The sequence below is a fragment of the Lontra canadensis genome, unplaced genomic scaffold, assembly GCF_010015895.1.
Source record: "Lontra canadensis isolate GAN:19392208 unplaced genomic scaffold, GSC_riverotter_1.0 scaffold28, whole genome shotgun sequence".
Lineage (NCBI taxonomy): Eukaryota > Metazoa > Chordata > Mammalia > Carnivora > Mustelidae > Lontra > Lontra canadensis.
In genome coordinates, this window is record NW_022631022.1 from 19519948 (window position 1) to 19800274 (window position 280327).

Below are 280327 nucleotides of genomic sequence, written 5' to 3' on the forward strand. Positions count from 1 at the left end.
GTCATGGTTAGCAGTGGTGTTAAGGGTACAGCAGTCTGAGGAAGAGAAAAAATATCTGTTCCGGCCTTGGCCAGGCTACTCCTGTAGGCAGTGGCATAAGACATGTAAATATTCCTGAGTGATAACCTTCCCGGCAGCCCACTGGGTTGGCCAGCACCAGTGCTGTGGTCTGCTAGCCACATTCCCCAAGCAGAGAGGGACCAAACCTGACAGCTGATAGCTCACTTTTATTTGGAAGGGCTGACTGTACCAAGAACCAACTGGTAGAAATGTACACATCATCTGAATCTGGACTTTCTTTTATCCTCCCTTTGCCTGAAACAATAGTATAATTAACCTATCATTGGTTTAAGGTATGTTATTTCCTTATTGACTTATTAAGAGACATTATCCTGTATGCTACTGGCTTGTAAAATATTACTGTAAGTTATAATTCCTGCAGTGAAACTGTGTTAAATTATTGGCAAAGATAATGTCAGGCGCTGAGCATAATTTGCTATGAATAAAACAAGTAAGCCCTGGTACTTGGATCTGTTTCTATCTCAGGTAGGCCATCATCCCAACAGTCTATTTAGTAAACAAGTACATTTTTATGCCATGCACTGGGCTATCCACTGCGGTTACAACAATGAAGAAGACATGGTCTCTTCCACACATGAGGATATGGAATGATCCTTGAGTTGTATTTTGAAGTGGAAACAGCAAGACTCAAATAGTACACATAATGATGACACTTGTACAAAGAAAGAAAAAGAACATATAAACTTATTAAACTTATTTATACATAGAAAAGGTTTGGTAGGGTACACAAGAAAGGTCACTGAGTGTCTTTCAAGAGGGGAAGGAAGGGAAAGACTTTCCCCTATATGGTCTTTTGTACATTTTAAGTTGTTGGGTTTTTTTTTAACTTTTTATTGAAATGTAATATACATACAGAAAGGAGAAAATGTAAGTATACACCATGATGACTTTTCACTCATGTAACCAGCACACAGATCAAGAAATAGAACATCCCTGACTTGCCAAATTCTCCCTTATGTACTCTCCTAGTCCCTGCTCTCCTCGAGAGTAACCACTATTTTGGCTTCTAATAGCCTAGTGTATCTGTGTTTAAATTTTTCATGTGGCTATATAACCTTTCCCCCAAAATTTTAATAATAAGTTAAATATAGTTTTTCTCCTGGAGCAGGCAGATGGCTCTAGGACTAAGCTAGAGTGGGGCACCTGGGTGGCTCAGTTGGTTAACTGTCTGCCTTTAGCTCAGGTCATGAACCCGGTGTCCCAGGATGGAGCACCACTTCTCCCTTTCACATACTCCTCCCCTGTTTGTGTGCTCTCGCGCTCTCTCTCTCTCTCTCACTAACTCTCTTTTTCAAATAAATAAATAAGATCTTAAAAAAAAAAAATAGGATGAAGCTGAAGTAGGAAATGGCAGGACCTGAGCAGTACATACCGCTGACCCAGGAGAGTTTTGCCTGGTGATCCTCAGGACACCAGGGGTCAGTGATTTATTCAAAGTCACAGCTAATTGAGCGGTATTGAGCTAGAACTCAGATCCAGGCATTCAAACTCCTAGTACAGAGATTTGGTGAAGAGAGTTAATAAAGGGAAAGGTTTAACAGAGTGAGCTAGGAAAGAGAACTCAGCAGTGTTTTCAGAGGCACAGCTGTGCATGTGGGCGTGTGGGTGTGTCAGGGAACAGTTCTCTAGAACTGCTTGCCTATTACAGTCCTAACAGGACAATGTTTGGAAGTTTCCGAGCAGATACATGGGTAACAAAACTAAGTGTAAGGGAGCTGGCTGGATTTGCTCCCGTGCAGTCATCTCAGGAGAATCAGAGTACAAAGTCTTGCCTTTAACCACAGGCTCGAGCCAACAAAACCAAGTATGGTACTGTCATCCTGCTCAGTCAAATCTTAGAGATGCCAAATGGTTTCTAACAGCAAAAGATTGGAAACAATATAATGGCCCATCAGTAGAAAACTCAGTAAATAAACTACAGTACACCTGTACACTGAAATATTAAGTTCATATTTATTTATTATGTCCCTACTATGTGCCAGGCACTGTGCTACATGACTTTCATTCATCTAACCTCACCATCAGAGTATGAGATAGCTGAAATTATCCTTATTTAAAAAAAAAAAATCGGGACGCCTGGGTGGTTCAGTGGGTTAAGCCTCTGCCTTTGACTCAGGTCAGGATCCCAGAGTCCTGGGATTGAGCCCCACAACAGGCTGGCTCAATAAAATCTCTCTCTTTTTAAAAAGATTTTATTCATTTATTTGACAGAGAGAGAGAGAGAGACATCACAAGTAGGCAGAGAGACAGGCAGAGAGAGAGGGGAATCAGACTCCCTGGGGAGCAGAGAGCCTGATATGGGGCTCAATCCGGGAACCCCAAGATCATGACCTGAGCTGAAGACAGAGGCTTAACCCACTGAGCCACCCAGGCACCCCTGCTCAATAAAATCTTAAAAAATAAAAATGAAAAAATAAAATCCAAAGTTCCTCCCAAACATTGCTCTAAAATGTCTACTACCTTTAGGGGCACCTGGGTGGCTCAGTGGGTTAAAGCCGCTGCCTTCGGCTCAGGTCGTGATCCCAGGGTCCTGGGATCGAGCCCCGCATCGGGCTCTCTGCTCAGCAGGGAGCCTGATGCTGCTGAGGGGCTTGATCCCAAAACCCTGGAATCATGACCTGAGCTGAATGAGCTACCCAGGCACCCCTCCCCCAAAGATTCTTACTGCCTTTTTTCTAAAAGGCAAACGGATACAGGCTAAATGAGGTCACACAGCTAACTAATGTCTAGGGGGAACGTTTTCTTCTTGTTTACTCATAGGCTAAATCTATCACCACTAGAATGACTGAAGGTGTGCTCTGCAAGGAAGGTGAAAAAATCCTATCCCATGTAGATTGCATTCCCCCATTACCCAGAATACTCCAGGGACCAGTCCTTCCCTACTGCTGTTCTTAGCCGTTTTGTTTTTTTCTTTTTAAACAAGAACATGAGCTGTCTCTTTCCACATACAATTTTCTCATCTGACACCTTATGCACCACTCCTAAATCATGGGTTAATCAGCCACTATTCTGTTTGTTTTTTTTAAAGATTTTATTTATTTATTTGACACACAGAGAGAGAGAGACAGCAGCAAGAGAGGGAATACAAGCAGGGAGAATGGGAGAGGGAGAAACAGGCTTCCCGCTGAGCAGGGAGCCGGATGTGAGTCTCAATCCCAGGACCCCGGGATCATGACCTGATCCTAAGGCAGATGCTTAACAACTGAACCACCCATGCGCCCCAATCAGTCACTAGTCTATGTTACTTTTGTATCTGACACCTGTGTCTAGGGTTTACCTCACACTCTGATGACAATTATTTGCTTCCTTGCCCATTTCTCCCACCTAGACCACAAGCTCCCTGGGGCCAGGGACCATGTCTTGGTCCCTTCTCTTTCTTCAGGACCTAGTGTGATACACTGCACACAGTAGGTGGTGCTCAATGTTTGCTGAAAGAATGGATCCATCCTTTTCTAGCCAACAAGGTCCAATTTTTTTTTAAAAGATTTTATTTATTTATTTGTCAGAGACAGAGGGAGAGAGAGCGAGCGAGCACAGGCAGACAGAGGCAGAGGGAGAAGCAGGCTCCCTGCCGAGCAAGGAGCCCGATGTGGGACTCGATCCCAGGATGCTGGGATCATGACCTGAGCCGAAGGCAGCCACTTAACCAACTGAGCCACCCAGGCGTCCTCAAGGTCCAATTTTTATCAAAGAATACTAAACTGGCTTGATTACTTTGGATACTCTGTTGCTTATGAAAAAACGTTCAATGTCAGAGGTACCATCTGATTACGCTGCTTTCACTCTGACTTACCTGTGTTAACCCGAGTCCAGAGCAGAATGGATAAATTAAGTCCACAAATAGAACCTTGTCTGAACCAGTTTCAACTTCCTCCCTTACAAAAGCGTTTGTTATGTTGCCAGAGAGAAGCAGAACTGACAGACTGGAGTTCCATCTTTTATTTCCCCAGTTTGACTGCGGAGAAAACCTGCAGGGCAAAAGCAGAGGGAGAGGCTTGAAGGGCCCTGCCAGCCTGCTGGAAGGAAGCTCGCTACAAATGCTAGTGGTCTGTGCCAAGTCTTAGCCAGAAGAACTCTCTGGCTTTCAAATTTTGTCTCTTCTGGTTTCATACCGTCTCTGAGTATGAGGAGAATGCCTCTGGGCTGGGCCCCCATGGTGAGGCCTATCCCCCAGTTTTGCAGGCTGCCTCTGGCCACTGTTCTGCCTCCTCAACACAGACATAAAAATTCACTTTTCTCAAAACAATCACTATCACTAGGAATGAATGTGAGAAACAAATGCACACATCCTAGATTAGGGGCTCTGTGTCTGCCCTCAGATATTTGCTGCCTGAGGCCACTCTAAATTCATCATCACTACTGCCAGCCTCCCAGCTCCGCCAGGCCCCCCTCCTCCTCATCTCTGCCGTGCAGTGGGTCGACCTGCTGCGGAGGGGCACAGGGTCAAAGCAACAACTAAGACCAAACCTCTCAGGACTTGGTGGGGAAACAAAAATTTTAGATTAGTTTGGTTCTAAAGCTTTTGATCTTGCTTTTGCACAGCAAAGGAAACAGTCAACAAAACCAAAAGACACTGACAGAATGGGAGAAGATATACGCAAATGACATCAGATAAAAGGGTAACATTCAAAATCTATAAAGAACTTAGCAAACTCAACACCCAAAGAACAAATAATCCAATCAAGAAATGGGCAGAGGACATGAACAGACATTTCTGCAAAGAAGACATCCAGATGGCCAACAGACTCATGAAAAAGTGCTCCATATCACTTGGCATCAGAGAAATACAAATCAAAACCACAATGGATACCACCTCACGCCAGTCAGAACAGCTAAAATTAACAAGTCAGGAAATGACAGATGCTGGCGAGGATGTGGAGAAAGGGAAACCCTCCTACACTGTTGGTGGGAATGCAAGCTGGTCTAGCCACTCTGGAAAACAGTTTGGAGGCTCCTCAAAAAGTTGAAAATAGAGCTTCCCTACGACCCAGCAATCGCACCTCTGGGTATTTACCCTAAAGATACAAATGTAGTGATCTGAAGGGGCACGTGCACCCAAATGTTTACAGCAGCAACGTCCACAATAATCCAACTATGGAAAGAACCTAGATGTCCATCAACAGATGAATGGATAAAGAAGATGTGGTGTATATATACAATGAAACAGCCATCAAAACCCCCGAAATCTTGCCATTTGTAAAGATGTGGGTGGAACTAGAGGGTATTATGTTGAGTGAAATAAGTCAATCAGAGAAAGACAATTATCATATGATCTGATATGAGGAATTTGAGAGGCAGGGTGGAGGTTGTGGGGGGTAGGGAAGGAAAAAATGAAACAAGGTGGGATCGGGAAGGAGACAAACCATAAGAGACTCTTAATCTCACAAAACAAACTGAGGGTTGCTGGGGGAAATGGTAGGGAGAGGGTGGTTGGGTTATGGATATTGGGGAGGGTATGTGCTATGGTGAGTGCTGAGAAATGTGTAAGCCTGAGGATTCACAGACCTGTACCCCTGGGGCAAATAATACATTATATATTAATAAAAATAATTAAAAAAAGAAAAAAATTAACTTGGTTCTGGGGTGCCTGGGTGGCATAGTCTGTTAAGCGTCAGACTCTTGGTTTCAGCTCAGGTTGTGATCTCGAGGTCGTGATATTTAGCCCTGCAACGGGCTCCGTGCTCAGTGCAGGGTCAGCTTAAGACACTTTCTCCCTCTCCCTCTGCCCTTCCCCCCTGGATGCATATGCACTCTCTAAAATAAATAAATAAAATCTTTAAAAAAATAAATTTGGGTGTAATCACAGAATCCTAAGACAGGGCAGAACTCAGAAATCAGTGCATCTTACCAAAACAAGCAGTCATACTCTTGCCAAGATCTCAGGGCTTTTGTCTACTTTTCCTGCCCTACATATCACAATGCATAAGACAAATGACCACATCTGCTTAAAAATATGTATTGTGAGGTTTTTGCTCACTTCCTTACTAGAGAGGAAATCTGTAGCTATGAAGATCATTTCTTTCCCTCCTCCAGTGTATGAGAAGTTTTTAAGTTGTCCTTTTAAGCACATTCAGAGAACTAAATATAGTTCTTGTTCTTAGAACTTGCAGCATATCCAACCATCCGTTAGCCGCCCACCACACACTTCCACTCAGCCTCCTCTCCGGGGCCACTCCAGTGACCTCTCCAGGGTCACTCCTCTGTGCAGTAGAGAAAAGGGACTGTCCCTCAAACTGCCTTCTCATTCCAGCTCACCATTTCATTCACCCAGCTGACATTTTAATCCAGGCCAGGCACTAGAGCGCTAAAGATGAGTAAGACCAGGTTTCTGACCTGAAAGATTTTGCAATCTAGGGGTGCCTGGGTGGCTCAGTTGGTTAAGTGTCTGCCTTTGGCTCAGGTCATGTTCCTGGGTCTTGGGATAGAGCTCCAAGTTGAGCTTTCGGCTCAGAGGGGAGCGTGTTTCTCCCTTTCCCTCTGCCTGCTACTCAGCCTTCTTGTGCACGTACACTCTGTCTCCGTCAAATAAATAAATAAAAATCTTTGGGGGAAAAAAAGGAGCTTGCAATCTAATAGAGGGAGTGTGAAGTAAGGAATTTAATGTTGCCAAAGAGAAGTTGCCCTTTGCCGTCTTCGACTCCTAGGAAATAACCTCCAAGTCTTTGAAATGTCCTGAGAAAGTTTCTGTGTTGGCCTGGGGGTCTTTGGCCATACCAGATAGTCTAGCAGTGTGATTAGGGGAAAGGAGGACTTTTGATCATGTGTAATCAGTTATACCTCTGGAGAGGCTAGAGACTGAGGTCCACCAACTAGGTCCAAATGAAAAATCTCCAATAAAAACTTGGGACACCAAGGCTCAGGTGAAATTCTCTGGTTGACTATACTCCCTGAGGACTATCATACACAGGTCCCAGAGACATAAATGCTATCCATAATTCCACTGGGAGAAGATACCTGGAAGATCCACGTTTGGAACTTTCAGAACTTGGCCCTGTGCATTTCTGCCCTAGGCTAACTAATCTGTTTCCTATCACCGTGACAGACTCTATCCCTAAGTATAACAGCTTTCAGTGAGTTCTGTGAGTTCTTCTGGAGAATTATCAAACCGAAGTATGGTCTCGGGGACTATCCCTAAACTTGGGAGAGAGATATATGCAGCGGGATGAGGAGGGCACAAACATGAGAATGGCTAATTCTACCTGCAGAGGTAAAGGTTCAACCAGGTATCCGCTGAATGGAGTTTTCCAAAGACGTGTGGATATATTTACCAGATGAATGAAGTCCGAGTGAGGAGGGACATGGTGGTGGGGGTGGAAGGATGTAACATGAAACACATGTGTTTGTATAAGGAACTGTAGAGCAGATCCCTGGAGAGGAGGCAGCAAAGGAAGGAAGGTAATTTATGAGGCTGGACAGATATGCTAAGCCCAGGTCATGAAGAAACTTGCATGGCAGGCTGAGAAGCCTGTAGGCAATGGGAAATCCTTGAAGCAATGCATTTTTAGAAAGGATCACTCTGCCAGTTGTGGCAGGAGTGGATAGGGTGGATGGGGAGGATTGGTGGCAGGAAACTAGGTAAGAAACTCTGGCAGTACTCCAGGATGAGAAAGACTTGAATTAAGGCCTTAGGTCATAGAGGAAATGGAGAAGAGAGAGGTGGAGTTTAAAGGATATGGTGACTCACTAGCTGTGAAAGGTAAGAAAGAAATGGACAGGAATCATAAGAATACCTAGGTTCCTAGCTGGGGTGACTAAATGCTACTAACAACGACAAGGATCTCAGGAAGAGAGCACGACTGAGAGGGACTGTGGGGGAGAAATAATGAGTTCAGTTTGGGACATGCCAAATTTGAGAGGTGACTGAGAGATTGGCTGGTAAGGAGTTAGATATATAGATAGGGCTAGAGTTCATGGAAGGCATCAGCAAATACACAGTTGAAGTCAGAAAAGAGAAAGGCTGGGAAATGTCCCTTATATTTGGAAAAGAGGAGACCAGCAGTCCCTTGATGAGAGCACTCAAAAGTGGTAGGAACAGAAGTCAGATTTCTGACACGAGTGTGAAATGAACTAGTGAAAAAGCAGTGATTATAGACAAACTATTATCAAACACAGGGGAATTAGGATGACACCAACTCTTTGATGCAGGCATTAGGACCCAGCTTAGCTTTCTGAGTCAACAGTAAAACAACTAAGACTGCTTACTTTGCAGCAACTGGTTGAAAAGCCTAGTCTTTTCCAGGTGCTGCTGTTCCAATGGCACTTGAGATGACATAGGTGATCTCAACTAGTAGTCCTTAGCTAACTCATGCCAAGCTGGTCCTCTAGCCAAGGCAAGTGGGGTAGGCCACAAGCGATGGTATCAGCTAGGATCCTTCAGTTGCAAGCCCAGAAATCAGTTCTGGCTAATTTAAGAAGATAGAATTTACTGGGTGCTCATTTGTTTAACAGCAAGAACAAGCAACACTCTCTACCCTTCCAAGGGCAAAATAAAATGAATTCCAGCAGATTCACTTTCTTTGTTCCTCTGCTCAGGATACAGATTCTTGGTGAGGAGTGTGTGACTGGTCCATCTTGAGTCATGAGCCTGATGTTTCGCTGAAGGAGGGCAGTTCCCCCAGATGACAGCTCCACCAGACCACACACACTGCATGGGGAAGAGATCATTCCACAAAAAGAAACTGGTCACTATTCGGAAGGGTGGCCAGAAAGCTAATACCGAATCACGACAACTTACTGATGTAGCCATCTTTGAAAGAGGTGGCAGGAGGTGGTTTTACAATTCACAAGAAATACGACCAGAAGACACGCCATTCAGTGATTGATCATATTGGCTCCTCCGTTAAAAATAGAAGGGGCACTCCTCTGAAATATATCCTTCAAGCTATCGTTGAGCAATATCAAGATGTGCTTGGTAGTAAGTTTGCCTGGTATGTTCTGCGGCTCCTGCATCTCTCTCCCAAGAGTGTCCTTTTGTGGAAGTAGTCTGTCCAGACTGGCTTATTTCTGAGCAGAGCCCGGCCAAGTCTCTACTGATACTAGCTAGCATGCCCAACTCCTGAAATGATGCAGTTGGCTTGCTGAGAGCACAGACCAGTGCATTCTCCTTGGGGAGATCACGCAGCATCTAGGCAGCCGACAGCATGCTTCTTGGCAACAGGAACACAACGCTCCCATTGCAGAATTGACCCAAATTCAGAAAAGAGCGTACTGGTGTAGGCAAGCCTCACTCTGCAGCCAGCAGGATCATTATGGGGGTGGGAAGTGTTGTCTTCCTTCTCTGATTTTTATAGAATCAGCTCAAGCAGCTTTGTAAGAGCCCAGCCTTGAGGCTAGTTCCACTGGTGTGCTGCATTTGTGTCATCGGGCTCCACTTAACCACAACTTCTGCCCAGATCTGTTCCCAGAATTAACACAAAGGAACCAACTGCCAGTCAAACAAAGATCTGACCTGCATGCCCCCAATATTTTGTCCACAGGACACCAGCTAGTATTGCTGGAGTGAAATAGCGAACTCTTTTTGTCCAATAAAAGAAATCCTAGAAAGGTGGAAAGCAGTGTGAGCTGCAGATTGAGGTCACGGGAAATGGGACACATTTCCTGAAGACAGAACAGAAACGAATTGGTTGGTTTTAGACTTAGACGCTATCTTCCACTGCCACTGCTGCCAAAGAACCCTAGTTTACAAATCTGAATGGATCTGGCCTGCTCAAAGTTCTTCCATGGCATAAAATCCAAAACCTGATACCTAGGCCTACCTATCTCTCTCCAGCCTCCTCCTGGGCAGCTCCCCAGCCTTCATTTAAGCCTGAGCCATGCTGAACCAGTTCCAGATCCCAGAGCGAGTCTGGCCTGCTCCAGAGGGAGCAGCTGCATGCCCTCCAGCCTCTGTGAGAAGCTCCTGCTCTCCTGTTCTCCGTGTCCCTGGAGCACTTTCAATCCTGCCCTGAGCCTCAGTCTAACTCCAATCTTCTCTCTGGTTGGAGCTACTGCCCTCTGCTATCCTGCCCCAGGCTCTCTGCATCTTTCAGCCCTAAAGCAATCTTCTCACCTCCCTGCTGGTGGGTTTTTTTCCTCCACTGGACTGTTAATCCTCAAGGGCAGAGTCTGAGTCCTATCTATCTCCACAACCCCCTTTATCTACATCGCTGCTGGCCCAGCACAAGGCTTATCTTCTGGAAGGCAGCAATGTTTGTCGAAGTTGTGAATGAACTCCATTTGCATTTTATCTCTGGCATTGTCTAAACCAAAGAAAATCACACTTCTCAGAAGAGGGAACATATTCAAATACCAAGAACTGCAGTTCCTGGTAAGACCTTTTAGAAAATGACGTTAGTAACAGCAGCAACTGGAAACTCAGCAGAATGCTTAAGTGCTAAAAACAGTGAAATGGGCCAAGACTTGAACAGTCATGGTTTAGGTACCTGGGGGCGGGGTGGGGCGGGGCGGGGGAGGGGAGGGAGGGTCAAGGTTGGGGAGAGTCATGACCAGCTAAAGTTTAAGAACCACAAACAACTTCTTTCGTAAGAATTACCTATATTTACACTGTGAATATCTGGGATATATTTTTACAGGAATTACTGCTCAAATCCAAAGACCACCCAATCTGGGAACCTCATTCAGTGGTTTGAGCCAGCATTTCTGATAGGAGATAAGCTATATCCAGCTGGAGTGGCTTTGGAAAGTCCACTCTAAAATGAAATAACCTGATGTTGTCACTATCTTCCTCCCCAGCCTTCTTTTTGGGACGAAGCACCATCTTGTGATTCCACAAGGAGCCACGCTGTTTAGTTCTCCATGAGGCTCTCTGCGGGGTCCAGGCTACTACGGGAAGGACTCTTCGGCTTGGGGGTGGACAGGTGTTCCAACTCATAGCGCCCATTCTCGGATGCCTTGTGTGCAACATTCTCCTTCATGCCTTCCTGGCTTCTCTTATGCTCAATAATCTGCTGGAGCTGGAGCCCGGCGTATTCCGGCTTGGTGGTCAGCGGGCCGGCTGGCATGGCTATGCCAAGAACATCTGACACCATGTAGGGGAGCAGCCAGCCCACCAGAGGAGTGCTTCCGGGGCTATAGTGGGTCTGCTTGTGGTAGAAGAGGAGTCCATCTACCTACAAAAAGGGGAAGCGAGTGACCAAAATGACTTCTGGGCCTCCGTGTTTCCAGGAGAGCCTAGGCACACAGGGGCAGCTCTAGAGGGCCAACTCCCTTTTCTGGACCACTGCCAGAGGGAGAAGAATCCTTGTTTCTCACATGTGCACAATTTCTCTAGATGAAGAAATGGCCTAGAAAATTAAATTTTAGAATATTAAAAACATACATAGCACCTTCTTGTTTACAGGCTGCTTGCTACTTTATCCTCCTGCCCACCATCGAGGGTGTTTAAGAGGCTAGGGCTAGTTCTGGGGTCCTCCCTAAAAACACAGTATGGGGGGGCTCGGGTGGCAGAGTCGGTTGAGTGCCTGACTCTTGGTTTCAGCTCAGGTGGTGATCTCAGAGTTGTGAGATCAAGCCCCGCATGGGGCTCCACGCTCAGTACGGTGTCAGCTTGAGATTCTCTCTTCCTTTCCCTCCCTTCCCACCTGGGCTCTCAATCGCTCTAAAATAAATAAATCTTAAAAAGAAAACAAAACAGGGGCACCTGGGTGACTCGGTTAAGCATCTGCCTTCGGCTCAGGTCACAGTCCCAGGGTCCTGTGGATGGAGCTTTATATTGGGCTCCCTACTTGGTGGGTAGTCTGCTTCTCCCTCTCCCTCTGCCCCTTCCCTGGCTTGTGATCTCTTTCTCTCTCTTGCTCACTTTCTTTCTCAAGTAAACAAATAAAAATCCTAAAAAAAAAAAAAAATTTAAAAATAAGTAAAAATAAATAAAAATAAAAACACAGTATGAAGCTGAAATTCAACTTGAGCCTGGGTCTTCTGTCCCCAGATCCCATGCATTTTTCACCACTCAGACGCCTCTGTAATGGGGAATGTATTCCACACAGGGAACAAAGCAGGGGAACTGGACAGGCCCCTCCAAGACGCTGGACTGCTGAGCACAGGGGAAACAGGCTGTCAGGAAGCTCTGTTCCCCATGCCGTTGTTGGTTGCCACACCTCCCCCTAAATTGTCTGCGAGCTATGTTCTGGGAAACTCAGTTTTTCTCAACAGGAAGACCTCCTACAGTCCCACATTTTCTTTTCCACGATTCAGTGACTCATCTCTAAAAAGCATTTATTGTCACTGGGGCATATGGATTATAAATAAAGATGGTGTTCTTACCACCTTCTTAATTGACTCCCAGAATTGAAGGCAACTTGGCCTTTGCCATTTCCGCATTTGGGAAGCTGTGATCCTTTTTTTTCTTTTTTTAAGATTTTATTTATTTGTTTGACAGAGAGAGAGATCAGAAGTAGGCAGAGAGGCAGGCAGAGGGAGAGGAGGAAGCACGTTCCCTGCTGAGCAGAGAGCCCGATATGGGGCTCGATCCCAGGATCCTGAGACCATGACCTGAGCCTAAGGCATAGGATTAACCCACTGAAAAAGCAAAATAATATTGGGTTCAAGCAATTTCTTGTGGGTGACTAGGCAGAATTTTAAAGGGTGTGAGGGGCAAAGGAAAGTTTTTGTGCTGAGCCTGGAGACGGTAACTGCAGGTTCTAAGGATGACAAAAGACTGCTCAGGACTGAGGAGATTCTAGGGATGTGAGACCAGTGCTAAACTGGGGAAGTTCTGGACAAACTGGACAGGCTGGTCACCCTGCTCTCAGCCACTGCTCAGCAAGCACCACCACCCCCAGGGACCATCTGTCTTGGGAGGGAGGATAAGAGTTCATGCCCCCTTGGTCTGTCAGTCACAGAAGCCCCCAACTTTACCCACAGCTATGGCAGTCAAACAAGCGACCTGGCTCTCAGGCTCATAGCAGAAAACAGGTACCCAAGAAGGACCTAGGAATGGAAGCCTTGCCCCTCCCTGTGCCCCCACCTTTCCATCTGTACAATGAGGGGTGTAGATGAGCTGTCCTCCCAGGGCCCTTCCAGCCCTGGCATTCTGACTTATCTAGTCGGGCAGAGCTGAGGCTCTGAAGGGCAGTGGCACATCTTCCCCAAGAATCAGCTTCCAGCCCCTCTCTGATGCTCTGACACAGCAAAGTCAGAGGATATCCGAAGAGTCTATGTGACCAAGCTTCCCTGCGTCCTGCAGTCACATCAGAGCAGTAAGGACAACGGTGGTTACCTCAAAAGGGAAATCCATAGACAGCACCTTACACAGGCTCTCTGGAGTACAAGGGAAATTCTTTAGTCCGACAAATTTAAACTAAAATAAATTAGAGCAAAGAATTAGTACATGTTACAAATAATATTGGTTCCAGCAAGTGAAACTGTATTAAAGAAGAAAAGTTCAGTCTCATCCTTCCCTATACACCCCCACCCTCTGAATTACTGGGTTGTTAATTCTCAACCTTGCTTTAGCCACAAGAATCACCAAGGGAACTCTTAAAAATCACTCAAGTCCAGGGCCCACCCCAAGATTCTGACTGAATTGGCCTGGGATGAGTCCCAGGCATTTTTTCTTTCTTTCTTTTTTTTCTTTAAAGCTATCCAGTTGATTCTGACACAAAACCAGGACTGAGAACCACTGTCCTGTGCTAGATTTAAGGACCGTATGTTATTCTCGAAGCCATATGACAGTCCTAAGAAGGGCTACTGCAGCTCCTTTCATATCAGCATGGATTTTTAGCCTGAACAAACAGTGTAACAAAGTGATTAGGACTAAAACTCTAAAGTCAGATTGGTTGGGTTTCACTCCCAACTTTGCATCATTTCATCTGTATATGTCTCTGCTTTCCCATCTATAAAATAGGATAATAAAAATATCTCCCTCATAGGATCGTTGCACAGGCTCAGTGGGATAATACATGCAGAGTTCTTAGAACATTTCAGACACAGCTGCTCCCATGTTCCCCTTCCTCAATACATGTTCTTCCAGGACCTTCCTGGTAACATCACTGATGCTGACCTGTCCTGTAATTGGTTATCCAAATGCCTTTAAAAGTGTTGTAAACAATCCAAGCAAATGCCAATCTACAGGGCCTTGCTAATAAAATGCCCTGAACGTAGCTCTCGCATATTTAATTGCTGAGTGGGTAGCAAAGATACAGGGGCTGGCATCCTGGGCTGTGGGACCTTGGGGAAGGCAGACCCCTCTCTGAGCTTACATCCTCATCTGTCAAATGAGGCAGCTGACTAGATGAGGTCACTCTCAGCTCAGATACAAGAACAGAAGTTTTCAAAGTGTGGTCCGTGGACTAGCAGCACCAGCAACACTCCCCAGTGTTAGAAATGCAAATCCTCAGGCTCACCCTGACCTACTGAATCAGAAACTCCGGAGGGGAGGCCTGGGCATCTATGTTTACCAGGCCTCCAGATAGTGCTGACACATGCTACAGTTTGAGAACCAGGATATTAGAGCTCTAAAGAGCATTATTAATAAAAGCAGTTACTAGCATTTTATATCAACCCCTATTTATTGAGTGACTACCACAAGCATCATGTTAGGAGAACATGCACACTTCATATCCCTTGGTTCTTAGAACAACCCTATAAAGCGGGTGTTATTAACCCTATTACACAGATGGAGAAACTAAGGCCAAATGAGATTATCAACTTTAGCTAGTAATTGTTAAAGCCAAAACTGGTTCAGATGTGGAAGGCTGGTAAGCCCACATCCTTCCCATTGTGCCATGCTACCTCACAACAAGATAATTTCATTCATAATGATTATATTTAGATAAGAGAACAATCCAAACCAATCCCCCTAAAGAATCCTATAGTCCTAACACCAGGCCTTACAGGATTGAGCTTGGTTTTCTCTCCCAGTCCTTCTTCTGGTAGCTTTGAATGCATCCAGTAGAATCGGAAATCAGTCTGCCACAGAGAAGGGAAACAGAAAGATGAAATGCTGCTCATTTCAAACTATAACACGAACAAAACTCCCCATTCTAAACAGCCACCTAATTTTTAGAGACCTAAGCCCCTCTATCATTACCCTCTTTGTTCCTTCAAATACTGCCATAAGGTCAGGAATATGTTTATAAAATCTTTGAAGGGGCGCCTGGGTGGCTCAGTGGGTTGGGCCTCTGCCTTCAGCTCAGGCCATGATCTCAGTGTCCTGGGATCGAGTCCCGCATCGGGCTCTCTGCTCGGCGGGGAGCCTGCTTCCCCTTCTCTCTGCCTGCCTCTGCATACTTGTGATTTCTCTCTGTGTCAAATAAGTAAATAAAATTAAAAAAAAAAAAAATCTTTGAAGATTTTTTTCTTAAAACCCAGTAAGGTTTTTTTTTTTAAGGATTTTTATTTTATTTATTTCACAGACAGAGATCACAAGTAGGCGGAGAGGTAGGCAGAGAGAGAGGAGGAAGCAGGCTCCCTGATGAGCAGAGAGCACGAAGCGGGGCTTGATCCCAGGACCCTGGGAGCATGACCTGAGCCGCAGGCATAGGCTTTAACCCACTGAGCCACCCAGGCGCCCTGCCAGTAAGGTTTTTTAAAAGTAGTCGAGCCAACATATATCACTGAAGGCCTACTGGGTGTCAGGCTCCATGCTAAGGGCTTTATGCACATCATTATTAACCCTCAACCACATTCTGAGAGTTGGATTATGATTATCTCCATTCTACAGTTGAGGACTCTGAGGCCCACAGAGATTATATCATTTCCCCACAGAAAATATAAGGCGACCCTGTACTCTAACTCCAAAGCACATTATGTTAATATCTGTTTTATTTTAATTCTGAGGATTAGAAACTACTATGTAGTTGTAACTTCTTATAAACTACTTTATTTTCTGAATTCCTGATATGTATCCTTCTGTAACTATTAAGTGCCTTTTGTTTCTTGTACATTATTTCGCTTTTAAAAATTAAAAAAAGTCTGGGGTGCCTGGGTGGCTCAGTCATTAAACGTCTGCCTTCAGCTCTGATCATGATCCCAGCGTCCTGGGATCGAGCCTTGCATCAGGTTCCGTGTTCAGTGGGAAGACTGCTTCTCCCTCTCCCACTCCCCCTGCTTGTGTTCCTTCTCTTGTTGTGTCTCTCTCTGTTAAATAAATAAAAACTTTAAAAAAAATTTAAGAAGTCTATTCTATATATTATAGAAATACAGGCAATTTTATTTATTTTTAAGGATTTTATTTGAGAGAGAGAGTGTGTACATGTGGTGTGCACAGAAGCAGGGGGGCAGGGCAGAGGGAGAAGCAGGTTCCTTGCTGAGCAGGAAGCCCGACATGAAGCTCGATCCCAGGACCCCAGGATCATGACCTGAGCTTAAGGCAGACGCTTAACCAGCTGAGCCACCGAGGCGCCCCGAAATAAAGGTAACTCTAGTAACCAAATTTATAGGTTGTGAATACATGTTACTAAATATCCTTCAGCAGAATTAAAGGAAAATATGTTTGACACTGAATTTATGAGGTCTGAGTTTTAGGTGTGTCTCTGCACTAGAGCAAGGTACTTACCATCTGTGGCTCTCAGCTTCCCATGCCTATATGTGAGGAACGACAGCAGCACTCACCTTAGATTGTCGTTATAAGGGCTTCAGTGAGATAGTGCTCAAACGTGCTTGGCAATGCAAGTCTTAGCTATTATTGTTAGGACAAGGCATGTTTTCGAATTCTGTGGCACCACCAACTAGCCTCGTACTTTGGGAAACCATGCTCTGGCTCATGGCTACAGAAAGCAGCAGCCTATGGTGACAACCTGCGATTCACACTTGAGCCTGCATGAAGATGGTCCTGAAGCTTGTTAAAATGTGAGCTGACCCCAGAGTCTCAGATTCATAAGGTCTGCCAATTTGCATTTCTAACCACAGTGAGAAGGACTGTGATAAACTAATTGACAGGGAGGACAAAAAAATCACCACTAGAAAACTGAGACAGGGTGCCTGGGTGGCTCAGTGGGTTAAGCCGCTGCCTTCTGCTCAGGTCATGATCTCAGGGTCCTGGGATCGAGTCCCGCATCGGGCTCTCTGCTCGACAGGGAGCCTGCTTCCCTTCCTCTCTCTCTGCCTGCCTCTCTGCCTACTTGTGATCTCTGTCTGTCAAATAAATAAATAAAATCTTAAAAAAAAAAAAAAAGAAAACTGAGACAATGATGCGGGAGTGTTGGGAACAGAAATGGAGTCTAAGGGGTTGACCCAGCCTCACTCCAGGGACGGCGACTGTCACTCATAGGAATCGCCAATCTCAGAAAAACCTTTGGGGAAGGTGAAACTCGAGGGGACAATATTGGGAGGGTTCTCCTCACTTGGAAAATCTCCTTCCAGAACTGGACCCTCAGAGATTCGAGCCATTGTGTCATACGAAGGAGGCCCTGCTGTTTTCAGTGTCAGGATGTGGTTGGTGAGACAGCGGAGCTGGCTGGAGACTCTCCGATGGTGACTTAATTCCACCTTCTCTTCCTTGTGCAGCCTGCACAAGGTGGCATCCCTGTTGCCCAGAGTCTTCCCTGCCAGCAATCCTCCTCTACTCTGGAGAGAGGGGAGGGGGCGGCTGCAACTTCTACAAAGTCCCAGCCTACCCCTCTGCTCCTTTTCACTCTTTCCTCCCCTCAAGATTGCTGTACTTCCCTTAGTTCCTCCTACTTCTTTTTTTTTTTTTTAAACGAAGCTAATTTAAACACAAAGATACAAGGAACATTAGATAATGTTCTTGATATACCACATCCTGTGCACACACAGAAGCTGGTCACGTACCAAACCCACACGCGGAGCCACTTTCCTGGGAGGAGAGGAGAAAACGGGAAGACGCGAGGAAAGGACCCGTCCTTACCTGGCAATCATAAAAAGGGTGTCCCCGCCAGCACATCACATCTAGAACGTAGTAGGTCTGGTTCACCTCACTGTAAATGCAGTCCAGAATGGTGTAGTCTGGGGACACAGAGCAGAAAGTCAGTACTGGGTGCCCATTCCAATCAGACTTCATTAGGGAGAAAGTTCTTTTTTTTTTTTTTTTTAATTTTTATTTATTTATTTGACAGAGACACAGCGAGAGAGGGAACCCAAGCAGGGGGAGTGGGAGAGGGGGAAGCAGGCATCCTGAGGAGCAGGGAGCCCGATGCGGGTCCCGATCCCGGAACTCCAGGATCATGACCTAAGCCAAAGGCAGATGCTCAATGACTGAGCCACCCATGCACCCCAGGGAGAAAGTTCTTCATGGCCCTTTCTTGCTCCTGGTGCCGCTGAAGGGTGATGTGAGCAGGACAGCATGAAAGAGATCAAGGCGACCCTTAAGCCAGGTGGGAATTCTAAACTTTTAGATAAACTGGGACATTTACTCATCTTAGGAAAGCTCCAATCCAAAAGCAAGCAATCTTCCATTTTAATTTACATGCACTTTTGAGTTCCTATCATAGGTGGTGTGTTCTGTGAGGAATATTAACTCTAAGTAGTCCCTTCCTTTAAGGAACTTACAATCTAGGTAGAGATAAGATGATCACACAGAAAAGAACCAAGAGTGGAACTGTACCATACAAACTAAGAGCAACAGGAATTCCAGAAGAGGGAGACTAGAGAAGCAGGAAATTCTTCACGGAAGAGCTAACATGGAAGAGATGTAGTTTTCCGGGATCAGAGGATTAAAACAACAGGGCAGAAGGGAGGTGGGAGGGCATTTCAGGCCAGAATACTGACCTGACATGAGGAAAGGCCTCCAGGTGAAATGAACTGGCCAAATGTGGGGAACAAGCAGGCAAGCGAGCTGACCAGAGCTAGGAGTGGGTGTAAGGAGTAGGGGAAAGACACGAGGATGGGTGAGCCAAAAGGCACGTGTGAGGCCCTCTAGAAGCTAACAGGAAAGGCTAGGCTTGGTAACAAGCACATGAAGAACCACCCAGGGAGCCTGAGCCAGCGGGGAAGAGAACAGCGTTTCAGGTCCAGCTCTGCCACTTCGATGAATGGCCGCCCGCAAGTGATTTAACCTCCGTGAACTTAGTCTCCTCAGCGGAGCCTAGGTTGGAGAGGCTAAGGTTAGAACAATGATAAAGGAGGAAAGGGAATTTGGCAGGAAGCCCCAGAAACAGCTCACTGTACTTTACACTCGGCATTCCAAGGGACCTCCCCCACGCAAAACTGCATGTGTCACCTTGTAATGGGTGTCCATGGGGAAGGTGTGTCAACTTTAATTCAGGGGTTTGTTGCCCAGCAGTCCTCACAGGACTGCATCTGTTCTATAACCGAGGAGGCCTGACCTTGAAGACGGCCTGAATTCAGTGGATACGACTTCCTTGAACTTGAAAGAGATGGCCCAAATCTAGAGCTACAGTTTCAAAGGTATACTTTTTCAAAGTGAGTCTTTAAAGCAAGTAACCAAGGACCTTCCACTGTCTTTTACTAATTACAAAACTTAATAAATAGGGCACCTGGCTGGCTCAGTTGGTAGAACTTGTGACTCTTGAACTTGGGGTCAGGAGTTTGAACCCCTGTTGAGTGTACAGATTACTTTAAAATATATATTTCTAAACATACAAACAAACTGAATAAATAGATAATTTTATGTAGGTACCTTTTGCTGTTGTTGAGTTTCGCCTGTTGCCCCCTGGCAGAAGGGAAGAAAACCTGTTGACACAGTAACCACTCTTGGTATAGGCGCTGGTAGAACCCTGTGTGGAAAGTTACCATTCCCATTAGGCATCAAGGTCTCCTCACCCTCTGCTTCCACAGTCTGCAGGGGTGTCATTGGCCCAAAGACGGCTCTCAACTTAGCTCTCCTGCATGCCAGACCCAGTGGCTGCAAGAGATAGGGAGATAGGGAACTCGAAGCACAGGTGACCTTCTCGGGCCCCCTCCCTCCTCGGCAGCTTTGTACCCTCACTTTGCTGTTGCTCATTAAACCTTGCTTTGCTGCCCACTACTCTGTCTGGTCTACCTCTTCATTCTTCAAAGTGGTGTGACCAAGAACCACAGGCACCGATGGAGAAAAAAGTCCTAAAACATTTATGGGGGCTCGTCTGGGATTTGCACCATTGTTAAGGACAACTGACAGATAAAGGTCATCAAACTCCGAAAGGTGGTTCAGATGGAGGCTCACATGGAGGTCAAACCAGACATTTACAGAGGACCTCTTGATGATCGGGACAAGAGGAATCCTGACAGCCGCCCCATCCAACACCCTGACCAGCAGGAAGTAGCTTCGAATGGTCGCCACCCTTCTCCCCTAACAGCAGTTAGGGTTACCTCTTCAGAGGGGAGAATGATGAAGGATAGTTGGAAGGCAGACAGGTAGGGTCAAGGGGCCCCTGCCCTAAGAGGAAACCACTCTTTTTTTTTTTTTTTTAAGATTTTATTTATTTATTTGACAGACAGAGATCACAAGTAGGCAGAGAAACAGGCAGAGAAAGAGAAGGAAGCAGGCTCCGTGCTGAGCAGAGAGCCTGATGCGGGGCTCGATGCGGGGCTTGATGCGGGGCTTGATGCGGGGCTTGATCCCAGGACTCTGGGATCATGACCTGAGCGGAAGGCAGAGGCTTTAACCCACTGAGCCACCCAGGCACCCCAAGGAAACCACTCTTGAAAGGATCTTACACCACCCTGGAAGGAGCTCTCCACCCTTTCCCAAGTTTGGATGACAGGTGCAGGGAGGGTTAATCAGATGAAAATAGCCCGCTAACAAGCCTATAAAAACCCTTGGACTTAGAAACCCCGGTGGCAACCCTCTCAGGCTGCCTCCCTCCTTGGGAGCTTTGTGCTCTCACTTTGCTATCGCTCAATAAACCTTGCTTTGATGCTCACCAAAAAAAAAAAAAAAAAAAAAAAAGGAACACAAAGTGCAAAGAATCCCTCCAGCCACAGACCAGGCATGCTGGGATAGGGAGGAGGCAGCGACTCACCCTGGAGGCCACAATCAGGGCTCTTTTTCCAACAGGGCACACGACCACAATCCATTCCTGCCCCAAATCCGAAGGGACGTCAATTAACCACTCAGACAGCATCAACTAGGAACACAAAAAAAGGCATTAAAAATCATCAGGGGGGGCACCTGGGTGGCTCAGTGGGTTAAGCTTCTGCCTTCAGCTCAGGTCATGATCTCAGGGTCCTGGGATTGAGCCCTGCATCAGGCTCTATGCTCAGTGGGAAGCCTGCTTCCCCCTCTCTCTGCCTGCCTCTCTGCCTACATGTGATCTCTGTTTGTCAAATAAATAAATAAAATTTAAAAAAAAATTATCAGTGATGGGGTACCTGGCTGGCTCAGTCAGTAGAGCCTGTGACTCTTGATCTCGGGGTTGTGAATTTGAGCGACATGCTGGGTAGAGAGATTACTTAGAAAAATTAAACACTAGGGGCGCTTGGGTGGCTCAGTGGGTTAATGCCTCTGCCTTTGGCTCTGGCCATGATCCTGGGGTCCTGGGATCAAGCCCTGCATTGGGCTCTCTGCTCAGCAGGGAGCCTGCTTCCCTTCCTCTCTCTCTGCCTGCATCTCTGCCTACTTGTGACCTCTGTCTGTCAAATAAATAAATAAAATCTTTAAAAAAATTAAAAAAAATTTAAACACTAAAAGAAGAAAATCAATAGGGGTGTGCTGCTGCAATGTTTGCAATGACAAAGAATTCACATCCTATATGTATAGTGAAAATACACACAAGGCTAACTGTAGACCTCTGCCCCACTTGCTCTTAGTCGACTTGTCTCAGCTGATGGGATAGAGGCCGCTCACTGTGAGCTTCAACTTCTCCCCTTATCTTCATTTCCTGCATCTATACCCATTCTTTCTATGTTGCCTCCTGTGTCTGGGTGATGGGACCTTCTTCCTCCCCTTACTTTGTCTGTCCACCTGCCGTTCTCATAACTATTCCGTTCCAGAGGCTACACCTCAGAGATGAATGAGGTCCCTGACCTTGAGATGCTCTTAATCTAGATCATCATTTCCGAAACTGGTGACCCCAAATACTGTACAAAGAATGTTGGGAAATCTGCCTTAAGGAAGGGGGAGATGAAGAATGAAATCTTGCTATTTGCAATGACATGGATGGAGCTAGAGTGTATAATGCTAAGTGAAGTAAGTCAGAGAAAGACAAATACCATATGATCTCACTCATATGTAGAATTAAAAAAAAAAAATAGAACATATGGGAAGGGGGAAAAGAAGAAAAGGAGAGAGGGAAACAAGCCAGAAGTGACTTTTTTTTTTTTTTTTTAAGATTTTATTTATTTGACAGAGAGAGAGACAGCCAGAGAGGGAACACAAGCAGGGGGAGTGGAAGAGGGAGAAGCAGGTCCCCCGCAGAGCAGGGAGCCAGATGCAGGGTTTAATTCCAGGACCCTGGGATCATGACCTGAGCTGAAGGCAGACACTTAGGAACTGAGCCGCCCAGGTGCCCCATCCATAATTGACTCTTAATGACAGAGAACAAACCGAGGGATGATGGAGGGAGGTGGGTGGGGGATGGGCTAGATGGGCTAGATGGGTGATGGGTATTAGGGAGGGCACCTGTGATGAGCACTGGGCGCTACATGGAAGTGACGAATCACTGAATTCTACTCCAGAAACCAAAATTGCACTGTGTGGTAACTAACAAAATTTAAATTAAAAAAAAGGGGGGATGGTGAGGGTGTTGAAATGAATTTTGCAAAGATTAACTCATGGCTCACAATTCCTCCCATCTCCACAGAGACCAGCCATCACCGAATCGCCCCCACGGAATCTTTCATCTCTCCTTCCCCTTGGCCCACAAATTGCTCACGTCCCAAAAACAAAACAAAAATGAAAACCTTTTGTCACTCTGTGTTTCTGTTAAACTATCCCACTTTGTCCTTCTTAAAACAACTTCATATTTCTAGATGCTGTCCTCCCCCGCACCCTGACATCCTCAGTCCAGACCTGCTACCCCGAAGCCCTGCCAGAGGCCATCAGTGACCTGCTTGCTGCCAAGTGTCTCTCTTCCCTTCCCTCCCCCTTACCCACCCCCCTCCACTCCTCGTGTGACGCTGCCGGTCACCACCTCCTCATTCTCCTTGACACATGTTCCCTTGGCCATGTGAGCCAGTGCTATTCTTTATTTTCCCTCCAAACACTCCTCCACACACTCCCCCAAAACACGCAGAGAATCTTCAGGAGGCTGTTTTAGGTTCCCCTTTTCTTTTCTCTTAGATGTTATCTGCTTGGGGCTGGTTGTATCTACTTCTGCATCCTCACCTGCTACTTCTGAGAGGACACCCCCAATTCTCCTTCTGTTTTTCTCTCTCTCTCTTTCTTTCTTTTCTTAAGTAAGCTCTACACCCAACATGGGGCACAAACTCACAACCCCGAGGTCAAGAGTTGCACGCTCCACCAACTGAGCCAGCCAGGTACCCCAATTCTCCCGCTTTTTCATCTCCTAACTGCTTTCCTTTCCTCCAGACCTGTATTTCCAGCCGTCCACATGGTATCTCTTTCTCTGCTTGCTCTCTCTATACCTTAACTCAGAGTCCCCAAAACAGGATTCATGGCCTTCAGTCGCCCAAGTACTTTCCATCCCTGAAACTCCCCACCTTCTCCTTCTGTACTCTGTAGCCCTGTTAATGGTAATACCATTCTGTGTTACCAAATCTCATTTTTTTAAAAGATTTTATTTACTTATTTGTCAGAGAGAGAGAGAGAGAGAGCAAGAGCACGCACAAGCAGGGGGAACCACAGGCAGAGGGAGAAGAAGGCTCCCGGCTGAGCAAGGAGCCAGATGTGGGACTCGATCCCAGGACCATGGGATCATGACCTGAGCCGAAGACAGACGCTTAACTGACTGAGCCACCCAGGCATTCCTCTGTTAACGAATCTTCAACTAAACATAGTCAATGTGTCCTTAAAGAATGGTAGTGATACAACACCAAAAGCACAGGTGACAAAACAAGGGATAGATAAATAAGAATACATCAAAATTGAAAACTTTAGTGTCGCTGCTGATACCATCAAGAAAGTAAAAAGACAACCCACAGAATGGGAGAAAATATTGCAAATTATCTACCTGATAAGAAACTTGTATCTAGAATATATAAAGAACTCTTAACACTTAATAATAAAAGACAACCCAATTAAAAGATGGGCATAGGTAGTTGGGGTGCCTGGGTGGCTCATTGGGTTAAAGCCTCTGCCTTTGGCTCGGGTCATGATCTCAGGGTCCTGGGATCGAGCCCCACATCGGGCTGTCTGCTCAGCAAGGGGCCTGCTTCCCTTCCTCTCTCTCTGCCTGCGTCTCTGCCTACTTGTGATCTCTCTCTGTCAAATAAATAAATAAATAAAATCTTAAAAAAAAAAAAAAAAGAAAAAGATGGGCATAGAGGGGCGCCTTGAGTGGCTCACTTGGTCATGCGTATGACTCTTGATTTTGGCTCAGGTTATGATCTCAGGGTCATGAGACTGAGCCCAGTAAGGAGTCTGTTTAAGATTCTCTCTCTCTCTCTCCCCCTCTGCCCCTCCTCTCTCTTTCTTTCTCTTTCCCTGTCCCCCTCACTTAAAAAAACAAAAAAGGGCATAGACATTTCTCCAAAGAAGATATATGAATGGTTAATAAGCACATGAAAAGATGCTCAATATCATTAGTCCATAAGGAAATGGAAATCAAAACCATGAGACACACAGGGCGCCTGGGTGGCTCAGCTGCTAGGCATCTGCCTTTGGCTCAGGTCATGATCCCAGGGTCCTGGGTTCGAGCCCTGCTTCCGTCTCCCTGCTTCTCCCTCTCCCACTCTCTCGCTGTGTCTTTCTGTGTCAAATAAATAAATAAAATCTTGAAAAAACAAACAAACCATGAGACACCACTTCATACCCTCCAGGATGGCTATACTCAAAGGAATGGACAACAAGAAACATTGGCAGAGAGGTGGAGATGCTGGAGCCCTGATCCACTGTTGGCGGGGATGTAAAACACTCTAGTTGCTCTGCAAAATAGTCTGGCAGCTCCTCAAAATGTTAAACATAGAATGACCATACGCCCTAGGAATTCCATTCCCAGGTATATACCCAAGAGAAATGAAAACATATCCATGCAAAAACTTGTTCGTGACTATCCACGGCAGCATTATTATTCACAACAGCCAGAAAGTGGGAGCAACTCAAATGCCACCACCTGATGGGTAGACCAGCCAAATGCGGGGGATCCGGACAACAGAACATTATCTGGGAATAAAAAGAAATGAAGTTCTCACGCACATTCTAACACAGATGAACTTGAAAAACCTTATGCTAAACGAAAGAAACCAGACACAAAGAGCACATCTCATATGATTCTATTCATAGGAAATGTCCAGAAGAGGTGAATCCAGAGAGACAGAAAGTAGATGACTGAGTGCTAAGGGCTGGGGGAAAGGACGAATGGGAGTTGACTGCTGATGGGTATGAGGGTCCTTTTGGGGTGATGAAATTGTTCTGGAATTAGAGAGTGGCAATGGTTGCACAGGTCTGTGATGACACCAAAATACACTGAATTGTACGCTGTAAATGTGTGAATTGTATGGTATGTTCATTTATCTCGACACGGCTGTCAAAAAAAATGGTAGCTAACATTTGTGGGGCATTTATTATGGGCTCTGGGCTAGGCATTTAGGGTATACTATTTGTTTCAATCCTTCTAACAATCTTGTGAAATAGTACTGTAACCATCCCCACTCTACAGATAAGAAACCAAGACTTAGAGCCATTAAGTGACTTGCTCAAGGTCAACAAAGAGCCTAACTTGAGGTCAGGGGGACGTGACTTTAAAGCTTAAATACTTAACCACTTCTCACACTGCCTCTTCTATCCGATCCACTGTTAAATTCTATCCATTCGTCCTGGCGACACTTCTCACACTCATGACCTCATTTCCTTCGCACCTTCACTGCCCTCAGCACCGGCAGCAGATGGTTTAGCAAAGCTAAGCAACCTACTCCAGCCTCTCTCTTCTAGGCTCTCCTCGACATGGACATGCGTGTCATACAAAGTCCCAACTCTGTCCCTGGCTCAAAAATTCTCAGTGGTTCCCCAGAATTTAAAACACAGTCTACACTCCCGCAGATGTTTCTGCTGTATTCCTTCCCACAGCGCTGTGCTGATCCATCCTCACTGGCCTGCACTGCTCTCCGCACACCATATACTCCTCCCACCTCGGGGCTCTTGCTCAGCCTCTTCTTGCTGCCTGGAAGGCCCTGGCATGCTCTGCACCTCTGCCTGTCAATGTCTTACCTCCTCTTGGGGCGCCTGGGGGGCTCAGTGGGTTAAGTGGCTGTCTTTGGCTCAGGTTATGATCCCGGGGTTCTGGGATGAGCCCTGCCCCTGTGTCGGGCTTCCCTGCTCAGTGGGGAGTCTGTTTCTCCCTCTGCCTCTCCCCCTGCTCATTTATACACTCTCTCCCTCTCTCAAATAAATAAATAAAATCTTTAAAAAAGAAAAAAGCTGGGGCGCCTGGGTGACTCAGTGGGTTAAGCCTCTGCCTTCGTTTGGCTCAGGTCATGGTCTTGGGGTTCTGGGATCGAGCCCCGCATTGGGCTCTCTGCTCAGCAGGGAGCCTGCCTCCCACCTCTCCCTCTGCCTGCCTCTCTGCCTCTTTGTCATCTCTCTCTCTGTCAAATAAATCAATAAAATCTTAAAAAAAAAAAAAAAGGAAAAAGCTGCCTCCTCTTTCAATAACCTTTTCCTGATTTCATAACCTTGCTTCCTTCCTTGCTGTTAGCTAATCTCACTTTCTTACAGCAAAAACCATAATCTCCACTTATTCTAGTACAGGACCCTTGTCCATCTTCCCACACATAGTCTAGCTTAATACAGAGCAGGGCCTTCAACAATGCTGCGGAACAGAAAGGAACTGTACTTTATCACAGAAGATGTTACTGTGCTGCATCGGGGACACAGAAAGAAGATGGGAGCGGGTGTACCCAGAAACCATATTCTTTTTTTTTTTTTTTAAGATTTTATTTATTTATTTGGCAGGAGGTGGTGGAAGAGAACAAGCAGGGGGAGCGGCAGGCATAAGGAGAGGGAGCAGCAGGCTCCCTCCTGGGCAGAGAGCCAGATGCAGGGCTCGATCCCAGGAACCTGGGACCATAAGGTGAGCGGAAGGCAGACACTTAACTGACTGAACCACCCAGGCACCCCCAGAAACCATATCCTAAGGTGGGACAGGATTCTGAACCGACAAGATATAGATATAGAGAGAAGAATATAATTGCAAGGTAGAGCCCGACTCCACATGGACCCATCCCCTGCCTTCTGGAATACCTGGGTGCCATGGGGTACTGAACGGTCTCCATGCCTGCTTCCCCTGTGGCTCCACAAACCACACTGGTTTCTTTCTGCAACCAACAGGCCACTTAGTCAAGTTTGTTATTGTCATCTATTGTTTCATGGCCTCAACCTCATGTAGGCCAATTGGCAGGCCTGGTGTGGCTGGCCAGGCGCCCCATATTCAAGAGCAGCTGTCCTCCCCACCTTCCACCATCTGAATGTGAAGATCCAAGACTGACATGTTAGTCTACTGCTAAGGAAAGACCCATAACCTAGGAGGTGGGGTGGGCACAGTGCTAGCCTGGGCAGGCCCGATCTAGAGCTGCCCTACAATGACCACTAAGAAATGTTAAGTGCATGGACTCTGTTAGTGTAGCAATAGCCCAGTGGCTTTCTGCAGTGGCACTGGGTAAATGTTCTCAAACCCAGCACCCCAGCCTCCCTTGGTGACAAGCGTCTTCCCCGACCCCATTACCACATGGCACCAGAAGCCATTTCTTCTCTTAGTCCTTATACCTGATGCACATAACCAGCCTCTTTGCAGTCCCCCATTCCTTCTTCCTGTCTCCTCCTCTCTTTATGGCAACATTTGCTTCGGTGGGGCTGGACCTGGGCCTCACCTTCCCGGGACTACTCACTTGATTAGCGTAGCGTTTTGGTAACTTCTTGCCAGTGTCAATGTCCATCTCTTCATCATCTTTCTTATCTTCCTCTTCCTCACTCTCCATCCCTGTCCAGTCATCTTCAGCCAGTCTTCTGGCATGATTCACGTAATCTAGCCGCTTGCTGGAGAAAAGAAGGCACAAGGACAGGCCTTTTATGTCTCCTTGGAAGACCCCCTACAATGTGACAATTTTAGTTTAACTCAAGGGTTTCAAGTTCAGGAGCAGCCTGGGGATTCTAGTGGAAGAGATGGTAGAATTTCCTTTGTAATGCTAAACTAACCCCCTCTGAGTGCACTCAGCCTTCCTCAGAGTATCCTAAAAACAGAGTAACATGTTGAAAGGAATTTTCAAGGTTCACTAGCTGGAAAGGCTGACCCTGCTCCTGCACACACCATTCCAGATTCTCATCTCTACTCCCCCCTTAGAGCTGACACTTTCCTGCCTGGCAGGCATCTTATCCAAAGGTTCCCGGTAATTAAAGAGAGGAGTCACTGAGATGTGAGGAGTTTCCAATGTATACAGCTTTCTTTCTTTCTTTCTTACTTATTTATTTTTAAAAATATTTTATTTATTTATTTGACAGAAAGAGAGAGTGAAGGAGTACATAAACAGGGGGAGCAGCAGATGGAGAGAAGTAGGCTCTCTGTTGATCAGGGAGTCCAACATGGGGCTTGATCCCAGGTCCCTGGGATCATGACCTGAGCTGAAGGCAGATGCTTAACCAACTGAGCCACCCAGGTGCCCCTCTTTCTTTATTTTTCAAAGATGTATTTATTTATTTGAGAGAGAAAGAGAGAGAGAGAGAGAATGTGTGTGCATGTGGGGGGAGGCAGAGGGAGAGAGACTCGCAAGCAGACTCCCCACTGAGCATGGAGCCCAACCCTGAGATCATGACTCATGACCTGAGCCAAAATCAAGAATGGGACACTTACCTGACTAAGCCACCCAGGTGCCCCTAATTTATATGGCTTTCTAAGAAGCTGCAGGCCTTCTTTCAGCTCCCTTTTTTTTTTTTTTTTAAGATTTTATTTATTTGGGGCACCTGGGTGGCTCAGTGGATTAAAGCCTCTGCCTTCAGCTCAGGTCATGATCCCAGAGTCCTGGGATCAAGCCCCGCATCGGGCTCTCTGCTCAGCAGGGAGCCTGCTTCCTCCTCCTCTCTCTCTGCCTGCTTCTCTGACTACTTGTGATCTCTGTCAAATAAATAAATAAAATCTAAAAAAAAAAAAAAATAGAGTCTGCCTTTGGCTGAGGTCATGATCCCAGGGTCCTGGGATTGAGCCCCACATTGGTCTCTCTGCTCAGCAGGGAGCCTGGTTCTCCCTCTCCCTCTCTCAAATAAAAAATTTTTTTTTAAAATATTTGAGAGAGGGGCGCCTGGGTGGCTCAGTGGGTTAAGCTGCTGCCTTCGGCTCAGGTCATGATCTCAGGGTCCTGGGATCGAGTCCCGCATCGGGCTCTCTGCTCAGCAGGGAGCCTGCTTCCCTCTCTCTCTCTCTCTCTCTCTGTCTGCCTCTCTGTCTACTTGTGATCTCTCTCTGTCAAATCAATAAATAAAATCATTAAAAAAAAATATTTGAGAGAGAGAGAGAAGGAACGAGACGGGGAGGGGCTGAGGGAGCCGCAGGCTCCCAGTGGAGCAGGGAACCTGATGTGGGGCTTGATCCAAGGCCCCTGGGAACATGACCTGATCCAAAGGCAGACACTTAACCAACTAAGCCACCCAGGTGTGCCCTTCCTCCGGTTCTTATCTGACTTTCATAACAGGCCTCTTAGTTTATGATTTAATATTTTTTTATTAAAGATTTTATTTATTTAGGGGTGCCTAAAGAGACAGAGAGTGCACAACAGGGGGAGGGGCAGAAGGAGAGGGACAAGCAGACTTTCTGCCGAGCAGGATGGTACTGATACAGAATCTCTGAAAAAAAAAACGCTGTTAAATAAAATGTGCAGAACAGTGTATTGTACACTGCTTCTGTTTTAAAAAAATGGCATATACACATACAACCACACACTTGCTCATATCTGCACAGAATATCTTTGGAAAGATACAAAAGAAACTAATAATATGGGAGAGGAACTGAATGGCCAGAGGACAGAATTGGGAGGTAGACTTTTATTTTCTTAATGTTTTTTTGTTGAGTACAGTTGACACATAAGGTTACATTAGTTTCCAGTGTACATACAATGAAGCAACTTCTGTTATCTCTGGTGCTCACCACAAGTGTAGCTACCATCTATCACCATACAACACTATTAAATATCATTGACTGTATTCCCTACACTGTGCCTTTTATTTCCAAGACTCATTCATCCTGTAACTGGAGTCCTGCCTCTCCCACCCCCTTCGCCCATTGTGCCCATCCTTACCCCCTCCCCTCTGGCAGCCACAGATTTGTTCTCTGTGTTTACAGTCTGATTCTACTTTTTGTTTGTTTATTTAATTGTTTTATTTTTCAGAGTCCACATATGAGTGAAATTTTGAATTTTGAATCGGAATACATACAATCAATGTGTTACCTATTCCAAAATAATTAATTATAATATTTAAACAACAGAGGTGGGGGTGGGGAGTGGGGGAGGTGATCTGAGAATGTAATCTACAAACAACCCAGAGGCCACAGGGAACCATTTCTGCTAAATACAGCCAAAGACGCAGCACTGGGCAGAATGCAGATCATAGAGAAACTGTGCAGCTGTTAATAGTTCCTTCAAATCCTCAATTCCTTATGACCCAGAGGCTCATGTTGTACACAGGAAAAATGGACAGGGCCTGCCTTCAGAGCAGCCCAGCCTCAAACTCTCCTATCCTGCTCTCTTCGCCTGCTTGCTCATCTTGGCACTGAGGATTCAGTGTATGGAAGACATTTCCTCAGATTCCCTGTGGAATTATTTGTACTGAACTCTCAAGGGCTCCACAGAAACATTTGGGCTGAAGGCAGACAGGAAGACCACACCAATGCCAGGATTCAGAGTGCAGAAGCCACACGGGGAATGTGGGGAGTGGAAGTCTGGGTGTGGCTTTCACAAGTCCCTAAATCGCAAAGCTCGGTACTGCTGCCAGGAAAAAAAGAAAAATTTAACCAAATAAGTGAGCTTTTGCTTTCAAATTTCAGTATCTGCTGATGTTTCCATCTTTTCCTAAGCTTTCAGTGTACAGGATGTCTACCTCTGCCAGGATTTTTGCCTCCCAACTTCATGGGCAAAGGGGCTACTTTGAAGAAACCAGACCTAGAGCTTCCTGGTTGGCTCCCAGCTCCTAACCTGAGAAAGAGGCCAAAAGTTAAAGCATTCCTTACGATTTCTGCAGTTCCAACAACCGACGGCGCCGTTCATTCTGCTCCAAGGAACTGTGCTTGGACTTGTACTGGGACAGGCGGGGGTGTGGGGCAGCTGTGCTGTTCAGATCTTGAGACACAGAAAAGCTACTAGCCAGGGCTTGACTCAGCTCTTCCATCTTCCCTACAAAGAAAAACAGAAGAAAATGGTTCATTGATTTCATATCACCTCCTGTGTACAGGCAGTTATGATGTAACATGATGGCTGTATTCCTAAACAAAACTCACTTAATCCAAAATCATAACTGTTTCTATGGAGAAAAAGGAAGTTAAAGGGTAAATGAGTTATATATGAGCAACAGCAGTATTTCCTGCAGATACTTCAATAACAATCATCTTGATAGCTCTCAGTGAACAGGTATATATCTACAGGGCACCTGGGTGGCTCAGTTTGCTCCAGGATCGAGTCCCTGAGTAAGGCTCCCGCCCTGTGGGGAGCCTGCTTCTCCCTCTAACATGCCCCCTTCTCATGCTGTCTCTCTCTCACTCACTGTCTCAAATAAATAAATAAAAATCTTTAAAAAAAGATATATATTTATATATCGAGCACTAAGCAAGCTCACCCTGTGATTGAATCTAGCTTTTGCTTTGTCATTCATTACCAGCAGCCCTGTCACTAATTCCGTCTTACCATCATTACTATCTAGTGATATGATCAAGTGTCTAATTTTTTTCCTGAATAGTTCTAAATAGCCATTACTCAAAAACTAATATAAGTTATTTTTAATGCATATATTTTATTTTTTTAAAAGATTTTATTTATTTGACAGAGAGAGAGAGAGAACACAGTAGAGGGAGCAGCAGGCAGAGGGAGAGGGTGAAGCGGGCTTCCTGCTCAGCAGGGAGCCCCATATGGGGCTCGATCCCAGGACCCTGGGACCATGATCTGAGCTGAAGGCAGACTCTCAATCAACTGAGCCACCCAGATGCCTGCATTTTATTTTTTAAAGTGCTATGCCTAATGTGGGGCTTGAATTCACAACCCTAAGATCAAGGATCACATGCTCCACCAACTGGCCGGCCAAGTGACCCCTCTAATATAACTTTCTGATGCAAATTTTATCCAATTATTGTTTGACTCTCTAATAAAAGCCAACTTACAGTAAGAAAATTTAGCCGGTCCTGGGGCCCCTAGAGCAAGATAAGGGGAGCCCAAAACCCAAACCTGGCAGTTGTTTTCTCATTTTATAGTTTGTTTTGTTTGTTTGGGGAGGGCAAAAGGAGGTTTCAGGGCTACCCATGTAGGGCTCACTTGGAAGAGAGAGGTTGCCTACCAGTTAACACCAAGGAGTGTGAAAGGCTGACCTGTGGTACATTTGGGAGATGGAGTAGATTGGAGACAGAGTACCCAGGTGTGCCCTAAAGAATGAGAATGGAGAGAAAAAGACAAATTCACACTTCACTCACCCTCTGTGAATGAAGGTACAGGAGCTTGACTATGGGTTAAAGGTATGCCTCTGAGTGTAAGAAACAGGAATATTCAGGAGAAATCTGGCAAAGCCAGGTGGGCCTAACCCTTCAGGTTAGGTCTGGTATAAACCAGAGGGCACCTCCAGTGTTTAAACTGCACCCCAGGCCAGGTCCCACTGCTCTGAGCACCAAAACCAACAGGTTCATTCCAGAGCCTCCATAGTTAAAAACAATTCTATGGGCCTCTACTTGGCAATGAATTACTTTCCATTGCACATTTGAAGATCAGATTTTCCCCCTAATTTGCAGCATCTTTTTTTTTTTTAATTTGAAAGAAACTTTAAAAAGATTTGTGGTTCAAACCCATGACATAAAGTTTACCATCTTAACCATTTTTAAGTTACAGTTCAGTAGTTGTTGTGCAACCAATTTCCAGAACTCTTCTCATCTTGCAAAACTGAACCTCTATACCCATTAAACATGAAAGGAACTTTTTTGTTTTTAAATTTAAGATTGACATATTACCGGTATGGATTTGAGGCGAATCTTAAGATATGTGTAATGCAACCAGGGTGGCCATTTGTGGTTGAGGCTGGGTGACTAGAACTTGGATCCATATGGTATGCTACTTTCCGTGTTTTATTGACTTTTATATAGGTCTAAACACTTCCATAATACAATCTTTTAAAAAATTAATTATGTCTTCGGCTTACCAAAGTGATGCCCACATCTAAAATACACTTATTAGGTCGTATCTCGCTTTATCTCAGTGTGGCCTCCCGTTCTGCCAAGAATCACAAAATCATTAAACATGCCTTGGATACTGGGGCGGTCCTCTGTACCTTTATGGCTGTTCTTGGCTGGCTCCTATTCTTTCAACCCATTCCCCGAATGGTCCTACCTCCAGGGGTTCTGACCTCATCCTGGGCGGTCTCGTCCAGACCCACGCAAGTCCCCTGCCGCCTCCTCCTGCCCTCCCACCCCTCAGTCCTGGATTGAGGCCTCCTCTGAGGCTTTCGCCAGGCTTCAGCCCCCAGGCCTCTACCTGATCCACTCGGTTGTCCTCCACGCCACAGCCCCGCATTACCTTTCTCTAGGGACGAGGTCCCGTAGGCTACGCATGATTCGCCCCTCCCCCACAAAAACTACCTGAGCGGTCCTGGCCCGATAGTCTGGAACAGAAAAGGAGCAGCGCGCCCAAGACGAGCCCGGGCCTGGCTCTACCTCTCCGGGGACACCTCGGAAGGCCGGGGGTGCTAGCCGGGAACCGAGAAGCAATTCGGCAGCCTGAGGAGCCCAGGCTCGAACCCAGTACTCACCCCTCGGAGATGACAGTTCCAGGAGCCGCGGCCGCGCTGCCGGGGGCCGACCAATCAGCTGTCCAGAGAGAGCCGGGCCCGCCCCCTGGGCCGCAACCGCGCAATCGGGCCCACCAGCCACGCGCCCGGAGTTTCCGGTTCCGCCCACCGCTGTGTATGCTGGTAGTGCAGCCGCAGTCCGCTAGCTCGCGGGCAGTGATTTCCGCCTTCAGTGGCTGGCGTGTACTCGGTCGGCCGCAGCGGGGGTCCACAGGCTCTAGTGGTGCACTGGCCGGAACCGTTCCTTCGAGGTGGCTTGGCCGGGCCGAGGCTTCACTCCTGAGCTCAAGCTCCTCGGGGCTCCTTTTGTCAGTTGGAGGAACCCCGATTCAAAGCCCTCCGGCCCCGGGTCCTGAAGCTTGCCCCAGATGCACCCAGGCTTTAGGCGTACACCAGCAGTTCGCGCTCTCTCCTGTGCTTGTGCTTTTTTGTACGGGCACTGCCAGTTGCCTGAATGACACCCCCTCTCCGTCGACTCCTCACACCCCCAAGTCTCAGTGAGACATTGCCGCCGCATTCGCTCTGGCTGCACGGGCCACATACCTCCATTCCAGCCCATCTGCTCCGTTTGGGAGTCTCTTTCTTACTCGGCTTTGGGCTTGGTACCTGGCTTGGGGACCTGGCTTGGGGACCTGGCTTGATTCCTGCTTAGCGGAGACAGCGTGCAGCACAAAACAAGGCAGTCAGTAGATCTTGGTAAAGAAATGACTGAATGACTGCAAGGGGTGGAGAGGAAACTGCCGAGATATAGTTTGGAGAGCTAATCAAATTAGAGTGCAGCTTCTTGGAGGGAGGGGACTGGTGAGAAGCAAACTAAAAATATGACAGCCATTTATTGAATGCTGGACACTGCTTCACCTGCATTATATCCTTTAATCTTCAAACACTCAAGGAAGTAAACTGAAGCTCAGAGAGGTTAAGTACTTGTCCAAAGCCACACAGCTTTCAAGCCAAACATTTAAATTTGCTGAATGTTTGACTTATGGAGAAATTGGGTATTAGTATACTACAGAAAATACACAAAGCTGGCACATTTTGAGTCAAAGGAATGCCAAGATGTATACTTGCTGCATATTTTAAATACCTAACACCATCCATCTGGACTGAAAAGAATAGGAGATCCGACTGGCACAGAGGGTAAAGGGTGCTTAGGGCCCTGGAAAGTCCAATTTTTTGGACCTTAGAAATTATGTAGCTGAGTTCTATCTTTCAGTAGTTGGGTTGCGCAAAGCTGTGCAATAGGTTATTTATTTGGTGCATTCTCAAATAATAGCTCATGTTTGTCTGGCTTATAAGATGGACAAAGAAAAGCCCAGGGCCAGACTTCACTAGGGAGCTTTAACATCAGGATATTAAGTATTCTGTGTCCCAGATCCACCATTCTCTACTCATGACCATGGAGTTCATACCAAGTTGTCGGAACTGCACAGAAAAGAACAGAGGCCCTACACATTAAAGCAAAATAGACTGCGATTGACAAAGAGGTCCCCCAAATTCATGCACTGAGGTCCAGGGAAAAGGCTCATTCATACTCAGCTGAATAACTTCTCATATCACTGAACAAACTAAATGGCACTTGGCCCAGGGACTCATTTGGAGTTAGTCTGTGTTCCAGAAGGGCCTGCTCTGCCTGGAACAGTGAGCGGTCCCCCAACTATCACCAAAGGCACCCCCCCCTTCACAACACTGGCCACAGACACATACACCTGTGTTTAATGTCTTTAAGTCAATTTGCTATTTTAAAAGACCTAAATAAGTTTATTTAAGAGAGGAACACCATAGCATTACCTTAAATCACTTCCCACTTTAACAAAGTATCTATAAAATATATACACAGTGAAAATAATATAATGTTATAATCTAGGTAAATACCGGTATGTGCAGGAAACTGTGAAACTGAGGACTTTGTAAGAATCCGAGATCAGCAAGTGTTGGAGAAGTGATAAGGAGTAACACTAACAATTTTCCTCTGTACAATGAGGAAAATTCAAAGATAATGGAAGAGGGAAGTTCCCCTTTCTCCATGGTGATGTTATTTCAGGTAGAATCTGTGCACCCCCTAAAATCATCCAGTAAGTTCCCACAAGTGGGAGAATCCCTCCCTAAAAAAGAGGACCTCAAGAGCAGGAAGGTGGCCAGCCATTTCCAAAGGAAGCCTCAGGAGGACTCCTGAGTGTCACTGTGTCATCAGTCAATTAACAGATATGTGTTTAATATCTACTGTAGGTTAGGTACTGAGCCAAGCACAGGAAATATCAAAATGACCAAGACTGTCCCAGTCTCTACCCTCCAGGACCTTACAGCCCAAGAGAAAACCAAGAGCTACAGGTTATAGCTGGGGGGGCAGACCAATGTTAAGGAGCTCAGGTGGCTGGGTTGAGAGGGAGTGGCGTGGGGCTGCTGGGCCAGTATTCAGGGAACTCTTCTCAGGAGATGACATTTGAGTGAAGACCCAAATGATGAAAAGGAGCCATTGGTGAAGACAGGGAGACTGAATGCATTTCCAGAGAGGTTTGTGTGAGGGGGTAGACAGGAGGCACAGGAGGAAGGGGAGGCAGCGAGGTCACAGAGGCAGGTGGGATGCCTGTAAGTCCTGTAGCCGGGAGTTTGGATTTTACCTGCATTCCAGATGGAGGTTTTTAAAGTTATGAGATAACTTTGAGCTTGAAAGAGCTCACCCTGGCTACTCAGTGGAGAACCAAAATCCTCGTGGTGATCAGGAGGCCAATGAGCAGGGCTTGCACTTAAGTTGTGGCAGGAAGGGCTGCCTTTGAGATATATGCAGAAAAAAACCAAAAAACAAAAAACAAACAACAAGAACAACTGAGAAGTCTTACTGTTCTCAAAGAGGGGAGGAGGTAGCAAGAATTATACAGTGTTCAAGTCTAGCCCCCTAGCCAAGACCTTCCCCTTGGGGTTACTGGAACTGAAAGAGAATTGAAAAGGGAACAGCTTTTCCCCCCGTGTAATTTGATATGCTTTAAGCCTAGGCCCTGTACCATCTAAGCCATCTTGAGGACCAGTGCTTCTCATCGCCCGCTTGGAGACCCTGTAAGAGAGGGATTCTCCAGCCAGTTGTGGCAGGAGGGAGACTCTGACTTGAGAGGGTGGCAAAATCATGTACTAATAGGTGTCACATGAGCCAGGATGCAGAAGCTGCAGGCACAGGAGACCCTAAAGCTCAGAGGGGACAAAGCTCTTCTCCCCCATGCTCACAAATGTCCCTAGGGCCCAGCTCTGGGTGAAAGGAAGCATGTCAGCATGGTTCAGGTCTTTTGCTCTGGAGCTAGATGGCCTGAGTCCAAATCCAGACTCACCTACCAGCTGGCTCTATGGCCTATGTGTTATTTCATTTCACCTACCTATGCCTCAGTTTCCTCCCCCCGTAAAATGTGGCTAATAATAGCACCTACCTCGCAAGGTGGTTAGAGTTAAGTGACATAATTCAGGTAAGGTGATTAGGATAGTACCTGGCATGGAGTAAATCCTCAAAAATCTTGTTTTATTAATATGTAACTTCTTGTTATAAGATAACCTTTCTCTTACTGATTTACTTAATCATAAGTATGTCAACTAGTTAGGCGAGCCCAAAATAGTCTCTTCCCTGTAGACAGAAGTGCTCACCCAGGTCATGTACAGTCAGAAAGTGATGGGCCATGATTTTAATCCAGGCCCTAGTGAGTGCAAAGTTCCTTATCTTTAGCCCATGAGATGTTGCCTGCTCTGTATTTTAAGGGGGTTCTCATTTTGCTCCTGATTTTCAGCTGGTGAGCTGAATGGGTGACTTGGTTCATCCCCATGTTGCCCTCCCACCCCCCAGGCTGGGAATAGTCCCAGCCCTGGATAGTGGGGGGAAAGATATCTCCTAGAAACTTCCCTGGGGACAAACAGGGGGGGCCCATTCTCAGATTTGTCCTGAAGCTAGCACAGCTTTCACCTTGAGTCAGACTGGGGATTATTGGGCCAGGCAAAGCACCTCTAATTTCTTCTCTGCCTCTTTTTAAATGTTAACTGCATTCTTTCATGTTCTCGCCTCCAAATCAAAAACCTTCCAAGCAGAAACTAGGGGCCACCTGGTTCAGCCTCCTCCTACTAGTGAGAGGAAAGGGAGGGAGGTCCAGTGCAGGAGGGTATGTATGCCCCAAATCATACATACATCAGCAGAGCCAGGCCCCTGCTTCTCTTGCTTTCTGCCCAGGCTTGCCTGCAGCCCCTACAGCCTCTGCCCTGCTCAGTTGTTGGGAGATGATCTCACATTGTCGCAGTGCTGGCTTTACGCCATGCATTGGACTAGGCACAAGGCTCGTGCTTCTTAAAATGTGACCAGCACACCTCAGGCCCACTCAGACTTGAGTCAGAAACTTGGAGGGGATGGGCTACCTTGCCATAATAATAATAATAATAATTATTATTTCTTAAAGATTTATTTGAGTGTGTGCATGCGCACGCATGTACACACATGCGTGAGGCTGGGGAGGGGTAGAGGGAGAGAGAGACGGAGAGAATCTCAGACTCCCCACTGGGTGCAGAGCTCCACTCAGGGCTCCATTTCACAATCCTGAGATCATGACCTGAGGCGAGACCAAGAGTCTGACACTCAACTGACAGCACCACCCAGGCACCCCTACCTATAATTTTTAATGGCTGTGTTTCATCATAAGGCTATCCAATAATTTAACCAGTCCACTTGGGACACATTTTTTATTTTTTCCTATTATTCTGTATTAGAAATACTGTGATGAAGATCCCTGTAGTTAATTTTCTGCAAAGACCCATGATTATGCTAAATTCTTGAAAGTGACATTTCTAGATCAGAGGGTATAATGTATTTTTTTAAACATTTAATTTATTTGAGAGAGAGAGGGAGATCATAGAAGGAGAGTGAGAGGGAGAAGTAGACTCCTGCTGAACAGAGTCTGACACAGGGCTTAATCCCAGGACCCTGAGATTATGACCCTTATCAGCTGAAGGAAGACGCTTAACCCACTGAGCCACCCAGGTGCCCCGTTTTTGTTTTTTTTTGTTTTGGTTCTTTTTTTTTTTTTGAGAGTTTATTTACTTGAGAGAAAGCATGAGCACGAGGGGCAGGGGGACAAGAAGACTCTGCTGAGCAGAGAGCCGGATGCAGGCCTCCATCCCAGGATGCTGGGATCATGACCTGAGTCGAAGGCAGACGTTTAATGACTGAGCCATCCAGGCGCCCTGTTTTTAAGGTTCTTGATACACATTGTAAAATTGCTCTGAGAGGTAGCATCAATTTTCCCTCCTGCCACATTTCTTTTTTTTTAAATTTAATTTTGTTTATTTATTTTTATTTATTTGACAGAGAGAGAGATCACAAGTAGGCAGAGGGAGGGGGAAAGCAGACCCCCTGCTGAGCAGAGAGCCAGATTCGGGGAGGGGTGGAGTGGGGTGGGGCGGTGGGGGGTGGGAGGTAGGGGGTGGTGATGCGGGGGATGTAGGGCTCCATCCCAGGACCCCAAGACCATGACCTGGGCCGAAGGCAGAGGCTTAACCCACTGAGCCACCCAGGTTCCCCATCTCCCGCCACATTTCTTCATCCATTAGGCTTTTTTTTTTTTTTTTTAAAGATTTTATTTATTTACTTGACACACAGAGAGAGATCACAAGTAGGCAGAGGCAGGCAGAGAGGAGCAAGCAGGCTCCCTGTCCTACAGAGAGGACCCAATGCGGGTCTTGATCCTAGGATCCTGAGATCTTGACCTGAGCCGAAGGCAGAGGCTTTAACCCACTGAGCCACCCAGGCGCCCCATCCATTAGGCTGTTTGGTTGTAACATGTCTAGCTCCCTGACTTTCTTTTGTGGCCTGGGGAAGGAGGGGAAGCAGGAGCTAAGCTTTAAGGTTTTAACACATTCCCGGAGCTCCTCTAAGCACTTTGTAGGAATTAAACCATTTAATCTTCTCCATAATTTTTAATGTCAGTACACCCCCATTTTTTTCACTTTTTAAAAATTGTGGGGACACCTGTCCAGTTCAGTCAGTAGGGCATGTGACTCTTGATCTCAGGGTTGTGAGTTTAAGCCCCATGCTGGGTATAGAGATTACTTAAGTCACTAAATAAAACTTAAAAAAATTTGTGGTGGGGCGCCTGGGTGGCTCAGTCGTTAAGCATCTGCCTTTGGCTCCGGCCATGATCCCAGGGTCTTAGAATCAAGCCCCGCATCGGGCTCCCTGCTCCATGGAAAGCCTGCTTCTCCCTCTCCCACTCTCCCTGCTGTGTTCCCTTTCTCGCTGTGTCTCAGTCTGTCAAATGAACAAAATCTTTAAAAAGAAATTGTGGTAAAAAAAATTAAAAAACGGTGGTGCCATTTCAGCCATTTTTAAGTACATAACTCAGTGGTGTTAATTACATTCACAGCATTGTACAACCATCACCACAATCTATTTTTGAAATTTTTTCATCACCCCGAATGGAAATTCTTTACCTGTTGAGCAGTAGTTCCCCATTCTTTTCCCTTACCCTGTATTACCACATATTTGTAATATAGCAAATGGAGGCACAGAGGAGGCTAAGAAAAATCATCAATGTTACACAGCTAGTTAAGCCTAGAAGCCCCAATTCAGACCAGGTAATCTGGTTCAAGAACTCGCCTTCTGAATCTTGCATAGGTTTTGTTTTTGTTTTTTAAGTTTTTATGTTTTTTTTAAAGTTTTTTTTTTTTAACTTATTTGAGAGAGACACAGAGAGAGCGCACGAATTGCGGGGAGAAGGAGAGAGAGAGAGAGAGAGAGAGAGGGGCAGACTCCCTACTGAGTAGGGAGCCGGATGTGGGACTCGATCCCAGGACCCTGGGATCATGAACTGAGCTGAAGGTAGATGCTTGACTGAGCTACCCCAGTTTTTAAGTTTTCAGATAACTTTTGCTAAGTTATATCTTCCTCCCAAAGAAGGACTTTTCTGAAGACTCTTGTATTTTACTCCCAAGACCCTAAACCCAGTTTCCTTTAAGAGAACTTGGAAGTTGTATCGGTTTGGGCTATAGAAGCAGGCTCCAACTACTCCAAAGGGTCAATCTACCTGCCTTGGCCTGTGGGATCTGGGTAGGAGCCAGAGGTGGCTTTTAGAGCATCAGCTTCCCCATGAGATCCCCAATCCTGGGAGCCCTGAGGACATTCCTCAAATGGGCAGAGACTGTGCCCAGCCACCTGAGCTAAGTAGGATTCTCTTTCCTTCTACTTCTAAAGCAATGGCCCTGAAAAGAACATGGCCTTTAGAGTCACATAAGCCTGGACCTGAACCCCAACCTTGGACAAAGTTCTTGTTTCAATTATTTCCCACACTTTAAAGACAGGGATAAGACCACCTATACCTTGCCGGGTTGTTGGGAAGATCAAAGGACAGCCTAACACAGGTCTCAGTGAGAGTTAAGTCTTTGAAGCCCAAAGCCTGCTCCTTGCTCAAACCTTTATATAGCATCTTGTCAGGGACCAATCACATTGGTTGGTGTTGCTTCTCTGCTGGCTTGGAAACTCAAATTCGGGGATTCTCTCTATACCCCTACATTATCTCAGGGACTGGCTGTGCCAACACTGACAGTATCTTAAAGCGAGCATGATGCCAGCTCCGCCGCTTATTGGCTATGCAAACTTGGGCAGTTTGACCCATCTCTGCCTCAGTTCCCTTATCTGAAAAGCAGAGGATAATTGGATCCCCCACTTCTTAGTTTAGCACTGCTGGGAGGATTAAACAGATTAATTCACGTAATGCACTTACAACTGTGCCTGACACATGATAGAGGCATTTGCTATTACCTTCCACAGCATCCCCTTCCCTTGTGTCTCTACCGAATGCTGCCTTTCACCTTGGGTAATGGAGAAGGCACATGTAAAAGCCAAATCCATTGGTCTTGGCACCCTTCCTTTTCTCCTTAAGTTTTGGGTAAAAAGAGGTAGTCTTCCTATTCTCCAATTTCCTACCACGAACATGTTTCCAGGAACCTCCCTGGGCTGCTTCTAACCGCTAGATGGCCAAGCTAAAGGGTGATTATTTCCTTAGGCAAGCAAACAGCAAACACTTCACCCTCTAATACGGTACTTCCTGGGGCTGGAATATCAACAGGAAGTCCTGTGGGGAAGAGCTCTGCCAAAACACTCATTCTGAGGAAGGGATTGGTAAACTGACAAATTTGCCCAGCCCTGTACAACATCCTGCAACCTCCACATGCCCCCTGTGGCAGGCCTCACCCACAGGCAGGTCGCTGCCCACCCTATTCTTTTCTGCTGGGTTCTTGAGCCTAGGAGCCCAGATGTGAACCTAAAACAGAAAACCAGACAGACAAAAATTTGCACATACAAAGCAGCTGGACCATTTATTGGCATTTGGAAGTCTTCCTTTAGGCAAGGAAGGGCACCCACAATACTACAGTAACACCCATTTTATGAAAACTTGAGACCAAATTCTCCATTGTCTGCACATAGCTTAATCACAAAACCAGAGCAAGTATTCTAATTAAATAGACTGAACCAAACTGTCCTGCTACAAGATAATACAGGGAAAGCTGAGGGGAAGGGGTGGAGACCAAAGTTCCTTCACACTACAATGTTTCACGCACACAATCCAAAAACTCCACAGTGCAGCACCAAACTCCTTCCCAGTGACTCTTAAATCAGTCATTTAATTATCAACAGTCCAAGGACTAACAAAAGTTCAGGGAAAACGGCCGTACCCTTTGGCTCTGTGCGTGGCCTGCAGCTGAGGGGCTAAGTTCTTAAGAACCAAAGTCTGGCTGACATACTCTCGGGGAGAGCGCCCTCACAGAATCTCAAACTTCAGTTCTCAGCTGTCCCATCTATGAGATACAGCCCTGGCCGGGACGACCCGCTAGGCCTCCAGATCGAAGTCATCGCGCTCCTCATTGTACTCCAGCACGTGCCGCCTGATCTTGGACGAGTCAACCCAGGTGACAAAGTCCTCCATGCTGCGCGTGACAAGGAAGGCGGGGTCGGTGACCACGTCGGGGCCCACGCGCACGTGGCCCTGCTCCACGAAGGCCACGGCAGCCTGGAGGTGCTGCGCCATACGCAGCTTCAGGAGCACGGTGGGCAGTCGGCGGCGGCAGAAGGACGAGGCCGTGACGAAGTCGCAGAGCTCGAGTGAGCCGCGAGTGGGCACCAGGCCGAGAGCATACAACTTGTCCAGCAGGGCGGCGGAGGCGCGCACGCGAAACGGGTCGCGCTCGGGTAGGTCGCGCAGGCGCCGCGCCAGCTCGCGCACAGCCCGGCTCAGCTGGTTGTAGCGCGTGTAGTCCTCCCGCCGCTGCAGCCGATAACGCCGCAACACGCGCAGCTCGTGCAGGTTGTGGTCAGTGACCTCCCAATTCAGGAAGTCCACCTGCTTCAGCAGCTTCTGCTCGTGGAACTTTAGCTTCCGCACCATGATGGCGGCTCCCGGTGCAGCAAAACGCCAGGCTGAAAAGGCGCACGGGTCGCCCGGCGACTTCCGCCTCCGAGAGCGAAGACCGGGCCTGGAGCCCCTGGCCACTGAGAGAAAGGCTCAAGGCCACGCCCTCAATTTCCATTGGTCAGAGTGAGCCACGCCTCACATCTCTGTATCGAGTTTCTTTTCGCGTTGGCAGAAGGAACCGGGAAGAAGTCGCGAAGAGAGGACGGAGGTGGGGCGGCGGGCGGGGAGGCGTAGCGGGGAGGTGTTTTTCTTTTCGTTTTTTTTGTAAAAAAATTTCGCGAGGTCTTAAGTTACCAAAAATGTATCCTCTAGTGCGGTAGTCGTTTCCTCTCGTTCAGACTTACACCTTTTAGGGACTTTCAGGTGAGTCTGCCCAGAGAAGCTGAGGACAGTGCTGGGGGAAGACGGGTGACCGCCGTGCTTTTTGGATGGAGTTTACCGTGCTAGCCCTCGTCGGGTCCCTCCCACCTGGTGGGGATCTTTCCGGAGCCGGCCGTTCGGGGGTTGACCGGTAGTCCACGGGGCTCGCTACCGCCGGGCCCTTCACCAGGCCGGCTAGCGTTTCCTCCCTGTCTGGCGGGGCTGGACGCCGGCGAACCTATAAAATACTGATTCCCCGGCTGCTTCCTTACATGCATAGACTCGAGATCTATACAGGAGCCTCCTGGAAATCTATATTGTTAGCAGGATTGCCACGTGGTTCCTAAAACAGAGCAAGTCTGAGAAATTTGGACATTAAGTACGAAACCTAACTCCTTAGTTGAACTCATACAAATTAGCCCGACTGGGTGGGTGAACTTCTGGTCACCCAGTACTGAGTTTAAGAAATTTAACGCTGTTACGGCTAGTTACGTCTGTAAGTTATATGGACTCACCACTTTATTTGCCCAGGCCTTTGACGCCACCTAGCTTCTTCGGTGATCATTTTGTCTTATTTTTGTATGGTTTTCATCGTCCTCTTAAGTATATAATACTTGATATGGAAAAAAATATATGTAATATATGGACGTTACAAAATATAATGAATACTTACGAACCAGACAGCCAGTTTAAGAAAATGTCGCTAGGACCATTTCATCTACCTGTTCAGTCATTCCTCTAGCCAGAGCTAATGGTATCTATTCTGAGTTTTGTGTTTATTTTTTCTTTTTGCTTAAAAAGTAAAAAACAGTTTTATCATTACACATGCATCTCTAAATACATTGAGAACCTTCTTATTCAAAGTGGAGTCAGTGGACCAGCAAAGAGCTTGTTGGAAATACAGTATGTTAGGCCCATTCCTGACCTACAGAATCAGAATCTGCATTTAACAAGGTCCCCAGGTAATTTGTATACACACTGATTTTGCAGATGTGGTTAAATGAAAGATTTTGAGATGGTGAGAATATTCTCAATTATCTGGGTGGGTCCCATGTTATCCAAAGGGTCTTTATAAATGAAAGAGGTGGGCAGAAGAGTCAGGAGATAGGATGATGAAAGCAGAAGTCTGAGTGATGTGATAGTGGGCTTTGAAGATGAAAGGGATCCAAAAGCAGGGGACTGTGAGCGGCCTCTAGAAGCTGGAAAGGCAAGGAAGCGATTTTTTCCTTAGAGCTCCAGAAGAAAAATAGCCCTGATGACACTTTAATTTTAGCCCAGTGAGATCCATTTTGGATTTCTGTGAAAGAATAAAACTGGGTTGCTTTAAGCCACCAAGTTTGTGGTAATTTGAGTAGTTGCAATAGAAAACTAATACAGTTTGCTTTTTTTTTTCTAATTGATTTGAAGATGTTCTTTATGTATTATGAATATTAAGCCTTAACCAGTTATATATGGAACAAATATCTTCTCCCACTTTGTACTGCATCCTCACCCTTCATGTTCCTCCAGCCTCACCTCCATCCTCAGCCCTTGCTCAGCATGTCTGCAGTAGGACTCTTGGTTAAATTCCTGCTCCCCAGACAATAAACATAGTAAAAACTAAACTATATGTGTTAAGTGCCAAGCATTATGAAACAAAACTGGGGTTTTGGGGGTGAGGAAGGGCTGTAATTTTAAATAGGGCATGTCAGGGGAGGTCTTATTGAGAAGGTGATATTTTATAGGGATTTAGCCATATGGATATCTGGGGGGAGGAGTATTTCAGAAAGAGGACACAGTCTGCAAATGCTTTAAGACAGGAATGCACCTGGCATGTCAGAAGAGGAGTAACTGCCATTCTCATTGGAGCAGTGGGCTATGAGGGGAAGAAAGAGGGTTCAGATGACAGAGGCTCATAGGCCTTTGAGTAAGTAAGGACTTTGGTTTTTACGTTTGTGAGATGCTGAATGGTTTAAGCAGAGGATTGACATCTAACTCATGTTTTAAATGGCTCACTCTGACTGCCATGTTGAGAACAGACTGTCAGGAGGCAAGGATGGAAACTGATCATTAGGAAGCTGTTGCAGTGACCTGGGTGAGAAAGACATTGGCTGGAACCAGGAGAGCAGTAGTGAAAATATGATGTGACAGGAGTCCCAGGATGATGAGAAGAGTCCAGGACGGCTCCAGTTTTTGGCCTGAGCAAGTGGAAGAAACTACTCATCACTTGAGGTGGAAAGGCTGCCAAGTAGAACAGGTCTGGTGTGCAGTACCCAGTATTTCTTGGGATGTGTTGGGTTGGAGGTGTCTATTAGACATCCTGGGGAGATGTCAAGGAGAAAGACATTTGAGTCTGGAATTCTAGAGAAAGGCCTAGGCTGGAGATTAAAAAAATTGAAATGTTATTGGCAGAAAGATGATGTATCAAGCTATCATCCTGGGAGGTCATCAAAGGAGAGAATAGGTTAGAAAAGTTAAGAGGAGCACTTTCTGTAGTCACTCTAGGATTAAGAATTATTGGAGAGAGGAGGATGAACCAGTGAGGTAGAAGGGAAACCAGGAGAGTATGGTCTCCCTGATGCAAGTGAAAAGTATACAGAGGGGGAAAGAGTGATCAGCCCAGTGAAATGCTGAGAGGTTGAGCAAGAGGGGAGCTGAGAATAACCATTAGGTCATTGATGAGTTTGCCCTTGACAAGAATAGTTTCAGTGGAGTGTGACTGTGAAAGACTGGCTAGAGGGGTTTAAGAAGAGAAAGGAAAGAAATTGCAGGCAGCTAGTATAGATGGCTATTTTGAGAAATTTTGCTCATGCATGCAGAGAAATGGGGCAGTAGCTGGTGGGGGAAGTAGAGTGGAGAATCTATTTTTTAAAGATGTGGGTTGACTCTTTTCCTCAATACCCACAGCTTGTTGGATGCCATTCCAGTCCATTCTACTTGCATTAAGTCCCAGATTTACTTCTCCCTAGCCCGGTACCTTTGCACTATCTCAGGTTCTTGTCCTCTCGTGTGCATTGTTACAGTGTAGTCCCATGTACCCTCGCTGCCACCAGTGGGGTCAGCCTGGAAACCACTGGCTGCAGTTCTCTTTGCTGACTCCTTTGCTAAAGGAGGAGAGTTGGGTGCTTGGATGGGGAATGGATGCTGTTTGCTGAGCATGAGTCAGGGCCCTAGCAGGAAAGAGAACACACTCCAAATAGAACGATGTGAGGAGAGGCAGCTGGCTGCCTTTGGCTCTGGTCATGATCCCAGGGTTGGGCTCCCTGCTCAGCGGGGGGCCTGCTTCTCCCTCTCCCTCTGCCGCTCCCCCAGCTTGAGCTCTTTGCCTCTGTCAAATGAATACATTAAAAAATCTTTTTAAAAAAGAATAATGTGAGGAGAATTAAATAAAAGGACTTTGTCTCAAGGGAATGGGCAGGGTGTAGGGAAACCACAAAGGTTAGTGCAGTTCCCAGGGACTAGCACCCGGGCTGGGGTGGGTGGGGGGAGTGGTGTTATCCCTAGACTTCAAGAGGGTCATTGAAAGGGAGGGAATAGAAGATGCCAGTACAGGATGGAAATCTCTATGAGACTCAAGAGAATTTTTCCCAAGAACCTGGACATAAGGGTGGCTCCTGAGAGTTAGAAAAACCCCACCCAGAACAGATGTGGGAGCAAGTCTGAGATTCTTGGTCTGTGAATGTGTGACTGAGGTGTTTGGGAACCAACTCAAAGGCTATCAGGGTGGTGGCTGGACTAGGACCCTGGTTGGGTAAGCAGAAATCCTACTGATTGTATTAATGGAGCTAATAAAGGTAAAACGTTTACGGCATTGTGTGGCACTGATGAAGAAGTTGCTGTTGTCAGGCTCAGCTTGGAGAGAGGCTATGGGAACTGAAGAGAGATCACAAAGAAGGGGTATCCCAAAAGTAGCTGGGGGAAACATACTCCAGCTCTGGTTGTAGCAAGAGTAGGATGACCCGATTCCTTAGAATCAAGGCTGCCCCTATTGTGGGGGTCAAGATCTCAAGATTTCTTGGCTAAAAGACTTGTCACACCATCTTTTCCTATCATGGGGTTTTCTGGTTCTGAGCTAACCTTCTGGTAACTGGGTTTCCTAAGGAGCAGCTCAGACTGCCATGCTCTGTTGATGCAAAAATTCAGGCCTGCCTGACCAGTTGTATTTCTCTTTGCAGTTTAATACCTGGGCTGGTCACTACATTTAACACCGTGAGCAATTGGTAATATATGTAATTGTCAAATCACTATATTGTACACCTGAAACTAATGTATTTTAGTTTCATGTATTGTATGTCAACTACAGTGACAAAAAAAACAAAACAAAACAAAAAAAAAAACCTGGCCTTCAGGGGTTTGTACATAGCCTTTATTCAGGTCATATGCCAGCCCTGCATATAGGGAATCCGATCTACTCACTGTACCAATGAACTTGGGTTTTGGGGCCAGAGACCTGCACCTATAACCCTCAAAACAGCCAAAGGTGGGAAGTCTGGGTGGCTCAGTGGGTTAAAGCCTCTGCCTTCAACTCAGGTCATGATCTCAGGATCCTGGGATTGAGCCCTGCATCGGGCTCTCTGCTCAGCAGAGAGCCTGCTTCCCCTCACCCCTGCCTGCCTCTCTGCCTACTTGTGATCTCTGTCTGTCAAATAAAGAAAATCTTTAAAAAAAACAAAAAACCAAACCAAAACAACAACAAAAAAAACCAGCCAAAGGTGCCCAGCTTTAGCAGCTCTACCTTGTACCAATTAATCTTCAACAAGTAGGAAAAGTCAGAATGAGGAGGAAGGATGTTCTAGCTGTTAGGGGGTAGGCAAGGCTCCAGGGCATAGCCAGGAAGAGGAGTAGGGGCTAAAGCCTTGGTCTCACCTTAAGCACCTCCTCCTCCAGGAAGCCTTCCTTGATCCTTGCTCCAGCCACGGGACAAGTGCCCTCCCATGCACATTTCATGCCCCTGGTGACACTGGGTAGGGAGTTACCGGTCTTCTTCTGACATATCTGAGCTTCAGGAAGGTAAGGACAACGTCTTATTTATCTTTGTAGCCTAGGGGGCCTGATACAGAATGATTACTAAATTGATGCTTCCTTGATTGCATGACTGAATGAGTGAGACAGACACAGGATAGATGAATTAAAGACAAGACGCCGGACTGTAAACCCAAGAAGGCACAATACCTACTGCCTGTTGTGATGTAATCCCCAGCCCCCAACAGAGTGCCCCACAGTCAGCGACCAAAGTGTCCCGGCTGGGCTGACCAAGTGTCAGATCCCCCCCTGCCTCTTCGCCCAAGCTTTTGTAGATCACCCCTCTCTCCTTGCTGCTGACTGCAGATGAACATCTAGTCCCCGTGGCCGCACAAAGCATCACGGAACCGGTCGTGCCTAAGCTTGTTCCCGGTTGCTACATACGTAGGGTTAGGTCTTTCCCTCTGAAGGAAGTCTCCCAGGGCAGGGGGCGCTTCTGCCCCTGTCTGGCTAAAGTACCAGGACCTGCTGCGGTAAGTATCCCAGGGCTCTAAGGATTCTTCCCAGAGGGCGCTGCTGGCACTGGGGCCGCCCTGGGGCCCCCTCCGGAGAACAATCCCCAGGCTGCGCCACGGCCCAGTTTCATCCTGTCTCTCCAGGGAAGGGGTGAAAGTGCAGGGGAATGGGAGAGGGGCGTTGGCGGCTCTCCTGGCACCCTTCTTCGATCCCCTCCCCCGGGTCTTGGCTCTGGCATCCTCCTCGAAAGCCCTCACTTTGCAAACTTTCGGAGTTTTCCGTCACTTGCGTCATGGGAAAGGCAGGAGGGTGACAGAACCCAGGAGGCGAGGCGAGGCGGCGGCGGCGGCGGCGGCAGTGCTCAAGCTCCTCGGGTGAGAGGTGTCTCCCCGCGGGGCGGACTGGCAGGGGGGTCCTGGAGAATCCCGGCCCCCTCCTTCAGCCCCAGACTCGAGCGAGCGAGGGAGGGCAAGCGCCAGCAGGAAAGCCGCGAGGAGTAGGAGGGGGGGGCCCCCGGCTGCAGCGCTCCAGGCCGCGGGAGGGCGGAGCCGGGCCGTGCCTGCCCAGCCAGGACGCACGGGAAGTGCGGTGGAGTTTGCCCAATTCCCCAGCCAGCTTTTCCTCCCTCCCTCCCTCCCTTTCCCCACCCCTCACCTCCCCCTCGACTATTCCCTCCTTTCTCCGGACGCCGCCTCCCGGAATCCCTTTTTTCTGTTGTTTTGGAGCTAGGTTCTAGCTGGCGGCGGCGCAGAGGGCTGCGAGTGCTGAACGAGGAGGCGGGCCGGGGGCATAGCCCGGCGCCCGCCGGCCGGACACCGCGGGGCCGAGCGGAGGACCGAGCGCCAGCCGGCCGGGCGCGCCATCTGCTCGCCGGAGCGCACTCTCCAAACTCCTGTTGAGTGTGTGCGTGCACGCCAGGGCTGGGGGTCTTCAGGGCCTGCGCGCCGGGACCGGGGACCGCGGGGCTTACCTTTGGACGGGATCCTTGGACTCAGATCAGGGTCAGCTTCAGGCTCAGAAACTGCGGAGGAGCTAGGCAAACAAAAGAGGCCACTCAGATAGTGGCCAGAAGTCGCCAGAGCGCCTCGTCGCGCCCCCTCCTTCCCTAGGGTGGGGGCTGGCCGCTCCGGTGGCGGGGAGAAGGCTCCTGAGCCGGCTGAGGGCTGGGGGCCCGGGGGGCCAGAGGCCGGGCCAGAGCCGGCTGGCCGCCAGGGTCGACGGAGTTGGCGGCCTGTTGTGTAAGCCTCAGTCCTTGTTTTCCCCCCCGGCCTGGCTCGTTGTGAAGCCGGACACATCCACCCTTGGACTGGATTCAAGAGGCTGCTGCTTTTCTCCATGCCCTTCTTGGATTTTCTGGATTTTTGAAAACCCAGTGGCCCAGGAGGAGGAGGAAGGAGGAAGGAGCAGATCTGCAGAGGAATGTGAGAGCAGCCTGGAGGAGCTGAGAGCCAGAGCTGCCTCGGTTTCTGAAACGGTGGTTTTTGAGTGATTCTCTTCTGTTTTAGAACATTGTTCCAGTGGAAAGTGTCAAACAAATTCTTGCCCTCTTAAAGCTGATTTCTCCAGTTCACTTGACTTTTCTTCTGGGAGGGGAAGAAAGGAGAGACTACATGGACATGATCTCTCCCTGCTCACAGGAGTGTGCCGGAGACCTAATAATAATAGGCAGTTAATGGGCCTCGGACATTGCTTTGAGTAGTGGGAGGCTGGACAGCATCTGTGGGTAGTAAACCCCAGTTTAGGGGCCAAGAGACTGAGTTGCTGTGACAGGCCTTGAGCTGCTAGTGCATTCCCAGTTCTGGGCAGGACGCTGTCCTCTTCTCTCTCTACCACTGGCCCAGCCATGGCACTGAAAGGGCGAGCCCTCTATGACTTCCGCAGCGAGAACAAGGAGGAGATCAGCATCCATCAGGATGAGGACCTGGTCATCTTCAGTGAGACCTCGCTGGATGGCTGGCTGCAGGGCCAGAACAGCCGCGGGGAGACAGGGCTCTTCCCTGCCTCTTACGTGGAGATCATCCGGTCTGGTGCCAGCCCCAACCATGCCGACTACTCCAGCAGCCCAGGCTCTCTGGGCACCCAGGTGAGCTTGTGTGACAGCTCCGGTGTGGCCAGCCCTTCCAGGAGTGGTGGGGTCAGTGGCTTCCTCTCACACCAGGGCAGCTTTGAGGAGGATGATGACGATGACTGGGATGACTGGGACGATGGAAGCACCGTGGTAGAGGAGCCTCGGGTTGGTGGGCTGGGCACCAACGGGCACCCCCCTCTCAACCTCTCCTATCCTGGTGCCTACCCCAGCCAGCACATGGCCTTTCGGCCCAAGCCAGCCCTGGAGCGGCAGGACAGCCTGGCGTCTGCCAAGCGTGGCAGCGTGGTGGGACGCAACCTCAACCGTTTCTCGTGCTTCGTGCGCTCTGGAGTGGAGGCCTTTATCTTGGGTGATGTGCCCATGATGGCCAAGATCGCCGAGACGTACTCCATTGAAATGGGCCCTCGTGGGCCCCAGTGGAAGGCCAACCCCCACCCGTTTGCCTGTTCCGTGGAGGACCCCACCAAACAGACCAAGTTCAAGGGCATCAAAAGCTACATCTCCTACAAGCTCACACCGACCCATGCCGGCTCGCCAGTCTACCGGCGCTACAAACACTTTGACTGGCTCTATAACCGCCTGTTGCACAAGTTCACTGTCATCTCGGTGCCCCACCTGCCGGAGAAGCAGGCCACAGGACGCTTCGAGGAGGACTTTATTGAGAAGCGGAAGCGTCGACTCATTCTCTGGATGGACCACATGACCAGCCACCCCGTGCTGTCCCAGTATGAGGGCTTCCAGCATTTCCTCAGCTGCCTGGATGACAAGCAGTGGAAGATGGGCAAGCGCCGGGCGGAGAAGGATGAGATGGTGGGTGCCAGCTTCCTGCTCACCTTCCAGATCCCCACAGAGCACCAGGACCTGCAGGACGTGGAGGACCGTGTGGACACCTTCAAGGCCTTCAGCAAGAAGATGGACGACAGCGTCCTGCAGCTCAGCACCGTGGCTTCGGAACTGGTGCGCAAGCATGTGGGGGGGCTTCCGCAAGGAGTTCCAGAAGCTGGGCAGTGCTTTCCAGGCCATCAGCCATGCCTTCCAGATGGACCCCCCATTTAGCTCTGAGGCCCTCAACAGCGCCATTTCTCACACGGGCCGCACCTATGAAGCTGTCGGTGAGATGTTTGCCGAGCAGCCCAAAAACGACCTCTTCCAGATGCTTGACACGCTCTCCCTCTACCAGGGCCTGCTCTCAAACTTCCCTGATATCATTCACCTGCAGAAAGGTAAGAGCCAGAGTGGGCAGGAGACCCTTGCTGAGTCTGTGCTCTGCGGAGCACTGGAAATCTGAGGATAGCCTAGGGGAATAGGAGCAGCCCGTCTAGTCTTTCTGTCTCATTCATTCATTCCTCATTGTGTTGAGCACCTGCCATGGGGTAGGTGCTGGTCTATGTGTGGGATGTTACTGTAGACAGCTCTGGTCCCTGACTTTGTGGAGCTCGCTGTTTACCTTTCATTGTCCATTCGTTTGCTCGTGCATTCCATTTTTTCTGTTTCTGTCTCATTTGATCATCTAGCCATTCTGTGCTGAGCCCGTCTAGGTATCAGGCTGAGTCTGGGAACATGGAGATGACTGGGGCCCAGGCCTTGCCCTTGAGGAGCCCAGAGGCTCGTGGGGGACAGGGACACAGATAACAAGAGCACAGAGTGTGGCCTGTCTTCCCACTCCTCTCAAGCTCTACTCCCTGCCCTCGTGTTTTGGAGCCTGTTCGTCCCACTGCATACCCTATCTGTGAGCTCCCTGTCCATGTGCGGGAGGCCCACTGTCCCCATTTTGCAGATGAAGAAGCTGATGTCCTCAGAAGGCTGTCTGCACAGGGAGTCCGTGGTTCAGCTGAGACTGTCCCTTCCTCCTGCGCCTCCCTAAGGACACAACCATGTTGGCCAGTTCCCAAGCCCAGCTGTGTTTTCAGTTCTCATGGCCCCCCTCCGTGGGGGAGGGACAGGATGAGCCCCTGTCTGTTACTGTTGGGCCGTCAAGGAACTGCCAGGGAAGTGACTCATCCCAGGTCACCTAGGGGCACCCGGGCTGGTCCAGGGGAGGAACAGGGGTTCGGGGCACTACCCACATGGCCCATTCAACTCCCCCTTCCTGAACCTGGCTTCTCTTGCCTGCGCAGTGAGTGAGGGGCTGAACTGGCAGTTGGCTGAGTCCTGGGACAACAGGCCGGGCAGATGTCGAGAGAGGTGTGGTTCTCCCTGGGGCTGCTTGGTAACTCCGGAAGAACGTCTGCAGGGCGTGGGGCTGGCTCCCGGGCCCCTAGGCCCTGAGGTCAGGCCTGGCTTGGTGCGGAGTTTTCCTCTGGGTGGGGCCCGGAGGCAGACCTCTGGACTGAGCCGGGGGGGACAGCAAACACCACCCTCTGCCTCCGTATCCAGGAGAGCCCGAAGTACGCCAGCCCTGTTCTACTTTACCAGGAGATCGCCTTCGAGAACTTCTCCATCTCCCAGGTTCCTTTCTCCCCTCACTTTCTCATCCTCCTTCCTTTCCCTGCCCTTTTTTCTCACCTTCACCTTCCAGTCCTCCTCCTTCCACCTTCCTTCAGCTTCAGGAAACATGAGCCCTGAGTTCTAGTTTTGGCTGTGTTCCCAGTTTGCTGGGTATTCCTGGGAAGTGCCTTCCCCTCTCTGGGCCTTAGTTTCCTGATCTAGAAAACAAGGGAGGGTCAACCCAGTGAACTCTCAGGAGGGGAGCCTCCTGGGGAGGATCTGGTGGAGAACAGGGTCATGCCTTAGAGCTGACTCTGAGCTCTGGGGCAGGCATACGGCGGAGGCGGATGGCTGACCGGGGCCTGTGGGGCAGGTGTCTCCCCGGCCGGAAGTAGAAGCACGTTCACTGCTGCACTCAGGCCTGGGAAAGCTGGTTCAACCAGCTCCTTGGATCGCGTGTGTCTGTGTGGGCAGTGGCGGGGGAAAGCAGGGGCACAGTGAGTAAACAGCCACCCTGGGCCAGAGCTGGGGAAGGAGGGTGGCCTCTTCCCCAGCCAGGGCTCCCAGGGTTGCACTGAAGCAGGAAGCAGTGATGCCAGGCCGGCCTTTCAGAGGAGCAGGGACGCAGAGCTAAGAGAGGCCATTTCCGAGTGTCTCCTTGAGGTCTTTCTGAGAGTGAGGGTCCAGCAGTCATCTGGGCTCATGCATTCAACCTTAGGTAGAGGCGAACCCACCTTCCCTCACCCTTAGGACCCCTCCCCGGTGGGCCAACTCATTTGGGCTTACTTTTCCTCCTTCTGGGCTGTGGCTGGGCCAGTTAGGGAGGAGGGCTTGGGATCTGGCTGAGACAGAATTGGGCAGGTTTGGAGGACCACGGCCTGATGGGGGGAGAAGGAATTCCATGCTGGCCTTGTGGGTGGGACCCTTTCTTAGAGAGAGGAGCAGGAAAGTTGGGCCTCAGATCTCCAGAATACTGTCTAGTCCATCAGGACATCTGAAAGATGGCAAGCATATGGCAGAGGCCATGGAAGGAAGGAGACAGGAGGCTTAGGTGGGGTCAGGAGGCCAGGATCTGGACACATATTGCCTCTGAGATGACCGTGAGGGTGTTTTTCCTCCCTCAGTGTCCCCCTTGGTAAAACGGATCATGGAGTCTACTTGGCACTGAGATGAAGGCCACCACTCTGTCTGCCCAGTGGCCCAGCAGTCCAGGGGTCTCCTAAGAGAAGAGGAACCATATAATTAACCATTGAAACCCGGGCAGTCTTGGGGTAAAAGGGGCCCCAGTCATAGTTACACTGGGACAAGGGGAAATAGTGCCTATCCAGGGCCTCTCCCTGTGAGCCAGCAGGGCAGGGAAGTTACTATGGTCCCCTGTATTTTCCCGATGAGGTGCAGTGAGGTGGGGATGATACGCAGAGCAGAAATTGGGGCCCAGGGGTATCTGAGTGCACCACCCAGGCTGGTTCCCCTGTGCCAGACAGATGGGGTGAAGGAGCACCCCAAGGGATGGGTGCACAGGTAGATGAGGCAGAGGGGAAGGACGAGGGAGGATGGGTGCTTAGCACCCTGCTAACTCAGTTAGCATGCTTGGTGGGCTGGAAGCAGGCCCAGGAACTCACAGCGTGTGGCAGCAGCCATGGGACTCCTAGGCTGGCTGTGGCAGCATGTCCACAGCAGGACCAAGTGCTTGTCTGGGGGGATGGGCAGGCCTGACCTCTGTGTTCCAGGCTATCATCTAACCCTCCCTCTCCCTCCCCTCCTACACTTCCATAAACAAAGAGAAGCCTCTTGCTACCAGCCACCAGCAGCTGGTGCTTGCTATGACTGAAAAAGCAGTCTGCACACGGTTGCACGGAGCATCTTAAGCTCTTGCTCTTTTGGGTGCTGGCCTAAGTACTTTGTACAGATGAGTTCTGTTAAATCCTAACTACACTCTAGGGTGGGGACAGTTATGATCCCATTTTTTAGATCTAGAAACTCAAAATCACTGTACTGCCAAGAGCAGTAGTCAGTGGCATCCGACCTAATCCAGCCTGTTCCACTGGACAGCTGGGAGACCTCTGGCCCAGTGGCTTTCTGGAAGTGACACAGGTGGGACGGGGTCTCAGACCTCCTGTCCCTGACGTGGGTTGGGGGTGATTACCTTGGAGAGGTGGGGACAGGATAGATTTAGGTGAGAGCTTCGGGAGTGTGTCTGGGACCCCACCTCCTTTCCTAGTTCCTGGGATCCAGCCTACAGGACACCTGCCAGGGCAGGAGGCTTCCCTGGGTCCTGAGCTCTGGGGTTGAGTCCTACATGGAATATAGCAGAGCTGCCCGATGGGCCTGAGCCCCAACTCCCAGCCTGTCTCTAGGGTATGTTAGGGTTGGTCGGTCTCAGCCCCAGATCTGAGTCACAGGGTGGAGAGGTGACAGAGAGCAGGGTGGGACCTCCGCCTGTCCCCTCCCCTCCACAGCTTTTGTCCCCTGTTGCTGGCCCCCTGCCTGGGTGTGGATGCCTAGCAATTGCAATAGATTCATTTCTATTACTTGGGCCTCTGTCTCCCCATCAACAAAAGGAAACTTTCTCTCCTCCAAGGTCAGAAAAGCCCTCTGGAATCTGGGTCCACCCTCGCTGCACCCAGATTTTTTTAAGGCAGCTGGAATCTAAGGTAGTTAGTGTGTCCTTTTCAAGTAGGTTCCTTGTCTGTTATCTGGGGGCCTCACGCAGATGGGGTGACCTGGGTGACCTGGCATGGGGTCTCTGCAGTAGATGTCCACCCCCCCAGCCGTGGGGGGCACCTCTGCACCCCCACATATGGGGCACGAAGGAGGCTGGGAGGCCCTAGGGAAGTCCTCCCCGGTAGGGCCTTAGTTTCCTCTGTGCTGCTGGCCTCTAGGACCTCTTTAGCTCCGAAGTCTCTTATTGAGTCCTTGTGCTGGGCCTTGGGATGGTCCCTCTTGTGCTGCCCAGACTGGGGCAGTTGGGATGGAACAGGAGGCGGGAGGTAGCTCAGGGAGGGTGGCAGAAGGAGCAAGTGGGTTGGGAGCTGGTGACGGCGGAGTTCTTTCGAGTGCAGTGTGAGCGACCCTGGAGATCCTCCAAACTCGTGTCTGCCCACCCCAGATGTCCCTGTTAGCCATGCACTTGGCAGCTCCTATGGATGCCTCTGTAGTTGTTTCCAGTATGTGGAGCCCTGGGCCTGCCACAGAGTAAATGACCGAAAGAAGGATCTCGAATGCATTAGACAACTTGAGCAAGAGTCAGAGGGCCCCAGCGGGCTGTTGGCGTGATTGGATGCTTCTCAAGTGCTCGGGGCTGTGTTGTCTTGTGTTACGGGCCTTCCTGTACCTGTACCCTGCTTTGCACAGTGCAGTCCCTACAGCCCTGCAAGGAGTGCACGCCAGGCCCCGGAAGACGTCCTCCTTCCCCCGGCAACTGGCCCCGCAGCCTTCAGTGCACAGTCAGTCAAGTGCCTGTTAATGCGGATCTGAAATTCATTCGCCAACTGCTTGCTGATTTATTCATATTCTTCTAAATTGGGTCCCCTGCCCAGGTTTGTCCCCCGTCTGCCATCTGTCACCTGGTTAGTGCAAGGCCTCCTCTGGTCCCTCTAGGCTGGTGTGAGGAGGGGCAGGGCCTGTGTGTGGGGAGACACACACAAAATAAAACTCCAGGTGGCTTTGAGGTGCTGTTTTTTGAATCAGTCAAGTGATGGGGGTCGGGAGCGCCCTGGAGAGGGGTCGGGAGGTGTGGGAGGCATCTGACCTGGGGGCACTGTGGGAGGCTCTGGCAGGGAGATGCTGCCCAAGTCTGATCAGGGGCCTTAAATTATGCAGAAAGATCTTATGGGCAGAAAGGTGGTGGTAGGAAAGAGCAGGGTGAGTTTGATGAACACGGGGTCAGCGTGGAATGGGTGCAGGGGCTAACTCCTGGAGCGCCTCCCGGCTGGGCAGACAGCCAGCAACCCTCATCTGCGGGTAGAGGGGCATCCCTCTTGGCTGTTCGTCAGGTGCTGTGGAGAACCTCTTAGACACTGGGCCTGAGGTGGGAGCCCCTTAGTTGCTGCTCATGGAGGGACCAGTCGAATCCACTCATCAGACTTGTACCCAGCTCTCCTGGGGGCCAGGCCGGGTCCTGGGTGCTGGAGACACTGAGCTCACAGAGCAGAGGGAGGCAGGCAGAGCAAGCACAGGGTGGTAAGAGCCTGGGCTGATGGAAGCCCCAGGAACACGGGGAGGTACCTCATGCCGTGGGGGGCTGCTGGGAAGGCTTTCTGGAGGAGGTGACGTCCGAGCCGATTAGGAGCCAGTGTGAGAGACGATGCTGGTGTTGGGTAAGGACGGCCCTGTCCTGGAACTTGATACAGCCAGCAGGGCTGTGACGGGCTGGGTGCCACAGGCCGCTGGCAGTGCCCCAGGTCTGGAGGGAAGATGTCCCGATGGTGAGGGTTTGGAGGAGGTCCTGGGGGAAACACCCAGGTGGCTGTCCCTGAGGGGGCTCCTGGAGGGTATAGGGAGCAAAGTGGGCAGACCAGAGCCCTAACTTCCCTTGTCCTCCTCCACTGTGCCTGTGCCAGGCGCCTTCGCCAAGGTGAAGGAGAGCCAACGCATGAGTGACGAGGGCCGCATGGCGCAGGACGAGGCCGATGGCATTCGCAGGCGCTGCCGCGTGGTGGGCTTCGCCTTGCAGGCCGAAATGAACCACTTCCACCAGCGCCGCGAGCTCGACTTCAAGCACATGATGCAGAACTACCTGCGCCAGCAGATCCTCTTCTACCAGCGGGTGGGCCAGCAGCTGGAGAAGACGCTGCGCATGTACGACAGCCTCTGACCATGTGTCCCCAGCCCCCGCCCTGCGCCTCGGCCTGGTCGCCGCCGTGTGCTCTGCTCACTAGACCCACCTGCTCCAGGAGTGGCTGGGAGGGCTGTGGGGGCTTTGGACGAGTCCTGGGTCCCCCTGTGGAAGTCCCCCAGCTCTTAGAGGTAAGGGGCACAGCAGGGGTGAATCGGCGTCAGGAACCTTCCAGGCCGAGGCCTGGGCTGTGGGTCAGCGCTTGAGGCTGGACCCCGGCCTTAGCCTCCCCTAGAACCTGCAGTGCTCACTCACCTGGCCACCACCCCCACGCTCGTTCAACAGGCACGGGGTGGCCCTGCTGCGGTCCCCATGTCAGATACCAGCTGGGTACCAGGGCTGCGACATGCCTGCCCTCAGGGAGTCCCCAGGCAAGCTGGGGTCAGACACAGAAACAGACAAGGGCAACGCAGAGTGACTGATGGTAAATAAGGACTTCCTGAAAGCTTAAAGAAAGAACCACTCATTCTGCTGGTCAGGGAAGGCTCCGTAGAGTAAGTGACATTTGAGTAGTGTTTTGGAGAATGACAAGGACCTGGCAGACAGTAGATGGAGCCAAGGGTGGAGGGGACATTCAGAAGAGAAGAATAGCATGGGCAAAGGTGTGAAGACATGAAGACACCCCTCTTCTCTCCCTTACTTTTCCCCAGTAAGTTTGGTGCCCCTTGGTGGGGATTTTGGCCTTTGTGACAGAGGGAAGGGCTCTTCCTCCCATGTCGCTGTCCCTGCCTCACTTTGTTCCCTTAGGAGGAGCTGCAGGCCAACTCCCTCCTGACTCCCCTCCACCTCCTGAGCCTCCATTAGCCCTTGGTTAGGGGACCATGAAGCATCTTTTCCCTGAGCTCAAGGTGCTGAGACAAGCCATTGACCCCAGGACCTTGGTGGCACCTTCGTGGAGAGGACACCCAAAAGTTACCAGATATTTGAGTTCACCAGCAACAGCTCTCCACATTCTGAGCAGGCGCAGGCCCCAGTGAATCCCAGAATCCTTCCTATTGCACAGAGGGAAGGCCAAGGGGAAAAATACAGGGGCCGGCTTGCCCACTGCCCCAGAAGTCCTGGGCCCACGCGCCTATGGCCAGCCTCACTGTGATTTCAGCCCCGGCTCCCTCCCCAGCCAGGTTGTGCTGTCTCCCACCCATGTTTACATCCTCAAGGGGGCTATTCCCTTCTCCCAGGCCAGGGTGTGGGCCATCAGGATTGGGGGAACTGACAGGTGCCACTGCTGGCCTCCCCAGGAGGTCATGGCCACTTCTGGCTCCTGTTGCTTGAATCTTTTTTTCTTTCTTGTTTTCTTGATAAACCTTTTGCAATTAAGACAACAAAAGCATGGCTTGTTTGTTTGTTTGTTTGGATCCCAAAGGGATTGAGGGTGGGGGAAGGATGAAACCCCAAGTGTCCCTGGGAGCTATTAGACTGTGAGGTCGTAGTGGGCACAAAACCTGTAAAGCTTGTGGGGAGGGCTGTGCCGATAGCAGGTGCTAGCTGGGGAGCTAGAGGTGGCCGTGGACCCCAGCTGGACACCATCCTTCTCAGACCTCATGCTCCTCATCTCTCAAATGGGTGGAGTCCTGCCTGAGGGTTTTTCTGCGCTGCTCAGTGATCAGTGATGTCAGGAGTGCGAGAGGATGCCAGGCTCCAGGACAGTCTAATGGACAGGGGGTGCCCCAGGGAGGCCCTGGTCCAAGAGAGGTGGGAGGTGGGGGGGGGGACCCGGGGGGGGGGGGGGGGGGCACTTGGGAACTTCCCCAAGCATTCCAGGGCACCCAGTCCCGTGGTGGCTTCCATGTTGGGAGCTGAGGAGAACTGCCCTTCCCTTGCCCTGGCCAGTCCCTCAGCGATGTCCCAGTTAGGATGAGCAAGAATCAGTTTCTACGTGGGAAGGAGGGGTGCTAGAAAACCCCGTGTCTCTTTCAGGGCAAGGGGATAGGGCTGGCAGGGCTGGGCCCCAGGGGAGGCTATGACCAGGCCAGGGGCCCAGGGAGCTCACAGCAGTGAGAGGGGTGAGGAATGGCGGGTGCAGTAGGAAAGGGGCAGCAAAGCCTCCCTGTTCAGGGCAGAGCACCCTCAGAGAAACTTTTGGAATGGGCCCTTGGCCCTGGGTCAAAATTAGGTCAGATTTGGGACTTTCTGTGGAATTTTCCCTCCCTCCATTTTCCAACCCACCCAAGGGCCTTCCCGCTTTGACCTCCAGGCAGCCTTCTGTAGACAGAACTCTGGGCACAGTGGGGGAGGCTTCTTACTGAGGTCAGTCTGGGTCGGGGTGGTGGAAATGCCTTTCTTAACCCACAGTGCCTGGAAAGTCCCCTGTTCATGCTTCCTGCCCTGGGAAGAGTTTTACCCTCTTGTGTCCCTTCCTTGGGGTCGGGGGCACCTTGCACGCCTCCCGTTGTCAGGGTGAGGAAGGCAGTCTGACGCTTGACTCAGGAGGGGTGTGCCCCTGGGAGAAGAGTCCAGAAGTGAAGTCCTGGGACAAGCCAGGTCTACTGTGGGCATCCCGAGCTAGCTAGGCTGGGGCAGGCTTCTGTATAATGGGGAGGAAGGATGTCACAGACATTCCCTCAGGTTTCTTTCTGTCTCTCTGTGGGTTGGGGTATTGGGGGGGTAGTTTGAGATTAGTCTGGGCTGACCGGAGCCCCTTTCAGGGTGGACCTGGGGGACCAGTTGGGGGAGGTGTGAGAGCATCCTGGTGGTGGCAGGGCCCGCTGGGAGCCTCAGTCACTAGCCAGGCAGATGATCCAGACTGAGCTGGGCCCAGCTGCCTCCAGTTCCCTCCCTCACTTTGCTCCAAGGGGGTGGGAAACAAGGCCCCTCTTTCTGCCCTGGGCAGCTATCAGGACCTGGGGGTGGGGTGATCCGAATCTCTGATCCCCAGTCTTGGTCCAGGCCATGAAAGGAGTTGGCTTTGTGGCCACATGTGGGGGGGGGGGATGGAGGCAGTGCTCAGATCCTGCATCTGTTGCCTCCCTGACACGCTGGGGTGGGGGAGGCGTGAACTACCATGCCATGGCTCTGCCACAGCTGTGCCACCATTGGAGGGGAGGCAGGTAGACGGGGGCTCCAGGGCCAGCTCAGAACCTCTCCTCCACCTGTGGCACGGCCATGCTGTCATCCCCACGTCCACATAGTCCCAGCTGGAGCCACCCAGCCCCAAGCAGGCACAGCCACATGCGGCCACACACCCTGCCCACAAGGACATAGGCCATACCTGTGTGCACATCTGCACACAAATGCACAGTCCCATGCTCGAACAGGGGCATTCCCAGCCACGGCACTGCCCACCGTCACACGTTCACGGCCACAGCTGCACATGTGTCGTCTCTTCAGAGCACCGGTCCCATCGTGTCCTCACTCATAGCTGTCCCACTGTCCTACCCACACAGAGCCACACACACTCAAACACGGCTACAAGTCACATGTGCTCATAGCAAAGGTGTCACCTGTGTTGCTGCTTCTAGACTGCCCCCCTGTGCTCCCTCCTGGGGGAGCCAGTGGTATCACCCGTCTTCTGACATTGGCCTGTCCAGGTGGGGAACTCGAGGTCTAGTGGAGCGTGGTGGCTGGCGGTGTCACCCAGTGGGGCTGGAGGAGGTTCAAGGGCTTGAACCCAGCTCTGGGTAGCTCTGCGGCCAGTCCCCAAGGCCAGCCCCTCCTGCCTCAGCAAGGCCCTGGCTGAACCCACCCAGTGAAGCTCCAGGCAACTCCTATCTGTCCAGCCAGAGCTGAGGCTGCAGCATCCACATGAACCAGAGCCGGGACGCGGTGGGCAGGGCCCAGGCCTGTGCGGAAGGAACATTCCTGCACCGTCTCCGTCTCCTCCCCAAGCATGCGAGGACTGGGCCCGCCCTGCCTGCCTGCCCGCTGACTCAGGCCTCCTGGAGCCAAGCCGGCGGGTCCCCAACCCCCGCCCCCCCCACAACCTGCTTCCCTTCCAGTTCAGCTCCAGTATGGCTCCGTGGGCTGGGATAGGAGACGAGGATCCCGGGCCAAAACCACGGAGAGAAATGAAAACTCACCTCCCCCAGACAGAGCTCTGCTTGCGAAACCCAGTCCCAGGTTTCAGGATAGTTTAACGCAAACCTTTTTTTCCTTTGGTTTGGTTTGGTTAGTCAAATCCCGGTGCAGTCCAGGCTGTTGAAAAAGCAAGTCTCACAGAGCTGTGGCCTCCCCGGTCCTCATATAGCAGCCCTGGTAGGCATCGTTGTTCCATTGCACAGATGAAGGGACTGAGGCTTGGCTACAGTGAAGATGGGCCCGGCCTTGGATCACACAGTGAGACGAAGGAGGAGCTAGACTCAAACCCAGCTTCCTGACGTCTTTCCTCAAAGTCTTGATTGACTCACTTAGGTCTGAAGGAAAAGGGGCTGGCAGAGCTCTGCTCCGGAGGTAAAAGAACAGGAGGCTGGCAGAACCAGCTGCTGAAATGGGAAGGAGCTGGAGGGATGAAGAGGCTGACCACAGCCCGGCACAGTGGCCATGGCCTTGACCCAGGATTTGTCCTTACACAACAACCTGTGTGAGGAACAGTGCCTTGTTTCTCTGCAACTGGCCTGAATTTCTTTGTCACATTCTCCTTCCCTCACATGGTAGAAAAGGGATCTCAAATCGATTTGGGAGCCCCTCCTTTCTAACAGGATGCATATACGTTTTGGGGATGGCCCATTTGAAGATGGTGGGCAGGCCTGTGGCACTTTGAATTTTAGAGGCTGAATCCCACACCCTGTCACACACATGAAAATTTGCCTGCTTTCCACATTAAAGGTCACTCATATACACCTGTTTCAGTTGGGTTCAGTTTATTACTTGGCAGTGCCTTGTCTCACAGATATTTACTTAAACTTTGTTAATTTTGATTTTGTCTTTTTCTTTTCTTTTTGTGTCCTGCTACTTTCCCCCTCCCTGAATACGTTGTGAGTTCTTGCAGACTCTTGGACCATGGCGCTGGGCCTGGGGTACCCACCACGGTCCTAGGTTAGCACTGGATCCTCTGGTCATCTTCTCCCCTCTCCCCGCCCTGTGTCTTCCCACCACCTGCTCCTTTGATCCCCATCCCAAGGCCTCTGTTGGTCTGGCCTTTGGTCTCTTTTGAACACTGGGGGTTCCCTTGATTGTCCATATACCTGTGGACCTCAAGGAACCTCAGGGGGCCTGCCAAAGTCCCTTCTGGGGCCTGGGGTTCCCTTTGGGGCTCATGGTCAACATTCCACAGCTTCCAGCACATACTCAAGCACGAGAAGCTCTGGAGAACCAATTAAGCCTTTGTCCTCTGGGGTCTGGCTGCCACCTTGGGGCTCTACCTAGGAAGGGGCCAAGTCCCCTGCTGCTCCTGGATCTCCCCACCTCTGGGGCTTCTACCCTTCCCCAGCGCAGGCAGTACTGTGGCAGATGCTGGATGGCCAGTATTTCCAAACCACTATCTGCCTTCAAGAGATGATCAACGTCATTTTACAGACGGGGAAAGGGGGCCTAGTGGGGGGGTGCTAGATCAGGCCAGCTGGTGTGAGATGGTACCCAGGCCTGGATCACCCACGCTGGGAGGCAAACCGTTGGTGCTTGCGGTAGGAGTTGGCCTCATGGAGGCACCTGGGCCTCTTCTGAGCTGACCTGGTCCCCCTGGCTGCTATTTTGGCAGGAGTGTAATGGGCGGGGGTGGCCCTACTGCCCCCAGAGAGCCACAAGCCCCCTGTGTCCTTTCCTTCCACCCCCCTGGAGGCAGGGCCCCCGTATTGGCTGCAGTCGCTGAGCCCTAGTGCGAATCCTACACTACATAGACTTGTTCAAGGGGGGTTTTTTAGTTGGTTCATGCTTCCATTTCTCTATTTATAACAGGCCTTCCAGATGGCTGTTAGGAGGATTACATGATTGCATGAGCAAGACACATCAGCTGGACGGTGCCTTCCCATAGCCAGTGTTCAGGAGGGAGTAGCTGGGACAGCCAGCCTTCGAGCAGACCCTTTAGAGTAGCCCTGGAGAGAGAGGCTGGTTCATTAGTGAGAGAACCGCTTGAGTGAGCCGTCTGAGGCCACACAATAGGTAGATGGCAGGGCTGAGCCTGGGACTAGGTGCCCCGTGTCACCACCATGTCTTCACAGGGAGCACTCCTTGGGGTTTCCTGCCTGTCATGGTACTCGTCAGCCCTGGGCAGGAGGTGTCCCCTGCGCCATTTTTGGCTGTCACACACACCATCACACACAGGAACATGGGGCCCAAGGGTTAAGAGACGTGGCCTCATGTCAGACCTTCCCTGGGTAGACAGGAGACCTCAGGCAAGGTGACTCCTTAGTCTGGGTTTTCCTCAGCGGATGTTGGCAGTTGTCACAGTCACGCCAGGGGACGCACTCACGAGTGTGAGCATGTCCCTGCTTCGGGGCACTGTGTCTTGAGAGCCGCCCAGGCGGGCATGGTGGGGGGTGGCCCAAGGGCACAGCGACTCACACTGCATGGCTGCTGTGTAGCCCTGGTGCCGGGCATCGGGCTTAGTGCCTCCCCTGAGTTATCTCTCATCTGCAACTGCACGGGAGGTGAGAATGAGTGCTAGTGCGTCCCAGCCAACGGAGGCTATGGGCCACGGGGTCATGGGCACGAGGTCGTGCAGCTGGTCCGTGTATCCCATTAAGGCTGAGGTCCCCCCGGGCACAGAGCTGTGCCCTTCTGAGGTGGACAGGCTGGGCAGGCTGGGGGCAGCTGTCCTGCTGTGGAGTGAGCACACGTGTGCCAGGGATCGAGGGGTGTGGGGAGGTGGGTGGCGAGTGGCAGGTAGTGGCTGGGGGTGGCTGCATGCCTTGAGTTAGCAGGAGCAAGGGCAGCCGGTTTGGCCCCCAGAGAGCACCGAGCAAATATCTGTTGTCTGATAATTTTCTGTAGGGTCTCAGACTGGAGTGTGGGAGCAGACTCTGGCCATGGGACAGTGGGCTGGGCAGATAAAGGCAGGACAGGGGTCAGGGGCCAGACTCAGGTGTCTGGGAAGGAAGTGAGTCAGGAAACTCCTTGCTTGAGGAGCCAGTCTGGGGGTGAGAGTGAGGCTTGGTAAGGAGATGCTAGGGCAGGGTTCTTGGGAGTGCTGAGGCAGAGCTGGAGAGGGTGGGGGACCCTGGCCCTGGGTCTTCTGGGTGGGGGAGGGTGGGCAGGCAGTCGGGGGGTTCGTCGGGGGGGGACGGGGTGTGTGCCTGTGCCTGGCAGCCTGGAGCGTGTGCGTCTGTCCGTGTGGTCGCTGAGAGCCTGTCCATGGGTGCACCCGTGCTCGTTTGAGGGTCTCTGTGCTGGCACTATGTGCCTGTGGCCATTTGACCACACGTGCTTTTCCCTGTGCTCCCCAGCCTAGAAGATCCAACAACTCTCACCCTGAAGCCAGGCCTAGATGTGCAGGCAGGCTCAGTACCTCTCTTTCTGTCACACTCCAAATCCATCCACGAGCAAAGCCTTGGGGAGCTCCTCAGAAGAGATCCCAACTCTGACCTATGTCACCGTCTCACTGCCTGGCCCAAGCCACCACCTGTGTAGACAGCTGGAGTAGGCTTGAAGCTGTTCCGCTTTCTCAACCATTCCCTGATGGTCCAACAGGGGTTGGAGTGATCTCTTAAGACTGTACTCTAGGGGCGTCTGGGGGCCTGAGTTGGTTAAGTGGTTAAGGGTCTGCCTTCGGCTCAGGTCGTGATCTCAGAGTCCTGGGATCCGGCCCCATGTGGGACTCCCTGCTCAGGGGGGAGCCTGTTTCTCCCTCTGCCCCTCCTCCCAACTCATGCATGCACGCACTCTCTCTCAAATAAATAAACAAAGTCTTAAAAAAAAAAAAAGACTATTCTAAATCCAAACATATCTGACCCTGCTTTCAACCTCTAGGGCTTCCTGCCGTTCTGACTCCAGCTTCCAAGCTGCTGCCACAGCCCACAAGGCCCCTTTCTGATGATGCCTTGGACCTCTGTCCCTTTGGTCACAGAATTCCAGACCCACTATACTCTTGGCTGTTCCTCATAAGCCCAGCATGCTTGCACCTCAGGGCCTTTGCATTTGCTGGCCCCCTCTGTTTGGAATGTTCTTCCTCTCAGATGTTTGTGTGGTTTGAACTTCAGTTAATTCAAGTCATTGCTTAAAATGTTACTTCCTTGGAGAAGCTAAAGAGTCTTCCTAGTCCTAGTCCTCTGTTCCCTTGCCCTGCCTTACTGTTCTTCATTTTATTTATTATCAACTGCCAACAGTATACATGTATGTCTCAAACATATACAGAAATGGAGAAACTAATGTAATCTCTCCCCACATGCCCATATGTGAGCTTCAGCAATGATCAACCCTAGGCCAGTACTTTACTCCCCCACATCCCTAGCTTCCTGCGAACTCCAGACATCACACATTCTCATCTGCAAATAAATACTTCTAGGCAAAATTTAGATTTTAACTATGTCTGTTGGTTAGAAGGCAGCCCTGGGGGGGAGCTGGTGTTCGTCTTGCTCACGGCTGCAGCAGCCCCCCTCACCCCCGCGGTGCTCACAGCCCCAGGACTTGGGATGTCTGCAGGTCTGTGTCTCAGATCTTCGGGAGGGGAGGTGTGTGAGCTGTGGTTTGCACAGGTGGTCTGCTGTCAGGAAATGCCTCTGCACATGCCTGTGTGTACTGCCACATGGGGCAGTCCTGTGAATGTGTGTGTGTGTGCAAGTGGGAGTGTGAGTGTGCATGTGCATGTGCGTGTGTGCATGCTTGCATGCGTGTGTGCGTGCCTGTGCTTGTGTGCGTATGTGCATGTGTGTGTGTGTGTGCGTGTGTTGCTGCAGCAGCTGGTGGCTGAAAGCGTACTTCCTCCCTGACATCACCTCCCACACCCCCCAGGATCCAGGGACTTGTTCTGGGGAGTGTTTCCCCCTTTCTCAGCAAGGCATGGCTTGGGAAAGGGTGGAAAGGATGTATGCACTGTTTTCCTGCTCATTCCGCTGGAGGGCTGGGTATGAGGCCCTCTGGGGAGTAGGAGGCTGTGCCATCCCAGGGGGCAGAGCAGGCCACCTCCTCCCTTCCTGGCACTGAAGCCCAGCCTGGTTTGGCTGGCATGAGCTGGGTGGGGGGCTGCCCACTATGTAGGAGGGATGGTGGTATTCCAACCTGGTTGACTCCTAAGGCTCCCACTGAGCTCACTCAAACTTGGGGGGGGCGCCTGGATGCAGAGTTCTGGCCCAGGGGCTGAGCAGCCCCCTGCTCCCCACCCCACCACAGTTCTGTATCTTAAAGGGTTGGCCCTGGCAGGAGGGCAGTGGGGAAGGACAAGCTTCCAGCCCATCACAGCTTGACCCCGGACGGGCGGCTACTCCCTATCAGACTGGGAATTCTGAGGGAGCTTCTCTCAGCCCGATCCCCAGAGCCCCTGTTAGCTCTGGGGCCGGTCTTCTGGTCCCTCTGGCTCCACGTCATCTGGCCCCTGCCCTCGTACTCCCTGTCCTTCAGGCATAGTCCAGGCTCCCCTCTCTTGGAATCCCCTGTGTTCTGGCCCTCCCTGGGCCCACCCTCCCTCCCACCCTGCCTTCCTCCACCAGCCGGGCATGTTCAAGTGCGACTCCTCTCTCTTGGGTCCCTGGGGTCAAGCTTCCTCTGAGCTCTTCTGGATCAGTAGGGTGGGGTGGAGGAATGGAGGTCAGTGTGGCTGCCAGCTTCTAGCCAGAACTTGAACCTGTCTGCACACCTCACTCTTCCCGCCAAAGCCCAGCAAAGGAGAGCGCCTGAATGTCCCTCTTTTCCAAATGGGGAATTTCCAGATGCTCCAGGACTGAGCATTTTTTAGCATGTAATCTGTGCCAGGCATGGAGATGGCTGTCATAAATCATAGTAATAACAATAATGTCAATCTGAACATTTCTTAAGCTTCTACAATATGTCAGACCCATATGCTAGCCGATCCAATAATAACCACCATTATAACAGCACTGATAATAATAGTCAACATTTACTGAGCATTTACTATGTGCCTGGTGCTGTTCTAAGGGCTTTGCCACAACACTTTGAAAAGCAGCCTTGGTTGAGAGGTTCTAATGCAGGCAAGGGGGTGGGGCCCCAGGCCAATCATGTAACATTCATGGCCATAGGAACTGGGAACTGGGCAGAAATGAAGACAGGAGGCGGGGCTGTAGGCAGAAGCAGGTAGCAAGCTCTCCCAGGCCGGCTCCGTACTTGCTAGGGTCGAACATCCCATTCACAGGTGCGTGGACTTGTACAAGTTCATTGGGCAGACACAATTACCATCTCTGCCCTCCCTCCTCTGGTTCATCGAGTCTATCCCCAGACTGAGCTTCTTAGGCAGGGCAGCTCATGAGGCAGAGGGGCTGAAGTCTCAGGGCCTGGAACCTTTTTGGATCCATGGGTCCTACCCTAGTTGCCTCACAGGGCAACCTGTTAGCAGGGCTGACTCAGGAGGAGCCCTTCTGCCCTGACTCACAGATTTCCAGGAGCTCTCGGCCTCCTCCAGCCTCACCTGCCTGCCTGCTTGCTCAACCAACAGCCCTGTAGAAAAGGCTCCACCTTCCCCAACAAGACTCGACAGGGTTCTCCCTGCTGCTGTCTGGCTCTTGGAGGTCTCTGCCCTGGCCCAAGTGTCTGGCATCACTGGCTCACACTTATCCCGATGCCTCTCTAGATGCCAGGAGTCCCTCTGCTGGAAGATGCATCTTTGGCATCTGGAAGGGTTTCGAGCCTCCAGGAGGTAGGCTGGGACTCTTGAGACCTCCAACCGAATGCAGGGTCCTCTGGGCCATGTAAAGTTGGGGAAGCCCTTGGCTCATCTCCACTGCTTGCCCCTGAAGGTTGGGATTAGGTACGCCCTACAGTGGTTAGAATAGCTGGCACGGTGGCCAGTGGCTCCAGGACGATCTGAGGAGGAGCTGTAGGGCAAGGGAAGGCGAGTGTCAGGGAGTCCTGGGTTGTCTCCTCCTACTGTCCCATTTAATCAATTTGATTGCATCAGTGGTATGCTCCCACATATGATTGGGTCAAAGTGTTCTGCCGATGTGCTTCTGAGAGGTAGACCCCAGGCATCTGGTAGGAGGGAGCCACGGGTAAGTATGGAGGAAGAGAGAAGTGGGTGCTGAAGAGTCTGGCAGGGACAGTTTAAACCTGCTCCTTAGAAACTTAGGACCTGGGGCCAGGTCTGCCTGGGCCCTGGAAGGGATCTGGGGGCCAGAGCTGTGGTTGGGAGCCCCACTAGCACTCCTTAGGGATGAGGGAAGCCAGGGGAACCAGATGGGAAGTCAGGATACAGGGTCAGAGTGGGATTGGGGGTTAGAGACCTTTTGGATTGTGGGAAGGGAGGGGCTCTATTCTGTCAACAAATGTTTACCGAACATCTGCTATGAACCTAGTCCTGGGCCCGGCTGGCCATTGTCCCTGATGGGCACACAGCCTTGAACTATGTTTACTGCAAGGGACAGAGGGCTGGGGGCCTCAGCAACCTGGCAGGGGAAGGGAGTTGGGGCTCTCAAAGGCACGCACAGCACCAGGACAGCACATAGGCTTGGGGCCACGACATTTGTTTTGGGGCCAGAAGGGACAGTGAGCGGTCCAGCCTCCCTCGCTTCCCACCCCTGCAGGACAGGACAGAGTGCTGTGGGAGGCTCATGCCCTCCTTCTTGACCAGGCCTGCGTTGTGGCCTGATGGCCAGCTTCTTTCCCCTTCCTCTGCTGGCTGCTGCGGCTCTACTTTGCGGGAGACCCAATGCCCTGACTGGGGGCTTTGGCTGGACCCCTCTTTTTGTCCCTCCCTCTACAGGTGGAACCCAGATGGGTGGGGAGGGAAGGACTAGCTGGATTGCAGAAGGTGGGGTGGCAGGGGGTTGCTGTATGTTCCAGGAGCCTGTCTTGGGAGGTAAGGGTGGAAGTGGGCTTCTTCTGCAGACCCTCCCCACTGATCAGACCTGGCTACTGGCCTCGTCCTCCTCTGCTCCCCTCTTGTCCTCAGTGGAGGCTCCTCAGCAGGAACCCCCACAACAGAACCCTGTCCCCCCAAATCTGCAGAGGATATAGGGACTTGAGTTGAAAGACAAAACTCTGGAACTGGATCATGGGGTCTGACTTTTTTCTAGCTCTGCCATTGACTTACCATGGTCTTGACCTTGTCCCTGCCTCTCTGAGCTGTTTCTCCATTTGGAGGTGGAGGGGTAGGACCTAAGTCAATGTGTCTTTACTATTTGTTAAAACGCAGAGACTGTCTCAGCTGATCTGGGGTGAGGCCTGAGAGCCCTCATTTTTTCTTTTTCTTTTTTGAAGATTTTATTTTTAAGTAATCTCTCCACTCAACGTGGGGCTCAAACTGCCAACCCTGAGACCAAGAGTCTCACGCTCTCCTGTCTGAGCCGGCTAGGTGTCCCCGGAGTTCTTATTTCTAATAAGCTCCCGAATGCTTCTGGTCCTCTAGGTCCATGGACCGCACTTTGAGCGACAAAGACTTAGCCCATCCAGCTTGGGCCTCCAGGACCCAGAGACGGGGTCGCCTGAGCCCTCTGTGAGCTTGCAAGGCATCCAGAGGAAGCCCTGGCATTAGCTTGAGGCTTCACGCTAACAGAGCTGGCAGCGCCCAGGTTGAGGGGCATGGGAGCTCCTTGAAAAGTCCCTTCTTGCCCACTGGTTGATCTAACGAAGGGTTACTTTTGTCTTCAGGGGGTCTTAGGACATCTGCCTTGTGAAGGAACACAGTGCAACCACCCACCAGGTATCCACTGAGGAGGTGGCATCTCTCTCTCTCTCTTTTTTTTTTTTTTCTTAAAGAGAGAGAGCATGTGCATGAGGAGGGGAGGGACAGAGGAAGAGAGAGAGAGAGAGAATTTATCCATGCTGGGCGTAGAGCTTGACTCGGGGCTCGATCTCACCACCCCAAGATCATGACCTGAGCCAAAATCAAGAGCTGGATGCTTAACCACCTGAGCCACCCAGGCTTCCCCAGGGAGCTGGCATCCTTAGTGAGGACAGCAGCTCTCAGTTGAATACTGTACCTCATGACACCGAGAAGGGCATTGTGACTAGGGGTAGCTGGGCACACTCAGTGTTAGCAGCTGCATGGCTGCCCCTTCCATGGAAAGACCCCACGCTCTCTCAGGAAAGAAGGAAGCAGGCAGAGCCGGCTGCCTGCCCACTCTGGGCTTCCCCTCTGCAGCCCCTTGGCACGCCTGGGTTAGAAGGCACGTCATGGTGTGGTAGTTACTCATTGGCATGTCTGGGACTCTTCAGGAAGGGCTGGGTGGATCCCTGTGGGCATCTCCCACAGCATTTTTGGCCCCAAATGCCCTTGCCAACTAATCCCAGTGGAGACCAGACAGAGACAGTGTGAACTCCGAGCCAACCTCGGGTAGGAGAGGGGCTGTGGACAGAGGGCTCCAGCAGGGCTGGTTCCCATCCTGGCTCCCGCCATTTGCCAGGGCCTCCTCATGTGGTGTGGCAAGGAACGGAAACCCAATCAGAGCACTCCGGGGGCTGCCCAGGTACCTCCATTCCTTTAAGAACACGAATCTAGGGGTGCCTGGGTGGCTCAGTGGGTTAAAGCCTCTGCCTTTGGCTCAGGTCATGATCCCAGGGTCCTGGGATTGAGCCCCACATCGGGCTCTCTGCTCAGCGGGGAGCCTTCTTCCTCCTTCTCTCTCTCTCTGCCTGCCTCTCTGCCTACTTGTGATCTCTCTCTGTCAAATAAATAAATAAAATCTTAAAAAAAAAAATCCTGAATCGTCAGGGCCTAGAGAAAGATGACAGCACCTGGCCATTCCTATCCCAGTCGGGAGACAACGTGGAGTGGGGGCAGGGCAGGGAGGTCCATGTCTCTGCTTCCTACTGGGGGATGATGGCTCCAGCCCAAGCAGCTCCACTTAAAGGGCCAGCTCCTAGCACTAGGAGAGGGGCTCAGAGGGAGCCCCTTCTTTAGCATCTAAGTGGCTAAAGCATTTAAGGTGGTGGGCAGGACTTCCATGCTGGGGACCCCAAGAACTGGGCCCTCTGGCCATCCCTACTCCATTCCCCACACACCCTCTCCTGCTGTGGTTCCGCTTCCTGGCTCTGCTGATGTCAGTCTGGGCCTCTGGATTGTCAGGGAGTCCCAGCCCTTGGTTCCCCATGGGCAGCTCTGAGGCCTGTAGGAGGGCCCACAAGTGCAGAGTACTTCTCTCCCAAGTCTGTGTGTGCGCCTGTATGGACATGTGGGCATATGGATTACGTGGGCAGGCATTTATGTTGGCGGGGTGCGTCTGAAGGTCTAAAGGTACACAGTCATGTGCATAAGTGCACTGTGTGTGTGTGTGTGTGTGTGTGTGTAAAGAAGAGGGTCAGAGTGCTCCCACACATTCCTAAACACCTGTGCCCAGGTTGGCTTCTATCTCAGTGCCTGGGAGGAGCTGCCTTCTTAAAGTAAGGGGATAGTGAGTTATTTTGCAAAGTGGATAACAATCCCTTTAAGCCTTGGGGGCCTGTCTGAAATCTGCAAGGGATTTACTTAAATGGAGGCCCCACATTTAGAGTGGGTTCCAAATTCGGTGTCCCAGGTCCTCATGGAGCCCTGTGCACAATGCCCTGGGTGCTGGCCCCCTGGTCAGCAGAGGCTTAAAGGAGCTGGAGCAGTGTCAGCCTGTGCCAGCTCCCTGTGGGGGCAGGACAGGCTGGGCTGAGCGAACAGAGAGGGTGTCGTCAGTCCTGGGAGGGGCGGGAAATAGGAGATGAGGCCAGATCCTGCCTGGCGGGTCTGTCACCCTTGTCTCGGGTTACACTCCCAGGGAAACTGGTCGCCCTGGGTGGAGTCTGGCGTCAGATATGAGGGCCCTAAGGATCTGGCCCCAAGCTCTAGGAAGAGGCAGGGCAGAGTGCTTGGGGTGTGGCATGGAGACTCCCTTGGCAGGGCCCCTTGTATGAGGCTGGTCCAAGGGGTGCCAGAGAGACTAGGCTGTAGAAGGAAGCCAGGTTGGGATTTGAAACTCCTGCTGGAGAGGGGTCTCTGTGGGGGTCCCATCTACGGGCCTCAGACAGGCTCTTCAGTGTGGCAAGAGAGTTGGCTGGGCCTTGGGCTCTGGTCTACTCTAGTGCTGCCTGGCTGTGTGTGACTGGATAGCCCTCTCTGATTCTCAGCCTGCCCTTGGTCCCCTGGGGGCCCTTTCAGCACTGATAGTCCAGGATTCCAGGTGACCTGCCCACATCTTGAGAGTGGAGGAGGATCTGGGGAATGCCGGGATGGGAAGGGGATGCTAAGAGGCATCTTGGCAGGGAGCTCTGGGGACAGCACAGTGGGGAGGAGGGAGTTTCCTTTCTTGCCCTAGTTTCTGATTCAGATGTTCCCGGTATGGAGACACAAGGAAGGGGTGCTTCTGGTCCCCAGACACCGGTCAGCTGTCAAAGGCTGGCTGGGGCTCTCCACCCCGTCTGACTGTGCTGAGGCCCTGGGCTCCAACGTCCCAGCTCCTGCACCTCCCACACTGTTTCCTTTGAGGACGTCCGCTTACTGATAGGCAGCATCACCTGGGATCCAGAATCTGTCCTCATTGCCCATAACTCTTAAAAGGGAGAGGGGTAGGGGTCGTGACTCCCGAGAGGCTCATAGAGGGTCTTCTGGAGACCCTGTATCTCAGATACGTCTCTAACCAGAGGATGGCCTCTCAGGGCAGCTCGCTTTTCAGAATCCTTGCTGCTTACCCTGCCTTCGAGAAGGGGCACCCTTGGTCTTCTTGTTGGGGGGCGGAGACCAACAGAAATGTTCCTTGAGAAAATCTCCAGGGAACCAAGGGAAGGCACCAGTGGCGGTCCCCTCATTTCCCCCGCAGCACCAGGTCCCAGCCTTGGGATCCCTACGTAACCCCCTCAGTCTCCTGACCTTTGCTGCTCCAACCACTTGAGAGGTAGGTGGAGAAGGACAGGTTGTGGAGGCCAAAACTCAGGCTAAGACATCTATGGCTGGGACGTTTAATACATCTCCTGATTTCAAAGTTTCTTTGAGCTCCACGGAGGGGGCCTAGCTTATCTCTACTAAACCAAAGGGCTTTGGTCCCATCCCACAAAGACTGGCCCACCTGCCTACACAGGTGGGGACAGAGGAGATCTGAAAGGCCCCTGGAGGTGGACATTGAGGGCTTACATGGCCTTGTCCAGCCTGCTGGCTGAGGCCTGGTGGGATGGCCTGCCCCAGAGGAGTGCAGGCCGGTTTGGACAAGGGCCCAGTGCATGGTCAGACAAACAACACACATCTGTCCAGAACCTCCACAACACCGTTTATCCAGGCCCGATGGAGTTGAGTGTCCTCAACTGCTCACCCCCAGTCCTTGGGGGAGCACAGGCATTGTAGTGACCTCTGGCCTGAGACCCGCATACTCCCCAGCCCAGCCAGGTCCGGGGCCACAGACACACACTGCCTACCTCGCCTCAGCCTGTCAAGGTCGGGCTCCGGGTATGAGCTGGCCTCAGACCTTCCTCCCTCCCAAACTCTCAGGAGCTCCCTCAGTCTGGGCAAGCTCGACACTGTGTTAAATAGCTTCCTTGCAATCCCCCTTAAATAAACCCATCCCCAGAGCAACCCACCCCATCTTGTTCCCTGAATGTATTATTCTACTGGCTTATGTCTCCTAGAGAGTGGAGGGGCTCCCTCCTCCTGCCCTCTGCTCCAGGGAATACCATCTCCCTAAAAAACCAGGGGAAAAAGTTTTCCCATCAGCTCTGGGACAGAGACAAAGGGAGGCCTGGCTTGGAGTAAAAAAGCCAGGAATCCCCATCTGTCTCCCCAGCCCTCTCCTCTCCTTGCCCTCTCAGCAGTCTGGGTCAGCTGTGATTTACCCAAGATCACAGACCCAGGATCCAGAGTCCTGACATATCTAGAAGGTCACTCTGGTTTTGACAGCCCAAACTAGCTCCAGGGCAGAGGGACTGACTCCAAGCCTGCCTCTGACCTTGGCCCGCCCCCTTGCAGTTCTCCAGGCATGGAGAAAGCTGGGGGGATTCCAGCTCTTGACTCCGCTTGGTCCCGGACCCTTGGGATCTCCTCCCAGCACCCTCCACACCAGATGTCCCCAGGTGTCTCTGGCTCTGGGGATACTCAGACAGCACCAGGGCATGGGAGCAATGGGGCCGGGGCCTGAGCAAACCTGTCCCTGGCCTGATCAGCATCTGGGCCCAGGCCTGGGCTCACACCCAGTACTGGCCGTTCTTGAGAGCAGGGTTGGGTGTCCGGCAGAACTGCAGCAGCTCTGGGTCAGGCTGGCCCCCCGGTGGGGGCCCCTGGCTGGGCACTGCTGTGAGCGGGATGGCTTGGCCCGGCTCTACCTTGCGGAAGGTCTCGTTGTCGCCCGCTAGGCCATTGCGGGGCTTGGCAGTCAGGACCTGGACGTCGTGCTTGCCCGTCTTGTTGCGTTTGCGGAGGTAGAAGAGCAGAGGAAGGATGAGTGCCAGGAGCAGGAGGACCAGACACACGGGGATGATGACGCTGAACATGTTGGCCTCCAGGAAGCCCAGGAAGCCCCCGCTGGCCACGGTGGGCACGGGGTTGGAGGCGAACGGGCCTGGCTCCCCCGTGGGGGTGCTGCTCTCTGGTTTCCTTGCTTCGGTCTGAGCAGGCTTGGGGAGACTGAGCAGGGCCACGCTGTAGGGTCGGGCCGCATCGTAAGGCTCAGTGTCAAAGTCCAGTGTGGCCACAGCGGGGGGGGACGCCCCGTGCCCACAGCTCCAGAATGAGACTGTCGCCCATGGGGCCAGGGGACCGGCCCTCTGGCTTGCCCACTTCCAGCCCCAGCCTTCCGTCCTCAAGGTCCTGCTGGGTGAATTGCTCCACAAGCTGGCTATCGCTGGGCTCCGTCCTGGCCCGGGGCACGCGTACCACGCGGCCATGCCGGGGTCCCGCCAGGAGCCGGAAACGGGGCACACTGCCCGTGCGGTTGGCCAGCTCTCCAGCATTGAGGACGGTGGAGTCCAAGCGCAGGGTAGCCCCCTGGGGCCATGGCCCGCCAGCCCCCACACACAGCAGAGCCCTGACAGTGACGTTCACCGTGGCGGATGCGTTGGCCCCTCGGGCCAGCGCCAGGATGCCGAAGTGGTCACGAGAGGAGGAGAAGTTGGTGAAGGCGAAGACCACCTCGCCCTGGTCTACCTGGAGCTGGCTGAAGGAGGCAGCGGGCTGTCCAGCCACCAGCAGCTGCCCGAACCGGGGCCGCCGGGTGAGGCGGTAGGCGGCGTCTGGCTCTTCCCGGTCTGACACCACACGCAGCTGCTGTCGGCTCAGGGAGGAGCGCCCCACAGCTTGAGGCACCTCCAGGGGCGCCCTCAGCTGCACCTCGATGGCCGATGGCAGGACGTCCACGGCCAGGGACATGGGCACGGGAGGGCTGGCCCCGTCGGATGCGCTCAGCTGCAGGATGCCAGCCACGCTGCTCCCATTGGCCACGAAGGCCAGGCGCCCAGCGTCCACGTCGGCCTGCGTGAAGCGGGTCACCGGCCCCGGGCCGGCCCCCACCAGACTCAGGAAGCCATTGAGGGGTGCCCGCTGCACCTCATACTCAATCTCCCCAGGCGCTGAGTCCGGGTCCACCACACTGAGCTGGGCCCGGGAGACCGGCGCGCGGGAGCCCCGGGTGAGCTGGAGCGGCACGGAGGCCTGGGGCCGCGGTGGCCGCTCGTTCACATCCCGCACGGTAATGGTAAAGGCCTCAGAGGTCTGGGGTCCTGACACGGAGGCCCCCGCTGGCCCCTGGAGGTGGGCGCGGAAGCGGAAGCCGTCCTGCTGGGTGCCCCCGCCGCCGTGGGCATAGGCCAGCTGCCCTGCGGCCAGCTCGGACTGCAGGAAGTGGGGCCGGCCGGCTTGGAGGGGCTCCTCGGCCACCAGCAGCTGGCCCCGGGTGGGGAACTGTGTGATCTGGAAGAGCACGTCATGCTCTGGGCGCTGGGGTGATGGGATGCTGGCCAGGAGGTTGGAGGCATCAAGGGTGGCCGTGGTGATCTCGGTCCGCTGGCCTTCGGGGACCCAGAGTCCTAGGGGTGGGACGTAGGCTATGAAGGTCCTGTCCGCTGAAGAAAGACCTCAGAGCCTCAGACCAGGACCCCTAAGGCAAGGTTGTGCCTTTTCCCTCAGACCATGTACCCCAGGGTGGGGCTCAGGGCCCCCTGGAGGATAAGGATCATGTCTCCTCTCTGACCTCAAAATGTCCCCACCTGCTCACCCTCCCTTACCTTCCCAGATCCTGGGAACTGACGAGGGAGCTGCTGACCCCGGCCTTGTGTCCCCTCCTTTCTGGACTTGCCCAGCGTCCCCCCATCATACAGTTCACCTTTATTCCTCCAGAGGCGGCTGGGGCGCTGGGGACAGGCAGCCTCGAAGGACACAGACACAACAAGGGTGGCAGCCACATCCAGGGCAGGGGGTGATGACAGCTGGAGCTCCAGGGTGTCGTGGACCTCCCAGAAGGGCTCAGGAGGCATCTCGTGTTCATACAGAACATTCCCAGCATACACCTGGGGAGGGACCCCATTTTGGGATGAGAGGCAGGTTGAGCCCGTGGTGCCTGGGACCCCCTTGCAGTCTCCTTGACGAGCCCCTGGTGCCCAGCCTCACTGTCGACTCTCCTGGTTCTCCCCGGCTCCATGTCTGTGACCTGTGCTCTCCCTCACTAGCTCAGTGGATCACGATCGGTAGTCATGTGGCAGTGAGGACACTGGATCTAGAGCCTGATGCCTTGTGAAATCTGGGCTCTGCTTCCTCAGGCCAATCATCTACCCTCTCTGAGCCCGCAAGAAAAACAGTATTCGAACTCTTCTCTCTCAGCAGCTGGTCCTTCCACTTCTGCCCTGGGTCCCTGCCCCTCTTCCCCACTGAGGACACCAGTTTCACCAGCTCCCCCTCCTTTCCCCTATGGCAAAAACTTCCACCCAAAAAGAGAACATTCCCATCATTACTTAACCATGTTATTCTCTCTTCCGTCTTTTTTTCTTTTAAAGATTTATTTATTTATTTATTTTTGAGAGAGAGCAAGAGCACGTGCGTGCATAGGGGAGAGGGGCAGAGGGAGAAACTCCAGCAAGACCTGCGCTATGCACAGAGCCCAGTGCAGGGCTCAATCTCATGATCCTGAGATCACCACCAGAGCTGAAATCTACTTGGGTGCTTAACTGACCGCACCCAGCCCCCCAGCCACCTCCTCTCTTCCCTCTTAAAGAAAAGACCCGTGACTTCACTTTTTCCACCAACATGTGTCACCCCTCTCCACATTTTGCTCTCCTTTACAGCAAAACTCCAAAAAGAATAGTCTAGAACCTGCTCTATGCTGTCCTGAGTGCAGGCCACACAGGCCTTTGCTGCTGTCCTCACCGAGGGTACCCACGATGTCTGCATTGTGAGACCCGACGGTGGGTTCACGGGCCTCATGGTGTTTACCTGCTTGGCACGTGGCACTGGACATCATCGTGCATTCCTTCCTCTAACACCCGTTGGCTTCCAGCATGGCGCCCTCTCATGTTTTCCTCCTGTCTCGTTAGCTGCTCCTTCACAGACTCCATGGTCCCCCCTCTTCTCCCTGATGCCTATAGTCTCCTCTATCTGCAGGCACATCTCACGTGTCGTCCCAGTCAGCTCTGCGGGTGACCCCCTTACTTCTGTCTCCAGCCCGGACTGCTCTCTCCCAAACTCCAGACTCACATATCCACTTGCTTCCTGACAGTTCCGTGAGGATGTCTAAGGATCAGCTCAGAGCTGGCCTGGACCAGACAGCCTCCCGACCTGCACGCCTCTCCTAGTCCTCCTGCTCCTCATGATGGCAGCTCTGTTCTTGCCGTGGAGTCGTCCCTGACTCCTCCCTCTCTTGCACGCCATCACTTCTGGCCTGGATTATCGCCATAGCTTCCCGTGTTCCAGCTTTGACCGCTGATCCCTGCCCTCCAGCTGTTCTGAACACCAAAGCCAGAGCGAGACTTTTCCTACGTAGGGTTACTGTCCTTCTTGTTCAGATAATACAGTGGCTTCTCCTCAGACCACAAAGACCCCACTCTGACCCCACTCCCACCACACCTGCTGTTCTCCAGGCCTGTCTGCCTGGTAAACACCCAGGGATAGTCCTCACTTCCATGAAGAAGTATGCTCCTTTCTTCCCCCTGCTAATCCAAACGTGTTCTCTGGTCTTATCTCTTGTTTTCCTCTTTTAGGGGAGGGGAATCTATTTCCTTCTCAGAAAAACAGGGCTTGTGCAATACTGAGATGGAAACTGGCGTCCCGGCGTGTGGGAGACTCTCGGACAGGGTAGTGTTGAACTGGAGAGCAGTGCCCCATCTAATAGGGGAGCCAGCCACACGCTAAAGGGGGTCACCTCGGTTCTAAAGGGGGAGCAGAGCCCCAATGAAATGGGTGGTTGCTCCTCAGCTGATTGCTGTAGGAGGGAACAGAACCTTTTAAGAAACTGGAAATCAGGGGCACCTGGGTGGCTCAGTCAGTTGAGCATCTGCCTTAGGCTCAGCTAGGGTCATGACCTTGGGGTCCTAGGATCAAGCCCCGCATTGGGCTCTCTGCTCAGGAGGAAGACTGCTTCCCCCTCTCTCTCCGCCTGTCTCTCTGCCTACTTGTGATCTCTCTCTCTCTCTTTGTCAAATAAACAAATAAAATCTTAAAACAAAAAAAAAGAAAAGAAACGAAACTGGAAGTCAGGGACGCCTGGGTGGCTCAGACGGTTAAGCATCTGCCTTTAGCTCAGGTCACGATCTCCGGGTTAGGCTCCCTGCTCAGTGGGGAGTCTGCTTCTCCCTCTGCCCCTCCCCTCTACTTGCACACACGTACTCTCTCTTAAATGAATCAATAAAACCTTTAAAAAAAAACCAAAAACACCCAAAACTGGAAATCAGGCTTTTGAGTGTATGTGTGTGTTTGTTTAAAATTCCTCAAAAATTGTATGTTGACCATTAATTTTAAAATGTTAAATGCCTTGTGCACGCCAAATAAAACACATCTGTGGTCCAGATGTGGCCCTCAAGAACTGTCAGCTGTGACCTCTGGTCCAGGCTGAAGGGTGGCAGGAAGCAGAGACCCCCCAGGAGTGGCCTGGGAGGATGGAAGCCTGCAGGAGGGAGGTGTGCCATTGGGGGTGGCAAATCACAGGCAACATGGGGAGGGGCCTCTCAGCTCTGTGAGCAAGTGGTATCCTCTGGTGAGAGAAATCTTGCACTGACAGTCAGAAGCCATATTCCTCGTTTTGCCTCTTACTTGACACACGCTCTGAACAGTCCCCTGATCTCCGTAAGCCTCAGTTTCCTTATCTGCAGAACGGGACGTCTAATCCTTGCCCCACCCAACTCAGTATTGCAGGACAGTGGTGCTGTCAAGACAAGACCCAGTCCTGCCCTGCCTCTGCCCCAAAGCCAGGACAAAGTCTCTGCCACGAAGCCTCTTTCCCGGCTTCCCTGGGTGGCACTGCCAGCCTGGCCCCCTGGCGGCCATTCACAGTCATTGCATGTACTGCAGGCGGGTGGGGAAAGCGCTGTGGGTGGGGGTGGGACCCTGAAGGCCTGGTCCTCTTCCCTCCTATTTCCTGAGCATCCAATGACAGCGGCTCCCTGGGAACCAGGGTGCTCAGCGGTTGCAGCCGCCAGCCTGCTGAGTATCTTATCGTGGGAAGGAGATCTGGGCAGAAGCCAGGACTTCATGAGAACAGAAAACCTGGGCCCCGGGGGATGCTGACATGAGAGACCTTTTGCCCTTGTGTATCCCTTGTGAGAACTGCCTCTTTCCCCCCATGCCTGAAAGTTCCCCACCTGCTCTGCCTTTGGAGAGAGCCACGGCTGCCAGCACTCACAGTAAGTACCTCCTGCACTTGGAAGGGGTGTTAATTTAAGTGATGTCTGCTGTCCCCCATCCCCCCCCCCCCACCCCCCCCCAACCAGTTAGCACAGAGCCCTGCACTCCCAGCAACCTAGCAGTAGACCTCTTCCCATGGCTATGAGTTCTAGTGTTTAACTGGTGGCCTCTGGCGTGCTCTGGAACAACTAGGCCCTGAAGAGAGATGGCAGCTTCGCTCCCACTTCACCCTCCTTGGCTGTCTTCTGTCCACTCACGCCCCCAGGACCCACTCTGCTTCTTGCTGGCTCCAGACCTCAGCCCCAGGCTCCCACCTCTCAGGAGCCCAGCCACTGCCTTCATCTCAAACTCCACGCCTAAACCAAGCATGGCCCCTCACTAGCCGCAGGGGATATGCTCGCGTCCCTGACTCAGAGCACCCTCTCCAGCTCCTGAGGTCCAACCGCAGCTTCCTTCTGGAAGCTGAGCCCCAGGACCCTAGCCTTGCTCTGGGCTGAGATCTCTCCCATCTCTGCCTACAGGACTGGTGGCTCCTGGAGGGCAAGGCAGGCTCGGCCTGGGGCGTGGTGGGGCCAGAGAGTGCCTGGGGTCCATAATGTGGGAATGGTGCCCAGGTGGACAGGCAGATTGGGCCCCCTGGGGCTGAACGGAGTCTGCGTGGTGGCTGTAGAGAGCTGGGCCCTTACCTCGGCTTGGGTGAAGTTCGCCAGAGTCTCCCTGGTGCTGCCGTGCTGGGCGTGGAACAGCCGGCCCAGTCGGGGCCCCTGGACCACCCGGTAGAGCAGGTGCTGGGGGTCAGTGCCTTCACTGGAGCTGGCTCTCAGGCTCTGGCTGCTGAGCGGCTGGACCGACCCTGCGAGAGGCACAAGGGGCCTGTTGGCTGTGGACCAGAGCCAGGGTGAGGTCTGCGATGGCTGGCGAGGCAAAGACCCCGGCGTGTCACCTGGCCTACAAGGCATGCTGTGCGTGGCAGACCCACCTGGGCACACGGTCAGCGTTCGGCTGCCCTCCAGGGAGAGGAGCAGCTGCTTCTGGGCCATAACACGGAAGAAGTGTCCAGAGGAGGTGTGCTCCCCGTCGGAGAGGCTGAAGCGGAAGCCGCCATCCAGGGCTCCTGCGGGTGGGGGTGGAGTTGGGTCTCGCTGGCCCATGGTGGCTCCCCATCCTCAGGGCATCACCCCCCTGCCTCCCCGAGTACCCACCTCTGTGAGAGAACAGCACAAGCCCGCCATCCAGCTGGGCCTGGGTGAAGCTGTGGACCTCGGTGCCTGGCGCCGCCCGTAGCACCACCTGCCCGTTGCTGGGCTGCTCTATGGTGTAGACCAGGTCCTCCGGTCCTGAGTCGTTGTCTGTGCCCCTAAGGGCCTCCGGAGGGAAGGGCACCGTGGCCCCCTCCCACATCTGGGGACACAATCCTGTGAAGTTTCTGTCCCCTCCATGCTCTCCTGCCAGACTCCTCCCTGGCCCCGAGGCCATCACCCTCAGGCTGTAGCTCACCCCCCCACCCCCTGGCGATGCTGGGCTCTGCCTCACAAAGGGCCCTCCACCCCATTCAGACAAGTAGGAATCCTACTTGGCTGTTCCACGTCACCCCAGGGCCCAGAGTCTCTTCTCTCTGCCCTAATCCTGCTTGTCCTGCAAGGCCAGCTCCTGTCCCCGACCTCAGGAAGCCCCCAGTTCTTCCCCTCACCAAGTTTTCTCCCTTCAGAGCCCCCTAGCCCTGACTGACGGAGCCACTATCTTTCCCTGATCCTGTCTCATCGGCAGGGCCGGGGCCTCCCTTTAGAGCTACTCCATAGTGAGTCTGGGCATGTGCTGGACACACTACGGGAATGGTGATTTTACTTCCCCAGGAGGTTTATAAATGGGCTCCACTTCCAGGTGAAGGGAGGGCATGGGAGGCACGGAGGACAGAGGGGCTGAGGGTTGGCTTCTGTCCTGTGGCTCGTGGCTCAGAAGCGGCACTGCAACGAGGGCTCAGGTATTTTCAGGGCAGTTATGAGACCCCACCAGATGGCGGAGGGCTGTGGGCAGCCGCTCCCCATGCTCAGAGCGAAGAGGAGCCCCCCTCAGCCTCCTGCCTGGCAGATCCATTTCTGGGATCCTGTTATGGGACCCCAGCTGGGTAAGCAACTTGGGCAGCCTCGGGGAGGGGCTCCCTTACCTGGAAAACGAGCCCTCTGGGATTGCAGGGCACCTTCTCCGAGCCCCAGGCTAACCCCAGATGAGCTCTGGAAGGGGGGGACCAAAGTATGGAGGTGGGGCTTTAGCGCTGGGCTCCTGACGCAAACATGGTGGACAGCGTCACCTGGTGGCCAAGAGGCCACACAGCACCACCTGCCTGCGGTTCCAGGGCAGCCCATACCCTGTACCCCCACTGCTCTGCAGGCCTCCCCACCGCTGGACAGCTCCCCACGGGTACATTCTCTACCATCAAAGGTGTCCTGTGTCTCACATCACAGACAGCCCAAGTCAGCTCTCTTCTGAATCCTTCCTTGACTCCTGTTGACTCTAGAAGCCAGCATCAAGGCCATCCACTATCTTGTGTGATCTTAGCCAAGCCATGCCCTTTCTGTTCCACCAATAACTGCTTCTGTAACCATGGAGAGATGTTATGACTTGCCGGCGCCTCAGCTCTGACCTCTGCTGAGTGAGGGCACCACTGTTCTGAAGGGACGTAAGGGGCAGGAGTTCAGGAAGCCAAGTTGTGGCCTTCACAGGCCGTGGGTGGAAGGGAGGAGCTTAACCCCTCTCCCCCTGCAGTCCACCCTTAAGGGCTAGAAAGAACGTTCTTTGGGAGTTCTGGTCCTGAGCCTTAGAAAAACCCTCCTGCTGAGGGCGAGTCCAGGGAAGATCAGGGCCAAGGATGGCCATTCCCAAGGCTGCTTACAGCACTTAAAAGTGTTCAATAACAAAGGCTTATACCTGTGTTCTGTTTTCAGTGCCATGACTCTTCTCTCTTCCCAACAACCTAGTGAGGCATGTGGCATGGTCCCCATTTCAGAGAAGGAAGCTGAGGCTCAGTGAGGGGGTGCTACGTGCTGGGCCTCTCTTTGGGAAGGGAGGTAGAAGGGGATCCCAGGCTGCTCTCACCTTCAGGCCTGTGTTGGTGGTGAGGATGGGGGGCTGATCGTTGACAGGCAGGATGGTGACGGTGAAGGCCTCAGGATGGCTCTGGCGGTCCACCTCTGAGGCATTGGCCACCAGGACGAAGCTGTCTGTCAGCGTCTCACTCCCGTCGTGCACATAATGGATCAGCTGCTGTTCCACCTGCAGGCAGGCCCATGGTGGATGGTCAGGCGCCAGCCAGCCTGGGAGTTGCATGAGTCTCGAGCCCAGCACCCTTCTTGCCCTGCCTTGAGGTGTCAGAGGAGACTGGCTCCTCAGAGCTTCAGCTCCTGCAGGTGGCAATGGGGACAGCCATTCCTCCCAGAGAAAAGGATGGAAGGAGTAAAGGAAACAGGACAGGCACTTCCATATGGCCAGAGAGGGAGGACTGACGTCAGGTATCTCTCACAGAGGGGTCGACACGTGGGGACTGCCTGCGTCCTCTTGGCGCCCAGACAGGGAGTGCCTGCGGCTTCCCCTACTCCACCCGCAGGGCCGGGCTGCATGCCCAGGGCCTCCCCGACAGCTGTACCTCTTTCCAGGAGAAGGTGCCAAGGGTCCCCTCCTGAGGACCGTCCTCTCTGCGCAGGGCCCCGTGCCGGGGTGGCTCCAGCACCTGCAGCTCAAGGCCAGGCAGTGCGGGGAAGTAAGGCCCCAGCACGCGGACCAGCGGAGGGCCCAGGGTGCGGGTGCCACCCTCAGGGACGCTGAAGTTGTGCGTCTCCAGCGGGATGGCAGCAGGCAGCACCTCCAGCTCCACACGGACACCCTCCAGGGGTGCACCCAGGCCTGAGGACACATCCAGGGAGAAGGCGTCGCTCCAAGCCTCCGGGCGGGAGTGCAGGTACAGGACCCTGCCGGCGTCCACCGCCTCCTGTGAAAAACTCTGCACTGGGTCCAAACTGGGCGACCCGGCCACTGAGGCACTGGGGGACAGCATCACCAGGTAGCCGGCCCGCGGCGGGGTCTTTACTGAGAACACGATGTCTGCGGGCGCCACTGCCTCCTGGGCTGCCTGGTGGACAGAGGGTCGGGGGGAAGGTATTGTGGTCCCTAGGTGGCCAGAACAGGCTCAGTCTCCACGCCCCCGTGAGCCCCCGACTGCTGCTTCCTTAACACACAGACACGCACTCAGGTTCACACACACACCCCGCAGACATGTAGCTGGTTGGGGCGGGGGCGGGGGGACTGCACCCTTTCACAATGCCTCCTCCCCACACAGTCCCATGCTCACACAGCCTGGGAGACACACACTCCCTACAATCACACGCCTCCAGAGTAAGTGACACAGACGTACAATATCACCACACACTGACGTGTGGACACAGACACACAGGTACATCTCACACGTAACACACCCTGGTAATGCGCATGCACACACACATACACGGATGGAGCCCCTGCCCCGCTATCGCTTCTCTCCACCACCAGAGGGCGCGCCATCCTTTCCACAGACCACAGGCTTCACGGAGCTTGAAGACCCAGGTCCCACCCAAGGGCCACTGCGTGCTCCCTCGCCTGATGGTCCAGCTACAAAAGACCACACGCCAACCCCCAACTCACATTCCTGGTCCTGTGCCTTTGCCTGGAATACTGCCTGCATTCCAGACTTCTGTTCTCTCTACCCAGACTACTGTCCCCTCGTCCCCTGCTACTGAAACCCCAGGGCCTTCAAAGCCTGTCTTAAATGCTGTCTCCTTCAGGGCAAAGCCTTTCTGATGCTGGACATCTTTAGTCACAGTCTGCGCCGAAATCCAGACAGCTGGAGCCACAGAGGGCTCAGAAATCGGCAGTGTGGCCGAGAGGGCAAGGACCATCTTTAGTCACAGTCTGCGCCAAAATCCAGACAGCTGGAGCCACAGAGGGCTCAGAAATTGGCAGTGTGGCAGAGAGGGCAAGGACCAGGCCTGAGGGCACACAGCGGGTCTGTAGGCCTGCTGGAAGGCCTGCGGTTGCCCTGTGAGGTTCCTGGATGGTCAGCAGCTCCCTCCGGGTCCTGAGGCCTGGGGTGGGGTCTGGGGAAGAGAGCTGAGGACACGAGAGCCTGGAGATCACATAGGTCTGTCTTCAAGGCCTCCAGTCCTCATAGTCTGTACCATGAAGATCCCCCCAGGGAACTTATTAGAATGCAGGTTCTCGGGCTCCACCTCAGAGAAGCCACGGTGTGGGTGGGGCCCAGGAATCTGCGTGGTTAGCGCAGCACGTCTGTGTGTGCACCCAACACGTGGAGGCACACACAGCTCACGGGCAGACACACACGCTCCCCCACAATCTCTGAGGCACGCCCCTGGGCACATGTACAGGTGCATACCCAAAGCACAGACAGACACCCAGCCCCAGGGACACAGGCATGTCCCTGAACATCCAAGCACACCGGGCATGAAGCCTTGCCAGAAGGGCCCCCTAAACCGGTCCTTTACCTCCAGCTGATCCTTTCTGATCTCAGCCGCCTCCCCCTGGAAGACGTAGATCTTTTTGTGCTGTATCAGACGCAGTGGGGCCAGTGGCCCGTCTAGAGCAATGGTCACTTGCAAGGTGGCATCTGTGTGCACCGGCCCTGCCTCCACGGAGAAGGCCAGGGTGTCTCGAGGGCTGAGGCTGCCGTTGTGGCTGTAGAGAAGGGCCCCATCCAGCAGGTCCTGCTGAGAGAAGGCCGTGGCGGGCTGGCCGGCCCGGAGCAGCTGCCCCCAGTGTGGGCCGTCTGTGACATGGTAGTGGACCTCATCCCCACTGCGGATGTCGAGGTTGGTGTCCAGCTGGAGCACGGCAGTGTCGACGGTGCCCTGGCCTCCTTGAGGGACCACGAGGCTGGAGACATTGGCCACGCGGAGGTAGGGCTCTGAGGCCTGCACTTCGAGCAGCGCAGTGGCCTGGTGCCGCCCGTCGGACACCTGCAGCTGGATCCAGCCGCGGTCGGCCCCCGAGTGCACAAACAGGACCCGCTTCTTCCTGAGGTCCTCCTGGGTGAAGCGGTAGATGGGCCGTGTGGGCTCATCCACGGCCACGATGCTGCCAAAGAGAAGGTCCTTGCGGGTCAGCACCAGCTGAGTGTCTGCAAAGCCGGAGTCGGCGTCACTGAAGGCCACATCATCTGTTGTCAGCAGCCGCCGGCCACCCCGGGCCACGTGGAAGATACGGCTGATGGTCTGCACGGGAGCATGGTCGTTTATGGGCTGGATGGCCACGCGGAAGACGCCCCGCACCTCCTCCCAGGCCATGCCCCCGCTGCCGTCACCCTGGCGCGTGGCCACGAAGGGAATGTCGTCTTCTGTGGTCTCGGAGTTGTCATGTTGGTAGACCAGCCGGCCCTGCAGCAGGTCCTCATTGGTGAAGGACGTCACCACGGTGGCCTCGTCCTGCGCCCCCCTCCAAACCAGCCTTCCATGGCGGGGCCGCTCCATGACCTCGTAGAGATAGCTGGCGCTGTTGAGACTCTTGACGAAGAGGTGGTCAGCGGAGAGAATGCCCTCGCCGCCCTCCGGCACTGAGAGGAGGATGTTGGTCAGGACGGGAGCGTCTGGGTCACCGCCAATGTGGACAGGGAAGGTGTAGAGTGGGGAGAAGTGCGGTGGAGCTGTGACACGGAAGCGGAAGGTGTCTTCGACTGTCTCTGAGGTGCGTGCCGTGGCCCCATAGGTCACCCGGCCAGCCTGCAGGTCATCCTGGGTGAAGCTCTGCCCTTCTGACAGCCGTGTGCCCTGTAGCCGCAGGTTGCCCTTCCTGGGGGCCTGGACCACCTCATAGTGGAAAGTGGTGGGGCTGGGGCCTGCCTCCTCCTCCAGGGTGGCCTCCAGGTGGGCCGTGGTGAGCACCTCCTGCTGGGTGTTCTGAGTGTGCAGGGGCTCCAGCCGCAGCAGCCACACCGTGGCTCTCTGGATTGTCACTGGGAAGGACAGATTGCTCAGGGTCTCCTGGCCCACCTGCACCTCCAGGGCCAGGTTCTCCACGGTGTCCTCGGTGCGATGCTGCGGGTCAGTGCTCAGGTATCTCACGCGGCCGTGCTCTACATCCCGCTGGTGGAAGGCCTGCGTGGCCCGCCACTCAGCCCCCTCCGCCCCACCTGCCCCCTGCTTCTGCAGCTCCCCAAAGTGCAGGGCCTCTGTGACTCGGAACAGGACGCTCACATCCTGCCCCACGGCGTTGGTCTCCACCGATAGGTTGGTGGAAGAGATAGGGGCCGCGGAACCCTGGGCCAGGCGCAGCCCAGTGTTGTGGAGTATCTGAACCGTTGGCCGGACTGCCACCACCTTCAGGGTAGCAGGGGGGCTGGCCTGCAGCCCGTCGCTGACCCGGAACGTCAGGTCCTGGGCGGGTCCACTTCGGTGGACATAGACGAGGCTGCCGGCCTCTAGCTCCCGGCAGGTGAACTCCGTTGCTGGCTCCCCGGGCTGGTCTCGGCGCTCCACGGGGAGGCCGGTGGGGGTGCCAAGGAGCTGGAAGGTGAGGCCCTCGCAGGCAGAGTCTGGGTCGTAAGCCTGGAAAACTTCGGGCCCCAGTGGCTTCTGTGTGTGCTCCAGGATCACCATGAGGCTGCCGTGTGGGAAGATGATACGGGGTGGGTCATTGATGGGATTTATCTGGATGGGCAGGATGTAGGTTTGGCCCCTCCGAAGGCAGGTGGGCACGGGCACCCTGGCGGTCACGGACACCTCCAGCATCAGCTGGTCGGAGGTGTCCTCGGAGCCATCGTGGACGAAGCGGACCTTGCGGTTCACCACGTCCAGGAGGGTGAACATTTTCCGAGCCTGGGCCCCGGGGATGTCCAGCTCGAGCTCGCCGTGGCGTGCCCCGCGGCTCACACTGAATAGCACCTGGGATTTGCGCAGCTCGGCCTCACTCAGGTCGAGCGTGGGCTGCACGTGCCGCCACTCGAGCCAGGCCGCACCCGCCTCGGCCACCACCAGTGGGCTGATGGTCAGCAGCTGGGTGAAATTGGCAAAGACAGGCGGCAGCCCTGGTTCAGGCACGCAGGGCTCAGGCAGCTCCACGGCGGGCCACGCCTCAGGTGCCAGCGTGGAGAAAGCTTCGTACGGGCCATAGGCGTCCTCCTCGTACTCGTCTTCCTCCAGCCTGCAGCCGGCTGTCATGCTGCGTGTCAGCAAGGCGTCCCGGAGCCCCTGCCTCTGGCCGTTGATGCTGAGATCCTCCACGCAGCCCAGCAGGGAGGCGTTGACGGTCCCCGGGGCCAGGCTCAGGCGGTGTTCCTGGAGATGGCGAGAGGCCTCAGCGTCCAGCCCCCCGAGGAGGAGATTGCCGCGTGGGTCCAGATAGCTGAGGACCCCGCGGTTGGAAGTCCGTGTGGGGTACTGGTCCACGGAAATCTCCAGCTGGTGAGCGTCCACATGGACGCTGACCTCATGGGGTTGCCCGTCGGCCACAGGCACGCTGTTGTGAAGCAGTACCGTGCCCTGGCCCTTCTCCACCACAGCCCGCAGGTGGCCCTCAAAGATGTCCACGTAGAGGAAGTCCCCATGCTGGCCCCCCGCCTGGAAGGCCAGGGGCGCCTGCTGGCTCCGAGTGGTAAGGATAAACTCCAGGGTGCCTTCCTCCCGAGTGCTCCAGGCCGGGAAGGCAGCCAGGGAGTGGGGTCCAGAGAAGCCCAGGGCCATGCTGTCATCCGCAGAAAACTCTTCAGCACAGCCCTCATGCACGCCCGGGGTCAGTGGTCGGAGCAGGTTGCGGCCATTGAGGGTGGCAGCATGGAGGCAACCCCTCAGGGGCCGGCTAGCCCCCCTCAGGTAGGACAGGCTAAGGCTCCCGGGGCCCCCCAGGAAGATCCCATAGGGGACCTCCAGGGGAGCTCCCAGGATGGGGGCTGAGGCGTTCAGGAACCCATCGACGGACAGCAAGGCCTCGCTGTCTGAAACGGTCAGCTGCACAGTGTGGACGGCAGAGTCGCTCAGCAGGGTCCCAGCTGGCGTCTGCAGCCTTAGCTCCTCCTGGCCCAGGGCGAGTGTGACCTGGGGAAAGATGGAGGAATGGGAGTGGGGGCCACATCCTGAGGGCATCTGCTTCTACTGTAAGAACACAGTGGGCCTGCCACAGCAGAGTCCCCAAACTGGAGGTGCTGGGACAGGGGATTCTCAGGCCGCCCCGGTCTCCTTCCTGCCACCCCCTTACTCATCCCCCAGACTCTCACCGAAGCGATCTCTGAGCCACGTCTAGATGGGCTCTGGGGTCCCTGCTGGGAACCAGAGAACTGCCATATAGCAAGATGCTTTTCTAGAGATTTCTAGAGATTCAGTCTGCATTTTTCACTCTCCCCAACCTTCCTAGGGGGGCGAGCAGCCAGAAAATCACCTTAGTATCCAGAAGATTCGCCCCTGGAATAACGGGCACCTGAGAATCCCCAGAACACCCTGGGACCACTGGGACAGCCAGGCTCACTGCTTAGGGACCAGGAACCCAATTCCAGGTGCTCTCTGTGTTGAAGGTTACATAAAGCAAAGCTCCTGGATCCGGGGTGAGGGATCCTTGGGGAGAGGAGAGCGCAGATCTGTCTCGATGTCATTGGCACCGGAACTGGATCTGGTGTGGTGTTCTCATGACCGGATGGTAGAGTGGGTGGTGGCAGAGTGTGGAAACTGGAAGAGCCGAGCACTAAGAACTGTGGCCTTGGGAGTCCAAGTAAAGAGCCCCTCCCGAGTACAGAGCCCCTCCACAGGGCCGAGGCACCCCTGTACTTGGCAGAGAAGGAAAACATCAGCCCCAGCGCTGTACCCGGCCTTCGCTCAACAGTGACACCTTGTGGCAGTGAGAAACAATAGCAGCAGCAGGTGAACTGAAGACCAGTCCTAGTCCTCTCCCCGCTGGAGTGTGGAAGCAGAGGGCTTTCCCAAATTTGGACTAAGATCTCAAGTTCTCAAACTCTTCATGGTTAAGGGGGAGCCTCGAGAGAGAGAGCCAGAAGACTCTTTGCTAATAAAGCTGGTTGTGACTGGATGAAATGGGAAAAGGGAGAAGCTTTGCAGTATAGGGTGTGTCCATCATGGACAGACAACTGAACAGCTGGGTGACTGGTGCTAGGCAGGGGACTTCCTAGAGTTGCCAGTCCCAGGAGAAGGCACCCAGCCCAGGGGAGTGCCAGGGGACACGCTGAGATGGGGACGGGGCAGGACTACGGGAGGCGGGGGCGGGGCAGGGCCAGGCCAAGGGCTTGTGATGAGCCAGGGTCTGGCGGTGAGAGACCAGAGACAGCCAGCTGGCCTGGACTGCAGGCCCGCAGTGAGGGTAAGGGCCAGCCAGGGGCTGCGGTGGGAAGAGTGGGTGGAGGGCTGCAGGCACAGCCAGTTCACGAGGGAGTCACACTTATGGCAATGCTGTTGTTCACCTCGCACTGGGGTTCTAGAGACCCTGGGGCTAAGGTGAATCATACAAGGTCACCCAGCTGGCTGGGGTTCATTTGGGGCTGGAGCAGGAGGCCAGCAGGGAGACGGCACTGACCTCTAGGTATCCGGAGTGGAGCTGCAGGAGGAGGTGGTCAGCCTGGCCTGCCGCCAGGAGAAGAAGGGCTTCGGGCTGAAAAGTGGAGAATTGTAGCCAGAGGTCTACATCAGTCAGAGCTGTGGCCGTGGGCACCTCCAGGTGGTTCTCACCGAAGAAGGAGGCTGCGTGAGAGAGAGAGAGATAGAGTGCGCTGGGGTCAAAGTGCAGACTCTTGCCTGGAAGGGGTGGGGGCTGCAGAGGATGAGTAGGTTGTGGGGAGGGAGTCCAGGCTGGTGCGGCTTTGTGGTTCTGTGTGGCCCATCACCTGCTTGGTCCTGGGGCCAGAAGACACAGCCTCTCCTTGTGTCCAGCCCAGACCTTGGCTCCAAAGGAGCTCAGACCCATTCCAAGCAACTCAGGTTTCCTCCTCAGAGGTTCCTGGGGCCGGGGACCTCTGCCAGCTCTGACTCTCTTCCCCTGGGCTTGAGAGGATTCTCCATCCTGGGTCTAGTCCTTCTCGAGCCTAAAGCAAAACCATCCTTAACTGGGTCACCAGGCCTGATGGTTGTAACTCTGGAAATGGACTTCCAGGGGAACCATCCCTACCCCACACTGGTCCCTGCTCAAATTCCTTCTCCTAAATGCCCTGTGCTTTGGTTCTTGGGCAACACTTTCCATGCCATGTCCTCCCACCGTGGTGCTCAGACAGACTGCCCACCCATCCCCGCTTCTCTCTTGGGCCACGCTCCCAGATGTCTTCAGGCATGGGGGTAGTAGCTTGTCGGCCTGAGTCCACCAAGGAGCAAAGGCTCTGAGGCCAGATGGAGACCATGTGCAGTGCTGGACCCCAAATGGGCCAAAACTTCCTGCATGGCCCTGTATTGCTTCCTGCTGCAGATCTGATGATAGTCCCTGGTGAGCAGTCAGATCCAGCCCTATTGTTTCCACCTCAGCTAGGGAGCCACTGATGACTAAAGCTGACCTCTCTGAGCCTGGGTCTATGGCTAAAGACAGGGCCTTGGGGGGCTGAAGGTTTGCTGAGCAGGACAGAGCGCCCAGGTCCATATGGCCAGAGCAGGTTGTATTTGTGGTTTCCCAAGGCTGGTGGGTGCTGTGGGGGGCCCCTTTGGTCCCTCACTAGGATACCTCATCTTTTAAAGCCGCCACCGCCTCCATGTAGTGTCCCAAAATTAGCCTCCCTTGACCTCCAACCAGCTGCAACAATTTCTGGTTTACTCTTTTTGCAGAGATTAGGGCCAAATATAACTTTGACTCTGTCCCCCAGAGGTCCAGGGCTAAGGAAGGGGGTGGGGAGACAGAAATGGTTTAAAAAAGCTATTCATCTCTGTGGGGCTTCCCTTAAGCCCCTTGTGACTGAGTAAAGGGATAATCTGGCACCAGACACAATATGTGTTGGTTCCTGACCTGATGAGGTGGCTTCAGCCACTGGAGGGGTCCGGCAGGATGTCCAAGAAAGATAATGCTCTTCCTCCTGGGCTGAGCTGAAATCTCTCCGGTTATCCCCTCTTGCCAGCGCTTGCCGGCAACGCCAGAACCTTGTCTGAGTGGCTAGAGGAATCAAGTGCGAGCTACAAGACCCTCTGGGTGGGTATGGCTCAGCAGAGCCAGCTGACCTTGGTGTGGGTGAGGGGCAGACCCTCATGGTGAGAACTGATGGGCGGGGGGCTCCTCCTGTGCAAGGACATTGATTCTTCTCTTTTTTTTAAAGGAAGATTTTATTTATTTATTTATTAGAGAGAGAGAGAACGAGCAGGGAGGAGAGCGAGAGGGAGAAGCAGACTCCCCACTGAGCAGGGAGCCCCATGGGGGGATCGACCCCAGGATCCTGAGATCACGACCTGAGCTTAAGGCAGATGCCCAAGGAAGGAACCCCCCAGGCGCCCCAAGGGCATTGATTCTTAAGAAAAAAAGGCAGCACACAGAACTGAGGGCAGCCTCCCACCCCCACACAGAAGGTGGGGGCCCGTGGCTGCCCCCCTGGCTGCAGCTATCACTACAGGCAGCTGGCAAGAGCTGATTGTTAAATTTGCAGGAATTTTGCCAGCCAGGTGATGTTGTGGGCAGGAGTATTTATACCACAGAAGAGGCAAAGTCTATAGATCAGCATTCCCTCTCCCCCAGAAAGCCTGTTGCTCAACATTTACCTGTTTAGCATACATGGGAAGGGGGCCCTCCCCCTCCGGTGGTGGGGGGGAGTGAGCTCAAACACCCACTCACACTCCCTTTCATCAAAGGTGGGTGCGGGGAAGGTGGGTTCAGGGTGTGAAGCCCACGGGAAGGGATGGAGATGGCAGGCTCTGCCCACTGAACCACCTGCCTCCAGCAGCATCTCAGAAGAGGAGAGGGGCAGCCTGGTTCTTCAGGCCAGAGTGGGAGGGTGGCAGGAAGTAGAGGTACTTTCCAGAGAGCTGGGGTCTGAATGAGCCTATTGAGGGGCTGGGCCCGGCTGTTTCCTGTGGGGCTGGGCAGGGAAGCGCTCACACAAGCTGCCTTGTGCTGCTGGGAGCGCCTGGCCGGGGCAGCCCCCTCGTCCCAATGGAGGCCTCGGAGCTTTGCTGGCCAGGGTTTTGGAAACTCTGACAGCGCCAATTCCCCCACCTCCTGGTTTCCTTCTGTGGCCCCTTACCGTCTCTGATGGGCCGCAGTTGCAAGGACCCAGTCTCCCAGTCCTGGGAGACAGTGGGAGAGGCTGCCAATAGGGAGGCAGTGCAGCATAAAGGAGTGAGTTAGGAGTCAGTTCCAGAAGGCTTCCTGGAGGAGGTGAGGGTGGTGGAGAGGAGGGAGGGAGGGGCCTGGGTAGTTTCAAAGGGCAGCAAGGCCCGGTAAGAGGGTGGCAGCAGGGACCCACAGACTCTGGGACATTGAAGACAGAGGAGGAGAGGGAAAAGAAGCAGGAGCCAAGCCAGCCTCAGTGGCCTGACTGGGGTCCTAGGGCAGTTGGGGGAGGAGAGAAGGCATCATCACTGCTTGGAGACTTGCCCTTGACTCTTCTGGGTCAAGAACACCCATGATTCATCCAAACACCAGTTCAGGCCTGTAGCAGATCTGCGGGCTGCCCTTTGGGCCAGAAGAGGCCCAGTCTGGCCTCCGGTCACCATTTAGTGAAATGGGTGCTCCTTCCTGGTCCCTCCTCCTTCTGTCTCTGGGGATTAGTCCCGAAGGTCCCTTTCTGGTCTGGGAGTCTGCTCTCAGATAGGGGTATGCAGAGGGTTAATGGGTAATGGCGTGGGCTGTCTGGCTGGTTCCAAGTTCAGCATGGAGGGGCAGGGGACTCGAGGGGTCTGGGTTGAATGGGAGGGGCCATAAGAATGCCTGGTGTCTGGGTTTATCTACCTGAAAGACGGTTCGTGGGTGGGTGTGCAGGACTACGTAGAAGCCTATTTGCGTGTGTTCAAGTGTGTGGGTGGCTGCTCGGGGGTGTGTTTTGGGTTTGCATAAGGCTGTGTGTTTGTGCATGTGTGCGCGTGTGGGCTGGGAGCCGCCGGGACAGAGCTGCGATTGTGCCCAGGCCTGTCCTGCCCCTCGGTGCCGCCCGCCATGACTTGGCCGGGCCTGGCTCCCTGAAAGGGGCCGTGTGTTCCCGGAGGGCACCCACCCCTCCTGCCCGGCTCCCATCTGTCCCAGAGGTTTGCTGAAGGTGGAGCCTCCCACAGCTTCCCGCCCTTCCTGACCACGGACAGGGCGTCCTGTCTGGGCCAAGGCAGAGAGGCTCCGTTCTTCTTCCTGAGACGAGGGTTGGGGGCCCAGAAAGAGCCTATGTCCTTCCCCTCCACTTAGGCCAGTGTCCCCTGCAAACCACCCTCTGGCAGGCTCTAGGTTGTGCCAGCATCTCCTGTCTCCCGGGGCACTCTTAGTGTGTGTGTGAATGGGGACCAGAAGCCTGCTCTGGGGGACCTCAAGCATGAGACTTACTTCCCCCATGATGCTCTACTCTGACCTGTCAGTGGCTTGGGACAAGGGGTCTCCCTGTGGGGAGTATCTCTACACATCAGGCTCCCACCGTGCTCTCCTGGGCTGACCAGGGGTAGGGTTTCTAGTGTGGGTCCCTTTGCGAGTCACTGGGGGTCGGGGTGACTGCAGACCCTGATCCTTCTGAGTCCTCACAGTGCCTGATGTTAGACACACCATCTCTTTCCAAGTCTCTGTCCCTTATCTCCTTTGTCTCTGTCATGGCCCCTTGGCCACCTTGGAGCCTTATCTCTGCCTCTCCCTGTCTTTCTTTACCTTTGGCTCCCCTCTTGCCCCTGCCCCGTCCTGGCTGTCATTGGGAGCACCACTCTTGCCCCAGGATGGTCTAGAGAGCTAGGTGTGGGGCCCCTGGCCTCCACAGCCCTGGCCCCCCCGATCCACAATATCAAAGTTCTTTGCAGCTTTAGCATTCAGTAGGGTTTCTAGACAGACAAGCTGAGGCCCCAGAGGAGAAGCAGTTTGACAGAGAAGCAGAAAGTCTGCAGTTCTTGGCCCAGCCTCCTGAATGAGCCCCCTCCCACCCAGGCACCCCCAGCCCACCCTGCTCCCCAGCAGTCCTTCCCCGTGTGCCCTGCTCCCGCCACATTCCTGGTTGCCCTGGGGCAGCCAGGCGGCCCCACAGTCAGCGTGCGTCATGAGCAGCAGCATTCCTGGGTGTCTGCTGCTGCCTGACTTTATAAGGGAGGGAGTTTGGGAGTCAGAGCTGCTGGGCAGGACGGCCAGGGGGCACGCCCAGGGCCCAGGGGCAAAGGGGGGCGGGGGGAAACCTGGACACATGTATGCTGAGGTGGTGTGCCCAGTGGTACTGAGATGGAGTGGGAGGTGGGAGAAGGGGGATTCCATAGTCGTTCATTCATTCATTCATTCATTTATTCATTCATTCACAAGTACGGTAATGCAGCCATGGAAAAGAAGAACCACCTTAGGGAGACAGAAAGCCTGAGAAAGGTGTTAAAACCTGGAATGAGAAATGAAGACTCCCCCTCCTCTGCAAAAACTGGACTCAGGGGTCCAGACAGAAGCCTGACGAAGGAGATGAAGGAGGAGAACCCAAGGGAGACCCAGGAAGCTGGATGTTGGTGGCAAGCCTGCTGCTGTGGGCAGGAGTGAGGAGGGCGAGGAGGGGGCATGGCCAGCCAGCCAGGGAGGGGAAGGACTTCTGCTCTCAGAGGAAGCCAGCCCTCTCCACTGTAGCTTCTTGGGGTTGGGCACCCAGGGTGCGGATCCTATTCCAAATCCACATCCTAGGCAGGCAGGGGTGAGGCTGGGAGAGCCTGTCTCCTGGAAAGTCTGAAGGGGACCCTGGGGGAGGGCTCTAGGACAGCCAAGACCAGGGTGAAGGGCTCTCTGACTCTCTTGTGGGTGCCTAAGTGTGTGGCCCTGTGTAAAGGCAGGTGTCCTGCCCCCTCCCCAAGGTCACCCAGGCCCTCCAGCGCCCAGGCCAGATCCCCTCCCTTTGTGCCTCATGTGCTTTTTCCTTACCAGCTTTCTGCCCCTAAGCCAGGAAACTTCTGAAGAAGCTTGGAGGGGTGGAAACTTAAGTTAGAACCAGAGCCACAGACCCTGAGGCCAATGGGGCTGAAGCTCCCTGAGGCGCCCTCTCCTTTTTCTGAGGTGGGAAAGCAGGGCCAGGAGCTGGCATGGGAACTCAGTCACACAGAGCACCGGAGACCCAAGCGTGGCCACAGTGAGTGGCACATGGCCATGAGTGTGCCGAGTGCAGATCCGTGGCACGTGTCACAGCGTTCTGAGGGACAGGTGACGAGGTGGCACGGGGAGGGGCAGTCCAGCTCTAGATGCTGGCCATGACCCTCCTTGGCCTTGCCTGATGCTGTGCCTGCTCTGGAGTCAGCACCCCCAGCACGTCCCAAAGCTCAGCCCTGTCCACTGAGCTGTCATCTTCCCCCCAGCCTGCTACCTCTGAAGGTAACAAGGGGGAGGGTTATAGGCATAGACCTCAGGTGGGACCAAAGGGACAACATACCCTGCTCATGGTGGTGACAACCGGGTCCCCAGAGCAGAGCCTAGATGCTTACCACCTGCCAGGGCCGGCCACCTAGGAGCTGCTCACAGCTGCCTGCAGACACTGACTGTCCCACCTCCCTGTCCCCAGGCTGGGAGTCCGTCACCCAGGGCCAGCCCAGAGGCCCGCGGACCACCTGCTCCTGCTTTGCCCCAGAGCCTTGGGAACAACAGTGGTTTAGTTCGGTCACATGCAACTTAAAAAGGGAGACAGTAGCTTCCCAGGAGAGAGCGGGCTGTCAGGCCTTGTTCTCGGGCAGCCAGCCTCGCCTGCCTGTCGTCTCAGCACTAGGGAGACCCCCTGCTCGGGTCAAGGTGGGCCCCCATCGCTCTTCACTCCAGGATCTCTTGAGCCCTAAGATTCACTCTCAGGACACTCGAGAGTTCGGTTGCCTTTCTGGTTCTTGTGAGACCAAGGAGGCCAGGCTGGTATAAGTTTCCTCAGCTATTGGCTGAATCCTGTCCCTGGCCACTGGCCTCGGCTATGGATCCTCTAACCCAGAGCTTGGAGGCCATCCAAGCCGAGGGGCACATATTGGGCAACATTTCCAATTTTGGGACCTCCTCTAAAAGGGGATTACCTAAAAGGACTGGTACCCTGGGCCATGTGACCCAACCTTGAGGCCCAGTGCGGTATGGAGGAAGCAGGAGGGAAAATGAGAGGTTTGCTCCAGAAGTGGCTCAGAGTCCACCCAGGCTGCAGGGCAGGGGTGGGGAGGAAGCTGGGCCTCAACGGAGTCTTTGTGCAAGACGGGCTGCTCCCCAGGCCCAAGGCGCAGAGGGGTGGGGCTGCTGTGTGTGGAGCAATACTGAGAGGCTTTTCCTTGCCTTATAATTTTCCTCCTTGTGCAGGGAGATGGGTGGATTTCCAGACCCTCCTCCACATCCCCTCTCTCTGGTTTTCCTGGCCCCAGGCAGGTGGGGAAAGCTTAGTGGGCCCAGGCTGCGAGGCAGGGGATCTGGCAGGGAAGACAGCGAGACACCCTTCTCACCCCGCCGCTGGGCTGCTCAGCAGCCCCTGCCCCCACCAGGGTCTCTGGGACAGAGCTGCCCTGTTACAGGTGAGGTAATGAAGCTCAAAGAGGATGTTGCCTGCACTGAGGCCGGGAGAGGAGCAGTGCAGGGCTGGATGGGAGCCGCTGGGCTGTGGCTCTGAGTCGGCTGGTGTGGTATCAGGGAGGGCCATGTGCCCACAGAAGCAGTGGGGGGGTTGTTGTTGCATGTGCGAGTGGAAGTGGGGCATGTGCCCGGCTCCAGCAGGAGGAGGGTGTGAGAGCTGGCCCGCTGCCCAAGAGACACACTTTTTCCCTTCCTGTCCTCAGGGGCTCCCTGGGGGGAAGGGGGGAGGGGGGGAGGGGAGAGAGGAAGGGAGGGGAAAGCATCTGCTTTCTGCGGCTGGTTTGGCAGCTGGCCTCTCCTGGTGTGGCTGTGCAGGCCTGGTTCTGGGGCTGGCTGGATCAGGGAGGGACCTTCTTCAGGCCTGGCTAAGAATGGCCAGTGATAAATGCCGGTCGTGCCCACTGGGGACTTGGAGACCAGGGAAGAGGGTGGTGGGGCAAGGGTCCTGGGTGAGAAGCTTCCCCTGGAGACGCTGTGGGGCCACCCCCTCTCTGGGGACTGAAGCCAGAGGCAGGACGCAGGCAGAAGCCTGTTGCTCATCCCCAAGCTCCCCTTCAGCTCTGGGATGAGAAACCGCTAAAGGCAGGGCCCTTGGGGAGGTGTCCTGGGGCTTCCCCCAGCCTGGCAGCCTGGGCTTGGAGACAGTGAGTGTATCAGCTGGGGTGGGGTGTTGGCGGAAGCAATGACTGTTGATCTGGATACAGGCCTGGACAGTTTGGCCCAGACTGCGCTCAGGAGTCTGTGTGCCTTGGAGAAGCCATGCTAACCCTGCCTTAGTTCCTCCAACTGAAATACAGGGGAGAGAGGTGGGATAATCTCACAGATGGCAGTCGCCTATCCAGGAGACTGGGGGAAGCAGGGGCTTGGGACAGTACCCACCCCCCGACCCAGCCACATGCCGCAGTGCTCTCTTTGGCTTCAGTTTTCCCATCTGCGCAAAGGAGACCTGGCTGGGGAGACTAAGGCAAACTTGGCCTGCCCAGCCCAGCTCCTCAGAAAGTGGCTAGTGGAGGGCTGTGGTCAGGACAGGGGTACAGGGGAGCCAGAACTAGAGGCTCCTGAGGACAGGACGGAGGGCCGAGACCCCCTGTGCAGGACTCCTGCCATCCAGGAGACCCGTACATGTGGGCCCACAGCAGAAACATCAGCACGTAAGGGAATACAGAGATCAAATGGAGGTGGCCCTTGGCCCCTGGGAGGTATTTTCTATGGGCTAGCCATAGACAGGCTGAGTAGCAAGCTTCCAGCATGGTTGGGATGCCTGCAGGAATGTGTGGCCTGGCAGGGTAGACTGAGAAACCCTAGAATCCTTGCTAGGGGGCTCTGTGCTACCCAGATCCCCCAGAGATCCCTACCCTGAGACCTTGCCCCAGGGACGGGCCCAACTCCTCTGGGAATAGGTTCCTGCCTACCACTCCCCACAGGCCAGGCATGTGTCCCACCACTGTGTTCTCTCCAGGCCAACCTCTTCTCGCCTGGCCTCAGACACAGGCTCTTCCTCATGGCACCCACATCTCTGTCTCCACACCAAGGCTCTGGGGCTCTGGGCCTGCCTGCCAATGCCTTCCGAGACATCTGCCCCAGAAATACCCAGAGGGACCTCCAAACCCTAGCCCACCTATCTCAAGCGAGACTTGGTGTCATCTCTCCCCAAACCTGCTTGCCTTCCAGAGAAGGCCTCACCACCTACCCATGGCCGGGTAGAAATCTGAAAGTCATTGTGGACATTCTCTCTCTTTCCTCCCCATGTTCCAGCCATCCTGTCCCTAAATTCTCTTTCCAGTTCATCTCCCCCTCCTGCTCCTCTATGCCATCCCACAGGGCAGATGGTGACCAGCCCCTGCTAGGCTTAATGAATTTCCTGCCTTGTTTTGCTAATAGCAACCATTCTTAACCCAAACTGGAAGTCGCCTTGTCATCCCCCTTTGTCTGAGAGAGCCTTCGATGGCTCCCCATTGCCCCACAATCCAGCCCCAACAGTGGTGTGGCACTGAAGGTGCTGGGTCACCCTGTCGCAGCCCTGCCAGGTTTTCTTGTTCACCTCCCAGGAACACACCATGCACGTGTCAGCCTCATTATTAGACCTTGCGCTGTTTTCTGTTCGCACCCGACAGGTCCCCGCTCCCAGACTTTGCTCAGGCCAGCTCTACTTTCCTTTCTGCGGGCAGAATTCCCTCCTGCTCCTTCAGGAAGGAAGCCTTCTCCCGGCCTTCCCCACAGCCCACAGTTCCTTCTCTGCATTCGGCCTTCCCCACAGCCCACAGTTCCTTCTCTGCATTCGGGGTGCAAAGACCCTGAGCTGTGGCTTGGGGAGTTGAGCTCCTGTTACCTCTCCCTATCAACAGTGGTGTCTCAGGAATAAGACTGGCGCCGCTTGGGGAAGGGAGATGGAAAGCAGGGAGGGTGAGAGGGGTGGCTGTGTTCTCCAGCTGAGCCAGCCCGGCAGGAGCCACATCTGGAAGCTTGCCCTCAGCAGGTGGGGGGAGCGGGGGTGGGGGGGTGGGACCATGGCTGGGATGCGGTGGGGGACTGCTCCAGCCAGGGAGTGCTTTTCTGGGCCCATGGTGACAGAGTCTGGTGCTTGTTTTTAAAGAAAATAGAACCAGAGCCCCTATTTATAGCTGGAGGCCATGGCCACAGACAGGAGATGGCTGGGGCTGAGGCTGTGCAGGCTCCTGCTCAGGCAGGGCTGGGGGTGGGGCCGTTCCCAGGCCCCCTGCCCACCCCTGCTCAGACTCCAAGGAAGTGCCTGTGGGATCTTGACATCCCCTACCAAAGGATGACAGGATGACAGGATGTAGCCTGTGCTTCGGGGGCCAGGGAAGGAGGGGACTTGGGTGAGGGGATGGAAAATTTCCCTCAGGATGGGTCCCTGGGGCCCCGAGCCCCTTATGGGAATGGGTGGAGGTGAGGGTGTGCTGTGTGTGCTGGGAAGGCCCAGGAAGGCCTGGGAAGGCCCGCGCGCACGTGGATGTAGAGGCTGCACCCGGGGTTGCCACGGGGACTGGGTGAAGGAAAGGGGACAGAGCAGGGTCAGAGACATGGGGTGGCCAGACAGAGAGACAGCCACGGGGAAGAGAGGGAGGGATGAGGGAAGAGAGACCAGAGCTTGGTTGGCCCTGTGAGGCCTGGGGATAGAGGAAGCCCAGAGAGATCTGAGGGGGAGACCTCTGTGCCACAGCAAGTCTTCATGGCATTCTGGGCAGAAGGGCCAGAGTCTGAGCTGGAGCCAATGAGGAGGGGCAGGAATTAAGTATCTCTGTGGCCTGGCCCACTCCCATCCCTGCAGGGCCCAGGGCCTTGGAGACCCTCCGTCCCAGGGAGGGAGGCCCTGGGAGGCCTGTTCTGAGACAAAGAAGTGCTGTGGGGGCTGGGCTCACCTAGATGGGCTTTGTCACCAAGATCCCTGAAAAACTGTCCTGGGCGGATGAGGCGAGGTGGTGGCAGGGATGTTGGAGACAGGTCTGGGCTCTGGGGCAGGTGCCCCTGGCCTGGAGGTGTTGCAGGCAGAGGCTGTGGTCTGGGCTCACACCTGCTGCCAGCCTCGATCCGGAACCCTCCCTGGGTTGTGCTGTTGGAGGCTGTGGCCTGGCTGTAGCCTGGGGCTCGTGTCACGGAGCCCTCGCCACAGCCGGTGACTCAGACAGTTAAAAAAAGGAGCAGCTTGGAGCGGTGACTCAATTGGCTCTGGAGGGCCTGGGTGGGTCCGGCTGGTACAAGATGGGGTGGTCCGGGTTTATTTTTGGCTGGGTGGGGCTAGAGCAAGGGGGTGGAAAATGGGAACCGGGGGCGGAGCAGGGCCGCTACTCCCATCCTGGGAGAGCCCCAGGGCTTCATGCCGACTCGGAAAGTGGATTCTAGGTGCCAGGGAGCTCTGGCGGGCTGGGCTGCCCCTTCGCCCCCTTGCAGGCCCAGCCCAGTTCACTGTTTGGCCCCACACAGGCAGCTGGCTCTCTGTGCACAGAGGCAGAGCCCAGTGTCCTGTTGTCAGGGGGCTTTTACAGCTGACCTTGGGGACTGACTATCCTACCCAAATGCCCAGAGAGGTAGAGTCTGCCCGAGGCCACATAGCAGGGCCAGGTATCCCAAGGGCTGTGGTAGCAAGGCTGACTCCGGGTCCCCACCTCTCCTGCCTCAGGGCTGTCAACATTTGGAGGGATGGGCTCTCATCTGGGTATCTGGCCCTGGAAGAGTTCTGGAAGAGTTCACCGGGGCCTCAGCTGGGCACCAGATGCCGAGAAAGGGCGCCTTAGCTGGGGGCAGGCGCCTGGATGCTATTAGTGCCCATTCGGGGAGCGGGCCGAGCTCTGCCCAGTGCTCTGCTGAGAAGAGTTACTTTTAGAGGGTGAAGGCAGAAGATGGGGGCCCAGACCCCACCCAGCCTCTCAGCTAAAGTGCCCCTCCAGCGGGCATGGCCCAGCTGCTCGACCCGCTCTGCAGCCTGTTTCCAGGACTCACGCGGCCTCGCCCGCACCAGCTCTGATCTCACGTACACACGGGCTCGGGCATCATCAACATCTCCAATGGGTCCGAGCTGCTCAGAGCAGAGAGGGCGCTTGGCTCCCTCCATCTGCATTCTGCTCCTTGTGACACAGGTCCTCCTGCCTAAGGAGTCACCACTCCTTAACAGACCCCACGGGAGCGCTGGCGGTCATCTCCCACCACCCCTCCAGAGGGGCCCCAGGTGTGGGCAGTGGGCAGGGCGAAGATGGGTGTCCAGGCGCCCCATCCTACCAAAGTTACCGCTGCCTGCTCATTCTCTTTGTCCGCACCCGACAGGCTCTGAGTTTCGTTTGGTGGTTCTTTGAACACGGACTGGTTGTGTTGTACCCAGGACCAAGGGTCGGTGTCCAAGGGGCCATTAGGCTTTGGGGTGAGGCTGGGGAGGGCTGTCCTACTTCTCATCGTGGGAGAGGTGTGTGGGACTCAGCCGGGTGAGGCGGTCAGATGCAGGACGCCTCCCCTCTACTGAAGGGTCCTGGGCTGGCAGGCAGCCAGTGGCTGCTCACTCCCTTGGGGACCCACCTCCCTCTTCCCCTGTCTCTGAGGCCCACACAGACTGGTTCACAGGACCACCTCACCCAGTCCCCCACCTTGGCACCTTTCTCGAAGATTCCCCTTATTGCTGGGCCTGCCCCAGTCCAGAAGACAATGGGAACAACAGAAAGGCAGCAAGCCTCTAGCTGAGCCTTTACTCTGGCAAAGGGCTTTGATCCTCAATGTGCACTGGAGGTCAGAATCATTTAGACCCATTTTAGAGAGAAGACTGAGGCTCAGAAAGGTCACTCATCAAGGGGTAGGGCTGGAATGAAATCCTGGGCTCCCTAATGCCCTGTTCCTTACCACTGTGTGCCTGACCTCCCAGCCCTCCCACTTCCCCCAGCCCTGCAGAAGTTCCTGGAGCTGAGGACTCAGAGGAGGGAGAGGTGGGGCCTGAGTCTGGACGCAGGAGCGGGAGGGGGCTTGCTCTTAGCTGCTCCAAGGCACCCAAAAAGGGTGATTTGTTTCTTCCCTGACCATGGTGGGAAGTGTGTGTGTATGTGTGTGTGTGTTTCTGGGCCTGTAGCCTGCCTGGCCAGCCTCCAGCTGCAGGAGACGGGGACCAGCCCCAGCTGCTGTGCACAGGGAAGAGGCAGGGAGGGGCTGGAGTCGTGGGAATGAGCATCCTGGGCCCACTGGTATTTATAGCTGGCCCATCCTGAAATGTGGGTGGGGGAGGGCTGCTCTTAGGTGGGAAAGGAAGTTGGTCTCCTCTCTCCAGCCTCCTCCTTCTCCCCAGAGAGGAGGCTGGCCTGGCCAGAGGTCCTGCTTCAGCCTTGGAGCTGGGGGCTGTGAATCCTGAGTTGGGGGTTTCTCCCGGGACCACTGGCTGAAGTGTGGGACACTCTCGGCTGTGTGTGCACGTGTGCACACACATGTGTACCTGTACCTCCTGGGCATCTTACTGGTGGGGGTCCTGGAGCAGGGGGCAGAAAGACTGCTGGCCCCACAGACAAGGAGGGCAGGGCCCCCGACAAGGGGAAGACCAGGCTGTGGACCTCAGTAGTCAAGGGTTGGGAAAGACGCACAGGGTGGAGGAACAGGAGCTGGGCCTTGAAGGATGAGAAAAGACCAGTTGCAGGAACAGCTTGAAGAGAGGTGGTCGGGCGCCAGGGATGAGGGTTATCATATGGTGGCCGAGCTCATCAGTCACACTTTGGGACCCAGGATCACCTTTAGTGTAGAGGCTGATAGAGCGGAGTGGGGAGAGGGCCCAGCAGAGTCATGGTGTCTTCTGGATGCTTAGGAATGTCCCGTTTTGTTCTAGAAGTGGCAGGAGTGGGACACTGGGGCAGTAGGGCCAGGTCCCCAGGCTTGACTGGGAGGAAGCTGGGATTATGGGCTGCTCCCTGCCCTCAGGCCCCCGGACTTTGCTCCCCCTGGGAAAGGACGCCTTTCAGGGGCCCTTCGTATCAGTCTAGATTTGGATTCTTTGAAAACCAAGAAGTTCTTCCTTGTATCTGACCTGAGTCTTCCCTGCTCTCAGCATGTTTCAACTCAAAGCAATTGCTTGGCTTTCCCGTCTTCTTTTTTTCTCTCTCTTTTTTTTTTTTCAAGCCACAGAACACGTTATAAAAACTACATCATACACAAAACCCAGATCTATGTAAACCTGCTCCTGAAGCTGCTCTGTGTGGCTGGGGGCGGGGCTGGCCTCCCCCTCCCCGCTGCCACGCTCAGTCCACTCTGGATGAAAAGCCCTGGGGCATCCCAGGCATAGTGGGCAAGACAGTCACTGCGCCCCTCTGTGGGTTCAGTCCTATATGGAGCAAGTCAGTGGAGACCCCCGAGGAAAGCAGAAGGGAAGTCTGCCTGCAGGGAGTGGCTGGTCCCATGGGCAAGGCCAACACCTAAGCCAGATACAGGGACAGAGAGCCAGGAGGCTTCGCCTGCAGCCTGCTAAGGACTTGGTGTTGGACACAGAGTAGCTGCCACTCCCTGGGCCCATTTCCCTATGAACCATGGGTAGCCTCTGCAGTAAGGTCTGGGAGGGGAGGCAACTCCACTACCCACCATGACAGTGAAGCCACAGGAGACACACACTGACGTGGGAAGGCGCAAGCCGTGGCCAGAGGCCTGGCTTGGGCACCTGAGGGCTGGCAGAGCCGGCTGTTCTGAGGGCCAGGTGTGGCCGGGTGTGGGCAGGAGGTGAGCGGGAGGAAGGGATGGTCAACAGGACAGGCACTGTTAAGAGCTCTGCCCCCAGGCCACCTCCATGGCAGCCCTGAGTACCACTGCCCTCCATCTGGGACAAATGTGGCTTCATTTGCTACCCCAGCCGTTGAAGGGGGTGGGGGACTTTCTTGAAGAGGATTTGCTTTTTCCTTGACAAAGGAGGGAGGGGCTGGAGAGGTGGGGTGTGGGGCACAGGAGCAGAGTTCTGGGGTCCTCGGGGAGCTGTCTCACCCCTGAAGACCTGTCCCTCTCCCCTGCTGTGGAGGCCTGGGCCCACTGGTGAGTGACTGCCTACTGGCCCCATGTGGGCTGCTGTTGAGGGGAGTGACAACACTGCGGCCTGTGTGTCCCAAGGCCAGTCCCTGCATTTCTCTGAGCCTCAGCTGGGGTGCCTGGGTGGCTCAGTGGGTTAAAACCTCTACCTTCGGCTCAGGTCATGATCCCAGGGTCCTGGGATCGAGCCCTGGCATAGGGCTCTCTGCTCAGCAGGGAGCCTGCTTCCCCCTCTCTCTGCCTGCCTCTCTGCCTACTTGTGATCTCTGTTTGTCAAATAAATAAATAAAATTTAAAAAAAAAAAGTTTCCTCATCTCTAAAATGGGAACGTTCCCTGGCTTGCGGGGGTGATGTGAGGCTGCATACAACAGGGTAGCTCCCCCCACCCAGGATTTCTCTGGAGGTGAGGGCCCAATTAAACATAGCTCTACCCTCCCCTTGTTTGGAATGATGCACCCTTCTGAGAAGCGAGAGAGCTAGGCACCTCTACCCCAGAGAGAAACCAAGTACAAAACTGTTCATACAAACTCGGTGCGTCCCCAACACTCATCTACATTCAGTAAGAATGATAACAGGGTACTTTTGAATCCCACCTGAAGCTTGCACCTGAAGAAAGAGTCTTAACTCTAGAAAGCTCTATGGACCCAGGCATATGTTAGGGCAAGGGGGAAAGTTGGAATCTATGGGGGAGCTGGAAGGGGTCTGGAGTTGGGGGAGAGGTTATGAAAGGGCAGAGGGACCAGGAAGGGAGCAGGCTCAAGTCCAAAGGCCCCCCCTGTTCAGTTCAGTTCAGTCCTGGTGCTGAAAAGGAGCCACAGCCCAGCCCAGCAGCCCCTGCCCCCCTCCAGCCCTCGCCTCCTCATCCTGGGCCCCACCCAGCCCAGGTCTGTGAGCATGGCCACCGTGTTCGTGTTCGGAGCTCTCATACTTGTGTGCACACCCACATCTGAGTGTTCTAGTGAGTGTGTAGTCAAGCCTATTTCCAACTCCCCCTCCCCTGCCTGCCCCCTCCTGGGCAGCACGCCCAGTTCCCAGAAGCAGCCTATACACTTCCTCTGAAAGCTCCCTGCACAGCCCGCTCCCCTCGGCTGTCCCCACCAGCCACCTGGCCCACCTGGCAGCCCCCGCCACAGACCCCGGGGCAGACAGCACTGAGAGACGCTTGTCCTGCCATGGAGGGCAGGCGGACGTTGGATGGGGGCTGGCTCAGTTATACTTGGTTCTTGAACAACTTTTCCAGAGCCTGGGTGGGCCAGGCCAAGGGCCTGGCCTCTGCCCTGCCCCAGAGGCCCCGGGGCAGTGCGCACGCGCACACACACATCTCCAGCACCATTGCTCCCCAGAGGATCCCCAGAGGCAGAAGAATCTACCCAACTCAATTCCTTGAGTCCATGGCTCCAGGTTCCTGTTCTGTGGGACTCCCCATCAGGTCAGAGTCCTCACCTGGGAAATGTGGAGCCCTCCCTGCCCTACCCGAAGTCCTACTTCAGCCCCTCACCTTCTGTCTGGCCAGGTCAGAGGCGTGGGAGCCACTGGTCCTGCAGGCTCTGTGCCCACTCTGAGCTTTCAGCTGTACTCATGCTGTTCCCCCGGCGGGAATGCCAAGTCCACATCAGCTCAAACCGGTCTCCCCCACTGGTCGTCCCTCTGCTGAACGCCTCCCATAGGGCTCAGAAGAAGCTGGATGCCACCCTGGCAGAGTGGCCCTTAGCCCAAGCTCCCACACAGGTGGGGCGCTCCCCGAAAGCAAGGCTTCCTGGGCTGCTGGGACTCTCTGTGGGACCTAGAACACTTTGCTTCCTCCCTGGGGTCTCAGGTTCCCAGTCTGTACTACTAGAAGCTTGGCCCAGGCGGTCTCCAAGGGTGTTTGACTCCCAGGCCTCATGACCTAGATGTTCTGGAATGTTGATGAACGCAGGGAAAGCATCCTAACGTGTCTCACTCTGGTACCTGAGACCTCCAGGGCCTTTGCGGCTCGGGGTGTCTAGGATGGATGGGAATGGCGCCTTCCTCAGGTAGGGGCTGACCCTATGCGGAGACGGGGAGAGGGCGCTGAGCCCGGCGTTGTGACAGAGGTGGACTGTTGGAGGGGAACTCTGCCTGGGAGGGGGAGAAGATTCCCGCTCTCTGTCCCCTTCCCATTTCCAAATTCTTCCTAAAGGCAGAGATTGGCTTAACATTATAAAACACCACTGTTGCCATACTACTCTCCTGCCTTAAAATCTTCGCTGGCTCCCCAGTGCCAACAGGGCATAGGCTGTGGGCTATATTCCGCCATTTAAGGATTCTGTGCCCCAGCCCGATGGCTCTTCCTGGCTGGTGCTCAAAATAAGCCTTCTAACCAGGCTGCTGCCTTTCCTGTCTCAACATGCTCTTCTCACATCCACCTCAGTGCCTTTGCTCGGGCTGAGCTCCTGCCTAGAGTACTGACCCCTCTCCATCCTCCAAAGCTTGGCTCCAGGATCACCTCTGGCCTGCCCCAGCCTGCCTGGCAGTTTCTCTTCACCCTACTCTTCATCTGGATTTTGCAGACGTGACGGGAATTGCTGTTTGAGTTTTAATTTGCTTTTCTGCCTCCTGCATGAGTTCAAGTTCAGCCCATCCATTTTCGTGCCCTCCTCATTGCCCAGCACAATGCTTGTACATTGTTGATGCAGAGAAGGTGTTTGAGAATGGCTCTCAGTTGAAGCCCAAGGGGATGGGGGTGCTGGAATTTCTTGGCTGGAGGCCACAGGCTGGGTAAGCAGCCCACTCCAGTCACCCCAGATGGTCCCTTCCCATCTCTCCGGAGGCCCAGCCCATCACCCAGGCCCTGAGACTCTGAAGGAGGGGGTCCCTGGGAATGGGAGCAGAGAGCCTGGGGACCCAACTCTGACTCACCCCAGTGGGGGGTCCTCCCCTGACTCATTTCCCTCTGGGTACCTCGTGATGCTGTCCGTTAGAGCTGGCTTCCCCATCTGATGGGGAGGAGGGTGTGGCCTGGGCCCTTGGGAAGAGGGAATCAGGCTCTTCCTCTGCTGAGAGTTGCTCTTGGGAATGGTCCCGAAAGATGTAGGCTGAAGTACTGATTCATACATGGGTAGTGATGACAGATGGGCCCTGAGGCCACGGTTCTTATGGCATAACTAGACCATGCCTTGACTCAAGGAAGAATGCCGTCATGGCGGGATTTCTGGCGCGTGACAGAGAGGAGACGCATCCCGGTGCCCCTCAGAAGGTGAACCGTCACTCAGTCTCTGCTGGGGTCAGTCACCAATGCCAGGACAGGAAAGTGTGGCAGGGGTTGCCCAGGGGCTGTCTGAGGGACAGGCCCCTGTGGGAGTGTTGGGACATCTGAAGGGAGGCTGAGGCATGGGTGGTCTAGCGGGAGCTAGAGACAAAGGCAGGAGGAAGGTGGTGGTGAGGAGGCCGTACAAATTTACCTGGGGACAAGGAAGGGGGCCAGAGCCGTTGGAGGAAGCCAGAGGAGGCTGCAGGCTGTAGGTACACGTGGGGCCCCATACAGGGTGGGGCAGGGCGGCTCCCTCCCCATTTCTCGCCTTGTAGCACGCCCCCGTTCCTGGCCCTGGCAGCTGAGGCTGGGGTACTGGCTTCTGCTGTCACAGAGTGTCCTCTGGGCACCAGGGCAGTCATCAAAAGCCTGCTGGGCTCAGAGAGCCCAGACAGCATTGGGTGGTTTAGCGGACAACAGTGTCCTGCTAGGTTTAGCGGACAACCGTGCGTGAAGCCACACCCTAGACAGTCCGAGTGGGGCCAACCACAGATAGCCAGAGCCCACAGAAGCCCCAAGATGGAGAGCTGTCACTGGGGAGCCTGCTTCGGCCCCAGAGTGGATCTCCCGGAGATCCCAGCCTGGAGGAGCAGAAGAACAGCCCCCTTCCCTCCCAGTCCGGGGCTGACTTCTGGGCCCTCCTGTCCCATTTTTTCTGCCCAAGGAGCCCCCCACAGCTCCAGCCAGGCCGGTGGTCTCAGGCCCCTTACTCACCTGCGGATGACAGTCTGGCTAACACAGCCAAGGTCAAAGTCAGGGCCAGGGCAGGGGCCGGAGGCGCAGGCTGCTGGCCTGAGCGCATCGCGGCGGGCTGTGTGGCAGGATTTGCCAGGAGCTGGGACGCTAGAGGAAAGGCGCTAGCGGAGAGAAGCTTGGAGGGTTGGCTCAGCCGACTCGGGCTGGGGCTCTGGAGCAGCCCGCTGCCACCGCCTTACTTAACTCTGGGGGCGGGGCAGGCGCCAGCGCGGGCTCCGGTTTCAGGATGGGGCTCCCCCATTGGCCCCCCTTACCCCCAAGTTTCTTAAAGGGCCCGTACTGGGCTGCTCCTCCCTGTTCAAGGGTGAGAAGACCCTTACAGCTCCGTTGGATCCAGGCCCTGCACTGCAGATCAGGAACAAAGTCCCAGAGGAGCCTAGACCCCTGGAGGTCTGACCCAAGGACTCCAGGAGACCTCCTCTGGGTCTGAGCTGGGTTAGCCCCACTTCTTTTTCTCCTGCCCTTGCAAGGATTGGGGTGTGTGTGTGTGTGTGTGTGTGCTCCTGGCCTAGGAGGACAGGCCCCTACCAACACATAAACTGCTTTTGGGCTGCTTTCCTTTAAGGTCTCCTTGGGACTCCATTTGGACAAAGAGGCACCAGCCTGAGGTTCTGCTCTGTGTCCCCTGGCATAGTGATCTTGGCCTTCTCTGCCCCACACAGCCTCCATTTCCTAGTCTACAAAAGAGAGATGTTCCAGACTCTCCCACAAGGCAGTATCATTTGCCTCAAAATGACCCCACAAAGTGGGTGAGAACCACTCCTTTCCTCTCCCTCCCCCAACCCCATTTTACATTTTATGGAGGAGAATGCTGGCTCAAGAGCCAGAAGCCGTTCTTACTAGGCCCCAGGTGGAGTGTATGTCCCTGGCCCTTTGGGACTAAGACTCCAAGCCTCCTAACTCCTGAATCTGGGTGTTCCAAATTCCTAGAGTTGCCTCCTGGAAATCTGGCCGTGCATTAGATCCTACCCAACAGCTTCAGGCTGGGTCCTGCTCCTCTTGACTCCTTCTGAGGCAACAACCTCAGCCTTGCCCCGAACAGGAGGAGAAAGGGCAATACTACCATAGAACTTCCAGCATGTAGAGGCTCTGCCCACTCTGTGCCTAGCCCCAGCATCGGCATTGCCCGGCCTCAGCTTCTCCGCGCAGCAAGTGGGTGGCTTTTCCCTCCCTTCTTTCATCAGAATCCCTCTTTCAGGGGCACCTGGGTGTTTCAGTCTGTTAAGCGTCTGCCTTGGGCTCAGGTCATGATCCCAGACTCTGGGATTGAGTCCTGCATCCGGCTCCCCGCTCAGCACGGAATCTGTTTCTCCCTTTGACCCTCTCCCCTCTCATGTTCTCTCTCAAATAAATAAATAAATAAATAAATAAATATTTTTTAAAAAAGATTTTATTTATTTATTTGACAGAGAGAGATCACAAGTAGGCAGAGAGGCAGGCAGAGAGAGAGGAGGAAGCAGGCTCCCTGCCAAGCAGATAGCCCGATGTGGGACTCGATCCCAGGACCCTGAGATCATGACCTGAGCCTAAGGCAGAGGCTTAACCCACTGAGCCACCCAGGCGCCCGATAAAATATTTTTTAAAAAAGATTTTATTTATTTATTTGACACAGAGAGATCACAGGTGAGCAGAGAGGCAGGCAGGTGGGGTGGGGGAAGCAGGCTTGCAGAGTATTTAAAAAAAAAGATAAAACTACAATTTTAGGGGTGTCTGGGTGGCTCAGTCAGTTAAGCATCTGCTTTTGGCTCTGGTCATAATCCTGGGGTCCTGGGATTGAGCTCCACATTGGGCTCCCTACTCAGCATGGAGCCTGCTTCTCCCTCTCTCTCTGCCCACCACCCCCAACCAATTCATGCTCTTTCTCTCTCAAATAAATAAATAAAATCTTAAAAAAAAAAAAATCCCTTTTCCACAGCTGCTTGCTTCTGCCCACCCCCACCCCCACCCACCAGCACTCTCTTCCCAGCCCCTGCTTACCTTAAAATTTTTTATAATTAATTACAGTGTAATATTAGTTTCAGGTGTACAGTCTAGTATTCAACACTTCCGTACATCAGCTAGTGCTCATCACGGCACATGCACTCCTTAATCTCCATCACTTGTTTAACTTATTCCCTACCCACCTCCTTTCTGGGGACCATCTGTTTTCTATAGTTAAGAGTCTGTTTCTTGGGCACCTGGGTGGCTCAGTTGGTTAAGCAGCTGCCTTTGGCTCGGGTCATGATCCCAGCGTCCTAGGATCGAGTCCCTCATTGGGCTCCTTGCTCGGCGGTGAGTCTGCTTCTCCCTCTGCCTCTGCCTGCCACCCTGTCTGCCTGTGCTCTCTCTCTCTGACAAATAAATAAATAAAATCTTAAAAAAAAAGAGTCTGTTTCTTAGCCTCTCTCTATTTCCCTTTGCTCATTTGTTCCTTAAATTTGTTTCTGTTTCTTAAATTCCACATGAGTGAAATCATATGGTATTAGTCTTTCTCTGATTGACTTATTTCATTTAGCATAATACCATCTAGCTCCATCCATGTTATTGCAAATGGCATGATTTCGTCCCTTTTGATGAGTGAGTACTATTCCACTGTGTGTATATGCCACATCTTCTTTTTTTCTCTCATTAGTTAATGGACTGTCTCCATATCTTGCAGCTATAATGAGGGAGTAAACACGGGATGCCTATATCCTTTCGAACTCATGTTTCTGTTTTCTTCTTCCTGGCAGGGGAAAGACTGCATCTTGGAGGGTCAGAGGTTCTGCACAGCTGAATACCTAGAAGTGGAAATACTGGATCAGATAGTACTTCTATTTTGAGTTTTTTGAGGAAACATCTGTACTGTGTTCCAGAGAGTTCAGGCCCTCTCCTTGTCTAGTGACTATCCCACCCTGTGTACAACACTTCCTAGTTTGCCACAAAATTGAGCCCCATTTTGCAGATGAAAAAACTGAGGCTGAGAGAGATCAAGGGCCTTGAGCAAGTCTACGCAGCTGTGATCAGGTGGCACCAGGTCTTTTTTTTTTAATTTAAAGTATTTATTTGATAGACAGAGATCACAAGTAGGCAGAGAGGCAGGTGGGGTGGGGGGAAGCAGGCTCCCCGCTGAGCAGAGACCCTGATACAGGGCTTGATCCCAGGACCCTGAGACCATGACCTGAGCCGAAGGCAAAGGCTTAACCCACTGAGCCGCCCAGGCGCCCCAGCACTAGGTCTTTGACCTCAAGCTTGGTGCTCTTAGCATACAGCTCGTCTGTGTGGTGGTTGTGAGTGCTGATCTTGAACCCAGGCCCTAAGTTTAAATCCCAGCTCTCCTACTGGAGCTGTCCAACTTTGAACAAGTTGTTTCATCTCTCTTGTGGCTCAGTTTTCTCATTTGTGGAACTGGGTTAGTGAGGATTAAATGCATTCAGGTACCTCACGTGGCCGGCCCAGGAGCTGGTGTGCAGTAGGAGCTCCACAAATGCTTGTCTTTTCCTTCTCTGCAGCCCTCACATGCCCCTGCCCTTTACAGTTGGTACACAGCTCCACACTCATCACCTCCTCTGATGAAAAGTCAGTCCCTTGAGGGCTGAATTTTCCCTGCCAGAGGCAGCTGCATACAGTAAGTGCTCAATAAATGTGCACTGAGTTTGACAAAGGAGCTGGTGCTGCTGTTCTGTGGGGATTTTGGCAAATAGAAGAACTCCCATCTGGTTCACTCTAGGAGGCCTGGGGCGGGGCTGTGCTCTGCTGGTCTCCGGTGGCAATAAAGCCATTGATTCCACAACTTGTCCCTGCTTTTCCTCCTCAACCCCAGTCAGCAAAACACCTGGTCCTTGTTAGGGGCTAATTACTGGCCAAGTGTGGGCCTAGAGTTGGGGGTGCTGCTGGGAAGACTATGTTTGGAGGAAAAGAGCTTTCCTTTTAAGAATGAAAAAAGAAGAGAAGGCTGCTGCTTCTTTATGAATCAAAAACTTGGGTGGAGATTTCTACCCGCCCTGTTGCCCCCCCTCCTTTCTCTTCCTTCCCTTTCCCATCTTCTCTCTCCCTGATCCCCACCCCCACCCACACACACTTACCCACCACTACCAGGAGTCCTTTGTGGAGCCTCCAGACGGAGTTCCCGCCCACAGCCCACAGCCCACAGCCCACAGCCCACAGCCCACAGCTGAGGTTCAAGTCAAGATTAGCGCGCAGCCTCCCCCGGGCTTGTTGCTAGCTAGGGAGAGAAACACAGCCCCGGGAAAATAGTGGCAACCAGTGCAGCGGTCATAACCCACGCTTGCTTCTCTGCTGGGGCTTCCCAGCTTACAAAACAATCACCAAGGCTCTTGACAATGCTGGGAAGTATGCGTGTTGTGGGCTAGCGTTCCCTTTGCACTGACGGGAACACTGAGGCTCCAGTGGACATGGGAGCAGCATACGCAGGCTGGCCTTTGTTCAGCCTATAGCCCGGGGCCAGAACCCCGGGTTGGTGTGGAGTGATGTCACGCCAGCAGACTGGCAGAAAGTTGAGGCCCCATATTGCTTTGGAGCTGATCCCTGACCGCCTCCTACTGTCTCAAGAGCAAAGGTTGTTGGAGCTCCTCATTTGCCTCCTCCCCGGCCTCCTCAGCATGCCTCCCTGGGTCCCCAAAGGCTGGGTCCTGAGCAGAGCGGACCAGGGCCTCCCTGGGATCTCCCTGGCTCAGGCCTTCTCCCTCTGCCTTCTAGCCTTTGCCATGAAGTCTTCTGGCTTGGGCTGGCCAGCTGCCCTTAGTGGCCATCCTGGATGGCCCCTGCCTCCCCAGCCATTTCTCACCCTCCTCCAGGAAGCCCTCCCAGTCCTTCCTGCCTTTCCACAGACTCCCTGGAATAATGATCTCTGAATTCTCCGAGTGCCTCCCAGGGCATTCCTAGCCAGGTCAGGAAGTGTGACTCCCTGTGTCCCCTGCCCCTTGACTAACTCCTTCTCAGCAAAGCACAGGACGGCACTCGGGGCAGGGGAGAGGGAAACTCAGAATACACTCGAAGAATGAAGAAGGATGCCCACAGCTCAGCTGAAGGAGGATGCATGTTCTGAAGCTTCAGGTACCTGTGGTATGGGCTGCCTCAGTTTCTCTGAGTGATCGGCCTCTGCAAGAACAAGAGAGCAGCAAGCCCAGCTTAAGCCACTTCCCTGCCAGCAGAGTTCTGCTATGATGCTGGCCAGGGACTCCTGGTCACTCTTACCCTCCATGCTTCCTGGACTCAGTGTGAGCTCTGGCAGCAGCTACGGCCTCGTCCTGCCCCTGGCCAGCGCTGGGTCCTCCAAGTGCCTCTGTGTTTTGCACTCCGACCACATGCACTCCACCCAGGGAACCCTTGGTCAAAGCCAGCAGCTGGTCAACGGCGGGTGCTTCTGTCCTAGATGGGCTGGTGTCTGCGTTGGGGTGTACTCCAGCTGCCCAGGTCCTGCCCTTAGGGAACTGGCCTTCTGCCGTGAAGGACACAGACCCCACGCCGCTACTGTGCAAGGGGACACAGGTTTTTGGCTCCAGTTCTGTGGCCCTGTAGTTTCATGGCCAGGGGCTCCCAGTCCTGGGCTTCTGACCAGGGGCCTCTGCTAGGAGTGGTGTTGCTTCTGTTCCTGGCTGGAGGCATCTGTGAGACTCCTGTAAGCCTGGGCAGCCAGGCCCAGGAGGGGCGGAGGCAGCCATTCTCAACAATTACACAATTCAGGAGCTGAAAATTTGTGTCTGCTGTCTTCGGGAGCCAGCTTCGGATGGGAGGCTAGTGGCGGGGCTTTGCCCTGATCGGGAGCGGGAGCGGGCTTGGAGCCATGCCCAGGCCGAATGGGGGAGACAGGGGTGAGGGGTGGTGTAGCATCCCCTCCATCTCCGGTCCCTGGGGTAGGCCACACCATGTCCACAAAAGCCTGTGGCTTCAGTGGCTATGAGCAGCTGGCCACAGCTGACTCCCCTGGGATTGTGCTATTTCTAAATATTGGTTCATGCTTTTAACCCCTGCTGCACTCCACCAGTAGACATTGGTTGCCTGCAGAGAGCGTGTCTGGGAGGGGGGACCAAGAGTTCCTGTTTGGATGGAAAATTCGTGAACATACTTGCTCAGAGTCTGGCCTTTGGGGGCTAGGGCAGGGCTCCTAAAAGAGGGATGAGAAGTACCTGCTTAAGACGGAAATGAGGCTTGCGACGGGCGTTAGGAGATGTGGGTTTGGGCTGGCTGCTGGGCAGGGCAGTGGAAAGAATGTCGGGTTAGGAGCCAGAGGTCCGGGTCTGCCAAGCTTCTGTGTGGCCGCAGGCGAGCCACTTCACGTCTCTGTGCCTCTTCTCTCACCTGTAAGTTGTAGAACCATCCTGGTGGGGGGGTCTGGGGATGTTCTCCAACGGAGGCGCTGGGGCTTACAAACTGAGAAGGGGCAGTGCCTGGTGGTTATGACGTTGATGCCAGGATTCTGCCCTCTGCACACCTCCCAGGAGCTGCTTAAAGGAACGGCAAGACTGACAACCGAGAGACGGCCGGGGGAGCTGGCAGGACAGTCTCCAGCCTGAGTGCCGCTCAGTGCATAAACCACCTTACTCGAGAACACACAGCTTGGAGTTCCGCCGCTTGGGGCCCCATGGGCTTGTGGTCCCGGTGTAGTGACAAGCCCACGGTAGCCAGCCTCCAAGATGGCCCTCCGCGGTCCCCACCTTCTGGCATTCAGCCCTCGTGCTGCCACCTCCCGCATGGAACAGGGCAGAACTGCAAAGCCACTAAGAACTGCGGCAGTGACGGAGTGGGACCTCCAAGGTGAGGTCATCAAAGATATGGCAGCTTCCGGGGCTCCTGGGTGGCTCTGCCGGTTGAGCGTCTGCCTTTGGCTCAGGTCACGATCCCCGGGTCCTGGGATTGAGTCCTACATCAGGCTCCCCACTCAGTGGGGAGTCTGCTTCTCCCTCTGCCTGTTGCTCCCCCTGCTTGTGTTCTCTCTCTCCCTCTCTCTCTGATAAATAAAATCTTTAAAAGATACGGCAGCTTCTGACTGCGTGCTCTAGGGCAAGGTGGCCACCATGACTGAGGGGCCCGTGGAGGCCCTATAGGGGAGGAACTGAGGCCTTTTGCTGACAGTCAGCCCCAGGTCCCCGCTCGTCTTGGAAGTGGGTCTGCCCGCATACTCAAAGCTTCAGATGACCGTAGCCCTCACTGACCTCTTGACTGCTGTCTCTTGAGAGACCTGGAGCTAGCACCGTCCCGCTGAGCTGCTCCTGAGCTGACCCACAGACTATGTTCAGTAGTAAGAGTATATTGCTACATTAAGCTCTTGGTTTGGGGGATCATTTGTTTTGCAGTGGCAGGTAACAGATGTGAATCTGTGGGAGTGTAAGTGACAGTCCAGGGAGCCTGCATGGGTCTGGGACTCCGAAAGTACGACTCTGCTCCTGCATGGACAGACCTTCCCTTGATCAGTCAGTGGATCAACTCATTCATTCATTCAACACATCTTTTATTTCTTTTTTTAAGATTTACTTATTTTAGAGAGAGAGCTAGTGGGGGGGAGCAGAGGGAGAGGGAGACCAGCAGATGCCGGACTGAGTGTGGAGCTCGATGTGGGGCTCGATCCCAGGACCCTGAGATCATGATCTGAGCTGAAATCACGAGTTGGACACGGAACTGACTGAGCCTCCCAGGAGCCCCTCAACAGACACTTCTTAAGTACTTACCATATACCATACCATATGCCACCCAGCTGGGTGCTGGGGACACGAGACTAAATGGCCGGGGGCTGCCTGTGGGAGCTCACAGGCACCCCAGAGTGATGCGGTGACTGTTGGATGTGGAGACAGAAGGCAAGGGAGAGGTCCGGGACAAGCCCAGCTTTCCAGTTTGGGCAGGCGGGTGGCTCGTGGTGTCGTTCATTGAGATAAATGAGGGGCAGGCTATATCTTAGGAGAGAAGCTTTGGGTACGTCGATTTTGAGGTGTTTGTGAGAAAGCCAGTGACCCTGTGTAGGCCGATGGCTATGTGGGCTGAAAGCCCCGGGGACAGCCCGGGCCAGAGGCACATCCGCTTGGAAACCGTTGCAGTAGAGACAGTGGGACTGAAGCGTTGAGAGGGCGGGCATCCCGGGTGTGAGGAGGGCGGGGCAGAATAACAGGAAGGTCCAGGACTGAAGTCGGGGACACCAACGGTTTTTCTTTCAACTTTCTGTTTTGGCATAATTTCAGACTTACAGAAAAGCAGCAAGGCCATTGCAAATATTTCCCACATACTCTTCACCTAGATTTCCCAAATCTTACTATTTTGCCAGATCTTAGATTCTTTTCTGTGTATATGCATATTTTTTCCTGAGCTAGTCCAGAGTGAGCTGCAGACATGACCCCCTTATGGTCACTCCAGTGATCTTTCTTTTTTCTTTTTTGTGGGAAAGATGTTATTTCTTTATTTGAGAGAGAGAGTGAGATAGAGCGGGAGCAGGAGGGAGGAGCAGGCGCCCCGCTGAGCAGGGACCCTGATGCAGGACTCAGATCCCAGGACCCCAGGATCATGACCTGAGCAGAAGGCAGACGCTTAACCAACTGAGCCACCCAGGAGCCCCATCCAGTGGCTCTTTTTTCAGAACAAGATCCTTCTCTTTCATAACCAGACAGCAATGATCAAAATCAGGAAATTAACATTGGTATCATGTTTTTAACCAGCTACAGACCTTTGTCCCGTTTTGCCGATTTCTCCAGTAACATCCTTAAAAGCAAAGGGGAATCCTGGCTGCTGTACTGTGTTGAGTTGCCTTCCTCTCGAGTTTCTATTAATCTGGGAAAGTTCTTTCCTTCACTGTTTCTTTGGCTTTAATGACGTTGCCATTTTCAGCAAGTGCAGACGAGTTTTTTGTAAAGTGAATCTTGATTTGAGTTTATGTGGTTTCTTCCTGATCGGGTTCGGGTCCCGCGTCTGTGGCAGGATCGGCCCAGGTGACGCTGTGCCTCCTCAGGGGACCTTCTCGGAGGTCCACCGCATGTCTCCGCCCCACTGCTGGCGAAGTCAGTTTACCTCACTTGGTTGAGGTGATGCCTGCCAGGATTCTCCCTGTAAAGTGACTGTTTTCCCCTTTGCAATTAATAAACTTAAGCCAACACTGAAAGGTCAGGTTGAGAAGGAAGGGCCAGGAGGAAAGCCTGTGAAGGGGCAACGGGGACACGGGAGCGAGGCCAAAACAGCTCGGCACCAGGAGGTAGTGCTGAAGGGGGGGGAGCCGTTGGTCACTGGGGCTGGGGCAGACGGGAGGCCAGTCCGGCAGGCAGGGGTGAAAAGCATCTATTGGCTATTACTTCCCCAGGGAGGTTGTCCTTTCGGTGGTGGCGTGATGACCTGCAGAGCTGAAGTGTGAAAGGAGGGAGAGAACAGAGACAACAGGGAAAATGCTTCTCAGGGGAGGTTTGTCTGGATGGGGCAGAGGGAGACAGGCTGTTGAGGAGACTGTGTGTGTGTGTGTGTGTGTGTGTGTGTGTGTGTGTGTGTGTTGGGGAGGAGGTCAGGGAGATGGTTTCTAAAATATGGAAGGGACATAGGGTGTGGAGACCACGGGGGTGGGGAGGGACCCCATGGAAGGTTAACCAACTTTGCTTAGGCAGAGGGAATGGAAGAAGTCCTTGGTGTCCTCCTCAGCTGCTGGAAGCAGTGGGAGCCTGTGTCCCGACGGCGTGGTGGGGTGGGTTTGGGCCAGAAACCACTCTGCTGGCCTGTTTCCTCTGCTGAGAAAGAGCCGGTGCAGGGGGCTGAAAGGAGGGTTGGGCATGCAGAGAGGAATCAGCCACGTTGGCGATGGCCTCTCAGGAGCAGGTGAGAGCAAGCTGACCTTGGGAGCAGGCGAGAGCAAGGTGGGCAGTGGGCGGCATGGAGACAAGTCCGGGGTTCAGAGGCTGTGATACTGTGATATCTGTGATATCAACAGAGGCTGTGATACTGTGATACTGTGATACCAACAGCTTTCTGCTTCCTGGTGCAGGCCGACAAGGCAGACCTGGGGACTCAGGGCTGGGGTTTCCCAGGACAGCAGCTGGACGAGGAGGGCAGCGAAGGCAGGAGGGGACCAAGGGAGGGAGAGGAGTGTCAGTGATGATGGGGTCTCCGCGTTAGCAGGGAGTTTGTCCAACCAGAGTGTCAGAGTGACAGGATGGTGGCCAGGGTGACATTCCAAAGGGAGGGATAGGGTCGGGGCTGTGGGTGATGGTGAGCAGCTCAGAATGTGCTGGGGAGAGCAGACTGCCGAGTGGGGGGGAGGTACTTTGGGAGGAGGAGGTCTGGGAACTGGGAGGCCAAGGAATGGGTGGTCCCTGGGGAAGCCTCAGTCACCCGGGTGATGGCAGGGGTGGGGCAAGTGGGGAAGAAGGTCCTGAGCCAAGGAAGCCAGGATTACCAGTCAGGACAGATGGCTGCCCTGAGCAGATGGGGGCGGGGGGGCCCTGGATGCTGAAGCCCTTGAGGGGTGGTACTTTTGACAGGGAGGGGACATTGCCCCCAGGTGAGTACCAAGGAGACCAGGAATCCTCTCCACCTTGGACTCTGAGGGGCAGGGGTATGAGACAAGCAGCTTGGAGAGGAACAAGGGCTGCCTACAGGGGTGAGCTAGGTTTCTGCCAAAGCTGGTAAGAAGGGAGCATTTGGAGCAGAATTTGGCGGCTTGTGATGGGCTGGGGTCTAGCATGGGTCAGTTGGCCCCAGAGAGCCAGGCATACAGGTGACAGACGGGAGCAGTGCCGGCTGGAGGGGCGGTATTGTAGGAAGGCTCCCTGGGTCTGAACACTTGGAGACTCCACCCCGCCTGCCGCCCCAGATCAGGAAGGTGGAGGTCTCAGCCCCACATCTGGCCCCGAGCAGCAGGAGGGGACCATCAGGGCTTGCGCCCAGCAGGCCCACAGCTTCCTCCAGGAAAAGCTGACGAGGATGGGGGTGAGGAGGCGGCACTGCCTGTGGCCTGAGGCCAGTGGAGGCTGGGCCAATCCCAGCCTTGCCCAGCCCTCTCACTCCAGAAATCAGAGGCTTGGCGGCCCCCTGGGTGAGGTGAGGGACACATTGGGGCGCGGGGTGGGGGGATGGCGGTCTGCGGCCACTGGGTGGGGCCCTGCTCTCTATTCTGAGCCATTCAGTCCCACAAGGGCTTCTGGAGTGCCCTGCCTGTCTGGCCTGTCTGCTCTGAGTCCTCTCTGAGCCTGCCGGTTGGAATGAGCTCAGAAAGGGGTTTGGTTTCCATTAGATCAGAGGTGGTGAGCCAAGATAGCCCTGGGTTTGTGTCCTGGTTCCATCTCTGCTACTGACACAATGGTAGACTTTGGGTAAGTCCTTGCCCCTTCAGGGGCCTCAGTTTTTTCGTTTATGCACCAGGCCTGTGACAGACACCGTCTCTAAAGCTGGAAGTCATCTGTTCCCAAGACCGAAACCCCTCTTAGCTGGTTCGGATCAAATTCCCAGTCTAAACTACGAACTGGTAGGTGCAGGCAGGCCCTAGAGTCCCCCAAACATCCTGGGTTTTTAGGCAGTGAAGGCATCCCCAGCATTTCTTCAGTCCTAGGGCTCATCCATCATTTGGTAGTGAGGTGGCTTCTCTACCCCATGATGTTCCCTCTCACACTGCCCCTCCCTCGGGGGGGGGGGTACTCTGGACAACAAGCCCAGGAAGTGGCTTGTTAAGGCCTCGGGCCATGCCTCCATCCTTCTTATGTGCTCCCCATTCCCTGCCTAAAATGCCAGCAGCAGGCAAGCAAGCTTTCCTTGAGCCAGACATGGATCTCTAAAGACACTGTGCCCTGGGATAGGAGTCTGGGAAGCTATCAGACAGTTAACACCTTAGTGAGAAATAATCGGTTTGATCCTTTTCCAAGGGGAAACAGACAGAAGGGAGGGCGTGTCCAGAACCTGGGGGGATAGGTGGGAGGGGCAGGCGTTAGAGGGCCACCCCAGGAGACAGTCCAGGCTGCGGGAACCTTCCCCCAGGATCCGCCCACACTTTCCTTTCTCTGTCTTCAGGGCACCCATTAGAAGAGAATGGCTGGCCCTGTCTCTCCTCCTCTCTCTTTTCCTTCCCTGACCCTCTGTTGTGGGCACCCTCAGGCCGTGTAGCCTGGTGGGGAGTAGGGGCTGGTGGGGCCCAGCTTTCAGGGTTCTATAGCTGAGCTGCCACGGTAACTGGGGGAAATAAACACTCCGGGGCTCATGGTCCAAATTCTGCGGTGATGTCATCCCCAGCTCTAGCCTGCTAGGTCCTGTGGCTGGCTGCACCCTGGGCGGCCTCAGCTGCTCAAGCCAGAGGATTGACTTCCTTCCCAACCCCCAAGCAGCTTCTCGAGTCGGGGAGAGAGTGGACACAGGGGCTTGGGGCTAGGGCGGTCTACACCAGGCTCCACACAAGCCTAGCCCCTTGCCCACCCCTGATCTCTCAGTAGCCATTGCCCCTTCCTGGGCCCCAGCCATGAAACCGCCCAAGGGGACCAGGAACTCTGGGTTCAAAGGGCAGCACCCAGAGGAGAACATTCAGGTGCCTTCTCGGCAGGAGGTAAAGCAGACTCCTGTGATCATGGCAATGATCAAAGGTGAGAGCAGGCCCCTCCCTGAGCTGGGATTCCTCTTTCCGCTGGGCTGCTGAAGGTGCCCCAGCCTTCCAGCACTGCCTCCTGCAAAGCTCCCAAGGACTCTCCTCCAAGCCCGCAGAAGACCTGCCGCTTCAAGCTGAACCTCAGAGGCAGTATTAGCTGCTGGGGATTTTCTGGCGGGGTGGGGGGGGGGTTGGGGGGGGCGGGGGGGGGGAGGGAGCGTGGTGTATGATTTTCCAGTTTGGGACAAAAGCTAGGGATTCGGAGGAGCTTTTAGCCTACCCTTAGCTTTCCTCACTTCCCTAAAATCTAACCCTCTACTGAAAGCAGACAAACTAATTCTTACTATGTTGCTAATGACCGATTGTTGGTCTGTGTGGGAGGTGGTTTAGTATGTGATTAGATGTTTGTGGTCTCCTGGTGGATGGTCTCTGAATTTTCACATTACCGGGCTTGTGTGACTTTGAGCATCCTGGTTTTTCTAAGTCTCATTTCTCTCATCTGTAAATGGGAAACACAAAGACTATCAACTTCATGGAGTTGTCAGGAGGCTTAGCTGAAATAATCTGTGTCAATACTTAGTAGGGCTTGGCGCAGAGTAAGTTCTCCGTTAATTGTAACGATTATCTTTCCTATTACCCATTGCCTGTCTAAGATAGATCGCAACATTGCCCTTCCCCAGAGGAAGCCGGATGGTGGGATCTGCGGCTGTGTGATGTCAGCGGAAGCAAAGATCCCAATGTCCTCCCGGCACCCTGCGTTTGGGGCTTCCTCAGGCTCTGATCCCTTGCGCCGAGGCTGAGGGCTGCCCTGTCCATCCTCGCAGGTCCGGGCCCGGCTAAGTACCTCCGGCCATCCTGCACGGGCTACTCACGCCACGATATCTCCATGTTCCAGGAGCCAGCCTACACTCTGCAAACCAGGCACTCGGAGAAGCGTGAGTGCTCACCACGCCCGCCGTGCCCTCAGGCTCAGGGTTATTACTGTTGGGTGTTTGGGGTGACGGTGAGATCTAGGGAGCCATTACCTGTAGCCACGGGACCCTGGGAACCCGGGCCTGCCCTGAAGAGGACATCCAGGTAGCTCACTGGGTCGGCAAGGAAGCCAGCAGGGATGCCCAGGGGACCCACCGCTCCAAAGCCAGCTCTGTGGGGATCTCCCAGCTGGCCCGCCTTAGTGAGCCCCGCAGGCCGATGGCACTTTCCAGCAGGCGGGGTAGAGTTTCCTCTCTGTCTTGTCCTGGGCCGGGGCCCTTCAGCTCTGGCCTCTGTGGGTTCACTTGCCACAGAAGCTGGGCAGAAATAGCTGGGGGGTGGGGGGGATCTGCTGGGAATGGTGGCCCCCCAAGCCTTCCAGGTGGCTTAGAACCTCCTGGCAGGGCAAGAGCAGAAAGCCACAGAAGAGCTCTGGCTGCTGGTCAAGGCCAGTGAGAGGGGAAGGTGGGGGGCGTGTCGAGGGGGTCTGAGATCGAGAGGCCTGCTGGGTCCCTCCCTCGCATGACATGACCTCCTCAGCAGGGGAACCCCCTGTCCAGGACTGGCCCCCTTCTTTGTACTAACAATAGCCACTGTGCCTATTATTACCCCTTGGCACCGCTCCCCGATGGGAGCCAACCACGCTGCTATGCGGCTGTGATTTTCTCTGCTTCTCCGAGCAAGTTCCTGAGACTGGTAGTTCAGTCATTAAAAGCCCCATTTTGCAGATGAGGACATCAAGGGTTGGGGAACACCCAAGCGGCCAAGGAATCGGAAGGGAACCCTTACTTTACTACTGGGCAAAGGGGGTCTTCACCCTGAGGCAGTCCAGGCTCACCCTAGGGCATCCTCTGCGGCTGACTGGGCCTCTCTGGGGCTGTCCTGCAGGGGTCATGGACATTTGCAGTCCTGGGCCTCGCCATTTCTTGGATCCCAAAATAACCCGGTTTGGAATGTCCAGCTGCCCACAGGTCCTCATGGAGGAACGCCTCTCTAACCTGCGTAAGATGGGATGGGAGAGGGATGTGGGGGTTGGGAGGATGGGAAATGGGGATCCACCCTTAGGACCTGAGCAGGGACAAAGGGTCATGACTCCCCTTTGCCAGGTGTGTCTTTGGATCCTGGCATCTCCCTGAAAGGTTATATCAAAACACTGATGTCACCATGTCGGTGTCACCATGCTTAGTCTGGAAGCCAATGGTATGCATGCGTGTCAGCAGGCAAGGTTATGATAAAAATGTCATGGGGTTCCCAGGGCATCAGGGATATTGTCATGCTAATGAGCACACAGACTGTAGTGATTTCAGAACGTCAAGGGGTTGATAGCAGGATGCTGACATCCCAAGGGTGATGTTCTCGTGACCCTTGTGATTTTTATCTTATGATAACAGTGTCAGTCCTGATGTCACTGTGGCCTAAGTCCCTCTCCTGTCCATAGCCCTATTCAGGGGTGGTGGTGTCCCTGCCTGACGACAAAGGGGTTACAGTAACATCACAGCAGGCTAACCAAGACCTCTTAGATCTACCTGGACCCATCAGCTGGACACCAGGAGCCGTGGCCTGGCTCCCACCCTGAGACGCTTCCTCCATTCATCCCCTTTAGGTGTGAGCCCCAACCCAGCCTCCTGCCATTACTCCTTGGAGAAGACCCACCCACCTGGGGAACGCAGGGCTCCCCAGTATGCTTTTGGCTACCGGTGCCCATACAGAGTGATGGACCCCAATCCAGCCCCCAACCGGTATCAGCTGCCACTCTTGCTGGGTCCCAACAACCCCGTCAGCCGAGCTGCTCCTTGCTATAGTTTGGCCTTGGAACACAAGAACTGGTTCTACAAGGAGGATGTGGCAGGAGGCCCCGGGCCGGCCATGCACGCCCGGCCTGAGCCCTCCGTGTACCAGAACCGTAGCCCTGACTACAGCATGGCCAAGCGTTTCGCCTACCCGATGGACCACACTCCTCGGCCCGGCCCTGGCTCCCACGATGTCCAGCAGGTCTGGGTGCACAAGCCCCGCACCCCTGCATTCACCATGGGCATCAAGCACTCACCCCACCTATGCCCGCTGGTCATCGACATTCATGATTAAGGCCCCTCCTGGGGCCCTTGCCCATCTCTCCCCACAGAAGTTATTTTTATATGTGGAACTGAGCAATTTACCAAGGTTTCAAGTAGTTGAGCTGTGTCTAGCTCACAGAAGGCATTAGATAAACATTTTCACTTATTTCATTTTTTGTTTTGCAAACACGGCTGCTTCCTTTGGGACCTGCTCTGGGTGAGGGGCTGGGATCCTGGGAGGCCATGTAGGGATCCCTATCTGGGGAAGGTCTGTTCCAGCTCAGAAGGCAGCCAGAAGCCCTGGGAAGACTCTGGTCGGCTAGTCCGAACTCTGCCACTAAAATGCTATGTGGCCTTGGGCAGTTCCTGTCCTCTGGGCCCCTCAGGGCTGCCCGTGGGACAATGAGGGGGGAATGTAGGTCTGGAGCGTGTCCAAGTTCCCTCCAGCTCCGCAACGGTGAGACTCTGGTCCCTGACAGGGGTCACCATGTGATAGAGGAGCAGAACAGAGGAAGGAGGGGTCGTCTGGTTGGGGATGAGGGCTGAGGGGTTCTTTCCTGGCAGAGGGACGCAAGAGGACAAGTGGAGATGCTGTGTAGTGGGTGTGGGGGATGTTCTTGGTGTCGGTAAAGATGAGAACAAAGACAGGCATGTGGGACCAAAGTGTGCAGGGCAGGACCCCGGGGCAAGCTCTGAGGGCAGGAGCCGGGCTGCAGGAGGCCCTCCAATTAGAAGACCAGGTCGTGGGCACTTGGAGGGCACTCTGGCTTTGTCCTCAGCATGATAGGGCTAGATAAGATGTGTGATTTTCGGGATTCTTTGGGCAGTGAGAGAGGGTTGGACAGAATGGGCAGAGTCTGGAGGCCACAGTCAGCCTGGGAGGAAGCCAAGGGGCCAAGTGGACTGCTGGGAGAAGGGTCTGCTTGCCCAATGCGGTCTTTGGAGAGCCGCTCGCCTGTCCCAGACTCACCAAAGAGGAGAGGAGGAGCCGCACAGCACCCAGGAGGGGGCAGTGTTGCCTTACTCATGAGTCCAAGCCTGGCCCACCTGCCCACCCGACCCCTTCCAGGTTTGCGCCAGGTGCCTGCTCTCCTGCTGGTCTCTGGGGAGGCTGGGGTCGAGTTGGAGCAATATTCAGGTTTTTTTTTTTTTTTTTTTTTTTAGTTTTTAAAAAGATTTTATTTATTTATTTGACAGAGAGAGAGATCACAAGTAGGCAGAGAGAGAGGGGGAAACAGGCTTCCTGCGGAGCAGAGAGCCCAATGTGGGGCTCGATCTCAGGACCCTGAGATCATGACCTGAGCCAAAGGCAGAGGCTTAACCCACTGAGCCACCCAGGTGCCCCCAATACTCAGGTTTTACCTGAAAATGAAAATTGAAGAACTAACTTCGGATAGAAAGAATCAGAGAGTATTTCTGGAATATTAAAACAACAGCCCCAACACTGAGTATGTTTAAAAGGGGCTGGTCGGAAAGCCCACCGGGATCATACCTGACTCTGGGCCTGGAAATCCCCTCCCCGCCCAGCGCTAGCCCCCCAGTCCTGAGGTACTGTGTCTGTCCTGTCCTCCCACTCCTCAGTGAGGCTGGTCTGGCCAGGCTTGGGAGAGCCAGTGAGCTTGGGGACCCATCTGTCTTGCAGCAGATTAGAAAGATGTCATTTTGCCGACAATGCCATTTATCACGGCAGCTGCAAAAGTTAGGGATGCTTGGCTGAAAGTGCTGGGTGTGGGGGGGCTGGCAGGTGGCAGTGGCTGCTGCTCTCCTGTGTCACCAGGTCGGGGAAGCTAGAGGCCAACCTCTGAACAGGGCTTTTCAGATTTAGTGCCTATCCCGTTCCAAGGCCTTCCACTGAACAAATGAAGAAACTAAGGTCCAGAGCCAGGGAAATAATGAATGGCCTGTCTCTAAATAAAGGTCTAGGCTCAAGTATGTGCCCAGGGTCCGGGGCTCCATGTGGGACCGGGCCCAGGGCTCAGCGTGCGGCTAGGTTGGGGTCAGTCTGTGACTAGAGTCAGGGCTCAGTCTGGGACAGACCCTCAACCTGACAGGCTCCAGCTGCCACCAGATATGGGTAGGGACCGGATATTAGCCCCAAAGCTAGAACTAAGCCTTGGTTTGTGATCCCAAGGGAAGGAGAGGAGGCTGGAGGACTCAAAATGAGTCTTTGGTGGATGAAGATGTTTGGAAGAGAGATGGCCCAGCCAAGAAGGGGATGCGGCCTCTGGGGAAGATGAATGGGACTTCCCTTGTGCCTCTGCCCGCAGAATGACAGGGTCATTTAGCTTGGGATTGACCTTTTGACAAAGCAGGGCCCCTCTCTCGGCTTTGCCGCCTCTGTGGTGGTGACTGGGTAGGGGACCTGCAGAAGGGTGGTGGGCTGGGCCTCCCACGCCTGGCTGAGTGCTGACCCCACTCTTTCTGACTCAGAGGGGGTGTGGCACCATTGACTGGGCAGGAAGCCCTAGTCTGAATTCTCTGAGGACTTAAAACCGTGCCCTCAGGTGCATTCTTTCATTCAGTAGGTATCTGATGCGCTCCTGCCCTAAGGCAGGCTCTGGCTGCACGCCTGGGCATACCAGAAGACTGTGGAGATCCATTAGTGTCCCCCAGGTGTTCAGAGAGTGGCTCGGTGGGAGGATGAGAAGCCCCTCTCGCCAGCCATGAGCAGACACTGGAGGGTCGCGGACAGTCAGTGACTGGCAGGGTGTGCCCACCAGAGCTTCCTCCCTTCTCTCTAGGGGCAGGGAGAAGCCTGGGCTCCACCGGTGACTGCTGCCAGGGTGTGGTGGCAAAACTGCGGTCACAGGACTCTCCCAGACATGGGCTGGGGGTGAGGGTCTCGTTCTCTGTTACTCTCTTGTTGCTGGAGAGACCCTGAGTGCCAGTTGTTGCTCTGACTCCCAGGAGCTGGGAGGATGGTGGGTGGCCCGAGGCCAAGAGCAAGAGGAGCCCTGTCTGAGAGAGACACCGAGCCATTGTACACAGGCACACAGGCAGGGTTTGTGCAGAAACCCACACCCCTTACCCACACATACACGGAGATAAGACACAGGTACTCTATCCAGTACGGGCTCACATGCGCATGAGCACCTAGGCACACCCCTTACTGTCCCTGTGTATACCCCGATACCAGACCCACCCAAACGCAGGCTTTACACTGTGCTCACATGGAAGACAGACACACATGTACCCATGACACACACACACACCCATGACACACACTATGTTGCCTTTTCCTGCCACACCGCCTCTCCAGGTGACTCTCTATTGCCTAAGACCCCTTAGGTTCCCTTGTGCCTCCTGCTGCCCTGGAGAAGTAAACAAGGAGAACGCCCCCACCTCAGGGCACCCCCATGCACTGGTGCAGGTGGGGGCGGGCTGGGCTGTGGAGGGGAGGCTGGGATGGTCTCCGTGTTCAGGAAGGAGCTGGGTGGGGAGCTGGGGGCCAGCCATCCAGTCTGGATCAGGTCACTCTGCCCCTGGGCGGGGTGCGTTTGGTTGTGAACCCTCGTTGATGAAGACAAGCCAGGTCCCCTCTCCCTGCCTTCAGCGCTCAGAGATGCCCACTCTGGAGGCCACCCAAGGACAGGAGGCCTGGGATAGGCACTCCAGCCCCCTGACAATCCTGCCCCTGGCCCTCGGCTGGGGTGTGGCTGGGGTCGGGCGGGTCAGGAGCTGCATCTCCAAGCTCAGTGGAGGCACAGTGTCTGCCGGATCCTGCTCCTTCCGGCGTCTGTCCCTCTGTGTCCAGCTCTCCCCACCTGGCTCTTGCCCCTCTTAAGTTTTCCTGCCTCCCTCTGCCTCCCCTTTCTCTTTTCTCGCTCTCCCTCCTGCTCTCCCAGTCCCTCGGCCCTGTTTATCCTCAACAATAAAGACCGACATTTTCAATTACCCCTCAAACACCGGAGGGAGGATTGTGTGCACATGCGTGGCCTGTGGGTGGGAGTGGGTGCAGGCCACGGTCCTGCCACGGTCCTTTGTTTGCTTTTTTTCTTCGGAGCCTTCATTTTTTCCTGGGAGAGGGGAAACACGATTCCCTTCGGGGGAGGAAGGGAGACAAAAGAGAGAAATACAAAACAGTCATCTTTGTCCTGTAAACACAGTATATAGTGCAGAGCAGTCTCCCGGGAGAGAGGGACTGAGGGAGAGGTAGGGGAGGAGAAAAGGGGCCTGGGGGCCAAGAGAGAGCAGCAGCCACTACCTTGGGGTGTGGGTATGCGGGGACCAGTCAGGGCTGTGAGGAGTGGAGAAGAATGAAAATGTTGACCTGGGAGTGTGGGAGGCACCCCGGGGACAAAGACCCTTAGACTGGGGAGGGGGGCAGGCAGGAGGGTCCTCCAGGCAGTGATTCTCGTCTGAACGTCCACCACCGGTGCCAGGCTCTGGGGACACAGAGAGGGGTAAGACGGACATGTGGCTGCTCCTTGGGGAGAGGGTGTGTGTGAAATCTACCTGCAACAAAGCAGTTCAGCACTCAGAAGCTGAGAGCCGGAGAGTGTGGCTGACCTGCCCAGTAATGCACAGCTGGGGCTGGAAGTACCAGGATTCCAGCCCAAGTCTGTCCCTTCACACAGCCTCCTCAGGGGGCTGGCGGCTGGAAAGAGGGAGACTTGGTTCTGCCATGATTGCTGTGTGATCTAGAACAAGTCCTCCCCTCTCTGGACCTCAGTTTCCCCATCTGAAAAGTGCAGAGAACTCTGGCTGCTCTGTGGGGCTGGAGGAAGGATCAAACGTTTGGATGTGGGTGGTTACCCAGCCCTGGTTCCCGGGAGGCACCGAGGGTGTGGAGGGGAAGAGAACTCCCGGTCCTGGGGGTGGGCCTGGCGGGCAGCTGCGGCCTCAGCAGCAGGAAGGGGGCGGGACCCCAGCTTCACTCCCTGCTGCCGCCCAGTGGCAAAATTTGGGTACTGCAGGGGATGGGCTTGCAAATGCCTCTAGGGAGTGTCCTCTGGTCTTTTCTGGCCCAGTTTGCAGATTCCTAGAGAGAGGAGGGACTTGGCCTCAGGTCACCCAGGGAAGAAGCTTGGGTTGTTATTGGCTTTCAGGACAGAGTGCTTCCCCTCAGCCCTGTCGTGCTCAGGAAGCTCCCAAGTGACCTTAGGGCAAGAGTGGTGGAGCTCTGAATCCTCAGCTTGAAGCCACCTCCTCCACGGAGCTTTTCAGGATTTCTTCCAGCAGGAAACGGCCTCACTCCCATCCTGTGGCCCTATATACATCTTCTCCTTGTTCTTCCTGCTCTACCTGCCCTAAATGGCTCCCTCTTCTCCTAGCAAAGCAGGCAGTGGGAACCCTTAAGTCATCAGGGATCATGGAAGGCCATTTTTCACCACCTAGGAAGCATCTGCTTGGGGCCCAGCTCTGTCCTGGGACTTCTCTGGCATCATGTCACTTGAACCTCATAATAACCCCATACGGTCGGGATTACTTTATTTATTTATTTGACAGAGATCACAAGCAGGCAGAGAAGCAGGTAGAGAGAGAGAGAGAGAGAGAGAGGGAAGCAGGCTCCCTGCTGAGCAGAAAGCCCGATGCGGGGCTCGATCCCAGGACCCTGAGATCATGACCTGAGCTGACGGCAGAGGCTTTAACCCACTGAACCACCCAGGTGCCCCTCGGGATTACTTTTGAGCCCATTTTTCAGGTAGGGAAGCCCAGAGAAGTTGTGACTTAGACACAAAGTGGTGGAGGACAGATTCAAACCCAAGTCCACCCATTCTCTAGAGAGGAGCCCTTATTTGGAGATGGAAAGTATCCCCACGGCACCACGAAAATTCAGCTATGACCACACACTGAAATGACCAGTCCAGGGTGTTGGGGGCTCAGGTCTCAGCTACCGCACTGTTGCTGCTGTGTGACTTTGGGCAAGGTCCATCCCTCCCTGGACCTCTGGCTCACCTGAAACATGCACATACATGCTCGATTTCTTCTGAGACCCATTCTGGAGTTCGGCCTGTCCAGCCTTGGGCCCTGGAACGGTTCTATCTTAAAGGGCACGGGGAAGGGTTGAGTAAGTGGCAGGTCTGGGCAGGCAGAGCTCTGGGGAGACAGGCCCCCCAGGTGTGTGTCCTCCTTGGCAGTCAGTGTGTGGAGCTGGGTCATGAGAGGCTGCGGGCTGTAAGAGCAGAAGAGGGGTCCAGATCTGGCCTAGGTCTGGGGTGATGGACTGGCCCTTGCGCCTGGGAATCTTTCCCTCTGCTGCCTGCCACAGAGGGGAGCTTGTCTTGGCAGGAAACAGCCTCATCAATCAGAGGCAATGGGGGGCTGACGGGCGGCCCCTCCCTGCTGGCCGGTCTTGAGGCGGACTCATAAATCCCACTCCAGCCTGGGCTGTAAATTCCTGTGATTCACACCCGGCCTCTTGGAGGACAGAGATATTTGGGGTGTGGGACAGGCTGTTTTTCCCTGGGCAGAACAGGTGGAGTACCTTGACCACTGGCCTGGGGGGCGGGTGCAGACAGCCCCTCCTCAGGCTCCACTCGATGTGTGGCTGCTGAGCCCTCCAGGACACCCCAGGCCCAGTCTGAGCCATCTCTTCTCAGACCCCGGCTACCTTCTGTTTTTAATCCGGGCCATTCCCGTGCCCTGGCCTGATCTGGCCTGAATCACCCTAGCTGTCATATGCGTGGACAGACACCCCGTGTCCTCTGAGATCTTGTGGGGACCTATGGCCAGGAGGGACCATCCCATGTACCCCATAGTAGCGTCTCCTGTGGCTCCGGGTGATGGTCTGTTGCGGTGATGATGAGGACAAAAGTGGAAACCAGGGATCAGTCTGTGTATTTCTCGTTCCAGGGGGTCTGGGGCCTTGAACCCACCACCTCTCAGAGACAGTAGTGTCTCAGAGATTCTCTGACCAAGGACTGCAGTCATCTGCTAGCTTCTCCCGGGACGTTGGTCACACCCAGATGCCAGTCTTTACTTTCACTTACATAACATTTTTCGTTAAACTGGCTTGTTTTAAAATGTATGTATGTGTTTTAGCCTTGTCTTTGGCAATATTTGTGAAATCAGAGGTCCGATGTGCTAGTTAAATACACATATACACACATATGTGAGAATGTACACATGAAAATACATAATGAAAATAGCAGATGCACATTACTACGTACTATCCAAAATAGTTCCGTGTATCATCAATGGTGCACACGCCATTCTTTGAGAAAAGTAGCTCTAGTCCTCTTCTATTTTTCAGACAAGGAAACCAAGATCCAGAGAGTTATAGGAACTTGCTCAAGGTCACACAGCACTGGGATTGTCATCCAGCCCACTTGACTCCTGGCCTAGGGCTCATTTTTCAGAAGTGTGCTTGTTGTCTGGGGAGGGAATGACTGGTCAGGGTGTGTAGGCCTTTGCTTCCCCAGAAGCACATTTGCGTTTCCAGAGGCCTTTCGGAGACTGTGCCCAAACACAGAGATGTATGTGGAAAGGTTGGCTTTCTGGCAGCGGGCTGATGGGCAGGCAGGCTCTCATCCTGGGTACCCTGGTGGGACCAGGTACTGGCTCCCCTCTCCACCTGCCTCTCTTCTTGGTGCCCAGGGCTCCTGCAATGTCTTCAAGACCGGGGAGGAGGTGGAGAACGGGGTCCCCAGGGAGGGAGAGAGCAGGGCCCTGGCAGAAGCCCTTCCCTGGGGAGCTGCTTACTCAGTTGATAATTAGTGGAACCAGCTCCTGGGCCTGCAAGGAAGGTGGCCTCATTAGCAAGTGGCTTCCCAGGTACCACCTCCCCCTTCCTACCTTCAGGCTTCTGCCACCCGTCCTGCCACCACCACCTTTGTTATCATCCCAGAGACACAGCACAACCGCTCTTGCTGGGGACAAGGCTGCGGGCCCCCCGGGGACACAGGAAGGAGCTGTGTGCAGGTACGTGGTGTGCACACACACACGCACTCATGTACATACGAAGCACACAGACACTGTCGTCCAGCAGTGCACACGTGCTGTTAGACTTGTGTGCCTAAGTGTATGCCACGCACACATGCATGCAGAACACAGAGATGTGCACGTCTATATCCAGAAGAGGCTGGCTCAGGAACGCAGGCCATCCGGACACATCATAGAGCACACGGCTTCGAGAGAGACGTGTACACACAGAGGCAGACTTCAATGCCAAAGACATGCAACACGTACATGCCGATGCCCATCCAGGACCCAGACACTCCCCGGCACCGAGACACTCATGTGTATGTTCACAGGTGCGTCCTGACACGTGTGTCCAGACCCAGGAGTGCGTGTGGGACGGCACACAGCCCTGGACACGGCAATGAGCCAGCAGAGCAGAACTACAGAATACATGAGGGTAGATGACATGCTCCTGCGTAGACTCCATCGTGCGCAGGAATGCCCACCTGCGCATTTGCGTGCAAGAGAGCATGTGAGTGTGATGTTTTTCTTGGAATCTAACAAGACCCAAAGTGCTGGGGCTGCCTCAGTCCCTGGGGAAGTGAGGAGGCGGGAGATGAGGACACCTTAGTTCTTATCATTCCTGACAAAAAGAGAGGGAGGAGAAGAGGGAGAGAGGAATGGGTGGATGGAGAGAGAGACAGGGAGAGACAGAGCAGGAGAGGGAGGGAGCGAAGAAAAGGGACGGCTGGGGAAGTGAAGTTGGAGTGGGAGCAGGGTCAAGAAGCTCTCAGGGCCCAGGCTTTAACCCTTTCAGCTCAGGACAGGCCCAGGGACCCTATCACTCAGCCCAACCGCAAAACCAGATGGGCCCTTCAAGGTTAGTTGGACCAATGCAGAAATCTCCTTGCAGGGCCCCCTACACAGCTCTGGGGATGGGGGGCTCACCCCATGTCCTACTGGCTTCTGCTGAGTGGAGATCTGCCCCCAGAACCTCCTGACTTCGGCCCCACCTGTGCTCTGTGGGTCCCTGGCTCAGGGGCTGAGCTCTGTGGGGGCTCTCCTTTCTCAGGGCCAGCATGCGGGGAGTGGCGACCCCATAAGGGGCCCCTCCTGGACACCAGGACAACCTCCCCCGCCCCACCCCTGATCTCAGCCCCAAGGACAAAGTCAGGGAGACAGGAGTGGACAAAGATGGGGACTTTGAGGGCGAGAGGGGATGTGAGACAGGAGAGGGAAGTTGGCGCACGAGAGTGAGACAGAGACACAGGGACCAGGGGTGAAAGAGAGAGAATAGACATGAGAGACTGAGACTTAGCCAGTGAGAGCTGACAGGCCCAGAGACCCAGAAAGGAATTTAGGGGTCAGAGCCAGGGTGAGGGAGACCTTCAGCAAAGACATACAAAGAAAGATGTGGAGATGGGGAGAGATAGCCCAACTCTGCTGCTTTCCTTGGTCAGGAGGGAGTCACCCCATGTGGGGATGGGGAGGGAAGACAACTAACCTGAAGAGGATGCTGTGTGACCCTGCCCTGACCCCCCAACCTCTCTGAGCCTTGGCTCTTTGTCTGTAAAGTGGAGGTGTGGGGGGTGGGGACTCACCCTGTCTCTGAGTTGGTCCTGAGGCTCCAAGGGGAGGCTGGCGGGGCCCTTTGCTCCCTCCACTTTCCCCCAGGGCTTTGGAGACAGGGGCTCTGCAGGGGGGTGCCTCCGGGTCCAGGCTCCACTTGGAAGCCCCCAAATTGGCAAACCAGGTGGAAGAGGAACGTCTCTGCGGGGCTGGTGTCTTGTGCGGCAGCCACACAGCGCTGAGTGATGGAGCGTTTGCCCTGAATATTGAAAATGCATAAATATCCATTTTCAGGCACCAAGGCGGATATAAATACAAAGGAGGAGGGTGTGGAGCCCTTGGCGGTAATTTACCAGCTCCACTACTCCCGGTGGCACGGGCACTTACGTTGGGCCATCAGGAGCCTTTCCGAGATGGCTTTATGACCGCTGGCTGCCACCTGGGTCCCCTCTCATGGAGAAATGGCTCTTCGGGGATGGCTGCCTGTGGTGGGGGAGGGGCCAGGCAGGGATGGTCATGCCTGCTCCATCCTAGGCCTTCGGGGCCTCTCCCGCCTTCCCCTTTTCCAGAACCTTCTGACTCAGGAGGGAGGGAGCACACACGTTTGTGTCAGGCCTGGTGCCCACCCAGCCCTGGTGAACTAGATGGAATCACAGGAACTCCAGCCCCGGTTGTGGAAGCTTCCCGACTGGGAAACAGAGAAGCCACCCGAGGTCTGGCCCACAGGAGCTCACTCAAGGGGGAAGTGAGGCCCAGAGAGAAGAGTCACAGGGCCGGGGGTGTCCTCCGCATGTCCGGCCTCAGCCCAGCATGTCCGTGGCCCCAGCCTGGAGGCTAAGCCTCGGGGTGTTGGCATCAGGTTGGACCGCGGAGGCCATGGTTCTCAGGCGGGTACCTTGCTCTGTGCTAGCGGATCGGGCCCCTACACGGTGGGCTGGCACATGGAGGCCCTGAGGCCACAGCCTGTCTCTCCAGAGCTGGAGCATGGACTCAGGGTACCCTGGTCCCCGTGGCCTGGACTCCTGACAGGTGTCTTTTCCTGTGCGCTGGGACGTAGGGTCCAGGGCTGTGTTCAGAGCCCCCATTCCCACAGCAGAGAAGGGCATGGGAGAGCACAGTGTTCTCTATGCCACGGTCCTTCTAGGGTCCCAGAAGCCCCCTTCCCAGAGGGGTGAGTTTGGGCTTCCCTTCCCCAAGCTGGGCAGTCACCTGGGCTGTCTGGGGACCATTGGCACTGTGTCAGCATCAGGAACATGCCAGGCACAGTGGCCCAGGGCCTGGACACCCGTGCAGGGGTGGCGGTGAGGCGAGGGGGAACCAGACGGTGGGCGGGGTGTTGCGGAAGGAGGGCTTCGGCAGAGCCCGGGGCTATAGAACCATTCCTTCTGTCCTTGTCTGCTCATTTTCGTCTCCTACATCTCTGCCACGGCACGGCCTCTGTGTCCTGGTGGCTCTGGACACGAGCTCTTGGCTTCTGCCTCTGTCCTGAACTGATGACCTCACGTGGAGGGTCTCAGGTCAAGTTACTTAACGGGATAGTCTGGCCTGAGTCATTTCCCACCAGGCCAGAGATCAGTGAATGTCCTCTGGAGTCAGACATTTATGCCCAGTCCAAGGTGACCCAGACGGAGCCACGGGGCCTGGGAGGGGACAGCAAAGTAGTGGCTGACATCAGAAGCCTCTTCCTCTCTTAGAAGCCACACTCACCCTCTGTCCTCTCCAGGCCCCAGCGATGCCAGCCATATGCCAAGCACCAGGCTGGGCTTATGGGGGAAACAGATGGACAGGCTCAGTCCCCGCTCTCAGGGGCTTAAAGTCTCATGGGGGGAGACAGTATGTGCACAGGTAGCCCCATAGAGGGATACAAGGAGCTTGGGCACACAGAGGAAGGTGAATTAGCTCTGACTGAGGCATGGGGAAACGCTTCATGGAGAGGGGATATTTGATCTGAACCACAGGTAGGATTTTAGCATGAGGTTCTGGGGTTGCTGGAAACATCCTGTGTGTGCGGACACAGATGGCATATATTGGCTCTGTGTGCCGGTGGGGACAGCTGAGTCCCAAGCAGAATAACTAGGTCGGTAAGAGAGCCCGGAGCAATGGGAATGAACCAAAAACTGGGCAGGGCCAGCCCCCGAAGGGCCTGTGTGTCTGGCTGAGGGTGTGGGGTGTGGCTGTTGTCTGGATGTGGGTCCCCATGAGAGTAGAAAGTCCTGAAGGGAGGTGGGCAGTCGGGGGGGTGGGGAGAGTGTTGGGAAGGCCTGTTTGACTGAGTGGCTCCATTTGTCTGGGGGTAGATATGGTCAGCTGGCCAGCCCTCCTGCTGGGCTCCCAGGGCCAGAATTTAGAGCTGGGCAGACCCACAGCCCTCTCCAACCCAACGCCCCAGGCTGCAGCCTGATGTCAGGGCTAAAATTAGTCCTGTGGCTGTGGGGGCAGCAGGAGAGATAGTCATGGGAATTGCCCCCGCCTTTCCTCCCAGAGGTAGTGACCAAGGGCTACTGAAAGTCAACGGACACAGGCTGGGACCCAGAGTGATGTTGGGGTTCACTGCAGCAGCAAGAACTCGGACCAACCTCCTAACTTGGCTCCTGGGAACAGGAGCCTTGGGGGGCAGGAGGAGGGAGGGCCCTGCCTTTCTCTCCTGGCCGTCCGTTGGCCACTGTCAGCTGCCTGAGGGAAGCCGGTGATAAGGGTCTGAACTCCTGGGGCCCACGGGGCATGGATCAGGCCAGCAGCCCCTCCCAACCTGCTCCTCCCACCTCCTCTCTTGCTTGCCCAGGTGCTCTGCAGCTTCTCTCCCATGGTTGCCATGGGAACTACAGGTGGCTTAAGTTTGCCTGAGCTCGGCTCCCTTCTGAGATGGGCAGTGGGGAAGGGCACCCCGAGGGAAGCCTCTGTCTGGACTCTGTCCATCTAGCCCATCTCTGGGCCCTGTCCTCACCTCCTCCCTTCCCTGCTCTCCCGCCAGTTTTCCAGCCACCGAGTCCTGACTATTTGTTCCACTTCCAAAATATGCTTGGGACTTGGCCACTCCACAGCACCTTTCCTGCCTTGGCCTGGTCCTCCTCCGTTGGTCAGCTCTCTGAGTAGTGAGCGCTTACCTTCCCATTCCCCATGTCCTTCCAGGCCTAAGAGCCTCCGGTGGCTCCCACCGCCTCAAGACAAAGCCAGGCTCTTGACCAGCGCCTTCTGGTCTGGCTTCCCCTTGGCCATGCTCCCCACCCCCATGCTCGTGCTACTGGCAAAATGCGACGTTGGATCGTAAGTACCTTTGCACCATTAATGGGTATGTGTTAAAAATGAGTGCCATGGGGAAATAGTTTGAGAAACGCCGCATATGCCTCCCCTCCTGGAAACTCACGAGGCACTCTGTGTCATGTTACAGGCTTGGGCAAGGCCTGCGCTGACATCTGTTTGGCTTTGTTGAACCCAGAGATTCCCAGAGTGTTTGCGCATAAATAAGGAACATCCCGGAACAGCTCTCAGAGCTCATTTCCCTGGAAGACCATTTGCAAAATGCTGTTTGGGCCCCTGCGTGGGACCCCGCCCTTTGGGATCTGGGGTCCTGGACGCTGCCCCCTGTCCCTGCAGGGGCCTCTCGGGCTGGGACATCGTGGTCCGGAGCAGAGCAGGTGCTGGAGAGCCGGACCCTCTCTGGGCACCACTCCATCTCCCAGCTGCTGTGTCCAGCGGGGTTCCTGGGTGTGTTCTGTTCAAGCCACACAACATTCTTTTAAAAATTTGACCTAGGTGCCAACATTCAAAACCTGGGAGAGTCCACAGCAGATTCTGAATCTTCACGTGGCCTAAGACCTACCAACGCAGGGTGCAACCGGAGATCGGTGCCAACTGTTTAAGCACTACTGAACCCCTGAAAACAGTGTGTCTCTGCCCGGGTCGGGGGGAGTGTGGGGCTCCTCTTCCCTGGGTCGGTATACCCCACCGGGTGTCCTTCTGCGCAGAGCTGAGGCAGGCGCGGCTCCCCCAGCGTTCCCTACACCTCATGAAGCACCAGGGACATCAGGCAAATCTAAACCATCAAGTCAGCCAGTCCAGCCCACTCTCCGCCCCAGGTCCCCTCGCCGTGGGTCCCCCCCAACCCCGGCAGCCTCCTCTCCCGTCACTGGCCTGTGGGCTCCGTGGAGGAGGAGACGGAAGGTAGCTGATCGGGTCATTCGGGTAATCGGAGCGTGCTGAGTGAGAGAATCACTCCCCACAAGAGCTAAAAGCTGAGAACAGTGTGGGACCGACCGCGCTGGCACTTCTGAGACAGCTTGCTGCTGTGGAGAGCCTGCTAAAAATAGCCCGCTCTCGCCGGACACAGGAACCCTGGGAAACCCTGCCTGCACCGCCGGCTGGTGCCCAGAGGTGGGCTGGGGCTGGGGAGGCTGGCAAGGGCCAGCTTGGGGGGGGGGGCTTTCCCCTTGGTGTGGGAACACTGCAGGGAAACAGAGCTCTGAGTTGATGGCCCAGAGGGACCTCCCCTACCGTCACACCATTAGGATGAGCGAGGAATCCCACTCTCAGGCTGGGAACAGGCACCAGAACAGGCTTCTGTCCTAGGAGGGCTGGGGGGGATCACTAGGGGACTCTCCTGCCCAGCTGCACATTCATGGTCCACAGTCCCCCAACCCTCATCGGGTTGCCTGATTCCAGCGATCTCCTGCTTTGCCTGGACATGTCCTGTTCTTGGTCCCCAATTCTCAGCCTAGTCAAGCTTTCCCTACCTTGGGGTCTGCTCATGAAGTTCTTCCCTCCTCCAGAAAACCTCTCTGATTCTTTTGTTCAAAGTACCAGCCGCTCATCTAAGCTCTCCCCCGACCCACACCGTCCAACCGGGGGTTGGGGGGCTTCCCTTCCCCCAGTGCGGCCCTAGATATTCTGAGGCCTTGAGCAAACTCCTGTCTCTCTCTGGGCCTCCAGGGAGTCAAGGTCTAGAACAGGCTGTGGGAGGCCCAGCTGGCTGGAGCTATATATCTCTGTATATCTTTGTGGGATGTCCATGTCACCAGACCTCACAGGAAGTCCCGGGCATGACCTCTAGTCCAGGCCCGTTCCCAATGCCTGGCCATCCAGCCTCTACTCACAGGTCTCCTTGGGAGGGGCCCTCAATACCTCCTGAGCCCGCCCCACCCTGTTGGCGGCTTCTCCCCAGGGTCCTGCCTCTGCCACGAGCTCTTTGGGGGAAGGGTTCTGGTCTGGCCAAGGGGCTCACGCAGTCCTGCGAGGAGGCAGGATAGACCCAGAGGAGGCCTTAGAGGACAATCTGTGAAGTAGAGACCAATCCATGCTGGGGCAGGACTTCGGAGAGGAGAGATGGGGAAACTGAGGCCAGAGGGGCTGGGTCCCACCCAAGGTTGCCAATGTGATGCTTTTCCTCAGCCTGGATGGAGCTGAGGGCATTGGTGGAGGAGAGGCCAGAGAGAAAATAAGACTTAGTCTTTGAGGATGGTGGGTCCTTGCCCCTGTGAGGGGTCAGCCAGGCTGGGCCAGCCTCTGCAGGGGTGCCTGGGGAGCCCGGAGTGGCTGGGATGCTGGTGGGTGAGAAGGCTTCCCTCCACAAAGCTTGTTCCTAAAATGTCCCTGGTACCAAACTGTCTTCCCTGGTGTGGTCAGAGATGACAATGAGGGACCAGGATTTCCCACTGTTCCTGCAGTGAGGGGCATGGGAAGGGCTGTGAACACAGAGGGCCACACGTCCAGGCTGGCCAGCACTGTCTGCAGGGCCTGGGAGAAGTCTTCCATACCCGAGGGCCTGACTTGCCCATGTAAGCAGCACGTTCAGTATTGGACCAGACCCAGTCCAGATGAGTGGCTGACATTCTGGAGATGCAAATCTGACTAACCCAGCAATCTTCAGCAATTTGCTTAAATTCCCTGGGCTTCCGTCCCTATATCTGTAAAATGGGGATGATAATTGTTAAAAAGAAACCCAGAGGCCCAAAATGGCTTCACAAAGGTTAAGGCCCCAAGTCAGTAAACCAAGACTTACTACCTAACCTAATTGTAGTTTGAACGCCCTAGGAATGCACCTGTAGCCAGTCCACATTTTCTGGTGGGCATTAGGACATTTACTGATCTGCCCCTTCCCTTCTACTTGGGAGGGCCACCTTGCCTAAAACAATGGATTCTCTGCTAATATTTTCCTTTTTTCTGCTCCCTGTCTCACTTTCCCGTAGCCCTTTGGAGTCCCCTCTACTTGCTAGACTGGATGCTTCCTGATTCATGAATCGATAAAGCCAATTAAATCTTTCAAATTTACTCTGTTGAATTTTTATGATTTAACATAATAGAATGTTTTTCCTAGGGCTGTTGTGAGGATGTGTGTGTGTGTGTGTGTGTGTGTGTGTGTATCTCAGAGCCTGAAGTATAGTATTATATAAATGTTAATTATAATTATATTATCATCGGGTCACAGACTCTTTTGAGAACTCAATAAAACATATAGACCCTTTTTCAAAAGAAAGCTGTACCCACGACTTGATACACAATTTCTAGGGTTCTGAACTCCCTGAAATTCGCATGTGTAAGAACATGACTGAATCTAACATACTTTTTCCTTTCTTTTTTTTTTCCCAGTTGCAAATTTTTATGGTCAAATTAATGTATGCAAAGTAAAAGTCGTAAAAGTCCAAAGATAAACGGCTGTCCCTGCCTCCCCCACCTCTGAGCCCAGTCTCCTCCACAGGCCACCATCCCACAACCCCACAGCTGTCCCCCCTTATATTTCTCTCTCTCTCCATGCCAGACCTCCCCCTTACCCCCCGCAGTGTTGGGAGCAGAGTTGGGGTGGGTGGGCTTGTTCCTGTTTGCCCCCAGGGACCGTGGAGCTAGGCTCTATCCCTCTGACTCATGACCAAGTTCTCCATTCCACCTTCCCAGTGGCCCTCAGGGCTGCCCAGTGCCTCCAACACCTCTTCCTGCCATCCCCACCCCACCCCCTGCCCCCTTTGTCCCTCACTGGTCACCACAGCCCCTCCCAGTTGCAAACACCACTGCACCCTCTCTTCCTTAAAGCTCCCTGGTGGCTCTCATTGAAGGCGATGATTCTAGCATCAAGGGCAAGGAGGCCGAGTTATGTAAGATTCATCATGCCCCGGGTACAGAAAAAACAGAGTTCTTTGTGGTAAATATGACATCATCAAAGGACACCTGGGGTGGGTCCAGGGGTCTATGTGGTCCCCTGACCCAGCCAGGCCTGCCAGAGCCACTGGGGTGGGGGTGAGGGGGTGAGGACAAGATGTCTGCGATGAAACCATTTCATGCAAATGTATTGAAATGAGGCTTTGGGGCAGGTTTGACAAGCTGCCGGAAACAAAGGCTCTGGGACTCTCCTGTCTCCTACTTTCCCAACCAGCTGTCTTGAATGACAGCTTAGGGGGATTGCTGAAGGAGGGGCTGTCGGGAATGGAATCTCAGGCCCTGGACCGGGGGAATTAGGAAAAGAAACACATCTCTGAGCTCATCCCATCCTTCTTTACACACTTTGGTTACACTGTGTACATTGCCTACAAAATGAGAAGCAAGGTGCGGTGGCTGGGTTTCCAGCTCATATCTAAATGACAGTCCCTTTTTTCCCTTCATTATTATTAATTATTACTATTATTAATTTTAAAGATTTTGTTTATTTGACACAGAGAGAGAGATCACAAGTAGGCAGAGAGAGGGGGAAACAGGCTCCGCACAGAGCAGAGAGCCCGATGTGTGGCTTGATCCCAGGACCCTGAGACCATGACCCGAGCTGAAGGCAGAGGCTCAACCCACTGAGCCACCCAGGTGCCCTATTATTATTAATTATTATTTTTAAGTAGGCTCCATGCCCAGTGTGGAGCCCAGCACGGAGCCCAATGCAGGGCTTCAACTCAAAACCCTGAGATCAAGACCTGAGCTGAGATCAAGAGTTGGATACTTAACCAACTGAGCCACCCAGGCGACCCCCTTTTCCTTTTCAAATGAACATAGAACTGGGTTAATCACAACACTGCCTATGACCCACTCGCATTATTGGCCCATGCGGGGCCACTTTAATTAATTAATTTCTTTGTTTACGGCGCTATATTTTTGTTTATATTAACAGTGACATCAAACAACAAAAATTTATCTGCCTAGTTTAAAAGATCAAATTGGCTGGATTAAACAATTTACCTGTCAGTTTGCATCCCTCCACACACAGAAAAGAACTCCATCGAGGTGCAGGAAAAAGAAAGATTTTTAAAGGCAAGACAAGGAAGCCGTCAACAGAAAAAAAGGACTATTTTGTGTCAGGTCACCTTCCTTTGGTGGGACAAAAGGGACTTATTAGTTATTAGTTGGATTAACTCATCCTCCTTTAGGGTGAGAAGAGATCTTGTGTGACAGATCTCCTTGTTTGTATGCCAGAAAATTTCTGGTTAAATTATTTATTTATTTATTTATATGACAGAGAGAGAGAGCACAAGTAGACAGAGAGGCAGGCAGAGAAAGAGGGGGAAGCAGGCTCCCCGCTGAGCAGAGAGTCGGATCCCAGGACTGAGATCGTGACCTGAACGGAAGGCAGAGGCTTAACCAACTGAACCACCAGGCACCACTTAATTTTTTAAATTAAAAAATTTAACCACAATTAACACCAAAAATTAAAATTTTTGGTTAAGACTACATTTCTGAGGGAGGTTGAAAGTGGGGTTAGGTTAGGCATGAAGTCCGGGTTTGGTGACGTGGCCTAGCAGAAGGGACTCTATTTGGGGCCTGTGGTTTTCTTTTTGACAATGGGGTCATATGAACTCAGAATTCAGCCTGAGATCTTGAGCCTTAACGATGTTTGCACCTATCTTGTTTTCCTCCTTTATTATAACCCCTGCTTCCCTGTCAGTGGTATATGCTGTGCTGAATTATGTGTTTACCATTCCCTAGCCTTTTTTTTTTTTTTTAAGATTTTTATTTATTTATTTGAGAGAGTGTGATGGGGAGGGGCAGAGGGAGAGGAAGAAGCCAGACTCTTGCTGAGCATGGAGTTGTTCATGAACTTTACAGAAAGGATGTCATGTTATAAGGGATCTTTATTTATTTATTTATTAAAAAATATTTTTATTTATTCATTTATTTGACAGACAGAGATCACAAGTAGGCAGAGAGGAAGGCAGAGAGAGAGGGGGAAGCCGGCTCCCCGCCCAGGAGAGAGTCCGATGCAGGGCTTGATCCCAGGACCCTGAGATCATGAACTGAGCCAAAGGCAAAGGCTTTAACCCACTGAGCCACCTAGGCACCCCAAGGGATCTTTTTTAAAAATTGAAGTGTAATTGATACAATATTGTATTAGTTCCAGGAGTGTAACATAGTGATTCGACATTTATACACATTATGAAGTGATCACCATATTGCGTCTAGTTACCATTTGTCAAGTACAAAATTATTACAATATTATTGTCTATATCCCCTGTGCTGCACAGGACATCCCTGTGACTTATTTTATAACTGGGAGCTTGTGCCTCCTTCGTGCATTTCCCCACCCCCAACCCCTTATCCTCTGGCAACCTTCAGTCTGTTCTTATCCATGAGTCTGGTGTTGTTTTGCTTATTTGTGTTTTAGATTCTGCATTCAAAGGGAAATCATATACTTGTCTTTCTCCATCTGACTTATTTCACTTAGCATAGAACCCTCAAGTCCCACCCACGTTGTCAGAGATGGCAAGACTTCATTCTTTGCCATGGCTCAGTAGCAGCCCATCTTCTTTACCCATTCATCTCTCCATGGGCACCTGGGCTGCTTCTGAATAGGCTGCTGTAGCCGGCGCCGCGGGGAGTGTAGGGGCGCATGTATCGTTTTGTCTTAGTGTTTTTGTTTTCTTCAGGTAAATACTCAGAAGTGGAATTGCTGGATTGTGGGGTAGTTCTATTATTATTTTTTTTTGAGGACTCTCCATCCTGTTTTTCATAGTGGCTGTACCAGCTTACATTCCCACCAACAGTGCTCAAGGATTCCTTTTCCTCTATATCCTTGCCAACCCCCTTCCTTCCTTCCTCCCTTCCTTCCTCTCTCCTTCCCTCCCTTCTTCTTTCCTTCCTCCCTCCCTTCCTCTCTCTCTCTCTCTCTTTCTGATACTAGTTATTCTGACACGTGTGAAGTGAGATCTCATTGTGGTTTTGATTTGCACTGCCCTAATGATGAGTGATGTTGAGAATCTTCCCGCGAGTCTGTTGGCTGTCCATATGTCTTCTTTGGGAACACGTTCAGATTCTCGGTCCATTTAAAATCATATTGTTTGATTTTTTGCTGTTGAGTTGTATGAGTTATTTATACATTTTGACTATTCACCCCTTATTAGATATACAATTTGCAAATATTTCCTCCCTAGATGACCTTTTCATTTTGTTGATGGTTTCCTTTGCTGTGCAAAAGCTTTTTAGTTTGATGTACTCCCGCTTGTTTACTCTTGCCTTTTAAAAATTTTTTTAATTAATTTTTTAAAAGATTACGTATTTATTTATTTATTTGGCAGAGAGGCAGGCAGAGGGGGTGGGGGGGAAACAAAGGCTTCCTGCTGAGCAGAAAGTCTAATGCAGGGCTGAATCCAGGACCCTGAGATCATGACCTGAGCCAAAGGCAGAGGCTTAACCTGCTGAGCTACCCAGGCACCCCATACTCTTGCTTTAAAAAAATATATATTTATTTGAGATGGTAGGCAGAGGTATAGAGGGACAGAGAGAGAGAGAGAGAGTCTTAGGCAGGCTCTATGTCCAGCACCAAGACTGACACAGGCCCCGTCTTACAACCCTGAGATCATAACCTCAGCCTAAATCAAGAGTCACACACTTAACTGACTGTGTCACCCAGGGCCCCTGCTTGTGCTTTTGTTGCCCCTTGCCTGTGGAGTAAGGTCCCCAAAATATCACTGAGACTGATGTCAAGGAGCTTACTGCCTAAGTTTTCTTCTAGGTGTTTACGGCTTCAGGTCTTACACTCAAGTCTTTAATCTATTTTGAGTTATTTTTGTACATGGTTTAAGAAAGGGGCCCAGTTTCATTCCTTTGCTTGTGGCTGTCCAGTTTCCCCAGTACTATTTATTGAAAAGACTGTCCTTTCCCCATTGTATATTCTTGCCTCCCTTGCCATAGGTTAATTGATCACATGTGTGTGGGTTTCATGCTGGGCTCTCTATTCTGTCTTCTTGGTCTATGTTTCTGCTTTATGTCAATACCATACTGTTTTAATTACCATGGCTTTGTAGTGTAGCTTGAAATCAGGACACATGATCTCTCCAACTTTGTTCTTTTTTAAGATTGCTATTCTGGGTCTTTTGTTGTTCCATACAAATTTTAGGATTATTTGTTCTCATTCTGTGAAAAATGTCATTGATACTTGGATTAAATTGAATCTGTAGCTTGATTTGGGTAGTATGGACCTTTAAATAATATTGTTTCTTCTAATCCATGAGCACCATATATCTTTCCATTTATTTGTGTCTTCTTTAATTTCTTTCATTGATATCTTATAGTTGTTTTGTTTTAAGATTTTATTTTTAAGTAATCTCTACACCTAGTGTGGGGCTTGAACTGAAACCCTGGAGATCAAGGGTTGCACATTACACTGACTGAGCCAGCCAGGACCCCTGACGTCTTATAGTTTACAGAGTACAAGTCTTTCACTTCCTTAGTTAAATTTATTCCCAAGTGCTTTATTCCTTTTTTTTTTTTTAAGATTTATTTATTTATTTATTTATTTATTTATTTATTTTACAGAGAGAGAGTGGAGAGAGGGGTAGAGGAAGAGGGAGGGAGAGAGTGTGATTTATTTTTTTGATGTCATCATGAATGCGATTATTGTCTTAATTTCGCTTTCTGCTAGATTATTATTAGTGTATAGAAATGCAACAGGTTTCTGTATATTCATTTGTATCCTCTGACTTTAAGGAATTCATTCATTAGTTCTAATAGTTCTGTGTGTGTGTGTGTGTGTGTGTGTGTGTAATCTTTAGGGTTTCTTATATATCTGTAAATAGTGACAATTCTTCCTTTCCAGTTTGGATGCTTTTTATTTTTCCTTCTTGCCTAATTGCTCTGGCTAGGACTTCCAATACTATGTTGAATAAAAGCGGCAAGAATGGGCATCCTTGTTTTGCTCCTGACCTTGAGAAAAAGCTTCCAGGTTTTCACCTTACAATGTTGGCCCTGGGTTTGTTACATATGGTCTTTATTGCCTTGTGGTATATTCCCTCTAAACCTACTTTGTTGAAAATTTTTATCTTAAGTGGGTGCTGGATTTTGTCAAATGTTTTTTCTCCATCTATTGAGATCACCATATGATTTCTATCTTTCATTTTTAAAATGAGGTGTATCATGTTGATTGATTTGTGGATGTTGAATCTCCTTGCCTCCCTGGACCATTTGATCATGGTTTATGATGATTATACGTTATGATTCAACGTCTTGTTGAATTTGGCTTGCTAATATCTTGCTGAGAATATTCATCTGTAATTTTCCTTTTCATGGGGGTCTTTGACTGGTGTTGGTATCAGGGTGACGCTGGCTTCAGAAAATGAGTTTGGAAGCATTTCCTTCTCTTAATTTTTTTGGAATAGTTTGAGAGGATTAAATCTTCTCTGAATGTTTGGTAGAATTCACCCGTGAAGCCATCTGGGTCCTGGACTTTTGTTTACTGAACGTTTTTTGAGAGCTGATTCAATCTCTACTAGTAATTGGTCTATTCAGATTTTCTCTTTCTTCATGATTTAGTCTTGGAAGATTGTGTGTTTCTAGAAATGGATCCATTTCTTCTTGGTTTTCCAATACGTTGGCATATAATTGTCCATATTAGACTCTTATGATCCTTTGTATTTTTGTGCTTTCAGTTGCAACTTCTCTCTCATTTCTGATTTTATTTATTAGAGTCCTCTCTCTTTTTTTCTTGATGAGTCTGGCTAAAGGTTTGTCAATTTTGTTTATCTTTTCAAAGCGCCATCTCTTAGTTTCATTGATCTTTTCTTATAAGTGATCTTCTGAGATTCATTTCTTCACTCAACAGTATGTTGCTAAGATCCATCTGTATTATCGTACACGGCTGTGGTTTCTTACATTTCATTGCAGGCCCAGTGTTTTATGGAATGGTTCTACGCCATGCATCCATTCTTCTTTCAAAGGGCATTTGGATCTTCTGACTTTTTTTGTTTTGCTGTTATGAACACTGCTACTGTGAACAGTCTCTTCCTGAAACTTCCCTTGGATATCTTTTCTTTTCTTTTCTTTTTTTTTTAAGATTTTATTTATTTATTTGAGAGAGAGACCATGAGGCAGAGGGAGAAGCAGACTCCCCTCTGAGCAGGGAGCCCAACTCGGGGCTCGATCCAGGACCCTGGGATCATGACCTGAGCTGAAGGCAGAGGCTTAACCCGCTGAGCCACCCAGGCGCCCCTTCACTTGGATTTCATCATCCCACGCTGTAGTCTGTGAGCTACTTGGAACTCACAGACTACAGCTGTGCCGCTCCTGCCTCATCCTTCAAGGCCTCAGAACCTAGGCAGTGTGGGCCTCTCATCAACGGAGGCAAGTCTGCTGAGCGGCTTCACCTTCCCGCTATCCGGCCCCCACCCGCCCAGGCTGGCAGACTGATGAGCAAGGACACAGCAGCTGGCCCACGGGCAGCAACTTCTGCTTTTCCAAGCCCTTGTCTTGCATCAGGAGGCAGGGCCATTTTAGAGCTGAGGACAGCGTGTCAGCGATCAGGTCCTTTCTTTTTCCCAATGTGTGTTAATCTTCCGCTGTGAACCATGCACTGTGCTGGGTGCTGGAGAAACAGACGATAATTCATTAATTTACAAAGCGGACATTTATTGACTCCTGTTTAGATGCCAGACTCTGCTGGGCTGAGACAAATAAAGGGGACTGCCTTCAAGGAGCTCACAGTCGAGATGGGGAAATAGGGATGTAGATGTTGTACCACGTAGATGAATAAGGAAGATATGCAGGTGTGCAGATCTCATCATGATTATACAAAGATTAAAAAAACTTAGTATTTTTAGTCCTATATAGATGCCTATGTCTCTATGAATCTATTATCTATCTACCTATCTATCTATCTAATCTATCTATCTATCTACCTATCCATCTATCATTTCTCTATCATCTATCTATCTAATGAATGCGATCTTATTTACATACATCCAGCATCCTCAATTCTGGACTAGAACAGGGAACCAGATCTTGATTTGTGGATTATCATTTTTATAGGTTGGAACGGTCCTAAACTAATACCCATGTTTTAAATTCTAGCTGGAACCACTTAAAAATTCCCCTAGAGAGATGGGGCAGCTCTGGCTTTTAGCTGCTCTTTTGATTTTCTCCAAGCTCCTGCCTTTTTCTTTTCTTTCTTTTTTTTTTTTTTCCTCAGTTTCTGGTAGACCAAAATATCACTGCATTGTCTTGAGAAGTTAATATTAAGCTTGACCCTCATGTTACAGCAATACCTCAGCTACGTTTGAGCCATGGCTTACATCTGAATAGGAAATGCTGGGGAAAGTAAACCAAATTCTACCTCTGATCAGCCAGGTGGCTTGTTGTTGCTTTAACTAAGAGTCCCTACAGGAAGTGACACTGGAGTCTTTGCTGTGATGTCTTGGGCTGTCCCATCTAGCTCTGCTTCAAGGGGGTGCATGGTCTTTTTCACCCAGAAATTCAGCACATGTCAGCATGGCCATCCTGGGAGACGTGGATCCCTGGAGGAGGGTGGACCTATCTCTCTGCAGGGAGCATGATGGCAGAGAATTCACAGAGAGGGTGGCACATCTGTGGAATTGGAAGGACCAGGCAGTGTTATCAGAGAGAGAAGGGGAAGCTAGAGCTCAAGGCCAAAGGAATGGCATGTGCAAACGCACTGGGGCGTGAGCAGACAGAGTGCCTGCAGGAGGCAGAGAATGGTTTGCAGTGGCTGGGACAGAGTTTCATCCGGGGAATGAGCTATGTGCTTATGGTGGCATTACCTGTGCCCAGCAAGAATTCCAGTTCTCCCTCCCCTAATTCTAGTCAGCAGGGGCATGGCATGGCGGCACGTGATGGATTTTTTTTTTTTTTTAATTGCAGTAAAGTATATATAACACGAAGTTGACCATTTTAACCATTTTAAAGTGTACAGGTCAGCCACATTCAGTCCATTCACGATGTCGTGTAACCATCACCACTATCCATTTGAAAAACTCATTCGTCCTCCCAAACAGAAGCTCTGTACCCATAAAGCAGTAACTTCCCTGCCCCCCGACCCCAGCCCATTGGCAACCACCATTCTACTTCCTGGCTTTGTGAATTTGCCTAGTCTAGGTACTGCTTGTATGTGGAATGTTTGTCCTTTTGTGTCTGGGCTATTTCACTTAGCATAACGATTTCGCGTTTCGCCCATGTTGTGGCGCATATCAGAATTTCATTTCTGTTTATGGCAAATGTTATTATGACGTGATGGGATTTTGACTTTCTCCTGGAAGCGCTGTCGTGCCTGCGAGAGTCTCCCATAGAATGACGGAACGGCCCCTGCTATTAGGGTGCTTTGTGATCCACGTGTGGGAAGGGGGGCAGAAGGGCAGGGGGCGTGCAGGTGTTTGTGGCGATGGTTTAGGATAGAATTACAACCCCTCTGGGCTGATGTAGCCTCACCTCCCCCAGGAAGCTTTTCTATCCCTCAGAAACCCCATGGCCCTTTCTGTCTTCTGAGTATCAGTGGCGGAAGGCATACAATCCCTGTTATCTGGTAAGGTAAATTTTGCCCGTGAGGACTGTGTCCGGGGGCACTCCAATACCCTCAGGCCTTGCTCCCAGGCTTTCCCTCCCCAACCCCCTCCCTGGGACATGGACACTGGAGTGGGGACTCAGTGAGAGAAGTTGCCCCAGATATCCATGGCCTCTCCCCTCTCCCCTGGCCCTCGGACGGGGTCGGGCTGCATCCCAGCTGCCCCCCAACCCCCTGACACCCCTGGCAGGTTTCATCTCTAGAGCTGGGGTTGAAGGAGACAGAACTAGCCCCAGGGGTGTCGATAACAGGGTTGTAATCCAGCGGGATGAGCCTGAGCTCTCTGGAGTCTCATAGCATTTTTCCAGCCCTGGCCACTTTATTATCATATCGCTGAGTGATGGGGCTCGGGGGAGCTGTGGTTCCAGCAGCCGCTGCAGCTGCCCCTTGCGATCCATCATGCTACAACCGGGCTGGGCAGATTCATGCTGCTTCCTGCCCCTGTGTCTGCTCTCCCCGCCTCTTCCTTGTGCTTCTGCTTCTCAAGATTCCCCTCTGGGCAGCGGAGGTTCAGTCCCATTGCTGCATGGGTTTCTCAGGACAGACTCAGTTCTGCTTCACCCTCATGGTGTGACCCGGGGCCTCGGTTTCCTTCTCAGAGCAACAGCAGGGTTGGACCCGTTGTACTCTGAGGTGCCTTTCAGCTCTGACAACTCTGTGACTTATTATTTTTTGAAGACTTCAAAGCAGATTGCATTGCGTTTTCTTCCAAGATCATCACCGTGTGAAGGGATTGGGCGGGACTGAAGCAGCCGCCGCTGCACCTGATCCTGTCTTCCCTCTGTTCCACCGGAGCCCCAGGCAACGAGAGCATCATTCTTTCTCCTCTGGGGAAGCTTGTCACTAGCCCCAGGTCAGCGTAAGCAGTGAGCTGGTGCCTGTCTTCAAGGCTGCGTTACAGTCCAAACTATTAGGTCAGACCTTGTGGGCACGTCAGATGCCAGCAGCCTGCCCAGAGAAGGGGGGGTGAGGAGGCAGAGCAGACCCAGCCGAGAACCCAGATGCCCCCTCCAGCCCCTGCTCTAACTGTGCCCATCTCAGATGGCTGGACATTCGCCATGCTCTAGAAGTTCTCTGGAGAAGGACATTTCCCAGCTGAGGGAATTGAACAGTCTAGGGTTTCATTATTTATTTATTTAACGATTTTATTTATTTGCTTGACAGAGACAGAGCACAAGCAGGGGGAATGGCAGGCAGAGGGAGAGGGAGAAGCAGGCTCTCTGCTGAGCAAGGAGCGCAACCTGTCTTGGGTTTTATTACTGCAATATTGGGCCAAGTCATTCTAGGGAGAAGTAGTTGACGATGTACCTTTCTTCCCAAGTAGGCAGTATGAAACTAAAGAACAGCTGGACTTCACTGTAAGCAGATCCAGAGAACGATGTTCCCCCACCCCGTCCCAACCCCGGTGCCCAGCTGTCTCGGGTCTTGTAAGACAGCCCTTCCTCCTGACTGCCTACCAAGGGGAGCCTGCGCACACCAGAACACCAGGTGAATGAGACAGTGCTGTGATGAGTGTGTCACTTTCCTGGTTCCAAGATCCATCATGCTTCCCAGTGCGAAGTGTGGGGACCCTCGACTGTGCAGGTGTCCCCCTGGGGTTCACTGGGGTTTTCTCACCACTGGCATTTCCCATGAGGTCACATATAGGTCTGAATCCACCCCAGGAAGGAGACTTCAGGGAAAGAGACTCAGCAGTTCCCCATGCACTTGGAGGTGGCCGGGAGAGGTGGCAGGGGGTCTGGGGTGGTGGGGGATGGGGACATGGGTTCTGTGTCTAGCTGTGCCATTAACCACTGCATGACCGTGGACAAGTCTCAGCCCCTGGGGGCCCTGAGGTGACAGCTCCTCACTCCCCACTTCATGGGTGTTGAGAGGCTAAAAATGAGGTGGGAATCCTAAAAGTATTTGGCACAGAGTTCTACCCCCAGCCCCTTGTCAAAAAATCCATTCAGGCCTGAATCTAAAGTCCGTCATCAAACCTCCTGAAAAATACCTCCCCAAACAAGTTATAACTTTCAAAAATGGGCAAAGCGAGAATGAAAATTTTTATGGCAGGTAAAGAGGAAAAATGTGGGTGTGATCCATGAAATCATGTCCTGTTGATCCATGAAATCATATCTCTCTGTTACTTTTCATTTTCTATTATAAATAATTTTGATCTTTATTGTTTTCTTCTGCTTTCTTTGGGTTATTCTTGTGTTCATTTTCCCTTCTTCAAAAGAATTTAAATTCCATGTAGCTACCATACAGTGTCCTATCAGCTTCAGGATTCAATACTTCTGTACATCAGCCGGTCCACACAGATGCCCTCCTTCATCTCCATCACCTGTTTCTCCCACCCACCTCCCCTCTGCCAAGAATCAGTCATTTTTTTTTCCTTTTTGAGTTAAATAATTCAATGTAGTATTTTAAATTTTTCTCTATTTTACTAAACTCATTTAAGGCTATACATTTACTTCTAAATATTGTTTTAGCTGCATCTCATTAGCTATGAAATTATATTTATAATCTTTAGTGGTTACTCTTATGTTTTATTTTTTTAAAAGATTTTATTTTATTATTATTTTTAAAATAATTTTTAAATTTTTCTATAAACATATAATGTATTATTAGCCCCAGGGGTACAGGTCTGTGAATTGCCAAGTTTACACACTTCACTGCACTTACCATAGCACATACCCTCCCCAATGCCCATAACCCCACCACCCTCTCCCTACCCCCCTCCCCTCAGCAACCCTCAGTTTGTTTTGTGAGATTAAGAGTCTCTTACCGTTTGTCTCCCTCCTGATCCCATCTTGTTTCATTTATTCTTTTCCTACCCCCACACCCCCCATACTGCATCTCTACTTCCTCATATCAGGGAGATCATATGATAGTTGTCTTTCTCGGATTGACTTATTTTGCTAAGCATAAACCCTCTAGTTCCATCCACATTGTTGCAAATGGCAAGAATTAATTTCTTTTGATGGCTGCATAGTATTCCATTGTATATATATATACCACATCTTCTTTATCCATTCATCTGTTGATGGACATCTAGGTTCTTTCCATAGTTTGGCTATTGTGGACATTGCTGCTATGAACATTCGGGAGCACGTGCCCCTTCGGATCACTACGTTTGTATCTTTAGGGTAAATACCCAGTAGTGCAATTGCTGGGTCATAGGGTAGCTCTATTTTCAACTTTTTGAGGAACCTCCATGCTATTTTCCAGAGTGGCTGCACCAGCTTGCATTCCCACCAACAGTGTAGGAAGGTTCCCCTTTCTCCACATAAAAGATTTGATTTTTAAATAATCTCTACACCCGATGTAGGGCTCAAACCCACCATCCTGAGATCAAGAGTCTCACCCCTACTCCACCAATGGAGACCACCAGGCACCCCTACTCTTACATTTTAATATACGTATTTACTTATAAGTTTTTCTGAGAAAGTTCAAGGTTATTCGGTATCTCTATCATCCTTCTGGACAGGTAAGGAATTTTAAAAATTGTTGTCCTAAATCTTATGCCTTTTTTGCAAAACACAATTTTAGTTGTTATTGTCACTATTATTATCTTGTGGCCAATAGTTCAGTTATATATAAACATTTTTTTAAAAGATTTTATTTTAAGTAATCTCTCTACCCAATGTGAGCTCAAATTTACAACCCTAAGATCAAGAGTCGTGGGCTCTACTGACTGAGCCAACCAGGTGCCCCTGCCCCTGCCCCCCACCCTTTTTAAACAACATTCTGCACTCATTCTTGTTTCTTTATCCCCTTCGTCCCTTAGGTTTACTTTACATTTTGCTGAAGTACATCTCTTAGTACTTCTTTCAGTAAAGGTCTCTAAGATATCACTCTCCAATCTTCCTGTGTTTGAGAAAGGTTTTATTTTGTTTTAATCTTGAGGGATTATTTAGTTGCCAATGGAACTGTACGTTCTGTGTTTTTTCACTCAGCACTTTGTGACATTTGCTCCGTGATTTTCTGGCCTCTTTTCTTGCTGGGAAGGTCTGCCTGTCTTGCTGTCGCTTCTTTGGTGAGTGAGGTGTCTCTTCTCTCCAGCAGCCTGTGGTTCTGCTGCCCTTGCCTGGATGTGTGGTAACTGGATTTAAGGGGCCAGACTGTCAGTGTTTACTTTCACTCTGAGAATCTACTCTCTCCTCTCCTTTTAGGAAAGAAGATAGAAGATAGAAGACTATCCCCTCTTTTCTATCCCATTGACTCTCTTCTGGAATTCCTATTAGGTGTTTATTAGAACCTCTCAATCCCTCTTACCTTCTATTATTTTTGTTGAATCTTTTAAAGATTTATTTATTTATTTATTTGAGAGAGACAGAACAGAGTAGGAGGGAAAAGCAGACTCCCCGCTGAGCAGGGAGCCATCCAAGCGCTTGATCCCAGGACCCTGAGAACATGACCTGAACCGAAGGGAGATGCTTAACCGACTGAGCTACCCAGGTGCCCCCCAAATTTTAGTTTTATCCTTTAAAAAAAAATACTCTGCTCAGGACCTTTATCCTTTGGTGACTTTGTGGGCATCTCAAATCCAGTCCCGAGGCAGCATACCCCTTTGCTGGGCCAGTTTCCTCTGTCCTCCCTGGGTTAGACTTTATTTCTTCTTTTTCTTAAAGCATTTCTTCTGTCACTGCTATGGGTCTGCAGACACGTGGAGGGGGTTAGTGGTGGGTCCACAGAGGACGGATTTAGAGAACCATCCTGACTGACGGCGTGAGCTTTGACACCGAGCAACAGAACAGCTCAGAGTAATAAGTAGTGAGTGTTTTTTGCGGCTCCTGCTTTACTGTTTGCCAGACTGTTCTTTTGTATATCTTCATAATCTTTGCAAACTAAGCTGCGAGGCAGAGGTTGTTATTATCTTGATTTTCCAGAGGAGGTGGCTGGGGCTCAACCACCAAAGCAGGGCTTCTTAAAATGTAATGTACATGTGAATCACCAGGGACCTTATTAAAACACAGATTGAGTTTCATGTGATCTGGTGGGGAGGGGGGCAAGGTTCTGGGGTCTAACAGGTGATGCCAACTCCGATGGTCTGAGGGCCTCACTGGAGTAGGGAGGAACCAGGGAGCTTGGCCATGTTGCACATGTCCTCAGGGATTAAACAGGCCCCTGTGTCTGCCTGACTCCAAAGCCCGTGCTCTGTGTCTTCTGGTCCCACCGAGGACCCTGCAATCCAACTGCTTACTTTATAGGAGACGGAGACCGGAGAGCTGGAGGCTTTGGTTGGAGGGAGAGGAAGATTTGCTGGGGGGAGGGGACTGCTCTTGCCTGGCCCAGCTCCTTTCTCAAGGTTTAATGAGGAAGAAAGGGATGGAGAGGGATTGTCTCGGGGGTAGTGAGGCACCACAGCCAGGCAGCTGTCAGTGGGTCTGTTGGAAAAAATAATTTTTTAATTAAAAACATCTTTTTCTCCCTCGCTTCTTTCCCCTTTGCTTTAATGTCTCAGTCTGGAGTAATTATGAGTTGCTCTGGGGAGACTGAACCTTAGAAAAATTGTTGGTGTGACTGGCGAGGAATTTATCTGATTAACTTGGACTCAGACTTTGGAAAAAAAAGAAAAAAGCAAAAGGGAAGTAAAAAAAGAAAAAAAGGGAGGGGGCAAAGCACCGGTTCCCAATTCTCCTTCTGGCATAAAACTTAATCACAGAGTCTGGGAGGCCAGGTGGGCCCTGGCCTGGTTCCCTCAGGCCAGCCGGGGCAAGGTGGGTAGGGAGGACCTGAGCCCATTCCTGGCATTCCCTTCTCGGGGCCTCCAGGGTCCCCTGCCCCAGCCGGACCCCCCACTTGTCCCCCCAGGTTTGTTCCCCGGAGGCGGAGGGGGTGGCGGGGTGTGTAGCTCTGACTGGCTCAACAAGGGAGAGGATGTCTTAGTGTTCTTGAGAAGCAGCCAGAAAAGGAGGTCTGAGTGCCAGATTTATTAAATGAATGATATCCACAGAGGAGTGAGGGGGGCAGGGTAGGAGGGGGAGGAAGCTAGGCAAGGACAAGGGGTCCATCGAAGTCTGCTGTCAGCTGCTGTCCGAGTGGTGCTCCGAGCCTGTGAGCTTGGACTTGGATGGCACCAGCGCTGTCAGGAGGCTTGCGGCGGGCTTTTGTGCCTGGATCTCTCAGCATTGGCGATGGCTTAACCCCCAGCCACTACGCTTCACTGTGGGCAGCCGCATTGTTAGCAGCCAGCACTCACAGCAACTGGGGGACAAATGCCTGGTAAAAGGGATCTGCATGGAGCTCCAACAGCACCTACTACCCTTGGACTGGAAGGGGAGCCCAGCAGGGGTGGGAGGAATGGATGGACTCATGGTCATTGACAGAACCTAGTGGTTGGTTGAATGAGGGGGTGATGAGAGTGAGGCTTCCAGGCTCCTGGCTTGGGTGACTGGGTGGCTAGGGGTGGCAGGCACTGGTAGACCAGGTGGTGGGGGAGAGTGTTTTGTTATCCAGACATGGTGGACATTCAGGTGGAGGTGTTTTCAGGCAGTGGGGCATGCCAGGCTGAGGCAGAGATGTGGGGATCATCTGTGTGGAGGTGGAAGAGGGTGGGTGGGCCCATGTAGGTGTGCTGTGGGGAAAGAGAATGCAAAGAACAGAGCCCTGGGAGTCCCCCACGATTGGGGCTGGCATAGGACAGGAGATACAGCCAAAAAAGCAGGAGGAAAACCATAGACAGTGGGGTCCCTCATGTCACCTCTCTGTCCTCTGTCTCAATCATTATCTGTCCCCTCTGTCAGTACAGTTTTTTCTTCTTTTTGTTTTTAAAGATTTATTTTTTATTTAGAGAGAGGGAGAGAATGGTGGGAGGGGCAGACAGAGAACAAGGGAGAGAATCTCAACCAGACTCCCCACTGAGTGCAGAGCCTGAGGTGGGGACGCCAGGCTCGGTCCCCTGACCCTGAGATTATGACCCGGGCCAACATCAAGAGTCAGACGTCTAGCCGACTGAGCCACCCAGCCGCCCCCCACCACCGCCCCGTCAGTACATCTTTGTGCAAAGAGGCAGTCATGAGGAGCCTTGATAGACTGATTCCCCTGAAGGACTTGTGCCTGTCTTCAATAGTATTGTGGTTGGAGCACTAAGAAGCTTCTTGGCACATGGTAGGTGCTCAGTAAGTCTTTGCTGAAAAAACACTAGCTAACACTCATATGGCCCTTACCATGCATGCGGTGCCATAGATAAACTCAGTTACCTCTGGGCAAATAATTTATCCCATTGTACAGATGAAGACTTAGAGGCACAAGAGGTTAAGTAGCTCACCCGAGGTCACATGACGGTGAGTGGCAGAGCTGAGACGTGACTCCCCAGGGTCCATGCTCTTAGCTCGTGTGTGAATTACTGAGATTTGAAGCCAACCTGTTTGAGACCACGGCACATGGCTGTTTCCTGAAGCATTCGAACACAAGGTCACATGCACGTGTAACTACATTGGTGTCCACACAGCACCAAGTGACAGCTCTTGTCTGCTGTGGAAAGGACAGTCCACAGCCTCAGGGAGGGGACCCTTATGTGCAGCCCTCTTGTCACACCGGCTCAGCCAAAGCTACTGCAGATGTGAGTTGCTGCCGCCCTGACAGCCCCCGGGGAAGGAGGGTTTTTGGGGGCTGGGCTAGTAGTGGAAAGCTCTGGTGTCAGGCAGGACCCAAGTCTTGAGCCTCTTTGAGCCTCGGTTTCCTCATATGCAAAATGGGAGTCATTATACTTCTTTCCCAAGACTTTTGTGAGAATTAGAAATGCTACATGGTGTCTGGCACGCAGAAAGTAGTCCTCGAATGATGCCACATCACATGGGGAGGTCCTCACGCACCCATCTTTGTTACGCTGGCCACCTCTTTGCCTGGTCCTGGAAAATGGTAATATTGGCCACAGTAAATGAGTGTCTTATGGTTAACAATGGCCTGGCTGCCTTCAGGGTGTGGCACACACTCCATCCATGAGCCTGTCTGGGCAGCTGCCAGCTACCTGCCAAGGGGAGAGCAGGGGCAGAGGGGAGAGGCTCAGAGATGCAGTGTCCCATTCTGTGCAGGGGCATTGGAGCTGGCTGTCTTTAGTCAGCGCCAGCCAGGACCACCTCTAGGGACCCTGTAAAGGTGAGATGAAGGACTCCTGCCAATGCCCACCGTCAGCTTGGCTGCCCTGAGCACCCAGGGCCATCACATTGCCCAGCTCCAGGGGAAGCCATTCCCACTGCAGACTATGAAGTTGGGGTCCAGAGGGGCACCTCTGACACAGGAAACAACATGAATAATGCCCCCTAGAGGTGTGCAGCTGGCCCTTGAGAGCTGTAGGGTAGCAGTCTCATACCTCCATAACCCCGGGGAAGATCTGGGAAGCAGACAGTCCCCTGCCTGGGTCTGCCTGCTGCATGGCGCCCTGCCTGGGGCTATTGCGCCTACCCACATCAGGACCTCTAAGTAATAACCCTGAGCACACCATGCCTGAACTCCTGACTTAATACATCTTCTGCCCCAGCTGCAGCCTGGGAGCTCTTAAGGGCAGGGCCTAGGCCTCTGCCCTCCCCTTCTCCCCTATCAAACCTAGGGCTGAACACATGGAAAATAGACATCATGTTGGAGGCAAACTCTTGAGATTAAATTACTGAAGTCTTTCGTTTCTTTTTGAAGAGACGTTTCCTTCTTAGCCTCCAGCTGTGCCCTGGGCCCTGCCTGAGTGGTGAAGATGTGAGGATAGAGTAGATGGACCCTGCCTTTGAGGGGCCACAGCCTTGTGGGGGGACAGACACGTGAACAGTGAGGTTCCAGTGCTACCAGAACTCCAAGAGATGGCATGCAAGAAGCCACAGGCGCACAAGATGGAGAAGCTTTCCTAGACAGGGTGATCCCTGAGTTGACAACTGAGGATGGATGGGAGTTTGCCTGGCAGAGATGGAAGGAAAGCATTCCAGGTGCACACGCAAAGGCACACTGGCGTGTAACAGCTGGGCCTCAGGAAGGATCTGCAGGCCTGTCTGCAGCAGAGGGAAGAGTGTGAGGCAGACTGGGTGTCAAGAGAACAGGTTCCCAGTACCAGCTCTGCTTGTAAGAATCTGCATGACCACGGACAAATCCCTCCCGCCCTCCCCTTCCTTGCTGTCTCTGGGCCTCGGTTTCCTCATCTGTGTAATGGGAACTGAGCTACTCTATCCCCAAAGTCCGTCCAGCCTGGAAGCTCTCAGGCAACCTTCCAGTATCTTGTCGGGGTATACAGGCGCTGGGATCCTCTAGGGACTACTTTTAGGTTTGTCCTGGTTGATCCAGGCTTAACTCTCTGGGTTAAACATTTGCTTTATTGCTACTAGTTCTGCCTTCCTAAGCAGACTGAGTCTGGCCCCTCTGCTTGGGAAATTCGGGATCTGCTGGGATAGCTGAAACTGGACACCTCCACTGGGAGTGGTCCTCTCTGCCCTGCCTGGGTGGGAGGTCTAGTTCTGAGCTTCAGGAATGGAGCTCAGCCACGCTACACCATCTTCTTTTGCAGGGACTTGCTACCTTGTGGACGCTGGTTCTCCTTTTTATAGACATCGCCAGCCAATCAGCTCATGTCTTCCCTCCTCTGAGCTGGAACTGACCAATCACACTTGATCTGGTTTCTCCGTTGCTAGGAGCTGAAGGCTACCTCCTCACAACGGAAGGGCTTGGGTTTTAAAAGCCTAATTATTGGTCTGGAGCCGATCCAGGAGGTTGGGTGCTGCGGGAAGATGGATTTAAGCTTTCCTGGGCGCAGTGTCTAGTGGGTTCTGCCCACCATCAGGGCTGCTGGACCTCAGGAGGAGAAAGCACGCTGCCCGGGGCCGTCCTGGAGAACTTCCATGAGGGGGCGCCGAAGGAGGGGTTTTCAGACCCAGCGTTGCCCTCCTTTTCTCCGGAATGGGTGCCCTCCTCAGTCCTCTGCTGGCAGCCTCTCCTGGGAGTATTGGGACACCTTCCTTCCCCTCTGCCAGTCCTAGCACTGTCCTGGTCCCTGGGATCCACCCTGCTCTAGAACCCCTTTCTTCTCTCTCACACATGTTCAGGGCTCACGCCCAGTGCTGGGAATCTGTATTTTATCCCCAGGCCTGAGTAATGGTCCAGATGCTCCTGTCTGGCTCCAGAGGCTGAGAAAGGAGAAGACTCCCCAAAATGACATGGGGACTTCAGAGAGAAGAGGAGGGTGTCCTAGGTGGGGAGCACTGTGTGAGCGAAGGCCTGGGGATGTGTATGAGAATGTATGCTTGGCTATCTGTCTGTATACACAACATGCGTGCATGTGTTGGTGCTTCCACGCATACGCCTTGAGCACACATGTGTATGTGTGTTAAATGCCAAGAAAGGATACTGCTTGGTGCCTCCTTGATTGGATTTGTGGATTTTCTTACCTCCCTACCATCTTCCCATGAGAAGCCTGGGGTCTTGGGTCCTGGGCTCCAGCTCCCTGCAGGCTCAGGACCCTGAGCCCATCCCCACCCAGTCCCAACAATATCCAGCGCAGCGACAAAATATTGATGAGTCTAGCACACAACGGAGCCAGCATCACCTCCAAATGGAGAAAATCCACTCAATCCGTCATATATTCCCACTGCCAGGGCTGCTGGCAGCCTACGTGCCACCCAGTTTTACTTCTTCGGGGCCCTGTGCATCTGCTCCCACACGGAATGTCACTCACAAGGGCCCAGAGAGGATAGAGGGATGAATAAAACCAGTGACCCGCTCTGGCCCAGGCCCTCGGGCCTGTTCTCTTGAGCAGCCTGGTGTCCTCCTCTGTGCTCAGGCTGGGCCCATCTGGGTAGAGCCCAGGTTTCTTCTCATCAAAGGACCTGTCTGTGTTCCTGGGTTACATCGAGGAATCAGTTTACTGACCTGGGGCAAGCAGGAGGTGGCCTGGCCTGGGTCCAGGACCTGGGCTCCCCAAGGACTCTGTCCTCTCTGACCCTCAGCCTCTACATCTATAAAACCGGACTTCCAAACCCTGAGGCTCAGATGAGGGAACATGGCAGGGTCTCCAGGACCTATGAGCTGCTGGGCTCACACTGAGCTGGTATCCACTGGGGCCTTGGCCAATGGGAGTATCTAAGGAGGTGGTGAATGTTTGGCCCAAGGAGTACTTCGAAAAAATTGAACTAGTGACCCACATTTTAAAAATAGGCAGTTTCTGAGGAAACGTTGGCTTTTGGCTTCTTTTGAAAAACGAACAGGGCCATTTCTGGTTACCTGACCCCTGGGTGAGCTGACCCCTGGCCCTTTCAGAAAAGGTTGACATTTCGGAAGAAGCGGGGTCTTCCCAGTGACCCAGACAAGTGAGTGGACTGTATTCAAGTGGGGGAGGAGGGCGCAGCTGCCTCCTGGACCCCTCAGTGTACACCCCCGCTGTTCCCCACCCTTCAGCTCCAGCTGTGATCTGGAAGCCTGACTTCCTGCCAGGTAGGAAGCAAGGAAGGAGTTGACCCTTGAATGTGACCACTTTTCCTCTTCCGTTGCCTTGACCATTGCCCACATGGCATATCCTTCCCAGACCCATGGAGCCAGCTGGCAGGTTCTTCCAGAGCAGGTGTAAGCAAGCCAGCCATTTCTTTTCTCCTTAATCCCTCAGTGAGGCTCCCTTGTACTCAGGCAAATGTTTATGCTGTGACCAGCTCTGTGGAATCAACCATTTGGGGCAGCGCTAGGAGAGCCTCTCCTCAGGCTGGAAGATGGAGTTCATAACCCACCCCTTCTCAGCTGTGTGACCTTGGGGAAATAACTTAACCTCTCTGGACTCAGTTTCCTCACATGTAAAATACTTACTTCCATGCGCTGTCATAGGATCAAATACGATCAAGTGTAAGAGAATTTCCTGACACAGGTCAGGCATACCATAGGGACTTAATAAGTAAAGGAGGAGTTGAGGGTTCCCAGGCCTAGCAGTGCAGCCTGCATAGTTGCTCTGCAATGGAGACTGAGTAATGGTGTCCTGTGGCTGGCTGGGGTTGGATGTGCTGATAAGAATAAGGAGCCTCTGCCTTGGGACCTTTCCCTTTCCAGGCTTGGTGACTGGAATAATATGGGAGGAGGAAGAAAAGGTAGGTGTAGCTCCTTCCTTTCCCCATCCTCCACCCTTCTAGTGGGGACACAGCCTTTTCCCCATGAGTTGGGCCCCTTCCTTGAATGGGGATGGTCCCTGCCTTCTTCAGTCACTAGATTGTTGACTGCCTAGTTTTCAACTGAAATGTAGAGTCTGGGGGCCCCGGAGAAGCAGGGTATAGAGGTAACAGCTAGCCCCATAATCAGTTGGTCTTGGAGTTAACTCATGCAGTTGCCCCATCAAGACTTGTGAATGGTGGGTGTGAATACTGAGAAAGACATTTTACTCAGTTTTTAACCTAAAGCACAGGTAGGGCAGGGATATTCCAGGTCCTCCAATGGGGGCACTTTAGGAGAGAGAGGATCTGAGGATCCTTTGAAAAGAGGGCCTCTCTCTTCCTTCTTAATGCTGCCATCTGGCTGTCTTTCAAGCACAGCAATGGAAACCACTGCTTTCTCTCTGGGTGTGCTTTCACATCTGTGTCCCACAGGATGGGGGATGCCCAGGGAAGATGATGAAAATGGTAGTGATAATAGCAACTGATGGCATTTACTGAGCACCTGGCCTGTATACCTCCTGCCACAAGCACCCTATTTCAGGGCTATAGACCAGCCCACCTTAGTGGGGCACAGCCTTTACATGAAAATTCAGATAGGAACAGAGCCACTGACAGGTGAGAGGGAGAGGTGCATTAATTCATGAACTTCACCAAAGGATTCTCCTTGGTGTGATGGCAGTGAATCTAAGAAATAGTTCCCCGTGTGTGCTTATGGCAATAGTCCATGTCTAAAATGTTGACTTACCTGTCTGGTTTTAAAGAACTTGTTCAGAGAACTAAGTCAGCTTTGGGGTATAGAGAAGTCCTGCCTATAGGCAGGAGAAGTATTTCAGGACCCTGGAGAGTACTCCAAACTCTGGAGATGGGCGGAATAAGGCCCTGATCAGGTTCATCCTGGGAAGTCATCATATGCATGGGACCTGGGCCTAGGGCCCTAGGGATATGACATACCCAAGTCATTTAATAGGTCAGTAGCCTCATGTTTCCATGTGGCCTAACTGCCAGGGACTGCGTCCTCTGCAACAGAAGCAAAATTAGGGGCACTACAGCTTGCTTTTCTGTGCTGAGTCTGCAAAGACACAGGTGTCACTTTCTGTACTCTGAAAAGTGTGTGCAAATAGAGGTAATGTGAGTTGAATCCTACTCCCAACACCACCCTGGGTGGCTCTGGGCTTGGGGGGCAGTAGTTGGTTGTTTGGATGGGCAGTGGGGTGAATGGTTACAGTCATGACTTCTGCAACCTCACTATTTGAAAGTGAATCTCAGCTCTGCCTTTCTCGGGCTGTGTGAATTTGGGTGCATTACTTAACTTCTCTATTCTTTATCTTATCTGTGAGATGGGTATGACAAAACACCTACATCATAGGGTGCTGTGAGAATTAAACATGACATATACAGCATTGAAAGCAATGTTTGGCATGTGGTTAATGCAGTAAAATGTTACTATTTTTAGGTTTTTTTTTTAAGATTTTATTTATTTATTGGACAGAGAGAGAGATCACAAGTAGGCAGAGAGGCAGGACGAGAGAGAGGAGGAAGCAGGCTCCCGGCTGAGCAGAGAGCCCAATGCAGGGCTCGATCCCAGCAACCTGGGATCATGACCTGAGCTGAAGGCAGAGGCTTAACCCACCGAGCCACCCAGGCGCCCTGTTACTATTTTTAAATCCAAGCATTTTTGCCCCAGCTCTGATGAATGACCAGGTTCTTTTTTTTTTTTTTTTTAAGATCTTATTTATTATGAAAGGGAGCACGTGCACACACAAGTGTGGGCAGAGGGGCAGAAGGAGATGGAGAAGCAGGCTTCCCACTGAGCAGGGAGTCTGATACAGGGCTTGATCTCAAGACCCTGGGATCATTACCTGCGCCAAAGGCAGATGCTTAGCCGACTGAGCCACTCAGGCACCCCAGTCTTACTTGTAGGGTCAGACTTGGAAGAGGCAATTGCTTCCTGGGCTTGTAAGCTGTTGGCATGTCTGAGGAAGCATGGATTTGGGAACTGGGAGACCCAAGTGCCCTGGGCCAGGGGATCTGGGAGCCCTGAGGGGTGCTCCCTCCCTGCTCCTTCTTCATGTTGGTTCCAAGCATGATCTTGAGGAGCCAGCAAGACGCAGGCTCAAATCTTGGCTCTGGGGCTTATAGGCAATGACCCTGGGTAAGTCATTATTGGCCTGTGATAGACTCATCTGTGTCTGGCTATGATGACCCCTTGGCATGGTTGTGCAGGGGATGAAATAAGAGCATGGAAATAGAGGCCAAGCACAGGTGCTGTGAGGGCTGCATGGTCGTGGCTGTCACATGGCTGTCTTCCCAGTGTCTCTGTTTCATTTTGAGTTTCTGCCACTCCCCTCTCCCTCCCAGGGGATGAAATTCTCCTCCTTCTCCTTGACTTCCTGGCTTGCTCCACTCGGAGGACATGGGGATCTCTGCAGTCAGCCCATTGAGGCCCAAACCTCAGAGAGAGGCTTTTAAAGGATTAGAGAGGGTGCTGGTCCCTGGTGGCGCATTCCTTGTAGGCTCACCCCTTCTCTAGGCTTTGCCTTAGCGGAAATGCCCTGGATTTCTAGGTGACTCCTTTGTCCCATAGCCCTGGGCAGACACCACTCTCCACCTCCAGCTCTGTCCCATTCCAGTAGCAAGTGGTGAAACACTGATCCTGTTCACAGATTTGACAAGTGCAAACTGGATGGGTTCTAGGTCTTGGCATGTGAGTTGTCTCATTTATAATTAGATTTTAATTAGCATCTACTTTGTGGTTAGCGATGTAGGAAGCACTTTACACACGTTTTCTTATTTAACCACCCAACTGGTTCTAGAGGTAACTATTATTACTAATTTTATTTTACAGGAAAGGAAACTGAGCCCTGGAGGGTTTCAGCGATGCTTGGGTCACATGGAGGGGCCTTGAAGCTGCTGGGAAGAAGTTTATAAAGTACTTCACACAGTGCCCAGCATGCAGAAGGTGCTCAATAAAATCCCTGTCCACCCTAAGTTCCTCTCCAGAACCCCTAATTGAGATGACCCCCTTCATGATCTCTCTCCCACCCTCATACCAGCCCTTCTGAGCATCAGAAATGCTTTAATTTGTAGCTGAGCCAGGCACAATGGTGGAATTTCAGGCTCTATGAGTTGGGTGAGGAGGGGGACACAAAATGATCATTGGCTCCAATCATGGCTAAAGCTCCTTCCCTTTTGCTCTTGGGGTCACATCCAATCAGGACTTCCAAGGGCCTGGCTGTGGAATCATCATAAAGTGATGTCTGATGATCACGAGCTCTGATTTGTGGATTATTCATTCTGCCTGGGAATTTGAACACAGTCCCAGCTCCTCACTCTTTCCCTGCTGCCTCTCTGGGACTGGGGTGTGGGGGAATTGAGCTAGGACCTCAAGAGTTTCAGGTTCCCTACTGTCACTATCACAGGCCCTGGCCTTGACTATGACTTCTCTGAGATTCCCACCTGGCCACAGAGGAGACCCGGCTTCTCAGTGTGGCTCTGCTATGGGCAACCCACCATCGGGGTCAGAGCATGTCTTTGTCCTTCTTTGGGCTTCAGTGTCCTCCTCTGTAAAATGGGAAGGTAGGACTGGACATTCTCTGAAGGCTCTCCAGCCCAGTCCCTCTCCCTACCTTGCCTGCCCTATCAGAGGATATGTAATAGAAGGTGGGGACAGAGGACTTGGGGTAGAATAAGATGTGGGGAATGAAGCAGAGGGAGGGGTCTCAGTGGTTCCTTGCTCTCTGGCTTGAGCAATTGGTTGACTGGGGTGTTGTTTATTGAGATAGGGAAGAAAAAGAGATAATAGTGGCTTTGGGGAAGAATCATGAGTTCAGTTTTGGATCTGTTTGACTTAAGGTATTTAAGGGATGGGCTTAAGCAGCCAGCATGGAGGTGAGCTTGGATTTGAACCAGGGTTATTCCTATCAAGGGCCACATTCTCATGCAGCTTGAGGAAGAATATGCAGTGTAAAGTCAAGCCACTGAAGGTCGAGAAGGGGTCAGAGAGGGCTCATGTTCAGGGCAGGCCCAGCATCTGGGAATAGTAGTGGTGGGGAGAAAAGAAGGCTTAATCAGGGATGGCTTCCTGGAGGAGGTCACTGAATACCAAGAGAGGGTGAGGTCTGAAGGGGAACAAGACAGAAGCGTAGTCAGAAAGGTCCTTGAAGGCCATGTTCAGCAAGATGATGTGACTTGCCCAAAGTCATACAGCTTGTGACAGAGCCAAGACTCCAACAAAGTGTGCCTTACTCCATGGTCTTTGTTTTCAATCAATCCCATAGGATAGCGCTCTCACGGCATGAGGCCGGGTCTGGGGAGAGGGAAGGGCCAGGAGCTAGACAATGCGATGGACTTAGTCTCTTTCAATTCAGACCAGTTTCCCCAACCCATGTGTGTGTGGTCAAATTCCAGATAAATGAAGAGACAACAGAGCTCTGACCCTTGAAGTCATAGAACACAAGAGCTGGGACTGTACTAGTTTTAAGACAGATCTGCCTCTAGGTATAGGGTTGCACCCAGGTGGCCTGGGTGACCACTTACCATCTCCCAGCTAAGTTACACAGAGAATCCCCGTTGGCCCCCAAACTGGCCTATCACCACACCTGAAAGTCCATTAGTGCCTTGACTTTGGAAGAGATGTTGCCCATCTGGGTTCCTCCTAGGAGGGAGCACATCTTTGGTCCTGCCCATTTTGCACGGAGGGCCCTTACCAGATCTTTCTCTCCTAGACAGAAGGGGTGCAGGTCCCCGGAGGGGTCCTATCCCCCTGGCTTCACAGAAGGCAGGCCTGCCATTTGAAGGGTTGGCTTGCCCAGCAGAAGGGCAGGGAGCCGCTGGGCCCAGCAAGCTGCAGTGGCGGTGGCCACGGTCAGTGCCAGCAGCTCGCAGTGAGTAGGCAGTGTCAAATGGGGTGCGTTACTCTCCGTGCAAATTAAAAATTAAAATTAATCAAACACTCAAATTGATTTCCTTCCCGTCTGTTTGCTCTGCTGTGCCAGTCAGATGCCTGCCTGGCCGCCTGGTCGAGTTGAGCCCAACTCCAGGCCGGGACTGGGCAGCTCAGGCGGCTGCAGTGGTGTCTGCCATGGGCCTCGGAGCTGCAAGCACCTCGTTCCCACCTTGGGAAGTCAAGTAGGGGTCAACACAATTGGGTCCCCCAGCCTGAGACCTGGTGCTGGGCTTGGAAACGGGGGCAGGCAGGAAGATAGATAGCATCACTCTGGTCCAGAGGAAACGCTCATGATGGGCTGGGAAGAAGAACCCCAGGGAATACTCATGGGGCCATCACCAACTGACATTTTGAGTCTGGGTGTCTGGTCCCTTCTCTGATCTCAGTTTCCCCATCTGTGGAATGGGGAGAGAGAGGCAGATGGAATAAGTTCCTTTGGGTTCTTGTGCTGGTGTATGGTCTGGACTGGTCTTCCCTGGGGATGGACTCTTCTCCAATCTTCAGCTGGCCAGGGGCCCAGACCTCCCCAGCCGGGCCTTGACCTACCACTTACCACTGGGCAACTGTGGGCAAGTCACTCACTTATCACCCCCAGCAGCAGGGAAGAGAGTCTCAGCCTGCAGGGGTCTGGGAAGGGCACCGTGGGACTCCCCACACTCTGCAGACAGTCGAGGGAGGCTGGTGTGAGGGTTCCCTGGAACAGGGCTGTGAACCGGACAGGAGTCAGCTTATAGTTCAACTGCAGTGGTTTTGTGGAAAAGGCCTTGGGGACCCCCTCCTTTCCTTACCTTCCCCCCAGACACTCATCAGGTCCTGTCTCTTGAATTCCTAAGTATCTACCCTTGGACTGCTCCACCCCACCAGCATCTTCTCATCTGGGTGACCCCCATAGCCTCCTCTCTAGGCTCTAGTCCTTCAGTTTCACCTCCTCCAATCCATCCTCCTCAAAGGAGCTGGAGGGAGTATCCGCAAATTCTGATCTGATCGTCTGCCTCCCCTTAAAACCCTTCAAAGTCCAATCATCCTCCCAATGGCATCCAAGGACTTGGTCACCAGGCCTGATCCCCTGTCCAGCAGCGCACACCCCTCGACAGTGTGGGTGCTTTCTAATCTTTCTGCAGTCCTCCCTCCCCTCTCCCTCTCCCTCTCCGCATTCGAGCAGCATTCATGTGGCCAGCACACGCTCCCTGGAGCCCCGCAGTGGCTAGGCCTGGGCTGGTGGGTGCGGTGGGTGCCAAGGCATCAGAAGTGACCCAGACCCAGTTGTGTCCTTCCACCCCACCCCCACATTCCTCCTTCCCTAGCCCCCTACCCTCTACACCCCTGTGAATGCCTATGCTCCTTTAAGGGCTGCCATTCTATGGCCATTTTAGGAGAGCCAGATCAGGCTGATGTTGGCCCAGTGAGGGCTGTGGGCTCCCTGCTCCCCTCTGAGGCTCAGGACCAGGCCCTAGGGGCTCCTGACTCTCAGCTCTTTGACCCTGCCGGCCTCCAGCCCCCCACATCAACCCATGCCCTCTCCAGAACTTGGAACCCTGGCCTTACTCTGTGGAAGGGGCTATGCAAGTGCCTGTCTGCCCAGAACCTGTGAGTCTCCCGAGGGCAGGGCCCCATGGCGTGGCACAGAGCACACTTTCTGTGAGTGGGAGCTGAATGGCAGGTCTGTCTTCCCCCCACCCCCTGCCATAGCATCGTGACCTCCCAGGTCCCCAAACGCCCCCTATCCCACTGGCCTCCCAAACTGCAACTCCAATCCCATCTCTTAGGAACAAGACCCCAACATCCACCCCTCCTGCTGCATGTGTCTGTGTCCCCCACTGGTGATGATCTCAGGTTCCCAGGAGAATGCTTGACAAGGGGTCAGTGCCCCTCGTAGAGTAGCTCGAGGTGCCAGCTTCCTTTATCCTCCCTCCTACCTAGGGACACACGAGGAGTGAAGAATTATACCCTTGGGAAAACCAAAGGCCGGAGGATCCAATTCAGCTTGGAGCTCGCTGCTGGCCTATTGCCTTCTCATCCCTCCTCCATTCCTGAGCTTACCTTCCCCAGCCCTTCCCAAATGCGCTATTTCAAGGGGCTTTTCTCTCCCCCTGCCCCTGAGCCCTCACCCACGCCTTCCATCAGATGTCTGGGAGGCCCTGTTGGTCTGTAAGAGCTGAATTGGATCATTGGGCCCTGGGGCTCTAGGGCCTGGAATCTGGCTCTGATGGGGTCATTTTGACTGTTCTATCTTTTCCATCCCCTTGTTACAGGGTGTGACCAGAATCAATCAGAGATGGCAGAGAAGACCAGTCCAATCCCTGCTTTACAGTGATGGGGGACAGGAAAGGGCATGTATTGCCCAGAGTTATTTAGCTAGAATCTGAGTGGAGGCTGAGCCAAGGTGTCTTGACCTCCTCACCATGCTGCCAGTTTGGCAGTCAAGTCTGAGTCCTTAGCATGCCCTACCTGTGCTAGTGTCTTGGCATTAGAAAAAAGGGTTAGAAATGGTCGGTAGGTGCAGGATGGCGAAGTGATGGGCTGAGAAGCATTTGGAGTTGCTGTGGGACACCGTCCTCTGCCTCAGAACTGCAGGGCTAACCCAGAGCCACAAGGCTAAACTCCCAACTTCTGACAGGGCCTTCTAGAACCTGTGGTCCCAGCCCCATCCCCCCTGCAGCCCCATCTTCAGTTGTCTCTTCTCATGCTCTGACAACATGGGCTTGGTTTCCTTCCTTTCACTGCAGGGCCTTTGCATGTGCTGTTCCCTCTCTCTGTAGCCCCACTCCTACAAATTAATGTCTACCCAACCTCCTGGGGCTAGGTCAAATGTCACATCCTATCTTTTCCTGATTCCCAAGACCAGCCTGGGCCTCCATCTACCAGCCCCATAACTCTTCATAGCCTTGTCCGAGGTATAATTCCACCACTCTTTGCACAGTGGTTTGAATCCTTTTTCTTCCTCTAGACTCTAAGTTCTCTGATATGTATTCTCCACATTCGGCACAGCGCCAGGTGGAGAGTAAGCCCTTGATAAATGTGGAAAGTGGGGCGCCTGGGTGGCTCAGTTGGTTAACTGTCTGCCTTCAGCTCAGGTCATGATCCCAGGGTCTTGAGATCAAGCCCTGAGTTGGGCTCCCTGCTCAGCGGGGAGTCTGTTTCTCCCTCTCCCTGTGCCCTTTCCCCTGCTTGTGCTCTCTTTCTCTCAAATAAATAGATAAAATCTTATAAAAAATTAAAACAACAACAACAACAACAACAAACATGTTTGTGGAAAGAATGAAAAACAACAGCTCTCAGTTAAAATCCTGGAGCTTCACACCAAACCCTGGTTTCCTCCTTTTCTGAAATGGGAATGGTAACACCAGGATCAGTGCGAGGGTGAGCCAGTAAATGAGGACTCCCGCCACATAGTTGGTTAAGAATAAGGAAGAGGGTGCTGTGAAATGTGTAAACCTGACAATTCACAGACCTTACCCCTGGGGATAAAAATATATTATATGTTTAAAAAAATAAAATTAATAAAAAAAAAGAATAAGGAGGAGGTCAGAGATTGAAGTGGGCAGGGGGTAGTTGAAGAAGGCTGTTCAGGGGTGGAAGGACTTGAGAGCTAGATGGATTGTGCCAGCCAAGTAGTAGGGATCTGGGGGAAAAGACTGGAGGTGGGGAGCTGGGATGTGAGACGCATTGAGACAGCTTGGCTGGGTGGGGCCATTCTCTGAATCTTGGGTGACCCTATTTATTTTTCAGCCTGACCCAGGATGCCCAGGGTTGACTAAGAAGGCAGGCAGGAAATGCCCACTGCCTCCTGGGACCCCATGTAGGTCTCTTGGCTCCAGGCTGGACCTGCCTTGGTGATGGGGTCTGGGACACTGCCAGGGTCTCCCCCACTGGCCTACGCATAGAGCTAAAAATAGCAGAGGAGCCCTGGGCAGGCATCTGCAGGGGCACTGACCCAGCCCTCGTGGCAGGAAGCAGCCAACCCCCAGCTTCTGGGGAAGGAGCTCCTTCCTGGAGCTGCCCACACTGGCCCGCCCTCAGCCTCTGGCCCCCAGGCCCCAGATGCTGCTGTCTGGCAGTGGGGAGTGATTCCTCTAAGTGGACCTGTTCATGACTCATGCCTCGCCTCTCTGTAAAGCCTGCTGGAAGCCAGAGGTGACAATAGCTCCTGGCCACCAGCACAGGGGCTGGATACAAGGGGATCCCAAAGAGACCTCTGTACCTGCCTGCCTCTGTGCAGAACTCGTGGATAGAAGCCTGAGGCCTGGAGCTGTGGAAGGAAAATAAGTGAGTTACGTTTATGGCCCCTCTGGGCAACTTAGGGAGAAAGTTGGGGCTCAGAGACGGTGTGCTACTTATCTGAGGTTGCACAGCAAAGTTGGGGGCATAAATTCCCAAGCATAGACACAAAGGCTGCATGGCTCCCAGAACAGTAAAGTGGGAGAAACGGACTGGAACTGTTGCTCTGCTTGGATGTCAGGCACTCCGGGGAAAGGCTGTTTGTCTCTGTTTGACTTCCCTGGGGTCCACCTGGAGGCCCTGGGAAGACTCCTCAGGAGGTGTGTTGAGCCAGAGCAGGCAACAGCCGTGAGCTCATCTCCCCGGAGGCCCCCAGGAAGTCTGGTACAAAGGCAGAGGAGAAATGGTCGGGAAAGGAGGGAACAGGAAGATAGTAAGGGCCTTTGGGATAGGCCATAAAGCCAAGCTCAGGTGCGGGGAAAGAAAATGACATTTGCTGAACACCTACTGTGTTGGATCATTCATGTGCATTCTTCTTCCTCTTTTTTTTTTTTTTAATATTGTGTTTGTTTATTTGAGAGAGAGAGAGAGAGCAGGAGGAAGAGGGAGGATCTCAAGCAGACTTTGCATTGAGCACAGAGCCTGATGTGAGACTCAGTTCCACAACCCTGAGAGCATGACCTGAGCCAAAGCCAAGAGTCGGATGGTTAACCCACCGAGACACCCAGGCGCCCCTCTTTTTCTTTTCTAAGATATATTGATTTATTTTAGAAAGATAGCGTGTGGGAGCAGGGAGGAGGGGAAGAGGGAGAGAGAGTCTTAAACAGACAACTCACTGAGCAGGGATTCTGATGCAGGGCTTGATCTCATGACCCCTGAGATCACGACCTCAGCCAAAACCAAGAGCAGACCACTCAATGGACTGTGCCACTCAGGTGCTCCTGTGTGCATTATTCTTTTTTTTTTTTTTTAAGATTTTTTTACTTATTTATTTGAGAGACAGAGACCACAAGTAGACAGAGAGGCAGGCAGAGAGAGAGAAGGAAGCAGGTTCCCTGCTGAGCAGAGAGCCCAATGCAGGGCTTGATCCCAGGACCCTGAGACCATGACCAAGGACCCTGGGATCATGACCTGAGCCAAAGGCAGAGGCTTTAACCCATTGAACCACTCAGGCGACCCTGTGTGCATTATTCTTTACGAATTCTTCACCAGCCTCCTTGGGGGCTGAGTATTTTTACTCTCATTGTACAGAGGAGGACACTGAGGGTGGAAGTGGCACCAGGTATCACCACAGTGTGGACTCTGCAGGGCACCTTGATGGACTGGGGGCACCAAAGTTTGGCTCTCCCTGGACTCAATCACATCACAGCTAGAGCAAAGCCTGGATTTCTCCTATTTCCAGCTCCGGTCAGCAGGGGGAGGCTGTGCTGCATCTGGCTGCAGGAATTAGGAGCAGAGATTGGGACTGGGTTTGCTAGGAGAGGAGAGGAGGCTCCTTTCAAAAGCTTCTGGATTCTGGAAGACCTTAGCCATGCCTCTGTGATGGCCGAGAGATGGGGAGGACTGCCTGGATTCGCTAAGTGGCAGCTCTGTTGCTGCCCAAGAACAAAGTCGAAACACATAAATTCAAGGCTCTTATAGCTTCTCTTTCCTCAAATACACCCATCCTTCCCTATTTTCCACTGCCATGTCTTCGCAGATGCTCTTCTCTTGGCATGGGATGCCCTTTCGGTTCCTTTCTGCCTGACCAACTCCTACTCATCCTTCAATACCTGGCTTCAATGCCACCTTCTCCAGAAGCTTTCCTGGACTTCCTCCATCCCCCAAAGTCCATCTTCTCTCCTGTTCTTTCATGCTTTTAAGGGCAGGACTGTATCTAAATCATCTGTGTGTCCCCAGTATCTAGCATAGGATGGGACACATAATAGATGCTTAGTAAACAAATGGGCAACATCCCTCTGCGGAGGTTGGAGAGTGAGGGTCTGTCTGGGGTGGAAGTAGGTGTGGGGGACACAGAAGATGAAATGCTTATGCATCAGGCCTGTTCAGGATCAGGCTGACAGGGAGCCTTAGGGGTGAACTTAAACTTTATTTCTCAGGGGCATCATGAAGTTCCAGGGAGATCTTGGGTGTGAATGAATTCTGTAAACTGTAGCGTGCTGTCCCTGGTAGGTCTTTGTACCTCTCAACTTTGCCTTGTTCCCCTGATGAGGGTGGAGAGAAAGGTCAAAGAATGAGGGAGGGGGCAGAGCAGGGCTGGTGAGGGTGGGGTGGGAAGGAGTGCAGCCTCTGCCATTGCCCCAGCTCTCAGAGGCAAGGAGTGGGTGGGATTCTGAGTGCTAAGGGCTGGCTTGGGACTCCTTCTCCTATGGGATCTAACACCGTATCAGAGTTCGGCATGGCCCCAGAGATGATGTAAGCCAATGTCCTTCCAAGGAAGGGTAAACTGAAGCCCAGAGAGAGGCAGGCATTTGCCCAAGGTCACACAGCAGGAGTGGGAGGCCATCCTATGAGCCCTGTCCTCCAGCATGACAGGTGTCCTCATCCTGGGCTCAGATCCGGACAGCTGTTTCCCTGATCCCTCCTCCTGGCCCCGCAGTCTCCGGCGCCCAGCACGCAGTGCCCCACACCCCAGCCTGCCCCTAGGCTTAGCCGCCAACAAGCATTGCGCGCCCCTTGGATGGCACGGTCCGGACAGCTCCCGACCGCCCTTCTCCTTGACTCACCTCCAGCCCGGGAGGGCCGGGATCAACCGCGGCTGACAGGGCGCCGCCCGCACCGCCCCGGCTGCGCCACCGCCCCGGACTGTTCCGGCGCGGCGAGGCCGCCCTCCTTGGCTTCCCCGGGTGGGGCAGGTCGAGCCCGGTGCGCTATCCCTTTAAGCCCGGGCGAGATGGGAGCTGTCAGCGACAACCGAGGCTAGACGTCGCCGCCCGCCAGGCCAGAGGCAGGAGCCGCGGAGCGAGCGGAGAGCGGAGGTGGCGGCGGGGCCGGGCGCTGCAGGTCCCCTCGCCGCCCGCTGAGCTCTCCAACCCTGGGCCCGGCGAGGCGGGCGGCGCCCAGTGTAATGCGGAGAATGTGAGAGGCAGCGCAGGGCGGTGGGGAGGAGGGGGCGCGAGAGAGGGCGGCGGCAGGATAGACGGAGAGACAGCGGGAGAGAGAAAGGACAGGGAACAGGGAGCAGGTGGAAGAAAAGAGAAGAGATAAAAGGAGAGGCAGGGACAGGAAAGGGGGGGCAGAAAGGAGTGAGAGAACACGCGGCACGGGCGGCGGCGCAGGCGAGGAGGGGGACGGCTTCTTCGGGTGGGAGCGCCGGAAGCCAGAGTTGGGCGCCCCGGCCGGGGTTCGGGAGGCGAGTGCGGCCGGGCCGGACATGGTGGGGGAGCGGGGAAGCCGGAGGGTCCCCCTCTGGAAGCGGCAGGGGACCTGAGGCGGGCGGGGAAAGGGACGCAGGGCCAGTCCATAGGCCCCGCGGGCCGCGCTCCGGGGGCTCCGGCGGGCCGGGGCAAGGGGGCCTTTGTGAGCGCCCCAGGAGTGCGGAGCCGGGTGTGCGGCGGCGGGGATGTGTGCGCGCCCGGGGCTGCGCGTGTGTGTGCGAGTGTGAGCGCCCGGGTGGGTGGGAGCGCGCGTTAGGGATTCTGCTGGCATCTCAGCGTGGAGAGCAGGAGGCAGGAGTGGGGCGCGCAGGGGAGCGCGAGGCCCTCCCGCGCACACGCACACGCCGCGCGCGCACACACATACACACACGCACACGCCCTCCCTGCCTCGCTCGCTGCCGCTGCCACCATCTCGGAGCCGAGCCCTGCGGAGCGGGAACCCGAGCGGGAGCGGGAACCGGAGTGGAGCAGAGCCAAGCCGGGGAATGCGGATCCGGAGCGGAGCGGCGCGCAAAGTGCGCGCCCGGGACGGTGAGTGCGGCCAGGCTGGGACGCTGCGGCTGGGCCGGGGCCCCCGGGGCGCAGGCCGGGGAGCTGGGGTGTCTGCCCGCCGGCAGCGCCGCGTGCGCGGCCTCTGATTGGGCGGGAGCCTCGGGGGCAGTGGGTGGGGGTGGGGGGTGGGGTGCGCGCCCATGGGGGCGTGCACGCGCGGAGATGGATGGGGCGCGCTCGGCCCCCCAGTCCGTGACCGCGCTCCCGCCCGCTGCGCGGCCCCGCCTAACCCTCGCCAGCTGCCGGAACCCCGGCGACTTGGAGCAACTTTGTGTGTGGGGGGAGAGGAGATGGAGGCGTTTTAATGGTGGAATTCCGGCCTTGCCTTCCTGAGGAGAGAACTCGAGGGAGGAATGGGACGTGGGCGCCGGATGTGCCACCCGGCAGGCCAAGGGGTGCGTCTCCACCACCCCATCGGCACAGCCGCCGGCTCTCTGGGACACCAGTCCCTTACCCTGGCGCCGCGCTGGAGCCGCTCCCGGCGCTGGACTCCTGTGACTCCTCCAGGGTCCGGCGGGACCGCGCGGCGACGGCTTCCAGGCCCTGGGGCCGCAAGGTCGTCTTTGCAGCCAGGCTGAGGACACAAGGCTTGAGGTGGGGAGTGGGGAGACGTGCCTGTGTGTACATGTGTGTGCCCGCGCCTTCTGCTGCGTGGGACAGGCGGCTGAAAGAAGGGAACTGCCAGATAGGGGCATCGCGTTAGACCTGGCCTCCAGGAGCTCCCAAGAGGCCAGGGATTGAAAGGGGAACCTCTAGGTCCCTGGCCTGGTGCACCCCCCTGCCCCCATGCCTGTTTTGCTTGGAGCCATGCTTCTGTGTGCTCTACCATGTGTCAGGGCTGTGCCTGTGTTGTGCACCTCCCCACCCCCCTCCTGTTCCTGAGTCTCCTTCCACACTCCTGTCCCGCCCATTGCTGGCAGCCTCAGGGAACTTCCCAGGCCCCTCCCCAAATGGCAATCCTGCCCCTGGATAGGATGGATGAGGGGATGTAGCCCTAGGTGGTGCCCCTGAGATGGAGGGACCATGTCCCCTCCAGAGAGAGGCCCAAGGAAAGGTCAGAGGTCAGGACTTCCCCTATACAAATCCTCCTTGCTGCCAGGGCAGGTTTTTCCTCCTCTAGGAAGTCTTTCCTGGTTGCTCCTTGAATCTGTCCTCTGGGCTCCGGTTTCTGGGTTGGAGCAGCTGGGTTCCCCAGCAGTCCTTGTTCCTGTGCTCTCTCCTGGCACTCAGTGTTAGCCCGTGGGGGTCAGAAGTCTTGGTTCTCTGCCTATGTGTTATGCAGGATCTACCTGGCTCTCTGGGGGATGGCAATATTTTGTTTTACCAACCTTCAGGCTTAAACCTTGCTTCCACTTCCTTATCCTTCCGGAGTCTTGTCAGCCACCTGGTGAGAATGGAAGGCCCATGGACACAAGGCCACTCTATTTCACAGACGGCGGTTTTGAGACAGAGATGGAACTAGGAGAACTCCAGGCTCCAGGCAGCCCCTTTCCACTGGGAAGGTAGCCTTTCATCCTAGTCTTGGTGAGATGGGGAGGGACTCTGGCTACCTGCTTCTGGAGAGTCTCCTGGGGCCGCTGTCCTGCTGCCTGGGACCAGCACCCTCCCCAAATGGGCAGGAAGGTGGGCATAGCCACTCTCAGCCTTGTCCCCCTGGCTTGGCTTCTGGCACCTCTTGTCCCCAGCTTCATTAAGTTTTGCTTCTTAGATTTGGGGCTGGAGTCTACCTGGGCTCCGCCTCCTGGTTTGCAAACCGGCTTCCTGCAATCCTCCGCACTGGGATGTCTGCATTGTTCTGGGGATCAAAGGGGTTTCCCCACCCCCAGCCTGGCCCTATAGGCTATGTCCTGGCATTGCCCTCTTGTGTGGGCCCTGGAATCCTTCCCACTCTCCTGAGATCTGCATCCTAGAGCCCCATCTGGCCCAGAGAGCTCACCTCAGGGAGGCTTCCTCACAGACATCTAAATGTGCACTGGTGGGAATGGACTCTGGGGGCTGTTGGGACCACTTCCTACCTTGGTGGCCCACCTGAGGAACAGGAAGCTAGACTAGCTCTCAGCCCCAGGCAGGCTTCTGTGAGCCCTCCCCCCATGTTGGCAGCCTGGACTCATCCCCAGGGCCACTTTGGTCCTTAGAGGCCTCTGGGGCAGGGAGAGCTGTTGCCCAGCAGTGGCCAAAGCTCCTCCTGAGGTTGGGGTGCTCTTGTGTTCTGTGGTGGCTGCTCAGCCTCTTTACTGGTTTCATGTTCCGGTAGCCCTGCTCTCACTCAGTGGCCTTTCTTTTCATCGTTTCTCTTTTCTCTCTCTCCCCCCTTCTCCATCCCCTTGTGGCTCCCTGAGCTCTCTGCTTTCCTGTGTGTCGACTGATGCTCTGGTTGACACCCAGGTGGCTAGAGCGTGGCCTGGTGCCTGCTTGGTGCCACCCCTGCCACACAGGTCCACTTTAATCTCTGCCCAGCTTTTTCTGGCCCCCCTTCCCACCGCAGGACTCCAGCAGGCTGAGCCTGCCATTTGGGGTCTCGAGCCATGGGGAGGGAGGGAGGAGGGTACCTCTTTGGCCCTAGGTCTGTGCTGTCAGGGATGTGAATCCCAGCCAGGTGCCCCTAGCTTTAGGAAGAGCTACTCCCCATCAGACCTCTGACCAGTGGGACCCCTTCTTTCCCTCTCCAGCCAGTCTCTGACTCTGCTGTGGGTGTGTTTTAAATTAGAAAAGTGTCATATTCTAACAAATTCTGTGATAAGTTGTTGGGTGGGCTGGGCCTTGGGGTGATTTGAGTGGGGTAAGTTTATCCCTGACTATTCAGGCCTCATTTGGGGGACCTGGGGGCCACTCTGGCCAACCAGAGTCTCCTCCACGGGTTTCTGGGGCTTGCACATCTGCTCCCGAGAACCATGACTTGGCCTTGCTCCTCATTGCCTAGAATTCTCAAGTAAGGGGCTTGCTCCACATTTGGGGTCCTCTCTTGGTTTGAGGCCTGGGCTGAGTCCTGGGGATTCCAGTGACAAGCCTGAGTCCCTCCCTGGGTGGGTTCTGGAAGGGGACACAGGTATCCACCCTGGGTATGAGGCCGAGTGGGCTGGGCAGCTGCAGAGGGACGTGAGACAGGGTTTGGCAGCAGGTTGTTTCAGGTGGACAGGAGGCTGGTGTGTTGACCTGCTCAGATGTTTCTGGCACTTGGTAGAAGCCCCGTGAATATGCTGAATGCATAAGTGAATGGAGAGCACGAACAAGGGAAGGCTTTCCAGGCAGATGGCACGGTGTTAAGGAAGGCATGGCAGTGGGAAGCACCAGGCATGGGTGGAGCATGTTTGCAAGGGAGTAGCTCATGCCGGGGCACAGCCGGCCCGGAGCAGGTTGGCACAAGACCCAGGAGGGTCTGGAGTGCCCAGCTGAGAGTGTGGGCTGATTCCACATTCAGGGGCTGCGGGGTGGAAGTTCTGGAGGGACGGGCGAGCGGATCTGCAGTTTCAAGAGCTCCCTCTGGTGGTTGTGGGAGGGGTTGGCCAGGGGAGCCGGAGGCGGGATGAGGTCCTGAGTCTGCCAAAGGAATCCAGGCTGGTGGTGAGGGCAACAGGATGGTTTTCCACCCCAGGAGGGTGGAGAGATTCCACCTCGGCGAGGAGCCTTGTGGGGCGGAGGATGTCATCCATCCCGAGTTGGGCAGGGCCTCGGGGATATCACGGGTCCCACCACTTGGGCAGAGGGAGGTGGCGGGTGTCAGAGACTCACAAATACTGGCCCTCCCACTGGGTGTGCTTGAGCAGTTCCCCTGATCCCTCCCACCTCTGTGTCTAGGTCTGCAAAACGGATAAGTTTGTCTCCCCAGAGACCTGGGGTGGGTTTGGGTGGAAATCTGTGACCGTGAAAGTGGGCTACAAAGAGAAGGGGTAGAGTGCTGGTCACACTTCTCTTGGACAGAGGAAGAGTTGGAGGACCGGGGACGGGTGGTGGCCTGAATGAGGTCACAGGACAAGCTGGGGGCAGGGTGTTCCTGCTTGGGGTTTTCCTGGCTGGGTCTTTGGTCTGCGGGGCAGGGGCGGGTGGCATGCCCAGGGCCTCCAGGCCTCTGCAGAGGATGTCCTCAGGCAGTGGCTTCTGCAGTCCAGCTGTCAGGGAGCATATGGGGCCATATGGCCCCATCAGGGGAGACGCCAGCCACTGAAGGAGAAGGAGCAGCTGCCATCCTGGCCTTCTGGATCTACGTGGGCACTGCCAGCCATTGGGGTCGGGGCGGGAGGAGGCCAGAATGGAGCCTTGGTGTCCAGGTTGGTTTGGACATGAAGCTTGGGTCTTGGCAGATGGTCCCTTTCCAACACCCATCTGCCAGAGTGGCCGGACAGGCGGCTTCAGGCGCAAGCCTGATCCAATTAGGCCCAGGCCAGCTGTGCCAGGTGCCCTCCACGCCCCTCCCCCCCCCCGGCTCGGATGGCCTAGCGGTGCACAGGCCGTGGGTGCTACAGGGCATCTGATGTTGGGGCTTCAGGGCTCAGCGGAGTATGCCCAGCCTTGCCCTGGGCATGGGTTCTGTAGCTCTAAGATTTGGGGGGGTGTGGAAACGGGTCCCTCGAATCAGCCTGGGGTGGTCAAAAGGGCGTGGGCGTGGATGGTGTCTGGATCTGGGTCTGAATCCTGGCTCAGCTGCTTCCAGGCTGGGTGACTTCAGGCAAGGCCTTTCACTTTTCTGAGCTTCGGTTTCCTTATCCGTACCATGGGAGAGTGATATCTCTGCCTCGTCGGGGTGTCATGGGTGTATTTTGAAGTGACAGGAGGAAGGCAGGCACTGGCCTGATGCGTACAAGAATCTCAGGGAATGTTGGTTCATTTTTGTTCTCTGCTGGGAGAGGGAAATGAGGCCTCTCAAAGTATCCATATCTAGACTGAAGTAGAGAGAAACCTTATTATTACTATTTTCCAGAACAAAATCTGCTTTACAGCTTTCTGTAAGTTTTTCTACTCCTTCCCTCCTCTAGATCTCATGGCAGTTCTGCAAAGGAGGCAGAGAGCCTGCCCCGTTTCACAGATGAGGAAACCGGGAAGGGATTCTCAGAGTTGCACAGCAAGCTGGGTGCACCCTTGGTTCTGACAATTGCTCCATGGGTTTTCTTCCCAAACCTTGGGGGTAGAGACTGGGGAGAAGTTGGTCTGTCTTCGACAAGGCCTGTCTAAATCAAGCTTGGGAGTCCTAAAGTTTCCCCACCCAGCCCTGTCTTCGTTACAGATACAGGGATAGGCTGTCATGGTGACAAGCAGTCGGTCCCAGCTGGGGTGGGTGTGGGTGACCCTTAGTGGGGCAGCACATACAACCTCTGCTCTGCTGGCTGGGTGGAAGTGGGGGTGGGGACTGGGAGGAGGGAGGAGGGGGCCTTCACCTCCTGGTGAAGCCTAGGTCAGCATGGCTCTGCCTTTTGGGGAGGGCGAGGAGGGCGGGGAGGGCACTGGGCTCTGCCCCTGACCAGCTGTGTGACCTTGGCCAGGTCAGTGTCTGGGCCCTCTTTGAGCCTCAGCTTCCCTCTTTGTAAATGGGAGAGAATTACCTCTGTGCCAGCCTCACAAGGCTGTTTTCGAGGCTCAACTCTAAATACCTAATTTTATTTTATTTTTTTAAGTTTTCTTTTTTTTTTTAAGATTTTATTTATTTATGTGATAGAGAGAGACATCCTGGGATCATGACCTGAGCTGAAGGCAGACACTTAATGACGGAGCCACCCAGGTGCCCTGAAATACCCACTTTTATTTTTATTTTTTACAATTTTATTTATTTGATAGAGAGAGACACAGTGAGAGCAGGGAACACAAGCAGGGGGTGTGTCCCTCCGAGCAGGGAGCCTGATGCAGGGCTCAATCCCAGGACCTCGGGATCTTGACCTGAGCTGAAGGCAGACGATTAAAGACTGAGCCCCTCAGGCGCCCCTCAAAATACCTATTTTTATACGGACATGCCGTTCCACAGCTGCGAGTCCAGGAGTCCCCAGTCCTGCAGCTGCTGGTCCTGGGATCATTCAGCGATTCACTTTTGGGGTGCTTCTTCTGGGCCTGGCTGTGCTAGCCGCTCTGGGTACAGAGATGAGCCACCCCAGACCCTGGCCTGTTGGGGTGTGCAGCCCGCACTCAGTAGCAAACTTGCGTGCAATAGTTCTTAACGGTCTCCCAAGCCCACGCTGGCTGTGGCCCTCCAGCGCTCCCTGTTGCCTTCAGTCCGGCGACTGGACTCCTCAGTGCCTTGCATGGGGTCCGAGCCTCCGCTCCAGCCATCTCCCTCTGGTCCCCTGTGTGCCCTCAGGTGCCAGCCAAATGCCACTCACTGTCCCTTTCACACCTGTTGTGGCTTTTTTCTTCCTCCGGGGTCTGGCCGTGCCGTCCCCACCACCTGGTGCCTTCTTCCGCCTCTGCCCTTTTGGTTCCCTCCCACTGTTTAATACTAGGCCCACGTGCAGTATTTCAAGTCCCCAGCTAGAAGTAGCTGCTTTTTCCTCAGGACTGTGCACCTACTGTGTGCAAGGCCTAGTGTATGGGTGGCCTGTGAACTATGGTGGTTTATCTCTCTAGGATGCCTTGGTGGTAGGGACCAGGTTTTTCCATCCTGGGTACCTGCCATGTCCAGGCACCTGGGACCAGACGGGCTCAGAGACATGAGGGGAAGCCCCCAGGGCCCCTGTGGCCAGCGCCACTTCCTCCTGCCTCTTGAGCCTGGGGATGTGGGCGAGGCCTGGAACGTCTACTCGAAAAGCCCCCGAGTTATGGATGGCTTTTCTGCTGAGGTGCTCACCACAGACACAGATTTCCTTGCTTCTGGAGGCTCCACCAGGCTGCGGCCGGGGTGCCTAGTCATTGGCCGCACATAACTGGCTCCGGGGAGTTGCATGGCATTGGCAATCAGTGACTGATTATTTGGGGTACTGATAATTCTTCCATTATTGATTGGTGGAGAGGGCCTAGCCAGTGTTGGTGTGGGTCAGCCGGGCCTGGCTGGGAGACTGCGACCATGACCACTGACTTCCTGACCGGGAAGCTCCAGAAACAGGAGTCAGAGGAAAGGAGGTGTAGGCCACACTGTCTTAGATTGGAGCTGCCAGGGCTGAGATAGAGGGTTGGGGAGAAGGGGAGACTGGGGTGAGCAGGGAGCTTTTGCTCCCTTCCGCCTCCCTCTGTCCCCAGCTTCTATGTTCTGCCTCCGGAACATAGGAGGCAGACTCCGATCCCGGTCTCAACTGGCCCTGGGTCTCAGCTTTCCCATCTGTTATATGGGGATCTCAGTCTTTGGGGTAACACTGTGCCTTTGAGTGAGACAGCCTGGCCGTCACTGACTTGTCCTCATTTGTGCTGAATGGGTGAGGGCGTTCTGAGGCTTGGAGAGGGTGGTGGCCCCTTGGCGATGGGAGCCAGCATCACAGTCCTCAGCCCAGGGCTACTCAGCAGAAGGGACAGTGAACTGGTGGGTGGGAGGGACGGGCTGCTTGGAAGACTACAGTTGTCTCTCTCAAGTGCTCTGTCTGGCTCCTGAATGTGCTAAGGCTTCTCAATGTGGAGTCAGGACTCAGTGGAATTTGTGCAAAAGCGATTTCTAGGGAAACCACATAAAGGAACCAGCGTGGGGGGCAGGGGGGAGGGATGTTTAACCTACTTGAGAGACCTAGCTGCCTTTCAGGTTCACCAGGAGCACAGGGCATTGTGTGTGGGGCTCCTGGCTCATGTCACCAAGGTCTTTTTTTTTAAAACTTTTCTTAGGAACATTTCCAAACATGCAGAAAGGTAGAGAGACTAGAATAGGAAACCTTATATAGCCTCGCCTAGATTTAACAATTGTTGACATTTTGCCACATTTTGCCTTATCTTTATTCCCCCAGAGTATTTTAAAGTAAATTATAGACATCATGCCGTTTCACCCCTAAATATTTCAGCATTGGTCTCTGAAAGATATGAGAAAATTTCTGTTTAACCTCAAGTGGTCATATATTCCCTTTCGTTTTATCCTTGAGAGATGAGGATGCTGTCAGATGAGGGACTGAACCTGAGAGGTGGCCTGACATGTCCAAGGTCGCAGAGCAAAGATGGGTAAGGGAGGAGAGGCGGGACCTAGGAGGTGGCCACAGGTGTGTCAGCCTGGGACTGGCAGCATCGCCAGGGGGAGGGGGAGGGCGTTGGTGGTCCAGAGCTGGGCAGGTGGCTGCAGCAGGATCCCCATCTTTGGGGGAGGGGGTTCCTCTGGCTCAGGCTGGGGGTTCTGCCTGCAAACAGGAAGTGACTGTCTTTTAGGTTAATCTGCTCTCTTCCTTTTGTTTGCTGCGGGATTAATCAGGAACTGCAGCGTCAGGGAAACCTAAAACAACGTCTTGTTTATTGTTTAATTTAGGAGAATGTTATCAGGCTCTGGCCATACAAGTGAGGGGAGTTTCTGCTGGCACAAGAAACAGGGCTTCCCCCCACTATCCAGCTTGGGGGGAACAGTGGGGAAGGCAAGAGGAGGTCTTGCCTGATAAGAGGGTTTAGGATCTCAGTCTGGGCTCTCATTGGGGGTGGGGGGATCTGCGTATCAGGGGCTTGGGGCCGAGCCTGAGATCTGGGCTGGGCTGAAGACTGTACCTTCAGAACAGATGGAAGTGAGGCACCAGAGGGGTGAGCTTCTGGTGTGACTGTGTGCTGGAAAGAGGGAGAGCCCTGGATGCTTCTAGCCATACTGAGGAGCTGTCCTTCTCACTCCTGCTCTCCTGTCTGAGCCCAGTCCTTCCCTGGGGAGACTCTTATAGAACCGTGTCTTCTGCCAGCTCAGGGCAGGTGCGGGCCTCCCAGGGCTTCCTTGTCTCCCTAACGTCAGGGGATCCTGCCCCCAGCACCCACACGTGCTTGGGACTCCTTATTCGGCTGTTAATGACTTAGTATCTCTTGATTTTGCCAGGGTCACCAAGGTCCCGGGTATGGAATTGGAGAAAGTTGGAACTAGAAGGCAGCCCCAGAGATGATCTCATTTTTGTTATGGGTTTCAGGAAGGGAAACTGAGGCACAGGGCATGGTTATCCTTGTCTTAGGGCTCACAGTGAATGAAAAGCACTGTAGAGCCTTGGCAATAGTCTGGTATCTGGCTTCTCCGTCTCAGGAACCCCTGCTTCTGGGCCAGTTGGGCTTGCGGTTTAGACACACTAGTGCTCCCCAGTGTACAAAGGGGAGAAGGCAGGCCCAGCTAGGAAAGGACTGCCAATCATTCCTGGGGTGGGCCCAGGTTCCCCTATTAGGGCCTGCCTCCTTCTGCGCGTGTGTGTGTGTGTGTGTGTGTGCGCGCGTGTGTGCGTGCACGCACACATGCACGCACTGTCACGCTCTCCTAGTTACTTACCGGGGGGGAGGATGGGCGTGCAAGTTGGGAAGAAGGCTTTTATGGGGTGTCCTGAGGTCCAGCCCTCCAGGGCTGAAAGTTGCCTGCTGTTCTCCTATCTTTGTCTCTGCAATGAGGAGAGCCCTGAATAGTGCCAGGCTTATTTCTCGAGGACAGGAAGTGGGGCAGGAGAGGCCCCTGGGAGAGAGGTAGCCAGAGGGAGAGCAAGAGACAGAGCTATCAAAGCACTCTCTGATCCCTGGTCTGTGGTCCTATGGTGCTACCAAACTCTGTATCAAGCCTATATATTCTTGGCAGTTGGGAAAGGAGAGGAAAACAACCCAAGCTTGCATGAAAGGCTGGATGGGGCCTGTATGATCTGGATGACGTCACCACTCCTCCTGCTACAATGAGGCAGGTAATGAGCTCCTTCTGTCCCAAGAGTGAGGCAGAGGGGACAGGGTATGGGTGTCAGCCTGTCTATGGTGGGTGGAAAGGGGGCTGGGAAGGGTCAGAGGAAAGAGGGCAGGTCCTTGTTGCCCCTTCCCCTATCCCTTTCCTCTGCTCTCCCAGTGCTGGAGGGATAGGATGAGCACAGTGCCTGGAGTCCAGAGGGCAGGTGGGACAGCTCCTGCTGGAACTGAGGTAGGGCACAGAAGAACAGTACCTTTATTAATGCACACAACTGCCCTGCATGGTGGAGATCATGGGCTCCGTTTTACAGACGAGGACACGGAGGCTTAGAGAGTCTCACAGCTGGTCAATGAGGAGCCTGGGATTTGAGGCTAGAACACCCTGGCTTTGCTGGACCACACTCTCTTCGGGACCTGGCTTCTGCTCTCGGCTACACCTTTTACTGCTGTTCCCTGGGCCTTGGTGTTTGCCTTTGGCCAGTGGGGCCTGGGAGGCGGCTGAGGGCTGCAGACACTGGCTGGAGGGGAGGCTGAGCTTCCACCAGGCCTGTTAGACGCTAGGGGTTCTGGTTGAGGCTTACTGCCGTTCCCAGGAGGGATCCTTCCCAGCCAAACTGAGTGAGAGGCTCCACAGCGCTGTGCTGAGGGGTTGGGCTTCTGGGTGTGTGGAGAGCCCTTCAGAGCCTCCCGCCCTCTTTGCTCGTAGCTGGTGGGTGCCTTTTGTGCATTTATGAGGTGACTGCAAGGTGGTGGGGGAGCCCGTGTGCATATATGTGGGCCATCCAGAGGCCTGGGGAGGCACGTTTGAGCACTGAGCGTGTAGTAGGGCCAGGCTGAGTTTGTTGAACACCAACTGTTGGTCACAGGACTGGGGGATTTACATACACTACTTCACTTAATCTAAGAACAACCCTATGAGAGATGGACTATCACTATTCCTGTTTAACGATAAGGGAGCTGAGACTCAGAGAGGCTGAGAGACTTGCAAAGATCACACAGCAAGTGAGTGGGGATTTGAGCTGGCATTTGAAACTAGGTATGAGCTGGGGTCTGTGCTGCTGCTGGGAGGAGGGCAGTTAAGTTTTGGGAAGGACCTCTGGTGGCTGTTCTGTATTTGGAGAGAGGGGACCAAGGGTCAGGTGAAAGGTGGAGAGGAGAGGCCTGCTGGGGTCTAGGGCTGTATGTCCTTGGCTCTGGGTCTGTATCCTCAAACCTGCTTTAACTCCCCTTCAGGGGAGTGGTGCACATTCCTATGGCTCCTGCTCAGACAAAGGCCTGGAGGTGGGACAGAAACAGGGCCGTGTGCCGTGCTGACAGCATCTGGAGATGAAGGTGGAGGGGGGGCCCGGGCTGTGCAGGCCTCCAGTGCCAGCCTGGACCCGTGGATGTTCTCCAGATTTGAGCGGGGCCAGGTCTGAAGACTGGAGGGATGGATGTCTGGTGGCTGGGCTGGTTAGTGGCCATGGGCCATGGGTGAAGAGGTGAGAGAGTAGGGGGCATCCGGAGGCGTCTCCCCTCCTTGTTCTGAGCCCCTATCAGTATAGGCCGAGGGCGTGGTTCATCTTTGCCTGTCTCGGTTCTTTGCGCTCCCTTTCCCGGCCTCCCAGAGCGTGGAGTGAGAGTGGGGAGCCGGGGGTCCCTTGCCCCTCCCAAGCCCCTCCCTTGGAGGCTGTAAATATTTTATCTCCACCATCTCCGCTGCGGAAATTGCTGCTTTTAACACCTTTTTTCCCTTTTGCTTGATACAAACGAATGCTGGAAAAATTCTGTGCTGGGCGCTCACTCTGTCGCTTCTGCCTGTGCCCAGAGTCCCCTCCAAAAACTCTAATTGCTTTTAAGCTGCGATAGTTGGCAAAAGCAATTTTCTTTACATTATGGAGAAAGGGGGGAAAATCCACCACATTTTCTTCTTCCTTTTTTTTTTTTTTTCTAACCTTTCTTTTGGAGTTCCTCCTCATGGCTGCTAAGAAGATTCTGGGAGAGAAACGGAGTAGAGAGAGATGTGGGCGGGGAAACAGAAGCACGCTTGGAGAGGGCCTTTTGCCTTTCCGGTCCTCAGTTTCCCCATTTAGAAGGTGGTCCTATGTCCGTTCATTCATTCAGCAGACATCCTGGAGCACACCCCGGGGAAGCAGCTCGAGGGCCAGGACTGGCTCTGTCTTTGCTGCCGCATCCCCAGCACCCAGCACAGAGTGTGACGCAGAGTACAAGCTCAATTAAGATCAGTGGACTGGATCAGCGGCCCCACTGTGAGCCAGGCACTTTGCCAAGCCCCGGGGGTGCACTGGGATGGGTCAGAGGCAGCCACTGGCCACAGGAGCTCACTGATGGGCAAGGATCCTCCAGACAAACCTATTGCTGCATTTCTGAGACCTCATGCAGGGGGTTGCTGGCTACTTAGGATCCCAGTGCAGGGCAGGGCAGGGCAGTTGGGAAAAGCCGCCCAGGGGAGGGCCTGGGCTGCATTGTGATGAGGGGGAAGGAGTGTGGCAGGTGAACAGAGGCCAAGGAGCAGGGAATTCCAGACAGGAGAAACATGTGCAGAGATGAGGGGTGGTGAGCACCAGAGCCGAGGGTGGGGTCTGGCTGCAGAGGAGGGGAGGCTATCAGGCTGGGCCCCGAGTTGCCTAGAAGAGCTTTCCGTGGAGGTGGGGAGTTTGGACATGATCCCAAGGGTGAGGGGGAGCCCTGGAAGGGTTTGGAACTAAGGACATGTTGGGGAGATCCCTTAGGCTTCACAGCAGGGGTCGGGGAGGAGGGGCTGCCCGCTGCGAGGCTGGTCCTGGTGAGCTGGCGGGAACGAGACAGGATCCAAATTCCTGGTGCTTCTCTCCTCTGCTTGTGCTGTGACAAGAGGTGCCCCAGGCCTTCCCGGGGCCCTGGGGTGAGGGGGCCCTCAGGGTAGGAGTCCAGCTCATAGTCCTCTGTTGCCAGAGTCAGTCAGATTTGCCTGGCTCTGGGTTACTCAAGACCCTTTAGGGTGTACGGAGCCCGCTGACCTCTGACCCCTCAGGTGACCTTAGAAACCATCCACTGAAGTGGTGGAGCAGGTGGCCATTTCCCACTGCCAGGGATCGCCCAGGTTTGCCCGGGGTTGTATAGGCAGTTGGAGAGGGCCTGGGGTTTTGAACCCAGGTCTCAGGGCCCTAGCTGGCTGCCCCCACCCCCTCTGCGGTGCTCTCCTCTGCCCCCAGCCCTCCTCTCTTCTCCTCCCCTCCCGAGCCCTGTGCTCCTTCCCTGTTTGCAGAGCGTGTGGGGCTTTTCAAAAGCATTAATGATAGAAAATAAATTGGAATCGGAGAGGAATCATCGCCGGGCGTTCTCGGAGGGCCGCCTCTGCCCTCGCGTCTCTCAGCCATATTGAAGCCGGCAGCCCGACCGGAATATGAATGAGTCCGGGGCCGGCATTGCTCTTAATCTGTCGGGGAGCCCTCCCTGGCCAGACGGTGCTCTCCGGCAGCTGCGCTGTTTGCAGTGAGGCCCCAGGGGCTGTGGGGCCTCACCAGCCAGGACTGATTTCTCTGGGATGGAGTCACAGTCCATGGCTACAGATGAGGGTCAGGGGAAGCTTCGTGCCCAGTCCCCTCTCCCCCTCTCCCCTTTAGACCTGGGCTGGAGACACAGCCCCGAGGCTGGCCTGGGCTGGGTCAGGCATCAGTGCATGGACATGCATGCATGCAGGTACCTGTGGAACTACCAGAGGCTCCTTGGGGTCTGGATTCCTCATCTGGGTATTCAGGGCCCCTTGTGAACTTAACCCACTTCATCCTCTCTCCTCCAGGAAGCCTTCCTTGATCACTGCCTGGCTCCCACTGGGTTTTCCATTTTTGAGCCTTGTGTGGCCCCTGGAATGGGGGTGCAAACCTGGTGCCTGAAGGGGACAGGCAGCTGAGGAGTGGAGGGGGCTGGGTGTGATCCAGTCAGGAGGGGTAGAGATGGGCAGTGTAAAGGCAGGGTGTGGGAGTCCTGTGATGGCCAGCCAAAGCTGTCGTCCGCCCACCATCAGGAAGCTCCCGAGGGCAGGCCCTGGTCTCCCTGCTCACACAGGTGTGAGGCTCTGGGGACCTGGGGAATAACTTGGGGCAAACTGCTAGCTTAGAGCTGGGGAAACTGAGACCCAGATAGGGGTGGTTAGGAAGGGCCCCTGTTCCGCTCTAAGCAGACTATACGTCCATGCTGGTATGACCCCCACAACAGGAGCAGGAGGCGGGTTTTTGTGCCTCGTTTTAGATAGGAGGAAACTGAGGCTCAGAGTGGCTGGATCTGGGACATGCTTTAGGCCTGCATTTGAATCAGTTGATTGGAGCCCTGGTGCCTCTCTCTGGCAGGATTATGGGGGCGCTGAGGTGAGTTGAGTTGCCTGAGGGGGCCAAGGTGCATTTATGCCCAGAGTGTGCTCAGCTAGGGGCAGAAAGCCCGGTATCCTGGCCCAGATCTGCCACCCACTCCCTGTGTGACCTGGGCAGTGGGCTCTCTCTGTGCCTCAGTTTCCCCAGGCCAGTCTGAGAGAGGCCCCGTGGGGGGTCAGAGTGAGTTTGGAGGCCCCCGAGAGCTCGTGGGCCCTTGGCCTGGCTGCCACCCCTGCTCAGTGTTACTGTCTGGTCCCTGGGCTCTTTGGCCCCAGGCCAGACTCATAATGAAACCTCTTGCACCTGTCCTCTTTGGGCTCACCGTCTTGCGGGACATAGTGACGGGGGAACCCAAGAAGGACCTGGGCTCTGCAGGCCCAGCTAGTAATAAGGGGCCGTTAGGGAAGCCTGTCTGTCCCACACCCAAGGAGGGATGAGGGACTCAGGCCACAACCAAGTGGGAGGATTGTACACTCAGCTCTGTAGTCTGGAGCCTCACCCCTGCATGACCTTGGCACTTCCTTTCACACTCAGAGTGGACTCACAAGGACGCTGTGTGGTTGCCCTGAGGTGTAAGACAGGAGGAGCCAAGGCCCAGAGAGTCCAAGAATGAGACTTGGGGTGGCCATTCACCCACTGTGGCCTCGCCTGGTCCAGCCTGTGCCTGTACCCCTTGCTGATGAGGAGCTCATTCCCTCCCCAGGCAGCCCTGCCCTCTACCTGAGGGAGGTTTGCGCCCCCTCCCCCTACAGTATGCGTAAATTCCCATCTAGTCTGGTGCAGTTTCAAGGTTCACAGACTCCCAAGTCCCCTCTCCCTGGGGACCCCAGTTAGAAACTCCTGCTTTCATCATTCCCCATGTGACCTGGAGAATGTCACCAGTCCCCAGGCCGTGCTCTTTCTGCTCTGACCCCGTGAAGATGCCACTCTATGCCCAGCTGGGGTCGAGCGTTAGGATCACCTGCTCGTTCTTTCCACAAACATGAGTCCTTGATGCCTTATCAGTGTTAGGCCTGCGCTGGGCTCTGGGCGCAGAGGAGAGCAGGACCCACCCCTGGCCCTGGAAATCATGTCTGTCAGCACTCACTGCTTGGGGCGTCAGGACAGGACAGAGGTGTTCCCACCCCAGCCTTTTGGGAGAGGCCTCTTGGAGGACACTGGGACTTGCCAGGGAGTGGCGGCATCCCTGCAAAGGAAGCAACAAGCACAGAGTTTTCCAGGCCTGTTTCTGTCTTGGTGGCAGACGGCCCAGTCTGCGGAGGGGAGGGGAACCCTGGGAGGCACTGGGTCAGGCATGAGGCTGAGGGCCAGCTGGGGATGGGGCTCTGCTGTCTGCCACCTGCTCCTGGCCTGTCCGCAGGTCTGCTGGCTGCCTGTGCTGACATATGCACGCATGCTCACACATGCACACACATGCATGCGTGCAGTCCCACTGACTCTAACTGCAGACGTGAGCACACACACACCCTCCACAGTTCCTCCCCACAGACCTCGTGGGCTCCCCTCCTCTGTGAGCATTGCACACCTGCACACACCAGGCCCTGTTGCCTGGCGGGCCCATGTGCTCACCCATCCCCTCTCTTTATACAGAGAACCCTGTAAGATCCCAGAGCTGAGCCTCAAAGTCTTCTCCCCTCGAGTTTATGTCAAGACCCTTTCAGGTTACCCTGCCCCCTAGGGTTCCCCTGAGCTGCAGCCTAGACTTTCCCAAGAATGTGATATCCCAGGGTTTTCTGGACACCTCGGGAAGCCTCCCATGCTAGCCGCGGAGAACCAGAGCCCTGCTCAGGGGCCAGAGGCCCTGGCGTTAGCCCCAGAGGGTCTGGATCATCTGTGTGACCTTGGGTAACCTTCTGGCCTGTCGGCCTTGGTGTCGGGGTGCAGGCATATGGGCTGCACCTTCTCCAGCATAGGTTTTCAAACTTTTCCAGAGCCTGGGTGTCTGGGAAGGTGCCTGGGGGCTCTGGAGGCCGGGGAGGAGCTGGGTAGGCCCCTTCCCTTCCCATCACAGAACGGCTGCTTAGATATGCATTTTATATGAAGGTTCGGGCAGGACTTAAAGGAAAAACCCATTAACTCTTTATTGATTTTGTTTTTCTGATTACAAAAGAAAATCCGTGGCAGCTCCTTCGTCCCCTCCTAAGAGGTGTTCGCTGTAACATCTGGGTATTGTCCTCCAGCCTTTTGGGCCATATACCAACAAATTGCTATTTATAAAAATAGGCTCATTCTGAAATAGCATGGTACAGCTTGGTTTTTTTCATATTGTTATACATAGATATGCCTCTTTCTGTCAAATGGCTGCAGACTATGCCAGAGTAGAGATGTGCTGGATTTTATATGAACATTCCTTTATTGATAAGTACCGAGGTAATTTCTAATTTCTTGTTTACTCTTACCAGCGATGCTCTGTGAGCATCCTTGAATATTTATAAGTGAGTGTCTCTCCTATGGTTTCTATAGGAGAAGCTCCTAGAAGTGGGATTACTGGCTTATGGGGTGTGTGGGTTTAAAGCGTTTTCTGACATTGCCAAATTACCCTTCCAAAGGTTGAGCCAATTCCCCCTCTCTCCAATGGCCTATGAGTGCTCATTTCCCTACATCCTTGCCAGCACTTGTTGTTATCAATCATTTTAATTTTTCCCAATCTGATGGGCAAAAAATGGTATCATGTCATTTTCATTTGCATTTCCCTGATTGCTAGTGAGATAGAACATCTTTTCATACATTTATTGGCCAATTGAGTTCTTCCTCTGTGGATTTCTAATTCACTGCCAATTTTCTCTTCTTTTGTCTTTTTTCTTATTGATTTGTAGCGGCTCTTTATATATTAGTGATGTTTCCTTCCAGTGTCTCACTTGCCTTTTAGCTTGCTTATAGTGTCTCTTGACGCACAGATGTTTTACGTGTTTATATACTTGGATTTATCAAATTTTCACTTTATGGCTTCTGGATTTAATGTCTGGCATAGAAAGCCTTCCCCCACTGCATAAGATTTCATTTCAAATAAGAATTTTATTGCTGAAAAATCTTTGCAAAGCTCCAGTTTGCAGGCTTCTCCTGCCAGCTGCAGCCCTGGCTCTGGGGGAGGGAGGGACGGCGCGTCTGTCCTTTCTTTTCTGTCACTGCCTTTCCCTCCGTCTGTCTGGCTTTGGAGTCGTGGTCACTCTGTATCTCTTTGGGCCTCTGTCTCTCATGTGCTCGCCCCCTCCTTTCTATGTCTCTGCTGTTTTTCTACCCCTAGCTGGTTTCCCGTAGGACAGCTGTAATTAGGGACAGGTGATGGCCGTTGTGGCAGTCCTCAGTGGATTTGCGAGGCTGGCGGGGTTGGTGGAGAACGTGCCTAGCCCCCCTAGCCTAGCCCCAAGTCTTGTGGGCTGATGGGGCAGGCTATGGGCCAGTTTTTTTGTTTTGTTTTGTTTTGTTTTGTTTTGTTTTTTCAGAGACACTCGTTTCCTGCTGGGAGCCTTAGGGTAGTCTCTGAGCCAAACTAAGTCTCCCTTCCCCTGGGGAGCCTTCTTAGATAGTTCTTTTTGTCACTTCCAAGGTCCCAGACCCAGCCTCTCTTTGTCCTCACTCGTCATTCCCCATCTTGCCCTCTCATCGCTGCACGACCTGGCTTCACCTCTTGGGATCTCGGTTTCCACTTGGCTAGAATAGGTCCTGGGGGTCTGTACCAGCTGCTGAGAGGCGTGGCCCGTGTAGGATACAGCTCTGGAAGGTGTTCCCTCCTGCTCTTTCAGTACTAGCCTCCCCCACCAAAAAACCAAACACCACGGGAGGGAACTTTCCTGTTGCTGACAGAGAAACTGGGACTTAGTTCCACAAAGGCAGTGACCGATGGCTAGGGCTCACTTGTTCTCTGCTCAGGGCAGGGCCCCAGGCCCTGTGCAAGGCCTGGCTTGAGGGAAGTGCCAGGGAAGGCAGGAACAAGGTAGGAAGCTGCTGAGCCTGGGGGAGGCAGAGGGGGAAGGCAGGCAGGCATGGCATTCTGGGATCTCCTTCTGTGTAGCAAGGCACTATCCTCATGAGTCCTTATTCCTAGGGACTGGGTGCTCATGGGGAACACCTCTGGGTGTTGAGGGCTCCAGGTGGGCTCAGTGTTGCCTCGCCCTGGAGATCTCTGTATGGGGCCGTCGGGAGGCTCTGGGCTGAAGGAGCAGCTGGGAGACGAGTCAGGGAGACCCGGAGTCTCTTTGAAGCATGGCTCAGAAGTGGGGCACTGAAGTCTCTGAGGGGACCTTCCCTGGGCTCCCCCGCGTCCCTCTAGACTTCTGTCCCAGCACCTTCCTTCTGTTCATGATGGCCTGTCTCCTCTCTGAGGTCCTGGCAGGTAGCAGCGGTGTCCTTTACGTCTCTTTATCCCAATCACCAACACAAAATAGGCCCTTACCAAGACTAGAATGAATGAATGAGTGAATGAATGAATGGACGGATAAATGGAGGGATTCATGGATGGGGAGCTGGGGGAGTTGGGTAAAGGGTTCAGGTCTGGGGAAGAAGAGACATGGGTTCTGGGCTTGACTTTCCTGCTGACAGGCTGGGTGACCCTGACCCTCAGTCTGGGCATCTGCTCGGTGGGTGTGGGTCGCCTCCAGCTCTGTGGTCCCGAGACTGTGTTGACCAGAGCAGGCTCAGGCCTGTGTCTCTCGGTCTCTCTCCCCATCCCCTGCGCCCTCCAACCCCTGGACCGTCCTCTTCGATGGTGGTGTTTGCTCAGCACCTGCTGGGCGCCACTCCACAGCACGGAACCCCCTGTGGCAGCACCCTGGAGTGGGGCTTTCTGTGGAGTTCTCATGTCCCCAGGGCACATCGCAGTCCTGTTGAACACATAGGCCTCTGGTTCCTGCAGCTCCCTGGGCTCCCCTGGACGGGCAGGGAGCCGGGAGGGCAGGGGGGAAGCTCCCCGCTCTGTGGTGGTCTCCTTCCCCACCTTGGCTGTGAGGCCGGCAGCCGGGATCTCTTGTCCCTTGTGGAACTCTGCACATAAGCCATCCTGGGTCCAGGGGAGCTCCTGGCTCCCACTGCGTCTCCCTGCCCCAAATCATTGTCATGCTCTGCCTGTGGTCCCATTGCCATAGCAACTCCTTGTGATGCCGCTGAGGAGAGTGGGAGCTTCAGGAAGGTTTGGGGAGAAGGAAGCCGGAGGCCCATTCATTATCTTGGAACATGGCAGCTGGGGGCTTGGGGTGGTGCTGTGGGAATGGCTTGCCCTGCTAGGCTCAGGGGGAACTGGGCTCAGGGCCGCCAGCCAGGTGGTCTGGAGGCCTGCCAGGAGCCGGGCTGCCTGGGTTGGCTTGGGGCTGGCTGGCTTGTGCCAGTCTACCTGGAGCCAGCTTGGGCAGCCACCGGGGGCACCCCTGCCTGGCTAGGGCTGGCTTGGAGGACTCAGGCCTGAGCGACTGGCCAGGCTCTGGTTACCAATCTGATTGTCCCAGGCTGGCACCCCTATGTCCTATCTTGTCCTTTAGGAACAGCCGCCTTTGGAAGGCAGGGCTGGGGCTTGCTGGCAGCCCGGGGTGGAGTTTGGGGCTCGCTAACTGTGGGGCTAAGCTAGTCCCGTGTTATGGGATCTACTCTGTTGTCAGGTCAGGAAAGCCACAGTGGGCCCAGAAACTTGCTCAGTGCCCATTTCCCTGCCTCATTCTTCGAGAGATTGGCAGCCCACAAAACAAGAAGACTCTGGCCTCCCAAGAGTCCCTCCATCTTAACCTTCTATGTAGGTGAGAAATTCCACCATTCACGTCTTGGACTCGACAGAATATTGATCTTGGGAGGGACCCAGAGGCCTTTGCCATCTTCTGCCCACATGATGGCAGCCATCTTTGCACCCCATCAACCCAAGCTTCCTTCCATTCATCCCATCTGGAAGGCCTCGTGAGTCCTCCTAGGGACCTAGGCCTGTGCTGGACGGTGTCAGGTGGGGAACCAAGAGGGGAATGAGGGGTCAGCCTGGCCCTCCAGGAAGGCAGGGAGCTACTGACCCTTGGGGAGGGCAGCTGGAAACCAGGCCAGGTGAGAGGCCCGCTCTATGCCTCTCCTTCCCACCGTCTCGGGCTTGAGCCCCCACTGGAGGCCACTTGTACTCATGTTTTCCTAATCCTTGCCTTTTTGTTGACTCACATTTGAAGGTGGGTTTCTCAGCGCTCCCCAAGCCACACGTCCGTGAAGTCACTGCTGTGATGTATTGCTAATATTATTGTTATTTTTGATACACGGAAGAATAAACACATATCTGTGAAAATAAAAGCATTTGTCTGCGTACCACCTAGACTCCCCTTGGGCCTGCACACACTTTGAGAAGCACTGATCAGATGGGCACCTCTTGGCAATGGCTCTGGAAGGGGCTCGGGCCTTCATCTGAGAAGTGGAGGAAACCAGGGCTCAGGAGGGAGCTTGGCCTGGGCCGCACAGCTGGCATGCCCGAGAGCTGCCTCCTTGAACTTCCAGCCCGAGGCCTGTGTCTGGGGGCCTTGCCAAGGAGACGGAGCCCCCCAGGACCACCCCCCACTCATGGGAATTGCCCTTGGAGACTGTATGGTGAAGGAATAAATCAGGAGAGGTGGGGAAGGAAAGGGTGGGTGGGTGGGTCCCTGGGAACCAGGAAGCTCAGTCTCCAGAAGAGACCCCCCCCGGGGGTGCTCTGCCTGCACCCCTCTCTAGGGCCAGCCCTCAGGCCTGCCTCCTGGGCCAGGTGCTGGCTGGATACCACTGAGTGCCAGGCAGGGGACCCCTTCTCTCCTTTATCTTCCCAGTGGACCAGGCAAGAACACCAGTATCCTCATTTTACAGAGAAGGGAAGTGAGGCTCAGAGATCTGATTGTCCCAAGGTCATAGAGCCAGTGGGTGGGGAATCGTATTCAGAACCCCACCCCCAACTTGGGGCCAGAAACCCCACCCTTCCCGGGGCCTCACGTGCCCTAGCTGGTGGCATGTGAGAGAGAGAGAAAGAGAGAGAGAGTGTGTGTGCGTGTGTGTGTGTGTGTTTATTGCCCATCCAGGTGCAATCAAACCTATTTGTGTGCCTGGGCCCCCTCCCCGGGCCCCACTCCCTAGAGTTGCCCCCCCGTGGCCTGGCTCTGGCTGACAGATCATCTCCTCTTTCTCCCACAGCCTCCTGTGCCCACAGGCCGTGAGGCTCCGCTGCCTACAGGCAAAGAGGGCTACTGAGTCAATCCCAGGCTGACCCCAGCCCACTTGCATTTCCCAAACGCCCGCCTGACCTGAGGTAAGAGGCCACTGTGGGGCGCAGGGCAGAGTGGGGGTGGCAGCAGCCATGGAGGAAGGTGTGGGGTCCCCAAGGGGGAGGCTGCAGGGAAGCCACGGAAGAGCAGTCTTTCTGGGGATGCCCCCTCTCTCCCGCCCTATGTGAAGCCAAGTCCGGGCGGTTTGATGTGGCAGTGCCCCCTTCTGTTGGCCCTTGAGATCCCAAGCCTGGGGTGTTCTGAAAACATGGTTTCATGGACACGCTGGCTGATGGGTCCCCATGTGGTGTGGGAGGTCACCGATAGCGAACCGAGGGGACCTGGCCTTGGTTCGGTCACATTGTTGACCAGATGTGTGCGTGACTTCAGGAGGGAGCAGGAATGTGTGGACTGAGCCAGTCAGGGCCCAAGAAACTGTCAAGTGACACTGGCACAGACCCTAGCCTGTGGAGTTTACTGGAGCTCTCAGCCAGAGTCAGTGCACAGATCCAGATGCCTTCAGGGCAGGAGGGGGCTTGGGCTCAGGTGTGTGCATGTGACAAGTACTGGCAGCCAGGTGACCTTGGCTCTGCATGAGCAGAGTGGCTGGCTTGGACCGAATCACGAGGAACAGGATATTCAGAATGTGGGAGGTGACAGGCCCTCCCAGTGCATCCCATGTGAGGCGAGTCCTGAAGAAATGGTAGATGGGGAAGGAAGGGGACCTGGGGTGCTGCCTGACTTGACTCCTGGCTTGCTTATGACCTTGGACAAGTGACTTCTACTCTTTATCTGGGCCAATCTGCTGTTCTTGACAGGCTTCTGGGATCCACCAGAAGGCTGCAGAGGGATTTTACTAAAGAGAAGGAATGCTAGGGGACAGCTGGGGGCAGCAGGGTAGACTGGAATGTTATCCCTATTTTCAAAGGGAGAAAACCCAGAGGCTCAGCAGGGCCATGGGCCTTGAACCACTTCTCCTGAAGGATTAGGTGACCGGAAGGTGTTGCTGAGGCTTAGCCAATGCCCACCTCCCACCCAGGAAGCTGGTGGGTGTGGCAGGGAGCCGAAGGCTGGATTTCCTTCCGAACTCTAAGCCTCGCTTTGAAGTCCAGTTTTCTCTATTGAAATATTCCTGCTAATCAGTCAGTTCTGGATGGATCGAGCAGCTAATTAGCCCCTCTGGTTTAACCTGTAATTGCTGCTGGGAGACAGGGAGAGGGGATATGTTCAGGGTTATTTTCAAGGCCGCCAAGGGCAATGGGAGGGCTGTGCGCAGGGGCATCAGGGAGGCAGGGAGGCTGGGCCCTGTCCCCAGCCTTGTCAGGGGCCACCGTGTCCTCCCCGCTACCCAGGGGGACAGCCCCAGACAGCAGGAAGCTGGGCAGACAGAGATAGACTGGGGAACTAATGCTGGGCGTAGGCTGCTCCCTCACTGGGGCTGGGGGGGGCTTGGAGGAATGGATGCCTGGGCTGAACCATGAAGGCTAACGGATTCTTTTAAAATGCTCTATGTTTCTGATTATTTAAAAAAAACAAAAACAAAAACAAAACAGCACACATTCTCTATAGAAAACATGAGCATTTGGGTGTTTTGCCCATCAGTCTTTTACCAAATATGTATTTATGACATAATTGGGATCAGACTATACTTACTGTGTTCTAACCTGCCTTTTGTTCTTCATACTATACCAAGATAGTTTTCCCATCATGAAATACTCTTCTGTAATGCGATTTTTAATGGCAGCATAATGTTCCAGCCTGTGTGTACTGCAGCATGGGTAACAATTCTCTGTTACATATTTTGATGACTTCCAACCGTGTGTCATTATAAATAGGACCTGCTCGAGTGGGAAGACGTATGTGGGGTTCTGATGGTTTGGGGGAGGGGGAGGGCCCAGGCGGAGCAAAGGTGTAGAAGCAGGGGGCTTTGGAGGGTTAGGTGGGTGCCTTACCTAGGAGGGTGCAGGGCTGGTCCCAGAGGGCCTCTGAGGGGTGCTAGGGCAGGGGGTGCTGAGACCTGACCCAGCAAAGCTCTGAACAGCTGGAGGAAGCCAGGGTTTGCTTTGCTCCCTCCTCGCCTCCTGTGCCAGCTCCCCTGCCCAGTCCACTGGTGCTCCTGTGGTTGGAGGGGAGGGGGCAGGATGGCAGGGTGGGGGAAGGACAGGCAAGGCTTAGGGGCCCAGGGGCTGCAGCCCTTGACTTCTCGCTCACTGATGGGCTCTGGAACATTAAACTCAAGCCTCTCTGTCTGGCGAACCCCGCTGGGGTCTCCACCTTGGAGCATTTACCCACTCCCAGATCAGAGCCTTCCTTCATCCCCTTGGCGGGAAGTGGAGAGCCAGGGACGGAGACTGGGAGTGTGGTGTCACTTTCAGGAGGCTTTTCTGAGCTCCGGGCCCATCCTCAGTACTCCAGACTAGACAGAAAAAGAAAAACAACAACCCAGATTAAGTAAATTCATCGTATAAGCTTAGGGAGTAATAAGTGCCATGGAGAAAAATAAGGTGGGAAAAGGGAGTGGACGAGCAGGGGAAGCCATTCTCTGCAGGCTGGTCAGGAAAAGGCATCTTAGGTGAGGTGCCCTTGCAGGGGAGAGACCTGAGGGGAGGGGACAGGCCTTGAGCTGGGAGCAGCCGGTGGGGAAGAGGGGCCAGGAAATAGGGCTGTGCAGGGCCTTGAGTTAGGATGGATGGAGGTGATTTGTGGCTCAGGGGCTACCGGCTCACTGGCTCATGGGGACAAGGCTATGGGGGTGGAGGGGGAAGAGTAGAGGCTGCTTGGTGGTTAGGAGGTCCCAGCCTCCATCCAGAGAGAGATGGCTGGCCAGGCCTCCGCGGGGAGGTGTGGCTGGCTGTGACAGCCTGAGGATGGGCTTCCGGCCAGGGGAGATCAGAGCCAGAGAACAGGGTGGGTGGAGCAGCCTCTGACTGACGGTGGGGGGGGGGCGGGGGCGGAGCTGAGGAATAGTTGGAAGAGGGCTGCCTGGAGGTGGTGCCCTGGAGAAGACAGCATCCTCAGGGCTGGGCGGGTCTGGGCAGGCCTCGGGTCTCTGAGGCTGCAGCAGAGGCAGGGGCTGGGGCTGGGCGAGTGCTGGAGGGAGTCGGGGCAACCGGGATGGGGTGTTTTAAAGCTTCTGGGGCTGGACCAGCTCTCAGCCCATGGGGGGTTCCAGCCCTTGGAGGTGCCTGTTACTCCAGCCTTGCGGACGGACGAGCTCTCTGGAATGACCAGCCTAGAGGGAATGCCGCCAGCGACCTTCCCTGCTGCTCCTCCTCGATGGCCTCAGGGTTGGCACCACCATTTTGTAACATCCTTCAGGGCTGCTGTGGGCAGGGAGCAGAGTGCTGATGCTGGGCCCAAGCTTCTCTCAGCCGGGGAGTCTGGAGCAGCCCAGCCACCCCTGAGCCCACCTGGTGGTCACTACAGGCCTGCCTTCATGCCAGGCTCCTCCACAACATGCCCGCAGGGGCTCCTTGCTGTCTCAGGTGGAGCTCCAAATTCCTCCTCCTGGGCATTCAGGGCCTTTCCTATCCTTCTTCTTTCTAGCAGGGGACTCTTGTTTCCCATCCCCACCCACAGCAGGCTCGGTCTCACCTTCCATGACCTCTCTCCTGAAAGCTTTTCTCTCCACCAGCCAAATCCCACCTCTTCCAGAACGCCTCCCCCACTCAAAGTGGGTACACTTTGGCCCCTTTGAATGGCTGTACCTTTTCTGTAGGGTGCTACCCCATCATTGCTCACCTTGTCTTTATCTTTGCCCTGTTCACCATCTCCTGCCTCAGTCCCCTGCCCCAGTGCTGGCCCCGTCCCCTGCCCCATTATCCAAGCTCTTGCCAAATGGAATCAGGCTCAAGCCCTGGAGCTCTCTGGGCCGGGGGCCCAAGCCTGGCTCTGTGTCAGGGGCCCATCAGGACCTCTGATCCAGAGTCACCAGGGGAACCCAGGAATCTGGATGGTTGACGAGCCCCATCGTCACTTCTGAGGGTCAGCTGGCTGGGACTGTGCCAGGCCAGCCCAGACTCATGCTGAGGGGAGTGCCGAGGTCCCTGGGAGCTTGGCCTCTGACCTCTCCTTCCACTCTCGCCAGGATGGGGACCTCACTCTCTCCAGGCCAGCCCGGGCGTCGGAGGCAGCGCTGCTGTGGACCCAGCTCCTCCTTGTGCTGACTCAGCTGAACCTGCTTCCTGGAAGCCTCCGTGGGTGGGTCTCAATTGGCTCCAATGGGCCGGGGGCCATGTTGGGCACCCAGGAGCTCTGCTTTCCTACTTGCGGTGGGCAAGGGGTCTTGGTAAAGCATGGGGACTCGGGTGATATCTGTGGCCTGAGGGAGGACTCACCCCCAGCTACACCTGCCTGCCTGGAGCAGCTCCCACTACGTTCAGACTGTGGTCGCAGCCACACGCTTGGCCCTCTGGGCATCTCTGCTGCCCTAGTCAGCACCAGGGTGTTTCAAGAGCACGGCCCATTCCTCATCTCCTCCTTATTGCAGCCGAGTGGAGGGTAGATGCTGGGATCCCGTCCATTCTTGCAGGCTCATGGGGGCCCTGCTGGGTGCCCAGCGCTGTGCTGGGGATGTTGGGAACAGGCCAGGGTTTAGGGAAGGCGGGGCCCGTCCAGAGCCGCACGGCTGCTGCAGGCCTGAGTCAGCATGAAAACCCGGGTATGTGGCTGTCGCAGTTGCTGGGTCTGGTGTACAAAGCACCACACGTTGGGGGGTTACGCAGAAATGTGCTGTCTCCCAGCTCTGGAGGCTGGAAGTCAGGAGACATGGTGTCGACGGGACTGGACGGGAAGGACCCATCTGTGGATTGTAGATGGCTGTCTTTCCTGTGTCTGGCCATATCATCTTCCTTCTATGTCTTGTCCAAATCTCCCTTTCTTTTAAGGGCATAAAGCTATATGAGATTAAGTGCCCTGCTCGACTATTAGCTCACCCTAATTAATTAATTACACCTGCAGTAACCCAGTTTCCCGATAAGCTCACACTCTGAGGCCCTGAGGTTTAGAAGTTCAACATGTCTATTGGCGGCGGAGGGTGGGGGGACACAATTCAACTCATAACAGCGCGCAGATGGCCTGGGATTTCCGCAGCAATGACCATGGTGGCTCAGGCCGCTTTGGTGGTGGTGAACATCTCATGCCATGAGGTAAGCAAGGGGAGTGTCAAGGTTGCTCCAATCCCCAAGAGGGATTTCTACATCAGCACTGGAACCAGGACTACTCGGAGGAGGTTTGCTTCAGCTCAGGGTGTTAACAGGGACCCGGGAACGTAATTCCCAGGGTGTGCCCCCAACAAGCCAGTCCTTGGACACGCTTCATGGAAGGCAGGTACACAGAGTCAGGCTGGGAAGAAGTCCTTGGCCTCTGCGTCCCCCGGATGGGTGACCTGGGGCAGTTGCTTTCTCTGCGGGGGGAGCTCAGTCTACCTGCCTGCCCCCCCCTCCCCACTGCTTCTAGCTAGGGAGAGAATGAATAGGAAGGCGCTTTGCTTTTGTTCCTTTTCATTTGTTGACTCTGTGGGTGTTTTATTAACTGTGGCTCTTTGCTAGGCCCTATGCTCTCCCAAGGACACAGAGATGAGAGGGTTACGATTCAGGCCCTCAAGGAGCTCACAGGCCATGGGTGAGCAGGGATGGTGGGGGTGAAGATTATGGGCCCCTCTGGAGTCAGCCCACCTGGGATCCAGTTCAAACTCGGCCTCCTGCTAAAGGTATGAGTTCACGCTGTTCACTTTAGCTTTCTGGGCCTTAGTGTTTTCATCGGCAAATCGGGAGTAATAACAGCATTCACCTTGTGTGGATTAAGTAGGCTGGTGCACGTAAGGGCTTAGAGCAGGGTCCGGCCCATAGTAAATACTCAGTAAACACCATTCTAAGTCACCAGCTACAGGCCAGCGTGATGGAAGGTGGTAGAGGGGTTTACGAGCGGTTATGCAGGGAGCGTTGGGCTCTGGGAACCCAGCAGTTGGGGCCCTGGGGTTTGCCCTGCCAGCCTGCTCACCCCGAGTTCTGAGTGTGGGGTGCTGAGAGGGACGTGGGGCAGGTGGACCCAAAGGGGGAGGCTCGAGACCTTTCGACAGTCATGGGTGGAGGGTTCTGGGGGTCCATGCGGGGGGTGGGGGTGGCCGCTGCCACTCCTACCTCTGCCTCTGGGGTGCTCTGCGGGCATGGAAGGGGTGCTAAGGTGCTTGGTTTGGTTAGCCTTGGTGTTTAGTCCCCAGGTTTCGGGCAGAGAAGATGGTGGGGAAGCCAAATTAAAATTCCTCTTTGAGAAGTGAACAACTTCCCAATTAAAGGATTCTTATTTGTGAGATGCCTTGGAGGCCTTTTCAATCAAGAGGCTCTTCTGAGTAAGAAAAGGGCTTGAGCTGGGTTTGGAGAGGCGGGTGGAGCCTGAGCTGCCAGAGAAAATGTGGAGGGGGGATGCTGAAGACGCCCCAGCCTTGGGAACAGTGGCTCTGTGGGATGGGGGTTGGTGCGGGGAGGGCAGAGAGGGGGAACTGTCTCCACACGAGCCCCCTCAGCCTTTAAGCCCCTCTGCCCCAGGCTGAGCTGAATGCACCAGCGCCCTCTGCTAGGACCTGTCTTCCTCAAGGGACCCTGGGCTCTCGCCCTCATGCCCCGATGGACCTGGGAGGAGGCGGGGTGGGCCTCTGGAACAGTGGATGCGGCCTGGACCTAGTGCCCGGGGGCCAGCCAGATGGTGGGGCTAGTGAGATGGCAGGTTCCCCTGCCCCCGGCTCTCCTGGTGATGTCCCGGGATGACTTTGTTGCTGCGTGGTGGGGTGCGTCTACCTGCCCTGCAGCCTGGCCCCCCCACCCCAGCACCCCCAGCCGGCTTCCTGGGAGGCCACAGCTAGCCTGGTAGGGGCTGAGTATCTGCTAGGTGTCCCGGGAAGGGAGCACCCTCAGATCCTGCCGGAGACAGGCAGCCTCGCTTTCCCGAGTGCCTTGGATATTAGAGGCAGCTCCTGTCCAAACCCTACTCACAGATGGGGAAGCAGAGGCTCAGTCAAGTGAGGGGACCCCTCGACGTGGAGAGGAGTTCTTGCTCAAAGGGGCTTGTTTTCCCCTGACCACGGAGGCCTTCCAGGTCACTGAGCAGAAAGGAGCTGGTGGGGTGGGGAGGGGAGGGAATACATTAGCCAAAACCCTCCCCTCAGTGGGCGGGTCAGGCCTTTACCCCAGCCCTGGAGGGTCTAGGCCTAGAAGTTGCCAAGGTCATTTGAAGAGACCTGCCATGGATGGCTCCGCTGTCCAGGCGGCGTGGAGGGTGGCGGGAGTGTTTTCAGCCCACACCGGCCACCCCCTCCCGCAGAATGTCCTACTTTCTGGAAGCCACCGCAGTGAGGCTGTCTGTGTACACACCCAGCACTGTGAGAGCTGGGCCCCTCAGAAAGGCCATCCGACCATGCAGGCGCTCTGTGGAGCCCTGGGGCTGGGCCAGTTATTGGGAGAGTATGCTGTTCTGGTTGGGGCCTGGGAGGGGGCCACCTGGCAGCTGGGGAGAGGGTGGGCCCCTGGGGCTGATCACCTGTGTGTTCTTGAGCACATGACACGCCTCTCTGAGCCTCCGTTTCTTCCTGGGTAGCACCAGGAGCAGAACAGTGGAGCTGAGGTGGGGAGGATGGCGTGTATGCAGTGGAGGGGTGACGGGGCCATGTACGTGGAATGTGGATCTGTGGACATCCCAGCCCCGCCTCTTGGACAAGTGCTTCACCTCTCTTAACCTCTGCATAACAGGCAGAACAATACCCTCTCACGTTTGTGTACTTCATCTGTGGGACTCCTCTGTGCCCTTCCCCCGAATCATTTAATGAGCCCATTCTTTCTGAGAACCCGGTGGGCTCTGCCTGGACTTGGTGGCCACAAAGTGAATAGGTGACACTGTCCCTGCTTTTAGGTAGCAATGTGTAGTTAGAGTGCCTGAGGAGATAGGCTCTGAGCCTCAGGAAAGGGAGATGGGAGCTGGAGAAGTCAGGGAGGGCTTCCTAGAGGAAGGTCAGACCTTAACGTTCAGGATGATTTGGGAAGCAGGTGGAGCACCTGGTAGGGGATAGTGTGAGCAAAGACCAAACACAGGGTAGGTTGTGAGTTCCTAAAAGCAGGCAGTGGGAGGGTAGGGGACGGGTGGGTGTATAGGTCAAAGCCCAGAGAGGTCCTGGTCCTGGAACCCTGGTGGGGGTAGGGGAGTTGGGAGTGGGACAGCTGTCTCCTGACATAAGGGGACAGCAAACTCGAAGCCTAGATCCCAGCAAGGAGCTTGGCATGGAGCCTGTGGGGAGGGGTGGGGATTCAGCTTAGGGTTCCTGCACAGACAGGACTCCCTGGGCTGCAGAGCCTCAGGTGGGAGATGAAGGCCTGAGGTGAGGCCTGGGAGGGGGCTGGTGGCAGCTGCCCCCGATGGGCCTGTGGGGAAGCTCTGACGGGAGGTGGGGTCAGTCCAAGGGCAGTGTCGAGCCAGGGTGAAGCAACCAGGCAGTTTGGCTTCTCAAGGTCAAGAGACTAAGAGCTGGAGGGGTCTCTGGTAGGATGGCAGAGCTGGGGGGCTCCCCCTTACTGAGCACCCACTATGTGCCAGGTTGAGTCAGACTTGCTCTGAACTTGGGCTTACACAACAGTCCAGAGAGGGGGCTGGCACTTAGCCTTGGCCTAGGGCCCTGGAAACTAGTCTCAGAGAGGCTAGTGACTCACCCGTCCCTGTTCACATTTCAAATCTGAACTCCAGACTTCGTGCCTTTTCAGTGGCCCCACACTGTGGTTTTAGAGGTGATGACAGACTTTTCTGAGTGAGCTCAGTTAAAAGGACACCCTGGTTTTGTCTCTCTTGGGGAGGCTCAGAGCTGTGGGCATGTCCTAGTGTCACACAACACTGGGGTCTGGCATCCCTGGCTTCCTGAAGAAGAGATGAGCACGCTCCTCTCCCTGATGGAGTCCGGCGGCCCCTGCTGTGGACAGAGGGAACCTTCCAGCCCCAAGCCTACTCCAGTCTCTGTCCCTGAGGGAGGCTTTAAAGTCTCAGCCCCAAATTAAAACCTATGAGGGCTTCAAAACAATGAAAAATTTCCCTAATAAAAGAGGAGGCACACTCAGGCACGTCCTAAATGAATGGAGTGACTTCCGGGATTAATCCAGGATGTATGGGAGGGCGCCCAGCCGGGAAAAGCGTGTGATGGAGATTGTAACAAATTGTTTGCTCGCAGGAGGAATAATTCTTAATGTGCACCGGCTGTAAGCGGAAGGCACCTTGGCCACGGGCAGCCACGATCACTCATTAGCTGGTCCCAAGCAGGGTCTCTGCCAGGGCAGCCTTGCCTCCAGGCCTCTGGACTTTCAGTGATGACCTTCCACTCCCATCAGACAGTTGAGTGGAAGTGAGCAGGCCCCAAATCTGTCCTTAGAGCACCTACACCAGGACCTTTGGAGCCCTGCTTTCTCCCCCAGCTCTGCGCCCTTGGCCAGGTGGGAAGGGGCGGTACCCGCCAGATAGTAGTTCCTCCTCCTCCTCTAGGTGGTCCTGCCCTTCCTCTCCGGCCTCCCGCACCCCCCAGGACTCAGGCTTGCCCGCCTCTCCACCTCGGATCACTCTGGGAGTCTCTACACGGACTGGTCTCGGTTTACCCAGCAGCTTGGGTAAATGCTTCCTTCCCAGATCCCTTCCCTCTGGCATGGGAAGGGCTGGGGGCCGTGCTGTTCTCCACAGCTGGCTCTCTCCCTGCTGCCTCCTCGCTTTGTGCTGAACTTGGGGAAGGGAGGCTAAGCCAGCTCACACTCTGAACACCACCTCGAAGGTGCTGGCGGTGGAGAAAGGCCTCCTGGGTTCCATTTCCCACTCCCAGCCCAGGTGTGGCCCACAGAGAGACCAGATAATGGGGTCTGAGTCACACAAGGCTGTGTTGGGGTTCTGGCACCCAGGCCACTCCCCAGTCTTTCCCAGCTTCCTCCCTGTGAGAGAGGGGGCTCTTCTTAGCGTCACCCTCGCCTCTCATTTCTGAGAGCACGGTCTCATTCCCCCATGCAACAGTCTGGGGAAGAGGGTCCTGTATTAGCCCGTTAGGCAGCAGAGGGAACAGGTGAGAGAGGACGGGGAAGTCGTGTAGAGTGGTTGGTTCAGAACGCACACCTGCTCTTGCCGTCCCTGGAACTGCTTCCTAATGTTTGGAGGAAGGGTCCTCGATCACGGGTGCTGCTCTGCAGGGCTTGTCTCCAACCCCTCCCTCTCCTCAGCTAAAGAGGAGGGGCGCCAGAGACCCTGGGCACAGAGCGTCATGGCCCCCTTCTCACTAGCCGCTCTGGCCTAGAGCTGACTATCCATTCACTCCCTCACTCCCTTCCCAAATGAGTATGAAACCCTGTCCCGGATGCCAAGTGTTGCTCAAGTCCCAGGAAGCAGTTCCTGGAAGAGTACACATGCCGCCTTTGCCCACAGGTGGTGTCTGTTCTCAAGGGAGGGACAGTGAGCCAGGCCACAAATAATGTGGGTCACGTCTTACTGTGATGGAATTGAGAGGGGAGCAGCTGGGGCTGTATACAGGGAGTGGCTAGGGTAGGCTGAGTGGCTTTGGAGCAGGAGGCATCCAGGCGGGCCTCGCTGAAGAGGTGTCAGTGCAGCTGGGATCTCAAGTCTGAGAAGAGATGGCATTCCAGGGGGGCAGGACCGTTAGGCAAGGGCCGGGTGGTGGGAAGGAGCTGGGTGTGTTCAAAAACCAGGAGGAAGACAGCTTGGCAGGCGGTTGGGGAAGGAGGGAGGGGGGGAAGTGGGGGTGGGTAAAGGAGAGGGGGGCTCAGAGGCCCTACGGAGGAGCAGGTTTTATTCAGAGTGCAGTGGGGAGCTCGGGAGAGCGCTAAGCAGGAGAGTGACAGGATCTGATTTGTGCTTTTCAAATCTGGCCACCGTGGGGAGAGAATGGATTAGAGTCAGTGGCAGGGAAAGCAGGGAGCCCAGTGGGGAGGCCAGGGCCAGTCTGGAGGAGAGCACTGGGGTCATGGCCAGGGGTGGGGGTTGGTGGATGGTGAGAGATGGATGGGAGGGGGAGACATGGAGTTGGCCCTGGGGTGGGCTGTCCGTTTGGCCGGAGTGACAGGCTTGGTGAGGGCACCATTTTCCGAGATGGATCTGGGCCCAGGGGAAGCATGACCACTGTCGGTGTCTGGACTTGGTTCGTTTAAGGTGCCAAGGAACCCCCCAGTGGAGCGTCACTCTCTCCGCCAGTATTGGAACCCCTGCTTGTCTGTAGCTGCTCTCAAAACGGCTTCTCACGTCCCGTCACACTACTTCCAAGGTCAAAGGCTTTGCTCTGACACGTCGAGTCATCATCTCCTTGCCAAGTCCATTTTTCCGATGAGGAAATGAGAGGCTCACCTCAGTCGCATACAGGGCCTTCCTCTGGACGTGATGCTTGGTGGGGGCTGGCAGGCAACTTCGGGCAGCCTGGCACCATCTCCTGCTGACGCCGGTTGTGTGTGTGTGTGTGTGTCTGTGCGTGCGCGCACGTGCATACACGCACATGCGTGCCCACGAGCATGCGCGTGTGTCGGGCCCATTAACAAACAGAGAAATAAATTAACAAGTATTCAACCCACCAAATGTTCCTTCTGTTCTGTATAATAGAGCATGGGAACATAATTTTCCCCTGGAGCAAATTGCTACAGCTGAACCTGTGCCTCATTTTCCTCCAAAAACTGCTTCAAATTCTGGAATGCTTGTTGATTTCGGGTCCTCTCCTTTTCTGCCTCCTGTCCCCAACCCCCCCGGGCTGCTTCCCTCCACCTTCCTGGTGGAGCCAGATTGCCACTGAGTAAGAGGCCCCACCCTGCCGACAAAAGGAAAGGGGGGTGGGCCGTGGCTCAGGCCAGGGGCACAGAGGGTAAGGGACTTTGGGTGTGCTGAACATGAATGAAATGCTCAGGGTTGGCAGAAAGATGGGTAGCTTCCTCCCGAGCCCTACCACGGGCGTGCTGTGCAACTAGTGGCACAACACTACCCTTTCTGGGCTTTAGATCCCCCCGGGAAAGTGGGTCTAAACATACCTGCCATCCCCAGTGAACCCACCTGTGGTGTAGAGTGCCGTGTAAATGTGACCCACCTCCTTCTGAGGACGCCGCCCACGTTCAGGGAGTGGGATGCCCCCCTTCACCCTCTTCCCAGGCCCTTCTACGGACCTTTAGATTCAGGGACTCCTGCCCTGCTTCTGAAATCCTCCAGGACACTTCTCATTTTCTCAAAGCAAATTAATTTTAATCCACTTTAATTAAACATATCTTATAAAAATGTATATTTATTTATAGACCTGCTCTCTCTCTGTATATCCTAATCATTTCTGTCATTCAGAGCCCAGCCCAGGTCTCCATTTGCAGGCAGCCCCCTTAGGGGTGAGAACATGGGGAGGGGGAAGCCTTAGCAGGCTGACTCCTGGCTGGATTGGGCCAGACTGGGTTACCTTTCATGGGTGCAGAAAGGGAACCTGGGATCCTGGGCTCAGGAGCCACAGAAGCCCAGCCTCCTACCCCCATCTCTGAGAGTCTGGCTGTTGGAAGATGCGAAGTTCCTTCAGTCCCATACCTGTCCCTGTAGTCCTCAGCAGAGGAATTAAATTCCAAAGAAACTGCAGAGGCTTTTCAGGCTTAGTGAAGGATAAGCCTTGGCTGGGGTTCGGTGTGTGGCCACAGTTCCAGCTGGCAAGAATCTGGCCTGTCTCTGAGCCGTAGGAAAACCCCAAATCATGTCTCCTCCAGGAAGTTCCCCTTGACTTCACCACTGCCTTAACCTGCTTGGCTGCTCTAACAAGGTACTATAGACCGAGTGGCTTAAACAACAGATGGTAATTTTCTCGCAGCTCTGGAGGCTGGAGGTCTGAGATGAGGGCGCCAGCACTGTTAGATTCTGAGGAGCCCCCTTTCGGGCTTGCAGATGTCTGCTTTCTTGTGTGCTCACATGACAGAGGAAGACAGGGATGAAGAGATTTTCTGCTGTCAGTATTCATAGGATGCTAATCCTATCACAGTAGGACTTGACTCGCGTGACCTTATCTAACTTTGATTATTTCCTTACTCCAAATAATTTTAGTCTTAGTGAGGGGTTAGCGATTCAGCATAGAAATTTTGGGGGACACAATTTGGTCCACAGGGGGCCATCCCCGCTCTCCTGTCCCTGGCTACAGTGAAGCGGCACGATCTGGCATTTGTTGCAATTCGTTGGCTTTGATTTCTCCCAAGGTCTCCTCCCTTGGAGCAGTCCTGGGCATACCAGGGGCTCCATGATGACATGGCAAGCTCAAGCCTCCCTGGCTGGGGCCACAGTTTGGGGGAATTTCCAACTCCTGCCCCTTATTATTCTGGTCTTATTATTTTGTTCCCTGTTTCTGTACGTGCTGCTCCTCTGCCAGGTATAAACTCTCTCCTCATCCAGTCAGTAAACTCCTACTTATCCTGCAGAGCCCTCCCACGCACAGCCTTCCCCAATCCCCTGGGCTGAGTTGGTCCCTCCTTACTGTGAACCCCCATGACACTCTGGGCTTCTCTGCCACTGTGCTTAAACACTCCGGATGGGCCTTGTCAGGGGCTGTGTCTCGTTCACCGTGGGGTCCCAGTACCTCCTCAGTGTCTTGGTCCTGTCCTTATCTGTGGAGTGAATGAATGGATGATTATTTATTGAGAACCTACTAGTTGTGGGAGACTGGACCCGGGAGGCTTGTCGTCATGGAGCTAACATTCAACAAGATGGGTAAGCAAGGCATGTATTGTGTTGGTGATAATGTCAAGTAGAAGAACGTCAGGGAAGAGGGGAGAGGAGATGTGAAGGGTAGGGGTGCCCTACTGAAAAGGTGACTTTTAGGTAAAGACCTGGTGGAGGTAAAGGAGACCTGTGGCTACATGGGGAGAGTGTTGAAGGCCGAGGGAACAAGTACTCCCAGGTGGGAGCCGGCCTGGCTTGTGTGCAGAACAGGGAGGAGGCTCTAGTGGCAGGAGAAGAAGGGGAAGGGGAGAGAGGGTAGGAACTGATAATGGAAAGCAATCATGATTAGAACTTGCAGAACCTTTGTAAAGACTTTTGTGTTAGCTCTGAGTGACACAGCAGTCACTGCGGGGTTTGTGACTTGTGTCTCAGGGTCCCTCTGGCTGCGGCATTTCGAACATCGTGGGAGGCAGGTACCCAAGGAGGAGGCTGTGGCAGGAATCGGGAGGGAGGGCTAGGGGCTTGCACCATGGTGCTGGACGTGGGGGTGCCGAGAAGTGCTCAGATTTTGGATAGATTTTGAAGGTAAACCCAACAAGACTTGCTGGTGGTGGGTCAGTGGTGGGGGAGAGAGAAAGAGGGGAGCTAAGTGCTGACCCCACAGTTTTGGGGCTGGGTAGATGGGGAGTCCATTACCTGAAAGGAGAAGCCAGCAGGATCAGGCTTGGGGTAAAATGAGGCACTCAGCTGTGATCATGGCAGGGTGAGGTCCTTCTGAGTCGTCTGGGGTGTGTGTCCAGTAGCTGGTTGGTGACTGTGGTGGGCTAAAGGATGCCTCCCAGACACATCTGTGTCTTAATCCCCCAAACCTGTGCAAGTTACCTTGTATGGCAAAAGTCTCTGCCGACGTGGTGACGTTCAGGATCTCAGGATGGGCAGATTCTCTGGGGGTGGGGGTGGTCCGCCGCCCCTCGCGTCCTTAGAAGGGGAGGCAAAAGGAGCTTGACTACAGAGACGAGAAGGCCGAGTGACCACTGTGGCAGAGACTGGCGTGATGTGGCCACAGGCCAAGGAGTCCTGACAGTCACCGACCGGATCCTGGAAGAAGCAGGGCTCGGATTCTCCTCGAACGCCTCCAGAGGGAGCCAGCCCTGCCTACACCGTGGTTTGGGTCCCTGGAAACCAGTTTCGGAGTATCGGGCTCCAGAACTGTGGGAGGCTAAGTCCCTGTGTTGTAAGTCACCGGCCTGTGGTGACTGTTACAGCAGCCCTAGGGGGACGGTGTGGGGGTCACTCACCTGGGGAGTGCGCAGGTGGGGTGCCCTCCACCCCCCACCATGTCCTGGCCCCGGGAGAGAGGGGTGCATGCCTGCCTGTGGGCTGTGGGGTCAAAGGGCCCACACGAGTGCATTAAACCACCGTGAGGACAGCGATGCTGGGAGTCAGATCGTCTCTACTGACCACCCTTGAATCCTGGGGAAGTGTGAGGGGGTGGGGGGGGGGTGGGAAGGCATCAGGGAACGCCTTCAGTATGGCCTGGCTGGGGCTTCTGGCCTCTAATGTTATCTCAGTGGGGGGATGTCGCTGCAGGGCGGGATCTGAGGAAGGGGCCGAGCCCCCCGGGGTGGTGGGCAGGCCTCCCCTGGTCAGGCTAGAAGGCTGCTCCGAGCAGAGCCCTCCTGAGCTAGGCTATGAGGCCAGCCTGCCTGGCTTTGAATCCTGGCTCTCCCACCCGCAAGCTGGTCCCATGGCCTTGCCTGGGCCTCAGTGTCCTGTCTGTAAATTGGGTGAATTAGTGGTGCTGGCCCTGGGGGCCACCCCGAGGCTTACATTAGTGCATAGAAACATGTGAAAACACTTGGAACATGTCCGGTTTTTAACCCTCAGGCCTGGGGAAGCCAGGACTGTGGGGAAGAGCTTGACAGTCCATGGTTTTGGGTTCAAATCCCTGCTCCCCTCACAGACTGACCAGCTATGTGACCTTAGAGTCTCTGTTTTTTTCTTCCTTATGCTAGCTGCCTGCAGGGATGTTAGGAGAGGGCTTGGTGGCTGATATGGAAAGGGCCTGTAATGTTGGGGCCCCCAGGCTGGGGGCCATCAAAGCCCAGGGCAGGTGCCCATCCCCCAGGCCACCTCTACTGGGAGCAGATTCTGTCTTAGGGCTTGTGGGGCACAAGGGCGTGGTGCATGGACAAACGGGGGCTGGGGACTCTCTGGTGGCCCTGGGTGTGGTGGGACGTGGCCGGGGCAGCCAGAGAAGACTTCACACATCCATTAGCTAGCTGCGGCTCCCTGTGTGGGGTTCTGCGGCCTCAGCGGCGGCATCCATTCAGGCCCCATTGGAGTCTGCAGGGAAGACATGTGGTGATATTTACAGCCCAAATCTCTGTCCTCATAAAGGGAGGTGGTGGGAGGGGTTGGGAGGGGGAGGGAGGGGCCGGACTTTCTGATAATATCATAAATGGAGTCTGTCTCCCTGGAAACGGTGGCGGCGGTTGGCGGTCACAGGCTGACAGATGTGCACGCGGTAATATGGGCCCATGGTGGCAGTGGCAGGGACATTGGGAGGGATGGATGGGCTGTAACTCACCAGGCCTGGGGCTCGGGGACAGTGGGATACAATGAAGGCATGGTGGGAATGCCGAGGGAGGGATCGGGGCTTGGAACCTGATATCTGGGGGGACAGTGGGGAGCCTGCTGCTGGCCAGGGTCTGGAGGAGATCCTCCAGCCGCTAGCCTCTGGCCCGAGGCCAACCTCAGAGAGAAGCCAAGCTGTCAGGGAGACATTATGAAGTTACAGGCCTTCCCTAACTCTAGTGATGGGCACATGGGACCCACCTGCAAAATGTTCTAGGCCTAGAGAGGCACATACATCAGTGAGAGTGCTGGAGAGCCTTGATCCAGGTTGGGGAGGCTCTTTCACAAGGAGCAGTGAAGCCGGTGTGAAGGAGTTGATGACTAGGATGGCTCAGACATACCTGGAATGGGCCACTCTGTCCCGGGCTGAGTGTGATGGGACCACACGGCCAGACCCTCTGGGGGTGAGGGCTTTATTCAAGTTGTCTCGTTTCAGAGAATAGGAGGAGCTAGCCTTCAGCTACCCAGCCAGTCGGTGGCCAGCCTGGAGCCCTCCAGGGACAGTCGGTGCACACATACCAGGAGGAAGAAGGCCGGGAGGACTGGGATCTGTGAGCTGGAAATGACAGGCTCGGGGGCAGCGCTTGTCCAGAAATTTCTGAGGGTCCAGAATTCTGCCCCTCAAAGCCTGGCCTGCAATGGAGACCAGCTGCCCCAGGAAAGAGCTCAGTCCAGGGAGGGGGATTCCAATTAGAGTTACAGGCTGCTTTGAGTGGTGGTGAGCTTGCTGTCATCAGAAGTATGCAAGCAGGAGCTTGATGGGCATGGCCAAGGAGACTGGGGAAGAAATTCCTGGGGAGAAAATGGAGAAATGGAGAGAGGGGCAGGTTTGGGCCTGTCCTTCATGGCCCGAGGCCCTGCCATCCTGAGTTCTCGTAAATAAGCAGGCCCATAACCTGAGCATTGGGCCTGTGGCTCTGCTCCACTCATGATCTGCATCGCACCTGAGCCCCAGATTCAGGGAGAGGGATTCCAGTTAGAGTTACAGATGGACAGGTGGCTCATGACCTGTGTTCCAGTGCCAGCACGGCCCCGATGTGCTGTGTGACTTCAGCTGAAGCCCTCGGCCTCTCTGGGGCAGGAACCAGGAGCACCGGGGCTCTGGCCTGGGAGCTGCTGAGGGGGATCCTTAGGGCCTGACACTGGACCCTGACTCCGGACCCTCTTGGCCACTTGGCTCCATAGACAGTTGGAGCCGGGGGAGGGGTGAGGCCACAACTCCAGGAGCGTGGATTGATGAGCTCTGTGAGCAAGGTCCGGGCTCAGGCTGGGGTCAGCAAGGTCCTTTTCATCTGCAGCCTCTGAAGAGCCATGGGCTCCATGACCTGCTGGCCTGCTGCCCTCATTACTGACATGACTGGCCTGAGCTGGGGGAGCCGATGGGCCATGCGTGTGGTGGGCACTCAGGCTCTGCTTGGGGGGCAGGCACCGGGAATGCGTCTGTGAGTGTTGTGAGTGTTGTGTGTATGCACCAAGTGCTGGGGGCTGGAGCCGCGTGACCTCTGGCATCCCAGCATGTGTGAGTGGTCTCTAACCTGACAAGTGCTTAACCTACTGTGTTATATTAGTGTCAGCTGTGCCTCACAGCCATTCCAGGCTTCTGTTCGTTACTCAGTGCTCATCATGGTAAACGTACTCTTAATTCCCTTCACCTCTTTCACCCATCCCTCTACTCACTCCCCTCCGCTAATTAAAATCAAAAACTCAAAAGCGAAACCCTGCAGGGTGTTGGAGGGGCAGTGGCCCTGAGTGAGGCAGGCAGGGGCTGCAGCGCTCTGCTGGGGACTGAGTGGGCATCGGGCGGGGGAGACCACCTGTCAGGCATGGCGAGGGCAGCCGGTTCCAGCTCTGTGTTTCATGGGAGTGAGAGCCCACACTCTCCTGCTTACTTGAGGAGCTGAGAGAACTTTCTGGGAAATCAAGGCACCCTCCCTGCACACACTCACCACCCCCAACTGCCCCGCCATGGTCTCTAGCTCCCCGTGCCTGTTCTCCCCAGAAAGGGCCCTCTGGCTGGGCAGGGATCAGAGTGGGAGCCTCCTGCCTTGGGAGCCGCTGAGGAGGACAGCAGGCTGGGGCGGGCTCCCCATGTGGGGTCATGTATCTGCTGCTCTGGTGGTCAGAGCTCGGGAGGCTTTATGGGCCCGTCCAGAACTCATGACTTGGAGACCCCTTTGGAGCTGTGGGATTCAGGAGGATGTTGCTTACTGGGGGCTGGAGGGAGCCTGAGCTGTGGTCTCAAGATTTAAGGAAGGGTGGGTGGGGCTTGGCCCCTGAGGAAACTGGAGTGGGGTGGAGGTGGGGGCTGGGGGGTGGACTTCTGGACACAGAAAGAGTAGCTGCTCCTTGGGGGTGTCCTTAGGGTGAGGACACTGAGGAGCTCTGCTCTGGGCAGGGCCTCTGGAGAGGGGCCGGTTGGCCCCAACTGAATTTCCAGGGCTATGAAGTGGGGTCAAGAGCCCTATTTTTTTTTTTTTTTTAGATTTTATTTATTTATTTGACAGAGAGATCACAAGTAGGCAGAGAGGTAGGCAGAGAGAGAGGGGGAAGCAGGCTCCCCGCCAAGCAGGGAGCCCAATGCGGGGCTTGATCCCAGGACCCTAAGATCATGACCTGAGCTGCAGGCAGAGGTTTAGCCCACTGAGCCACCCATTTGCCCCAAGAACCCTATTCTTAAACTCCTCATTCTCTTGGGCTGTGTGACTCCTAGGGAGTGCCTTCGTTCCCGTGTATCACTGTGCAATGATTGTTCCTGTCTCCTAGGGTCCCTTGTGTCAGAAGGTGCTGAGAGCCGGGGAATCATTGTTCCTTCCTGCATGGGGCTGGAGTCAGGGGGCTGGGGTGCCTTGGCTTCCAGGGTGGGTGGGTGGGAGTGGGGGGATCAGTCTGGCTGCCTTTGTGCAGATGTCACCCCTTAGCTACCACAAACTTGGCTGAGACTAGCCTCCTCATCTGTTAAGAATCTTGGGAGGGGGGCGCCTGGGTGGCTCAGTGGGTTAAGCCTCTGCCCAAGGTCCTGGGATCAGGCCCCGCATTGGGCTCTCCGTTCAGCAGGAAGCCTACTTCCTCCTCTCTCTCTGCCTACTTGTGCTCTTTGTCTGTCAAATCAATAAATAAATTCTTTAATAAAAATAAAAAAAGAATCTTGGAAGGGATGGCCTCGAGGGGCTCTGGTGCCAAGATGGAATGAGTCCATTGAATCAAGCCCTGCACATAGTAGGCACATATTAAATGTTGATCATCACTGTTAAAATATTGGAATTGAATGTACTTGGAGCTCTAGGCAGACCCTTGCTCCCACCAGCCTGCTTTGTCTGTGATCTGTTCTAAGACAGAGCCTCCCAGGAATAGAGTCTCCACAGCTCTGTGGGGCCCAGGCATCATGTAGGCTGGCCTCCATAGCTCAGAGGTAGAGACCCAGGCCTCAAGGGAGAGGGCCACTGTGGGGACCTGGGTCCTGGGAACAGATGCCCGAGAACCAGGTGAGGCTGGGTTGCAGAAGGCTGGGGGATGGTAGGAGGGGAGGGAGAGACCGAAGCCTGCTCCTGGGGTCCCCCAACTCCTGTAGCCAAGCCGGTTCCTGCTAATTAGCGCCTTAACGAACCATGCTAAGGCACTCTCCCCAGCCTGCTCCCAGACAGATAATTACAATGATTTTTTGGCTTCTGGGGGGGCAGCTGGAGGTGGTGGGGGAGAGGGCTTTTCTGGCTTTTTTACTGCCCATGGGGATTTTCAAACCTACCCACTCTTGCCTCATTTGGAGCAGGAAAAAAAGTGTTAATGGACCTTTTTTCTGCAGTCGAGAAGGACAATTTATGATAGAGGTGACAAACTTCATTTTAATGAGAGACAAATTTCACTTTACTTTAAAGTACATATTGCACTCCCCCTCCTCCCCGCCCCATGTCTGTGGATTTGGGGCATCAAAAGTAGAAGCTGAGGTGTCAGGGTGGGAGGACCCGGGGTGGGGGTTGTGGGGGCAGGAGGACTGGATAGAGAGTCCTGGGTAGAGGCCCCCCTCCTGGGCTTCATGTTTTGCCTGCTCACACATGTCCCCTCCTTTTAGGGGAGCTCTTATGCCTCCATTTATGGATGAGGAGACCTAGGTCAAGGGAAGTTCAAAGACTTGTCCCCCACCCCTTCAGAATTTTAGGGGTTGGTGTGTGACATTTGAGTCTGGGCTGACACCAAGCTCTGTCCTCTTACTCCTGTGTCTTCCTGACTGACCCAGGGGATGTGGGAGTCCAGCCACATCCCAACCAGGGCTGGGGATAGAGCACAAGTTAGGGAAGGCCAGCGGTTTTGTGGATCCAGGCCAGCCCTGGCCCCAAAGCATCTGTGGTCACACCAGTACCGAGGAAGGCCCCAGTGTTTGTCTCTCCACATGGAGGATGCCCTGAACAGAGAGAAACTCAAGGTCAAAGAGGCAGGTGGCCTGCCCAGTCCCTCACAGTGTCTCAGGGCCAGAGCTGAGATGGGAGCAGGTACCTTGTACCCAGGATGTGGAGTGAAGCCTGGAATCTTCCTTCCTGAGTTACTGCATCTGTGGAATGGGCCCAGTCACACCCTGTTGACAAGCAGACCATGGGCTGACAGTAGTTTCTGGGCTCAGTCCAGTCCCTGGGACTTCTTGGGCCCCAGGCCTCTTGGCCCAGCTTTCCGGGCCCAGAGGTCAAGCCTCCCTTGCTTCTCCTTGGGGCTCTCAGTGAGCAGCTGAGAGCCTTTGTCTGTGGAGATTAAGGAGGGTCTTGGAAGGCAGGGTGAGGATGGGGGCTTTTTTCCTACCCTGAGAGACTCTCTATGGAGAATCCCGACTGCAAAGTAATGGCTCTCAGACCCTGGGTTTTCTGGGTCAGAGGAATCTGTTGTGGACAGATTCGTGGGACACTCTGAAGCATGAGGACATGTGGGCTGTGGACTCAGTGCACAGCAGCCCTAGTTAGGGCACCAGAGTGAGACCCTGGCTGGCCTGTCATCACTGGGGCTTGGGCAGATCTCTGTTTCCTAGGAGAAAAGTGGGTGAAAACCCCACTTCCTGTTTGGGTGATGGGGGGCATAAGTAGGAGGTTGTGTGATTTTGGTAGCTGATACAAAATTTCCAGAAGCATGAGATTTTAGCATCACAGACCTTTGGAGGTCCAGGGTCAAACATCAAGGAATTTGGAAGGGACCCTCTGAGCCCCTGGCTCAACCCCAACTCTAGAAGGGGGCTAGTTCCTCCTCTCAGGGCTGTGATGCTGTCAACCCACCTCTGTGTGTCCTCTTCCTCTATCTGACCCTGTCTCACTCACCCAGGTACCTGTGGGCGAAGCAGAGGTGATATGTCGGGAGTGGGATGGGGTGGGGGAGAATTTGGCTTTCTGGGTGACTTGAGGGCAGGGAAGGGTTGCCATCCTCACTTCAGGGGCCTGAGGCTGGTAGCCAGTCCACTCCTTTGGGGCCCATCCCTCTGACTGGTCTGGGCAGGCATAGAAGGTGGTGGTGTCTAGATGCTCCCTCTGGGCCAGGCTGGGAGTGCCAGCCTCCTGGGTCCTTGGCCTTGAGTGGCTAAGCCCTGCCCTGGCCAGTCCTAGTCCAGGGCCAGCCAAGTGGAGGAGGATAAGATATTCCCGGGGAAGGGCTCCTGATAGTGTGGAGTCAGGCTTGGGTCTGAATTTCTTTCCTAGTGGATTACCCGACTGAGTACCTTAGCCTCCCAGAGCCTCAGTTTCCCCATCTGTAAGTGCAGCAATGATCCAGTTCTCTGGGCAGTCGTGAAGATTCACCCAGCACCCAGCACTCAGTAGTTTCTCTCCCTGGGAGGAAGGCATTGGTTCCGGGGCCTGTCTCTCTGGGGCTAAGCCTGGGAAGAGGTGCCATGGAGTCCTCCACTGCAGCTGAGAGCACCAGGGGTTGTATCTGCTTCCTAGGACTCAGGTGCCAAGTCATATGGTCCTGAGGACCTGCATCTCAGGCAGCCCCTGAGAACCAAGCTCTCCAGGCTGGCATATTGGAGCCCAGATCCCAGCCCCACCTCTTCCCACACTGTGAGTGTGGGTAATTCCCTAAACCTCTCTAGGCCTCAGTGTCTCCACCTGGAAAATCAGGGTCTCAGAATTAAGTGCATGTGTGTTGCTCATCTAGCACAGAGCAAGCATGTAAGGAGAGGCAGTTCTTACATGGGGTGCTGTGAGGCCTGTAGCAGGTCCTGGGTGATGGTGGTTATTTCAGGCCCTCCCTGGCCCCTCCTCCTTGTACTGTCTCTGATCCTGGTGTGGGGCGGGGGTGGGACACAAGGCCAGTGAGTGGATGACCGTTGTTCAACCCTGTCAGGATGGGTGCTGTCCACCAGCTGGGGTGCTGAGGAGCTCGCGCTCTTCCCTTACCCATCACCACAGCAATCCCCCTGCCTCCGTCCTTGACCCTAGTTGGTTTTGACATTGCTCAGCCCAATATCGGGGTATGGCCAGGTGGGAGGAAGAATGTACCCTCCCGCCCCCTTGTTGATCCTGGCCACTCTGTTAGCCAACAGATCTCCCAGAGTACCCACTATGTGCTGGAGGAAAGAAAAAGGCCCAAGTCAAGGGCGGGGGGTACTGCGAGATGTCATAGAAGGCTGGTTGAAACGGTGACCTCAGGGGGACTTGGAGTAGGGTAACTAGACTGGAGAAAGGAGGACCACCTGCCTAAAGGTGGTCCAGCAAGAGCAAAGGCCTAGAGGTGGGAACAGGCCTGGTGGGGTTTCCTTCCTCTGTGTGAACTCTTAGCAGATTTCCATTCATCCTCAGGCTGGCTTCAATGTGATCCCTCTGGAGGCTTTTGCTGATTTTGTGGCAGCTGATAGAGGTTTCCCTCTCTGGGCTCTGCCCTGCCTTGGACGACCTCCTCTGTTCTGGTCAGGATTAGTCCCTGATTCAGCTCTGTGGCCATAGGCTTGGCCACGACTACATGGCAGGACCCATAATTTGTTCCCGAGAGCTGTGGGACCCATGGAAAGATCTTGAGCAGGGGAGGCCTGAGTGAAAGTCAAGCTTAGGAGAAAGGACAGAGCAGGAAGACACGTGTGGTAAACGGCTGCTCCAGGCAGAGAGGACTCCCCGACATAGGGAATCTGTGCCCACACCCTGCTGCCCACGCTCCCCTCATGGCAGCCGTGCCTCATCTGACCTGAGTGGGGAATGAATCAGTAGATCACCCTGGCGAGGTGGGCATCAATTTCCACTGAAAGCTTGGGCCATGATTTCTCTTTCCTGCTGTCCTCTGACAAGCCTGGCTCTGGGCTTGGCCAGGGTGATGCGTGGGGAGCAAAAGCAGGGAGGCAAAACAGAGCTGGGGCTGGGCTGCAGAATCTCTGGTGCCCCCTTCCTACCACCTGTTCCCTTCCTCCCTTCTCCAAGCCCAGGCGTCATGTCCCTGTCACTGTCCCAGCCAGCCCCTCAGGGTCGTTGTTTCTGAAGAACTCGAGTTCTCCCTCTGCAGACCTGGTTCTCTTCCCACATGGTTCTTCCTTCAATTTATGCTTATTATTTTCTTTTCTTCATACTCAGCTGCCTTGTTCCCAGCCCTGTCCCCGGGGTCTGGGACAGAGGAGGTGCTTAGGAACTGTTTGTTAAATGACAGATAGAAAAACTTAGTAGGCTGCTGGCTTGGGCAGACCCCCATGCTCGGGAAGCAGACCCCCCAGCCAAAGAGCAGAGGAGGAGGAAGAGGAAGGCCTCCCTGTCTGACCCTTTGAGGAGGGGATGGGGCCCAGGTGTTGAAACCCAACACAGGTGGGGGCAGGGGCTGAGCAGGAGTGTGGGATGCTGGTGCGGGGGGTGGGGTGCTCTGGGCAATGGACACAGGGGAGGGCAGGGTGGGGGGTCAGAGGAGGGGGGCGTTTGGGCCCCAGTGTGGCCCCACTGAGGTGGGAGGAGGCCAGTTGCTTTGCCATGTGACAAAGCTGATAGTCCTCTGCCCTTCCATGGGCCATCTGCCACTTCTCTGGAGCAGACTCTGTGTTGACGTCCCTCATTCTAAACAACTAGCTTATATGGCTGTTCCTTGGTTTTCCAGTTTCAGACATTGCTGAGTGACTTTTACTGTGGAAGCTGAGGATTTAGCTCTGTTGACCACCTCTCACCAACTCCCCGACCCCATATGTTTGGTTGGCTGGGCTCTCCAGCTGAGCCGTGTAGAATACTCTTTGATGATTTTTCCTTTCTTGATTGGCTGTGTTCCCTGGCATTAATAATAGTTTTTTTCTTGGAGTGGGGAAGGGGGCTTAATTTCTCTTTTTTATGCTTATTGCTAATTCAATTCCACTCTCTCCCCTATTGGGTAAATATAAAGTACTCAATGTAAGTAAACACACGAAGTACTGTGTCAGTCTTATCTTGGAGAATCTCTCCCTGAGCCTTCGCACCTGCTCCCATCTGGTTTATTTGGACTTCAGCCAGGCCGCGGGCATAGGGGATGGCCCACCTCCATTGCTTGGGGTCCGTTACTCAGCTCTTGGGGCTGGGACCTCTTGCTTCCTGGATCCCACATCTTCCCCTTCTTAGTTTCCACTTTTCCTTTGGCAGAACCAGCCCTCCAACACCTTCCAGAGAAGGTTCGTGGGAGGGGTGTCCAGAGACCCGCCTGTCTGAAGACTCTGGTGCTGCCCCTCCCTGTGACAGTCGGGCTGGGTATAGAACTCCAGCGGGAGATCTCGTCCCCACAACGTTAACGGGGGCCCTCCCTTTGAAGCCGTTGCTTTGCTGTTGCTTCCAGGGCTGGTGTGGTGGGGTTCCCTGGCCGGTGGGGCATCGATCCTGTGCCCGCCAGCTGGGACGTGTTCTTCTGGAAGCCTGTAGGACCTGCTCTGTCCCCTTGTGCTGATAATCCATGGTGCTGTGCCTTGCTGAGGGCCTGCCCTTTCGAATTGGCAATTCACGTTCTCCAGCTCTGGGCAAGTTTTTGATGGACTCCTTTACGATTTCCTGACCTCCATTTTCTCTGTTCTCTTTCTTGGAGCCCCAGTTAACCCGATGTGGTGCTTCCCGGAGGGACCCCTCACTTCCTGGTCCTTCCCCTCCTTTGTCGCATCTCCGTGCTTTCCTGTGTCCGTTTCGAGGAGGTCTCCTCTCTGTTACCATTCTATGCTTCTCATAGAGTGTTTGGTGCATACATGCTAAATTTCAAGGATTCCTTTTTATTTGCTGAATGTTCTCTTTAAAACATGCTGTACCCCGCTCTTGCTTCAGGGATACTATATTTGATTTCTGTGAAGATAGTAATAGCTCTCCCGTTTATCTCTTTAGGCTTCCTTCTGTCTGCATGGCCTGTTCCCTTGCTGGCTGGCATGTTTGGGACTCTGTCTTTCCTGTTAGCGCTTTCCTCAGTTAATTCCCTCGGCAAGAGATTCATGGAGCACAGGCTCTGTACCAGCCCCATCCCACAGCCTTGGCCAAAATGGTCAGAAGTCTCTGAGTTGGTTCGTGGATGTCTGGGAATGCTCAGTTGGTAGATCCTGTCAGGAGTGGGCACCAAGTCTGACTGGCGTCCCTTGTGTGTGGGTAATCTCAACAGCTGTGCTTCCCCATGGCTGGCCTGCCTGGGCTGGGGAGCCCTGACGCCTGAGCCTCTTGGAGCCAGGTGGGAAAGGGAGGCTGGGGCTGAGCCCTGGAATCCGCATCTGCACTTTGCCATGCTCCCACCCTGTTCTGGGGGGCCCCTCCCTCCACCTGGCCTGGTCTCTCTAGTCTTCCCTGGGCGGAGCCGAGGATGGACCCGCTTGGGGGTCTACTTGCTTCTTACATAGACTTCCAACCAGTCTTTCATTCCTCTGTCCCGGGTCGCCTGGTGCCACCAGTGTCTGAGAGCCTCTGGTGGGTTCTGCCAGGTAATAGGACCGGGACTTGGGACGCTCCTATCTCAGCTCTGCCAAATCAATTACCACTCACTCATTTGCTTTCCAACTTCCAAAATTATGTTGCTGTTTCCTCTCCCATTCTTTGTCCTTGTGGATTTACGGACAAAAAGATCCTTTATTGTTGTAATGGGGTTTTGGAAAGGAGTGAGTGTAAATGCATATGCTCAGGCTGTGGCTGGGAATCTGCACATCCCCCTCCCCCGTTGATCTCTTCTCCTGCTGTGGAACGTGCAGAGCATCTCCCCTTTTCACTCTTACAAACAAGGCTGCTGTGAGCATTGTCCGTCCTCCTTGCGCGCTGTGTGGGAGAGTTTCTCTTGGCCTGGAATCGCTTTGTGGTAGGCTGTGCGCGTCTTCAGCTCTACCAGATAAGGCCAAATTGTTTCTCCAAATGCTTGTGGCCGCCTCCACGGTCCCCAGCAACACACGAGAGGTCCTGTTGCTCCACGGCCCTAGGAAACACGCGGCCCTGTGCCTTTTGGATCCCCACCAACTTAGTGGTCCAGAGCGTGTCTTGCAGTTTTCCTTGGCATTTCCGGGAACTCTTCTGTGCAGAGGCAAGTCTTGTCATGTTCGTTGGCCCTTTGGGTCCCCTCATCCACCAAGTGTCTGCTTCTGCTCTTTACCTTTTATAAAAAGTGGGTGATTTGTCTTTTTATTCATTTGCCGAGTTCTTTATATAGCCTGGAAACACATTTTTTTTTGCCAGCTGTGTGTACTGCAGGTACGTTCTTCTGGTCTGTCCATGGCTTGTCTTTTCCCTTTGTGATGTCTTTCGTTGCACCGATGATTTAAGTTGTAACAAAGTCAAATTTCTCACCTTTATGGCTCATGCTTTTTATAGCTTGCTGGGAATGAGCATTTTTCGGGCTCTTGCTATATACTGCTACGTCACCACCGAGGAAAGTTGTCCTAATTTGCCCTGGGGATGGGCCGAGAGCTGACAGGCATCCCAGGTGCACAAACGGCGGGCAGGACTGCCGTGGAGCCGGGATCAAGGAGTAAGATAATTAATGAGCAGCTCAAGTGCGTACATTGCTCAAGGCTTCAAAGTGCTTTAGATGGAAATGCTTTACTTGATCCTTGACACCGTCCTAAAAGGCCCCTTTCTTTTTCTCCCTTGGAGAACCAAGGCCTCTGTGGTGGCCCGGACACAGGTGACTCTGATTCCAGCTGTGGAGGCTGGGTTGGGAGATGAGGGGCCCCTGGGGAGGGTGGTTAATTGGTGTTCAGGGGCGGTGATGGGACGCAGCCTGCCTTTCCCCTTGGCTGGGGCCATGAGCGTTGCTGCTGTGGTGGAGTGTCCATGACTCCAGCATCTTGCCGCCTGGGCAAGCAGAAGGAGCTTTGGGGTCACCGAGCCTAATGGGTTCTGCCATTTACCAGCTCTGTGATCTTGGGCCTGGTCTGGGCCTCTCTGAGCCTCTCCTCCTGGGTAGAATGGTGCTAACATGGCCCTGAGGGAGCTGGGAGTGCTGAGACTCTGCAGGTAGACGTACCTGGAGCTGAAAAGGTTTTTTTTTAGGTGGAAGGAATGTTCCTTCCAGAGGTTGGTCAGGGTGGGCAGGCAAAGCCTGGGGTGGTGGGACCAGCCACCTTCAAAAAGGGCCTTTTTGAGAAACTCTGATTTTGGCCCAGGGAGTGGGCAGAGGCATGAGGGGAGGGGTGGACTGTCTACTGGGCGGGCAGCAGGGGCTGAGGAGGTGGGGCTAGGGAGGTGTGATCACCGCGCACCCCCCCCAGCCCTGGCCTCTGCTGCCTGGTGTCACCACCCTGCTGCGCTCCTCCCCAGGCCTTACCCAGCCCGCTGCTCCTGGCCCACCCGGGCCTGAGGGGTTAATTTTGCCGCCTGAGCGAGCTTGGTGTGGCGGTATGCAAATCCATACACTTTCATAAACTGCTTAATTAGGCGAATGTTAATGAGACGTTAATTACTGTTGTGCCCGCGGATCCCACGGAAACGGAGATTATGTTTCTCTTCAAACATCCCGTCTTAATTATAACTTGTGCCTAATTCTGCAGCTTTTGCCAACCAGGCGAGGGCGGGGTGGGGTGGGGCACGCCTGCCTGGGGTGGCGGGAGCCCATGGGCACCCCCATTTCTGGGCGGTTCTCCTGGGCTTCCTCACCTCTCGTCCTCCGTTCCTCCGTTAGACATCTGGTAAGCACCTACTCTGTGTCAGGCACAGTCCCGGCATTGGTACTGGGGTGACAGAGAGCAGTCAGACCCATTCCCCGCCTCAGGGAGCTCCCAGCCCTGTGGGGAAGCAGCTCTGTAAGCAGATGTTGTGGGGAGGACTGTGGGGGCTGAGGTAGAAGTATATTGGGCTGCTTGGCCAGAGGGCAATTGGCGGAGGAAGTGGTATGTCTCTTGTGGTGGGGGGTCAGGGAGGGCTTCTTGGAAGAGGGGGCCTATGGACTGAGTATTAGAAGTAGAAAGGTGTTTACCAGGTAGATTGGAGACCTGGGTTTGGGTGGGGGTTCCTGCTGGGGTAAAGACCTTGTGCTTGATGTCTTGACTACTGTGTACCTTCCCCAAAGGGCTTTCCTGCTCTGGTTTTGCTTTCTCAGCCTCCAATCCAGATCTCTTGGGTGGAGGCTTGGAGGCTTGAAGGCTCCATATCTTGGGCAGATATCTGTTCCTCTTGTGGCCTCACTCTATCTTACTTACCTGGAGGGCTTGTGGGGAGGGGGTCCCCACCCAGGGAGGAAGGTGGTCAGGGTAGGCTTCCTGGAGGAGGCTTGCCCCAGGCCTCCTCCTCTGGAGCTGTGAGACTGTATCTTGCCCTTGTATTTGAGTCTTTGACTGTAAGATGTGCTTGGTATGTGCCATGGTCCCAAGTCCCATCCAGATGTGACCAGCACTACAAGGGGCCTGACACACTGGCCTGCACTCCCTATCCTCATGTTACTGCTCTCAGCCCACTCTGCCTTCACCTAGTAAGGCCACCCAGCACTGCCTTGGCCCTCTCCTTGTTCCCTTTCACCCACTACCCCTAGGTTCCAGGAAGCCTCAGGCTGTTGTGGCCACTGCCAAGCATGTCCAGGTGACTTCAGGGCTGGATCATCAAGTTCTAGGGCTCAAAAGACTCTAGAGGGTATAAAACCCCATTTCACAGATGGAAGGCATGAAAGCAGAGAGGGTCAGGGCCCAGAGTGGGGTCAGACAGCATAGCCAGAACAGGGTCTCAGGGAGGCCAGTGGGCCTTTTCTTCAGGAATGAGGGAAATGGAAGCAGAGGCCTGCCCCCTGGTCACTGCTGCCCAGGCAGGTCTTACTTCATCATTTATGCTCACCTTGCAGATGGGAAAACTGAGGCTCAAAGAGGCCATGTGTCGGAGATGGAAGCTGTAGGGGCTAAGCATGTGGCGGGGCCTCAGGGAGCTCCTTCTGGTCATTTTCTCTGACACCACTGTCCTGGAGGGAGTTCTTGGGCAAAGGGGCTCCAGGCAGCTAGTTGGGGAACTTGGCTCCATGCCCTGAGCTGGGAAACTGCCTGGGCTCCCCCAGCCATTGGTGCCCTTCCTTTTGAGAACCCTTGTCGGAATCTCTCTTTCTAGAACTTAATTACAGTGGAAGGTTATTTACCTTCAGTGTCTCATACCTAACCTGGACCAGATTAATGGTATTTGAACCAGGAAGAGCGCAATCATAGCAGAAAAAAAAAGCTTTTAGCTCATTACATATATTTGCACAATAACAACTTCAATCCTTTAAACTGGTTATTACATCCCCAAATCTGAGACCAAAGAACATCCATCCTAGCTCCTGTACTATCAGCAAGGCCGCTAGAAAAGTCTTTGACTGAGTGCGGTCCTGTGTCTGGGCTGAGCTGCCGTGGCCCCGTCCCTCACAGTTGAGTGACGGGTGTGAGCACTGTCCCACCCCATACCTAGGAGTAAATGTTTGGTTTAATAGAATGGCAGGAGTTAAAAATGGAAACTTGTTAACAACAACAAAATAAAACCTTTGATGATAAATTCTGTGGTTTGTATGTTCCTGGGTTGTATTCCCAATTTGGGTCCAGCTGTGAGTCCGGTTACCCTCCCCCCCACCCCCGAGATATATTCACATCCTCTTTCTCCTGGGCTTCGTTTTCCCCAGCCCCAGGCTGAGCACAGGGGGGGCTTGATACAAATTTAGAGATTTGGAACCCCAGAACTAGATGCCTGGGTGTCTCCAGCTCCCAGAGGCCAGGCCGGGAGGGGAAATGAGTGAAGCAGCCTGGGTGGGGACTATGGGGAACCAGAGTGCGGGCGAAACGATGAACCTGGTGCCCAGTTTATAACCCTTGTGGATGGCCCAACCTTTGCTTTTAGGACAGATCCATTGAGGCTGGGGTTGCTGGGTGGGGGCTGGGAGGTGGGCTTGGGACACCCTCAGTGGCCTGGCTCACGCCATCTCCTTGGCCTTCCCCATAGCCAGCCTGGGCTGTTCAGTGTTCCTCTCCTCAACCCCAGTGGGCGCCCTCCACCCACCATGGGGTGAAGGAGTCCCGAGGTGTGTGATTGAGTGACAACACAAACACAGGTGTGAGGACACAGGTGTGAGTCACTGCTAAACTCCCTTTTGAGGAGCAAAATAAGCTTCCTCCGGGCTTGGGGAAGGAGGAGGCTTCCAAGACCTGGTGGTCAGTTTTTGGGGTGTCGCCACCTCCTGGGTCCCATCTGTGGTGTCCTAGGGATAGGGTGAGGCTCAGATGCTGGGCTTCCCGAGGGCGTGGCCAGGGAAGAGGGTCCGGCGTGTTTATTCGGTTATGACTTTTATAAGTAATACAGGAACTCTTCTATTAAAATGGCAGTGTTACCAATCAGCGTGTTGTAATAGGATACTCAATTAGAGCAAGATTTCCGAGAAACTGACGCCCGCACATAAGCGGGTCCCCTTTTCCCCAGAGGCTGGCTCCACTCTGTCACTGTCTAATGGGGTCTCCTGCTCCAGTGGGGCATGAGATTCGAGCTGCTTTTGGCGGTCCCTGTTCTTCCCGAGTGGGGGGCGGGGCATCGGAGGAAGGGGTGCCCCTCAAGCCTCTACTGTGCGTCAGGCACTGGGCTCACAGCGTCCCCACAGGCCCCACTTTTTACCACCACCTTGTGAGGTTGGTGTCATTGGCTCCATTGTTTTAGAAGATTTTATTTATTTATTTGAGAGAGAGAATGAGCAGGTGAGAGAGAGCACGTGAGCACACAAATGGGGGAAGGGAAGAGGGAGGGGAAGAAGCTGGCTCCCCGCTGAGCAGGGAGCCCGACAGATGCCAATGCAAGGGCTCCATCCCAGGACCCCGGGATCATGACCTGAGCCGAAGGCACATGCCTAACCGATGGAGCCACCCAGGACCCCCAGCTCCATTTCTTCAGAAGGGGACATGGGGGCTCTGGGGAAAACTTGGCCGTGGTCTGTGGTCCTGGGCGCACTTGGGTCAAGTTGGCCCTGCAGCATGGGGTTAGCGGGCCTGATGGGTCAAATCCTCCCTCCCTGCTGCCCTCGGCCTCTGACCTAAGCAGGGCCCTTCCAGTCTGTACATCTCCCCCATACCAGCTCACCCTGCGGCTCAGGGGGACTGTCCTGGGGGCAGTCAGGGGCTTGTAAACTCAGACCAGAGACCACAGAAGGGCGAGGAAGCCATGGGAAAGGTGGTGTGTGTGAGTGTGTGTGTATGTGTGTGTGCCCACGGGGGTGGTTTATTTCTATAGGCTGCCCCCCCGCCCCCTGCCCCCAGCCCTTGCCCGATACCATCTTGCCTACCCTGCTGTTAAGCATTTTGCTTGCTTTTGCATCTAGCTCACTGGAGGTGGGCTGCTTTGGTCTCAGTTTGTAGCGAAGAGAAATCTTGCTGCCTCGCCAGGGGCCTGGTGGGCTTCTAAGGGCTGAGTGGAGCAGATCCCACCGTGGGACCACTTGGACGGGTCTGGGCCTGAGCAGAAGTAGGGATAAGCCCTGGGGAGACTCAGGTCAGACTGACCTCACCCAGATAGTTCCCTCTTTTCCTTCCGTCTATCCCGATGACCATGATGCTGGCGTAGTCTGCGTTTCCTTTTCTGTGCTGAGCGTGGTGCCAGGGGCTTTTTCATGGATGCCTGCCCCATCTGATCCTCCCAAAGACCTTGTGGGGTAGGCACACATGTCACCACTTTTTAGATGAGGAAACGGGGGTCCAGAGCGGGTGAGCAATCACCCAAGTCCACAGAGTAGATGAGAAAGCAGGGATGTGAGCTTAGGCATCCCGCCCCAGAGGCTATTCTTTTGAGGAGGGCAGTGTCTGGCTGTTCCCCTGCCTGCCCCAGCCTGCTCTGAACTCCTTCTGGTTCAGCTTCCTTCCCTGGAAGGCTGGCTATCTTGGCCACAGCTGAGGACTGCCTGCGGCAGAGCCCAGTCGGGCTTCTCTGTCTCCCTGGAGCCTGCAGATGGACCACAGGGATGAGGAGACGCCCAGGAGAGGACAGAAGAACCCAGCTCCAGCAGCCGGAGAGGACCTGGACGGTGTCTAGTTTGCTTGGCCCTCGGCTCCCCAGACAAGGGAGTGGAAGCCGGAGAGGGGACAGGGGCTTGTTAGGGGCGCACGGTCAGATAGCGGCCAAACAGGACGCTGCCCCCCGCCAAGTCCCCCTCACATTCAGCGCTGTTGCTTCTGCACCCACTTGTGTTGATTCCATTTCAGAGCCCGGGCCAGGGTGGATGGTGGGCGTGAGGCCAGAGGGAAAGCCGGCTGAGATCCCGTTTCCTCTCTGTCGCCTCTGCCCCTCCCCCCATGCAGGCTTGTGCGTTTTCAACTTTCCTCCCATCCTTCACCTTCCCACCATTAAAAAAAAAATGAGGAGGGGAGATGAAAGGAGGGGCAAGCCTTTGACATAAATGTTTAAATTAGCCTCACTTTGCTGAAAGCTGGGTGTCAGGATAAATCCATTCCTACAATGCCATATATCTTTTCCTGAGTGGGAAGTTGGTGAATAAATGAATGTTATTCATATATTATTATGGCCTGACAGAGCCAAGGCAGGGAGAGGCAGGCCCTGGTGATTAACGAGCAGGTCTTGGCTAAAGAGCTGGAGATGGGCTCCTTACCAGGGGATGGGTGTCCTGGCGTCTGTGCCAGGCTGGGGGTTGGTGAGCCCCAGGTTCTGGGCAATGCTAGTTGGCCCTTGCTCATGAGAGGCCTGCGGCTGCCTTTCTTCTCTTCTTCCTTCTTCTCCGGTCCCTTGCTGCTCCTCTTTACCCTGGCTCTGTACCCTCTGTCCTTTCCTTTGGGGATGCAACATGACGTCTCTGTTGCTCAGGGTCCACTGACGACCCTTACTGTGGGGGAAATAGAAGACTTCCCTAAGGATGCCCTGCAGGAAAACACCATGCGACCCTCATGCCTACAGGGCATTTTTGGGTCAAAAACCACCTTGACTCGGTCTATACAATATCCCCATTGACCGAGGAGGAAACAGGCGTAGAGGTAGAAAGGGCTCCCAGTGGGCTCAGCCTACATCTTTGTGATACTCTAAACCTTACGTCAGTTTTATCTGGTTGACTGGACGCCCCTTTCCTGTGATGCTTTGTCCCTGGGGCCAACTCCCACACATGGTCAGTGTCTGTTGAGCCCAGCCTGACCACTTTTGTCCTGGGGGCTCAGACCTCCTGTCTGGTCAGACCAGAGTCAGGACCTATAGATAGACTGCCCAAGAAAACCACCTTGACGACGTAGTGTCAAATATTGAACCAAGATGATTCCTGGGAGCCAGAGACGCCTCCAGGAGAAGGTGACCCTGAGACAGGGATGCTGGCTGAAGAAGGATGAGGGAGGGTGGCTTGGCCAAGGAGAGAGACAGCAGGGGTCTGAGCATCTAACCTGGCCCAGGCTTGGGTTCCTGCCTCACTCTCCCAGGCAGTATGGGCCATAGGTATAGGGAGACCTGCCCAGCAGAGTTGGGGACCACGCCACGTTGTGGAGACAAGATGAGGAAGGGGCCAGTCTTGGTTCTGGAGGAGCCCTTGGTCCCACCCAAGAGATGGGAGATGAAACTTGGGAGCAGTTAAGTGTTAAACCACACTGGGACAATCAAGAGAAGGCCCCTGCAGGCGACGGGCCTGGAGCAGGTCTCAGCAGATTGAAAAGGGATTTGGTTATGCAGAGGGGAGGAAGGAGGGCAATCCGGGTGGAAGAAACGACAAGAGCAAATGCTTGGCATCAGGAAGGAGGCAAGAATGTGGAGGAGCTCGGGAGGAAGCCAGCCAGCTGGGGACAGGGTTCTTACAAAAGACGAGAGTTAGCAAGTTGGGCAGTGGAATGCCTGGCACATAGTAGAACCTCAGGAAATACTGGTGACATGAAACCGAAGGTCTAATGATTTTTCAATGTGACCTTAGGGATGGTGTTAAATAGAAAGTGCGACTACGGCGTAATAAATGATAACAACTCTATTTGTTGACACCCACGGTGGGGGCCATGCTGTTAGCCCGGGGTTAGTATTATTATGTTCCTTCCCAGATGAGGAAATGGAGGCTCAGAGAGGCAGTGATTCACTCAAGGTGTTGGTACAAATAAACGATGGGCCTAGGATTTGATTCGAAGCCTGAGTTCCTCTCCACCCCGCCCCGTCCTCCCTGCCTCAGTGTGCCCATCAGCATTGTTGGGGCTGGGAGGAGATGACCTTGGATTTGGCCGCTCTGGGAGTGTGGGGAGTGCCTTGCTTTGGGGCTAGAGCCTGCTGCTCCCTGCCCGCCCCCACTGCCGTGTTCTTTCTTGGCTCTGACTCTGAGCCTGGCCTGTTGGGAAACCTCCTTCCCAGTCAGATCTCTAGGGCTGCTGGCACTGAGGCCAGTGTGGGCCCAGGCCCCGGGGTGGGCAATAGGGGCAAGGCTGCAAGCTTTTTGGAGTGAGGGACATCTCCGTGCTCCTGAAGGGGACTGTGGTGGGTCCTGGCCATGAAGGGAGAGCTTGTGCATGTGTTTGTGGCCTTCTGGCTCGCTGTCCCATAGGCCTGGCCAGCAGAGGGGAAGGGATGCCCTCCCCGTTCACAGCCCTGCTCAGGTCTAAACCCTTCCCACCTACACTGCCTACCTGGAGCTTCACAACCCCCTTGGGGACTGGACCCCCTATCTTTTTTTTTTTTGGCACAGGTGAAAAAACTTTCTGGGAAGCTTGTGAGTTTCCCAAGGTCTGCACTGACTGAGGGCAGAGCCGGGGCAAGGCTGCCTCAGTGCACCTGATGGCCTGTGGCCTGGCATTCTCATTGGCCAGGACAGGGAGGTTGCACCTTGGGGCCCAGAGAGGGCCGCCCTGACCGCTGAGGGGGCAGCCAGAGGTGGGCTTCAGAGCCGGAGGGGACATTCCCTGGCTCTTCCTCCTCAGAGCTCCTCACCCCAGGACGCCCAGCATGTACCCAGGCTGGGATGGCCACCCACTGAGTACCCTGGAGCCAGCTGTGCTCTGGGCGGAGTGTCATGTCACCCTGTCCCGGGGAGGCTGTGTGCCTAATGAATTAATTAATGTTGGCAAAGCACTTGGAGATCTCAGGCTGAAAGGTGCTCAATACATGCAAATCAGAGTGATTATTACCCATAATTACGGAGTTTCTGTTGAAGAAATTATTCAGAGCGGACGGTAGCTGGGCCAGCACAGGGTCTTGCCAAGATCTGTTCCTCAGTAGCAGGGGAACCTATCTTCTTCTCCCCCACTCCCTCCCTTTCTCCCCGCTCCCAACTCCCCCTATCTCTCCTTCCCTCTCCCCTCCTCATCTCCCTTCCCTCCTCCCTCTCCCCTCCCCATCCCATCTCCCTGCCTGGGCCCATCACCCCCCCATCTCCCCTCCCTCCCTCTCCCCTCCCCCTCCCTCATCCTTCCCTCTCCTTTCCCTCCCTCTTTCCCTCTCCCCTCCTCCCTCTCTCCACCTCTCCCCTCCTGTCCTCTCCTCCCCATCTTCTCCATCCTTCTTTCACCTCCTTCCTCCTCCCTCCTTACCCCTTCCCCTTCCTCCCATCCTCTTTTCCTCCCTTTCTTCCCCCTTTCCCTCCCTCCTTCCCTCCCCGCCCCAATCTCCTGGCTTCCACTTCTCCCAGCTCTGGGCGTGTTGCCTGCTCTCCCACAGCACATGCCTTCTTTGTCTCATCTCTCTTGAAGACAAGCACCTGGCACAGTTTGGGGAGGAAGGGGATTGGGCAATAGCTTCTCACACTCTAGAAGTGAGAAGGATCTGGGAACCAAGTCTCACTTTCCTCCTCTTTTAAGTGGGGCTGTAAGGGGTTCCCTGTTCTTCCCCGGATATGGGGGAATCAAGTGCGGCTATGCCTGGAAGACATTCTGGATTGGAAAGCTCCATGCCTGTGAGGTTGACCACTCACTGTTGACATAAATATTGCTCCGTGGGTACTTGTGTGTGCACAGCTGATGTGTGTGTGCTTCCAGCCCCCCTTCCATCAGACTGGTTCTCAATGTGTCTCAATGGCTAGACTGTTGGTTCCTTAGGGCTGAGGCTGAGCCATGGCCACATGCATGAGCGTGAGGCCCCATGGTGACAGCCCCTGGCAGTGCCCAGAACCAGCAATCAAATAAACTGTCTCTCTCGGCTGTACATTCCATCTTGCCCCCACCTTCCCAGGCTCTAATCCTTGGTCTCAAGGACTTTGTCCATCTTTTGCACCCACCAGCCCCAGAGAGGGCCGCTCCCAGGTTCAGGACCACGAACAGCGCCTGGCACAGCCAGAGCTCTGAACCCTTCTCCTTGTTGAACAGAGCTTCAGACATCCTTTTGCCTCAAACTCTGCTTTCAAAGACTGGGACAGTAACCCAAGAGAATGCCAGTGACTTACCCAAAAGTACACAGAATCTTCGCTTTAGGGCTGACCACAGCCCTGGTCTCGGAATTCCCCAGAGTGTTCTCCACAGAAGGATTTCCTAATGCTCTGTCAGCAAACACTTATTAGGCACCTACTGTGTGCCTGTCTCTCTACCAAGCTCCATGATGGGGAGGGATAGAGGAGGCAAGATATCTTTTCCCTCCCCAACAGGACCTACAGATCAACAACCAGAACCACAAAGGCGAGAGCTGGGCATGGCAGACACAACAGAACCATGGGCTTGTTTCCGTGGGGCCTGTGAGAAGAGCTCCAGAGACAGATATTTCTACTGGGCTCTCCAGGCCTACAGCCTGGCCTGCTATCTGTATCCCTCCCCCCACCTCTCCTGCCCTCCCTCCTTTACCTGGAGATGGCTGATTTCATCTGGATGTGACAAAAGGCGTGAGTTGTCTATGGCGCCTTTGTGCCTTATTGCAGCCTGTAATCTTTCCCATCCAACACAGGCTTCTTTCTCTTTCCCGGCGCTTGTCAGAAAGATGGGACGGAGCCCCAGGCCCGGTGGGGAGGCCGAGCCAGAGCAGGCCTCTTGCTGCCCATCGATTTGCAGCTGCCTGATGTATTTGCTGGACACCGTGGGGCTGTGTTTGGCTTTGGATAATGAAATAATGTCCTCACTGAGGAAAGGATGGAGTCTCTGCTAATTAGCTCAGCTGGCTACTTTGAGGACAAAAAGTCTTCACTGCTGTGTTCCTGGGGCTGGCTGAGATGGGGCTCTGCAGGGGGCCAGTGGGGTCACAATCTGCCTTGAGGGCAACAGTGGAAAAAGGAGAGGGGCTGGGGAAGCAGGGCACATAGGCAGAGCTTTCCAGGAATGTTGTTTCCTAGGGGCAGCCTGGGATAAGGAAAAGCCTTGAATCAGATAGATCTGGGTTCTGTCCCCAGCTCTGCCACTTGCAGGTCGTGAAACCTTGGGCAAGTCGCACTTGACTTCTCTGCATTTCACCTCATCTGAGGAACGGGGCCATGGTAATCCCGCTGCTTGAGCGGGTGGTTCTTTGGCTTGCGTAGAACAATGGAGCGGAGTGCTCGATGCACAGCAGAGACTTAGAACTTGGTGGTGGCCTTACGGTTCATCTCTTGGGGCCATGCCCTTACCTTGGTGTCAGACCTTATTCCTCCTGTACTTGCATCCCACCTCTCAGCCATCTGACCCCTTAGGAGAATGAAGTCTTCTTAGGCCTCTTGTAGGGCTCGGGAGGCAATGGAAGCCAGCTGAATGCCTGGGTTCAAAGGCTAAAGCTTTTTTTTTTTTTAAGATTATTTATTTTTTTATTTGACAGAGAGAGAGAGAGAGAGAGAGATCACAAGTAGGCAGAGAGGCAGGCAGAGAGAGAGAGAGAGGAGGAAGAAGACTCCCCGATGAGCAGAGAACCTGATGTGGGGCTCGATCCCAGGACCCTGGGATCATGACCTGAGCCGAAGGCAGAGGCTTAACGCACTGAGCCACCCAGGTGTCCCAAGGCTAAAGGTTTTGAAGTGCCCTCTTCCTTACAGTCTAGGCTCTGGGGCTGGCGCTTCCCTATGGCCTTTGGGAAGGGGCTGAAGAGCAGGCCAATGAGCAGACAAGAAGGGGCTGGGGTGGAGAGGCCTGAAGCCCTGGTCCCCTCTGCAAGAAGCTCTCTGGGGACCAGAGGTGTTCCCCGGCCGCATCATAGACTTTCACTGTGCTCCTCCTAGGGCCTCCCCTCCCCCAACTCTGATGGTCTTATGATCCTTCCCATTTCTACGAGGCCCTTTCTAAGTTCTCTCCTCCCCAGGTTCATTGGCTCCATAGGCGAGGTGGATAATAGTACAAGCAATAATGTAGTAATAATGGTAATCACAAAAGCCGCTAACTCTTATTGAACTTACTGTGTGCCAGGCACAGCTCAAATCTCTCGACGTGTAATCACTGCTTTACTGTAAGGAGATGGGGTTCAGTTTATCCTCATTTTACAGAGGAGGAATGTAAGGCCGGACGAGGTGAAGGGGCCCCTTGAGGGCACAGCAGAAAAGGGGGCAGAGATGGAGCTCATACCCGGCTCAGGTCCCTTTAGGCTGACAGTCCCGGGTGATGTCTCTGCTCTGCGTCTCCACTGCTTCTCCTCCATCCCACAGAGATATTGGGACACTTCTAGGCCCTTGGGGAGCTCACAGTGGGATGAATCAGACCCCTCCCCCTGGCTTTCCCTGTCCCTCCTGACCTCCTAGTCTTCTGAATCAGGTGGCATCTGTATCTTTCCCATCACCTGGCCCTGACCCCAGGCTTGGGCTTCCTTGGAGTGGGTTCCACAAGGACAGAGGCTCCGCTCCGGTGGGCCAAAGTATGGCTAGCTCTTCCCAGGCGCTGGCTTGTAGTCGTTTCATGAAGGAATGAGTGTCGGTTCATGGAATAAATCTGACTGTGCATGTTTAAGTACTTGGCGCTCAGCAAATATTTATTGAATGAAAAATATCTTTGGGTGGAATGAAGGAGGTGACAGTGTGACGCGTCTGGACTGTTGTAGGCTCAGCACTGGGAAAGAGCAGGAACAGTGATTTCCATTCTTCTGCAAGGGGCTGGGGGGCCGCACCGGAAGCGGAAGCGGGGCGGGGTGGGGGGAGGGAAGGAGAAGCCCGGGAGGGGCCGGGACCGGAACTCTGAAGAAGACGACAGCAGGGAGGAGGCTGGAGAGCAGCTGGGGCCCTGACTCCCACTCTGTGTGGAGCTGAGGATGGGAGCTCGTGCGTGTGTGCACACGTGTAGGCGGGTGTGTGTGTGTAAAACAAATAACTGGAAAATGAATTTAATTATAAGACACTTTTAATAGCTATTTATATTTAATCCTGCTAATTCTGTGTCTTGTGCAGCCAAACTGTAATTCTATTCTTCTTACTCATTTGCTAGTGAGAATGGAGAGGGAAGGGGAGGGAGACAGCCCCACAGGAAGGCAGCAGGCGCTTCCCACCCTGGGGTCAGGCAGCCCAGCCTTTGACCCTGAGGGCAGGGAAGAAGGGATCATTGGCAAGGCTGTTCCTAGGGGAAATCTGGGAAATGGCCCCAGCTCCTTCTCTAGGACAGTTCCTTCATATGCTTACGTCTCCTCGGCATTCGGGGTTGGGGGGGCAGGGACAAGGGAAGCAATGGGGAGAGCCCCAGCCTGAGTCAGGCAGACTGAGTTCAGATCCAAACTCAGCTGTGTGCTTTAACCTCAGAAAGGCTCACTTTTCCTTACCTGTGAAGTGGGCATAGTATACCCCTCCCCAGGGCTGTGGGGGGGATTAAATTAGAACTGCTCCATATGGCTGCCCCATAGCCAGTGCTCCCTGAGTGCTTTTTCCTGTACCTCCTTACTCCCATCACTAGCCCCCCAAGCTGGCCAGTCCTCTGGGTTTCAACCTCTCTTGACATTCCCGGACTGCTTTCAGCTCATTGGCAGAGAGAAAGTAAGTGACTCCCTTGATGGCCAATGAATGGCGGGAGTCCTGCCCCTTTTCTTCAGGAGATCCCTTGGTGGTGGGGTTGGGGTGGGGGTGGCAGGGTGGGGTGGGGGTGGTGTGGGTAGAGGGCCTAAAGGCATGAGGTGGCTTGAGGGTGGGCTTCTGGCAGGACCCCAGGAGTGCCAGAGCAGCCTCACGAGCCGCAGTGAGGAGGCCCACACAGGACTGTGGAAGCAGGAAGGAGACTCCTCAGGAAGTCTTTCAGGAGGGGCCCCAGACTCCTAGGTGCAACCGGGCTGGGGAAGGATAGCTTTGGAGGAACAAGGTCAGGAGTTAGAGGTCTTAGCTCTAGGTCTCCCTCTGCTGTGGAGACTCAGGCTGGCGGCCCTGCTGAGCCTCCGTCTTCTCTTCTGGGCTGTGGGGCCAGGGTGGGGGAGGACTGAGAGGGAGGACCCAGGAGGAGCTTCAGGGAGGATCTCAGCCCAGAGATGGGGTGTGGAACTGTGCTCCCTGGATGGTGTTGTGCCTGTGTTCTGCCGGTGCTACCTGCAGTCAAGGTCAAGGCAGGATCCTCAGAGGAGCCCTGGAGTGGGCCAGGCTGGTGCTCATCCAGGATCTCCCTCTAGCGCCTTCAGGGAAAATTGGGCTGGGACTGGGGGCCAAGACCTTGTCCTGGTGGGCCAGGGCAGGGACCTGGCCTTTCTTTACCCAATGCTTCTTCCTCTGTTCTCCTTGTTTTGCTCACTGTGCCTGAGCCCTCCCCTTGCGGGTCCTCCACCTTAGAGTTGCAGGACCACCCGGAGGGCTGGGCTCTTGCAGGAAGTCAAGATGGGTGGCTGCACCCAGAGGCAGAGTGGGCTACCCTGAGGGCTGACCTTGTGCCAGGTTCTGTGCTGGGCTTCTTTCAGATCTCTGATGGAATCCCTGCACTGAATTTGCAAGGTGGGTGTTACTCTCTCCATTTTACAGAAGGGGAAACCGAGGCCCACAGAAGTTAAGGGACATTGTTAGAATTTGGGTCACCCGATTCCAAAGACAGTTGCTTTTTCCTCAGCATAAACCTTGGTGTCCTGTGGTGGGGGTGAGGGTGGCATTTCCAGAAGGTGGAACAGTGGGAAAAATGCCAGGTCACTGGGAGAGTTCAGAGTATCTTGGTTTGTGTACACTTGGGGGCCCAGTGTAGCTCTGCCCTGAGGCCCCACAGGGCTGAGGGTGGAGGTCCAGAGCTCATCCCGTCAGAGGAGGGCTCAGGGGAGAGGCAGCCACAGCCCCTGTCTGGATTGTGTGGAAGGAGAGAGCTTGGCTCTGGGTCTGTCCCCACCTGGGCTCGAATCCTAGCTCTGCCACTCTTAGGCCAAGTGACATATGTCCAGGCGCTTGACCCCCAAGCCTCAGTGTTGCCACCAATGATTGGCACATAGTAGGTTCTTGGCATTTCCCCCTCCCCTCACGCACTTCCTCTGCTGACTCGTGGAGATGGGCAATGGCTGAGGGTACAATTTCTCTCTGGGATGTTTTCCCTTTAATAGGAGGCTTTAATGCCTGTGAATCCCAGTGGAACGATGTTTTCCTTTAATGGTGACACTTCAGGCGTGGTGGCAGCTATGGGGAGATGCGGGGCGGGGGGGCGGGGGCGGTGGGGGAGGATCCCTGGCTCCTATTTCGTGTGTGGGCCTTGTTCTCCGGCTCTCTCCCACCCCACTCCTGTGGTTCCCACTGCTCTGTTCACAGGCAGGTCAGCGTCTCTCGTTAATTTGATTGAGGGATTTGTTCCAAGCTGCTTGCTCATCGGCTCTGTGGAAGCCTGGCCTGGGAATTGGGCATTTTGAGGCAGGCAGACCAGGCTGACCTCTGCTCTTCTAGGAAGTGAGTGGTCACTGGGTAGGGGGTAATTAACACAGGCACAAGGAGTGTGATGAACCCCGGGGGAGGGAATCTGGGAGTGTGGTCCTAGGGAAGAGTCCCCAGAGATGGGTCTTATCTGATCCCTAACATAGACCTCGCAAGGGCCTGCTTGCACACCTGCCCTGAGTCATACACTTGGTCCTACCCAAGGGGTGCCCACCATGACATGGTCATGTTGTCGAGAGTAGTGGAGGGACAGAGAGGCACCAAGGGATCTAGGATCAGTGCTGTGGAGGAGCCGGCCTGGGCCTGGGGATGGGAGTGGACAGGAGCTCTTCTTTGAGGCCTCAGCAGAGCTTGAGGGCAGAGGGGATTTGGAGAGGCCCCTGGAGAATGTGCAGCCTTGAGGGAGGGACCACATGATCTGAGGGTAGAGGCCTGGGTTCTAGTCCAAGTTTTGGAAGTTGGCTCCCTATGTGACCTTGGGTAAGTTTCTGTCCTCTCTGGGCCTCAGTTTTCCCATCTGTGCAACGGGAGTTTTGGTCTGGATGTCTTTTGCACCCTTATCCTTGATTCTAAGAAAGCTTGGGGAAGGGGCTGCACCTAGTGGTAGAGGTGGGCTCAGAGCATAAGGTGCTAGAGAGGGGTGGGAGGCAGATGTATGAGGCTGGCACACTCATTAAGCACCTCTAAGATGGATTCCCAGCCCCCCGCCCAGGTCACCTGGTGCATGAGCCTCGGGTATGAGGTTGGCACACTCATTAAGCACCTCTAAGATGGATTCCCAGCCCCCCGCCCCGGTCACCTGGTGCATGAGCCTCGGGATTTATTTCTTCCTGAATAGTGTTATCCATCGTGTTAGCTTTGCTGCCACAGGGCACGGCTGGCTCTTGCCTGAGCTTCCTGCAGAGTAGGGTGCCTTATTTTCCTCCAAGAGGACTCCCCTCACCCCTATCAAGCTCCTGTACCTGAATGCCCTTTACCCAGGGGGGCATGGAGGCAATTCTGCCCTCCAGCCTGCTCCAGCCTCCAGCTGGCCTGCAGGTTCAGGGTACCCTAAGGGCTGCTGGGGCAATCAGGGCTGGCTTCTTGAAGGAGGTAGCAATATTGGTTCTAGACCTTTAAAAATAGCTGGGCAGGCACTAGACAGGAGGAGAGAAGAGTAGGTGCTTTTCTCGGTTGGAAGAGGCCTGGGAGACCATGGGTCAAAGGGGAGGAGGTCCCTCGCTCATCCCTGTTCCTTACGGAGGACACCCGGGCAGAGCTTATTGACCAGCTGACCCATCCTGTCCCCAGTTTTTGTAATCTTCTGTTCTTTCAGGCTCGGGTGCTCTACATCCTTCTCAGGAAACATCAGGTGACCCTGACATTGACCGTCAGTCACACAGTACTCCCACAGCTATCGTTGTGAGAGGCATGTGGCATATGGCAGCTTCTGTCCCCAGCCATCTACCTGACCTTAGACAAGCCACTTCATCTTTTTTTTTTTTTTAATATTTTATTTATTTATTTGACAGAGATCACAAGTGGGCAGAGAGAGGCAGACAGAGGGGGGCGGGAAGCCCGCTGCCCACTGAGCAGAGAGCCCCATGCGGGGCTCGATCCCAGGACCCTGAGATCATGACCTGAGCCGAAGGCAGAAGCTTAACCCACTGAGCCACCCAGGCACCCCAAGCCCCTTCATCTTTTTGAGGCTGAATCCTCCTTGATCTTGAGAGGGATCATCCTGTTTCGCTGCAGAGAGAGCATTTGGAATGGACTCCAGAGGGTGACTAGGACTTCTTTGGGCAAAGACAGAAGTGGGGGGCAATGACTCTAGGTAGCAAAGGGATGCCTGAACCAGACTGAGGACCTCTGCAGCCTTTGAATCAGGTGTTCCTGATGACGGGTGCAATCTCTGGAGCCAGGCTGTTTGAACTGTGGATCCTGGCTGCTCCACTTCCTAGCTGTGTGACCTTGGGCAAAGCACTCAACCTCTCTGTTGTGTCTTGCTTTCCTCCAAGGAAAGGGGGATACTGGTAGTACCTACCTCATGGTGTTATATTGAGGAAATGAGTGTATTTTTAAAGTTCTAGAATAATGCCCAGTACATAGTAAGTGCTTAGTAAAAGTTAGCTGCTGTTCTTACCGAGACTCAGAGGAAGGGACTTGCCCATGGACACACAGCTTGTGGTGAAGGTTCCGGATCTAGGCCAGAGCCCATTATATTCCACGCCTCTTCTCTTTACTGTGGGTGCTCCTGGTGTCTGCCTGGGGAGTCTAATGTCCAACCAGGGTAGAGATTTCCCTTGAGGTGTTGCACCCAGGCTCTGACCTTAGTGTGTTCTCTTCCAAGACCTTTGTGGGTAGAACCTTGTCTGTCTCATTCCCTGAGGACCCCCAGGGCCTGGCATATACTAGGTGCTCAGAAATTACTTGGTACTTGACTGGCTGGTTAAATCAAGACAGGGCAGGCCAACTGCTGGTACGGCTCCCAGTGCTCACTTCCCCAGCTCCTTTCACCTCCATCTTTTGTGCCTGTTTGGGTGGGCCCCCTCCCGCCTTGATACTTGCAATACCTACCAGCTGCCCGCCTTGCTGCTCTTCTCTCTTGGAGCCCAGAGCCCGAAGGCTCTCGGTTCCCCTCTTCTCCCACTCTCCAGGCCCCGCCCATCTTCACCTTCTCTCTTGCGTTCTCCAGTCCTCCCCACTTGGTCGTTAAGATGAGAATAACTCTCTCTTTTTTTTTTTTTTTTAATTTATTTGACAGACAGATCACAAGTAGGCAGAGAGTCAGGCAGAGAGAGACAGGAGGAGGGGGCAGGCTCCCTGCTGAGCAGAGAGCCCGATGCGGGGCTCCATCCCAGGACCCTGAGATCATGACCTGAGCCGAAGGCAGAGGCTCCAACCACTGAGCCACCCAGGCGCCCCAAGATGAGAATAACTCTTGAACTTGATGTCTTTGCTTCTGCTTTTAGATCGAACTATAATTTGACTGTCTAAAGTTTCCTGGAGGAGAGAGGAAAAGAAATCACTCCCCATCTGTGCTCAGAGGAGATTCTATCTGCTGAGGCAATGGGGCCAACCTTGCCAACCCTCTTTAGACTGGGGCTCCGCTTAGCTAGGACGCAGGAGCTCAGGCAGCCTCAGCTCTGCCTGATCTGCTCACGTGTGCAGGAGTCTGTACCCACTCAGCCTTCACCTCCATCTTGGGGGATCAGGTCATGCTCCTTCTTTTACAGAGGAGAGGGAGGCCCTCACCCTCCTGTCCCCCCGCCCCCCACCCTGCCCCAGGGCTCCCCGCGGCCCCTTAGCTAGTAGTCCCTGGGAGCCGTGGGTAGAGGTGTGTTAGTGATGGTCACAACTGATGGAGGGGAGGAGGGAAGGAGCCCAGAGGGGAGAAGGGAGTTTCCCAAATCCTTTATGGAGATCCCTTCTGGCGGGGAGTTTGGGGAATTTGGGGAGGTTGGGGGAACGGGGGAAGGGAGGGGGCTAGTCAAGAGAGTCAAGGCAGCAGAGAAGCTGGGAGAGCTCTGCTTCCTCAGCCTCCCTGCCCTTCTAGTCCAGCTGCCCAGAGATCCCATTCCCTACCAGAGTGGTCAGTGGTGGGCTGGGTGTCCTGCCAATGCACCACGGAGGGGTCTTTCCCCATTCTTCCACCATGCCTCATGCGTGCACTCTCTCTCAAGCTTCTGGAGAGCCCACACTCCACCCCTAAGGCTCCTTACACCTGCATCTCTTTTCTTGTCTCCCTGTGGTCAGGTGGCACCCATTCCTCCAGTCTCTACTGAAGGTGATGCCGAGTGTGGGACCACTGTCCTTGGAGCAGCTTGTCACCCTTTGCAGTTTGGTTCCCCTGCTTGCCTTGTGACCTCCACTCCGCTGGGCTGAATCAGAGTTACGGGTGTGCAGATCATTTGGCTTTTTCTCTTTGTTATGCTGGGAACCATGTTCTCTGCGGCTTCTACCCAGCCTGGGTTTCCCCCTCAGACAGTGGCTGGGAGGGGATGTGAGCTGTGTGCCAGCTACTTAGAGGGTGGCTCTGGGAAGGCCCTGTCTGCCACGACTGCCCCCCAGAAGGAGAGGGTGTGGAGACAGGCTGGCCTGCTGGGGAAGCCGGTGGGGGTGCTGCCCCCGGCCTTCTCCCCACTCAGAGGCTTAGGAGAGAATGCTCGACTCCACGCATGCGCGTCCTAGCTTCTCTGGCTTGCCTGGGCTGGAGCAGGGCCCTCCGTCAAGCCTCCTGTTTGGCCACATAACAGCCTGAAAGTCCCACTCCTTTGTTCAGATCAGCCTATGGCTCTCTGGGCACAGAAGGTGGTGCCCAGCATTTCCATCTGCCTGATATTTGGGGTCTGTCCCCTGGGTATGGCCCAAGACCCTCTCTGCCTCTCTTCCCTGCCAGACTCTCTCCCCTTCCCCCTGAACCCCGATTCCCTTGAAGACCCCCTCCTCTCTGGCTACAGCCGAAGTCTTGTGAATCCTTGTGTTCTGGGATAGGCTTCCCTGAACCTCACAGGGACTGGGGCTTCAGCCCCCAGGGCAGGGCAGGGCCCATTACCCTGAGCTTCGCACAACTCCAGCTGTCCCTGGTGCCCGGAGAGCCTGCAGCCCCATTGGGCTCCATCAGGGAGGCCAAGGTGGCAAGCCCCTTGCTTATAGAACTACAAGGTCAGGCTGCATCTTTCCATTTCTTGCTGGATGTGGTGGACCTTGGGGGAGAGTGGCCGGCCAGTGTTGTCTGTTTCCGGGTCTTCCTTGCGTGCTGTTGGGGCTTAAGCTGAGGACCCAGGGAAGGCTCAGTCAGGGGCCTTCCTGGGCAAGAGCCCTTAGTCTCTGTTGTGTCCTCAACCCAAGGGGGCTGGAAGGAATTGGGTCATCAGGGCTGAAAAGTGGATGATAGAAAACCCGAGACTGGCCAGGGCAAGTTCCAAGAGGTTCCCAGAACAGCTTTTTGGGCCAATGTAGTGGGTGGAGAGGAGGCTGGCTCCTTCAGGGCTCAGGCTTGGGTGGGTAGAGCCATGTTCCCAGGAGCCCAGCTGGGCTAGAACCCCTGAGGGGCAAGGAAGCAAATCTGCAGGAGGCATTATTGGGGCTTTGCTGAGGATGCGGCCCTGGGATGCCAGCCCAGCAAGCATCTCCTTCTTGCAGAACGCCTTCACGTGTCTCCTGCTTCCCTACCCCCTTCCATTAGCTACCTGGGGTCGTAGCTGCCTGACTTCTGGTTTGTGAGCTCTTCCGGGCTCACATGGGGGTGATGGTGGCAGTAACTGCTTATGAGGACAAGGAAGACTGCTGCCACCTATAGACAGAACCTACCTGTCACACTTGCCAGGCTGCATAGCTTAGTGGAGGCAGCTCCTCCCTCTGAGCCTCAGTTTCCCCCCTCCATCATGACTTCTTAGGGGCTGCAGGTTGGAGATCAGCCTAGGCAGTCCTCCATCTTTGGAGGCCACCTCCTCAGGCCTTTACCCGAACCTCTGTCTCTGTGGCCCTGGGCTCCCCTGTCTGTTTCCCCAATCCGTACTTATTCGAGCCCTAATCTGCGTCTTCCAGAAGTTCTCCCTGATGCCTTTATGCCTTACTGATCTGTGTCTGAAAGTTCTGATGGTGTCCCCAGTTGCTTCCTACTCCTTGGCACACACTTCTGGCTCTGTATGGGGCTCTGGACGCAAGGAGATTGCTCTGCATGGCCTGTGTTGGGGACGGGGGGCGGGGGGGAGAAGGGCTATAATATCCAGCAGCAGGCCGGTGTGATTGTGCTAATGTAGGAGCCCAGAAGGAGTAACAACTCCTGGGCTGGTGCCCGTGAGGCAAGATTTGAGCTGCACCTTGAAGAGGGAGCCTGGGGATGAGGGGTTCTTGGAGACAGAGATCAGGCTAGGAAGGGCCTTGAATGCCAGGTAAGGAATCTGGGCTCTGACCTCCCTCTGCAGCCAGAGAGCACCAGGTGAGAGGCCCCAGACTGGGCCCCGTGTTCCTGAGAGCAGACCCTCCCTATAATGTCTATAGCTCTCCCCCTCCCTTTGGCCCCTGCCTGGTGGTCCCCTACTTGTCCTACAGATCTCTGCTCCAAGAATACTTCCTCAGTGAAGTCCTCCCTGACCACTGTCCGTGTTCAGAGTCCCAGGACCTTTCCTTTAAAGCTCTTATCCCAGGGTGCACCCCCTCTCCCATGTGACCATGCATTGCCCACCAGGCTTTATGTAAGGCCACTAAAGGCAGGAATCAGAGGGATTTGGTTGTCCCCTGGGTTCCTGGCTCCTGGCCCAATGCCTGGCACAGAGTAGGTGCTCAATAAATGTTGGTTGAATATGTGAATGTCTATAGGGGCACAGAGCCCCCAAGCTCCAGGCTAGAGGGCTGCCAGGCTGGTGGAGAGTGGGGCTGATGGGGGTAGGCACAGGCCTCCAGCGAGGTGGGGGCAAGGACTGGGTCCCAGCTGGCACTGTGCTCCCTTTGTCATTAGGGGGGGTCTTTAAAGAGCTATTTGGTGGGACAAAAGCCGTCTCCGGCAGCACCTCAGTGGGCGGGCCCGGCCTTGCTTGCTCCCTTTGGAAATGCTTTGAGAACAGGTGGACTGAGTCGACTGGTCACCCCCAGACTGGCTGGTGGCTCTGAGGAGTGGGGGCCGCCACATGGGCGGAGACTATGGGAGGCAGGACCATTGGTGGATCCAGCCCTGACCTCAACAAAATTATTTTTAAAACCTGCAAGAGAAAGGGGATATTTTTAACCTTTGTTCCGTCAAGACATCCCAAGGGAAAAAGAAGGGGGAAGGAGGCAGGTGGAGAGTTGGAAGAGGGGCAGGGGCTTTTGTAGAGGGGAGAGCCCTGAGGACGAGCTTTTTTGTCCCCAGCCCTTTTAAATTTTTTAAAAGCTCCAAACAGCAAGAGGGACGGCGGAGTTCATTATATCGAGTTATCTCCTCCGTTTCAGGCAAAGATCAATCTTCCCAGCCTTGCAGCTTCAAGGGAGGGGGGAAGGGAAGAGAGGGAAAATGGGAGGCGAAGGGAAAAACTCCCTGGACCAGTTTCCGCTGGCTAACACGATTACTTGGCTGCTTGGCAGCCGCTGGCAGGCCTCCTGGCCCCCTGCCCGTCACACTCCGTTGCCAGCTGCCCCCAAGGCTCTCTCCTGAATGGGACAGGTTGGCAGGTGTGAGTGCCCCAGGCCCCCGCGGGGCATGGGCTGCTGGGCCTGGCCTCCCAGGGAGAGCTGAGGCCCCGCTGCTATCCTGTACGGAGCGGCTGTGCCCGCTGGCCTTGGCTCAGCCTTGCGCCCACCAGCCTGCCTTTCTCTGGAGGGTCCAGTCCCACTGTGTGTGCCCTCCGGCGCCTCCCCATTTCTTCAGACGAGAGGCAGTTTGTTTAGGGAAATGAGAGCACAGGCTTTGGAGCCCATAGAGCTGGCTCTGCCTGTTCATTTGCTCATTCAGTAAATATTTACTGAGCATCTACTGTGTGCCAAGTACTGTACACAGTACAGAGGTGGCAACAGAGCCAGATGAGAAGGACGCAGTCCCTCCCTGCCTTACAGAGCTTATGATACCGTGAGGAGACCCCGAAGTGACAAGGATGCAAATAAAGAAGCAAGATGATGTTGGGTGGGCATAAATACAATGAAAAATGGGAAAGACTGGGGTGCATGGAGACATTTGCCCTAAGGTGACCAAGGAAGATGAAGGGGGTCCCATTCAAACCTGAATGACAGGAAAGTCTGGGGGAAGCGCCTTCTGGACAGAAGGAGCAGCAAGGACAGACCCTGAGACTGGTCAGTGTGGGAGGTTCGGGGGAACACGGCAGAAGGCGAGTTCTAAGTGGTGGACAGGCTGCGGGGCATCTCGTTCTCTCTGCTGTGGAAACCCCTTGCTTATGGCAAGGTAGCCACAAGATCTGGTCTGTAGCATTTTCTGGCTGCCGGGACAGTTTGGTGCCAGAGCGGGAGCAGGGGGCCCATCAAGGCAGGAGGCTGGGGTAGCAGTGCTCCAAGCAAGGGCTGGAGAGGGCAGGGGAAGACTAGCAGGGGCAGTGGGCGGGTGCTGGATGTGCCCAGGGGCCACGCTGTCTGGGTTTGCTATGGCCTGGGGCGTGGGGTGAGAGAGAAGCAGTCAAGGCCGAGGGAGATGACGTCTGGGGGATGAGAATAAAGAATTCTGTTTTGGACAGTTCTGTTGGCTGAGCAAGCGGAGGTGACACAGTGGCCTCCAGACATGGCAGCTGGCACTCGGAGAGAGCTGGGGCTCGGAAGAGATCGGGGGGCATGGCTGGGACGGAAAGCCATATGGCCCGCGGAGACCAGCCAAGGGATGAGTAGACAGGAGAGAGCAGGGAGCTCTGGTGAGCCCTGGGGCCTCAGATGTTGGGAGGGGAGGAAGGCGTGGGAGGACAACCGGGAGAGGCTGAGTCCCGGGGGCCCAGAGATAAAGTGTTTCCCAAAGGAGGTGGCAGGCAGCTGGTTCAGAGAATGACCACCGGGTCTGGCAAAACGGAGGTTTCTGGGAAGCTCGATAAGAGCAGTTCTGTGGAGTGGTTGGGATGGAATCCCAGCTGGAGAAGGGAGCGAGGGAAAAACGGGAGGGGATGTGGAGGCCTGGGCGCTTGGTAGAGACAGCTCTTGAGTTTTGCGATGAAAGGAGCAGAAAAATGAAGGGTATGTGGGATCAAGGACCTTCCCTCTCTCCTTCCCTCCATGCCTCCCTCCCTTCCTTCACAATAATGAGGCTTTTCCGTATGCTTCTTGCTAGCTTCGTGACCTTGGGCAGGTAGCCTAAATGCTCAGGGCTACACCTGCAGAATGGGGAAATTAGCAGTCTGGTGCGTAGTAGATGCTCAGTAAATGCGAACTGTTTTCAGTAAGAACAAAGTAAGGGTCCCCCCGGGGGAAAAGGGCAGCTAGGCATCAGGTTAGGCAATTTTGGAGGACAGTTGACGGGGAGTACCAAAATCTAAAATGGGTCTACCCTTTGAGCTGCCCTTAAGCACTACTCGCACACATGTGCCAGGAGGCGTGGTATCTTTTTCTAGCAAGGTTGGAAATAGAAACTGGGAGCCCCTAAGCACCTGTCCTCGGGGGTCTGCTTAAACAGGTGAAGGTGTGCCCCCATGTGGAGCCCCCCCGCCCCCGTGTGGCACCGCGGGGAACTCAGCGCGGGCTGGGCTCCATCGGGAGTGTGGATGCTGCTGGGTCGTCTTTTCAGCGGCCGCCCTGTTAGGCTGAGGGTTCTCCGTCCCATTACCAACCATCATTCTGTGCTCTGGTCTGCTCATCTACACAGCTAAGCAGACCGTAGGGGTCATCATGAAAATTAAGGGGATTCATACATAAAGTATTGCATGTGGCATCTGGCATCTGGTAGGCACTCAGGGAACACAAGAAGGGACCCTTCTTATCTTTCTGCATGGACAGAGGCAGTCTCCCAGATCCACTGGTAGGTGAGGAACACAGTTATACACCCACACAGAGGGCCTGCTCCCTGCTGTATCATCCATCTGGTGTACCTCTCTGTGGGTAAGTGTGTGGTGAAGGTTTCACACCAGAGGGATGGTAGTCGGGACCTCTGGAGAGGCGACCAGGAGTGTTTCCTCGACAGGAGCTTGTTGCTGAGGTTCTTACCAAGAGAAAGCTTCAAGTATTGTTTGTATAATGAGACAACAACAGGTAAAGGTGGACAGTGAGGTCTTTACCTCCTACAGGCAGTCCTCCGTGATTGCACCAACCTGTACCTCACTGCTTATCAGTTCTCCTTAGTGGGTAGAAGCCACATTTCCCGCTGAGGCCATGTTTTGTCAGTGTGTGCACACATGTGTGTGATCTCCTCTGTTAGCCTACGTGCTCCTTGAGGGTGTGTGCTGTGTACTTTGTGGTCTGGACACGTCTAGACCAGTGGTTCTCAAACTGTGATCCCCAAATGGCAGCCTCAGCATCACCTGGGAGTGTGTGGGAAATGCAGATTCTCAGGTCCCAGCCTGGACCTACTGAAGCAGAAATTTAGGGGGTTGGGGGCCCAGTACCCAGCACTTGTATTTTCATAAATAAGCCTTCCAGGTGACTCCGATGTACCTGCTGGCAGTGTTGGGGGAAATCAGAGCCTGTTGAGATTGGCCCAGAGTCAAGGGCCAGACCACTGAGCTCAAGGTCCCAGTCAGAGGTAAAGGAGAAGGCCTGGAGGTGCCTTTCTGACCATGGTATCTGGCCCCAGGAGGGAAGATTTAAGGTTCAGTGCTGTGTCCAGGGGCCAGAGAACAGTCTCCCAGGCCGTGGGCACATGCGGGTAGGGGTCCCCCTGGCCGTGGGCACGTGTGGGTAGTGAAGGCTGGTGCTCCGTCTGGTGTGCAGGTCTCCTCGGGCTCCCTTTGTTTGCTCCAGGGTTTGGGCAGAGCCTGGGCTGAGGTTGACAGCAGGATGGGTCCTATGGGCAGGGAGTCTGCGGGTCCCTCATCCAACTATTGTCTCGTCCCTTCCTCCCATCTCTCTGTAGGCGTCCCCCTCACGAGCCCCTGAGCCTGCATGTGCCCGTGAGGTAAGCTGCTGCTGCCCGGGGCTGGTACACAAGCCGGGGGCTGAGGGTGTGTGCGGGGCGGGTTCCAGGCCCAGCGTCTTCCCCTCTTTGGCCCTCTCTCTGCCAGCCCCTTTCCACTCCCATCTTCTGGAGCTGCCTTTGGCCTCCTTCAACCACGTTCCTGGGGCTTTTGAGTCACAGGGTGAAGATAGGGGTGAGGAGGTTTGGGGATGAGCTCTCAGGAGGAAAGAAGGAGGGTGGCTCCTCTGATGGAATTAGGGTTCCCAGTGCTGGGGAGCCCCCTAGGGAGCAGCTGTTGGGATCCTGGGGGTGCTTGGGTCAGGCACCGGTAGGAATGAGGCTTGGGGACCCTGGAGGCCCCTCAGGAAGCAGGGTGCAGAGCTGTGGGCCCCTCAGGTGAGGTGGCCCTGCCTGTTGGGGGTGGGTGGGCAGGCCAGGTTGAGGCTGTGGTTGCTCTGGGTGGCTGGCCACTGGCCTCAGAGGCTTGGTCGTGCTCTGTGGTGAGTCAGCCTTTTGGGGGCTATGCCTTCTGTGCCTAGAGAATGTGGTTGGATGAGGGGCAGGCCCCAGAAGTCTCAGGGGACAGACAGGTCATCCTCTGCCCAGCTTCTCCTCCCCATCAACTTCCACATCTCCTCTGACTCCATTTCTGAGGGGGCTTCGCTGAGTGGATGATTTCTGGGAGGGCTTCTAGCTTCTAGCTTGGTGTCAGGGGGCCTGAGTGGGTTTGCTGAGTCAGCACCACCTCCACAGAGGGAACAGAGGGGTGAAAAGAGTGGGGCTGGCACTGCTCCCCCCTCCCCCCGGAGCCCGCCATAGCGGCAGCAGCTGGTGGGAAGCCGCAGAGCCTTCCTGGTGGGGCTACCTGGCCTTCCACCCTCATCGGGCGGAGCCCTGCTGCACACTGAGCCGGGGCAGGCCTTCCCTGAAATAAGGGGCTGGAGTTCTGGCTCTGCCCCTGTCTGTGTGACCCATGCCCTTCCATTTCCTCATCCGGTGCATCCTTCCGGCATGTGGGGTAAAGGCAAGGTCAAGGAGGGAGTCTGGTGCGGCTGGTGCTCAAGAAATGTGAAAACACACGTGTGTTACTCCACAGCATGGACCGAGCTGTGCGTGCCCAGAGCCTTGTGTGGGGCATTGCAGGGGTGGGTACTGCAGGACTCTGGGGGACGGAGAGCTGCAGCCCTTGGCAGCTGAGAAGCCACTGCTATTCTGGTGAGGAGGAGCTGGTGTGGGGAGTGGGAGCTGGGGCTGCATCAGGTCAGTGGGCAAACCCGGTGGGGCTGTGGTGGGAGGGGGGCACGGGCTGGGCCTCTCTCAGGCTCCCTCTCGGGGCATAGCCATCCTTCCCAGGATGCACTTTCCTCTCCTCTGTGCCTGCATGCAGACAGCCCCTCCACTCAGTTTGTCCCCCTCTAGAGGCCACCCCAACGTAGCTGCCCCCAGCCCTCCTGGGCTCTATCTGTCCAGGGCAGCGGTCACACGCGGTCCTGGCTGCCTGTACATGTGGGACTGTTCCATGATGTGCCGCCCACCCCCTCAGCAGAAAGCCTTCTGGGAAACGAGGGCAGGGGGAGGCTCTGAACCACTGCCTAAAGTATTGGCACCTGAGGGCAGTTTTTGCCCTGGAGCCTGGTACCTAGGCCTGGCATGTTCTCCCTCACATGCCTCCTATGATTCTGTCTAGCCCCCCAAACAGTCATCCTGTCAGGAAGGGGGGTTGCTCAGGGATAATAAAGATAATTAGTAGCTAAGACATTGTATGTCAGGCACGGGTAAGTGAAAATTGTTCTGTTATCCTCATTTTGCTGCTAAAGAAATGGAGGTCAGAGGGGTACAGTGACTCCCCCAAGGTCACGCAGGTGAGCAGTCATGGGCACGATTCTGACCCACGTGGTGGGGCGGGGCTGGTGGGGCCCAGCTCTGGTTTTGCTCATAAGCATTCCCTCAGGAGAGCCCCTCAATGCCCCAAGAAGCCAGGATGTGGGCCATATGACAGATGTGGAAGCTGAGGCTCAGAATGGGCTCACACCACTGTGATATCAAAGTTGGGCCTTTGTCCCATGGTCCTGCTACCCCAGAGAATCTGGCCATCCCCTCTGGCTGTTCATCCCCCCATTGCTACTTGTGGAGTAAATGTATCCTGTCCCATCCGCTAAGCCTGATACCTACTTATAAAGCTGGAGGGAGGGGGAGGCCTGGGCCAGTCTAGACATAGAAGGACACAGACAGGTGGGTGTGGAGCAGGGACTGGACTCTGGGTTCAGGCTGGGATGTCATGTTGAGCCCTGTCCGCCCTCAGTCACAGGTCCTTTCAATGGCCTGTGGCAGTATGAGTCGCTGGTAAGGACCTGAGCCATGGCCTCAGAAAGCCTGGTGTGGACCCCAGCTCCAGTACTTGCCGGCTGTGTGACCTGTGTCAACATGATCCTTAAGCTTTGTATACCTCAGTGTTCTCATTTGAACCCCCTCCCCTCCCCGGGTAGTTAGAAGATTAGCTGGAGTGTTCAACCCTGCATTAGCAGTGATGCCTTCTAGGTCAAATGCTCTCAACAAATTCCAGTCATAGTTGTCAGTGATGTTATTACCAGGGCTGTGGAATGTTCTAGAATGAGAGCGGGGCCCTCCCAGTTCCTTTGTGGCACTAGAGGCCAGAGGCAAGAGGGACAAGGCTGAAGTCTGCCTCTATCTCCTCTTGCCCCATTTACCCACTCGGGGCCTTCTGCACCGAGTTCCCTATTACCCGAGGAGTAATAGGGGAGCAGCTCTGTGGGAGGTAAGGAGGGGGGCCATTTTACTTATTAACCATGTACGTATTTATACCCACCGTATTCCATGAAGTATTTGTGAGGACTTTCAAACATACACAGGATCTAATAAGACAGACATAATCCAGGGCGGGGAACACAGGATGTAATAGGAAGAAAAGGCTTGGGGCACATTAGGGCACAGACGCATATGGCCAGATGCTGGGTTACATATTTAATGTTGTGCTTCTTGGTGGTCAGAGCGAAAAGGGAAATGTTAGCTATAAGATTCCCGCCCTCCTAGGGAGTTAAGCTGCATAGGTCCCCAGAGGCAGTGGGTTTCCAGGGGGGTCTGGGGGAATGGGACCCAACAGGCTTCCCCACACATGTCAGGTTGGATCAAAGCAGCCACAGCCCCCTCCTCAGCACAGGAGTCCTGAGATTAGAAGTTCACATGGAAGCCTGGGGGGCGGGGTGGGGAGGTTGAGGACAGAGTACCTGGGAATGCTTGGTTGGGTTCTGGGGGGAGCCCTCCATTGTGTCATTTGCACTTGGTACCTGGGCTGAGGGAGGCTGAATTCGGTGAACAGCGAAGTGGGCCTGATCCTGTTGGGATCCCCACCCCCCACCCCACCCCCCCTTTTCAAGGCAATGCTGGGCCCAACTCAGAGATCTCATCTGGTGCCAAAGGGCTCTCATAGGCAATTTCTTTTAACGTTCATTTTGCAGATGTGGAAACTGAGGTCCAGAGGGGACTTTTGAGTACTTCCTATGTGCCAGCTGTTCTAAAGCCACTACCCACTTCCTCCTTAACTGTGCCCTGTGGGTGGGGATGAGGAAGCCAGGGCTCAGGGAGATTGAACAACTTGCCCAGGGCTGCACAGCTGGGAGGAGCCAGCCTTGAACCCAGGCCTGTCTGGCCTCGAGAGACAGGAGGAGATGAAGGGTGCTCTTTCCTCTCTAAATCTTGGCCGGCCATGGTGGGGACAGCATTTGTGCCCCACAGAAGCTCCGGATTTAGGGAGTGGGGTCAGATGCTTGATCTGGGTCAGGGGGCTGGCCAGCTCCAGGCAGGAAGACCCCCTCTCTGCACAAAGGTGATGCTGGGGCACAGGGCAAGGACAATGTGGGGTTGGCACTGGGTCACAGCTCCTGCTGCTGGTGCCCCTCAGTTCCCCTGACCCCGGGGGTCTGCTGTTCAGCTGTGGCTGTACATGTACAGGGTAGGTCCTGAAGCCCGCTCTGCTGCTCCACTTCTCACCTCAAGAACTATCAGCATCTCCCTATTGCCTGGGCTGCAGCTCCCTGTGCCTGGCCTCTTCGACTCTCAGCCCTGAGCCTAGCTCAGCTGTTGGGGCTTTTCTGCACAATCTCCTGTGGTCCAGTTCTGCAGGTGCTCATGGGTCTGGATGGTTGCTGGAGGTGCCAACCTCCTCTCTCCTCCCCATTGCGCCCCCAACACTCCAAAGACAGGGAGGGGGGAGTCTTACCTGCTCCCTCCCAATGCTGCCTGGATTCCCAGAAGAGCGGGGGCTCCATAAAGCCTTGCAGGGAAGGAGGGTTAGGAAGATGGTACTTTTAGGAACGGCACCGGATGGGTTCTTCAGTGCGCAGAGTCTGGGCATATATTCAGTCAACTCCAGACCTCGGAAGGGCCCATGAAATAGGACACCAACAGCATACCAACAGCAAACCCAGCTGATGCTTCCAGAGTGCCTCCCGGATGCCAGAAACTGTTCCAGGCATTTTACAAATCTTTATTTATTTAATCCTGACCACAACCCCTGAGGCTATTTCTACTGAAGAAACTGAAACAGAGTGGCTAAGTGACTTGCCCAGAGCAACACAGCGCTCGAGTGCCCAAGTGGAGATTTGAACCCAGAGAGCCGGATTCCACAGAAAGGGAAGGGGCCCACCTTTTGTTATGCGTCCATGATATTCCAAGCATTTGGTGCGCACTAACTCCTTGACTCCTTGGCTCCTCCTGAGGACTGGGGAGGGAATAATGCACCCCCCCCCCCAGAGAGGGTGAGACCTGCCTGAGTATGTATGGCTGGGAGGGAGAAGAGGAAGTGGAATAGTGAGGCTTTGGTCTGCAGACTGGCTGGGAACTGGGCAGGCTCTGGGGGCTGAGACTCAGAGAAGGGCCTTGGCGCCCTGCCCTGGGCGGTGGGCACATGGTGTGGCTGTGATGAATGGGCTCCTGGCAGGCTGAGTGTTCATCTCATTGTTGGACAGCTGGAGAGGAACTATCCCAAGTGTCTGCCCCCGGGCAGAATCCACCAGCAGCAGGCTTGGCTGGGTGGGTAGGGGGAGGGGCAGCCAGAGGCTCTCTGCTGGCAGCTAGTCAGGGAGGGGGCCCAGTCTGAGGGAGGAGACACAGGCCTGGCCTGGGGGTCCCTCTCTGAAGAGGCTCAGTTTGAGGGCACTCCTCCTTCCCCTCCGCCTCATTTGTATGTCTTTACTGAGAAACATGTATTCAAGGCCTTTGCCCACTTTTGATCAGATTCCTTGATTTTTGGTGTTGAGTTGTGGGAATTCTTTGTATATTCTGGATATCAGCCCCTTTTCAATAGGTGGTTGGCAGATAATCTCTCCCCTTCCACAGGTTGTCTTTTCACTCTGTTGATGATTTACTTTGATGTGCAGAAACGTTTAAGTATGATATAGTTCCATTTGTCTAATTTCAATTTTGTTGCATGTGTTTTTGGTGTTATATCCAAGAAATCATTGCCAAATCCAACATCATGGAGATTTCCCCCTGTGTTTCTTCTAGGAGTTTTATAGTTTCAGATCTTTACGTTTAGGTCTTTAATCCATTTTGAGTTAATGTTTGTATATGGTGTAAGATCAGGGTCCAATTTCATTCTTTAGCACTGGGGATCCAGAAACTGAACGTAGGTCACAGCAACTTGAAGTTCACTTCTTTTGTTCAGTGCTGGTGTATGAGTCCACTGAGAACAGGGCTCACATACTTTCCTCCTGGGGGCTGGCTGTTGCCCTGGACCTGAGTTCCTCGTCCTGCCTTCTTTGGGCACTGCTGCACCCAGGCCAGTTAGGACAAGCCTGGCTGCCCCAGGGCAGGGGCTGGCAGCCCTGTGGGAGTGGTGTGAACCACCCCAGAGATGCCGGCCTTGGACCCATCCATCCATCTTCAGGGCTGCTGGGGCTTTTGCCTGGGCTCGGGAGTCCTGCGGTAGGGCGGCCGTGGATACCCAGTGGTGGTCCACTCTGGAGGACTTAAGCAGGACCCGGGGCCCAAGGAATCAACACCAGATGCCTGTCTGTGGGAGGAAGGTCACCCGCAGGGCACCTCAGGGCCCTGGCCCGTCACGTTCTCGGCTTCTCCTGGCTTAGATGAAGGCATAGAGGCCTACATGTGCCAGCAAGAAGTAGTTCTCACCTTGGGTGCTCAGCGGATGGAAGCTCTGGGCTAAAACCCAGTGGCCAAATGGAGATTTGAACCTAGAGAGCTAAATGGGACTCTAGAGCCAGAGAAAGGAAGTTCCGCACTTGGGCACAGACACTTGATGGCTGGGGAATGGGCACAGGAGTGGGGACGGGGTGGCTGCTCCCAGGCACCCCCACCGACACAGCTGTGTACAGCAGCTTGCACACCTCCCTCGTGAGCCCTCTGGACTCTTGAGGAAGGTTATGAGCCCCTTGTTCGACTCCGGTGTCCCAGATGTTCTGGCTTTCCCAGGCCTGGCAGGGGCAGGTCCCGCCTCTGATGGGGGCTGGCTGGGGAGCCAGCGGGCTAACAGGCCCTGCCATTCGCTCTCTGTGCAACCCAGACAGGTCTTTTCCTCTCCCTGAGCCTCAGTTTCTCTATCTGTAACACGACCCTGGTTTCCTTCTCGTAGGGGAATTTCGAGAGTTAAACAAGATGATGGATGGAAGTTCTTTCTTCTGTGGGGAGTCAGCCGCACTCAGAGTCCTGGATTGGGCACCTGAAAGGCCCCCCCAAGAACAGTGCTCTGTGTAGATGGTGAAAGCCATAACTCGAGGCTCACAGGGCTGAGCTGGAACTTGGACTCCAGTCCCTGAGATTTCCCAGCCAGCGCTCTTTGTCCCCCTCAGGTCCTGGGGTAGAAAGGCAGCAAAGCTCGTTTATACCTGCTTCTAGACTGGGCACATCCAGACCAGCTTCAGACACCCAGGAGGAAGCCCTGCCATGAGTGGAGAGGATGAAGTGTGGGGTCGAATGCTCCTGCCATGGCTTGTACAACCAGTGGAGGGTGGCAGGAGGCCAGGCCTTAGTCTCAGTCAACCCCCTGCCACCCCAGGTGGGTGGCCACAGTGTCCGCCTGCTGCCTGGGAAGCAGCTGGTTCCACTTGCCGTGGGCCAGGCATGGGCTTTGTGGAGACATGCCAGGGTGGGGTGTTGGGCAGGGGGGATGGACGAGCCCCTGACCTTGAGGCTGGAGCTGTGGCCCTGTCAAGGCTCTGGCCAAGAGAGGCGGTAGGAGACTCTGGGGAACCTCCAGTCCCGGGACCTTGTGGATCTCTTCCTCGTTACAGAATGGGGGTCTTCACATGCTTTATCTTCTCTCGTTTTCACACTTGCCCATGAAGCGGGTGCAGACCTTCTCCCCATCGTGCTGATGTGGAAACTGAGCTCAGAGAGGTAGGAATTTGTCTGGGTTGGACTTGCTTGTGGCTCTGGTCCCTCTCCAGCACGCCATGGGACTTGGGTCAGTGCAGGGATGAGTGTGTGGCCATCCATGTGTGCACACAGGTGGGTGCAGGGAGAGGGGGTGGGTGCAGGGAGAAGGGGTGCCTGGAAGAAGCCAGTGCCGCTGAGCGGACCCTGTGGCCATGGGGCAAGAGGATGGTCCCCCTCCTGCCGCCGCCCTCCCCTCCTGCCACCCTCCCCTCCCGGCTCCGGCTCCAGGGGGCAGAGGGTGGGAGAAGCCCTGGGTAGCAGGGTTTGTGCCCCTATATATAGCTGCTCAGACACGCACACCCAGCTATTTCTGTGTTCTTCCTCCTACTGAGGCAGGGGGAGGGGAGAGAAAGTAGTCCATCTAAAAATACAACCCGGGGAAAATATCACAGCGCCTGAGCCCCAGCCTGAGAGATCTGTCTCGTTCTCTCGCCTTACACCCCCGCGCCCCAACTTTACCTTGCAGCCGCCTCGGCTCCGTTTGGAACCTTCGGGATGTTTCCTCCTCCGCTGCCCGTGCCACCTTCCTCTGGTGCTCACCGGCTAGGGCGGGGGTCTTGCTGCCCCCATTTCACAGGGGAAGGAACTGAGGCCTAGACGGGCCTTGCTTCAGGGGGCCCTGGACAGCATCCTCATGCCCTGTTGGGCCTGGGGTTGGGGGCAGGGGCTGAGGGCAGGACTTGGCTCTGCACTCACCGGTTCCACCCTTGGCCCTGTGAGCCTCAGTTTCCCCAGCCACGCGGGGGATAGCGGTGCTGCTCACCTGGCCAGCGGTGGTGAAGGAGAGGGACAGGGAAGGGCTGGGACATGGTTCTAGAGGTGGCAGAAGCACTCCATCGGCCTGCCGTGTTTGACTGGTCATTGCCATTATTACCAGCCTCCCCTTCATCCAGGCCAGGAATCCCTCTTTTCCCAAAGCCCCAAGTCTTCTCAGCCCCGTTTCCTGTGGTATTGCTGGGTGCAGTGGAGTTTGAAGTAGGACTTCTCCCTGGCACTTCTGCTCTCCAGAGGGCAGGGCTGGGTATTAGTGGGTCTGCAGCCCTGGGCCCAGCACGGAGGTCTGCCTGCCCACCACAGTGGTGGTGGAGGTTGTCTTTAAAATGGCAGAAGAAGGTGAGGCAACTCTGAGGCAATGAAGCCTCTGCCTCAGGCCAGACTCCCATTCTGTGGGCCGAGCGGGGTGGAATGGGGTGGGACATTACCATTCCCATTTTGACAAGAACCTGCAGCTCAGAGAGGGAAAGCATTAGTCCAGGGGTCACACAGCTGGGACCATGGCTCTGAAACAGAGGCTGCCTGACTCCTCTGGGCTCCCACGTGTCCAGGTTATTAGAGGCTCCCACTTGCCTGGCCCTCCTTCTGGGGTCTGTTGGAGCCTCTAATGTTCCTTATTGATGCCTTTCATTGTCTTACGGAGGCCTGTCTCTGATTCTTGCCATCAGAGTCTTCTGTGGCTAGGAGAGAGTGCGCCCTGGGTTTAATGAATACCACTAGGTCTGTGTTGGGGTTCAGTATAAAGATATCAACACTTACCAAAGTGGAATCTATTGAGCCCCATGTTCCTGTCACTAAGCATTAACTCATGACCAGACTTGTTTCCTGTATGCTCACCCACTCTCTACCACCACTGGGTTATTTTGACATCGTAAAATTTTATCCATTAATGTTTCAGTGTCATATATCTCTAAAAGGAAAGGTTCCTTTCAAACACATAACTGTCATGCCATTACCAAACCTTAAGAATCAAATGTTACCTGGTACTTGGTATTTGTTACCTGATTCACTCTTCAGAATCGCCCTGAGGTAGGCAGCATTGCTATTTTATGGATGAGGAAAGATCAGGCACAGAGAGGTTTGGTCACTGGCCTGAGGTTACACAGCTGATAAATGGTTAAGAAGGGATTTGAACTCAGAACACTTGACTACAAAACCAGTGCTCATGCCTCTTTCCCTTGCCATTCCAAGTGTTGCTGAGGCTTGTGACCCCATAGGGGCTCTGGGCATATTTTATTGGGGAATGTCTAGTTCCTGGACCTCCTGGCAAGAGAGTCTGTGCTCAGAGTGCAGGCTGCGAGGGTGTCCAGGCTGCACAGGGGCCAGGAGTGAGCTGTCTCCTCCGGCCAGCACGGAGCTTTACGGGGACATTAACAAGCCATTTAAAAAGCGCTGACAACACACTTTGTGGCTCCTATTTAAGATGTACTAAAAAATAAGCACCTTTTCAGGGAGGAAACTGCAGGATGTCGGGTTAAAATATGTCCATGGTGTCACCTACGCACATGTCACCCTGCAGGTGCTGGCTGAGGGGAGCAGCCGGCACCCAGCCTCACCTACCTGGGTGGGCTGGGAGGGTGGCAGTGCCTTGAGGAGAGGGTTCATGTGTCAGCAGTTCCAGCTCTGCAGGGGGAGGGGGAGGGAGGTCTGAAGCTTAGGAGGTGTTGGATGTCAGGGAGGAGTGGAATGGAGGGGGATCTGGGGGGGAGGGCAGAGGAAATTACCTGCTCCAGGCAGCCCACTTTGCAGATGGAAAAGCTGAGGCCCAGAGCAGGGGTTGAAAAGGTCCAAGTCATGTATATTGAGAGCTGCCCCCAGTGGCTCTTGGTGCCCCCCCCAGTCCTAGGGGGACACTGTACCCACAAAGGATCCTCCTGTATTTCTCTCCTTCCTCCTCATCCCACGTCAATCAGATAGTCTCAGGACCTGGGGGCAGCCCTAGACTCCGCGTAGGTGCCCTGTAACCTTAGGTACATCTTGCCTGTCTCAGGGGCCATATCTACAAAATGGATAGTATAATGATGCCCAGATGGGATGAGGGGAGTGGACAGTTTCCAGCTTGGTGGAGCATCCTCACTTCCTCTAGCCCTTAGCAGACACAGGGCAAGGGCCGTCTCCTGGAGAATGCCCTGGGTGGGGGCTCCCTCCTCCTCCCTCCTTTCTCCCTCTTCCTTCTCTCCTTCCATGAATATTTCTTAAGTGCTTACCGTGAGCCAGGCACTGTGATGGGCACTGTGGATACAGCAGTGAACAAACAAAAAGTGTAATCAAAACATCAAATACACAAACAGAAATAAGATCTCTGGCTGCTTCATGGAGCTAATAGTTGAGCGGAGGAGGCTAAGGCTGAAGATAGAACCAACAGCAAGGTCACAAGGCTACTGTGTATCTACCGCCTCCGTTAGGCTATGTGGTGCCACCAGGGAATTTAAGAGGGGGTGGTTGAGGAGGGCTGCCCTGAGGAGGTAACACCTAAGCTGAGTGCTGAGGAATGAACAGATGAGCCAGGAGGGTGGAGGCAATACGCAGAGGGACTAGCATGTACAAAGGCCCTGTGGTGGAAGCTCAAGGGGATGAGGAAAGGCCGGTGTGGCTGGTGTGGAGCAAGCTCTGGGTGGTGTGACTGGAGGGGGCTGGGCCAGGCCCCCCTGTGGACTGGAATGGGGATGGGGATACACTGAGATTTGTGGTGTAGACAGATTTCTGGCTATTATGTGGGGAAATGGCTTGAAGGTGAGTCAAGAGTGGACTGGGCAGGTGGATGGGGGTGAATGTATGCATCCAGGCAGGAGGGATTGGTGGCTTGGACCAGGGTGGTGATCCAGGGTTCCTTCTAGCTGTCTGTTCTTGCCCTTCATTCCCCCTAGGTATGCAGACCCAGGAAGGTCCCTGCAGGTGTTCCCCAGGGAGGGCTGGTGCTCTGGGACTGATCACTCAGCAGTGGGGTAGACGGTGAGGTGGGTACTGATCTGAGATGGGGTCCCTTCCTTCTCTAGGAGGCGGGGAGGCCATGCTGAGGCCAGGCATGGGAAGGGGTCATGGCGGGGGACCCTCTGGCCTGGGCGGATCTCCCTCTCAGAAATACAGCTCCAGAGACAGCTGGGGGGCGAGAGTCTGAGCTGGTTGAGGGTCTGACATCTGCCTTGCTTCCGTTTTGAGATCTAACCCGGGGAGGAGCCAGTGCCCGAGAAGGGAAGGGAGCAAGAGAAAAAAAAAAATGGCTTGCTTTACTTAATTATGACTGATTGTGACAGCTTGCATCTTTAGTCTGAAAAGTATCTATGGGGTAAGGACTGGTTTTCTCAATCGGGATAATTATGTTAATTAAAATGCTTTCTTTATAGCAGTTCTGATTAATAAAAACAGTTCCACTGCTCTCTTTAAACACTCTAACCTTCTGTGCACGGGGAAGGAGGTCCTTTCTCAGCAATTTATGGCTCTTCACACAGATTCCAAGAGGCGACCTGCTGCTGGGGGGTGGCCTGGTGGCGGGCACTGCGCTCACACACATGTGGGGATGGACTCCGGGAGAGAGGGCAGGTGGCCGGACGGGTCGTTAGAAGGTGGGGATGGGATGGGGCACCGTGCTGCTGAGTCTGCTGGAGAATAGAAATACCACTTATTTCTCTAATTGCTGTTTATTTGCTTTGGAAAGCATGGGGATAATTAACGAGCTTCCAATTAAGAAAAATTACATGTGGGGTAAAGGGGGTGCCCGGGCCGGAAGTGGTTCTAGGGTTGAAGGGTGAGCTGGGGGTCGCCCCACCCTGGGTCTGATGGTTGGAGGATTGGGACAGGCAGGGGCGGGGTGGGGTGAGGAGGAAGGGCCCCTGGGGAGGAAAAAGGGGGGAGTCCCTGGTAAAGTCGAGATGGTTGTTATTGTGCAGGGCTGGGAGGTACAGCGAAAGGGGGACCGAGGGGGGGAAGGCAGGTAGGAAGGGGGGAGGATGTGGTGACACCGGTCTCCTACTCCCAGGGAAGTGGAACTAGGGGATGAGAGCTGGGGCCTTGATGACAGAAACTGGGAGTTCTGGGACAGGCTCCTCTGCTGACTCTGAATCTCCCTGTCGCTCAGCCTTGACTCCTCATCTCTGGCTAGGCCCAAGGTTCTGAATGGGGGCTAGAGGCAGAATCCACCCCATAGATGTGGGCACACGGGAGTTGTGTGAGAGTGTGAGTGTAGGTGTGAGTATGTGACTGTGTGCAAGTACGTGTGCGTGAGTGTGTTCTTATGTGTGTCTGTTTACGTGTGTATGGGTGTGTGAGAATATGAGAGCTATTTGTGTGTTTATGTGTCTAAGTGTGTATGTATTGGTGAGACTATGGGTGTGGATATGTGCAAGTGTGAGTGTCTGGATACACGTCTCTGTGTGAGAGAGTGTGTTTTCCAGCTCTAGGGTGCGGTAGAATTCACAGTCCATAGATTTTGGAGAGATTGGGAGGTTTGCCATGAAAACCAGGCTTTGGTTGTCTCTGGAAAAGTCAGAAACCAGACTCTGTGCCCCACCAGCAGCACCAGGTGGAGAGGAGCAGTGGCTGCACCCCGCTGACCCGCTGATCTTGCCTTCCCACCCCCTCCCCTTTTACATTTCTGCCTGACTTAGGGGTGTCTGAGTTTTCAACCCTGGTCTCAGGCGCCCCATGACTCTGTGGTCTGCCAGGGCCCGTGAGGGTTGGCAGGATGGTCTTGTATGGAGAAGAGCGTTTAGGCTCCACAGAAGGTGGGGGACATCTCAGCTTCTATCCTCCACCCCCAGCTCAGTCCTGGCCTCTCTTGCTGCCAAAAATGAGGAAATAAGCTGCGGGGCTTCCTCTCGATTGTGTGGCCTGGTTGAGGGAGATGTGTTTGCAGTTGGGCAGGCCCATGTAGCCCGCAGAGTACGTGGGGCCGGGGGGTGGGGGCTACAGTCACACAGCCTGGGGCCAGGGTCGGGGAAGGCACAGAACCCAGGCCCCCTCCCCTCTGAGGATTATGAGGGTGGCCCAGGCAGAGGGGCTGAGGCAGAGGGGTCCCTGCTTGCAGAGGAAGTGCCACTAGTAACTCCTCAGGCTCCTGGCCCTTTCTCATGAGAACTGTGTAGACCGGCTCCTGGCTCGCACCTTTGAGGCCTGCTCTCAGGGCCCAGAGGCCTACTGTGTACATGGGTGTGGGTGCTCACACATGTACATTTACACATGAATACATCCGCGCAAGTGTTGACAGCCACTGTGCATACCCATGGACATGTGTGGGCATGTGCTCACACATACACACGTGTGTATGAAGGGCGCCTGGGTACACGCGTCCATGCCCGTGAGTATGTGTACATGTGTGTGCCTGGGGTGCAGCCCCACCCCTCTGTCTTCACATGTGTGTGTCTTCCCACGCAGGTCTGTGCGTGCGGCTGAGGGATGTGGTAAAGCCCTTCCCTAGGCCCTGGAAGAGAGTGGCTTTCTGGGCAGGTGGTGACAAGTTGGAGGCACGAGCTCAGGTCCCCACTAGGAGCTGGCATCGGGGGAGATGGTACCCTGTCTCCAGGGGCTGGGGTGGAGGCCCTGGATCCCAGTGGTTCACCAGGCCCTGAGCCCTTGTAGGGTGAGAGCATGGGCTACCCATCGTGTTCTATGACTCTGTTGCCCAGATGTGCTGAGGACTGGAGCAGACACGGCGCCCTCCCCTCTGGGCTGGGGGTGGGCCCTTCCCCATGCTGCATAAACAAGCCTAGGGGTGCAGTGGGCACTGGGCAGGGTTGAAGAGGACCTGGGTCCCCCTCCTATGTAGAGCAACCTGGGCCTGGGCACCGAAGTAGCTGCCCCCACCCCAGGCTCCCAGGGCTGCCCCTTCCTCTTGCCACCAACACGATGGCTAAGGAAGAAGCCCTCAAGCTCTCTGGCCCGTCTGCCTCGCTTCCCCACCCCTCTACCCCCCATTATCCTATAGACCCAGGGGCTGTGCTTATGGCCCTCTATCAGGAGGGAAGGGTTTGCAAAGCCAGAGCAGTTGGGGGCCCTAAGGCACATTGTGCCTTATGGTGGGTAATGGTGGGGCTTCAGGCACCTGCGTGACGCTGGGGGGCCACTTCTGGGCGGGAACACCCCCTGGCCTCACGAGACCCAGCTGACTCTCTCGTGTCAGCAGAGGCCCTATGGGCTGCCCAGGACCTGGGCCTGCCACTCCCACCTCAGCCTGCCCAGGGGGCTGCCCCCCCACCTCACCTCCACTGTATTTACGTGTCTGTTTTATGATTTCAATTTTTAATGCCTCTGCTCTTTGAAGACGCTTAATGCTTTCGAGTGGAACATTTCCTTCCAGGACCTGAGCGCAGATTGAGGACAGAGCAATAAATCAACTAATAACTGGAACCTCATTTTCTGCTCCACAGCAGAGTTAACCCCCGCCTCGCTGCGCTCCTCTCCAGGCGGCTTTGGTGGCCTCACAAGGGGGCTGGCATGTGGGAAGCCAGGGTGCTGAGGGGGGCCGTCACCCCACTTCCCTAGCTGCTGCCCTCTCTGTCACTTCTCCTGGCTCTCTTTCCTCCTTGCCTTTCTTTCCCATCTTTCTCTTCCTCTTTGCTTATTTCCATCCTGCTCAAAGCAAGTTGGAATAGAGGAAATGACTGGAATTGGGGATTATGGGGTGGGGGGGCCTGGGGATGGTGTGAGAAGGCATTTGTCAGGCATGGCCTGGGCCTGGATGTGGGCCTTGTTTTGCCCATACCAGCTATATGATCTTGGGGGTGTCCAGTACCCCCCGAGTCACCAGGTTACCCCCTATGCAAAGGGAGCTGACCATAGGGACAGACCAGCAGTGGTGGGCAGCACTTCACATGCCTTCTACTCCCCTGCCCATGGTGACTTGGGGAGAGGAGACTGGACAGACCCTCGGGCAGTGGCACCGGGAGAAGGGCCTCTTAGTTTTTTTGTGTGCATGAATCCTCATGTGTCCACTAATGCCTGCCTGGGCCTGTGTGTGTGTGTGCGTGTGCGCGTGTGTGTGCGTGTGTGAGCATCTCTTCTTGCATTTTGGCCTCCAGGATCATGAAGCACCATGACCATACCCCTAAGGTGACTCCTGACCATCTGTAGGACTTGTGAAAGGGCCCACAGTGGAAAACCGTGTCTGAATTGGCAAGCTGAGGGGTACAGGTCCAGATTAGGAGCACTGACTCTGGAACCACACTGCCTGGGTGCCAATCTGGCTTTGCCATTTATTGCCATGTGTCCTTGGATAAGTCACTTAACCCTATCTGATCCTCAGTTTCCCCATCTGTAAAACAGAGATAAGGAGAGAGTCTCCCTGGGGCCCCTGGATGGTGCAGTTGGTTAAGCATCCAACTCTTGGTTTTGACTCAGGTCGTGATCTCAGGGTTGTGAGATTGAGCCCCGTGTCCAGCTCTGTGCTCACCGTGGCGTCTGCTTTAGATTCTCTCTTCCTCTTTCTCGCCCCCACCTGAAATAAATAAATAAATCTTAAAAAAAAAAAAAAAAACCCAAACCAGAATAATGCCTCTCTTATTACTTTTTTGTACAGATTAAATGAGTTAGTTGCCTGTAAGGTGCTTGGTACATAGTAAGTGCAATGTAAGTGTTTGTTGTCATTATTGTAAGACACCCACACTCCCACACAGCACGCTCCCCTCCCCAAACCTACTGACCATGAGAAACCAGAAGAGCAGTAGTCACGTGTGCCCAAACCCACCAGCCCTCCAGCCCCAGGTGTGCACCACAGCCTGGAAGTGAGAAGGAGGCCAGTGTGTATCAGAGCAGCCAGGGGTGGCTTCCTGGAGGAGGTGGCACCAGCACTAGGCCTCAGATGATGAGGAGGGTAGACCTGGGCACCTGTTGGGTAAGGGCAGGAAGGATGTTTGGAGAGTGCCAAGGTCCAGATGGAGGTGTTTACATTGATTTAGAGGGAAGTAGGGAGGGGACAGACTAATGTTCAGTAGGCACCTACTGTATGCATTTTGTATATGTTAACTCTCTGTGGAGGTGAAGATACTGTATCTGAGCACTAACGTGTGACTTGGCCAGGGTCACCCAAGCCACCAGTGGCAGAGATGAGATCGGAACATGTGTCTGTTTGACCCTGAAGCTATATTCTGCCCATCGCCCGAGTCCCAGCCCTGTGAGCCTGGAGAAGGGCAGCCAGTCCAAAACCCCCTACAATGTCCCGTTCTCCTGGGCTCCTGGTGATGGGAGCTTGCTACGTTTTGGGGTGGTTCAGGCCATTTTCATATGATACTACTCCTTCTGACAATGATATACAGGTTCGGCCAAAATCTCGTTGCCAAAACACAGCCCTGTGGTGCCCCTACCCCCTCAGCCGTGCCCTGCCTGGTCCTGATGCTGCCTGAGTAGGCCACACCGTTTCCTCCCAGCGTCCCCCAGATGTGTGGCGGGAATGGAAGGTGCTCCCAGGTGTGAGCCGCGGCTGCATGCCGGCCTCGATGCGGGAGGCCGCCGCATCCCACAGGTGACACAACCACCCTATAGAGTAGGCTGGGCCAAGCTCTGGTGCTCAGCCCCAGGAGTTCTGCGTCCCAGACAGCCAGGCGCTTGCGTGGCATCCGGGGTGATCCAGAAAAGCGCTCAGCCCTGAGTCTTCGGTTTCCAGAGTATTTAAGCAAATGACTCTGCTAGGTTATAATTTTAGCACATTACGGCTGATGTCTTCTCGGGTCCATAAAACAGCAAACTTTTATCACTGGAAGCAGCTCCCAGCAAGACGTGGGAAACTCTCATGTCGTCGAGTCATCTGGGTATCAGTTACTGTTTGGGGGAGAGTGGAGTGTGTGGGTATTTATAGACGCATGCACGTCCCCCGTGCACAGGCGAGCCAGCCTCCGCGGGAAGTAGGTAGGGGGGGAGATGCTGCTGGGGAGGAGACCAGGGAGCTCTTGTTCCTTCATGCAACAAGCTTTATTGAGCACCTACTGTGTGCTGGGTGCTGACCATGCAGGCTCCCTGAGGCTGGTGGGAAAGGTGGACATCAGTAAAATAAGAGTAAACAGGGAATTTGAAATTGCTAATGGTGCAGTGATGGGATGGATGGGATCACCCGTGAGAGGAGGCCCAGCCCTCCCTCAGGTGAGGGAGCACCTGAGGGAGGGTGCTGAGTGAGGAAGAGGAGATTGTGTGGCAGGGGGAGGGACGCCAAATGAATGCATTTGCCAGGGACTCTGGGGCTGTGGGGAGGACCAGAGATGTTTTCTAAGGGGCGGTGACCCACTACTCGTGGGTTAAACAGGGCGTCAGCCGGGGTGACTGATAGGATTTCTGCTTTTGGAAGATCTCGCTGGCTGCTGCAGGAGGGGCCGGAAGGGGAAACAGGGTAAGGTAGAAGTCATGGAGGCCAGGGCCAAAATGGTAACCATGGTGACAGAGAGAACGGAAGATGATTCTAGACCCATGATGGAGTCAGAACTGGGGCTAGGGGGAGGGTGGGGAAAGAGGCAAGGAGGAACCCCTGGTTCTTGGCTTGAGCCACCCTGTTTTTCAAGAAGGGGAGGACCAGTGGAGGTTTGGGACTGGGAGACAGGCAGAAGTCTGTGACCACTTCCTGGAGCAGAGGGGGAGGGTTGAGCCTGGGACAGAGGGGACAGAGATGCGGGAGTCAGCAGCTACCAGCAGCCTTTACAGACACAGTGCAGAGTGCCCGGGAAGAAGAGCAGTTGGGGAAGGGAGAGGCCAAGTGCTTGTGTGTGGGTGTGCACACTGTGTGTGCGCAGGGCAGCGTAGCTTTGTGTAAGCAGCACCGCACTCAGGACCCAGACTGTTGCATCACGCGGGGTCCCTGTGTGGCCGTACACCCCTCTGCCCCGCCACCATCCCTCCCAGGACTCCTGCTGCTTGGTTCTCTATCTCTGTAGCTGTGTTACTTCGAGAGTAACACAGGCGTGGGCCCTGGGCTCGCTGGCCTGGAGAGTCAGAAGGGAGAAGGAGCCCGCACTGGAGGCTGACGGGACGTGTCTGGGGAGATGGAGGAGTGTCAGGGTGGTGGTGGGGGGTCTCAGAAGCCAAAAGTGAGGGTGGGCACAATGGACATACAGATGCCACCCTGCAGCAGACAATGTGGGGGCCGTGGGGGGCTGGGGCAAGATGGGTATTGGGTCAGGTGAATGGAATCCACTTCACAGAGGGCCGAGGAGAGTGGGAGGAGCGGGAAGGGAGAGAGGACGTCGTCGACTCTTCTTGGAAATCTGGGGAAGAGGAGAAGAAACAGGGAGGTGGCTGGTGGCAGGAGAGTCCCAGGAAACCACTGAGGAAGGCGCAGGCGTGTCCCAGACGCCCGCCGCCCGCCACCCTGGGTGGGGGAGGCTTGTGCAACTCTAGCGCAGGATGGAACCAGCTCCTCAACGCTGGGGTGAGGCTTAGACCTTACTGGGATTTCCCAGTTGTACAAGCGCTTCTGTGTGGGTGTGCACACTGTGTGTGCGCAGGGCGGTGTAGCTTTGTGTAAGCAGCACCGCACTCAGGACACAAGACTGTCGCATCACGCGGGGTCCCTGTGTGGCCATACACCCCTCTGCCCCGCCACCATCCCTCCCAGGGCTCCTGCTGCTTGGTTCTCAATCTCTGTAGTTGTGTTACTTCGAGAGTATTACGTAAATGGAATCACACCGTGCAGAACCTTCTGAGATGGGAGTTTCTTTAAACTCAGCACAAGGAAAGGCGGGGATTTTTAAAGGATGGGAGGTACCAAAACACCATTGTTTGCCAGTGGGAAGGATGATGGATCCAGGAGAGAAGGTGAGATGGACAGTGCCCAAAGACAAGCCAAAATCCTACGACCGGACGATGGGTTCAGAGTCTGAGTGGAACAGCTCAGCTTTGATGGGCAGCATGACCCCTTCCCAGGCAGGAAGAGGGGATCCTCTGCTGTGGGCAGCAGCAGGCGGAGTTCTAGAATCTGCAGTGGGCCCATGAGGGAGTCTGCTTTCTTGGTGAGGGCAGACAGAGGGGTCCGTTGACAGGGACCAGTCAGGTCAGGGTGGGAGGTATGGGGCCAGTGGAAAAAGTACGATAGTACCCTCTCAGGGAGCAGGGTAGTGAGTGCGCCAGGGCTGGAGGTCTGAGTTTCCACTCATGAAGGGCGAAACCTCCATGCTGTGATGTGAAGTGGGTGTCTGTTGGGTTCATTCAGATTGGGGTTTATGAAAGGGTTGCCGAGGGAGAGACAGGACAGTGGTTTGCAGGATGCATTACAGTGATGGACTGCAGACCCCAAGTGAGGCGAAGGGAGTGGGGACAGAAGAACAGGGATGAGACGAGGCAGGTGTGACAGTCTCAATGCAGTAAGGAAGTACAGCCAGAGGGCTCAGGGGAGGCAGTGGGGGGCTGGGGGGTTGGTGCCTGACCCAGAGCTGCAGCAGAGACGAGGGGCAGGCTGTGGCCTGGTAGGGAGGCTGTGGGGGATGGAGGCCCAAGGTCACTAGAGGCCGGAGGTGAGAAACAGTGAGCCCTGGCGCTGGTCATCCCTACCATGGTGAAGCCACCTTGGTGGCTTGGTCAGAGTGCAGAGGAAGACAGGATGTTTCTGTGGATGGGGAGAGGTGGCCAGAAAATTGGAAGGAAGAGAGGAGGGGGCCATAGCTTGATGGGGTAGGCATTAAAGGGGCAAGAAAGAAAATTCTAGGTGGGAAGATTTGGAGCTGGGGTCTGGAAGGGGCTCAGAAGAGCCAGAACATGTCAGCCTGCCCTGGCCTAGCAGAAACCATCTACAAAGTGTCACTATGTACCCAGCCCTCAGATGGAAAAACAGAGGCCCAGAGAGGTAAAACAAATTTCAGAAATGGCCAGAGCTTGGCCAGGGCCTGCTTGAAAGTCAGTGGAATAGGGAAGAAGGCAGGTTCTGGACTAGCATGTTGCCTGGGTTTGTTACTGCTTCTTCCACCCCGAGGCTGTTTTTTACATCTTTCTGGGCCTTTCTGAAATGGAGCTATTAATAGTACATACTTCAGAGGTGGCCCCGAGAATTGAATGAGTTAATGCATCCATCTTGTGAATCCCTGGGCCGACCATTTTTACATATAGGGAAAATGAGAGCCAGAGAGAGGAATTGATGTGTCCAAGCCCCAGTGTCCCCAACCTCCCTGCCAGGGCCCATCCCCCTGCCCCAGGGGCATCCACCCATGGCATGACCCCCTCCCCCCACCTTCCCCAGAACACATACCTCTGTCCAGCGTCATCCTGGGTGCTCCAGCAGCCCCACGGAGGAAGCAGGGTGAGGATCTCATTCCCATTTGACAGATGGGGAAATCGAGGACAAGACGCTGTCTTCACTCCCTGCGTCTCCCAGAGAGCCAAGGGAGGATAGAATCTTGATTCTGTCAGCCAGTCTTTACCATGGGGAGCACAGAGATGACACAGAGGCCGCTCCTGTCTCTGTGCCACCATCTCATAGGGGAGACAGGACAACATAATGAGCAAAGGTGGTAACATTAAACAATGGAACACAGGTCAAGGGACAGTTGCTCAAGGAGATGGATTTGAGGGCCAGTGGATCTCAGAGAAGGAAAGAGAAGTCTGGTGACCCTGGTGGTGAAGGAGCTGGGTTTTGAAGGGCGATGTGAGCTTCGCAAACTGGAGGCCGGAGAGAAGGGCACCAGAGGGATGAGGGAGGGGAGTTGTGTGAGCAAAGACCCAGAGAGGGGCTGGAGAGGAGGTGTCCATCTAGAGCAGAAGAGGCGGGAAGACAAGGCTGCGTGGGCTGGCTCCTGAGACATCTCAGTCTTCTCCGAAGACGGGTGAACCAGATGACCTGGAGGCTTGCGAACAGATGCCAATGGTGGGAAAGTGGCCAGTGGATCCTCTGTGGCCCAGCATGTCTGCAGGCGCCAAGAGCTGCAGCAGGGGACCTGTAGGCGGAGGGGGGGGGGGAATGGGCCCCAGGGTGTGACCTGCCAGCTGCCATGTGACCTTGAGCCAGCAAACTCTGCAAATGGGCTCTCGTGGTGCCCTTTGCTCCCTCTCCGGGGACTGGCGGGGTGTCACAGCCGTGTGAAGTCTTCTTCAGCCAAGCAGAAGCCGGTGCTGGGAGGGAGGTGAAGGCTTTCAGCTCTCTGGCAGAGACGCCCAGCAGAAACCCAAGGCACGTCGGAAAGCAGTTTCAGGAGAACCTTTGATTTAGGGAACAAGGTTTTGGCACCAAACTGTGATGAGAGAGCAGAGGCAGCCCGCCATACAGTGAAACCGAGCGCTGTCAGCCTCATTAATCTGATGCCTCCTTGTTCAAAGCCACACCTAATTAGAAGGAGCCACGACTCTGCACCGGCTGGGTGGCCGGTTGTTCCCACTGGACAAGTCATACCAGGTGACTTCAAAACGCGCTCCTCTGCGTCCCTTTGCTGAGTAGTGCCGATTAACCAGCATTTAGAGCCAGCTGCCCTGGCTGGCAAGCTTGGCTGCACGCATGCCCAGTTGGTGCCAGAGCTGGGGGCCTCCACTCAGTTTGCTACTCCCTGGTGGGGGGAGGGACAGGAATGCCAGGCACAGGTGGCCTTTCCTCACAGGGCCCAGAGGCCTGGAAGGAGCCAGAAAAGGCAGAGGAGCCATTGATCTCTTTTGATCATGCTCTCTCCTCCCTTTCTTCCCCTTCCAGGTAGGGCTCCTTCTGAGAGGGTCTAGGAAAGGGCCTCGGATGCCCAACCAGAGGTAACACTTAGTCTGAGGACACCTCGTAGGGTCTCTCTGGGTGGTCTTATCTGCAGGGACTCTGAGTCCCCAAGGAGATATAGGGTCCTGCCTTCCCCTGGTTTTGACCCCCATCCTCCACTGTGCCCAGGGCTCTGCACACAGCAGGTGTTCAGTAAGGGTCCGTCGGCCAGTGTAACATCTGTCCCAGCGGTGACTGGGACAGCACCAGTCCCAGGGACTGCACCCCAGCACACACATCAGAGGCCACATGTCAGCGGTGTCCTTTGGAAGTATCTGGTTGGAATTGAGCAAGGCTGTCAGCGTTGACGGCACTTTCAGTATGGAACAGCTGGAGACAGGTAGACTGGACTTTTGTCGGCCTTCCAGGATGGAAGACTCACTGCTGTTGAGGCTAGAGACCAGGAAGGTGCAGGAGGCAGACCCAGGACAGGGAGCCTGAGAGAACCCCAGACTGGCAGTCAGGATTCCAGGACCCAGGCCTGCTGTTGTCGCTCACTGACCCCCTTGTGCAGGTTGTCTGCCTTCTGTGGGCCTCAGTTTCCAAATCTGTGGATTGGGAATGATTGCTCCATCTTGTCCAGTTTCTTAGACGTCATACAGTGAGGTCAGATGGGGGACTAAGCACAGACTTGCCCCCAGGAGCTGTCCAGGGTACTGGAGGGGGGACTAGACTCACTCCCAGCTTTGCTTGCACACTTCTGGAGGTGGGGCCGTCTCCACCTTTTGAGGATGCCTTTTCCACTGCTGGCTAGTTGTCCTCATTAGAATGGCCGTGCTATTTACTTCCCAGGGCTGCTGGAACAAATGACCGCAGACCTGCTGCCTCAGAACCACAGGAATACACCCTCTCATGGTTCTGGAGGCTGAACGTCTGAGATGAAGGTGTGGGTGGGGTCATGCTCCCTCTGAAAGCTCTGGAGGAGGAACCTTCTTGCCTCTTCCAGCTTCCCATGGTTGCTGGCATTCTTTGGTGTTCCTTGGCTCTCAGATGCATCACGCCAATCTCTGCCTTCGTCTTAATATGACATTCTTCTGTGTGTGCGTCTGTGTCCAAATTTACCTCTTTTTGTAAAGACACCAGTTGTTGGATTTGAATCCACCCAAATCTGGTATGACCTCGTCTTAACTAGTTACCTCTGTAATTACTAATAACATTTCCAAGTAAAGTCACAGTCTGAGTTCCAGGTGGACATAAATTGGTGGTGGTGGTGGTGGGGTGGGGGGACACAGTTCAACTGGGTACATTCATCTTCCTTCTCCTGAGCCCAGATGTCCATCCTGTGACTTCACCCCTGCAGGCTTTCCCTCTGTCCAGCCCCCACTCTGTCAGCCTCCCATGCCCCAGCTGGGTTCCAGCCCCACTGGGCCCTTGTCTGTTCTTCCGGGCACACCGGCTTGCTGGTGTCGCAGACACTTATCTGGCCAAGGGCCTGTCTTCCCTCCCGGGCTTGGGAGTCTTTCCTATTCTTCTCACCTTTTAGGTTTGGGACTCCCAAGGCTGCACTCTGGGACTGAGCCCCAGTCCCACCAATTACCAGCCGCCTTGATGTGTAACACTATAAACCCCTTCACCTCATTATAGGGAATTTCTTTTGAATGGCCTTTAAAAACCATCTCATTACATAGGAAGAACTGTAATTACCTTGCTCAAGATGGGGGGTTCTGGACGAGCTGGTGCCTGGAGCTGTCAAAACCACAGGACAGGGTTCATGACTAGCTAGTCTGGCCAGGAGGCTGAGCTTCTCCTCTCCCCCATTTCATCCTCTTGGACCCTTTGTCTCCCGGGATCTGGGTACCCTCCTCTCTCTCGGTGGCCCCAGGAAGTCAAAGCCTCCCACAGAAAGAGCAGAGTTGCTGAGGGACCTAGGCTTGGATTGGTGCTCATGCTGTGATGGTCAGAACCGCCCCCCCCCACCCCGGTATTGTCAGGGACTGTCCAGTCTCTTCTCAAGCCCACCCTCCTGGAGCCTGGTAGAGCTTGCCTGGTGGTCACAGAAAATCACAGCAGGGGGAGACCCTTGAAGTCAATAGGTGCAGCCCCTGCCCTCAGCCCCTTGCCCAGCAAAAACCCCCCGCCCCTAAGCAGCCTCCTGAGAAGGGACCCCAGCCCATCTTCCTGGGATCATCTTCCCAGAACCAAGACTTCTGTCCAAACTGTTTGCAGGATTTCCTTTGTGTCTGGCTGCAACTCCTGTTGTCTCAGTGCTCACCTGATGCTGAGCTCCTCTCCTCCTGGCTGTGTGACCTTGGGCAGGTCACATGACCTTTCTGAGGCTGTTTTCTCACGTGCAAAGTGAGCGGGATTGTTTCTTCTTCAAGGGTTGTGGTGAGCACAGGCTGTGGCCATGTGTGGGGGATGCCTGCTGTTGGGCACAGAGTGGGAAGCGAACCCATGCTACTGTCCTTGCCCCAGGAGAGGCTAAGAACAGCTCGGTGTCCCTCAGAGGCCCTGGGTAGGTATGGTTCTTCTCCCCTGTGCTCCTCCCCCTCCTGGGGAGTTAGGTGTGTGTTTTGGCGGGTGTTTACAGGGATGATTGCTTCCTTTTTCTTGATCCCCTTCCCAGCTCTGCCAAGGCCAGAGCTGTGGGTACAGCAGGGACCCATGCCCAAGCCTTACCCTCCCCTGAGATTGCCAGCATGTGTCAGGGGAGCTGTAGAGGGAGAAATGAGGGCCTCAGGGTGTCCCTCGGTGGAGATACCGACCATGGGGCTTTTTTTTTTTTTTTTTTTTTCTGTCTTGACCTTTTCAGTTTTCAGTATTCTGATAGGCTGTTGGGACTACTCTGGTCCCCACTGACTATTTTAGGTGGGCAACGGTGAGGGGCTGGCGGCATGTGGAAATGTCAGTGATGTCTGCAGAGCCTGGCAGAGTGACTCCCTTGGGACAGGGGCTACTGTGCCTGTGATAGGACAGCTCTGGAGAGAGACCTGTTTCCCCGGACCACCGGCCTGGTGGTCAGGAGCTGGGGGGAGTGTGTGTGTGTGACAAGGCCTCTGGGAGGGAAGACAGGGCAGTCGGAGCATAGTACTGGCCTGTTCCAGACCTTCCCTGCTGCTGCACCGCTCCCCAGCCCCATCAGCACAGACACCTTCCTAGGAAGCATGCTCCCTGGGTCTTCACTCCCTCCCAGTCTGGTCTAGGTGGCTCCACTTGTGCCCCCCTCAGCCCTAGATAGCCATAACCAAGCGCATGTCCCCTCTCCTGTTCACCATTCAGGACCCTGGAGGGGCTGCATAGGTGGGCTGGAAGGAATCATGTTTGTGTGGGCGCCTCTCCCAGGAGTCACTTGGGACCATGCTGACTGCCTGGGATGGATTTGTGCAGAGATCGAGTGATAGGAGGGTTGGGCCTCGTAGCTAATTCTCCTTGACCAGACCAAGGAGCCCTAGGGGCAGGGGCCCTGCCTGTCTGAGATAGGCTCATCTGAGGGCCGAGGTGTCTCCTCCCCTTCCCCGCTCCTCCTGGACGTCTGTCCCTTGGGCCTGCCCAGCGGATGGAGCAGGAGGTCCCAGGCGCTCACAACACGCATGGCCGTGGTTTGTTTCAGGCCCTTCTCTGCTCAGTCTCCAGCTGCCCTATCTCCTGCAGGGGTCTGCATGGCATCCTAGCAAAGCCACCACCATGGGCACTGGCCAAGGAACCAGAACCATGCCTATTTGAGTGTCTGCGCTTGCTAACATCCTCTTCTGGGACTCCAGATATGGCTTCTGGGACTGCCTGGTGAAGCAGGCATTGTCCCGTCTGCTCCTGAGTGATGAACCTCGGGGGATTCCTGTCCCCTGAGCACCTCCAATGTTCCAGGCACAGCAGCAAGGTAGCCATGGCCCCTTCCCTTGTGCAGCTCACAGGTTTTAGGGGCTGGGGGGGGGCAAATAATAAACAAGTAAACAAAGAGATGTATAATTGCAGATTGTGACAAGTGGTACAAGGGAATGATAGAGAATGCAGAGGTGGGGGTGGCCCACTGAGACAGCGCAGTCTGGGAGGGCTTCTCTGAGACAGTGTCTCATCCCATAATCAGATGGATGATGATGAGGAAGCTGTGTACACGGAGGGGCGAGGAGCATTCCATGCCTGGAGGAACCCTGGTATGTTGAGGAGCTGGAAGAAAATTCATGGAATGGGAAGAAGAGAGCCGGAAGGGGTCAGGGGTGAGGGTGGGTGGCAGGGCTGAGTCAGGCACAGTCTGTGGGCCATGGTAAGGAGGGTGGGTGCCTCTTGTTCTAAGAGGAAGTTGATGGAGGGTTTTAAGCAGGAAGGGACCTCGTCTAATTCAGGGCTCAGTGATACTGTCCTGGTCGCCGTGTGGGAGACAGTGGAGAAGCACAAGGACAAAGAATGTATCCATCAGGTGGGGTGGGGGTGCTGCCTGGGGATGGAGGTGCCGAGAGAAGGTGGGGTTGGAGACACATTGAGGACTGGTGCTGGGTTTGAGGGAGGGAGTAGGGAAGGAGTCCCAAGGACTCCCAGGTTTCTGGCGTGCCCAGCTGGGCCAGTGGTGGAGACATCCACAGAGATAGGGATGCTGGCAAAAGAAGGGTGGGCTTGGGGGAAGAGGAGGGATGAGGTGTTTGTGGGATATCAGTGGATGGGGGAGATGACAGGGATGTCAGGATCTTTGCAGTTGCAATCAGGGGACTGACCTATTCTTATCCCCTTTATATAGATGATGGCTCTGTAGTTCAGAAAGGCCACACAGCTGGGGTTGCTCAGCCAGGATGTGAACCCAGAGCCATCACCCCGTGAGGTGACCCCCACCCTTGGGCAGTCTTATGTTTGATAAGAGCAGCTCTTTACCTGAAAGGATGAGTTGCAAGGGGTGGGATTTTAGGTGTGGGTGAGCAGGGCCTCTCCCAGTGTTGCCACCTTGGTCTTCACCCAGGGTCACACCTGGGTTCAGTTTCTGACCCTCTCCCCAGTGTTACATCTGTAGTGTCCTTGGTCAGGAGGCCTTAGCTGCCCAGGGGAGGCGGAGGGGCAGCTGAGTTCTGTGGCCCCATTATGCCAGGGAGGATCTAGAAGAGTCTTTCAATATTCAGCCTGAGAAGAGGTCTAAAATTAGCCCTGAGTTGAGGCAGGGGAGCCCAGGACAGAGTGGGTCCCTGGGGCTCTGCCACTCCTACTCCCTTCCTGGATCTGGGAGGGTGCTCAGGGCTTGCCAGACCCCCATCTCTTGGAGACCCTCCTCTGCTGGCTGGGTGGGACAGTCAGAAGGCTGGTAGAAAAAGCACAGGACCAGGATGGGAGTCCTGGGGCTGCCATTCACCCCTAGTGACCTCAGTGTCCCTGCCTGGATGGAGAGTCCAGTGAATGAATGAAGCCTAAGGCTTTTTCCCTCAGGCATTCCAGGATCTCCATCTTCTGAGGTCAGAGAGGAGAAACCAAAGGCTTGGACTGTGGATTTGTGGTCAGGGGACAGAACTGGTTAGGGGGCCTAGAAATTGTGGCCACAGTGATGGATTCTAAGCTACTGGGGGGTGGGGGGTGCACCTTCAAGGCAGAAGCCAGTGGCATGGGGAAGTTCTAGGGAGGGACAAGGGATTAGGGCGCACACATAGGCATGAGCCAGTTCATATGATGAAAGATTAACTGAGCAGTTTCTCTATGAGAAGATGGGAGAGCAGCAGCCCTCCTTAGAACTTACTGTGACATTGGCCTCTGGTGTGAACTGGCCACAGTAGCTGGTGATTGGGTCAGGGCTCAGTGTGTGACCAGGGTCAGGGCTCCTGCAAGAGCAGGATCAGGGGTCAGTATGGGAGCAGGCTCAGTGTGTGAGCAGGATCAGGGCTCAGTCTGGTTCTCTAAGTGGAGTCCCACCAGGGCAGGCCAAGTACCCTCCTCAGCCACCCTCCCTCTGAGCTCTCAGTGCTCATCTCCCCCCATGGGGCTTATTATTTAAGTGCCCAAGACTGGAGTCATTTACTCTGGGCCTTGATGTGAAAAGGCCAAAGCCCTGGCCAAGAATCTGGTCATACATAATGTCTGGAGCTCCTCCAGTTCTTGCCATGTACCAGACACTGTGTGTGTGTGTGTGTGCATTATTCTCCCCATTTTATAGATTGGGAAACTGGAATTCAGAGGTGAAGGGACTTTTTGAGGTTAGCCAGCCAGTTAGGTGGCAGAACTAGGATAAATCTCTGTTTCCCCTTTTCCAGGCTCCCTTGGCACTCCTCCCTGGGGCAGAGAGGGGCTCTCAGCAGAGCTCTTCCTCCCCAGGTACCCTATGGGAATCTTACTCCCTTTTCCATGTATACTGGGGGCTGTCAGTTGAGCCTTCCTCAGGCTGAATCTCCCTGGGTAGGCCAGCTGGACCCGAGGGTGCACTAGGAGACTTTCCTCCAAGGTCCAAGGCATGTAGGCAGGTCCTGTCCTCACGGGGGCTGGGAATAGGTGGGGCCTGTCGGTCGGGCCCCAGAAAGCCCAGGAGTTGGGCTTTGTCCCTTTGTTAGAAGGGAAGGGAAGGGGGGCAGATCAAGTGGAGGCATTTAGAAATCACGGTCCTGAATTTGAGAGGTTTGGAGGGTCCTTTCCAGTACCCCTGACATCATCCCTACAGGCATTTTCCTCTTCTGCCTCCAGGAAATAGTATCCTGGACACAGCCTGGACACCGCCTGGATACCTCATCCTACAGAGGGGGTAACTGAGGGCCAGAGAGGACAGACACTTGTGCCAAGACACATAGTATGTTAGTAGAGAAGAGGGACCAGTACCCCAGGGCCTATCCCTCACCGCCAGTGTCCCTAGATGTTCCCTCTCCCAGGCTCAAAGCTCATGGGTGAGCCCACAGAGCAATCATATTCTAATAGTGGGATTCTGAGCACTGGACCAGCTGTTCTCCTGGGGCTTCCTGTCCCTTCTCAGACATTTATCAGTGATAAGAATCTGCCCATTTGTAAGTCATTTGGACAATTTCAGGGGGAAAGAAGTGGTCCAGAATTTGAGTGAAGTCCCAAGAGGGAGGGGATTGAGGGAGGGTCAGCCCCTCGTGTGGTTTACTTGCCCTGTGAGATGCAAACCCCGGAGGCCTGTGAGGTGGACAGGCCCATCTTGTGTTCCAGCAGGGGCATCTGCAGCGCAGGGGGGTACAGTGATGGGCCTAGAGTTTTCCAACCTGGTTCTCACCCGCATCTGCCTGCTCCAAAGCCAGTCCCCATGATGTACCCAGACTGAGGCATAGAGTGGAGAGAGGGCGAGAGTTCCCTGCCTTCAAGAAGCTGCTAGAGAATGAGACTTTAAGTCAGAAAAAAGTAAAAGGGAGGAAGAGCTTCATTAGTCCCGTGTGCACTGATGGCAGCTGTGTGAGGGGCCCAGGAGAGATGAGCATAGCCAGAGCAGTGGGGAAGGCTGGGTGAAGTTTAGGAGGAAGAGGCTGTGTGTATAGGCCTGGGGCCAGGAGGTCCGTGGCCAAGAGCTGTCCAGTGCTGAACAAACCCGGGTGCATAAAGCTTGTCGGCAGTTCTTCCTGGGCACCTTGGAGAGTTACTTCTTAGGCCTGAGCCTCAGTTTGCTTTTCTGGCAAATCAAGTGCTGATATTTGTACGGTGGCCTTGTTGAGAGGGTAAGGGAAAACCAGTGAGGATCATGCTGAGCTCGCAGCCTGGAGTCGATACAGGCACTGGGCTGGGAGGCTTGTTTGGGACCTCACCACCTCCCTTAGGTGTCCGCCAGCATTTAGGCCTGGATATCTCATGTTGCAGATGGGGCACATGGGGACTAGAGAGGGAAAGATGCTCATGCCAAGAAACAGTGTAGAGGAAGGGACCATCCTCAGCGTTCTCTCTCCCACTGCCAGGACTCCTAGGTGGGCCTCACCCAGGCTCAGAAGCCTTATGGAAACTGAACACATCTGAGGACTTGAAGGAATGATGCTCTACCCACGGGGGTCCAGGCACTGTGACTTCTGTTCTTTTGGGCCTCCCCGACTCTCTCCCTGCACCAGCCTCAGCCCATAGGTGGCCTTGTCATAGCTCTCAGCTCAGCTTCATCTCCCTTTAACCACACCCCATTGCCCGCCCCCCTCCCCCGCCCCACC

The 280327-nt window shown here is 54.2% G+C and overlaps 5 protein-coding genes and 1 long non-coding RNA gene across 13 annotated transcripts; 3 read left to right on the plus strand and 3 right to left on the minus strand.

Annotated features, from left to right (window-relative positions):
- Positions 1–10594: 10594 nt before the first annotated feature.
- Positions 10595–50608, minus strand: SNUPN (snurportin 1). 8 transcript variants are annotated; one of them, XM_032865108.1, is made up of 11 exons: positions 34016–34095; positions 33410–33480; positions 32592–32645; positions 31248–31410; positions 27922–28069; positions 20943–21047; positions 19619–19715; positions 17888–17985; positions 14914–14988; positions 13298–13378; positions 10595–11189 (listed from the first exon to the last, which is right to left on the minus strand). In XM_032865108.1, the coding sequence occupies exons 4-11, from the start codon at positions 31403–31405 to the stop codon at positions 10866–10868; spliced, it is 1086 nt and encodes a 361-aa protein (XP_032720999.1). In that variant the 5' UTR covers positions 31406–31410; positions 32592–32645; positions 33410–33480; positions 34016–34095; the 3' UTR covers positions 10595–10865. The 8 variants fall into 8 exon arrangements, with proteins under 8 accessions (XP_032720999.1, XP_032720997.1, XP_032721001.1 ...); XM_032865106.1 differs by lacking the exon at positions 33410–33480 and having other exon boundaries at positions 34016–34101; XM_032865110.1 differs by lacking the exon at positions 32592–32645.
- Positions 42359–43518, minus strand: IMP3 (IMP U3 small nucleolar ribonucleoprotein 3). The gene has a single exon (XM_032865112.1). It carries the CDS (start codon positions 43450–43452, stop codon positions 42898–42900), a length of 555 nt encoding a protein of 184 aa, XP_032721003.1. The 5' UTR covers positions 43453–43518; the 3' UTR covers positions 42359–42897.
- SNX33 (sorting nexin 33) lies at positions 50607–59976 on the plus strand. Its single transcript, XM_032865103.1, is given in 3 exon segments — positions 50607–52357; positions 52359–52608; positions 58375–59976. Coding segments are annotated over 3 exon segments (1722 nt in total). The 5' UTR covers positions 50607–51139; the 3' UTR covers positions 58629–59976.
- Positions 59977–74827: 14851 nt separating this feature from the next.
- On the minus strand, positions 74828–110726 carry CSPG4 (chondroitin sulfate proteoglycan 4). Its single transcript, XM_032865114.1, is given in 11 exon segments — positions 74828–76271; positions 76273–77591; positions 77888–78071; positions 82080–82246; positions 82373–82507; positions 82596–82794; positions 84487–84663; positions 85034–85516; positions 86922–90461; positions 91945–92108; positions 110532–110726. Coding segments are annotated over 11 exon segments (6972 nt in total). The 5' UTR covers positions 110620–110726; the 3' UTR covers positions 74828–75755.
- A 12010-nt stretch (positions 110727–122736) lies between these two features.
- Positions 122737–126221, plus strand: ODF3L1 (outer dense fiber of sperm tails 3 like 1). Its single transcript, XM_032865155.1, has 4 exons — positions 122737–123079; positions 123906–124016; positions 124942–125055; positions 125657–126221. Exons 1-4 carry the CDS (start codon positions 122959–122961, stop codon positions 126136–126138), a joined length of 828 nt encoding a protein of 275 aa, XP_032721046.1. The 5' UTR covers positions 122737–122958; the 3' UTR covers positions 126139–126221.
- A 49230-nt stretch (positions 126222–175451) lies between these two features.
- On the plus strand, positions 175452–207298 carry LOC116872066. The gene is made up of 3 exons (XR_004383586.1): positions 175452–176426; positions 197630–197744; positions 207211–207298. It is a non-coding gene; the product is annotated as an uncharacterized LOC116872066 (long non-coding RNA).
- The last annotated feature ends 73029 nt before the right edge of the window (positions 207299–280327 follow it).

What these genes read in the sequence shown, in the direction of transcription:
- IMP3 (XM_032865112.1), bottom strand. Translation starts at nt 43,452, where the DNA reads ATGGTGCGGAAGCTAAAGTTCCACGAGCAGAAGCTGCTGAAGCAGGTG.
- SNUPN (XM_032865104.1), bottom strand. Translation starts at nt 50,591, where the DNA reads ATGTGTCCGGCTTCACAACGAGCCAGGCCGGGGGGGAAAACAAGGACT. An exon ending in CCCTGATTGTGGCCTCCAGG is followed by an intron (nt 19,716 to 20,942) that starts GTGAGTCGCTGC and finishes CTTTCCACACAG; the next exon opens with GGTTCTACCAGCGCCTATAC. An exon ending in ACCCTTTTTATGATTGCCAG is followed by an intron (nt 14,989 to 17,887) that starts GTAAGGACGGGT and finishes TCTCTGTGGCAG; the next exon opens with ACTGATTTCCGATTCTACTG.
- ODF3L1 (XM_032865155.1), top strand. Translation starts at nt 122,959, where the DNA reads ATGAAACCGCCCAAGGGGACCAGGAACTCTGGGTTCAAAGGGCAGCAC. An exon ending in GATCATGGCAATGATCAAAG is followed by an intron (nt 123,080 to 123,905) that starts GTGAGAGCAGGC and finishes CCATCCTCGCAG; the next exon opens with GTCCGGGCCCGGCTAAGTAC. An exon ending in AACCAGGCACTCGGAGAAGC is followed by an intron (nt 124,017 to 124,941) that starts GTGAGTGCTCAC and finishes GCTGTCCTGCAG; the next exon opens with GGGTCATGGACATTTGCAGT.